The sequence below is a fragment of the Triticum aestivum genome, chromosome 4A, assembly GCF_018294505.1.
Source record: "Triticum aestivum cultivar Chinese Spring chromosome 4A, IWGSC CS RefSeq v2.1, whole genome shotgun sequence".
Taxonomy (NCBI): Eukaryota; Viridiplantae; Streptophyta; class Magnoliopsida; order Poales; family Poaceae; genus Triticum; species Triticum aestivum.
In genome coordinates, this window is record NC_057803.1 from 182,880,679 (window position 1) to 183,169,036 (window position 288,358).

General features: G+C 47.6%; 1 pseudogene; it reads right to left on the reverse strand.

The window, feature by feature from the left end:
* Window positions 1-30,655: 30,655 nt before the first annotated feature.
* On the reverse strand, window positions 30,656-153,874 carry LOC123083775 (uncharacterized; annotated as a pseudogene).
* Between the last annotated feature and the right edge of the window lie 134,484 nt (window positions 153,875-288,358).

Here is a 288,358-nt window from a genome sequence, read left to right on the forward strand (position 1 = left end):
TTGATCCAATGCTTGGTTTTGGTTGGATTTTCCAACTATGACCATTGGATAGAGTGAATCAATGGCTTACGTTCAAAGTTATTCTCATACTATAGAATGGTATAGGAACGTGGAGAGATTTGGTTGATTTTATATCGCTGAATAATATAAAATATTATGAGTGCATATGCTCCACCCCGAGGTTTGTTGCTCCTTCTCGGTGGTCGGGAATCTATGTTCTTCCACTCTTTCATCTAAGACATGATCTTTGTTCATCCTTTTGCTGACACGCGGGACATCTATATGCCTCCATTTTACAAAATCAGACTATATGCCTCCATGACACATGGGACATCTAGCATCAAGGTGGATATATGCAGTGCGTAAGTGAGTCGTGCACTTCAATGGCACCTAGTACTACTACGCAATATTTTTCTCCTCGATGGCACGTGAATAGTGCACGTACTCAATGACAGAGCACGGGATGGTAGCCACGGACATGGTCGGCCCTTTTTGAAGAGAGTACTAATAAATAACTTTGATGTGTCCCATCAACTCACAGAACGACGAGAAGCTTGCTTACTACGCCTTCTCCCTCGCCAACGCATGCGCGGTGGCTCGCAGCACGAGGAGAAACTTTTGCTTACAAGTAGTGGAGGTGCAGCAGTTCATTTGGTGTCAGATTGCCAGAAGTACTACTGTAGTACCATCATTATTGTTTGAATTCCGGAAGAGAAGAAGAGCCAAGCGCAAGGTCACCTACTAACCTAGTACAGTATTATTATAGCCAAAGCTGGCCCACCTTTTTAGAGCATGGTTAACTAATATAGGCGGCTCTTGCAGCGGCATATCATTTAGAGCAAGTACTCTCTTCGTAGGAACAAAGGAAGTGAAACAAAAGTTGGAGTGGATGCTAGATTGCCAATTAAAACATGATTACATAGGAAAAAATCCTATAGCATTCTATCCTATGAATCAAATGATCAATGTAGGAAAATTATGAGGGGGGTCTCTCCAACAGTGTTCCTTGGCTCTCACCTAGCATCACGGTGGTCGAACTTGGAGTCATTCATCTGGTACACGTGGCATCTCAGATCTGGACACAAGGTGACGCGACCTCTCACTTCCTCCGCCATTTGAAGCGGCGCGCCGGTGGAGGGCTAACATACTCCAATATTAGGTTGGCTCTATGTGATGTGGCAACTTCATATACTAACCGAATGCTGGCTATACTACTACGATACTCACACTCCAAGAAGTGACTCGAAAACCATTCATAAATTGAGTCTATGACATGCATTTCAAATGTACCATTCATTACATACAACAAGTCATCAACACACAACGACAACGAGGATACATGTTGGATTATAGATTATTTCCAACAAAATATTCTAGTAAATATTGAAGTTTCATCACACAAAAAATAACAAGCAATGAAATGAACTTCAACTCAACCAATCCTCAGCGTTGGAAACCCTTGCTTTGAACCATAGGTGCTCTGGTATGGGCCAGCTATTGTCAATATCGAGAGCAACGCAAGACTGATCATCCAGGCTAAAGTGGCATATATCAAGACTAGGGTAGGGAACCACCGCAATGTCCGAGGTATAGATACAGTTGCTTCTCATAAATGGTAGTAACGTTGTGTCAACAGCAGCTGGATCGCCTTTCACCATCATTGGATAGTTTTGTCCAAGGAAGAGTGAGTTTTCTCCAAGACTATCAATACTGAACCAGGGAGAAGGTGTTGGCGCAAGCACACTAGTATCCATCCCGAATACCCTGCAACGGGTGTTGGAATATGTCCAGAGAGGGCGACCATGGGAGACAACACTTGCTCCCTCAGTAGTAACAATCACAGTGCACTGTATATAGACAAGAAGAGGTGATCCATCGGAATTAGTTGCCAGGCGCCACTGAGTATATAAGTTCTGCTCGTCCTCATGCTCGTGATCATCACCATCGTCATCTCCCCCTTGGTTATAATTTTTTTCAAGTATAGGTGGTGGAATGTTCACATGACCTTGGAAACACAAGAAGAAGGTTAATTACTAAAGGTAAACTTGCTAACCCGCATGCATGTGGATGAAACAATTATAATTACGGTGGAAGACAAACGTACCGAAACTACGAGGATCCCATGCAAAAACAGTGCCACGAGTGGTGGCAGCAAACACAAGACCCTCGTATTCAATTGCATCACATTACTCATCCGTGTACAGAAATTAATTTTTGAGCAATTTCCATCCAGTCGAACCACGAAGGATGGCAACAAGCTTGTCAAAGATAGCAACAACTTCATAGTTCTTGTAATTCCAAGAGCGGTTGGGAACTCGACAAATTGCTATCTTCCGTAGAGGACAGTCACCATGATCATATTTGAACATATGTAGATCATCTGCATGCTCAACCTCAGGGCACTCTGAGATTTTGGGAAGTGGAATCCGCTGTCGAGTGTACACATTCACAAGTTCCCACTCGCAATTGTACCAAATATAAACAACCCAATCTCCATTTGCGCCAGCCCAGACCTTACCCTGAAGCGATGTGATCTTGACATCACACGTATCATTATCAAGCGGCATCAATTTGCACAAGGCGAGGCCTCCGTCGTCCGCGCCCATGCGAACAGGCTTATAGCGAAGAAGATAAGAGAGATCAAACCACTCCTGGACCCTTGGGTTCCTTGTAATGTTGTTATTAGTTGAGTCGAGAATGGTCTTGAACGAACCTGCCATCCTAGCCAAGGTGATGACGTCGCACCGATCAATGAGTTCTCCCACCACGTCATCTTTCAGATCGGGGCAAGAATAACGGGGTCGTTTCCGGCTTGTTCCCTCCATGGAGAAGACGATCAAACAATGGTAGAAGGAAGGGTGAAGGAAAATGGAGGAGGGAGGAAGAGCATGCGACAGTAGTTCCAAACCAAGAGGGAAAGGCGAAGAGTCGGTGGACGGTTGCCAGTTTGCCACGGTACACAAAGAGGCGCCCCGGCCTACATGTCCTTTCGGAAATTGTACAAAAGGACTCGCCATCATCTCACTGACATGTTGGAATGGGGGACCACATGTCAATGAAACATGGTGTGTAATTTCTTGTGCAAAATGCGATCTGGCCGCGTTGGCCCGAGGTGCCGCATTAGTTACCGACCTTTATTTTTTAGCATACAATCTGAGTGGATAGCTCCTGTGGTCATCACATGTGAGCGGATATATAGGTGGGCTAGGTGGGCAGGTGGCAACAATCTAAGTGCTAAAAGAGTTGATCTCGAAAAGAGAGTTGATCCAATGCTTGGTTTTGTTTGGATTTTCCAACTATGACCATTGGATAGAGTGAATCAATGGCTTACGTTCAGAGTTGTTCTCATACTATAGAATGCTACAGGAACGTGGAGAGATTTGGTTGATTTTATATCACTAAATAATATAAAATATTATGCGTGCAGACGCTCCACCCCGAGGTTTGTTGCTCCTTCTCTGTCGTCGATAATCTATGTTCTTCCACTCTTTCATCTAAGACATGAGCTTTGTTCATCCTTTTGCTGACACACGGGACATCTATATGCCTCCATTTTACAAAATCATACTATATGCCTCCATGACACACGAGACATCTAGCATCAAGGTGGCGTGTGATGCAAGAAAATGGAGATATGCAGTGCGTAAGTGAGTGTGCACTTCGATGGCACCTAGTACTACTATGCAATATATTTCTCTCATTGATGGCACGTGAATAGTGCAAGTACTTAATACCAGAGCACGGGATGGTAGCCATGGACATGGTCGGCCCTTTTTGAAGAGAGTACTAATAAATAACTTTGATGTGTCCCATCAACTCGCAGAACGACGAGAAGCTTGCTTACTACGCCTTCTCCCTCGCCAACGCGTGCGCGGTGGCTCGCATCACGAGGAGAAACTTTTGCTTACAAGCGGTGGAGGTGCAGCAGTTCATTTGGTGTCAGATTGCCAGAAGTACTACTGTAGTACCATCATTATTGTTCGACTTTCGGAAGAGGAGAAGAGCCAAGCGCAAGGTCACCTACTAACCTAGTACAGTACTACTATAGCCAAAGCTGGTCCACCTTTTTAGAGCATGGTTAATTAATATAGGCAGCTCTTGCAGCGGCACATCATTTAGAGCAAGTACTCTCTTTGTATGAACAAAGGAAGTGAAACAAATGTTGGAGTGGATGCTAGATTACCAATTAAAACATGATTACATACGGAAAAAAATCCTATAGCATTCTATCCTATGAATCAAACGACCAATGTAGGAAAATTATGAGGGGGGGGGGGTCTCTCCAACAGTGTTCCTCGACTCGCACCTAGCATCACGGTGGCCGAACTTGGATTCATTCATCTGGTACACATGGCATCTCAGATCTGGACACAAGGTGACGCGGCCTTTCACTTCCTCCGCCATTTGAAGCAGCGCGCCGGTGGAGGGCTAGCATACTCCAATATTAGGTTGGCTCTATGTGATGTGGCAACTTCATATACTAACCGGATGCTGGCTATACTACTACTATGGTACTCACACTCGACAGCAGTTCCAAATCGAGAGGGAAAGGCGAAGAGTTGGTGGATGGTTGCCAGTTTGCCACGTTCCCCCCCAGAGGTGCCCCAACCTACACGTCCTTTCGGAAATTGTACAAAAGGACTCGCCGTCGTCTCACTGACATGTTGGAATGGGACGACATGTCAACGAAACATGGTTTGTAATTTCTCGTGCAAAATGCAATCTGGCCGCGTTGGCCCGAGGTGCCGCATTAGTTATCGACCTTTATTTTTTTAATGGCGTGCCGTTCAATTTTGAAGCATGACTAAGTGGTACTGTTTGCAGAGAAAATATAAACTACTCTACCACTACTCCACCTCTAGTACTAGTAGTATAAAAAAGATACATAGGCTGGAGCTTCAGAGGTTTCTTGCTAAGGGCTGCCCACTTGCTTCTCACACTATCACCCTTTCTCCAGATCTAAAAAAGACGGCCTCTCTCTCCCTCCTCACCGGTGGTCACATATCCGCCGGGGAACAAAAGGACGTGCAGTGTTGACGCACTCGTCGTCGGCGAGCAAGGTCACGCACTGACGACAAGGCCGTCCTCTCAGACCTAGTGCCCGCGCGGGATGGCCTCCGTCCCCAAGCTCGCTGCCGTAGTGTGTGCGGAGGATGACGAGCACGAGCGAAGCCACTTCCCGTCGACCCTCAGGTATGCTACCTCTTTTTGAACCATACCTTTGTTCTATTGCCCCATCTGCCACTTCGCTGCATGTGGATCTTTTTCCACTCCACCATCTTCCCAATTTCCTATCCTCTGCTCTACTAGTCACGCAGAAGAAAACCTTAATTTGCACTATTAAAGGAAACCCTACTTCATGCAGACTAATCCATGTCTGGGTTGAATAAGGAAAGGAAGGGAGACTGTATTGTCCAAGAGAGTATGCACCGAACCCGCATCTAGGTTGAAAAGGGGGAAATCAGTAGCTAAGGAACGAGTCTCGTGTCTCTTGGTTGAAGAAGGGTAGAAAGGCATGACAACGCAATAGAGAATGACCAGGTTGATCGGTTTGTTGTCATCACATAGGAAAAAGGTGGCTAAAGAGAACAAAAATGGGACGTAATCCACATATGTTGCCTGGATATTTGTTGCTCTGGGCAACCATACCTCCCTCACCACTCTATGCGTCCGTGGAGGTACATCGTACTGGTGCGCCCACTATCCGAATGGGTCTCCCATGCTCTTATTGCCACTTTTTTGCTGTTAGTATAACGCCAACGGTGAAGTCAACCAATGCTACTGCTAAAGTGATGCAACATTTAACTAATGTCGCACTCAGTCTAATGCCACCGATAAATTTAAGCAATGCCATTTAATGTCTCTGGATTATTTCATGGTTAGCTATTGATTGTGGATGTATTAAAGATTTTTCATCTAAGGCATTCTAATGTTGTTGCATAGCCAGTATACCAATGATGAAACTTGTTACTACCTTCAGATTTTTGCACTGTTAATGCTTATAGATTACAAACCTCACTTTCATGAGATAAGTCAATTTTTTGGTACAGTGTCACCAAAATGCCAAGGTGCTGATGTCATTTTATTTTGGTTAAACTACATAAAAATTTATGAAGACAAGAGGAAAGGTCAAGAGTGGGCACCTCCTCCTTTGGCTATTGTATTGATTTGTTCAATCGAGTTTTTATGTTTGATCGATTATCAAGACTGGGATAGCAATTTTTCATGTCCACTCAAGTTCGAAATGATATTTACCTTGAAGGTACATGGTTTGCAATTTTTTAATACTGTCATTAGTTAATAATGCTAGTTACCTTCAGACTTTTGTATTTGGTTTAATGCTCTTGCACAGCTAGTATACCAATGCTAAAACTTGTTACCTTTACATTTTGTATTGTTAATTCTTATAGAAATATTCCTGTGCTAGAGCTTATGGAAAATTGTTCAGTAAAACCATTGTACTGTACCTTGTAATAAAATAACTACTCTACTGTTGTACTAGCCACTAGATTAGTGTATATTTATACTATTCGAATGGTGTTGCATTAGCGTATGGACATATATAGTGTGGAAACCTTTCCCAGATATGTGCTCAAGAAAACTACTACCTGTTTTTTCTAAATACTGGATGTTTGGGTACTTTAAATTGAACTGCAAAAACGTCTTATATTAAGGAACAGAGGGTGTAGAGTTCACTCAAATTATCCCGGTAAATCTAGTCACACCTTTGTTAAAATTAATGTTCATTATGTTATTGGAGGAGGTCTGTATGTTTGTCTCTAATGCCTGTCGACTACATACCTGACATCATTATGTAATATTAAGTCATTTCCTTTTGTACAATGTCACTGAATTGTCAAGGCGGTGATGGAATTTTATTTTAGTTGAACTGAACAAAATATGCTTAAAAGAAGAGGAAAGGTCAGGAATCGATAATTCTTTCAGAAATAACTATATATGCCTTTCTGACATCAGCCGCTATTGCCTTATTTATTCCTTCAAACAGGTGGTTAGAAACAGTCTTGCTACCTTTTCCCATTAAGAAATTTGAATTCTTATATTTGTGAGTCTATGCTTCAACTAGTGCCACTTTTATTGTAATCACACTTTCAATATCTATGCAAACAGGGATGCTCTATTTTAGTGGAACTGCACAAAAAGTCCAACCGGTTCAACATTAGGAGCATGTTTTCTTCCAAACCTTTATATCCAATTGGTGGCACTATGAGCTGTTCATTACAGAGGTACATGGTTTGCTACTATCTTGCTACTCTTTTTGTACCGTCATTAGATAGTAATACTAGTGGTTTGCATGTGAATTTATTGGCAGGGTGGACCTACATTGGAGGTGCAGGACATGATTCAATGATTGGATGCTCAATTTCGATTGTATCGATTTCACCTCTTCCATCACTGTGAACATGGATATCCTTGGTCTGATGAAGAATAGGCGCTATATTTTTGCTCTGAACCAGCAAATCAATTCAGTATGAAATTGTCCAGGGAAAAACATGACTGTATCAAATTGTCTAGTGCAAAACATGACAAATGCTAAGCGGAAGAGACATGTTTAAACCTAAAATACAAGGTGGGGTATATGTTTACTAGCTTCTTGATATTTATGCGGACAGAGATGTCTGCTCGTTGCTATTTGGCAAACACACAAAGTGACCGCAATTTTGGTTGAACTGCACAAGAGAATAGTATAGTCACTACATGTAGTGCCATTTGAAAATAGACACGGAAAGATTGTATAGTCACTTCATGGACTGCAGAAAAGTAGTACTGTACTATTTATTGGCCAACACTAGGTGCTCCATTGCTTTGGTGTTATTATACAATGGGCATCATTTTGCCTAAGTTAAAGTTTGTATTCCGAAAATAGTCTCGCCGTGTGATCGAGAGAAGACCAAATCATATTATAGTGGATGTTCCTCCATCATGTGTGGTTCATTCTCATGGTTCCAGTTGTTGGTGAAACCACTTACATTTGCAAGAGGAATTGTGGACTTCACAAACAAATTTGTCTTTCAGTCTGTATTGAATGTTGGCCAAGAGAAGCATCCATGTTAGTAGAAAGAACACATGTTTTTTCTAAATATTTGCTTTTGGAGCTACATATTTATATATGATATGTGAATCATTGAGATGCATTAACATCTTGATCTTATGTATGGGAATCGTACCTGTTGGTTTTGAATTTGGGCTACTAATGTGAACATATTAATGCCAGGCTTGTGAGTCTCGTTTGAACAGTTTGAACGGATCGGCTCTTACTATTGTGCACAACATGATCCTTATTTCTGTGTTCTCAGTGTTTACAAGTTACTAACAGTTCCTAATTTCTGTTCGCTCAGTGTTTACAAGTTACTAATCGATCACTAGCTAGCCTACTAATGCGCTCCTGGCAGTTTTAGTTCCGACGCAAGATCCGAAGCGGTAGTTTTTTGAATAAAAATGCCTACCTCTGAAGAAACTGACAAGTTGCTCTGAAGAAAATGCCATGCGAATCTGAAGAAACTGCCAGCAAAAACGTTCGCAAATGCCTTATCTCCCAGCGAACGTTCATCAGCTAATGCGATCGTACACGTACACCATCTGACCTACTCGATCCTACACATACACTATCCGACCTACTCAATCCTACATGGATAAATAGCGGATCACACACGTACTACCTCCTTTCTGGTTTGCAGGGCTCAATTCAAAAAATGACCTACTCAATCCTACACGAATAAATAGCGGATCACACATGTACTACCTCCTTTCCGGTTTGCAGGGCTTAATTCAAATATCTAACCAACCAAGGTAGATGATGAGTGCTGGAATCATTTTTGACAAGGAGGGTGTACCTCATATGGATGATTCGAGTGCACTCGTTTGACCGTCATGCCGGCGTGCGACCCAGCACGGACGGGACGCACCACTGAGGGGACGGGACGACACAATCATAATTTTAGTTTTTCTAGTTTTCCACGGCAAGCTGGCGCGCTAAGCCATGCCTGCTTATGCATTGAATTCCGATGACCGCGTTGACCGTCATGTTTCCTGCGACACACTAGTTCGCCTACCTTCCGTCTATAATTACTGTTTCCCAGGCTTCTCCAGTGGCACCATCACCCAACTCGCCTGTGGCACCCCGGCTCACAGAAAACCGGAACGCCCCGTATTCCAGCTCAGAGATCAAGGTGAAGTCTTCTGGAATACGACACTGCTTAGTATAGAACAAACCAGCTCTCTATTACAACACGAATATGAATACAAGGGTTCTGATATTACGATGAATAACATCGGCATGGCGACACTACGCCAACCACGATTGCTCTATACAAGCAGCATAACAACTCAAAGCAGCGGAACAACTACTGGTAGCGGAACACCAAACGGCGATGATGGACTCCAATCCGCAGGGACTCTGGCTGGAACGTTTATCCTAGCTCGTGAACACAGGAACAACCCCAAACAAGCAAGCAATCCAGGCACGACCTGCAAACTGGCATGACACGCCAGGTTAGTACATTGAATGTACTTGCAATCTCACAATAACCAGAAGCATTCAAGACAAACAACAGCATGGCAATTACAGGTTAAGCAGGAATTATCATGATATCATCAGGATAACATGGCATGAACATAATATCGCTAGAACAATATGATCATGGCATGAACAACATGAATCTGACGATACCAGCATGCAACATGATGACACTATATGCACCATTTATTCAGCTTGGGTTACCTCGTAACCATCACATGCATCACTTACCAACTTCGAACATTACACGATCATCTCAGGATCAAATCAAGCTTGGTATAAACAATACCGTAGTAATCATCAAATGACCACAAGGAGCTTGATCTTTACTCATGATTCTCGCACAACATCACGAATATCCAACAACTCGGTATCCTCGGTACCACGGTGATATTCCGGTGATCCCAACCATGACCAACACTTGGTCTCAACAGTGATCCTTCCGGCGATCACAACCATGACCAATACCTGGCCTCAAACTGTGATCCATCCGATGATCACAACCAACTTATCTCCTCATCGAACCGGGGTTGTTATTAAACACATTATTATTATTATTACTGTTGACTCATAGTGTGACTGACACGAACTGGGCCCTTATCCGCGGGCGCGGCTAACAGTTGTTCAACAATTGTTCAAGTTCAATTTCATACGGTTAAACTTGAATGCAAATATGCCGAGCCATGATAAAATACATGATGCAATTACAATGCATGAGCATGATATCAACAGAATCATGAGGGAACCACATAACTATCCACCATATCAACAATGAATCATATCCAACTAAGCATGGCATACTGACTAGCATGAACATCATAAGTACATACTTCTCTGAAACATAGCATGACCACTAGAATCAACGATAGATATCATGCAAGAACATATCAACAATGCCATCATGCAAGCATTTAACCAACTAGATGCAATGGAACAAGCATAACCACGGTACTCGGGACAGACGGCAGTCATGCACCGAAGACCATTACCAACATCAACATGTACTACTAGCAAGCATAAGCATAGGAAAGGAATACTAGCAACTAGCAGGGCATGACAACCAGGTGCATAACAACATAGCAAGAAAGTAAGCACTAACTGAGAAGCATTACCGAAACAATGATAACCATATTTTAAACAAACAAACATTTAATAAATATTCAAGTTGCAAACCATGGCTAGTGCATGACTATCATGCAAGTGGGTATTGTGGCTTGCCTGGGGTGACAGAGACTCCAGGAAGAAGTGCAGTGAAGCCACGGAACAAAACGTCGGGCGGTTTTCTCTCGGAGGAAGCTGATTAGAGGCTAGGGCAAAATGGTCATTTTCACTGTGAGACCACCTAGTGAAAATGTTACCAAAAGAGAGAGCTCGTCGAGACGAAGAAGTGAGCATTGGTTTCACCTCAATCGGAGTTACAGTTGAAAAGTTGTGAAGGTTGGCAGAACAGGGACTAATCTGTGAAAAATTTATCACGAATCGGTCCCTGAGTGGATAAGGTAGAAACAGATTTGAGAAAATACGCTTTCTGACTTAGAAAACGTACTTCAGGCCGAAGTAGAAATAGAATACGCTTTCAGAGAGAAGAAAACGTACTCTGGGAAATAGTTTCCACTTGCCACATGGGACGGAGGGGGTGAGACACTGGCGCGTGGGGCCTAGGGAGCATGGGGAGGGGCCAGCGCTCGTGTCTTCTTCCTCCCATGCTCGTGCCCCGATCGAGACAGAGGAGCAAGGACAGGGAGGAGGGATGCTGGGGCCGACCGGCTTAGGCGGCCTACGGCCAAGCCGAGGCCACCGGTGGGCGCGGGGCGGCGGACTCCTGCGAAGGGCCCAGCCAACTCCGGCCACCTCTGGCCGAGCTGAGAGCACCGACGGGCTCGGGGGAGGACCGCGCACCCGTTCAGAGGAGTAGAGGGCACCGGGGAGGACTAGAATGGCCGCGGGGAGAGGAGGACAGAGAGGACCGAGGCGGTCAGGGCGGTGGTGGAACTTGGTGGTGCGGCCATCTCCGGCAAGGGGCGAAGGGTGGGGCGACTGAGTGGAATGTGGGGAACTCGGTGGACGTCTCGGAATGGCAAGGGGAGGCTTGGTTTGGCCGGAATCATGTCGAGGCCGAGGCGGCCATGGTGGACAGAGGCGAACTCCAGTGAGATGGTTCGATTCTAGAGGGCAAATGAGGCGAGGGAGGGATGAATGAGCTACGGAGGGGTTCGGGGGTCCTTATATAGGCACGGAGGAGAGCTCTAAAGTTCACGAGCGAGCTCCCGGCCGAGATTTAATGGCGGGCAGAGGCTGGGCATGGCACAGGCATGGAGCTAGCAGCTCATTTATGGCGAACCACGACGAGGCACCGATGAAGGGCGACGCAGTCGAGCACGGGCGAGCTCTAGGACATGAATGGAGGTCGAGACGAGGAGGGAGGAGACGAGCACAGTGGCCGAAACAAGCTAGAGCATGCGTTCAGCCATGACGCAAGCGTGATCACCACGCGCACTGGCGCAAGCGGCGCTCTTTGGCGTGGCCGACCATGTCCAGTAGATTGACCTTCGTGCCCTTAGTCAAAATGAGGAAATGAATCGGTCCAGGGGCAAAGAAGAGATTTGCACTAAGCTCCAAAGTAAATCAGTAAGAAGGTGTTTGTAACTTGTTGTGGTTAAACCAGCTAGGTAACGTGGTAAAGAGTTTGTCTGATGATGATCACACACCAAGGCGATGCTAATCACCAAAAATCAGACTAAGAGGAGGGGTTTAGATGAGGGTTGCTGTAGAAAGTGCAAAACTGTCCAGAATCAGGGATTTGGATGATACACTCACATACTTGACTTCTGTGAGCTGAAATTTGGCATGGAGGGGTTATGTGATGATATGAAGCTGTTGTAAAAGTTTCATGCCATTTGGAAATACCAAAGTGGCACTTGCTTCACAAAGCTTCATTCTGGACAGACAACAACAACAACAAAGCCTTTAGTCTCAAACAAGTTGGGGTAGGCTAGAGGTGAAACCCATAAGATCTCGGAACCAACTCATGGCTCTGGCACATGGATAGCAAGCTTCCACGCACCCCTATCCATAGCTAGCGCTTTGGTGATACTCCAATCCTTCAGGTCTCTCTTAACGGACTCCTCCCATGTCAAATTCGGTCTACCCCGCCCTCTCTTGACATTCTCCGCACGCTTTAGCCGTCCACTATGCACCGAAGCTTCTGGAGGCCTGCACTGAATATGCCCAAACCATCTCAGACGATGTTGGACAAGCTTCTCTTCAATTGGTGCTACCCCAACTCTATCTCGTATATCATCATTCCGGACTCGATCCTTCCTCGTGTGGCCACACATCCATCTCAACATACGCATCTCCGCCACACCTAACTGTTGAACATGTCGCCTTTTAGTCGGCCAACACTCAGCGCCATACAACATTGCGGGTCAGACCGCCATCCTGTAGAACTTGCCTTTTAGCTTTTGTGGCACTCTCTTGTCACAGAGAATGCCAGAAGCTTGGCGCCACTTCATCCATCCGGCTTTGATTCGATGGTTCACATCTTCATCAATACCCCCATCCTCCTGCAACATTGACCCCAAATACCGAAAGGTGTCCTTCTGAGGTACCACCTAGCCATCAAGGCTAACCTCCTCCTCACACCTAGTAGTACTGAAACCGCACATCATGTACTCGGTTTTAGTTCTACTAAGCCTAAACCCTTTCGATTCCAAGGTTTGTCTCCATAACTCTAACTTCCTATTTACCCCCGTTCGACTATCGTCAACTAGCACCACATCATCCGCAAAGAGCATACACCATGTGATATCTCCTTGTATATCCCTTGTGACCTCATCCATCACCAATGCAAAAAGATAAGGGCTCAAAGCTGACCCCTGATGCAGTCCTATCTTAATCGGGAAGTCATCAGTGTCGACATCACTTGTTCAAACACTTGTCACAACATTATCGTACATGTCCTTGATGAGGGTAATGTACTTTGCTGGGACTTTGTGTTTCTCCAAGGCCCACCACATGACATTCCGCGGTATCTTATCATAGGCCTTCTCCAAGTCAATGAACACCATATGCAAGTCCTTCTTTTGCTCCCTATATCTCTCCATAAGTTGTCGTACCAAGAAAATGGCTTCCATGGTCGACCTCCCAGGCATGAAACCAAACTGATTTTTGGTCACGCTTGTCATTCTTATTAAGCGGTGCTCAATGACTCTCTCCCATAGCTTCATTGTATGGCTCATCAGCTTAATTCCACGGTAATTAGTACAACTCTAAACATCCCCCTTGTTCTTGAAGATTGGTACTAATATACTCCGTCTCCATTCTTCTGGCATCTTGTTTGCCCGAAAAATGAGGTTGAAAAGCTTGGTTAGCCATACTATCGCTATGTCCCCGAGACCTTTCCACACCTCAATGGGGATATAATCAGGGCCCATAGCCTTGCCTCCTTTCATCCTTTTTAAAGCCTCCTTGACCTCAGACTCCTGGATTCGCCACACAAAATGCATGCTGGTCTCATCAAAGGAGTCGTCCAGTTCAATGGTAGAACTCTCATTCTCCCCATTGAATAGCTTGTCGAAGTACTCCCACCATCTATTCTTAATCTCCTCGTCCTTCACCAAGAGTTGGCCTGCTCCGTCCTTGATGCATTTGACTTGTCCAATATTTCTCATCTTCCTCTCTCGGATCTTGGCCATCTTATAGATGTCCCTTTCACCTTCCTTCGTGCCTAACCGTTGGTAGAGGTCCTCATATGCCCGACCCCTTGCTTCACCAACAGCTCGCTTTGCGGCCTTCTTCGCCATCTTGTACTTCTCTATGTTGTCTGCACTCCTATCCAGGTATAGGCGTTTGAAGCAATCTTTCTTCTCTTTAATCGCCTTCTGGACATCATCATTCCACCACCAGGTATCCTTATCTTCGCTTCTCCTTCCCCTGGACAATCCAAGCTCCTCCAAGGCCACCTTATGAATGCAAGTCGCCATTTTCGTCCACACATTGTTCGCATCTCCTCCTTCCTCCCAAGGGCCCTCCTTAGTGACCCTCTCCTTGAACGCTAGAGCTACCTCCCCCTTAAGCTTCCACCACTTCGTTCTAACGACTTTGGCACGCTTATCCCGCTGGACACGAATCCGAAAGCAGAAGTCAGTAACCACCAGCTTATGCTGGGGTACAACACTCTCTCCAGGTATCACCTTACAGTCTAGGCACGCACGCCTATCTTCTCTTCTCGAGAGGATGAAATCAATCTGGCTAGAGTGTTGGCCACTACTAAAAGTCACCAGATGTGATTATCTCTTTCTAAAGAGGGTGTTAGCTACAATCATGTTGTAGGCTAGAGCAAAGCTTAAGACATCTTCTCCTTCTTGATTCCTGATGCCATAGCCACAGCCCCCGTGCGCCCCTTCAAAACCTGTGTTAGATGTACCCACACGGCCATTGAGATCTCCTCCTATGAAGAGCTTCTCACCAATCGGTACACTCCTAACCATGTCTTCCAGGCCTTCCCAGAACTCCCTCTTGGTGTTCTCATTGTGGCCTACTTGCGGGGCATACGCGCTGATAACATTGAGAACCAAGTCCTTAACTACCAGCTTGACCAGGATAATCCGGTCCCCACGTCTCTTGACGTCTACCACTCCATACTTGAGGCTCTTGTTGATCAAGATGCCTACGCCATTTCTGTTTGCAGCCATCCCTGTGTACCACAGCTTGAAGCTGGTATCCTCCAACTCCTTCGCCTTCTGTCCTCTCCATTTGGTTTCTTGGACGCAAAGGATATCAACACCTCTCCTCACCGCTGCATCAACTAGCTCCCGAAGCTTCCCTGTCAGAGACCCTATGTTCCAGCTACCTAAGCGAATCCTCCTAGGCTTGGCTAGCTTCCTTACCCTTCGCACTCGTCGAGTCAAATGCGAAGACCCTTGCCCATTTTCCACTACATCCGGGCGCCGATGTAGCGTGCCACTAAGGATGCGACGACCCGATGGACAGAAACTTGGAAAAATTGCATAGGGCAATTGGATTAACCAATTGAGGTAAAACTTAGTGGAGGGAGTTTATATGGATTGAAGAATGCCCTGGAAAAGTTTCAGCTTAAATGAAGCAATATAAAATATAGTTTCTTCACAAATTGAAAATCTGACCAGAAACTAAGATTTGGGGCTGGGCTCACATAGTTGAGTTAAATGAGCTCATATTTGGTGGAGGGTCATGATAAGATCATCTGAAGGACCTTCGAAAATTGCAACTCATTTGGATATACCTAGCTTGTACTTCCTTCACAATCACTTCCCTCAGACAGGAACTTTGAAAAATTGCTCAGGAATATTTACTAGGCAAATTGAGTTGAATTTTGGCATGAGACAATTATATGGACAGGAAAGTTGTCCAAGAAGTTTGGGGTCAATCAAGCAAATATAAATAGCACTTCCTTTGCAAAGTGCCATTTAGGACAGAATAGGAAAAGAATATTGGAGGATTGTTTTTGAACATGGAAATGAAATATTTTGCCATATTTGAGCAAGATAGGACCCAAAAAATTTATGAGAATTATTTGGGAATTTTAGGAGTGACAGAAATATAGGTTGCTTCTCAACCTAGGGTTTTAAGGGTTATTCCTTTATCAGAAAAAGAATATTCCCAACAAAATAATTTTGGGTTAGGTTAAGGGTGGAAATGAAATGATCTTAGGATGATGAAGAGGGTGACAACCACTATAAAACCTAGGAAGACATGATATTCCCAAGTTTCAGAACCACATAGCCACGGTAAAGCAAAACAGAACATGAAATCCAAGAAAATGAAAGGAAAAAGAAAAGGGCAAAAATCCAGGTTGTTACAAGCCCTCCCCCCTTAAAGAAATCTAGTCCTCGAGATTTGGTTGCTCAGGGTTAAAGAATCTTTCTGTCTTGAAGGAACCGTTTCCAACTCAAGTTTCTTTTATTCATTCTTATATAATATTTCCACTGAATTGGATCTAACTAACTGTCTTGATCTAGGGTTGTTTGCTTCGCGTATCTGACATTCTGATAGGACGTACCTCATATGTTCCTGTTTATACTGACTCACATTTTCTTTTCATATCTGTTGGCTGAGCTTGCATCCGAAATATTATTTTTATGGACATACTTGTCCTTCCTGATATTGATCCTTGCTGGAAATGTTATTCTAGTATCGAGTACCGAGAATATTCCACGGAGTTGGGGAACATATCTTCCCATGGAACAAAGAATCTCTTCTATCCAGGCATCAGATTCCTCGAATATAGGCATGCCTTCTGGTTCTAAAACAGTGATGCGGATCATATCTGTTTTGCTAATGGATGCTGTCATCTTGCATGAGTTTCTGACTTATCTTGACTGGCTTCACAGTCTTGAGTATCCAAGTTGTACCAAAGGTTTGACTATCGCTTGTCGTGACTGGTAGAAAAATGCATCATCTCCTGATGATAAGATTTGCAGACTTGACTGGCGGTGATCTTGGCAAAGAATCCCATCCACAAAGGCTATTCTTTTAATTGCTTCCCCTATGCGAGAGATAACAATCCTCAAAGTATATGTTTTCACACTGATTCTTCATTTTTGCCAGTATCTCCCTGGGAATAACAGTCTGTGCGATGCTCCATCGCGGGTGTTGAGGTTAATATATTGAGCTATCCATGAGTCTGACCGGACAGACTCGGGTATTCAAAGCTGACATTTCTGAGCATACTGTGGACTAAGCTGGTTGCCTCGGTATGAGGTCCTTACCACAATGGAGTATACCTCTTAGGTGGATCTTTGCTTGGGTTTTCCGTGGAATAAGACGGTCTTGGGCATCCACATTTTTCACATAATAACCGGCATACATGTATTGTTAGTCTTGCTCTTTCATTATTACTTTCTTCATCTGGATCCTCAACTGAAAGAGCGGGGCCTTATATATATCATTGATTATTTTTGCGGCCCTGAATACTGCTACGTACAATATCTGGCAATCATACCTTGGTCTGGTTCATGTTTTGAGCCTCGGTATATTTATCCGGCTCACGTGTGGTTATACAGATCTCAATACTATTGTGGATTATGGCAGATAGTGACAGGGTTAATAACATCATATTGTTGAATGTGCGTGTCTGATCTTGATAATCACTGCTAAGATTATTGCCTCAATGTTGTCTTTCCTTCGAGACTTCTTGATTATGGCATCACCCATTGGTTTTTGTTACTTGAATAACCGGTGAGGTTGTCGGATGTGTACCGTGAATTCTTCCTTGTGCGAGAGACTTGCATGGACTTGGCAGCATACTCATTGAATGAACAAATATCTGATTCTCGAGGCATACCTTTGTTCTGACTGATTTTTGTTTCAGACCGAATTGTCGCAGATCTGTCGTTTGGAAAACACTGCCATATGCTGACAATTCATAATTTAATGTCTTGTACTAGTGTCGTACTGAAGAAGATTGGGCATCTTGCATTTGGGAAACAATCGGGGTATCGTGATGAGGAAGACTTGGTGACTTATGCTCAAAGCCTTCGGTGGATATCTTATTGAGGAAATCGGGGTACCGTACCTCATAAGATCCCCCCCCTTAAAGACTTTGCTATGGAAGACTCGGTACCTTATGCCAGAAGCTTTTGTAGTATTTTATTGAGAAGGCTGAATATCTTGCATGGGAATCCATTCATACCCTATCAATGGAGACTGAGAACCTTGTCTTTGTATACTTTGTCAATAAATTGTGGAGATGGACGGAACTGATTTTCTTGGTGAATGGAATGACACACACACACACACACACACACACACACACACATATATATATATATATATATATATCTTTGTCAGCCCGACAGCTGATTATTTATATGACAAGAATTGTCTGACTGTCCTTACTAAATTCATCGTGCATTTGGACTGACTTCTGGGTGTCGTAGTGCATTAATTGTGACTTATGGCACATTCAATCATTGTGCATAGCCCATACCTTTTTCTTGAAATGCACGGTTTATCCAATTTTGTTCTCTTACTGATTTAATCTTTGCTGCAATAAAGTGTATCTCTGACAGGTACTTGTCACTGATAGTCTGATCAAAACACAATTTGTATCCGGATGGATGTCTGCAATACAATGATGTTGGCTGAAAACCTCATTGATTTTAACTGACTTTCTTGGTGTATATCTGTATTGCTTACGGCTCCTTCTGATCCGGTGTTAGTTGAGGAATAATTTCCATAAGGGGGTAACATTGAGGATTCAAAACAAAGAAGCACGAGAAAATGAATCAAAGCACATAACAAACAAGCTACAAAGCTGCTCCACACGGGCACACACAAGCATGATGCTACAACAGATGCACGAGCACTACACGAAGGATTACATCCTACGCTTGAGCAAACGCTCGCGAACTGGCGAGGAAGCTAAGGGAGTAGCGAGTGGAACCGCTGACTTTGAAACTCCGGATGGACGAGGCAGAGGAGTTGGAGAAGCTGGCGGAGACTGAGGTAAAGCGACACCAAGCAATCTCCTGGCCCGAATGGCGTCTCAGACTAACTCAGAAATAAGAAGACACTCGGCCGTCATGTAACGAGACATGGCCAGGATAGCCGGGTCATCTTGAGGGTTGACGGAGGGAAATTGGATCCGCCTAGGATTTTTTACGATGATGGGATAATATTGATAAGCACGGTTCTCTTGTACCATGCTCTCTTGATGATGAAGACCGGTGACTCCTGCCATTGCGGCAAGCTGAAAGGCACGCTCAGGAGTAGCGCCGTAACCACCGTGGAAACTGGAGGTGCGCTTACCGACAGGAATCGCGGCTGACAGATGGACATGAGCAACGTATTCCTGAATTCTTCCTCCAGCAGAAAACTGTAATACTTAATAATGAGGTGGATCTCCAAGGGGATAAATACTTCGCCACATGTCGCCAAGGAGGGCGGCAAAGCTGAGAGGTGCAGGAGTGGGACTGAACTCAATAGGAACAGCACCGGGAGCTAAGGGAAGGGCACTGAACTCATGGAAGTTGACCACCATCTACGCATGAAACAGGGGTTAACGGCAACCAAAATAAGACCATATGCATCAAACAAATGCAACAACCAAATGTAGCAAGCAAGGGCCACAACCAGACCCTATACTACTATTTTCTAATGTTCCAGCAGACTAGGACGCTCTACAGCCAGACTTGCTCTGATACCAAGCCTGTGGCACCCCAGCTCAGAGAAAACCGAAACACCCCGTATTCTAGCCCAGAGATTGAGGTGAAGTCTTCTGGAATATGACACTGCTTAGTATAGAACAAACCAGCTCTCTAATACAACACAAATATGAATACAAGGGTCCCGATATTACAATGAATAACACAGGCACGGCGACACTACGCCAACCACGGTTGCTCTATACAAGCAGCATAACAACTCGAAGCAGCGGAACAACGAATGGCGATGATGGACTCCAATCCGCAGGGACTCTGGCTGGAGCGTTTATACTAGCTTGTGAACACAGGAACAACAACAACAAGCAAGCAATCCAGGCACGACCTGCAAACTGGCATGACACGCCAGGTTAGTACATTGAATGTACTTGCAAGCTCACAATAACCAGAAGCATTCAAGACAAACAACAGCATGGCAATTACAGGTTAAGCAGGAATTATCATGAGATCATCAGGATAACATGTCATGAACAACATGAACATAATATCGCTAGAACAATATGATCATGGCATGAACAACATGAATCTGACGATACCAGCATGCAACATGATGACACTATATGCACCATTTATTCTGCTCGGGTTACCTCGTAACCATCACATGCATCACTTACCAACTTCGGACATTACACGATCATCTCAGGATCAAATCAAGCTTGGTATAAACAATACCATAGTAATCATCAAATGACCACAAAGAGCTTGATCTTTACCCACGATTCTCGCACAACATCACGAATATCCAACAACTCGGTATCCTTGATACCATGGTGATCATTTCGGTGATCCCAACCATGACCAACACCTGGTCTCAACAGTGATCCTTCCGGCGATCATAGCCATGACCAATACCTGGCCTCAAACATTGATCCTTCCGACGATCACAACCAACTTATCTCCTCACCGAACCGGGGTTGTTATTAAACACATTATTATTATTACTATTGACTCATAGTGTGACTGACACGAACTGGGTCCTTATCCGCGGGTGCAGCTATCGATAGATTTCATATACACTCTGCAGAGGTTAATACACTGTACCAACACTACGGAACCCATGGCCTTGCACTCCTATTCGGGTGGACCAACGGCGTTTCGACAAAACTGATCTACTGCCATGACACTCTCCCGGCCACTCCGACCCACTCCCAATTGGGATAGTCCTAGGTGGCCCCGTGTCTACCAAAGACACAACGACCACCGTCGTGGCCAAAGCGTCCCTCACAGGGACCAGATCCATAACAACAACAACGGGCACACAAGGTTATTTCTGCTTACCGGGCCAGGGTACCGCACGCCCATAACCTTCCCTCGTTGGAGGCACCGGCGAGAGGCACGACAATAGACCCAGTTAGGACCTTCCCATAAAGGTAAGCGTGGTTGCACTGGTCAGTTCGATATGGTGGCATCATGACTCAGCCAATAGTTGTTCAAGTTCAATTTAATCCGGTTAAACTTGAATGCAAATATGTTGAGCCATGATAAAATACATGATGCAATTGCAATGCATGAGCGTGATATCAACAGAATCATGAGGGAACCACATAACTATCCACCATATCAACAATGAATCATATCCAACTAAGCATGGCATATTGACTAGCATGAACATCATAAGTACATACTTCTCTGAAACATAGCATGACCACTAGCATCAAAAATAAATATCATGCAAGAACATATCAACAATGCCATAATGCAAGCATTTAACCAACTGGATGCAATGGAACAAGCATAACCACGGTACTCGGGACAAACGACAGTCATGCACCAAAGACCATTACCAACATCAACATGTAGTACTAGCAAGCATAAGCATAGGAAAGGAATACTTGCAACTAGCAGGGCATGACAACCAGGTGCATAACAACATAGCAAGAAAGTAAACACTAACTCAGAAGCATTACCGAAACAACGATAACCATATTTTAAACAAACAAACATTTAATAAATATTCAAGTTGAAAACCATGTCTAGTGCATGACTATCATGCAAGTCGCTATTGTGGCTTGCTTGGGGTGACGGAGACTCCAGGAAGAAGTGCGGTGAAGCCGCGGAACAAAACGTCAGGCGGGTTTCTCTCAGACGGGGCTGATTAGAGGCAAGGGCAAAATGGTCATTTTCATTGTGAGACCACCTAGTGAAAATGTTACCAAAATATAGAGCTCGACAAGATGAATAAGTGAGCATTGGTTTCACCTCAATCGGAGTTACGATTGAAAAGTTGTGAAGGTTGGAAGAACAGGGACTAATTTGTGAAAAATTTATCACCAACGGGTCCCTGAGTCGATAAGATAGAAACAGATTTGCGATAATACGCTTTCTGACTTAGAAAACATACTTCAGGCCGAAGTAGAAATAGCAAACGGTTTCAGGAAGAAGAAAACATACTCTGGGAAATACGTTTCCACTTGCCACGTGGGATGGAGGGGGTGAGACACTGGCGCGTGGGGCCCAGGGAGCAGAGGGAGGGGCCAACGCTCGTGTCTTCTTCCTCCCATGCTCGTGCCCCGATCGGGACAGAGGAGCGAGGATAGGGAGGAGGGACGCTGGGGCCAGCCGGCTCAGGCAGCCTACGGCCTAGCCGAGGCCACCGGCGGGGGCGGCGCGGTGCGTCGCTCCATTGTGGAGCAGCAGCAGCGCCCGGGAGAGGTAGGGGCGACAGCGGCTCGCTGGGACAGGGGCAAAGGCGGCGAACTCCGGCGAAGGGCACGGCCAACTCCGGCCACCTCTGGCCGAGCTGAGAGCACCGGCGGGATCGGGGGAGGACCACGCACCCATCCAGAGGAGTAGAGGGCACCGGGGAGGACTAGAATGGCCGCAGGGAGAGGAGGACAGAGAGGACCGAGGCAGTCGGGGCGGTGGTGGAACTTGGTGGTGCGGCCATATCCGGCGAGGGGCGAGGGGGTGGGGCGGCTGAGTGGAATGAGGGGAACTCGGTGGACGTCTCGGAACGGCGATGGGAGGCTTGGTTTGGCCGGAATCATGCCGAGGCCGAGGCGGCCATGGTGGACAGAGGCGAACTCCGGCGAGATGGGGCGATTCCAGAGGGAAAATGAGGCGAGGGAGGGATGAATGAGATGCGGAGGGGTTCGGGGTCCTTATATAGGCGCGGAGGAGAGCTCTAGAGCTCACGAGCAAGCTCCCGACCGAGCTTTAATGGCGGGCAGAGGCTGGGCATGGCACGGGCATGGAGCTAGCGGCTCATTTATGGCGAACCACGACGAGGCACCGATGCAGGGCGACGCAGTCGAGCACGGGCGAGCTCTAGGACATGAATGGAGGTCGAGACGAGGAGGGAGGAGACGAGCACAGTGGCCGGAACACGCTAGAGCACGCGTTCAGCCATGACGCAAGCGTGATCACCACGCGCACTGGCGCAAGCGACGCTCTTTGGCGTGGCCGACCATGTCCAGTAGATTGACCTTCGGGCCCTTAGTCAAAATGAGGAAATGCATTGGTCCAGGGGCAAAGAAGAGATTTAAACTAAGCTCCAAAGTAAATCAGTAAGAAGGTGTTTGTAACTTGTTGTGGTTAAACCAGCTAGGTAACATGGTAAAGAGTTTGTCTGCTGATGATCACACACCAAGGTGATGCTAATCACCAAAAATCAGACTAAGAGGAGGGGTTTAGATGAGGGTTGCTGTAGAAGGTGCAAAACTGCCCAGAATCAAGGATTTGGATGATACACTCACATACTTGATTTATGTGAGCTGAAATTTGGCATAGATGTGTTATGTCATGATATGAAGCTTCTGTAAAAGTTTCATGCCATTTGGAAATACCAAAGTGGCACTTGCTTCACAAAGCTTCATTCTAGACAGAAACTTTGAAAAATTACACAGGGCAATTGGATTAACCAATTGAGGTAAAACTTAGTGGAGGTAGTTTATATGGATGGAAGAATTCCCTGGAATGTTTTTAGATTAAATGAAGCAATAAAAAATATAGTTGCTTCACAAACTGAAAATCTAACCAGAAACTAAGATTTGGGGTTGGGCTCACATAGATGAGTTACATGAGCTCATATTTGGTAGAGAGTCATTATAAGATCATAGGAAGGACCTTGCAAAATTTCAACTTATTTGGATATGCCTAGCTTGTACTTCCTTCACAATCACTTCCCTCAGACAGGAATTTTGAAAAATTGCTCAGGAATAGTTACAAGGAAAATTGAGTTGAATTTTGGCATGAGCCAATTATAGGACAGGAAAAGTTGTCCAAGAAGTTTGGGGTCAATCAAGCAAGTATAAATAGCACTTCCTTTGCAAAGTGCCATTTAGGAAAGAATAGGAAAAGAATTATTGGAGGATTATTTTCGAACATGGCAATGGAATATTTTGCCATATTTGAGCAATATAGTACCCAAAAAGTTTATGAGAATTATTTGAGAATTTTAGGAGTGATAGAAATATAGGTTGCTTCTCAACCTAGGGTTTTAAGGGTAATTCCTTTATCAGAAAAGGAAAATTCCCAACAAAAGAATTTTGGGTTAGGTAAAGGGTGGAAATAACATGATCTTAGGATGATGGAGAGGGTGACAAGCCACTATAAAACCTAGGAAGACATGATCTTCCCAAGTTTCAGAACCACATAGCCACGGTAAAGCAAAACAAAACAGGAAATCCAAGAAAATCAAAGGAAAAAAGAAAAGCGCAAAAATCCAGGCTGTTACATCGCCCTATCCTCATAAGCCCCCACCGGCCCGACGTCGCTCGCCATTTATCGTCGCTCTCTCCACATCCGCCATGCTCCTGCCCATCCGCGATAGGCGACACCGGAGGCGGTCACCGCCGGAACTAGTGTTTGGTTTTTCACCAGAAGGCAGACGGAGGGAGGAGGCATTCGATTGGTCTTTAGATGGCAATGCAGACTATGAGGAGTTGTTGGAGCGCGACCACCTGGCGGAGGAGCAGCGTATTGCCGATTTGCACCACCAGCGGGACATGGAGCAGCAGCGCACCGACGCTCTGAGTCACGAGCAAAGCGCCCGCAACTAGGCCGACTACGTGAAGGCCGGTGCCCGGCAAATAGCCATGGAGGCTGTCGGGCACGCACGCGTTCGCGACGCCGATTTTTACTACCAGCTCATCAAGTGGGTTTCCCGCTTAGAAGCCGAAGCTTCGGTGGACCACGCCGGCATGGAAAGGGCCAACACACGCAAGCAACGCGCCCTATCGCACCTCTGGCAAGTCCGAGGTGAGGCGGAGGACGCCGGTGCCAGCGTTTAGCATGTACCACAGATGGCGGCCGACATCGTCTAGTTATCTAAGAGTAAGTTAGTACTTGTATTCTACTAGAGTATTAGTGGGAGTAGATAGTTAACTTGGCTATGATGGTTGTCAACGTGGAAGTTCAGTACTCTATATGTGGATCAGACCTGTTACTTTGCTCTGAATGTTGAACTTTCCGTTTGAACGTATGGAATAGGCTGTTATTTTTCTAAATGAGTTGTATTTGTCCTCCACAGGTTTAGAGGCTGACTTGTGGGCCTACCAAGTTGACACATACACAATCAGGAGATGATTGTACGTGGAGAGGATGACAACAGGGACCCGCCAAGGTCATGGCAGTACGCAAGCAAGTGCCTCCTTATTTCAAGCCAATAAAAAAGGGCAGCGATAGGCGCCGGCGGATCGGCTGAACTGTTGGAACGGCCTATCCCCAGCCGTCGGATTGAACTAGTCAGGGCCGTTTGATCTGCGCGCGAGCCCCCACCAAATGAACCATTGCAGCAGAGATAAACAAGAACTATAGCAACTGTTGTTTCGCCCCACAACAGCGAGGAAACAGGGGGAATGCTTGGTCCCCGTGTCGGCCGTCCCCGATCCGTGGCGGCGGCCGGATCCGCCAGATTTTGGTTTCCGGCTACAGGCTCAGCTCGAGGAGGGGCCTCCCCATCTATCACACGACCTTCTGATTTCCTTCAACCATGTCTTACATACGTGGTAACCTCCTTGCCACCATGGATTTGGGTTCAAGCTCTGGGATGAGCTCCTCCGCAGTTGATGGCCGAAGGCGGCAAGACCCCGGTGGTAGTGTACCGAGGATGCAACAATATGTCAACCCCGGTATAATCTTCCAGGATGCAGCACATCATGGCCGGGGTGAAATTGATCTGGTATGAAAACCAAACCCTAGATCCTATCTCTCACAAAATTTGTTGCAACCTTTGATTTCAGTTGATGAGCATGACATGGAAAAAATCTTCTCTACTACTTGTGTTGATTATTTAGAAAATTTTCTGACAGTGAACAAAATGCTAGTAAAAAATGTTTCTTAGTGGTCTTTGCTAATAAAATGTTACAACTATGTAGTGAACTTGGTACAATGCTACATCCTAAATGCTACATCCTACATCCTATATGCTACATGAAGGAGAATTGGTTCAAAAAACAATGAAAACAGAGGGACATTGCATATCTTCATGATGTAGATGTGCTACATGCTACTACTTTGTAGAAATGTTTGGTGAAGAAAGAATCTTGAATAACAGTATGCTAAGTGTTTTTGTTGTAAAAAATTATGCTATGATTGTAGCAAAAAAAACTTGTTTCTTAATTTGTGTTTCACATGCCGCGTCCACTATGTTTGGCGTTTTTCTACATGGTTTTTTGATGCAGCAAACAAAAAGTTTGACTTGGGTGCTTTGTTGCAGAATGTTGGTTTGGAGCCATCGATTTTCATTGATGATGATCTGCAAAATGTTATGGAGCAAGAAGAAAATGATGGCATTGATTTGAATGATCCTCCAGGAACGGATAGTGAGGACACCTTGCAGCAGAACACGGGTGATCCAGCTCATGTGAATGCCCAAGTTGCCGGTAACAATGCCACTGGAAATGCTTCAGCACTTGTTGATGAACCTGATGAAGATATATCATCGCAACCAATTGTCCCTTTTGTTGGAATGGTTTTTGATAATGTTGAAGAATCTCAACGAGTGTACAATGATTATGCAATGAAGATGGGTTTCGGAACACGAATTGTGACATCAAAACACAGTAGGATAAGAGGCTTAGGAAAGAAAGGCATCTTAATCTATAGAGTTTTTGAGTGCATACACTCTCGGAAAAATCCTTCCAATAATGCTGGTGGAAGCATTTCTGACTACGCTGCAACAAATCAAAGTGATGATGCTGAAATGAGCTATGCTAGTAATAGAAAATCAGCAAGCAAGCAAGCTGGCACCTATATGGATGTGAGCGACAAGAGGCAATGGAACAAATTGGAGCGGTATAATTGCAAGGCGCATATGGGTGTTACCCTACCAGACGGTACATGTGTTGTGACAGTTTTTGAGGCAGAACACACGCACCAACTGATGTTGTAAAGGGGGCGCCAGAGATTTTGCCGTTCTCACAGAAAAATCCCGGATGCGGACTTGCAATATATCACCTCACTACACTATCGCAACATATCAACAGCGAATATGATGGGCTTGCTTGGAGATGCACGATGTTGCGATCCAAGGAGTTTGCCGTATGTGAAGACTGATGTGACAAATGCAAGAGCAAAACTGCGAAGGGGCCTGTCAGAGCATGATTTGGACCTGACAATCGAGTACTTTGAGAGAAGTCAAGTGGAGAATCCCAACTTATTTTTCTCGAAGCTAGAAGAAGATGGAGCTGTTAGGGCGCTTTTCTGGGTTGATGGGAGAACAAGGGCCTTGTATCCAAAGTACAAAGATTGTGTGTTTTTCGACACCACATTCTGCACGAATCGCTACAACTTGCCCTTTACTCCGATTGTTGGCATTAACAACCACACACATACTATTTGCTTGGGGTGCGCTTTGTTGCCTGATGAGACCATCGAAACTTTCAAGTGGGTCTTCCAGCAATGGATGTTGGCAATGAATAACGAGCATCCATTGAACATTATGACTGATCAAGACCAGGCAATGGCTACAACCATCTCAATGGTATTTCCAGATTCAACACACAGATGTTGCGAGTGGCACGTCTTCCGGGTTGCAGGGACAAAACTAGGAAAGATGCTGGGAAAGGATGAGCCTTTTGCTGAAGCATTTCTATGGTTGCATCAATGATTCAGATACTGTTGAGGAGTTTGAAGAATGGTGGAAGCAGATGGCCGAGTTATTTGGTGTGGCTGATAAGAAACACCTCAAGAACATGTGGAACAGCAGGGAGATGTGAGCTCCTGTGTACTTTAGGAATAAGTTCTTCCCATTCACAGGAACAACCGGGCGGTCTGAGGGCCTGAATTCCTACTTTAAGACTTTAAATCATCATGTAGACTCGGTTTGGACATTTGTCCAGCAGTTTGAGCTTTGCCAAGAGCTAATGCTTGATCGTAAAGACAATGATGGCTTCATCTATGAAGTGACGAGACCGCCACTCTGGGACAAGTAAGTCCAAAGTCATGTAGCATTTTTTTTAGTTTTCCAGTACAGTGTGGTTGCAGCATTTCTTTGAAACATATGTAGCAATTCTTATTGATGTTGGAAGCTTTTTTGTTTGCAGTTACAACATTGAAAAGAAAGCTGCAGATATCTATACCAGAGAGGTATTTTCCAAGTTCCAAAAACTATTGGCTAAATCAACAGGCTATGGTCTGCAATATCAGCTGCAAGGGGATGTCGTCTGGTTTCGCCTTGTTGCAAATTATTGCGTCAACCCAAAAGTGTAGACGGTGCCTGTTGCTCCTAAAGATCAGACATACATGTGCACCTGCAACATGTTTGAGATGTGTGGGCTGATCTACCCACATATCATCTGTGTCATGGTGCACCTTAACGTGCAAATGATACCTGCGACTTACATGCTTCCAAGGTGGTCTTAGAGAGCAAGCGACCTTGCGCCTGAACAAGGCGGTGGGCATAGAGCTATGCATTTCAGCGTCCCCACGACAAACACCCTAAAGTTTAACTCTTTATGCCGGAAGTTTGGGAAACTCGCTTCTGATGCATGCTTCAATGATGAAGCTTATAGTTTTGTCTCTGGGCTAATTGATCAGGGAAGTGTTGGGGTTGCTACAATAAAAGCTAGAGCAACTGATGGGGTTGCAGGAGACAAAGAAGCCCAAGGTCATGCAGCAAATGAACAAGTCTCAGGTGGTCCAAGTACATGTCAGCAGGATCCACCCCCCGTAGGACTGCGGAACCCACCAAAGTCAGCAAAGAAGGGGGGGGCAAAGGAGAAAGAGAAGCACAGGAAGCCACTAATTGAGATTCGAGAAGATGAAATGAAGAAGAAAGCAAAGAAGGACGCGACAAAAACGAAGAAAGCTTCAAAGCCAAGGGAAAAGAAGACTCCATGAAAATATTGTGAAGATGAAGATCACAACGTGAAGGATTGCCAACTCCTTGCAGTTTTTCTTGCTGTGAGTGCGAGAGTGAAAGCTCTGTGTGTCGAAACAATCCTTACACTTTAGGATATTTTTGTGAGGGAAAAATGATGAACTGCCTTGTAACACCCCATGGCTTATGATAAAAAGTTGTGTTCACTAGCTGTGAATGTTTGTTTTGTGGGATTGCAACATATTACTACATGCGTGGTTTGAAAAAAAGCAGAATGTTCCTTTTTACAAGAGTTGATTTAAAAAAAATCTTATTGTTATATGTTTGTGAGAGCTTACTTTTTGTAGTATGATGGTGCCAAAATTTGTAGATTTTTTTTAAAAAAGCAGAATGTGGGTTTTTCCTTATTTATTTTTAAAAAATAGTACTCAATGGTTGTTGTAACCACAACTTGATCCATGTTTAAAAAGAACATGTTTTAAGCTTTTGAAAAGCATGGTTGAAGCTTTTGAAAAACATGGTTGAATCTTTTTGGAAATATGGTTGAAGCTTTTAGGAAACATGTTTGAAGCTTTAAGAAAACATGTTTATAAGATTTCTAAAAAGCATGGTTGCAGCTTTTTGAAAACATGGTTCAAGCTTTTGTAAACAAGGTTGCAGCTTTTAGGAAACATGGTTGAAGCTTTTGAAAAACATGGTTGAAGATTTTGAAAAACATGGTTGAAACTTTTTCAAAATATGGTTGATACTTTTTCAAAATATGGTTGCAGCTTTTAGGAAACATGGTTGAAGCTTTTGAAAAGCATGGTTGAAACTTTTTCAAAATATGGTTGAAACTTTTAGGAAACATGGTTGAAGCTTTTGAAAAACATGGTTGAAGCTTTTTAAAACATGGTTGAAACTTTTTCAAAATATGGAAGAAACTTTTTCAAAATATGGTTGCAGATTTCAGGAAACATGGTTGAAGCTTTTTGCAAACATGGTTGAAGCTTTTTAAAACATGGTTGAAGCAAAATAACAAGTTTGAAAAGGAAAAAGCCTTGAATGATTTAAAGTGTTGATTTAGCTGTACAACAAAAGTTGGGAAAGGAAACTTATTTATATTATGCTTCGAGCAAAAATATTGTAGGGATGTAGCTAATTTGCAGGTAAAAATGTATATTTTGGCTCTGCAACAAATCTAACAGAAGGTTGTAGCTATTTCATGTGAGCTTCCAGCAATTTAAGTGTGTGACAAGAGTATCATTCACATATTATTTTTAAGAAAATATGTTTTGAGGGGAAAAATGCACAAAGATTCCCTTGAAACTTCGATGGATGAAGTTTGAAATATTTTCATATTTCAGAACCAACGAAACAAAAAACAATTGTCAATGCATGATCATGTTGGCAAACAGAAGAACGCATCCATTAAAAACATAAGTGCATCATCCAAATATCAAGTTATCATCGGTTTACATACCAAAAGGACACATATGTTTACTGGAGGTACCAGCAGTTTACATACGAACGCGCACTACTCTAATCCTATCAGAACGCTACCACCTTGGACATGATCTAGACCTAACGAAGAAACAAGCTTGTTCATCTTGAACCTTCCAGAAAATCAAGCCTCCAACTCATCCTTGAACGCCCGCTCCTTTGGGGCATTGTTCATTGGGTGACTGAAAAGGTTGTATGCCACATCCATGCGGTATCGCGCCATGTCTTCCTTAAAAAATGAATACAAAAAGTAAGCAAGTATGATACTAGTTATTCTTGTGTTGCATGAGTATTGAAAACAAAAAGTAAACAAGTATGATACTAGTTATTCTTGTGTTGCATGAGTGATGAATGCAAAAAGTAAGCAAGTATGATACTAGTTATTCTTGTGTTGCATGAGTATTGAAAACAAAAAGTAAACAAGTATGATACTAGTTATTCTTGTGTTGCATGAGTGATGAATGCAAAAATTTCACATCCATCCACCATAAAAAATTGATATGGATATAGCAAAATTATGATATGGACAAAGCAAAAGAAGAATGTAGTTGTAGCACACTAGACATATGGATGTAGCAAAAAAGCCTAGTAGGTAAGAACTTAAACCACATATGAAGCAAAAACAAAACATGGTATTCTTCTATTGCATGAGTATTGAAAACAAAGAAAGTAGATTGTAACAAAATGACAAGACAAAAAAATTAAAAATGTGTACCTGCTTGAACTCTCTCATTGACTTCCCATCATAGTTCTCCACATATTTGAGCCCAAAAAAGCCACAATCACATCTGTGAGATAAAAAAATTTCTCCATCATACTTCCCATGCGTAGTTGAAAAAACAAAATGTTGAAATGGAACACATGATTGAAACAAAGTTCAAAAAGGAAACTCACAGGGTATCTTGCTTTGGGTAATCCTCTAGGTCAACACGGGCGAAGGATCCAACATTGACATTGAATTCGCTGCACTCTTGTGCGAGGGTTGCAAAGTTTGTGATCTAGCACCGAAAACACACACAAAAGTTTAAAAAATAAAATGAGGTGTGTAAAGATGACAATATGGCATTTATGTAGATGAATCAGAAGGGTAAACAGAAAAAATAGAGAGCATGAGCCTACCAGGTTATTGGCTTGCTTCTTCAAAGGATATTGTTTTCCTTTTGAATGGATCGAGTCAAATACATTCCACTACTTGTGAAGCAAGTTTGCGCAAACAACTATCCAATGGCAATCATGAAAAATTGTGAAAAAGAGCTAGAAAAAATAAAATAAAAGGCAAAAAGGTACTCAGAACATGTAAAAAATGTTACAGCCGTGTCACATCATTGGTTCATATTTGAAAGTATTTTGTGGTGTGAAACAAAAGAAAGCTCTCGTGAAACTTACGAGGTCAAACTTTTGAACCTTGAACTTTGTCATAGCCCTTTCAAACTCAGGCATGAGTTTTGCTGGTTGGAAGGTTGATGGGTCTTGTTTTAGTAGGATCTACATACAATAAAATGATTAGTGTGTGTTGCAACGAAAATGTGAAAGAAAGAAAGGAATGAAGCATTGCTTGTTTTTACAAAAACTTACCCTCGGGTGGACTGAGAAAATGTATTTCTTCAAATCCCTTTCTTTTGCTGCACGGGATGCGAGGTTGTTCATATCGATACATAGTGACATAACCTCATCATTCATATCCCCGCGAGGCTTCAAGCATACAAGGAATTTCTTGTATCCAATGAAAAATCCACCTAGCTTGATGAAAGGTGTCCTGTCACCATAGATGCAACCGAATGAATCATTTGTTTCGAGTAGAAAAAAATAAAAAATAGAAAGCAAAAACATATAGGGCTTAGGTAGCTCACACTTGTTCATTGGGTTGTGATTTCCTCAATGGTTTCCTATGCTTTACAAAATTCTCATACATTTCTGCAGCCTTATCGACCTTTTGCTTCTTTGCCTTGGTATTTTTTATGGCTGGAACTTTGGCCATCCTCTTCTTCCTAGTGTTCTTATCATGTGTGCTAGGGCCACAGCTTGCATGAACAAATTGGTCTTCTGTAGCGACCATCTTAGGAGCTGTAGCAAAAAAACAAAAATGAATGATTTTGCAAGAGATTGTACAAAAATAATTTGCTGGAACCACACAAATGTGAAAAAATGATATGGAGAAAAACAAAAAGAAATGATTCAAGAGGAAGGAAGCATACTTGGGCTGTCATCATCGTCTGAAATAGGAAACACGGGGATGTTTGCATAGATGGGGCTGACTGTGCTCTTCTTGATTGTAGGCTCATCCGTGGAATGCATCATCTCATAGTCTTCGGAGCCCTTTGGGAACAACTCACAGGATGGCTCGTCGTCCCAAATGCCGGTTGTCGCACTCCTGGGTGCATCATAGAAGAGTGGGGGGCTGTGAGGTGAGGCGTTGCCTTTCATCTCGAAACTCACTCCTTGTTGCTCACGAGTTTACGCAGCCTCTGTTGCAACTTGTAGGTTCAATCCAGTGACTTCATCCTTGTTGATGCTAGGTGTTGTACCTTGAGCTTGAGCTTGAGCACCAATGTTGGCATTTGCAGCTTTAGCATCATTCTCTTTTCCGCGACATTTGTCCATGATAGGTGCTTCAAAGGAAAAGTTGGGCTCATTGGTAGCTGTGATGGAATCTCCAACATCACGAAGGAGAGCGGCCATCCGGTTGCACTGCAATCCCTTTAAACATTGTCCAAACTTTCCTACTACACCATCCACCTCTGCTGCAAAAATACCCTTGTGCTTGTCGTAGAGCATTTGAAACTGAGTTGGTACCTACAAGAAGGCAAGTGTCCAACATTTTAGTGACAAGTATATCCAGATTTTGAGAAGTATGGATGTAAAAAAACACAAATGTGGGTGTAGCACATTAGAGGTATGGATGAAGCGAGAAACAAGTAGGTGTGCTGCTCTGTCACTATGTATCAAATAAACAGTGTGATTGTAGCAATTTACTGTCATGGATGAAGCATAAAAAACAAATGACCTATACCTCTAGGTAGCAAATTATTGATATGGATGTAGCAAAATTATGATATGTTTGAAGCAAAAACAAAATGTAGTTGTAGCATACTAGACATATGGATGCAGCAAAAAAGCCTAGTAGGTATGAACTTAAACCACATATGAAGCAAAAACAGAACATGGTTGTAGCACATCAGAATGAGGGATGCATCAAACAAAATATACACTTGCAACTGGGTATAGTAAATAATGCAAAGCCAAAGGTAAACAGGAAATGAATACAAAAGAAAAAGATAGTGTAGATAGGGAAACAATACCTTTAGATCTTGCATGCTAGGGAATGATTGATGCAGCCAATCGTTGAGCGATGATGATAGGTGTGGTTTAGCATCAACATTTTGTTGAGCCTCGTTTTATTGAGAGTCCTTTGCTTGAATGTCATCGCCTTGAATTTGGCTTCCTTGGCCACTAGTTCCTTGGCCACTAGGTGCTTCAGCACCAACTCCCTACCCACTGGCTGCTTCAGCACCAACTTCCTGTCCCATGAGTTGTGCTGCATAGGGGGTGTTGCACAAACTCCGGATCTAGGAAAACAAAACATGAGGGGAAACAAATAAGAAGGCTGCCATAACCTAAATGGAAAAGCAAAGATTGCTACATGCAAATTCAGTGAGCAAAAAACAAGGGGGGTGTTAATACTCCATTGGCAAAGGAAAATACATAGGCGGGATGTAGCAAAATTACTTGGGTGTGTTTCCCGTAGAAAGGTTGGACAAGAGTGAGCTTGTTCTTGTCAACTTTATCCAACCAATCAAAATCCTTTTGGCAAACAAAGCGTATCCTCGGCACGGAATAATCAATGGCATGCTTATTTGGGAGGCCGGCCGGGATATCAATATGATCCATGTATATGATCTGCATAGAAGGGAAAAATGACATTAGCCAAAAAAACATAAATGTGAGCTACAGAAATGTACAAAAGGTTTCATGCAGCAAAGAAAAAGATCGAGGTATTTCATAATGTTGTGTTGCATACCGCTAACATGGGAAGGCATGAAGCGATCTGAAACTCTGCAGCTTTTTATGTATTTGCTTGCATCCTCTTCTTCTCTTGAAAGACTCCAACCTCCTCCATCACTCGTGCCAACAAGTGCTCATCCCAAGAGAATTCATGCACCAAAGACATATCTTCCAAGGAAGCTAGATACTCGAGATTGCCTGGGCACAAAACTATTGTCAACGCAAGGAGTTTCCAAGTCCTATTTATCATAACCACCTCCTCATCGTTGCAACTAGTGAGCAACTTGACAACATGGGCGATTGGAGCCCTGTTCCCCTCCTTGTAGATGCTGCGAAGATCATGTTCATCACTCTTCTTAAGAAGCTTCACAGGTCTATCACCAGATGGCACATTGAAAATTCTTTTCACCATGAGCTTGTTGAAGGTGATGGACTTGTTCTTGTGTTTTAACTTAGAGAGTATGTGATTCATGTTCATCACAACAAACTCAATGAGCTCATCGGGCACCTTGAAAGACCGGATGTCCAACAAGTCTCCAAATGGTCCCTGCCTTATGATTCTCCATTTTTCCGGTGATACTTGCTTCCCAATCTCAGCCAACCTTTTTGAGTTAAACCTTGACTTAAAGACACATATATTGCCTTTCTTCTTGATCTTCTCCTTAACCTTCTTACTCCCCTCATTCTCACCAGAGGTGCCTGCAACATATGCGAAAAGGAAAAAAACAAGTCAATAAAACCCTAAAACTGCATCTTCAGTAGCTAGCAAAAAAACATACATGAACACCTAAAAAAAATCTGTATGGAACACCTACAAAAAAATCGGATTTTTAGTTAAACATACATAAACTTGCTAAGGGGTCATGAATGTACATATTTGTATGCAACACATAGGGATTAAATAGTACGTTTAGGTGACCGACAGCCAATTAGCATCACCAGGCACAACACCTGTTGTGTTCCAGTTATTTAGGGAAGGAACCCTGTTGTGTTCAATAGATGCAAGCAAACACCAACAGACCAATCATCAGTAAGAAGTGATTGACTTGTAGGTTTATTAACTAAAATACTGCATAAGGCTAGGTATGCAGGGCTATTTGATATTAATAACATCAATAGTAGCGCGTTGATGCCGATGGTGCTCAGTTATCAGATGTATAGATGTACCAACTAGACTGTATATATCTATATTCAGCACATACATCAACATAGCCCATTGGAAGAAGGGAAACAGAACCTTTAGCATTACTAAATTGTAATTTTTGAACAAATTAAATGATAACCTTATTTAAATTCTGGAATTTAAAGAAATAGGCAATGAAATTCTCCTAGTTGAGAAGATAGTCATCTTGTAGGGCACTGAATTGACCCATGCTCAAGCTCAAAATAGCTTAGCAGTTTAAAAAACAAGGTACTAGAAATTCAGTAGATTGCAAGGAATACAAACTTCCAGGCAAGAGGTCAGGTCACCACTTGATCTTGGCACCAACCAGATCAGGCAATTAGCTACTATATTAAAAAACTACTAAGAATTTTTGAATGAGTTCTCAAGATTTATCCGCCGCATACACAGTTGGCCCCAAAATCGGAAAATTAGCTTCCACCGCTTGACGAACAGGGAATTAATGATCTGGTACTAGAAATAGATCATTTGAAATACTATAGGGCGACATAAAGTAGTTGCCAAATGCTTTGGCATCACAAACCCTAAAATCGTGGAAGAATAGATCCCTCACAAACCCTAGGTCCTAGATCCTCTGCTTCAATCTGACAAAATCGTGGAAGAACAGATCCCTCACAAACCATAGGCCCTAAATCCTCTTATTCAACCCATGACCACAACCTGACAAATGCATGCCGCATCATCTACCCCCCCTGCTGAGACAGCCGGTAGGAAACCATGACCACGCACCACATCACCAGATCGCTAAGGGGTGGAGCAAGGACAGATGCAGGGAGAAAAGCACGGGCGCAGGCGGAAAAATTACCTGCCGAAGGATCCATTAGACACAGGGGAAGGGAGATCCGTCTGATGATCCACAAGTATAGGGGATCGCAACAGTTTTCGAGGGTAGAGTATTCAACCCAAATTTATTGATTCGACACAAGGGGAGCCAAAAAATATTCTCAAGTATTAGCAGCTGAGTTGTCAATTCAACCACACCTAGATAACTTAATATCTACAACAAGGTATTTAGTAGCAAAGTAATATGATAGTAGTGGTAACAGGGGCAAAAGGTAATGGTAGCAAAAGTAATAATTTTGGTGTTTTATAGTGATGCTAACAATAGCAACAGAAAAGTTAATAAGTGAAGAACAATATATGGAAAGCTCATAGGCATTGGATCGGTGATGGAGAATTATGTCGGATGTGGTTCATCATGTAACAGTCATAACATAAGGTGACACAGAACTAGCTCCAATTCATCAATGTAATGTAGGCATGTATTCTGAATATAGTCATACGTGCTTATGGAAAAGAACTTGCATGACATCTTTTGTCCTACCCTCCCGTGGCAGCGGGGTCCTAGCGGAAACTAAGGGATATTAAGGCCTCCTTTTAATAGAGTACCAGACCAAAGCCTTAACACATGGTGAATACATGAACTCCTCAAACTATGGTCATCACCGGGAGTGGTCCCGATTATTGTCACTTTGGGGTTGCCGGATCATAACACATAGTAGGTGACTATAGACTTGCAAGATAGGATCAAGAACTCACATATATTCATGAAAACATAATAGGTTGAGATCTGAAATCATGGCACTCGGGCCCTAGTGACAAGCATTAAGCATATTGAAGTCATAGAACATCAATCTCAGAACATAGGGGATACTAGCGATCAAACCCTAACAAAACTAACTCGATTACATGATAAATCTCATCCAACCCATCACCGTCCAGCAAGCCTATGATGGAATTACTCACGCACGGCGGTGAGCATCATGAAATTGGTGATGGAGGATGGTTGATGATGACGACAGCGACGGATTCCCCTCTCCGGAGCCCCGAACGGACTCCAGATCAGCCCTCCCAAGAGAGTTTAGGGCTTGGCGACAGCTTCATATCATAAAACGCGATGAATCCTTCTCCTTGATTTTTTTCTCCCGAACATGAATATATGGAGTTGGAGTTCAGGTCGGTGGAGCACCAGGGGGCCCACGAGGCAGGGGGCGCGCCCCCACCCTTGTGGCTAGGGTGTGGGCCCCTGGCTTTGATTCTTTCACCAGTATTTTTTATTATTTCCAAAAATAAGTTCCGTGGAGTTTCAGGTCATTCCGAGAACTTTTGTTTCTGCACATAAATAACACCATAGCAATTCTGCTAAAAACAGCGTCAGTCCGGGTTAGTTCCATTCAAATCATGCAAGTTAGAGTCCAAAACAAGGGCAAAAGTGTTTGGAAAAGTAGATACGACGGAGACGTATCAACTCCCCCAAGCTTAAACCTTTGCTTGTCCTCAAGCAATTCAGTTGATAAACTGAAAGTGATAAAGAAAAACTTTTACAAACTCTGTTTGCTCTTGTTGTTGTAAATATGTAAAGCCAGCATTCAAGTTTTTAGCAAATATTATGAACTAACCATATTCACAATAACTCTTAGGTCTCATGTTTACTCATATCAATGGCATAATCAACTAGCGAGCAATAATAATAAATCTCGGATGACAACACTTTCTCCAAACAATCATAATATGATATAACAAGATGGTAATTCGCTAGCCCTTTCTGAGACCGTAAAACATAAATGCAGAGCACCTTTAAAGATCAAGGACCGACTAGACATTGTAATTCATGGTGAAAGAGATCTAGTCAAGTCATACTCAATGTAAACTAACAGTAATGAATGCAAATGACAGCGGTGCTCTCCAACTGGTGCTTTTCAATAAGAGGATGATGACTCAACATAAAAGTAAATAGATAGGCCCTTCGCAGAGGGAAGCAAGGATTTGTAGAGGTGCCAGAGCTCGATTTTGAAATAGATATGAATAATATTTTGAGCGGCATACTTTCATTGTCAACATAACAACCAAGAGATGGCGATATCTTCCATGGTACACACATTATAGGCGGTTCCTAAACAGAATGGTAAAGTTTATACTCCCCCTCCACCAACAAGCATCAATCCATGGATTGCTCAAAACAACGAGTGCCTCCAACTAACAACAGTCCCAGGGGAGTTTTGTTTGCAATTATTTTGATTTGATTTGCATAAAGCATGGGACTGGGCATCCCGGTGACCAGCCATTTTCTCGTGAGTGAGGAGCGGAGTCCACTCCTATTGAGAATAACCCGCCTAACATGGAAGATACAGACAACCCTAGTTGATACATGAGCTATACGAGCATACAAAACAAAATGTTTATTTGAAGGTTTAGAGTTTGGCACATACAAATTTACTTGGAACGGTAGGTAAATACCGCATATAGGTAGGTATGGTGGACTCATATGGAATAACTTTGGGGTTTATGGAATTGGATGCACAAGCAGTATTCCGGCTTAGTACAGGTGAAGGCTAGAAAAACACTGGGAAGCGACCAGCTAGAGAGCGACAACAATCATGAACATGCATTAAAATTAATCAACACCGAATGCAAGCATGAGTAGGATATAATGCACCATGAACATAAATATCGTAGAGGCTATGTTGACTTTGTTTCAACTACATGCGTGAACATGTGCCAAGTAAAGCCACTTGAATTGTTCAAAAGAGGATACCACCCTATCATACCACATCACAACCATTTTAATAGCATGTTGGCACGCAAGGTAAACCATTATAAGCTCCTAGCTAATTAAGCATGGCATAAGCAACTATAATATCTAATTGTCATTGCAAACACGTTTATTCATAATAGGCTGAATCAGGAATGATGAACTAATCATATTTACAAAAACAAGAGAGGTCGAGTTCATACCAGCTTCTCTCATCTCAATCAGTCCATCATATATCGTCATAATTGCCTTTCACTTGCACGACCGAACGATGTGAATAATAGTAATAGTGCACGTGCATTGGACTAAACTGGAATCTGCAAGCATTCAATGAACAGGAGAAGACAAGGCAATATGGGCTCTTTTGTCAGATCAACAATAATGCATATAAGAGCCACTTTAACAATTTAATTATGGTCTTCTCCTATCGACCCCAAAGAAAACAAAAGAAATAAAACTATTTACATGGGAAAGCTCCCAACAAGAAAAAGAAGAACATGAAATCTTTTTGGGTTTTCTTTTTAATTACTACTACAAGCATGGAAATTAAAACTAGCTAAAATCTACAACTAATTTTTTTGGTTTTTCTTAAGGTTTATTTCAAACACACAAAAAGAAAGCATAAAAAAGAAATAAACTAGCATGGATATTACAATGAAAAAGTATGAGCACCGACATCTAGCAATGAGTGTTTGAACATGAATATAACGTTGGTGAGAAATACGTACTCCCCCAAGCTTAGGCTTTTGGCCTAAGTTGGTCTATTGCCACGGATGGCCTGGCGGATATCCAAAGTTGTAACTGGGGTCGTACTGTGATGGATACTCAGATTGCCACTGGCTGGCAATCACCTCCGGATCCCACTGGTAATTAGACTGTCGTGGATGATCAAATTGTGGTTCCGACTCTGGCTCTGCAGCTGATGTAGGGTTCTGGTAGGCGTGAATGGCCTCCAATGGAACAAGGTACTTGCCTGCAGATAAATCAAACAAGGAAGGAGCAGGCAGGGTAATAGTCTTAGGATGATGTTTATCAAAGAACAATTTGTATTTAAGCTCCCTTTCCCTATTATTTACAATAAAATCACGCGCTACCATACTCTTATAATCTAAATAAACAGTAGGCAGCAATTTTTCTTCCTTTTCATTGTGCCTAATAGGTATGTTATAGTATGCAGCAAGGCGTGAAGCATAGACACCTCCAAAGATGGGGCCCTTTGTATGGTTCAGACTTAACCGTTTGTCAATAATACCGCCCATACTAATAGATTTGTCATGGAATAAACCATGGAACAAAATAATAATATCAGGAACACTAAGGTTTTCACAGTTTCCGCGACCAATTAAGCAACGACTAGCAAATATTGCAAAGTAGCGTAAAATAGGAAAATGTATGCTAGTGATTCTTGCATCGGAAACTTTCCTAGTTTCCCCTACAGTAATAGTGTCAATAAACCCATCCACATCTCTACGACGCGGTTCCTCTAAGCTACCCTCGAAAGGTATTTTGCAAACCCTGCAAAATTCATGAAGTGACATCTCCTTATGCTCATCATATAAATAAAATTCCACCGTAGGTGGTGAGCTCCTAGCATGGAAATGAAAGTTTTGCACAAAGATATTGGTGAGTAAGAGATATTGTTCGCGTTGGTCATGGAGGAAGGCGGTGAGGCCTGCATTCTCAGCCAATTCATAGAAATCATCATAAATCCCGGCTGCTCTCAAGAAATCATCACAAGGCCATTCACACGGCCGGACCCCCGCGGTGCGAGGCATATTATATTTGGGCCTCTTAGCTTCTTCACTTTGCTTTTCCTCCGAGCTTTGTCTCGACGAGCCCCTCAAAAATCTCTTCATCTTTTTTTGAAAATTTCTGAAATTTTAGTAACTTCAAAATAAAAGTGAACCAAACTCAACAGTGCCTAGAGGCAATATCATGCATCAAAACTACTTTTGACCATATAAATTTGACATGCAAGCTCAAGAACATGGTCACCTAGGCAGCACAAATTTGCAATGAATAAAGCACTAGAACAAAAACTAATTGGATCAATGGAGGAGTCACATACCAAGGAACAATCCCCCCAAAGCAGTTTTGTGAGAGGTGCTTTGAGCAAGGAGATCGAAAATCGCAGCAAAATGAGCTAGAACTCGTGCTTGAGCTGGCTGGTGATTTTTTTGGGAGGAAGAAGAAGTGTGTGGGTACATGAATAAGTGGAGGGGAGCAACTGTGGGCCCACGAGGCAGGGGGGCGCGCCCTCCACCCTCGTGGCTAGGTGCTTGCTCCCCCTGCTGTGTTCTCAGTGCCAGATATTCTCAAATATTCCATAAAAAACATATTTAAATTTCAGGGCATGTGGAGAACTTTTATTTTTGGGGTATTTTTATATTGCACGGATAAATCAGAAAACAGACAGAAAAAAAAACTATTTTTACTTTATTTCAACTAAATAACAGAAAGTAAAAGGAGGTTATAGAATGTTGTGCTTTCTAACTTCATCCATCTCATGCTCATCAAAAGGAATCCATTAACAAGGTTGATCAAGTCTTGTTAACAAACTCATTTCGAGTAACATGAAACCGGAGAAATTTCGAATAACACTATGTTACCTCAACGGGGATATGCACATCCCCAATAATAAGAATATCATATTTCTTCTTGACAGTAGGTAGAGGAAATTCAAAACCTCCAAAAATAATCGATGGAATTTTCCAATAGAGTTTATGCTATGAACTTGAGGTTGTTTCCTCGGAAAGTTTACCGTATGCTCATTGCCATTAACATGAAAAGTGGCATTGGCTTTGTTGCAATCAATAACAGCCCCTACAGTATTCAAAAAGGGTCTTCCAAGAATAATAGACATACTATCGTCCTCGGGAATATCAAGAATAACAAAGTCCATTAAAATAGTAACATTTGCAACTACAACAGGCACATCCTCACAAATACCGACAGGTATAGCAGTTGATTTATGAGCCATTTGCAAAGATATTTCAGTAGGTGTCAACTTATTCAAGTCAAGTCTACGATGTAAAGAGAGAGGCATAACACTAACACCAGCTCCAAGATCATATAAAGCAGTTCTAACATAATTTCTTTTAATGGAGCATGGTATAGTGGGTACTCCTGGATCTCCAAGTTTCTTTGGTATTCCACCCTTAAAAGTGTAATTAGCAAGCATGGTGGAAAGTTCAGCTTCCGGTATCTTTCTTTTATTAGTGACAATATCTTTCATATACTTAGCATAAGGATTCATTTTGAGCATATCAGTCAAACGCATATGCAAGAAGATAGGTCTAATCATTTCAGCAAAGCGCTCAAAATCCTCATCATCCTTTTTCTTGGATGGTTTGGGAGGAAAAGGCATGGGTTTCTGAACCCATGGTTCTCTTTCTTTACCATGTTTCGTAGCAACAAAGTCTCTCTTATCATAACGTTGATTCTTTGATTGTGGGTTATCAAGATCAACAGCAGGTTCAATTTCTACATCATAATCATTGCTAGGTTGAGCATCATCATGAACATTATCATTAACATTATCACTAGTTTCATGTTCATTACCAGATTTTGTTCCAGCATCAGAAATAGAAATATCATTGGGATTCTTAGGTGGTTCAGCAATAGGTTCACTAGAAGCCTGCAAAGTCCTATCATTTTTCTTTTTTCTTCCTTTTAGAAGGACTAGGTGCATCTATATTATTTCTCTAAGAATCTTGCTCAATTCTCTTAGGGTGGCCTTCAGGCTACAAAGGTTCCTGAGTCATTTTACCACCTCTACTCATAACTCTAACAACATTATCATTTTTCTTACTATTTAATTCATTGAGCAAATCATTCTGAGCTTTAAGTACTTGTTCTACTTGAGTGGTAACCATAGAAGCATGTTTACTAATGAGTTTAAGTTCACCTTTAACTCTAGACATATAATCATCGAAGTGTTCTATCATATAAGCATTTTGTTTCAATTGTCTACCAAAATAATCATTGAAGTCTTCTTGCTTAACGATAAAGTGATCAAACTCATCCAAACATTGGCTAGCAAACTTAGTAAGAGGGATTTCAGCTTTATCATATCTATAGAGAGAAATTACCTTTACTCCCCGTGTCGGGTTATCAAGACCATGTGTTTCTTCAATAGGTGACGGATTAAAACCATATATTTCTTCAATAGGCGGTGAATTAAGACCATGTATTTCTTCAATAGGAGGTAAATTCTTAACATCTTCAGCTTTAATACCCTTTTCTTTCATGGATTTCTTTGCCTCTTGCATATCTTCAGGACTGAGAAATAGATCACCCCTTTTCTTCGGAGTTGGTTTAGGAATAGGCTCAGGAGTTGGCCCTAGAGGTGTCCAATTATTTTCTTTTGTCCACATATTATTCAATAGAATTTCAGCTTCATCCGGTGTTCTTTCCCTGAAAGCAGAACCAACACAACTATATATGGAAGCATCGGTTAGTCCATTATAAAAGATACCAAGTATTTCATTTTCTTAAGAGGATGATCGGGTAAAGCATTAAGTAATTGGAGAAGCCTCCCCCAAGCTTGTGGGAGACTCTCTTCTTCAATTTGCACAAAATTATATATATCCCTTAAGGCAGCTTGTTTCTTACGAGCAGGGAAATATTTAGCAGAGAAGTAATAAATCATATCCTGGGGACTACGCGCACAACCAGGATCAAGAGAATTAAACCATATCTTAGCATCACCCTTTAATGAGAACGGAAATATTTTAAGGATATAGAAGTAGCGAGTTCTCTCATCATTAGTGAACAGGGTGGCTATATCATTTAATTTAGTAAGATGTGCCACAACAGTTTTGGATTCATAGCCATAAAAAGGATCATATTCAACCAAAGTAATTATATCAGGATCAATATAGAATTCATAATCCTTATCACTAACAAAGATAGGTGAAGTAGCATAAGCAGGATCATATTTCATTCTAGCATTCAGAGTTTTTTGTTAAAGCTTAGCTAATAATTTCTTAAGATCACTTCTATCATTGCATGCAAGAAAGTCTCTTTTAGTTTCTTCATCCATAACATAGCCCTCAGGCACAATAGGCAATTCATATTTATTAGGAGAGCCTTCATCATCACTTTCATCAATATTACCAGTTTCAATAATTTCATTGTCTCTAGCCCTAACAAGTTGTTCATCAAGAAATTCACCAAGTGGCATAGTAGTATCGAGCATAGAAGTAGTTTCATCATAAGCATCATGCATAGCAGAAGTGGCATCATCAATAATATGCGACATATCAGAATTAATAGCAGAAGCAGGTTTAGGTGTCGCAAGCTTACTCAAAACAGAAGGTGAATCAAGTGCAGAGCTAGATGGCAGTTCCTTACCTTCCCTCGTAGTTGAGGGATAAATTTTTGTTTTCGCGTCTTTCAAGTTCTTCATAGTGACCGGCAGATATAAATCCCAAGTGACTCAAAGAATAGAGCTATGCTACCTGGCAATGGCACCATAAAATAGTCTTGATAACCCACAAGTATAGGGGATCGCAACAGTTTTCAAGGGTAGAGTATTCAACCCAAATTTATTGATTCGACACAAGGGGAACCAAAGAATATTCTCAAGTATTAGCAGCTGAGTTGTCAATTCAACCACAACTGGATAACTTAATATCTGTAGCAAGGTATTTAGTAGCAAAGTAATATGATAGTAGTGGTAACGGTGGCAAAAGGTAACGGTAGCAAAAGTAATATTTTTGGTGTTTTATAGTGATGATAACAATAGCAACGGAAAAGTAAATAAGCGAAGAACAATATATGGAAAGCTCATAGGCATTGGATCGGTGATGGAGAATTATGCCGGATGTGGTTCATCATGTAACAGTCATAACATAAGGTGACACAGAACTAGCTCCAATTCATCAATGTAATGTAGGCATGTATTCTGAATATAGTCATACATGCTTATGGAAAAGAACTTGCATGACATCTTTTGTCCTACCCTCCCATGGCAGCGGGGTCCTAGCGGAAACTAAGGGATATTAAGGCCTCCTTTTAATAGAGTACCGGACCAAAGCATTAACACATCGTGAATACATGAACTCCTCAAACTATGGTCATCACTGGGAGTGGTCCCGATTATTGTCACTTTGGGGTTGCCGGATCATAACACATAGTAGGTGACTATAGACTTGCAAGATAGGATCAAGAACTCACATATATTCATGAAAACATAATAGGTTCAGATCTGAAATCTTGGCACTCCGGCCCTAGTGACAAGCATTAAGCATAGCAAAGTCATAGCAACATCAATCTCAGAACATAGGGGATACTAGGGATCAAACCCTAACAAAACTAACTGGATTACATGATAAATGTCATCCAACCCTTCACCGTCCAGCACACCTAAAATGGAATTACTCACGCACGGCAGTGAGCATCATGAAATTGGTGATGGAGGGTGGTTGATGATGACGACGGCGACGGATTCCCCTCTCCGGAGCCCCGAACGGACTCCAGATCAGCCCTCCCGAGAGAGTTTAGGGCTTGGCGGCAGCTTCGTATCATAAATGTGATGAATCCTTCTCCTTGATTTTTTTCTCCCCGAACACAAATATATGGAGTTGGAGTTGAGGTCGGTGGAGCACCAGGGGGCCCATGAGGCAGGGGGCACGCCCAGGGGGCAGGCGTGCCCCCCACCCTCGTGGCTAGGGTGTGGGCTCCCTGGCCTTGATTCTTTCGCCAGTATTTTTTATTATTTCCAAAAATAAGTTCCGTGGAGTTTCAGGTCATTCCGAGAACTTTTGTTTCTGCACATAAATAACACCATGGCAATTCTGCTGAAAACAGCATCAGTCCGGGTTAGTTCCATTCAAATCATGCAAGTTAGAGTCCAAGACAAGGGAAAAAGTGTTTGGAAAAGTAGATACAAGGGAGACGTATCACCGTCCTAGGGCCAGTGCTCCAGATCTCAGGCACCGCCGACGCCATTGCCCCTCCGGTCGCTGAAAGCCGCTGCCCCTCTATTCCCCTCTCTCAGTGACGCGAAATGACCCCCTCGCGACCCCTTCGTGAATGGTTGGAACAAAAACTGAGGGAGCAACTAATTGGATTGAGGCCAGACACATGGTACAACATCTATCCTTGGATCTGAAGAGATCCAAAGCGCAAAGCGAGTCCAACGGAATGGTTCGGCCGGCGCCCCGGCCAGAAACGATTCCCATAAAAAAATGGCTCCTCCTAATGGATTTCTGACATCTCAGTCCCATGCCATTGTCAACGTAGTCAATAAACGATAGAATTGCACAACGAGCGGCTGACACCAGGGACCCAGCAGCTCGCCCAGTTATTTTTGTTTTGGGTTAATTTGATAAACGCCACTCCAAATCTGGTGTTTCTGAGAAATGCCACTGCAATTTCCAAAGTTTGAAAAATGCCATTTCATGCCATTTCCAGTGGCATTTTTCGAAGTGTGGAGTGGCATTTTTCAAAGTTTGCAAATTGCAGTGGCGTTTTCCAAAGTTTGCAAAAATTGTAGTGGAATTTTTCAAAGTTTAGAAATTGCAGTGGCATTTTTATGAATTGCGATAATTGGAGTGACATTTATCTAATTTGTTTTTGAGATGGAAGCAGGGTGTCACTGGGTTGTGCGGGGTACTCTGGCCTGTCTAGACAGCCTTCTCTTTTATGTTTACCACAGACCAGCCCAGTAGTTCTTTTCTTCTCTGAAAATGGCTAGCCCATTTTTTTTGTGATTTGCCAAGTAAGTCGCTTTGTCAGGCCCGTTGGGCTGCAAATCTTTCAAGAAGAGGAGAGCTTCATTCGGCTGGCCGAGAAAATGGCCTATCAGTAAGGAGAAGTGGGTTGTACATTTTTAAAACACATCAAACCGACAATTATTTCAAATTTCTTTTTTTCATTTCGAGATTTTAAATTGCATTGATTTTTATGCATGGACAATTTGCTGGATTTTATATTGATATACATTTAATTTTAAAATCAGTTTGAACGTGACTCAAAATTTTGGGATTAAAATCAGTTCGGACCGCACCGAAATATGCAAAATTTCGTATAATTTTTTAACCGTGGCCACAATATGGGCTGTAATGCTAACAAAAAGAATATGGGCTCCAAAAAATCTTAAGAATTAGCAAATGGGCTGTAAATTATAAGAAATAATGGCAGATGTTCTGTATGCTGTTTTCCACAAATTTGAGGCTTTGCTAAAAAAAAGGTTGACGCACAAGCAGTGACTGTTGGATGTCCATCCAACGGCAATCGTGCTTCTTCAATCTCTGTTCTTCTTGCTCCAGCCGCTCAAACAAGCGCCGGCGGGACTGCCTCCTCCCTCCTCCTCGCAGCCGGCTGTGCTGTCGCGCAGGCCTCACCGCCCCATCGTACTCCCATCGCTGGCCTAGCCATCCCTCTACTCACCCACACTGCTGTTATTCTCCGGCGATGGCAGATGAACCAGTAAACCCTCGTACAGTCGTACTCCCCTCCGCGTGGGAAAAAACTGTCGAGTCTTCCTTGGCTCTGTGTCATTCCCTTCCTAGGTCTGGCCGTCGTCCACCGCCCTGGTGCTCTCGGCACGGCCTGGTCAACATGGTCAACGACCGACATGCATCTGAAGTGGACTGTACGTGTAGAGGCTGACAGCTGGGTCCACGGCCGCACACAAGGAAATGCCTCCTTATTACGCGCAAAATAATGATTCCTCCACCTGACATCTGGGACCCACCGAAAGGGCCTCTGTATTCCGCGAAAAAAATGTTACCGCCGCTGACAGCTCAGACCCACCAGCTATATCTTCGCACGCAAGGAAGTGCCTCCTTATTACGCACAAAAAAATGAATACTCCCCCAGCTAGCTGGGACCCAGTATAGTGGGAGGCTGACTTGTGGGCCTTCTAAGTTGACGGGGACGGAGGGCTTTGTCAACTTAGTCAATATGCACAATTCTAGCTCCAGTGACCATATGATGTCCATCCAACGACCGTAGTGCTTCTTCAACCTCTTGTCTTCTTGCTCCAGCCGCCCAAACCAGCGCCGGTCGTGCCTCGTGCTCCTACCTCCCATGGCCGGCTGTGTTGCCGTGGAGGCCTCACCGCCCCTACTACTCCCACCGCTGGCCAGGCCATCCCTCTACTCACCCACAGCCCTTGTTATTCTATGGCGATGGCAGCCTCACACCGCAGCGAACCAGTGAACCCTCATACACCTCTACGCATGGGAATCCACTGTCGCGTCTTCCCCGGCTCCGCGTCGTCCCCTTCCTAGGCCTCGCCGTCGTCCACCGCCCTGGTGCTCTCGACGCGGCATGGTCAACGTGGTCAAGGAACGGCTTCCATCGGACATGGACTGTACATGGAGAGGCTGACAGCTGGGTCCACGGCCGCAGCAAGGAAGTGCCTCCTTATTACGCGGAAAATAATGATTCCTCCACCTGACAGCAAGGACCCATCGGACGGGAAACCATATTTCGCGAAAAAAACGTTTCCCCCCTGACTGCAGGGACCTACCAGCTACATCTTCGCACGCAAGGAAGTGCGTCCAGGCAAAAAACAACCGATTCGCCCCCTGACTGCTGGGACCCACCATCTACATCTTCGCACGCAAGGAAGTGCCTGACAGTCGGGACCCACCTGGTCGAAGCGTACGTAGCGTTGTCATTCTGGTCGCGAACGTGTACATACATACTGGTCGATGTAGATGCGCGCACACACGTACGTACAATGGCCAGTGTGCAAGAAATAAAATATGGCCACGTACGTACATACGGGCGGGGTCTCGAGCGCCTACTCCCGCATACGTATGGCCAGGGCTCGTGTACATGGCTGGGTCAGAACGGAGAAACTGCGTCATCGTCGTGTTCATGGGGAGGCAACGGAATGCCTCGTGTTCATCAGGAGGCAACGGAATGCGTGGGAGCCAACCGGCTTGGACGGAACAACCGATGGAAACGAGGACTGGCGTACCGCACAACGGAGGAAACGGCCTTGTGTTCGACCGGCCATGTTCGAAACAGGATCCTGTTCATCGGGAGGGGTCTGGCGTACCGCAAAATGGAGGAAATGGACCTCCTACGGTCGAAATGGGGTCCTGTTGATCGGGAGGGGTGTGGCATGCTGCAAAACAGAGGAAACGGACTTGTGTTGGAGCGCTACAGTCGAAACGGGGGTCCTGTTCATCGGGGGGTGGGGGGGGGGGTGTGGCGTACCGCAAAACGGGACACCACGGGATACTGTTCATCTTAGCCTCCACAGGCTACTATTCATCCACCGTTGACCTCCTCCAGCCTCCACTTGTGACTGTTCATCCACGGGCCCCTGTTCATCCAGCCTCCACCGTGCGCTACTCCATCGACTACTGTTCAACCAGCCCTCTGTTCAACCAGCCCTCCACGGGCTACTATTCATCCAGCCCTCCATCGTCTATTGTTCATCCAACCCTCCATGGGGTCGTCCTGTTCATCCAGCCCTCCACGGGGTCCTGTTCATCCAGCCCCAACCGGCTCGATCGATCGGGGCCCTGTTCATCCAGAGGCAACACCACGGGGTCCTGTTCATCCACCCCCACCGGGAACTGTTCATCCAACCCCCCCCCCCCAACAACGCTCACTGTTCATCCAGAGGCAGCATCGACCAGCTTCAGTTAGCAGCAGTAGCGAAGGAATCACTCGGGTTCAGTAACGTAGCTAGTGCAATCGCTCGGGTTCAGTTAGAGTGCAACGCCTCGCTCGGGTTCAGTTAGAGCCCAACGCCTCGTACACACACGCGTATGTGTATGAGAGAAACGCGCATTGCTCGGCCCCTGACCACCCACCGTAACCAGGAACTCCCCGAAATTTTCCTCGGCCTCGCTTCTACCACGGTTTTTTCTGTCATGGACGGCCCAAAGAATGTCTTGCAGCTGCGTCTTTGGCCCGCCCAGGACGAAAAGCCCATTTTCTGTCATGATTTTTTGTCAAAGAAGTTGGAGCCCACCACATCTATGATTATACCGGGTTTTGTCACAATTATCGTCATAGAAGTGTCATAAGTATGACAGAAAAAAATTTCGTTCGGCCAAAAATGTCATGGATGTGTCTTTTTTGTAGTGGGAGGAGGAAGAGGAGGAAGAAAGCAACTTCCCCCTCCCCGAGGGGGAGAAGAGGGCGGCCTCCACAGATCTGGAGGCGGAGGCGTCCAAGAAGGGAAAGGCTTCCCTCGCGTATAGCTCCGCGTGGGACGTTGATAGCAGCCCAGAGTGGCGCCCTCGAGACAAGCCCCTGGCCGAATCGTGAGCATCCGAAGACCCCGAAGTATTCATACATCCTCCTTTTCACCTCATAATTCTAACATATTGAATCATGCATTTGCAGTCCGACTCGTTCTTCCCTTGAGCAATCCTCGTCTACGGGGAACTTGCTGGATCAGAAGGTGATGGACAGCGGGTCCCTTCACATGGCTTCCTCTCCTAAGGCTACGGACGACGCTGAGGTGTTGTTTAGAAGGACCCCCGGGCAGGGAGAGATGCAGGAGGTCATCAAGATGACACTAGAGGGTGAGACCCGACCGCCGAACACATGGGGGGGGGGGGGTAGATCCCCATGGAGACCAGCGGTGGGGGCTATGTCCAATTCGCCCCCTACCGAATGCGGTCCTAGAGACCTATACGGCTCCGGAATCTGGCCCGTAGTCTCCTTCATTGGAAGGAGGTATGCCTATTCCACCGGTGACCTCTGCCCAACTAGAGGAGCCGGATACTCTACTGGAGGCGCTGCGAAGCGCTTCCATCATGGAGGAACACCATACCCTCATGGGTGCGGTGATTGAGAAGATTCAGTCCGCGAAGAGCGGGCTGACCGAAGCCTATGCGAGCCTTCTAACAGGCTTTGAGGTAAGTGCGGTATTTATGTAAAAAGAAAGTTACAATATAGACAATAGCCCCTGAGACTCTGTTCGGTGTATGGAAAAAACCGAACAGAGGATCAAATAGCTATTCACAGGAAGCTAATCATACATGTCTTTGTGAATAAGCAGGCGTCGCTACTGGCCGCGACTTCTCATGCTGCTGAAGTCTCCAGATTGAAGTGGAAGCTAGAATGGACCGAGGAAGAGCTCGGCTGTGCGAAAAACCAGCTGGAGAATACCAAAGGTATGCAATGATATTGTGTATGTCTGTAAGTGGTGAATAATGTGAGCTGATCACAGTGCCATGACATTTATTAGGGTCGGCGACTAAGGAAGAGGCCCTCAAAAAGGCACTGGATGAGGCCGAGGAGAGAGCGGTAAATGAAAAAGCCGCCCGAGAAAAGCATGAGGCCAGGGTTAGTGAGGTCCAGCAGGAGATCCAGGACGCAGTGAAGAAATGCGAGTCCTTGGAGCGCCAGAATGCGGACCAAGAGTCCAAACTCGCTAAGGCCTGCCAAAGCACACAAGAGGCCCGAGCTGAAGGCCAAGGCACCCTCCGGGAGATCCAGGAGGCCAAGAAGATCGCGGCGGGTAAGGCTTTCATTATGCAAAGCAAGTATATGAGCCCGAGGTATCTCTTACTGACTCGGATTTGGAGTTCTCCAGGGGCATTTACGGATTGGCCGCGCAGTGTTTCTGACGCTGCAGAATTCTTCCGGGCTGAAGAGGGGAGCTCAACGGAGAAGCTGTTCTAGTCGCAATACCTTGCACCAGAACATCCGGTGCCCTTTAGCGACCAGCTAAAACAGTTGGTCGAGCTGCATAGGGTGGCCGAATTAGCCATGAAGGATTTAATAATCCGGCTGTGGCCTGCAAAAGCTATACCTGGAACCTACTTCGGCCTCATGAAGCGGTTGGTCAATGCCTGCCCGCGGCTTGATGCTATTAAGCGATCAGTCTGCATAGAAGGTGCCCGGATGGCCTTCGGCCGTGTGAAGATACAATGGGCGAAGATGGATGCCGTCAAGCTCGCGACCGAAGGACTGCCTGCGAGCAAGGAGCACCGCACGCCCGAGCGGTATTTTGAAGATGTTCTGAAGGGATCCCGCATTGTGGCGGAGCAATGTGCCAAGGACATAATTTTCGAATGAATACATTCATGTAATCCCACCCTGTGTAATGAAGACAAGGCTTGGTATGCAATATAATGCTTTGCTGTTTTGTTCATTTACAATTTATCTCCTGTGCGACCGTTTTCACCAAATCTGAGAGTTGACCAGTCGTCGGCTTCAACCCCCATGTAGGTAGTACGGGGTGTTCGGGATGAATCTAAACACTCTTTATCCAAGGGTTTGGTCCTTAAAGGAGGTGTTTAGCGCAACGAACCAGGCAATTGGACTATGTGGCTTTATTACCCTCACTTAGCCATAGGAGTTTGACAATGAAAATATATCTGCAGCCCCTAGTATCCAGACTAGGGTTCTATGAACACCTGATCGGATAAGAACCGATTCGTCGCATAATGCGGAAAAAATCACTAAAGATTTGAAACCTTCGAAGAGCTGACCGGCTCACGCCGCATCATGACAGTCAGTTTTTGGCTTTCTCTACTAAGGTGCTGATCCGGATAAACCAGGACACAATCGTAGTAGTTCTCCCTTTACTACCCTAGCCGATATAGCAGAACGTAAGGTAGTAAGTACAGGAGCCGGACAACCCAACTATTGACCAAAGACATGATTCAGAGCCAATGCATATAATGCTAAATTCGGGGTGCCGAACTATACTATAATAGTGTTCGTACTTGTTGCCATAATGTGGGGCGCAATGAAGCCCCCGGCCGATTATGGCGTACCAAGGTGTAAGGATGCAAATTAAAATAGCAAAAAATAAAAGTAAAGAAGAAGCTAGTGCCACATATGTTGGGCCACAAACTGTTTGCATTATAATTTTAATTAATACGTCAGAGCGTGTGTGAAAAAACAGAGTGAGAAGCAACAGTGGCTATTTAAATATGCCAAGACCAAGGAGGAGCTGCGTACGGGTCCTGAGAACAGGTAGAGTGATCGCCAAGAGGGACATCTAGAGATTCCCCTGCACGTCTGTGCTACTTGCCACCTTGGTGTGTCCGTTCTTCGAAAGGACCGATTATGAGGCCGGTGAGAGGGACCTACGGAAAGGAAACCTAAAAAGAAAAAGTGAAAGTATGTGTGTCCAGGGGAGGTCGAGCCTTATTATGGATCACAATCTAGGCATGCCTCCGTCTATGCCCATGGTATTTTTGAGTGCGTAGTTATGTACGCGCAGCGCGAATGCCACCACTTGGTGTGGTTTGGGACGGAGTCCGAATTGCTAGTTGAGCTCTTGACAAGCTGGGCTGTCCTGGCGCATGGTATCCCGGACTAGTTTGACAGTGTTCGGGAGTATGGCTGCCAAATTAAGGTTCTGCTTGTGGAGGCCATTCTGTACTTCTGCTGCCAGGGCAGCGGTGTGCTCCTCTGTACGGAGGGAGCGCTCCGTATTTCCATTAATTGTTATGACACCACGTGGTTCGGGCATCTTGAGCTTGAGATAAGCATAGTGCGGTACTGCATTGAATCGGGCAAACGCAATTCGTCCGAGTAGAGCATGATGGCCACTACGGAAGGGGACGATATAAAAGATTAACTCCTCGCTTCGGAAGTTGTCCGGATATCCAAAGATGGACTCCAATGTGATTGAGCCCGAGCAGTGGGCCTCTACACCTGGTATAACTCCTTTAAAGGTAGTGTTGGTGGGCTTGATCCTTGATGGATCGATGCCCATTTTGCGTACTGTATCCTGGTAAAGCAGGTTGAGGCTACTGCCGCTGTCCATGAGGACTTGTGTGAGATTAAATCCATCAATTATCGGATCAAGGGCCAATGCGATTGACCCACCGTGACGGATACTGGTCGGATGATCCCTACAATCAAAAGTGATCAGGCATGAGGACCATGGGTTGAATTTTGGGGCGACTGGCTCTATCGCATAGACGTCCCTAAGCACGCGTTTGTGCTCCTTCTTGGGGATATTGGTGGCGTATATCATGTTCACTATTTTGATTTGAGGAGGAAACCTCTTCTGCCCCCCTGTGTTCGGTGGACGGGGCTCCTCGTTGTCGTTCTCGCTTTGCGACCCCTTCTCTTTGTGTTCGGCATTTAACTTGCCGGCCTGTTTGAAGACCCAACAACTCCCGTGGGTATGATTGGCTGGTTTATCAGCGGTGCCATGGATCTGGCATGGGCGATGGAGTATGTGATCCAGGTTGGAAGGGCCCTGATTATTTCTTTTATATGGCTTCTTCCATTGACCGGACTTGGAGCCACAGAATCCGGTGTTGACCGCCGTGTCCTCGGTATTATCACCGTTGCCTCGACGTCTATGTTTGTTGCGTCGGGGCTTTCCATTGCTGTTTCTAGCTTCCGAAGTGCCATGTTCGCTTGTATTGTTATTACTACGGGCTAGCCAGCTATCTTCGCCCGCGCAAAAGCGGGTCATGACTGCTGTGAGGGCTGCCATGGAGTTCGGCTTTTCTTGGCCGAGGTGTCGAGCGAGCCATTCGTCCTGTATGCTATGTTTAAATGCTGCCAAGGCTTCGGCATCCGGACAGTCGACGATTTGGTTCTTTTTGGTTAAGAATCTAGTCCAGAATTTCCTAGCTGACTCTCCGGGCTGTTGGATTATGTGACTTATGTCGTCGGCATCTGGAGGTCGAACATATGTACCTTGGAAGTTGTCAAGGAAGGCTTCTTCCAAGTCCTCCCAGCTTCCAATAGAGTTTTCAGGCAGGCTGTTCAGCCAGTGTTGGGCTGGCCCCTTAAGTTTTAGGGGCAGGTATTTGATGGCATGAAGATCATCACTGCGCGCCATGTGAATATGGAGGATAAAGTCTTCAATCCATACCGCAGGATCTGTGGTTCCATCATATGATTCGATATTGACGGGTTTGAACCCTTCTGGGAATTCATGTTCCATTACTTTATCGGTGAAGCAGAGGGGGTGTGAAGCGCCTCTATATCGGGCCGGGTCGCGACGTACCTCGGATGGAGTCCGTCTGCGATTTTCGGCTCGGACGTAACTATACTTGCCATGTTTGGCTTGATAGCCGTTGTCGCGCGTCAGGGCACGCCCCCGTGATACATAGACCGATCTGGCCGGACCTGCTTTATTCTTCAGGCCCTGCCAGAGATCACGTGTGTATCTCTGAGCAGTTTTGTCTCTGCCTTTATGGTGAGGTGGTACAAGCTGGTATTCGGCTATGGTTGCCGCTTTGTCCCAACCACGTGGTGGTCGGTCAGCCGTATTGTGCGCTGACGGCACGGGCTCCAGTGCCTCATCGTCGAATTGAGGTAATAATTTGCGCTTTGGGTAAGTTTTGAGTGGTCGCTTGGGGCCATATTCTTTGGCTTCCAGGACATTAGTCCATCTATCATTGAGCAGATCTTGATCAACTTGAAGCTGTTGCTACTTCTTTTTCAGGCTTCTTGCAGTGGCTATTAGCCGGCGCTTGAAGCGCTCTTGCTCGAGAGGCTCCTCAGGCACGATGAAATCCTCGGTGCCGAGGCTCGCCTCACCTTGGAGAGCAGAAGGTAAATACTATCCTCCGAGTCTTCGTGTATAGCCTGTTCGTTAGGGCTGACTCACCCATCTTCCCGTTCGTCCTATTCGGAAGTTGGCTGAACGGGGACTTCATTGTCTACGGTGCCGTCCGGAGTGTTATATTCTCCTGTGCCGGTGTTGCTGTCTTTGCTGCGGCGTGACTTAGAGCGGCGCCGCTGACGCTGGCGCTTCGGTTGTATCTCAGGAGGTTTATCCTCAACCGGATCTTCCTTGTCATCGCCGCTATTCTCTTTTGGTGCATCCACCATGTATACTTCATACGAGGAAGTGGCCGTCCAGCGTCCGGTAAACGGCGGGTTTTGGGCCTCTTCTTCTCCGGCATCGTCATCCATACCGTCGATGTTGTCGGATCCATAATCGAGCATGTCGGTTAAGTCTTCGACAGTGGCTATTAAGTGGGCGGGGGGTGGGAAGCGAAATTCGTCATCAGCCTCTAGCTCGAACCGAATATAATTCAGTCATGAGTCCCCTGCTATGGAGAGTGTTTTTAATGAGTTTAGCACATCGCCTAAGGGCGAGTGTCGGAAGATGTACGCGGAGCTAAATTCACCGATCAACATCCGATCAAGCTCATCGTGCATGGACGCACATGCTTCGAAACCTGTAGCCGGAAACATGTCTGAGGTTATGGCAATACCAATCTCATTTGATGTTGGGTCTGTGTGCGGCTCCGCCCCGCTGAGTCTGCGGCCACCATGACGGGGTTGAGCCTTCCATCCTCGGATGGTGTGACCTGCTCCAGATCTAGGGCCGGAGCAGTTGCAGGTTCCATCTCCTGGGTGTGGTTCGATGACAGATTTAAGTCATGTTCATCATGGTGAAAGGGAGCGGCTACTGCCGCGGTCTCGAATCCGTCGAAGATCATGTCTCCGCGGATGTCCGCGACATAGTTCAAGCTTCCAAATCTGCCCTGTTGTCTAGGGGCGTAGCTACCGATCTGCTCTAGATGGCCAAGCGAGTTGGCCCGTAGTGCGAAGCTGCCGAACATGAAGATCTGTCTGGGGAGGAAGGTTTCTCCTTGGACAATGTTATTGTGGATAATTGGTGGGTCCATCAAACCTCTCGGCGACGGCACCGCGAAACTCTCAATGAAAGTACCAACATCGGTGTCAAAACTGGCGGATCTCGGGTAGGGGGTCCCGAACTGTGCGTCTGAGGTTGATGGTAACAGGAGACTAGGAACACAATGTCTACCCAGGTTCGGGCCCTCTCGATGGAGGTAAAATCCTACGTCCTTCTAGATTAATATTGATGAGTATGGGGGTTACAAGAGTTGATCTACCACGAGATCATAATGGCTAAACCCTAGAAGTCTAGCCTATCTGATTATGACTGTCTTTTCAGACTAAACCCTCCAGTTTATATAGACATCAGAGGGGACTAGAGTTATACAAAGTCGGTTACATAGAAAGGAAGTAGTACATCTGGCCGCCTGGTTTGCCATCCACGCAAAGAAGAGTCCTATCCGGATACGGGAGAAAGCCTTTCATCTTGTATCTTCACAGTCCAATAGTCCGGTCCGTGCCCAACAGACCGGATGCCCGAGGACCCCTTAGTCCAAGACTCCCTCAGTCACTATATACGTTTTGCGGTGATTATACGGTCACTTGCTCACCTTTCAGCATCGGATTGCACTCTGTTGACCGGCCAAATAATCTGCATGGCACCATGTTGACTAGTTAAATTGACCACGTTCCTTGTGGGTCCCACATGTCAGTTCGCATAGGAAAAAGGTCAGATAAACACAAATTTATGCAGGCGCGACAAGACTCCAACCCATGCGTGGGAATCACCTGGTTGTGTATGTGTCTATTAGGGCCTGATGTGTGCGCATGCATGTGTAGGTTGAGCACTTGAGCATGAGGTGTGTGTTGGTCGTGTGGTGTGTGCATGCATGCGTGGGTGTGTGCGTGTGAGTGTTACGTGCATGCTGGCTGCGTGTGTATGTGTGAGTGTTGCGTGTGTGGCTTCATGTGTTCGTGTGCGTGCGTGTGTGTATAATCACCACACCAGCTCCTGTGTGTTAAAACATACGGCTCAGCATACCAATACAAGTCCACCTTGTCTGTTGTGCCCGCGGTCATGACTTCGTACCACCGTCCAACATTTTTTTGTCGTTTGTTTTCATTCTTACTAGCAAGATGCCCGTGCGTTGCACGTAACATCAACATGCATTTGTATGACTAGTTTATCTTATGAGAGAAAAGGATGAACGAGGGAAGGCCTTATTTGCAAATGTGGAGAGGTGTGCGGGTACCTTTTTGCAAAATTGCCATAGTTTCCTTCCTATCCGTCAGATATAAATCGGACGACCTATATTGCAGGATGATAGGCACACCATCATCACCAACTCTGTTTTTCATAAGAGTGTAGATGAGTAGATACAAGCCGACAGGTGGGCTCAATGGTAGTGACATAATGTGATGCAAACTAGAGGTGCCACGTGGAGCGTTTCACTCGTCACCTAGTCGTGTCTTGAGCAAATACAGAGCTGTAGGTGAGCCCGTGACTGTATAATAACCACAAAACGTAAATGGTGAGCGTAATGAGTGGATTCTGAAGTCCAATGTATGTATCGTGCTTTCGCTCCAAATACAGTTATCGTCACTGTATATATCACGAGAGAAAGATGAAACATGCGTGAATGTGCTGGGGGCTTAATTTTAGAGGACCTGGAGATAGTTTGTGTGCGTACGTGAAAGGGGCAAGAGGGGTGTATGCGATGGGGAGAGAGATGCTCTTCGTTTCTCTTTATTATGACTAACTTTATAGATAGTATAAAAATATAAAAAATCATAGTGCGGAATAAATATCATTGTGGGCACCATGCAACAAATTAACGTTCATACTCCTCCATATAACTTTGTAATGTTGTATATATGTAGAAATTCTAAAATAATTTTTTGGCCACACTTTAATCAAAGGGAATGTTGTATGATAAATAAACGTGAAGAGAGGTGATACGTCTCCGTCATATCTATAATTTTTGATTGTTCCATGCCAATATTCTACAACTTTCATATACTTTTGGCAAATTTTTATATTATTTTTTGGGACTAACATATTGATCCAGTGCCCAGTGTTAGTTCCTGTCTGTTGCATGTTTTATGTTTCGCAGAATATCCATATCAAACGGAATCCAAATGGGATAAAAACAGACGAAGCTTATTTTTGGAATATTTGGAAAATCTGGGAGAAAGATCAACGCGAAACGGTGTCCGAGGTGGGCACGAGGTAGGGGGGTGCGCCCACCCCCCTGGGCGTGCCTCTGACCCTCGTGGTCCACCCATAAGGCGGTTGATGCCCTTCTTTGGCCGCAAGAAAGCTAATTTTTGGTAAAAAAATCACGGCGAAGGTTTCGGTCCAATCGGAGTTACGGATCTCCATATATATATATGAAATGGTGAAAGGGCAGCAGAACAGAACACAGAAACAAAGAGAGACACAGAGACAGATCCAATCTCGGAGGGGCTCTCACCCCTCCCTTTCCATGGAGACCAAGGACCAGAGGGGAAACCCTTCTCCCATCTAGGGAGGAAGTCAAGGAAGAAGAAGACGAAGAGGCCCCCTCTCCCCTTCTCTTCTAGTGGCGCCGGAACGCTGCCGTGGCCACCATCATCATCACCATGATCTTCACCAACACCTCCGCCATCTTCACCAACATCTCCATCACCTTCCCCCCTCTATCTACAATGGTCCACTCTCCCGCAACCTGCTGTACCCTCTACTTGAACATGGTGCTTTATGCTTCATATTATTATCCAATGATGCGTTGCCATCCTATGATGTCTGCGTAGATTTTCGTTGTCCTATCAGTGGTTGATGAATTTCTATGATTGATTTAATTTGATTGTGGTTATGTTGTTGTCCTTTGGTGCCCATCATATGAGCGCACGCGTGGATCACACCATAGGGTTAGTTGTATGTTGATAGGACTATGTATTGGAGGGCAAGGGTGACAGAAGCTTCAGCCTAGCATAGAAATTGATGCATACGGGATTGAAGGGGGACCAATATATCTTAATGCTATGGTTGGCTTTTACCTTAATGAACGTTAGTAGTTGCGGATGCTTGCTAATAGTTCCAATCATAAGTGCATAGAATTCCAAGTAAGGGATGACATGCTAGCAGTGGCCTCCCCCACATAATACTTGCTATCAGTCTAGTAATGTAGTCAGTTGCTTAAGGGGAAATTTCGCAACTCCTACCACCACTTTTCCACACTCGCTATATTTACTTTATTGCTTCTTTACTTAAACAACCCCTACTTTTTATTTATGTAATCTTTATTATCTTGCGAACCTATCCAACAACACCTCCAAAGTACTTCTAGTTTCATACTTGTTCTAGGTAAAGCGAACATCAAGCGTGCGTAGAGTTGTATCGGTGGTCGATAGAACTTGAGGGAATATTTGTTCTGCCTTTAGCTCCTCGTTGGGTTCGACACTCTTACTTATCGAAAACTATTGCGATCCCCTATACTTGTGGGTTATCAAGAGGGCTTTTTAGATCAATGGGGTATGTGATGTAACATGTCTGAATGTGTAGTTGATGTATTTGGCAGGGCCTAGAGAGGTATGTGTGTGTATTACGTATTCGAGAGAGGCATGGATAGAGGGGCCGGCCGGGGGAGGGTCGTGGGAGAGATAGCACGAGAAATGAGAGAGGTCTAGAGAGAGAGAGAGAGACTAATATGATGTCACGGCGAGAGATTCCCTTGAGTGTGTATATGCAAGGGGGAGGGGATAGAGGCATGAGGAGATTTTTTTTGTGTGGTGTTTGTGTTGGTCTGTGTGGGTGTGAGAAGATAATGAGACCTGGGGGCAGAGGGTGTGTCACAGCGTGAGGTCCGGTGGGTCGAGGTGAGGCCCTTGGTTCGGTTCCTGTGCCACATTGGTCGGCCCGTGACGCATTTAGGGAGACCCATGGATGACTTGTCGTACAATACAACGATAGCAGAATTGTGAAGGACTCTATGTCCACTGACAAAGCTGGCTAGGATTTGTAACCCCGGGTTCTCGAACTAAGGTAACCCCTTATCTCTGATATTACTATTCATCCAACCTAACTTTAAGGGGCATCCTACAGAATGCTCTGCTAGAATCATACTCGTCGATTAGGAAGAGAGGTGTGAGACAATGCATGAGAGACAGACCTAAAGATAATGAGCATACATGAGACACGTAGGCAGGTCTATGTATATAGAAAGGGTCGATGGGGATTGTGCGTGTGTATGCTTGTGAGAGGAAGAGTGCTTGTGATAAAGATTATGAAATAAATCGTAAATGGTTATGAGAGGGAGGGAGGGTTATATCGAGAGCATGTATGCGAGAAAGACACCTTGGGAGAGAGTGTGTGAGCATGTGTGAGAGACCACCGATGCAGAGTGAAACTACACGTAAAAGACTGATGTACACATTGATTAAAGATATAAATTGTATCCAAATATTAGGATGCGATCATGATATTTGTAATTCGCGTAAGGAACGGTCATTGATCCATCAGACATCTAGATTCTATCGAATTTTAGCATGTATATGTTATTATTCGACATAATTGTTCTACATAGCTAGTATTTTGAACTCCAGACAATGCATCCTTTAGCAATCGAATATAAACGTGAGTATAGTTCATGTTGTGTGTGTAAAGCACATTATACATACGAAAGTTACACAATGAACATTATAAATAGCTAGCTATGAACTAGTATACATTTGAATTCAACTTAAGGTGGTTTAAAAAATCGAATTCAACATGAAGTCCATTCAATTCTTTGAATTCAATATCATGGCATTTGTAAATCATACCTAAATTATGGGGGCAACAATCTTTGCTCTGATTTTGTACATAATAGCATATATAGTCGTGTACAAAATAGATTCAAATTTAGCTCCTCCATTCCAAAATAATTATAGTTATAGGATTTTCAAGTGTCAAAATTTCAAAAAGAAGCAGATAATTTAATAAGGTTTTCAAACATACAAGGTCAAATTTAACATTGTCTATTTAGGTCAATCCTCAAAGTTCAAGCGTACTCTAAACGTGAATGCTTCTATTTAAAAATTTCGAACGAACCGCCAAACGAGCCTCTACTCGCCCGAAACCGCGTGAGACCAATGTTTGGTAGTAGAAGGAAATCACTTTTCTAACTCCGACCGGTGAAACCTACTGGCCCGACGTCCAAAGGTCTAAACCGGGGTAGGTTTGTAGCTTCATGTAGATGCCACGCAACCACCTCCGAAAAACATTCATATACAATGGCCGCCTAAGCACACATGCGCGCGGCCGAAATCGCTCCCGCCCACTATTTGGGACACCTGGGATTACCATCCTACCACCGACCCGCAGTAGGTTTGAAATTTAAGAGGGGGGCAAAGTTTGTACTTTCCCAAAATTTCAAACAAGCGCGTCCCGTCTGTTCAAAAAAGCCAAAAACAAGCGCGTCCCAGACGAAACATGGTTCTCACTTAGCTCCCCTCGCCCCCCGTCTGATTCCCCATTCGTACTCTATGGGCGCCAAAACTACCTCTCCACCAGTCGCGAAACCCCGGTGTCCTCTGTCCGCCACCCATCAACTGCCGCCCTCCTCCATCATGCCGGAGCCGGTACCCCAACGTCGTCGTCCACCGCAACCTCAACCGCAACGCCCTCCAAGGCTAGTAGTTGAAGCCGAGGCCGAGCCGTCCGTACCCGAGCCAGTTCAACCATGCCGTCCTGCGCCTCACCGCTGCCGCTCCAACTTCGCCACTATCCACCGCACCGGAGTTGTTCCTGCTACACCGTCCTTCGCCGCCTCGAATCTGCTTCCCCTCCACCGACATACGGCCATGGCAACACAGTCAACAATTTGGCCATGGGTTCATCCAAGCCTTCACCCTCCTCGAAAACATCAATTTCCTCGGCAAAAAGAAGAAGATCGGCGTGACATGTGGAGGCGACCACACTGGCTACGGGAAATGGTACTCCTCTTCCCTTATTCGTGCAAATCTTATGTGTCTTCTTGCACGGTATTCATCCCCAAAAATACACTATTTGACTGCTTCTTCTTGATACTAGATGTTCCTAGTTACTCGTGATGCACAAGGTTTCTCCTCATATACTATTTCACCTTAGCTAGAGGTCTGTCGCCCCTTGGATTTCAATTCCTAGTCAGTTGATTCCCAATTAACGGAAGCATTCCCTAGCATAACAGGCGCTAGTCCGCCTATTACGCCGTGGAAGCAGCGCCTCAGTGTTCATCTTAGGGGCGTGTGGGGCCTAGAGCTGCTGGCGCCCGATCTGGAGGTCGGCCGGGATTAAAGGGATGCCCTGGGGGCGCTACCAAGCACGACGGTGGTGTGAGGTTGAGGGGAGGGCGGGGCGGCGGAGGCAGGGGTCTGGGCCGGTGGTCGCTGGTGGTTCAAGAAAGATCGTCAACAATGACTGGCGGGAGGTAGACGAACGCCATCTGCCCGTTCCTTATAGATCGGACGGTTCATAAAAAAATTGACTGACCTATTTATTTTCAGTCGACTGTTATCTTGATAGGACCACATGTGGTGGTGTGCTGGAGGAGTACCTGCACTTCTTGTGCTCATATATTACAAAATCATACAGAGTAAAATCTAATTTTGTTTGCTATGCAATGTTGTAGATCTATCATATGTCTCCTGTCATTTATTTTTAGTCACCTGCTATCTGCTACTTTTATAGTGCACTAGTTCTGCACACACTTCACCCATACTCTCACTATTGTGTTTTTATGGAAGGGTATTTCAGACTCTGCTGCCTTCACAGAAGCAGAAAATAAAAGAGAGAAGTTGCTCCAGCGTGGTACGCGGCTAGGCCAGACACGTTTCAGCCATTTAAAGGCTGTAGTGTCAGCAGATGGAGAGGGTAAACGTAGCTCTGGAGTTGATGACCTCGCTCCCAATGAACCACCATCCCAGGTGCATGCTTTAACTTCGCGGTGTCATATGTGGTTGCATGTTGCATATGGTGTCTAGCTTGTATTTGAAAGGCCGAAGTCGGTCTTTATTAAGGTAAGGAAAGATATTTTTTACATGAACCACCATCCCGGGATCACCAGAAGTCAAATGGCTAGTTAGGGCACTGGCCAAGCCAGTGACAAGCCCAGCACAGACAGGCATCACGTGGAAGCCAACTAGAAAGCCACGATGGTGGCAAAGCAGCCCACCTCCCACCAGGCTCTCAGGTCCTAGATGATCATGCTCACCACTCCAACTGGATGTCTAGCTTGTATTGCTTCCAATTTGGTTAAATTGTATCTGCTTAGCTTACACACTATACCTTTGAATATGACATGCCTTCCTGTTTTTGGTACATACTAGTACATCTGTCTATTAACCATGTTCTTACATCAAACTAATGTTCTTGTGTATCCCTCATCAGTCACTTATGATGAGGCAGTCAGGCAAGTGGACTACTATGAGAAAATATCCTCATTTAAAGATTGCAGTGTCAGCCTCCCCACATGATTCTCAAGAAACAGCAAGGCCAGATGAAGATAGTGAGCATAGCTGTATAGTTGATTACTGCATTTCCCCTACATTAGATCGCAGGTGCTTGCTCTAACTTGGCAGCGTGATATGTGGTTGCATGTTGCATATGGTGTCTAGATTGTAATTCTTCCAATCTGGTTAAATTGCATGTGCTATTCTGCTTAGTTTATACATTATACCTGTTAATGTGACATGCCTTCCTGTTTTTCATACATAGTACATCCGTCAATTAAGCATGTCCTTACATAAAACTATTGTTTTTTTGTATCCCGCATAAATCAATATGACGAGACACCTTTAGTATATGCAGTGTGATATTAGTTGCATCTTTCATACGATTTATAAAATGCGCTGCTTCAAATTTTTTGAAATGCCATTTATGATGGGATGCTTTTAAATTGGCAGAGTGCTACCTCTTTTAGCACTGTGTTGGTTTTCCCCGAAGAGGAAGGGATGATGCAGCAAAGTAGCGTAAGTATTTCCCCCAGTTTTTGAGAACCAAGGTATCAATCCAGTAGGAGGCTACGCGCGAGTCCCTCACACCCGCACAAAACAAATAAATCCTCGCAAACCAACACAAATAGGGGTTGTCAATCCCTATAGGGCCACTTACGAGAGTGAGATCTGATAGATATGATAAGATAATATTTTTGGTATTTTTATGATAAAGATGCAAAGTAAAGTAAAGGCAAAGTAAATAACTAAGTAGTAGGATATTGATATGATAAAGATAGACCCGGGGGCCATAGGTTTCACTAGTGGCTTCTCTTAAGAGCATAAGTATTCTACGGTGGGTAAACAAATTACTGTTGAGCAATTGACAGAATTGAACATAGTTATGAGAATATCTAGGTATGATCATGTATATAGGCATCACATCCGAGACAAGTAAACCGACTCCTGCCTGCATCTACTACTATTACTCCACTCATCAACTGCTATCCAGCATGCGTCTAGAGTATTAAGTTAAAAACAGAGTAACGCCTTAAGCAAGATGACATGATGTAGAGGGATAGACTCATGCAATATGAAGAAAACCCCATCTTGTTATCCTCGATGGCAACAATACAATACGTGCCTTGCTGCCCTTACTGTCACTGGGAAAGGACACCGCAAGATTGAACCCAAAGCTAAGCACTTCTCCCATTGCAAGAAAGATCAATCTAGTAGGCCAAACCAAACTGATAATTCGAAGAGACTTGCAAAGATAACCAATCATACATAAAAGAATTCAGAGAATATTCAAATATTATTCATAGATAGACTTGATCATAAACCCACAATTCATCGATCTCAACAAACACACCGCAAAAAGAAGATTACATCGAATAGATCTCCACAAGAGAGGGGGAGCTCACTGTATTGAGATCCAAAAAGAGAGAAGAAGCCATCTAGCTACTAACTATGGACCCGTAGGTCTGAGGTAAACTACTCACACTTCATCGAAGGGGCTATGGTGTCGATGTAGAAGCCCTCCGTGATTGATGCCCCCTCCGACGGAGCTCCAGAACAGGCCCCAATATGGGATCTCATGGATACAGAAAGTTACGGCGGTGGAATTAGGGTTTTGGCTTCGTCTCTGATCGTTTGGGGGTACGTGGGTATATATAGGAGGAAGAAGTACGTCGGTGGAGCAACAGGGGGCCCACGAGGGTGGAGGGCGCGCCTGGGGGGGTAGGCGCCCCCCTACCTCATGGCCTCCTATTTCGTGTCTTGACATAGGGTCCAAGTCTCCTGAGTTGTATTCGATGAGAAAATCACGTTCCCAAAGGTTTCATTCCATTTGGACTCCAATTCTGGGCTGGGCCTCCGGTTAATAGGTTAGTCCGAAAAATAATATAAAAGTGGATAATAAAGCCCAATAATGTCCAAAACAGTAGATAATATAGCATGGAGCAATCAAAAATTATAGATACGTTGGAGACGTATCAAGCATCCCCAAGCTTAATTCCTGCTCGTCCTCGAGTAGGTAAATGATAAAAACAGAATTTTTGATGCGGAGTGCTACTTGGCATAATTTTAATGTAATTCTTCTTAATTGTGGTATGAATATTCAGATCCGAAAGATTCAAGACAAAAGTTCATATTGACATAAAAATGATAATACTTCAAGCATACTAACTAAGCAATTATGTCTTCTCAAAATAACATGGCCAAAGAAACTTCATCCCTACAAAATCATATGGTTTAGTCATGTTTCATTTTCGTCACAGAAGAATGCTATCATCATGCACAACCCCAATGACAAGCCAAGCAATTGTTTCATACTTTAGTAATCTCAAACCTATAAACTTTCACGCAATATATGAGTGCGAGCCATGGACATATCACTATAAATGGAATAGAATATAATGAGGGGGGTTATGTGGAGAAGACAAAAAAGGAGGAAGTCTCACATCAACAAGGCTAATCAATGGGCTATGGAGATGCCCACCGATTGATGTTAATGCAAGGAGTAGGGATTGCCATGCAACGGATGCAGTAGAGCTATAAATGTATGAAAGCTCAACAAAAGAAACTAGTGGGTGTGCATCCAACTTGCTTGCTCACGAACACCTAGGGAACTTGAGGAGGCCCATTGTTGGAATATACAAGCCAAGTTCTATAATGAAAAATTCCCACTAGTATATGAAAGTGATAACATGACAGACTCTCTACTATGAAAATCATGGTGCTACTTTGAAGCACAAGTGTGGCAAAAGATAGTAACATTGTCCCTTCTCTCTTTTTCTCTCATTTTTTTCTTTTTGGGCCTTTTTATGGCCTTTCTCTTTTTTTGGTCCTTCTCTTTTTTATTATTTATTACTCACTTGGGACAATGCTCTAGAAAATGATGATCATCACACTTCTATTTATTTACAACTCAATGATTAGAACTCGATACTAGAACAAAGATGACTCTATATGAATGCCTCCGGCGGTGTACCGGGATATGCAATGGACCAAGAGTGACATGTATGAAAGAATTATGAATGGTGGCTTTGCCACAAAGACTATGTCAACTACATGACCATGCTAAGCAATATGACAATGATGAATGTGTCATGATGAACGGAATGATGGAAAGTTGCATGGCAATATATCTCGGAATGGATATGGAAATGCCATAATAGGTAGGTATGGTGGCTGTTTTGAGGAAGATATAAGGAGGTTTATGTGTGAAAGAGCGTATCATATCACGGGTTGGATGCACCGACGAAGTTTGCGCCAACTCTCAATGTGAGAAAGGGCAATGCACGGTACCGAAGAGGCTAGCAAGGATGGAAGGGTGAGAGTACGGTGGGTGAACAAATTACTGTTGAGCAATTGACAGAATAGAGCATAGTTATGAGAATATCTAGGTATGATCATGTATATAGGCATCACGTCCGAGACAAGTAGACCGACTCCTACCTGCATCTACTACTATTACTCCACTCATCGACCGCTATCCAGCATGCATCTAGAGTATTAAGTTAAAAACAGAGTAACGCCTGAAGCCAGATGACATGATGTAGAGGTATAGACTCATGCAATATGAAGAAAACCTCATCTTGTTATCCTCGATGGCAACAATACAATACGTGCCTTGCTGCCCTTACTGTCACCGGGAAAGGATACCGCAAGATTGAACCTAAAGCTAAACACTTCTCCCATTGCAAGAAAGATCAATCTAGTAGGCCAAACCAAACTGATAATTCGAAGAGACTTGCAAAGATAACCAATCATACATAAAAGAATTCAGAGAAGATTCAAATATTATTCATAGATATACTTGATCATAAACCCACAATTCATTAGTCTCAACAAACACACCACAAAAAGAAGATTACATCGAATGGATCTCCACAAGAGAGGGGGAGAACATTGTATTGAGATCCAAAAAGAGAGAAGAAGCCATCTAGCTACTAACTATGGACCTGTAGGTCTGAGGTAAACTACTCACACTTCATCGGAGGGGCTATGGTGTCGATGTACAAGCCCTCCGTGATCGATGCCCCCTTCGGTGGAGCTCCGGAACAGGCCCCAAGATGGGATCTCATGGATACAGAAAGTTATGGCGGTGGAATTAGGGTTTTGGCTCCATCTCTGATCGTTTGGGGGTACGTGAGTATATATAGGAGGAAGAAGTACGTCGGTGGAGCAACAGGGGCCCACGGGGGTGGAGGGCGTGCCTAGGGGGGTAGGCGCGCCCCCTACCTCATGGCCTCCTGTTACGTGTCTTGACGTAGGGTCCAAGTCTCCTGAGTTGTATTCGATGAGAAAATCATGTTCCCAAAGGTTTCATTCCGTTTGGACTCCGTTTGATATTCCTTTTCTTCGAAACCCTAAAACATGCAAAAAACAGCAATTCTGGGCTGGGCCTCCGGTTAATAGGTTAGTCCCAAAAATAATATAAAAGTGGATAATAAAGCCTAATAATGTCCAAAACAGTAGATAATATAGCATGGAGCAATCAAAAATTATAGATACGTTGGAGACGTATCACAGAGTCATATTGGTTGCATCTTTCATGTGGTGTCTAGCTTGCATTGCTTCTTATTTGTTGAAATGGTTTCTGCTTAGTTTACACAAACAATTGTGAATATGCCATGTCGTCTTGTTTTTCGTATTATTCCATCCTAGAATCATGTGTTTGCCTTACATCAAAGTAGTGATTGTCAGTATCATGCACAAATGAGTTCTGAAGAGTGAATTTTATTGCTTTTTCTGGTCGGTTTTACTTGACAATTCAAACTCAATAAAGCGGAAGGAAGTTAGCAAGGCAGCGGATGATGGTGCTCCTTCCAAACGGAGGGCCTCTACAGATTCTACTCCTCCATCCCCTCAAGATGATTTCCAAGACAACACATGCATAGACACTCAATGTAGCTGTGTTGATGATGAGCACGTCTCCCCTAGTGCACCATCACATGTGCTCCCTCTAACTTGGCACTGTTATATGTGGTTGCATGTTATGTATGATGTCTAGCTTGTATTGCTTCTAATTTTGTTGAATTTCATCTGCTTACTTTACACATTATACTTGTGAATAAGACATGTGTTCCTGTTTCTAGAACATACAATATCTGACTATCACACCATGTTCTTACATCAAAGTACTACTGCTGTGTAACCTGCAACAATCACTTATCATAAGACACGTTTGACTTGGGAGTGTGATATAGGTTACATCTCGCATTCTTTTCTAGCTTGTACTACTTCTAATTTGTTGAAATGGCACTTATGACGAGACAGTTATAACTTGGTAGAGTGATATTCGTTGCATCTTTCATATGGTGTTTAGCTTTCATTGCTTCTAATTTGTTGAAATGCCTTCTCCTTAGTTTACACATCATAAGCTGTGAATATGCAATGCTGTCAATATGCAATGGCACTAATGACTAGAGACCTTTAACTTGGTAGTGTGATGTTGTTTGCATCTTGCATATGATTTATTTCTTGTACTGCTTCCCATTTGTTTAAACAACATTTATGATGAGACACTGTTAACTTGGCAGAGCAATATTTGTAGGATCTCATATGGTGTCTACCTTCCATTTCATTGCTTCTAATTTAGTGAAATGTCTTCTGCTTAGTTTACACATCATAGTTCTGGTTATCTCATGTCGTCCTGTTTTTCGTACATATTACATCCTCCTATCATGTGGTTGTCTAACATCAAAGTTCAGTTTGTCTGTATCACGCATCAATTTGTTCTGAAGAAATAAATTGTTATTCGTTTTTCTTGTCAGGTTGACTTAACATGGCACAGAGAAAGAGGAAGCAAGACAGAACGACAGGGAAAGGGAAGCAGAAGAATCCTGCAGATTTTGCTGGTACTGATGGTGCAATAGACGGTGAAAGTCCAGCAGAAAATTGTACCGACAGGGTATCTCGTGCTACACGAGCTGCAGAACAAGCCAAACAGAAACAAATAGCTGCCACCAAACAAGCAGAGACATCCCTAGTTGTTGCAACACCTTCCATAGTACCACCAGCTGCATGATTTACTCGTTGGTCAACTCAGCTAGCAGCACGTTCCCAAGCTCCCATGCCACCTGACACTACTTCCGAAGCACTCTTGACATAAGATGAGTTGGCAAGATTAGATGAACTTTGTGAGCTTCAATAACAAGAAGGTAGTTGTTGGAGCCAAGTTACAGTTGCATGCTTCTTTATATGTAGTCTCACAGTTTGATGTACACTAATACTTCCTATGTTTGTTGTTGGACTAGCACCTAGGCGCAAGAGGAAACAAACATCAGGGATAATGCTCGATAGGTTAACTAAATCTAGAGGAGGAAGAATGGAGATCCGTTTTGAGGCAGGTTTAAAAAGGCCCCGTGCTACAGAGTCAGCCAAGTTAGTATCAGAGGCAGCGGTTGCTGTTAGGTGTCATGTACGTATCCTCCCAGCATGGATTCAATATAGGAATGACAAAGACGAAGCCCAGTTCAACACCTTCCTCGACCATTTATCTATAAGTATGGTTATGTGTGGAAACTAGTAATATCGTCTTGCTCTATCCAATACTTTCTAGGTTGCTTATAATGAGACTCCCATAATTTTCAACAGATGAGGTTCAAGTTGGATAGCCAAGATGATGCAACCAGACAAGCTTGCACCCAGGCTTTCAAGTCTGCTCTGTGGCAGTATCGGTATAACTTGAGGAAAACTCACTTTGAAGGCAAGGCTAACAGTGAACTTGCCCAAACATCTCCGATGGAAAATATATCGGATGAAGACTGGAGAGGCCTCGTTAAACACTGGTCCGATCCGAAGTATCAGGTACATTATATATATGTGCTCAGATCACATGTTGAAGTCCTATTTATGCATGTTCCACACAAATCTATCTTCTTGTAGGAGAACTGTTCAAAGAACAAGGCCAACCGTACGAAAGTGAAATTCCAACATATGACAGGATCCCGTAGCTATATTGCACATCACGAGGCTCTTGTAATTAGCTCACTCTTTTTGCTGTAGCATATTATCAGATCTATATTGACTTGTTCCAAATGCAGAGGAAAGATTGCAAGGACCAAAAGTACCTGAACCAAATGTTGTGGAAATCTTCAAGGACTGTAACACCAGCAAGACGAAGGGCATGACTACACCAATCAAAGCCACTGTTGTAAGTCCTTAATCCTCATGCCTTTTAACTGCTACTTACTATGACTCATGCCTTGAACTGCATGGTTTGCAGCCAATGTCTATTACTCTTTTCAATTTTATACACAATTGTCTTAGCATATCATTGCACCTTACAAGGTTTAAAAGAGAGGAGTGATGTTCCTTTGATCTCGACCTGTAATCTAGTTCCGTGCTGGACTTGCCCACACAATGTTACAATTGCCTGTTTGCCTGTTCTCAGTTGTTTTGTGATATGAATGATGTCATATTATGCTTACCTTATTATAAACTTTCTCTCTTTATCCTTAGTTGTCAACACAATGTGAAGAAATAGACAATACATTAGCCAGGGGACATGTTCATATGTTCGGAACCTGGTTTTATTATGTACTTTGCAATAAAATACAACTAATATTTTACATGGGTTCACCAGAATAAGTTCTATATATAGACCAAAGCTATTTTGTTTGGTTTTGTCGCCTCCTTAATATCTTTTGTTCTAGTACTAATGTAAAAACTCAACTTTTAAGCAAGCTATGGAAAAAATGGTGGAACCGCCACCTTCTGAAGGTGGCGAGGCAACTATAACCGCAATGTCAGGTCTTGCTGTAGTGGGTCAGTACCTATCCACTAACAGTGCCAAAAGCACGCTCCTGCGTAATACTGGGTTGGTTGTTAAGGAAATCTCGTCCAAACTGCCTCATTATCAAGATATGCAAGTTCAAAACAATGTTATATCTGCGCTCCAGACAGAAGTCCGTTCCCTAACAGAGACCCTTTGTGAAACAAGGACAGACATTGTTCGATGTCGTCAAGATAAGCATGGTTTTGAAACCATACTATCAGACATTTGCTATGTTGTTCAGGAGCCTAGGAGAAATGAAGCCGAAGGTTATGGTGCTCCATCGGACAATACAACATGAAAACATAACAGTCAGGTCAAATGAACTGAGCTTCTGAACTTCTGGTGGTGCATTTATCTGCCAGACTGTTAACTTTTATGCCAACCTTCCTTTTGTTTTATAGTTGTAATTTGTTTTGTGGCGATACAAAATTTGTTCTTAACGTGCAGCCACCGGCTGAAGAAAATAGCAAGCCATTTTTGTATAGTGTAGGGTGTTCCCTATATTTGCACTGGTGGCGATCTTTGATGCCCAGTGGATGTAATCTGTGCAATCGCCTTAATAGCCTAGCGATAGTTTCAGGATTATTTATTTCCTAGTCTTCATTTTCCCTGGTTTGCTACTGGCCGCAACAACCATGGGCCATATATGGACCGTGGTAACCATCACCCTACTACGGGCCGTAGGATCCATGGGCCTCCTACGGGCCATCTTTAAATGGGACTCCAACATGGTCGTAGAATCGGTGGGCCTCGGGCCGTTAGATAAATGGGTCTACATGGGCCGTAAACGGGCGTAATTGGTATAGGCCCAGCACAGTAATAGGTCGTTAACAGGCTGGAGGACAGCAAGCGCTTAATTCTGTCACAGGCATAACAGGTCGTTAATGGGACAGAATATAGGACGGGCTGGAAACGGCGCAATGGGTTAACAAGCTAGGAACTGGCCGACTCTTCCCACGGGCCGAATTTGGCCCATGAGGGGAACATGCCAGTAATAGGCCGGAAGTAATCAAGGGCCAGAAAGGAGCCCAAGAACATACGGGCCGTTAGTAAGCCGAAAGCTAACATGGGTTGGAAACGGCTGTCGGTGTCAAAACCGGCGGATCTCGGGTAGGGGGTCCCGAACTATGCATGTAGGATCGATGGTAACAGGAGACGGGGGACACAATGTTTACCTAGGTTCGGGCCCTGTCTATGGAGGTAATACCCTACTTCCTGCTTGATTGATCTTGATGAATATGAGTATTACAAGAGTTGATCTACCACGAGATTGTAATGGCTAAAACCCTAAAAGTCTAGCCTGGCTATTATTATGATTATCTGGGCTATCTACGGACCTAGCCCTCCGGTTTATATAGACACAAAAGGGATCTAGGGTTACACAAGGTCGGTTACAGAGAAAGGAATCTTCATAGTTGGTCGCCAAGCTTGCCTTCCATGCCAAGGGGAGTCCCATCCGGAGATGGGTAGAGTCTTCGGTCTTCATATATTCATGGCCCAACAGTCCGGCCAATATCCAATAGGTCGGACGCCCGAGGACCCCTTACTCTAGGAGTCCCTCAGTAGCCCCTGAACCAGGCTTCAATGATGATGTGTCCGGCATGCAGATTGTCTTCGACATTGCAAGGTGGGTTCCTCTTTCCGAATACTTAGTATTCGAATAAGACGAAGGTGTCCGGATCTGTAACACAAGTGCCACACACGACTGCAGGGAATATAATATTTCACGAGTCCCCATCTGCCGACAACTTTTTACAAGATGACATCACGTCTGTCTGGACATTATATCGAACCGTTTTTGTTTGCAATTGCACTTCAAGATGCGGTTTCCATTGCACATCTTGTCAAAGCAGAGATCGTGTCCCCTTATTGCGGGATTCTCATCAATACGGGCGTGGGTAACCCAACCGTCTCGTTTACATAGCCCTTGGGAATAGGCGAGTTTTAGGGCCAGTGGGGAGGCGTTCGATATTCACTACCTTTACAAAGGGATAAGGATTCCCTTCTTCTCCCACGCCTTCTCTCTTGCTCTGCCCTTCCACTCCTGAGCTCTAGCGCCCAAGTTCTCATCTTTCCCCACTCGAGCAAGCACTCAACCATGTCCGGATCCAGAGATCGGGGCAAGTGGATGGCCTCCTTCGTCAAGGAGAAGGACATTACCGAGCTTCGGGCGGCTGGGTATCTGGCGAAGGAAATCGCCCACCGTCTTCCAGCCTAGGGGCAAGTCGTCTCCACATTGAAGCCCCACGAGAGGGTGGTATTCATCCCTCATTTCCTCTGTGGGCTAGGATTTCCACTCCACCCTTTCGTCGGCGGGCTAATGTTCTATTACGGGCTAGACTTCCATGATGTAGCCCCAAAATCTTTCCTCATCATCTCGGCGTCCATAATCGTGTGTGAGGCCTTCCTCCGCATCCAACCCCACTTCAGGTTGTGGCTCAACGTCTTCAACGTGAAGCCAAAGGTGGTGGATGGCCAGCATGCAGAGTGCGGAGGCGCCATTGTGAGCAAACTGACCAATGTCTCCTGGCCAAAAGGCACATTCGTGGAGACTGTCAAGGAATGGCAGAAACAGGGGTTCTACATCACAGAACCCCGTGGCGCCACCTGGGCCACAGCTGCCGAATTCAACTCCAACGCTCCCATGCGCCTCACCTCCTGGGTTGATAAGGGCCCGAATTGGTCTTCGTCAGATGAGCTGATAGTGCTATAGACGCGCGTTCAACGCATGGTGGACAAAGATATCAAGCTCGTCGATGTAATCCAGGTGATGCTAGTTCGCCGGATTCTCCCGTACCAAAGCCGAAGTTCAATCCAAAGAAGCACCATACCCTGAAGAGGCTCTTCGAGACCACTGATGGGGGGGGGGGAAGAAGAGGGTTATGGGAGTTCAATCCAAAGAAGCACCATACCCTGAAGAGGCTCTTCGAAACCACTCATGAAGATGCCTGGAACTTTCTTTTCAAGGGAAACGAGACACCGCCAGCCACAGACTCGGACCGCGGGCACGACATTAACCACCTCTCCAACGAGGTATGTTTTTTAACGCATCCTCTACTTGCTTGTTTAAAGGATGATATTTGAGATTTTATTATCATTGCTCCTTCAGGAAATTGATGGAGAGGGTGAAGCGGATCTAGTGTTCGTCTCCGCTGCCTGAAGAACCAGTCATACCGCATCTAGCGAAGATGCTGGTGCTGGCACCCTATAAGGCGCCGGAGAAGAAGGCCAAAGGGAAGGCCAAGGGGGTCCGGAGTGGCCCCCGCCGCAAGGGCGCTTCGGAGGCGACGTCCGAAGACAAGACCCGCTCCTCCGCTGCCGAAGACGACGAGGAGGAGGAGGAGGAGGAGAGCGATTCTCCCCCTTATGGGGGGGGGGAAGAAGAGGGCGGCCTCCACAAATCTGGAGGTGGATGCGCCCAAGAAGGGGAAAGGCCCTCTCGTGGGCAGCTTCGCATGGGACGTCAACAACAGTCCGGAGTGACGCCCCCAGAACATGAAGGAAATATGCCCTAGAGGCAATAATAAAGTTATTATTTATTTCCTTATATCATGATAAATGTTTATTATTCATGCTAGAATTGTATTAACCGGAAACACAATACTTGTGTGAATACATAGACAAACAGAGTGTCAGTAGTATGCCTCTACTTGACTAGCTCGTTGATCAAAGATGGTTATGTTTCCTAGACATAGACATGAGTTGTCATTTGATTAACGGGATCACACCATTAGGAGAATGATGTGATTGACTTGACCCATCCCGTTAGCTTAGCACTTGATCGTTTAGTTTGTTGCTATTGCTTTCTTCATGACTTATACATGTTCCTATGACTATGAGATTATGCAACTCCCGTTTACCGGAGGAACACTTTGTGTGCTACCAAATGTCACAACGTAACTGGGTGATTATAAAGGTGCTCTACAGGTGTCTCCAAAGGTACATGCTGGGTTGGCGTATTTCGAGATTAGGATTTGTCACTCTGATTGTCGGAGAGGTATCTCCGGGCCCTCTCGGTAATGCACATCACTTAAGCCTTGCAAGCATTGCAACTAATGAGTTAGTTGCGGGATGATGTTTTACAGAACGAGTAAAGAGACATGCCGGTAACGAGATTGAACTAGGTATTAAGATACCGGCGATCGAATCTCAGGCAAGTAACATACCGATGACAAAGGGAATAACGTATGTTGTTATGCGGTCTGGCCGAGAAAGATCTTCGTAGAATATGTAGGAGCCAATATGAGCATCCAGGTTCCGCTATTGGTTATTGACCGGAGACGTGTCTCGGTCATGTCTACATTGTTCTCCAACCCGTAGGGTCCGCACGCTTAACCTTACGATGGCAGTTTCATTATGAGTTGATATGTTTTGATGTACCGAAGGTTGTTCGGAGTCCCGGATGTGATCACGGACATGATGCAGAGTCTTGAAATAGTCGAAACATGAAGATTGATATATTGGAAGCCTATGTTTGGACATCGGAGGTGTTTCGGGTGAAATTGGCATTTTACCGGAGTACCGGGAGGTTACCGGAACCCCCCGGTAACATAACGGCCCTTAATGGGCCTAGTGGACGAAGAGGAGAGGAGGCCAAGGGGCAGCCGCGCGCCCCTCCCCCCAAGTCCGAATTGGACAAGGAGGGGGGCGGCGCCCCCCCTTTCCTTTCCCCTCTCTCTCTCTCCCCTTCCCCCCCAAGTCCTAGTCCAACATGGAAAAGAGGGGAGTCCTACTCCCGGTAGGAGTAGGACTCCTCCTGGCGCGCCCCTTGCCTAGATGCACCTCCTCCCCCTTGCTCCTTTATATACGGGGGCAGGGGGGCACCCCATAGACACAACAATTGATCATTGATCTCTTAGCTGTGTGCGGTGCCCCCTCCACCATAATCCTCGATAATACTATAGCGGTGCTTAGGCGAAGCCCTGCGACGGTAGAACATCAAGATCATCACCACGCCGTCATGCTGACGGAACTCTTCCTCGACATTCTGCTGGATCGGAGTCCGGGGATCGTCATCGAGCTGAACGTGTGCTAGAACTCGCAGGTGCCGTAGTTTCGGTGCTTGATTGGTCGGGCCGTGAAGACGTACGACTACATCAACCGCGTTGTACTAACGCTTCCTCTTTTGGTCTACGAGGGTACATGGACAACACTCTCCCCTCTCGTTGCTATGCATCACCATGATCTTGCATGTGCGTAGGAATTTTTTGAAATTACTACGTTCCCCAATAGTGGTATCAGAGCCAGGTTTTATGCGTTGATGTTATATGCACGAGTAGAACACAAGTGAGTTGTGGGCGATATAAGTCATACTGCTTACCAGCATGTCATACTTTGGTTCGGCGGTATTGTTGGATGAAGCGGTCTAGACCAACATTATGTGTACGCTTACGCGAGACTCGTTCTACCGACGTGCTTTGCACACAGGTGGCTGGCGGGTGTCAGTTTCTCCAACTTTAGTTGAACCGAGTGTGGCTACGGCCGGTCCTTGTGAAGGTTAAAACATCACCAACTTGACAAACTATCGTTGTGGTTTTGATGCATAGGTAAGAACGGTTCTTGCTAAGCCCGTAGCAGCCACGTAAAATTTCAACAACAAAGTATAGGACGTCTAACTTGTTTTTGCAGGGCATGTTATGATGTGATATGGTTAAGACATGATGCTAAATTTTATTGTATGAGATGATCATGTTTTGTAACCAAGTTATCGGCAACTGGCAGGAGCCATATGGTTGTCGCTTTATTGTATGCAATGCAATCGCCCTGTAATGCTTTACTTTATCACTAAGCGGTAGCGATAGTCGTAGAAGCATAAGATTGGCAAGACGACAACGATGCTACAATGGAGATCAAGGTGTCGTGCCGGTGACGATGGTGATCATAACGGTGCTTCGGAGATGGAGATCACAAGCACAAGATGATGATGGCCATATCATATTACTTATATTGATTGCATGTGATGTTTATCTTTTATGCATCTTATCTTGCTTTGATTGACGGTAGCATTATAAGATGATCTCTCACTAAATTGCAAGATAAAAGTGTTCTCCCTGAGTATGCACCGTTGCCAAAGTTTGTCGTGCCCAGACACCACGTGATGATCGGGTGTGATAAGCTCTACGTCCATCTACAACGGGTGCAAGCCAGTTTTGCACACACAGAATACTTAGGTTAAACTTGACGAGCCTAGCATATGCAGATATGGCCTCGGAACACTGAGACCGAAAGGTCGAGCATGAATCATATAGTAGATATGATCAACATAGTGATGTTCACCATTGAAAACTACTCCATTTCACGTGATGATCGGTTATGGTTTAGTTGATTTGGATCACGTGATCACTTAGAGGATTAGAGGGATGTCTTTCTAAGTGGGAGTTCTTAAGTAATATGATTAATTGAACTTAAATTTATCATGAACTTAGTACCTGATAGTATCTTGCTTGTTTATGTTTGATTCTAGATAGATGGCCCGTGTTGTTGTTCCGTTGAATTTTAATGCGTTCCTTAAGAAAGCAAAGTTGAAAGATGATGGTAGCAATTACACGGACTGGGTCCGTAACTTGAGGATTATCCTCATTGCTGCACAGAAGAATTACGTCGTGGAAGCACCGCTGGGTGCCAGGCCTGCTGCTGGAGCAACACCAGATGTTATGAACGTCTGGCAGAGCAAAGCTGATGACTACTCGATAGTTCAGTGTGCCATGCTTTACGGCTTAGAACCGGGTCTTCAACGACGTTTTGAATGTCATGGAGCATATGTGATTTTCCAGGAGTTGAAGTTAATATTTCAAGCAAATGCCCGGATTGAGAGATATGAAGTCTCCAATAAGTTCTATAGCTGCAAGATGGAGGAGAATAGTTCTGTCCAGTGAGCATATACTCAAAATGTCTGGGTATAATAATCACTTGATTCAACTGGGAGTTAATCTTCCGGATGATAGCGTCATTCACAGAATTCTCCAATCACTGCCACCAAGCTACAAAAGCTTCGTGATGAACTATAATATGCAAGGGATGAACAAGACAATTCCTGAGCTCTTCGCAATGCTAAAGGCTGCGGAGGTAGAAATCAAGAAGGAGCATCAAATGTTGCTGGTCAACAAGACCACTAATTTCAAGAAAAAGGCAAAGGGTAGAAGAAGGGGAACTCCAAGAAGAACATCAAGCAAGTTGCTGCTCAGGAGAAGAAACCCAAATCTGGACCTAAGCCTGAAACTAAGTGCTTCTACTGCAAGCAGACTGGTCACTGGAAGCGGAATTACCCCAAGTATTTGGTGGATAAGAAGGATGGCAAGGTGAACAAAGGTATATGTGATATACATGTTATTGATGTGTACCTTACTAGAGCTCGCAGTAGCACCTGTATATTTGATACTGGTTCCATTGCTAACATTTGCAACTCGAAATAGGGACTACGGATTAAGCGAACACTGGCGAAGGACGAGGTGATGATGCGCGTGGGAAATGGTTCCAAAGTCGATGTGATCACGGTCGGCACGCTACCTCTACATCTACCTTCGAGATTAGTATTAGACCTAAATAATTGTTATTTGGTGCCAGCGTTGAGCATGAACATTATATCTGGATCTTGTTTGATGTGAGACGGTTATTCATTTAAATTAGAGAATAATGGTTGTTCTATTTATATGAGTAATATCTTTTATGGTCATGCACCCTTGAAGAGTGGTCTATTTTTTATGGATCTCGATAGTAGTGATACACATATTCATAATGTTGAAACCAAAAGATGCAAAGTTGATAATGACAGTGCAACTTATTTGTGGCACTGCCGTTTAGGTCATATCGATGTAAAGCGCATGAAGAAACTCCATACTGATGGACTTTTGGAACCACTTGATTATGAATCACTTGGTACTTGCGAACCGTGCCTCATGGGCAAGATGACCAAAACACCATTCTCCGGTACTATGGAGAGAGCAACAGATTTGTTGGAAATCATACATACAGATGTATCTGGTACGATGAATGTTGAGGCTCGTGGCGGATATTGTTATTTTCTCACCTTCACAGATGATTTAAGCAGATATGGGTATATCTACTTAATGAAGCATAAGTCTGAAACATTTGAAAAGTTCAAAGAATTTCAGAGTGAAGTTGAAAATCATCGTAACAAGAAAATAAAGTTTCTACGATCTGATCATGGAGGAGAATATTTGAGTTACGACTTTGGTCTACATTTGAAACAATGCGGAATAATTTCGCAACTCACGCCACCCGGAACACCACAGCGTAATGGTGTGTCCGAACATCGTAATCATACTTTACTAGATATGGTGCGATCTATGATGTCTCTTACAGATTTACCGCTATCATTTTGGGGTTATGCTTTAGAGACGGCCGCATTCACGTTAAATAGGGCACCATCAAAATCTGTTGAGACGACAGCTTATGAACTGTGGTTTGGCAAGAAACCAAAGTTGTCGTTTCTAAAAGTTTGGGGCTGCGATGCTTATGTGAAAAAGCTTCAACCTGATAAGCTCGAACCCAAATCGGAGAAATGTGTCTTCATAGGATACCCAAAGGAGACTGTTGGGTACACCTTCTATCACAGATCTGAAGGCAAGACATTCGTTGCTAAGAATGGATCCTTTCTAGAGAAGGAGTTTCTCTCGAAAGAAGTGATTGGGAGGAAAGTAGAACTTGATGAGTTAACGATACCTGCTCCCTTATTGGAAAGTAGTACATCACAGAAACCGGTTTCTATGACACCTACACCAATTAGTGAGGAAGCTAATGATAATGATCATGAAACTTCAGATCAAGTTACTACCGAACCTCGTATATCAACCAGAGTAAGATCCGCACCAGAGTGGTACGACAATCCTGTTCTGAAAGTCATGCTACTAGATCATGATGAACCTACGAACTATGAAGAAGCGATGGTGAGCCCAGATTCCGCAAAATGGCTAGAAGCGATGAAATCTGAGATGGGATCCATGTATGAGAACAAAGTGTGGACTTTGGTTGACTTACCCGTTGATCGGCAAGCAATTGAGAATAAATGGATCTTCGAGAAGAAGACTGACGCTGACGGTAATGTTACTGTCTACAAAGCTCGACTTGTTGTGAAAGGTTTTCGACAAGTTCAAGGGATTGACTATGATGAGACCTTCTCACCAGTAGCGATGCTTAAGTCTATCCGAATCATGTTAACAATTGCCGCATTTTATGATTATGAAATTTGGCAGATGGATGTCAAAATTGCATTCCTGAATGGATTTATAGAAGAAGAGTTGTATATGATACAACCGGAAGGTTTTGTCGATACAAAGGGAGCTAATAAAGTGTGCAAGCTCCAGCGATCCATTTATGAACTGGTGCAAGCCTCTCGGAGTTGGAATAAACGCTTTGATAGTGTGATCAAAGCATTTGGTTTTGTACAGACTTTTGGAGAAGCCTGTATTTACAAGAAAGTGAGTGGGAGCTCTGTAGCATTTCTGATATTATATGTGGATGACATATTACTGATTGGAAATGATATAGAATTCTGGATAGCATAAAGGGATACTTGAATAAGAGTTTTTCAATGAAAGACCTCGGTGAAGCTGCTTACATATTGGGCATTAAGATCTATAGAGATAGATCAAGACGCTTAATTGGACTTTCACAAAGCACATACCTTGACAAAGTTTTGAAGAATTTCAAAATGGATCAAGCAAAGAAAGGGTTCTTGCCTGTGTTACAAGGTGTGAAGTTGAGTAAGACTCAATGTCCGACCACCGCAGAAGATAGAGAGAAAATGAAAGATGTTCCCTATGCTTCAGCCATAGGCTCTATCATGTATGCAATGCTGTGTACCAGACCTGATGTGTGCCTTGCTATAAGTCTAGCAGGGAGGTACCAAAGTAATCCAGGAGTGGATCACTTGACAGCGGTCAAGAACATCCTGAAGTACCTGAAAAGGACTAAGGATATGTTTCTTGTAGATGGAGGTGACAAAGAGCTCATCGTAAATGGTTACATTGATGAAAGCTTTGACACTGATCCGGACGATTCTAAATCGCAAACCGGATACGTGTTTACATTGAACGGTGGAGTTGTCAGTTGGTGCACTTCTAAACAAAGCATCATGGCGGGATCTACATGTGAAGCAGAGTACATAGCTGCTTCGGAAGCAGCAAATGAAGGAGTCTGGATGAAGGAGTTCATATCCGATCTAGGTGTCATACCTAGTGCATCGGGTCCAATGAAAATCTTTTATGACAATACTGGTGCAATTGCCTTGGCAAAGGAATCCAGATTTCACAAGAGAACCAAGCACATCAAGAGACGCTTCAATTCTATTCGGGATTTAGTCCAAGTGGGAGACATAGAAATTTGCAAGATACATACGGATCTGAATGTTGCAGACCCGCTGACTAAGCCTCTTCCACGAGCAAAGCATGATCAGCACCAAGGCTCCATGGGTGTTAGAATCATTACTGTGTAATCTAGATTATTGACTCTAGTGCAAGTGGGAGACTGAAGGAAATATGCCCTAGAGGCAATAATAAAGTTATTATTTATTTCCTTATATCATGATAAATTTTTATTATTCATGCTAGAATTGTATTAACCGGAAACATAATACTTGTGTGAATACATAGACAAACAGAGTTTCACTAGTATGCCTCTACTTGACTAGCTTGTTGATCAAATATGGTTATGTTTCCTAGCCATAGACATGAGTTGTCATTTGATTAACGGGATCACATCATTAGGAGAATGATGTGATTGACTTGACCAATCCCGTTAGCTTAGCACTTGATCGTTTAGTTTGTTGCTATTGCTTTCTTCATGACTTATACCTGTTCCTATGACTATGAGATTATCCAACTCCCGTTTACCGGAGGAACAATTTGTGTGCTACCAAACGTCACAATGTAACTGGGTGATTATAAAGGTGCTCTACAGGTGTCTCCAAAGGTACATGTTGGGTTGGCGTATTTCGAGATTAGGATTTGTCACTCCGATTGTCGGAGAGGTATCTCTGGGCCCTCTCGGTAATGCACATCACTTAAGCCTTGCAAGCATTGCAACTAATGAGTTAGTTGCGGGATGATGTTTTACATAACGAGTAAAGAGACTTACTGGTAACGAGACTAAACTAGGTATTAAGATACCGACGATCGAATCTCGGGCAAGTAACATACCGATCGAATCTTGGACCGGTAAAGATCTTCGTAGAATATGTAGGAGCCAATATGAGCATCCAGGTTCCGCTATTGGTTATTGACCGGAGACATGTCTCGGTCATGTCTACATTGTTCTCGAACCCGTAGGGTCCGCACGCTTAACGTTACGATGACAGTTTCATTATGAGTTTATATGTTTTGATGTACCGAAGGTTGTTCGGAGCCCCAGATGTGATCACGGACATGACGAGGAGTCTCGAAATGGTCGAGACATAAAGATTGATATATTGGACGCCTATGTTTGGACAAAGAAGTGTTCCGGGTGAAATCGGCATTTTACCGGAGTACCGGGAGGTTACCGGAACCCCCTGGTGACCTAATGGGCCTTAATGGGCCTAGTGGAGGAAGAGGAGAGGAGGCCAAGGGGCAGCCGCGCGCCCCTCTCCCCAAGTCCGAATTGGACAAGGAGGGGGGCGGCGCCCCCCCCCCTTTCCTTTCCCCTCTCTCTCTCCTTCCCCCCAAGTCCTAGTCCAACATGGAAAAGAGGGGAGTCCTACTCCCGGTAGGAGTAGTACTCCTCCTGGCGTGCCCCTTGCCTGGCCGCACCTCCTCCCCCTGCTCCTTGATATACGGGGGCAGGGGCACCCCATAGACACAACAATTGATCATTAATCTCTTAGCCGTGTGCGGTGCCCCCCTCCACCATAATCCTCGATAATATTGTAGCAGTGCTTAGGCGAAGCCCTACGATGGTAGAACATCAAGATCATCACCACGCCGTCGTGCTGACGGAACTCTTCCCCGACATTCTGCACGTGTGCTAGAACTCGGAGGTGTCGTAGTTTCGGTGCTTGATCGGTCGGGCCGTGAAGACGTACGACTACATCATCTGCGTTGTACTAACGCTTCTGCTTTTGGTCTACGAGGGTACATGGACAACACTCTCCCCTCCCGTTGCTATGCATCACCATGATCTTGCGTGTGCGTAGGAATTTTTTTGAAATTTCTATGTTCCCCAACAGAACAAGCCCCTGGCTGCATCGTGAGTACTAAGAACTCGTACACGTCCATTTATCCGGCCTTTCCACCTTATGGTATTTTATATGGTTTAATCATGTTACTGCAGTCCAGCCCACGGCAGCTCCCAGCGATCCTCATCAGGAGGCTCGTTGGACTCAAAGGACATAGCCAGTGAGACCCCGCCGCCGCTTACTCTCCAAAGGCCAAGGGAGACGATGAGGTGCTGTCCTAGAGGACCTTCCCGGGCCAGGGAGAGGTTCAGGAGGCTGCCATGGTGGTGTCAGAGGGTGACCCCTCGGCCGCCGGACACATGGGGGAACAAACCCCCATGGAGACTGACGATGGGGGCCGTGCTCAATTCGGCCCCCTCTGAGCACGGATCCGGGGACCCATAGGGCCCCGGAGTCTGACAAGCAGCCTCCTTCAAGAGAAGGAGGCGTGCCAGTCCCGCCGGTGACCTCTATCCAACCAGAGGCGCCGGATAATCTATTGGAAGCGCTACGAGGCGCTTCCATTGTGGAAAAACACCGTATCCTTATGGGTACGGTGATTGAGAAGGTTCAGTCCGTCAAGAGCGGACTGACCAAAACCTACAGCGGCCTGCTGAGAAGTTTTGAGGTAAGCGGCGTTAACTGGGAGAATCCCAATATAGACAGTATCCCCTGAGACATTGTCCGGTGTTCGGAAAGAAAAGTTGGATAGAGGATCAATTAAGTTTCGCAGGAAACTAACTGAACTGTGTCTGATTTGAATAAGCAGGCATCGCTGCTGGCCGCAACCGCTCACACTGCCAAAGTCTCTGGACTAAAGCAGAGACTGGAGCGGGCCGAAGAGAAGCTCGGCCAAGCAAGGACGCAGCTGGAAGACCAGCAAGGTATGTAGTGACTTGCTATGTATTCGGAAAGAATAAATGATGTATACTGACCGTAGTGTCATGATACGTGCAGGGGCGATGACCGAGGTCGAGGCTCAGAAAAAGGCACTGGTCGAAGCCGAGGGGAAAGTTGTCAAGGAGCCGGCCGCTTGTAAGAAGCTGAAGGCCAGGCTGAACGAGGTCCAGCAAGAGCTCCAAGATGCTGTGAACAAGTATGAGGCCTTGGACGGAGATGTTTCGGCTCGAGAGGCCGAACTCTCAAAGGCTCGCCAAAGTGCGGAAGTGGCTCGGGTTGAACCCAGGGTGCCCTCCAGGAGATCCAGGAGGCCAAGAAGTTCGCAGCGGGTAAGGCATTTAGTATGCAAAGCAAGTATGTGAAGAAGTATATTTCCTACTAACCCAGATTCGGAGTTCTCCACAGGCATTTGCAGATCTGCCATGCAGTGTGTCCGACGCCGCGAATTTCTTCTGGGCCGTAGAAGGGAGCTCAATGGAGAAACTGTTCTGGTCGCAATACCTGGCACCAGAGCATCCCGTGCCCTTCACCGATCAGCTAAAACAACTGGTTGAGCTGCATAGGGTGGCCGAACCGGCCATGAGGGATTTGATAATCCGGCTGTGGCCTGCCAAAGCTATGCCCGACAGCTACTTCGGGCTTGTGAAGCGGCTGGTGAGCGCCTGTCCTCGGCTGGACGTCGTCAAGCGATCGGCCTGCATTGAAGGTGTGCGCATGGTCTTCGCCCGCATCAAGGTGAGGTGGGCGAAGATGGACACCGTCAGGCTGACGACCGAGGGGCTGTCCGAGGGCAAGGAGCACCGCACACCCAAGCGGTATTTAGTAGATGTCCTGGAGGGGTCTCGCATTGTACCAACACAATGTTCGCAAGACATTATTTTCGAATGAATACATTCATGTTGTCTTTGCCTTGTATGATGAAGCAAAATCTCTATGTAATGTAATGTTTTGTTAAAAAATTTCTCCTCCTGTGCGGCCGTGTTATGTGAAATCTGAGAGTTGGACAGTCGTCGGCTTCTGCCCCCACATAGGAAATACGGGGGTGTTGGGGATGTAATCTATACACTCTTGATCCAATTGTTTGGCCCTTGAAGGAGGTGTTTAGCATGACGAACTAGGCAATCGGACTATACGGCTTTAGCACCCTCACTTAGCCATAGGAGTCTGACAAATAGAAATATAGGCGCAACCCCTAGTATCCGGACTAGGATGCTGTAAACACTTGATCGGGTAAGTACCAATCCTTTGCGTAAGGCGGAAAAAATCTCTAAGGATTTGAGCCCTCCTAAGAGCTGACCGGCTCTCGCCCTATCGACAGTTAGTTTTCGGCTTTCTCTACTGAGGTTCTCACTTGGGTAAACCAGGACACATCACAATAGTTCTCCCTTTACTACCCTAGCTGATACAGCAGGAACGTAAGGTAGTAAGAACAGGAGCCGGGCAACCCATCTATTGACGAAATACATGATTCGGAGCCAATGCATATAGTGCTAAATTCGGGGTGCCGAACTATACTGTAAAAGTGTTTGGACTTTTGTTGCCATGTTGTGGGGTGCTATGAAGCCCCTGGCAAACTGAAACGCACCAGAGTGTATGGGTGTTAGCTGGTAAAGTCACCAGAAAAGAAAAGACAAAAAGGAAGAAAAAGAAGAACAAGTGATAGGCTAGACCCGTAAAATTTGGGCCGCAAACTGTTTCTATTATAATTTCCTTGGTGCGTTAAAGAGCATTTATACAAGTGGTGCTATGAGCAGAAGGCTATTTACTATGCCTTAACCAAGGGAGAGCTGCGTGTGGGTCCTGAAAACAGGTAAAGGGATCGCCAAAGAATCCACCTAAAGATTCCCAGTACGTCCATGCTTCTTGTCGCTTGGTATTTTTGTCCTTCGAAAAGAGTCGATGGTCAAGCCATCGGGAAAGACCTGCGAAAAAGAGAAAGATAAAAAAGAAAAAAGGAAATAATTAAATTATGTGTGTTCGACGCGGTCGAGCCATATTGCGGATCACAAGCAGATTATGCCTCCATCCGTGTCCATGGTACTTTTAGTGCGTAATTATGTACGCGCGGTACAATTGCCGTTACTTGGTCAGGACTGGGACGGAGGCCAAATTGCTAGTCGAGCTCTTGACGAGCTGAGATGTCCTTCTACAGAATGGTTCAGACTCTCTTGACAGTGTCCGGGGGATCGTCCGCGGAATTGAGGTTCTGCTTGAAAAGGCCGCCATGTACCTCTGCCGCTAAGGCAGCGGTGTGCTCCTCGGTGCGGAGGGAGCGTTCCATGTTTCCATTGACTGTTATGACGCCGCATGGTCTAGGCATCTTGAGCTTGAGATAAGCGTAGTGTGGCACCACATTGAATCGAGAAAATGCGGTTCGTCCGAGCAGTGCGTGGTAGCCGCTGCGAAAGGGGACGATATCGAAGATTAACTACTTGCTTCGGAAGTTGTCTGGAGATCCGAAGACAACCTCTAGTGTGATTGAGCCTGTACAGCAGGCCTCTACGCCGGGTATGTCTCCTTTAAAGGTAGTCTTTGTGGGCTTGATCCGCGATGGGTTAATGCCCATTTTGCGCATTGTATCCTGATAGAGCAAGTTGAGGCTGCTGCCACCGTCCATCAGGACTCGCGTCAGGTGGAACCCATCAATTATTGGGTCCAGGACCAGTGTGGCTGAACAACCGTGATGGATACTGGTCGGATGATCCCGACGATCAAAAGTGATCAGGCATCACGACCATGGATTAAATTTTGGGGCGACTGGCTCTATCGCGTAGACGTCCCTGTGGGGATGTGGGTAGCGTATATCATGTTCACCATTTTAACCTAAGGGGGAAACTTCTTATGTCCTCCTGTGTTCGGTGGTAGGGGCTCCTTGCCGTCTTCGCTTTGTGATCACTTATCCTTGTTTTCGGCATTTAAATTGCCGGCCTATTTAAAAACCCAACAATCTCTATTGGTATGATTGGGTGGTTTGTCTGGGGTCCATGAATCTAGCACGGACGATCGAGTATGCGGTCCAAGCTAGATGGGCCCGAATTGTTCTTTTTGAACGGTTTCTTTCACTGACCGGACTTAGAGACACTGAATTAAGCATTGACCGCCGTATCCTCACTGTTGTCATTGTTGTTTCGACGCTTGTATCTGTTGCGTCGAGACTTTTCATTTCTATTTTTAGCTTCAGGTGTGCTGACATCGTTTGCATTGTTCTTGCTACGGGCCAGCCTACTATCCTCGCCCGCACAAAAGCGGGTCATGAGTGCCGTGAGGGCCGCCATGGACTTTGGTTTCTCTTGGCTGAGGTGACGGGCGAGCCATTCATTGTGGATGCTGTGTTTGGAGGCCACTAGGGCTTCAGCATCCGGACAGTCAATGATTTGGTTCTTTTTGGTTAAGAACCTAGTCCAGAATTTCCTGGCGGACTCTTTGAGCTATTGAACTATATGGCTTAAGTCATCAGCGTTCGGAGGTCGAACATATGTACCTTGGAAGTTATCAGGGATGGCTTCTTCCAAGTCCTCCCAGCTGCCAATGGAATTTTCGGGCAGGCTGTTCAACCAGTGCCAGGATGGTCCTTTGAGTTTGAGGGGGAGGTATTTAATGGCATGGAGGTCATCGCCGTGGGCCATATGAATATTGAGAATGAAGTCTTCGATCCATACCGCGGGGTTTGTGGTTCCATCGTATGATTCTATATTCACGGGTTTGAACCCTTCTGGGAATTCATGTTCCATGACTTTGTCCGTGAAGCAATGAGGGTGTGTGGTACCTCTATATCGGGCCATATTGCGATGTAGCTCTGATGGGGTCCGTCTGCGGCTTTCAGCCCACGCATGACGAGGTTTGTCACATCCGAATAGATGGCTGTCGTTGCTTGTCGGGGCACGTCCTCGTGATCCATAGATCCATCTGATATGTCTTGCTTTATTATTCAGGTCCTGTTGAAGGTCGTATGTATGACCATGAGCTGATTTACCTCTGCCTTTGCGATGAGGCGGGGCGGGATGGTGTTTGGCTTGAGTTGCCGCTTTATCCCGACCACGTGGTTGTCGGTCAGCCACATTGCGCGATGGTGGTTTGTGTTCCGGCGCCTCATCGTCGAACTGAGGTAGGAATTTGTGCTTCAGGTAGCATCTGGATGGGCGCTTGAGGCCGTATTCTTCGGTTGCTAGGACATTGGTCTATTTATCGTTGAGCAGATCTTGGTCAGCTTGAAGCTGCTTCTTCTTCTTCTTTAGGCTCCTTGCAGTGGCTATTAGCTGGCGCTTGAAGCGCTCCTGCTCAAGAGGTTCCTCAGGCACGATGAAATCCTTAGTGCCGAGGCTCACCTCATCCTCAGAGAGCGGAAGATCATTACTGTCCTCCGAGTCTGCATGCGTGGCCTGTTTACCAGGGCTAACCTACCCATCTTCCCATTCATCCTGTTCGGTACCTGCGTTGACGGGGTCTTCGTTGTCTTCAGCACCTTCCGGAGTGTTATCTTCTCCTGTGCCGGTGTTGCTATCTTTACTACGGCGTGACTTAGAGTGGTGGCATGATTGTATCTCACAAGGTTTATCCTCAACTGGATCTTTTCTGTCATTGCCGCTGTTCTCCTTTGGTGCATCCACCAGGTATACATCATACGAGGAAGTGGTTGTCTAGGATCCGGTGAACGGCAGGTTCTGGTCCTCCTCTTCTGCGGCATCGTCGTCCATACCATCGATGTCGTCGGAGCTGTAATCGAGCATGTTAGTTAAATCTTCGACAATGGCTATGAAGTGGGCGGTGGGTGGGTTGTGAAATTCTCCATCATCAGCCTCCGGTTCGAGCTGGACACAATTCGGCTGTGAGCCTCCCGCTAAAGATAGTGGTCTTAACGAGTTTAGCACATCACCCAGAGGCGAGTGCCGGAAGATGTCCGCGCGCTGAATTCGGCGATCGATGACCGATCATGCTCGACATGCGCGGTCACACATAGTTCGGAACTTATAACCGGAAATGAGTCCATAGCTCCAGTGTCACAGATGTTACTTGAAGTTAAGTCCGTGTTCGGCTCCAACACCGTGGAGTCTGCGGCTTCCGTGGCAGGATTGAGCTTCCTGTCCTCGGATGGTGCGACCTGCTCCAGATCTACATCCAGAATGGTTTCAGGTGCAATTTCCTGGGTATGGCCTGATGACAGATCTAAGTCGTGTTCATCGTGGTCGCTGGGAGCGGCTATCGTGGCCTCGAATCCGTCGAAGATCAAGTCTTTACAGATATCTGCGATGTAGCTTAATCTTACAAATCTGACCTGGTGGATAGGGGCATAGCTTTCGATCTGCTCCAAATGGCCAAGCGAGTTGGCCCGTAGCACGAAGCCGCCGAACATGAAGATCCATCCGGGGAGGATGACTTCCCCTTGGACAACATCATTGTAGATGATTGAAGGAGCCATCAAACCTTTTGAGGACGGCATAGTGGAACTCTCAATGAAAGCACCAATGTCGGTGTCAAAACTGGCAGATCTCGGGTAGGGGGTCCCGAACTTTGTGTCTAGGATCGATGGTAACAGGAGACAGGGGACACAATGTTTACCCAGGTCCAGGCCCTCTCTATGAAGGTAATACCCTACTTCCTGCTTGATTTATCTTGATGAATATGAGTATTACAAGAGTTGATCTACCACGAGATCGTAATAGCTAAAACCCTAAAAGTCTAGCCTGGCTATGATTATGATTATCCGGGCTATCTACGGACCTAGCCCTCCGGTTTATATAGACACAGAAGGGATCTAGGGTTACACAAGGTCAGTTACAAAGAAAGGAATCTTCATAGTTGGTCGCCAAGCTTTCCTTCCACGCCAAGGGGAGTCCCATCCGGACACGGGTAGAGTCTTCGGTCTTTGTATCTTCACTGCCCAACAGTCCGACCAACATCCAATAGGTCGGACGCCCGAGGACCCCTTAGTCTGGGACTCCCACAACGGCCCATGTGAATCATGGGACATTAACAGGTACAACGAAATTTGCTGTTCATTCTGGGCTAGAGTTACCATGGGCCTTTAAAGGGCCTAAAGATACGAAGGTCTCATATGGGTCGAAAGACGTCATGGGCCATACATGGGCCGAAAGTGAAATGGGCTGGTGTTATATTCGACGGCCCACATGACGTTGTTTTGACGATTTTGGGTAGGCCCTAACAAGTCGTGAGTTACCGGGCCGTAAAATGGGCTATTTGCGAAGAGACCGTTAATAGGCTTTTCATGAGCCAGCCCGCTAACTTTTGGCCAAGTCAAACGGGCCGGCAATTGAAAGCTAAATGGGCTGTGGTGGGCCGTCGCACGTGTCGACATATCATAGGTGCCTATCTGACCCACTCACGAGCTGACACGTGTTTCCTCCAGCCAATCAGAATTTTACACGTGGAAATTCCCATTGGTCCGGGCTGTTAACGGGTTATCAGATCCAAACCGGACCCGATAGCTTGACGGCGACCCGTTATGGTGGATGCCACGTGTCGGTCACCCTTGACGAAAGCACTTCTGTGATGCGCAATTTATCGTCATGGAAGTGGACACTTCCATGATGATAATTTTGGTAATGTCATGGAACACTTCTACGACAGCATAGATATGACTATCTTGATTCTGTCATAAAATCGTCATGGATGTACATGCATGACAGAAAACGTGACCTACTGTGAGAAACATGTATCATCACGAAAGTGTCTTTTTTGTAGTGTACAGATTAAACGAAGATTGGCTAAGGACGAGGTGACGATGCACGTCGCAAATGGTTGCAAGCTCAATGTGATCACCATCGGCACGCTTCCTCTACATCTACCTCCAGGATTAGTTTTAGACCTGAATAATTGTTATTTGGTGCTAGCATTCGGAGGTCGAACATATGTACCTTGGAAGTTGCCAGGGAAGGCTTCTTCCAAGTCCTCCTAGCTGCCAATGGAATTTTCGGGCAGTCTGTTCAACCAGTGTGGGGTTGGTCCTTTGAGTTTGAGGGGGAGGTATTTAATGGCATGGAGGTCATCGCCGCGGGCCATATGAATATGGAGAATGAAGTCTTCGATCCATACCGCGGGGTCTGTGGTTCCATTGTATGATTCTATATTCACGAGTTTGAACCCTTCTGGGAATTCATGTTCCATGACTTCGTCCGTGAGGTAATGAGGGTGTGCGGCACCTCTATATCGGGCCGTATTGCGACGTAGCTCTGATGGGGTCCATCTACGGCTTTCAGCCCGCGCATGATGAGGTTTGTCACGTCCGAATAGATGGCCGTCATTGCGTGTCGGGGCATGTCCTCACAATTCATAGATCCATCGGGTATGTCTTGCTTTATTATTCAGGTCCTGTCGAAGGTCATATGTATGACTGTGAGCTGATTTACCTTTGCCTTTGCGATGAGGCGGGGTGGGCTGGTGTTCAGCTTGAGTTGCCGCTTTATCCCAACCACGTAGTGGTCGGTCAGCCGCATTGCATGATGGTGGTATGTGTGCCGGCGCCTCGTCGTCGAACTAAGGTAGCAATTTGTGCTTCTGGTAGCATCTGCCTGGGCGCTTGAGGCTGTATTCTTCAGTTGCTAGGACATTGGTCTATTTATCATTGAGGAGATCTTGGTCAGCTTGAAGCTGCTGCTACTTCTTCTTCAGGCTCCTTGCAGTGGCTATTAGCTGGCGCTTGAAGCGCTCCTGCTCAAGAGGTTCCTCAGGCACGATGAAATCCTCAGTGTCGAGGCTCACCTCATCCTCGGAGAGCGGAAGATCATTACTGTCCTCCGAGTCTGCATGCGTGGCCTGTTTACCAAGGCTAACCTGCCCATCTTCCCGTTCATCCTGTTCGGTACCTGCGTTGATGGGGTTTTCGTTGTCTTCGGCACCTTCTGGAGTGTTATCTTCTCCCGTGCCGGTGTTGCTATCTTTACTGCGGCATGACGTAGAGCGGCGCCGTTGACACCGGTGCTTCCATTGTATATCACAAGGTTTATCCTCAACTGGATCTTTTTTGTCATTGCTGCCGTTCTCCTTTGGTGCATACACCATGTATACATCATACGAGGAAGTGGCCGTCCAGCGTCCGGTGAACGGCGGGTTCTGGCCCTCCTCTTCTCCGGCATCGTCGTCCATACCATCGATGTCATCGGAGCCGTAATCAAGCATGTTAGTTCAGTCTTCGACAGTGGCTATGAAGTGGGCGGTGGGTGGGAAGTGAAATTCTCCATCATCAGCCTCCGGTTCGAGCCGGAAATAATTCGGCTGTGAGCCTCCCTGTAAAGATAGTGCTCTTAATGAGTTTAGCATGTCGCCCAGAGGCGAGTGCCGGAAGATGTCCGCGGCGCTGAATTCGGCGATCGATTACCGATCATGCTCGACATGCGCGGTCGCACATAGTTCGGAACTTATAACTGGAAACAAGTCCGTAGCTCCGGTGTCATAGATGTTACTTGAAGTTAAGTCTGTGTTCGGCTCCAATGCCCTGGAGTCTGCGACTTCCTTGGCGGGGTTGATCTTCTTGTCCTCGGATGGTGCGACCTGCTCCAGATCTAAGTCCAGAGCGGTTTCAGGTGCAATTTCCTGGGTATGGCCCAATGACAGATCTAAGTCATGTTCATTGTGGTCGCTGGGAGCAGCTATCATGGCCTCGAATCCGTCAAAGATCAAGTCTTTGCGGATATCTGTGACGTAGGTCAAGCTTACAAAACTGACCTGGTGGCCAGGGGCGTAGCTTTCGATCTGCTCCAGATGGCCAAGTGAGTTGGCCCGTAGCGCGAAGCCACCGAACACGAAGATCCATCCGGGGAGGATGACTTCCCAGCATCATTGTAGATGATTGAAGGAGCCATCAAACCTTTTGAGGACGGCATAGTGGAACTCTCAATGAAAGCACCAATGTCGGTGTCAAAACCGGCGGATCTCGGGTAGGGGGTCCCGAACTGTGCGTCTAGGATCGATGGTAATAAGAGACGGGGGACACAATGTTTACCCAGGCCCGGGCCCTCTCTATGAAGGTAATGCCCTACTTCCTGCTTGATTTATCTTGATGAATATGAGTATTACAAGAGTTGATCTACCACGAGATCGTAATAGCTAACACCCTAAAAGTCTAGCCTGACTATGATTATGATTATCCGGGCTATCTATGGACCTAGCCCTCCGGTTTATATAGACATCGAAGGGATCTAGGGTTACACAAGGTCGGTTACAAAGAAAGGAATCTTCATAGTTGGTTGCCAAGCTTGCCTTCCACGCCAAGGGGAGTCCCATCCGGACATGGGTAGAGTCTTCGGTCTTCGTATCTTCACGGCCCAACAGTTCGGCCAACATCCAATAGGTCGGACGCCCGAGGACCCCTTAGTCTAGGACTCCCTCAATGGCCCATGTGAATCATGGGCCGTTAACAGGTACAAAGAAATTTGCTGTTCATTCTGGGCAAGAGTCACCATGGGCCTTTAAAGGGCCTAAAGATACGAAGGCATCATATGGGCCGAAAGACGTCATGGGCCATTCATGGGCTGAAAGTGAAATGGGCTGGTGTTATATTCGACGGCACACATGACATTGTTTGGACGATTTCGGGTAGTCCCTACCAAGTCGTGAGTTACCGGGCCATAAAATGGGCTATTTGCAAAGAGACCGTTAACAGGCTTTTCATGGGCTAGCCCGCTAACTTTTGGCCAAGTCAAACGGGCCGGCCATTGAAAGCTAAATGGGCCGGTGGTGGGCCATCGCATGTGTCGACATATCATAGGCGCCTACCTGACCCACTGATGAGCTAACACGTGTTTCCTCCGGCCAATCAGAATTTTACACGTGGAAACTTCCCATTGGTCCGGGCTGTTAACGGGTTATCGGATCCAAAACCGAACCTGATAGCTTGACGGCGACCCGTCATGGTGGATGCCATGTGTCATTCACCCTTGACGAAAGCACTTCTGTGACGCGTGATTTATCGTCATGGAAGTGGACACTTCCATGATGATAATTTTGGTAATGTCATGGAACACTTCTACGACATCATAGACATGACTATCTTGATTTTGTCATAAAATCGTCATGGATGTACATGCATGACAGAAAACGTGACCTACTGTGAGAAACATGTATCATCACAAAAGTGTCTTTTTTTGTAGTGTATAGATTAAACGAAGATTGGCTAAGGACGAGGTGCCGATGCGCGTCCCAAATGGTTCCAAGGTCGATGTGATCGCCGTCGGCACGCTACCTCTACATCTACCTTCGGGATTAGTTTTAGACCTGAATAATTGTTATTTGGTGCTAGCGTTGAGAATGAACATTATACCTATATCTTGTTTGATGTGAGACAGTTATTCATTTAAATCAGAGAATAATGGTTGTTCTATTTATATGAGTAATATCTTTTATGGTCATGAACCAAATGTTGTGGAAATCTTCAAGGACTGTCACACTAGCAAGACGAAGGGCATGACTACACCAGTCAAACCCGTTATTGTAAGTCCTTAATCCTCATGCCTTTTAACTACTACTTACTATGACTCATGCCTTGAACTGCATGGTTTGCAGCCAATGTCTATTACTCTTTGCAATTATATACACAATTGTCTTAGCGTATCATTGCACCTTACAAGGTTTGAAAGAGAGGAGTGATGTTCCTTTGATCTTGACCTGTAATCTAGTTCCATGCTGGACTTGCCCACACAACGTTACAGTTGCCTGTTTGTCTGTTCTCAGTTGTTTTGTGATATGAATGATGTCATATTATGCTTACCTTATTATAAACTTTCTCTCTTTATCCTTAGCTGTCAATACAATGTGAAGAAATAGACAATACATTAGCCATGGGACATGGTCATATGTTCGGAACCTGGTTTTATTATGTACTTTGGAGTAAAATACAACTAATATTTTACATGGGTTCACCAGAATAAGTTCTGTATATAGACCAAAGCTATTTTGTTTGGTTTTGTTGCCTCCTTAATATCTTCTGTTCTGGTACTACTTTAAAAACTCAACTTTTAAGCAAGCTATGGAAAAAATGGTGGAACCACCACCTTCTGAAGGTGGCGAGGCAACTATAACCGCAATGTTAGTTCTTGCTGTAGTGGGTCAGTACCTGTCCACTAACAGTGCCAAAAGCACGTTCCTGCGTAATACTGGGTTGGTTGTTAAGGCAATCTTGTCCAAACTGCCTCATGATCAAGATATGCAAGTTCAAAACAATCTTATATCTGCGCTCAAGACACAAGTCCGTTCCCTAACAGAGACCCTTTGTGAAACAAGGACATACATTGTTCGATGTCGTCAAGGTATGCATGGTTTTGAAACCAGACTATCATACATTTTCTATGTTGTTCAGGAGCCTAGGAGAAATGATGCCGAAGGTTATGGTTCTCCATTGGACAATACAACATGAAAACTTAACAGTCAGGTCAAATGAACTGAGCTTCTGAACTTCTGGTGGTGCATTTATCTGCCAGACTGTTAACTTTTATGCCAACCTTCCTTTTGTTTTATAGTTGTAATTTGTTTTGTGGCAATACAAAATTTTTTCTTAACATGCAGCCACCGGCTGAAGAAAATAGCAAGCCATTTTTGTATAGTGTAGGGTGTTCCCTATGTTTGCACTGGTAGCGATCTTTGATGCCCAGTGGATGTAATCTGTGCAATCGCCTTAATAGCCTAGCGATAGTTCCAGGCTTATTTATTTCCTAGTATTTGTTTTCCTTGGTTTGCTACTGGCCGCAACAACCGTGGGCCATATACGGACTGTGGTAACCATCACCCTGCTACGGGCCGTAGGATCCATGGGCCTCCTACGGGCTGTCTTTAAATGGGACTCCAACATGGTTGTAGAATCGGTGGGCCTCGGGCCGTTAGATAAATGGCTCTACATGGGTCGTAAACGTGCGTAATTGGTATCGGCCCAGCACGGGAACGGGCTGTTAACAGGCCGGAGGACAGCAAACTCTTAATTCTGTCACAGGCATAACGGGTCATTAATGGGCTAGAATATAGGACGGGCTGGAAACAGCACAATGGTTTAACAAGCTAGGAACGGGCCGACTCTTCCCACGGGCCAAATTTGGCCCATTAGGGGAATAGGCCAGTAACAGGCCAGAAGTAATCAAGGGCCAGAAAGGAGCCTAAGAATGTATGGGCCGTCAGTAGGCCGAAAGCTAACATGGGTTGGAAACGGCTATCGGTGTTAAAACCGGCGGATCTCGGGTAGGGGGTCCCAAACTGTGCGTCTAGGATCGATGGTAATAGGAGACGGGGGACACAATGTTTACCCAGGTTCGGGCCCTGTCTATGGAGGTAATACCCTACTTCCTGCTTGATTGATCTTGATGAATATGAGTATTACAAGAGTTGATCTACCACGAGATCGTAATGGCTAAAACCCTAAAAGTCTAGCCTGGCTATGATTATGATTATCCGGGCTATCTACGGACCTATCCCTCCGGTTTATATAGACACAAAAGGGATCTAGGGTTACACAAGGTCGGTTACAGAGAAAGGAATCTTCATAGTTGGTCGCCAAGCTTGCCTTCCACGCCAAGGGGAGTCCCATCCGGAGGGCTAGAAGGAGAGTTATGGGAGTTCAATCCAAAGAAGCACCATACCCTGAAGAGGCTCTTCGAAACCACTCGTGAAGATGCCTGGAAGTTTCTTTTCAAGGGCGACGAGACACCGCCAGCCACAGACTCGGACCGCGGGCACGACATTAACCACCTCGCCAACGAGGTATGTTTTTTAACGCATCCTCTACTTGCTTGTTTAAAGGATGATATTTGAGATTTTATTATCATAGCTCCTTCAGGAAATTGATGGAGAGGGCGAAGCGGATCCAGTGTCCGGCTCCGCTGCCTGAAGAACCAGTCATACCGCGTCTAGCAAAGATGCTGGTGCCGGCACCCTATAAGGCGCCAGAGAAGAAGGCCAATGGGAAGGCCAAGGGGGTCTGGAGTGGCCCCCGCCGCAAGGGCGCTTCGGAGGCGACGTCCAAAGACAAGACCCGCTCCTCCGCTGCCGAAGACAATGACGACGAGGAGGATGAGGAGAGAGACTCTCCCCCTTATGGGGGGGAGAAGAGGGCGGCCTCCACAAATCTGGAGGCGGAGGCGACCAAGAATGAGAAAGGCCCTCTCGTGGGCAGCTCCGCGTGGGACGTCAACGACAGTCCAGAGTGACGCCCCCGGAACAAGCCCCTGGCCGCATCGTGAGTATTAAGAACTCCTACACGTCCATTTATCTAGCATTTCCACCTTATGTTACTTCAGTTCGAACCACGACAGCTCCCAGCGATCCTCATCAAGAGGCTCATTGGACTCAAAGGACATGGCAAGCGAGACACCGCCGGCCGCTTACTCTGCCAAGGCCAAGGGAGACGACGAGGTGCTATCCCAGAGGACCTTCCCAGGCCAGGGAGAGGTTTAGGAGTCCGTCATGGTGGCGCCAGAGGGTGACCCCTGGGCCGCCGGACACACGGGGGAACAAACCCCTATGGAGACTGACGATGGGGGCCGTGCTCAATTTGGCCCCCTCTGAGCATGGATCCGGAGACCCATACAGCCCCGGAGTCTGACAAGCAGCTTCCTTCAAGAGAAGGAGGCGTGCCAGTCCCGCCGGTGACCTCTGTCCAACCAGAGGCGCCAGATAATCTATTGGAAGCGGTACGAGGCGCTTCCAATGTGGAAGAACACCGTATCCTTATGGGTACGGTGATTGAGAAGGTTCAGTCCGTCAAGAGTGGACTGACCAAAACCTGCAGCGGCCTACTAAGAAGTTTTGAGGTAAGCGGCGTTAACTGAGAAAATCCCAATATAGACAGTATCCCTTGAGACATTGTCCGGTGTTCGGAAAGAAAAGCCGGATAGAGGATCAATTAAATTTCGCAAGAAACTAACCAAACTGTGTCTGATGTGAATAAGCAGACATCGCTGCTGACCGCGACCGCTCACACCGCCGAAGTCTCTGGACTAAAGCAGAGACTGGAGTGGGCCGAAGAGAAGCTGGGCCAGGCGAGGAAGTAGCTGGAAGACTAGCAAGGTATGTAGTTGTCAGGACCCCGATTCCAAGTCACATCGATCTAGCCGGTAACACCTCATATCACTTTGCGGCCTCACGCATGGTAACCCACGGGTGTCACCTTACCATGGCCCGGGACCGTTTGCGCCTTTTGGCTCATGTATATGATAGTGTCGCTAGCATCCATATGACAGAGAACCCAGGGTGACATGGCTAGTCGTGAACCCAAAGCGGCACAGACCTATGGAGACAGGCATACATGAATCACATCAAGCATGTCGGTCATCAGCGAGTGATTCCGGGCTGTAACACTTGGCTAACAGGACTCCGGGAACCCGGGCTGTAGCAGGCTAGGCAGGACTCCGGATGTCACCGCATGACATTTCCCCAAAGGGACAGACACAGGAACGAAGTGAAACACATGCCGGCCAGTCAAGTGATCTGAGCAGTAGTGTTGGGCTAGCAGGACTCCGGTGAACCGGGCTGTAGCGGACTACTATGGCTCAAGGAAGCACTAGACTACATTTCCCCATAAGAGAGGCTGCCAAGGATAAACAACTAGATTGTTGGATCCCACACATACCAAGCATTTCAATCATACACACAATATGCTCGGTATGTGTAAAAACAACATGGCATCACAACATAACTCTACGACTCAAAGTATTTATTCATTCGGCTCCGAGGAGCGAGATATGACAAACATGGGTCTTATGACCCAACATACAGAGCATACAAGCAACAAGCACATGCGGAAGCTTAACTTGTTTGAGTATAGACAACTACAAATGAAGAAGGCTGAGAAGCCTGACTATCTACCAGATCCTACCGAGGGCACAAGATCGTAGCTGAGATATCAAGCTAAACGTCGAAGTCCACGCGAAACTACTAGCGAGACTGAAGTCTCTCTGCAAAACATAAATTAAGCAAACGTGAGTACAGATGTACCCAGCAAGACTTACATCAGAACTAACCACATATGCATCAGTATCAACAAAGAGGGTGGTGGAGTTTAACTGCAGCAAGCCAGCTTTGACTTAGTGGCTAACCTGAACTATGACTGCAAGTAACTCTTTTGAGGTGGCGCACACGAGTCCACATATTCACCATTCAATACACCACTATGGATCCACTCCCGTCTCCCTACGAGAAGGCCATCCATAGCACTCACACTTATCTTGTGAGTTTTAGAGTATCCACTTTCACTTGTCTATGAACTGTTATAGGCAACCCAGAAGTCCATTACTGCGGACACGGCTATTCGAATAGATGATGTTAACCCTGTAGGGGTGTACTTCTTCACACACGCTCTCACCACTTACCGTCGTTTACACGACATGTACTCGGCAACCTTCAAGCGGAAGCCCAACAAGGGTGTCAGCCACGGCCTACCTAAACACTCAAGTCTCTAGTCCAGGTTTATCGCCTATCCAGGTTCCATCCGCAGGGAGTCCGACCGAGGTTTCCACATACGGCCCCGGACGATGTGTACAGGGTTCCGAGACACCAAACGGGCGCCCGGCATGCCCGACCACGGTGTATCTACCGCATCATAGCCCACCCCTAGGGTCAGCGCTACGCACGGCCACCAACACATATCCTATAAACACTAGAAACTAGTTGCAACTCCTGGACAGAGGACAAGGGTGATCAAGAAGCCGAGAGGGTCCATTGGTTTCGGGCCCAATGCATGGTAGTAACTGTTTCATGGATCACAAACACAGAACTCAGTTCCTAAGGACAGTTTCAATAAGACAACCCACCATGTACTCCTACATGGCCTCTCACCGCTACCTTTACCAAATCGTGTTCACACACTTAGCTCACACACAGTAGGACATGTTCATCACTGTTCCAATTCATCCCCGATGAATCAGACCTGACTCAACTCTAAGCAGTAGCAGGCATGACAAATAAGCATGCTTGAGTAGGCACATCAGGGCTCAAACAACTCCTACTCATGCTAGTGGGTTTCATCTATTTACTGTGGCAATGACAGGTCATGCAGAGGAGAGGGGTTCAACTACCGCGACATGTAACAGTTGAATCATTGTTGTCCTAATGCAGTAAAAGAGAGCAGGAGCGAGAGAGTGGGATTGTATCGGAATGAACAAGGGTGTTTTGCTTGCCTGGCACTTCTGAAGATATCATTGGGTCTTCATCAGTGTCAACGATCACATCATCGGTACAACGTCTATCGAGAGGGGACAACCACCGCCAATAGAGAAGGAACACAATCAATGCAATGCACAACATGATGCATGATAATGACATGGCAATATGTTTTTGATTGAGCTAATGCAACTAGCAACACAATTAAATGAAGTTGGTTTGAATACAAGATTCAAGTTCCAACTCCATAAATGATTATTTAAATGCCCTTTATTGGATTTGTCCTAAACAGTGGCCTTAAATTGTTCTAACATGCATGAAAATGCCATAAACAGATTCCTTGAATTTTTCTGATAATTTTTCATATATAAATTATTTCATTCTGAGTTATAGATTATTTTCTATGATTTTTTGATGTTTTGGACATTTTCTGAATTAAATAAATCATTTCTGATTTATTTAAAATCCAGAAAAGCGTTTATGACCTCATCACTGTGTCACTATGATGTCATCCAATCAACAGGACGGGTCCAGGTCAAACCTGACCTACGGGACCCATTGGTCAGCGACCCTGGGCTAGTTAGGTCGCCGACAGGTGGGCCCAGTCAACGTTGACTAAGTCAAAGTCAAGCTGACATGTGGGGTCCGCGGGATTAGCACTAATTTAAGCAGGATATTTAGACTAACCTAATTAGGCTCGGGGACCCACATGTCAGTGTCTGTTAGGATGGGTAATTAACAGAGATTAGCACTAATTACGCCGCCACGTCGGCATGCCGGAGTTTGGCCGGTGGCGACCTCAAGCCATGGAGGAGTCTGCTCGGGATTGAGCTACAGGTGATGGTTTTAAGCGTGGTTTGCAGCTACGGGACACTGACACTCGCGCGCATCCAATGGTGGAGGCGGTCGGAGCTGGGGTGGCCTGCAGAGGCACCGGCGACGAGCGAGGCGGCGGCCGGAGCTACGGGTTCAAGCGGGGCGAGGCCACAGAGGACGGGAGGGCTAGCTAAGGGGCTCACTAAGCTCCTGAAGATGCTAGGAGCACGGTGTCGTGCTCGTTTTCGAGCCTCAGTGGCTACAGTGACGACGGCGACATCGCCGGCGCCATGGAATTCTCGGCCAAGACGGGGCTATGGCCTAGAGGTCGAAAGCGACCAGGGGAGAAGGGGGAAACGACTCGGGGGCTCACTGTGGTGACGTAGGGATGGCCAGCTTGCTCGGGGAAGCGTCGGAGGCGGTGAATCGACCGGCGAAGTCCGGTGAGCAGAAGCGGTGGTGACGAGCTCGAAGACGACGACATGGTGATCCTCGGCTTGCGTGGCTTGGCGAGGAGGAAGAGGGGCACCAGGCGGAGCTCGGGGGTGCATCGGAGAGGCTCAAAGATGGATGTGGCCGTGGGGGAGCTCGTCGGCGGCGACAGCTGCGTTCGGTCGCGCGCGTGAGAGAGAGACGGAGAAGGGGACGAGGGCGAGGGAGAGTGCGAGAGCGTCAAGGGGGTCCAGGGGGGTAGCGTGGCGTCACAGAGGGTGTCTAGGGCGACGAGGGGGCAGCCACGCAGGCAGCTGCCGGCGTGGCACGCCGCGGCGCCGTGATTAGCTTCTCCTCAGCTGTCTGGCGAGAGGGGGAAGACAACTGGCAGGGGGGTGGCTGGGCTGGGCCGGCTTCAATAGCAGGCCGCACAGGTAGGTGGGCCGAGGTAAGTGCCAGGTTAGTCCTTCTCTCTCTCTCTCTCTTTTATTTAGTTTCTGTTTTCTATTTATGTTATTTTGTTTTGATTTAGTTTATAACCCAAACCATTTTAATAAATCCTGAAAATAATTGTGGCCATTAAATTAATTATTGCAGATGCCCTTAACTATTTTCAGAATTATTGGAGCATTTAAAAATATTAATAGTATTTAAAGGCCCCAATTCAAATACAATATGGGTTATTCAAAAATCCAGAATGGCCTAAAAGTATGTGCATCATTTTTGGCAGAGGTTTTCACCTTTATCAAAAATAATGAACTTTTCTAAAGGGCATTCTGGGTTCATTGAAAATATTTTTATTTTGATCCTAATTGCATTTCATTTAGTGCTAGCGCTTGTCATCCCCATTTCAAATTTTCTGAGTAAAGTAGACATGACGCAACACCATATGTTAGCACTAGGCATTACCAGAACTTGGGATGTGACAACTCACCCCCACTAAAACAAGAATCTCGTCCCGAGATTCAGGAAGTGGAGTAAGAAGACAGAGGGGTCACAAAACTATCACAGTCTTCTTGATCGAACTGTCCTTCTTGAAGATACCGATATATTGCATCACATTGCTCTTGACGTCTTTGTCTTCGAGATCTTCATCCAACACGATGAAGAGGGAAGGAAACTCTACAGAAAACGATCTTCTCAAAGATCGAGCAACTTAAGATCAACTCATGGAGTGAGACATTGGAACATCTCTTGAGCTGAGACACTAAACACACATCGAGAGAGATGGAAGGTAATAGATGACAAGGGTTCAAATTGGTAGGCAACAATTCCACGCTGGAGTAGGATGGTGCATGGTTTCAAAGTAGCGAGGAGATAATTGCCATGATTCCATAATGGGGCACCTTAGGGAAAAATGACTAGTAGAGCATTTCCCTTAAGTGGCAAAAAGAATTACTTTTGATACAAAGATCATTGAAACTCTCTATACCAGCCTGAGGTAATCACAATCGATCGTTGGAAGGGGTTCGAAAGAATGGCATACTCCGACTAGGATGGATGATGTGGACTATCTTGTTGAAGACAACGCAATGGATGATTTTTGCTTATCATCGGAAATGGATGAGACCCATGGTAAGTTCACTTTTGAAGATGATCCTGAACAACAACTACTGAGGTGTAAACTGGGAACAAAATGCAAATGTTGGGAATGATTCTAGTAACTGGGGAGAAGGTTCACCGGCAAAGGTGATTCCACCAATTGGATGGCTATCGAACAACTGAGAGAACGGAGGCACATTCCAGTTAACGACAACATCAGAACCTAGTGATTGAGCGTGCTCTCAAGAACTTGAGCATTTCCATACTGATGAAGGTCTTACCAACATCCGTGCCGAGGATCCTGGCAACACATCTTACTTCCATGATGAATAGTGATGGACAATGCGGGTGCAAAGGAAGATAACACTTTCTCAGATTTCACCTTAGCGAGGCCAAGGGATCAAAATCTGGATGATCGACCGAGAGACATTTAGCGCTCCGCTTCTAATGCTCTCCTTGATGTGCTAGCCTAACCATTCTTTGAAATGGTTTGGTATCTAGAACATCAAGTAGCAGGTCGGACTTCGGAAACACAAAAATCCATAAGGAACTACTATTGGAATAAATTCGAAGTCAGGGATGGCAATGGAAAACCACGACGCAATAAAAGCAAGCGTCGAAATAAAGAAGATAGCACCGATAATACGGCGGTAAACGCCGGATTCAGGGGCTCTCGACCAGGTCAGTGGAGAAAGCCTTTCAAAGGCAGCAGAGACGGACTGTCTAGCCTAAACAAGATTCTTGACAAACTATATCAGATTCGTGGCACCCCCGACAAACCTATGAATCACACCCACAGAGAATGCTGGGTCTTCAAGCAGGCCGGTAAGCTAAACACCGAACACAAAAGGGGGGAGACACCAAGCGAAGACGAGGGCGAGCCTCGCTAGCAAAGCACTGGACGACAGAAAAAATTCCCACCAAAGGTTAAAACAGTAAACATGATCCATGTGATGAAGAGGAGAGGCAAACATGCACTCCGAGACACACGCGCCATAGAGCCCGTCACCCCTAGGTTCAACCCCTGGTTGGCCTGCCCGATCACTTTTGATCGCGGGGATCACGCGACAAGCATCCAGCACGAAGGATTGGCTGCCTTGGTGTTAGACCCAATAATAAACGGATACCATCTCACAAGAGTCCTCATGGATGGTGGCAGTGGTCTAAATCTGATATATCAGGACACAGTCCGCAAAATGGGGATAGACCCGACAAAAATAAGCCACAGTACTACTACCTTCAAGGGAGTAATACCAGGCCTAGAGGCCCGCTGCACAGGCTCTCTACTACTAGAGGTTGTATTCGGTTCTTCCGACAACTTTCGAAGCGAAAGGTTAACTTTCTACATCGCTCCATTCCGAAGTGGCTATCAGGCACTACTCGGAAGCGGCTTTCGCTCGTTTTAATGCAATACCACATTATGCTTCTCTCAAGCTTAAGATGCCCGGTCCATGTGGAACCATCACAGTTAGCAGAAACACTGAGTGTTCTCTATGCGCGGAAGAATGTGCGGCGGCTTTAGCCGCTGAGCACTAGACGGCCTCACCAACTAGAAAAAATGACAGCTCGTCAAGACTACGGACACGGTTAGACGAGTCCGGTGCACCACTACATATACATGAGATTGGTTTGATGATCAAACCCTCCTACACAGTACTAGGGGCTTCCCGCGTGTAATCAGGGCTAGTCCGGCTCAACTTGACTTATCTTGAGTTTTAATGGTTTATTGATAATAACCAATTTTCTGACACGGCAACTTTCACCTAAGTTCTTCTCTTTTACACATGAAAATCGTGCTACACCCGTCCAGGACATGGCACAACAGAGACACAGGCGTAGACGTGCAGCAAGGACCCGCTAAAAGGTTTATTTTTAGATTAAGACCCCGCGTAAACCTTTTTTACTGTCTCTTGTTGTTCACATCCTCTAGATACTCAATACAACCGAGAAGGATGCCGACGTATTGGCATGTGGCCACGTCAGGATATTGCACGTACCTGGACACCCGGGGTTTATTATTAAGGGCATTGTTCAGCCCGACATATGTTATAAAGACCGAATACCTTAGGGAGTGTTCGGCGTTGCGAGTTTGGCCTTATATGCATCAGCTCTGAATCATGTCTTTGGTCAAATGTTGGGTTTGCCCGCCTCCCATGTTTTGGTACCTTACATTCCACTATATCGGCTAAGGTAGGACTGGGAGAACTACTGCGATTGTGCCCTGGTTTATCCGGATGAGCACCTCAGTAGAGAAAGCCGAAAACTAATTGTCATGATATAGCGCGAGACTGGTCAACCACTCGAATACTTAGCGGAATCTTCGGGATTCCTCCGCACTAATGAAGGGTCGTTTCCTGGTCATGTACGTACGCGCTCCGTATTCGGACGAGCGCAGAAGTACCAGGGGCTATATAGTAGCCCCACCGTCAAACTCCTATGGCTAAGTGAAAGTGTTAAAGCAATATAGTCTGATTGCCTCGTTCGCTGTGCTACCACCTCCTTAATGGACCAAGACGTTGGATCAACTGTGAATACACGTTTTTTGCGAACACCTCCGCATTATATGCGTGGGGGCGAAAGCCGACGACTCCAAACTTTCAGGTTATATACATATATACATAAATGGCCGCACAGGAGGCATCATAATGCTTTCAGGCAAAAGTATAAACACAACCTTGATAACTCAATAAAACATTGTTCTTACAATGGGAGTACATGTCACTAGAACATAATATTCTTCAAGCACTGAGCCTCTATTGAACGAGCGCCTTCAAGGACTTCTTCAAAGTAGTGCGCGGTAGCCACTCGGCCCACGGGCGAACCCTGTGTTACAACAGTGGTGGCATCCATCTCTGCCCAGTCTGTCTTGACACGAGCAAAGGCCATCCGCGCACCCTCTATGCACGCCGACCTCTTCATAGCATCGATGTGCGGCACATCACCAAGAATTGTTGCACTAAACTAAAGTAACTATTCGGCCTTGGCCCTCCCGGCCACAGATGATCCACAATGGACCTCATGGCGAGTCCGGACAACCTATGGAGCTCGGCCCACTTGGCCATTTGCTCATTCAATAGCAGCGGACGCACTAGAGCATGGAACTGTGACCAGAATAGCTTTTCCACTTCGCGATTCCTTTGATCCTTGAAGTACTCAGCCGCGTCAGCAGCACTTGCCGCCAAATTCACGTAGGCATCTCTAGAACTCAATAGTTGATCAAGAGGAGCATACTTCGGATCTTCGAACTTAGTGCGCAACAAGAAGGGCTTCCCAGCCACGATATCCGCAGCTTGATGCAGCTCCTCCTTCGTTGCTCTGATTTTAGAACGGGCTTCCTTGGCTGCTACCATGGCCTTCTCCAGGTCCGTCGCCCTCGCTCGGCTTTCTTTCTCAAGAAGCTGGTAATGGTCAGCGGCATCTTTCAACTCAATGGCCATCTTGGCTATCCTTTCCTTGCTCTGGCGATGCGCGGACTGTTCGGCCCGCAGCTCTTCGACCGCCTTTAGAGTGGTCGCATCGCTATTCCTTGCTTGTTCCTTGGCTCGGGCAAGCTCTGCCCGAAGGGTCTCCACGGTGGCAGCTCCATCTGTAGTCACAACATATTAAAGATACTGGCATCATGCTCCTCTTACTATGCGTTGATCACCGGAGAAATCACTTACCATGTGCCTCGTCAAGCCGCTTGTTGACAAGCACGATGTCGGCATCCGCCACATCAAGTTGTCGCTTTAACTCAGCAAACCCATCAGTCCGGCTGGACACCAGAACATCAGCCACCTGCACATAAAGGCGGTCCAGTTATTACCTGGGACTATGATCCTCTGTTTGCCGCCATTTTCGACGACAACTAGAGTCTCAGGGGCTACTATCTGCATAGGGCACACCTAACGTGTGTGGTACCATCAAAAACATACACTATTTCACGTACCTCAAAGCCTTTCAGCAGACTCATAAAAGCTTCATGCAATCCGCATTCAGTGGATGAAATCCTTTCAACTACCATACTCATTAGCGTATGATGTGCTTCTGAGATGGCCGCTCGCTCCAAAAGATTCTTCAATGCGTCCGATCGCACACTATATGGTTCCGGACTCTTTCTATTGCTCCCTTTAGGAGCCAAATACTGAGGACTCTGGGTGGCCAAGGGATTACCCCCTGGCCTTGGCGGATCAGGAGAAACCCTCCGCGACGACACTTCAGGGTCGCCCGCCTCATAAGACGGGGTGGCAGGGGGAGGTGTTTCGCTCTCCATCATCTACGGAAGAAGATCCCCTGAAGACGAACTCCGTCGAGAAGGGCTATGGTCCGAACTACAAGATATAAGTTTCGGTTATTGTCTTCAGAAGTAAGGTAGGATATTTTCACTACTAAGTACTTTTCGATTACTTACAGCTTGGTAGAGGGCTGATTCCCTTGCAGACACTGTGCGGCTAGGGTATCCCCCGAGGCAGGACCCTCTGGCGAAGATTTCTTCCCTCGTTTGGAAACCTCTGTTTCCGGATCTTCAGAGGTTGTCCTATTCCTTCCTCGGGGAGAGGGAATGTCAGATTCTTCTCCCTGGTTATCCTCCTTCGCGGAGGCGCTCATTCCCCCGGTTGGGACGAGTAGTGAGTGAGGCTCGCTTTCGGCCTCTTTATTCCCCCTTTATCTTCCTTCGAGGGCACCTGATAAGGTGCTAGCTCCAGCATTCTGTCTAGTACTGGATTGGCCAAGCCCTCGGGAAGGGGGGCCGGACACGTGATCATCTTCACCTTTGTTATCCAGTCCTGGTCAAAGAGCGACTTTTCAGAATGATGTTATGATAAATAAGAGAAACATTGTGTTCGGCCACGGGATTACTTACTTGGTTATCTAGGCTATTACAGCTTAGACCCGCATCCTCGGTGGTGTCCGGACACTTTATTTGTGGTCCGAAGAAAAACTTGTACATCTCCTCGAGCGTCATGCCGAGGAAGTGCTGAATGATTCGCGGTCCCTCCGGGTTGAACTCCCACAAACGAAGAGTTCTACATTTGTGTAACGCCCCGAGACCGATGTGCCACGTGTCCTCCAGTTATTCGCTGTTGTTGCCTTGTCATTGCTTGTGTGTCATGCATTGCATATCATGTCATCATGTGCATTTCATTTGCATACGTGTTCGTCTCATGCATCCGAACATTTTCCCCGTTGTCGGTTTTGCATTCCAGCGCTTCGTTCTCCTCCGGTGGTCATTTCTACCTTTCTTTTGTTTGGGGATTAATCATTTCCGGATTGGACCGAGACTTGCCAAGCGGCCTTGGTTTACTACCGGTAGACCGCCTGTCAAGTTTCGTACCATTTGGACTTCGTTTGATACTCCAACGGTTAACCGAGGGACCGAAAAGGCCTCGTGCGTGTTGCAGCCCAATACCCCTCCATTTTTGCCCAAAACCCACCTAAGACATATCCATCATCTCGGTCGTTCAATCATGATCGCGTGGCCGAAAACCGCACCTCATTTGGACTCTCCTAGCTCCCTCTACCTATATATATGTGTTCCACTCCGAAATTCACCGTTCTCGCCCCTAAACCCTAGATCTATCTTCCCCGTCGCCGCCGGACGAAAACCCGCAGCCCGGACATGTCCGCCGCCGCCTGCGTCCAATCGGGCGCCGCCACCTGTCCCGCGGGTGAGGCCCACTTTGCCGCACCCGCCGCGGCCCGCCCGGGCCCGAGCAGGGCCCCTGAGCGCGGTCGCCGTCTCCCCGCACCGCCCCGCTCCTCCCTCATTCGCGCCGCCGCCTCCCTGTGAGCCAGACGCCGCGCCTCCGCTCGACGCCGCGCGCCTCGCGGGCCGCGAGCTCCGGCCACCGCGAGCCGGCCCGCCTCGGTCCGTCTTCCGCCGCCAAACCGCGCCACGGCCGCCGCCTTCCTCTACCGCCCCGCACCGGGATCCGGCCGGATCTGGCGAGATCCGGCCCGGATCCGCCATCTCCAGCGAGGTCCACTCCTCTTCCGACCATCTCCGGCGAGATCCGCCACCGCCTCGGTCCGCGCGCTGCCAAACCCTAGATCTGGAGGTGGAATTTCTACTAAGTCCCCGAGTTTCCCACGTTTCAAATGCACATGTTCATCGCCTTGTAACTTTGCATTCCATAGCTCCGATTCATGCATATAGCATATCAAAATGTTCGTCTCAGAGAGTACATCATTTCATCTCATTGCATCATTTTCATTCGAGTTCATCTTGATGCCCGAAATGCTGCTAGAAGAGTGCTACTTGAGATAATTGTCTGATCTGCTGCTCCATTTAGATATTTGTCATTTTTGCCATGATTATTGTGTGCATGATATTCCCATGAGCTCTACATATGTTTTGTTAAGGGTTTTGCCATATTTCCAGAGGTGCAACCCATGTATTTTTGTGATGTGTGTGGTGACTAGCACAAGCTTGCAAAGTGAGGCATTCGTTAATGCTGTTTTCAAGGAATTAGCATTTCCACTAAGTCCTTGGTCTGTTTATCTCATTATGCCATATTTTCATGTTGTTTCCTAGTGATCCGTGCCTCTTTTGAGGATGATTAGTAAGGATGTTTGTTAATCTTGTAGTGCTCTATCCATCCATGTCTTTGTTTTCAATTATGGAGCACCCTAGCTTGAGTCAATCGAGCTCTACTTTTGCTATTTCGTGAATCTGGGCAGATTGTCTACTTGTTAGCGATTTTACCGAGGATGTTGTAGTTGATCCGTGCATGCCATGCTATTGTTCTTGCCATGTCTAGCTTTTATTATGTGTATTATTGATGGTTGTATGCTTAGATTGTCATGACTTGCTCTGTAGTGAGTGCATCGAGCTCGTAAACATGCCTACTTGATATCTGTTTCAGCATGCTCTAGTTTTCACCAAGTCTGTAACATGATTATGTTTTTGCCTTGTTCACATGCTTGCAATTGTATTTTCTAATCCCTTTTGGCTCAAGGTCACTAAGGGACTTTTGTTAAGCTCTTTGAGTAGCTCCATGCCATGCTTTACTTTTCCATGTTCAGGTCCTGTAGCATATAGTTTTGTTGCTCCAAAGAGTGCTATCTGATCTGAAATTCCAGACAAGTGTTAATTTCACTAAGTCTGAGATCTGTTTACCATATGCATTTTTGCCATGCTTGTTTGAACCTGTTAATGAATGAATTAGCCGTAGCTCAGTGTTCATCTTTTGTTAAGCTTCATGAGTGGATCCCTGCCATGTATTTTGTTGTCATGTTTGAGTGTCGTAGCATGCTCATCTTGTTGCATTTAGATGGCTACTTGTTGTATATCGCAGACCAGTGTCATATTTGAATTGCTTGCCATTTCCAAACCGTAACTCCGATTCCGGTGATCTTTATATCGTTTTCAAGCGATTTCATCTCACCTTTCCAGTGGCACACTTGGATTTCCAAGTTGAGGCCAGGTTCATGCATTCCTTGTCGAATCATGCATATGCATCGCATACCGCATCCCGCATATCATCCCATGTTCATGTGTTGGTTGTTTACTATGTTGTGTGCTTCTTTCCGGTGTTTGCTTCTTTGGGTTGGTTCTGGTATCATCGCGTTTGTGAGGACCCGTTTGTCTACGTCCGTTTGTCTTCTTCTTGGACTCGTTCTTCTTCCTTGCGGGATTTCAGGCAAGATGATCATACCCTCGAAATCACTTCTATCTTTGCTTGCTAGTTGCTCGCTCTTTTGCTATGCCTGTGCTGCGATACCTACCACTTGCTTATCATGCCTCCCATATTATTGAACCAAGCCTCTAACCCACCTTGTCCTAGCAAACCGTTGTTTGGCTATGTTACCGCTTTGCTCAGCCCCTATTATCGCGTTGTTAGTTGCAGGTGAAGATTGAAGTTTGTTCCTTGTTGGAACATGGAGATGTTGTTCCTTGTTGGAACATGGTTACTTGTTGGGATATCACGATATATCTTATTTAATTAATGCATCTATATACTTGGTAAAGGGTGGAAGGCTCGACCTTATGCCTAGTGTTTTGTTCCACTCTTGCCGCCCTAGTTTTCTGTCATATCGGTGTTATGTTCCCGGATTTTGCGTTCCTTACGCGGCTGGGCTATTATGGGAACCCCTTGACAGTTCACCTTGAGTAAAACTCCTCCAGCAATGCCCAACATTGGTTTTACCATTCGCCACCTAGCCTCTTTTTCCCTTGGGTTCCGCGGACTCAAGGGTCATCATTGTTTTACCCCCCCCCCCCCCCCCCCCGGGCCAGTGCTCCTCTGAGTGTTGGTCCAACCTGTCAGCTGCCGGTGACCACCAGGGGCAACTCTGGGCTGGCCTACCCGTACCTAGGACAATCTGAGTGTGCCCTGAGAAAGAGATATGTGCAGCTCCTATCGGGATTTGTCGGCACATTCGGGCGGTGTTGCTGGTTTAGTTTTACCCTGTCGAAATGTCTTGTTGTACCGAGATACCGAGTCTGATCGGAATGTCTCGGGAGGAGGTCTATTCCTTCGTTGACCGTGAGAGCTTGTGATGGGCTAAGTTGGGACACCCCTGCAGGGATTTGAACTTTCAAAAGCCGTGCCCGCGGTTATGGGCAGATGGGAATTTGTTAACGTCCGGTTGTAGAAAACCTAAACTTGACCTTAATTAAAATGAATCAACAGCGTGTGTTACCGTGATGGTCTCTTTCCGGCGGAGTCCGGGAAGTGAACACGGTGTTGGAGTTATGCTTGACGTAGGTTGTTTAGGATCACTTCTTGATCATACTTTCTCGATCGTGCTTTTCCTTCTCTTCTTGCTCTCAATTGCGTATGTTAGCCACCATATATGCTAGTCGCTTGTTGCAGCTCCACCTCATACCTTTACCTTACCCATAAGCTTAAATAGTCTTGATCGCGAGGGTGTGAAATTGCTGAGTCCCCGTGGCTCACAGTTACTTCCAAAACTAGTTTGCAGGTGCCGATGTGTCTGTGCAGATGACGCAACCAAGCTCAAGGAGGAGCTCTATGAAGATCTTGTCCTTTATGTTGTTTCGTTCTAGTTGATCAGTAGTGGAGCCCAGTTGGGGTCGATCGGGGACCGTGTCGCATTTGGGGTTCTTCTTTTATTTTGGTTCCATAGTCGGACCTTGATTGTATTCGGATGATGTAATGCTTTATTCATGTAATTGTGTGAAGTGGCGATTGTAAGCCAACTATGTATCTTTTTCCCCTATTGTATTACATGGGTTGTGTGAAGATTACCTCACTTGCGACATTGCTTTCAGTGCGGTTATGCCTCTAAGTCGTGCTTGGACACATGGGAGATATAGCCGCATCAAGGGCGTTACAATTTGCAAGGCGGGACCTAGCGAACTAGCATGACCTGCATCACTGTGACCAGGTTGACATCTCTCTCAATGAGATCTCGGATGCGACTCTGCAATATCGGCACATCCTTTACTGGACCCCAGTTTAGCCCCTCGCTGATCCATGATGTCAGTTGTGGTGGGGGGGCCGAGCGAAAGGCAGGGGCGACTATCCACTTGGCACTCCGGGGAGCTGTAATATAAAACCAGTCCCACAGCCACAAACTGGACACCTCTGGGAAGGAACCCTCTGGCCATGGAGCATCAGCGCTTTTGCTTATTACGGCACCTCCGCACTCTGCGTGGCGCCCTTCGATCATCTTCGGCTTCACATTGAAGGTCTTGAGCCACAGGCCGAAGTGATGGGTAATGCGAAGGAAGGCCTCACATACGACGATAAACAATGAGATGTGAAGGAGGGAATCCAGGGCCAGATCATGGAAATCCAGCCCATAATAGAACATGAGCCCCCTAACAAAGGGATCCAGAGCGAGGCCTAGTCCTCGAAGGAAGTGATAGATGAACACAACACTCTCGTTGGGTTCGGGAGTGGGGATGACCTGCCCTCGGGCGGGCAGCCTGTGCGAGATTTCGGCGGTTAGATATCTGGCCTCTCTCAGCTTCTTGATGTCCTCCTCTAAGACAGAGGAAGGCACCCACCGACCTTGGAGGTTGGATCCGGACATGGTTGAAGGTCCGAAGCGCCTGACCTGAGCCTGGGGTGTTGGAACTCAAGGTGGGGGAAGGATTTGATTGAGCACGAGAGGAAAAAGGGACATGTCTTGGCCTCTTTATAAAGAGGATGAATGCCAAGCGTCCTCCTCGCGGCCGTTTTGGACTCGCCTAAAATCGAGGAGTCATACCAACGGGCACGAGTGGGTTACCCACGTCCGTATTGATGAGAATCACGTAATAAGGGGAACACGATCTCTGCTTTGACAAGACATGTCAAGAAAACTGCCTCGTGATATGTGCGGAGCTGGTTGAGAAAAACGGTTCGTACAATGACCGGGCCATGGCGTGATGTCATGCTGTCAAAACATGACAGTAGATTAGATTTGTGGAAATATTATTCTCTCTACGGTGGTATGTGGAACTTGTTTTGCAGAGCCGGACACTATCCTTGTGTTCAAAATCTTCCATGGAGTATTCGGAGGAGGAACCCGCCTTGCAATGCCGAAGAGAATATTGCGCGCCAGACTCATCGTCATTGAAGCCTGGTTCAGGGGCTAGTTAGGGAGTTCTGGATTAGGGGGTCTCCAGACAGCCGGACTATATCCTTTGGCCGGACTATTGGACTATGAAGATACAAGATTGAAGACTTCCTCCCATGTCCGGATGGGACTCTCTTTGGCGTGGAAGGCAAGCTAGGCAATACGGATATGTAGATCTCCTCCCTTATAACCGACTCTGTGTAACCCTAGCCCCCTCCGGTGTCTATATAAACCGGAGGGTTTAGTCCGTAGGACAACAGACAATCATACCATAGGCTAGCTTCTAGGGTTTAGCCTCTACGATCTCGTGGTAGATCAACTCTTGTAATACTCATATCATCAAGAACAATCAAGCAGGACGTAGGGTATTACCTCCATCAAGAGGGCCTGAACCTGAGTAAACATTGTGTCCCCTGCCTCCTATTACCATCCACCTTAGACGCACAGTTCGGGACCCCCTACCCGACATCTGCCGGTTTTGACACCGACACTGGTGGTAATGTTACTGTCTACAAAGCTCGACTTGTTGCGAAAGGTTTTACATAAGTTGAAGGAGTTGACTACGATGAGACCTTCTCACCCGTAGCAATGCTTAAGTCTGTCCGAATCATGTTAGCAATTGCCTCACTTTATGGTTATGAAATCTGGCAGAGGGACGTCAAAGCTGCATTCCTTATTGGATTTCTTAAAGAAGAGTTGTATGTGATGCAATGAGAAGGTTTTGTAGATCCTAAAGGTGCTAACAAAGTATGCAAGCTCCAGCGATCCATTTATGGACTGGTGCAAGCATCTCGGAGTTGGAATATACGCTTTGATTGTGTGATCAAAGCTTATGGTTTTATATAGACTTTCAGAGAAGCATGTATTTACAAGAAAGTGAGTGGGAGCTCTGTAGCGTTTCTAATATTATATGTGGATGACATATTGTTGATTGGAAATGATATAGAATTTCTGGATAGCATAAAAGGATACTTGAATAAGAATTTTTCAATGAAAGACCTTGGTGAAGTTGCTTATATATTGGGCATCAACATCTATAGAGATAGATCAAGGAACTTAATTGGACTTTCACAAAGCATATACCTTGATAAAATTTTGAAGAAGTTCAAAATGGATTAGTCAAAGAAAGGGTTCTTGCCTATGTTACAAGGTGTGAAGTTGAGTCAGACTCAATGCCCGACCACTGTAGAAGATAGAGAGAAAATGAAAGTCATCCCTATGCCTCAGCCATAGGTTCTATCATGTATGCAATGCTGTGTACCCAACGTTCTAAATAGCGGATAGCGGGCTGGTAGAGGATCGGCCTCGGTGTAGCGGAATGCGGATAGCGGGCGATATTGCGGGGGTTATGTCCGTGTAGCGAATATGTAAAACACTTGCTAATTGTAGAATATAATGTATATTTTTAAGCCGTTGACAACAATATGACACTTGGATTGAATAATCATCATTTATATAAGCATATAGATTGTAACTAGTCCATCTGGAGAAAAACTATCAGTATGACACAACACATATACACTACAATTAGTCCATTGTACAGTATTCAACCATGTAACCATGCAAACAAAAACTACCAACCAACCATACAAGTCAGACCACAACCATCACGCAAAAATAAACAGATCCAATTCTAATCATGGAAGTGTTGGGGAACGCAGTAATTTCAAAAATTTCCTACACACACGCAAGATCATGGTGATACATAGCAACGAGAGGGGAGAGTGTCGTCCACGTACCCTCGTAGACTGTAAGTGGAAGCATTATGAGAACGTAGTTGATGTAGTCGTACGTCTTCACGATCAGAGCGATCCAAGTACCGAACGTACGGCACCTCCGAGTTCAGCACACGTTCAACTCGTTGATGTCTCACGAACTCTGATCTAGCAGAGCTTCGAGGGAGATTTCCGTCAGCACGACGGCGTGATGATAGTGATGATGATGCTACCGATGCAGGGCTTCGCCTAAGCACCGCTACAATATGACCGAGGTGGATTATGGTGGAGGGGGCACCACACACGGCTCAAAGATCAACTGATCAACTTGTGTGTCTTGGGGTGCCCCCTGCCCCCGTATATAAAGGAGCAAGGGGGGGGCGGCCGGCCCTAGCAGGGCGCTCCAAGAGGAGGAGTCCTCCTCCTAGTGGGACTAGGACTCCCCTTTCCTAGTCCCACCAGGAGGGGGAAGGAAGGAGTGGGAGAGGAGAAAAGCAAGGGCCCCCCCTCCTTGTCCTATTTGGACTCAAGGGGAGGGGGCACGTGGCCTACCCTGGCCGGCCCCTCTCTCTCTCCACTAGGGCCCAACAAGGCCCATTAACCCCCGGGGGGTTCCTGTAAGCCCCCCCCCCCCCCCCCGGCACTCCGGTAAAATCCCGATTTCACCCAGAACTATTTCGATGTCCAAATATAGGCTTCCAATATATCAATCTTTAGGTCTCGACCATTTCAAGAATCCTCATCATGTCTGTGATCATATCCGAGACTCAAAACTACCTTCGGTACATTAAAACACATAAACTCATTACAAATCGTCACAGAACGTTAAGCGTGCGGACCCTACGGGTTCGAGAACTATGTAGACATGACCGAGACTTATCTCTGGTCAATAACCAATAGCGGAACCTGGATGCTCATATTGGCTCCTAGATATTCTATGAAGAACTTTGTCGGTCAAACCGCATAACAACATACGTTGTTCCCTTTGTCATCGGTATGTTACTTGGCCGAGATTCGATCGTCGGTGTCGGATTTCGGGTTCCGGCAGACCCTTGAGGTTCGAACACTGGGGTGCGCACGGAGATTTCGCCTCCTACCTACCTGCACCCCTCCGCCTTGCTAGGATCTGAACTAAGGAAAGAACAATGCAAGAGACACAGGGTTTATACTGGTTCGGGCCACCGTTGTGGTGTAATACCCTAATCCAGTGTGTGGTGTGGTGGATTGCCTCTTGGGCTGATGGTGATGAACAATACAAGGAAGAACAGCCTTGCGAGGGTCTGTTCTTGGCTGGGGTGATGAACTGCTGGGAGGAGCTCAGTCACCTTTCTCTCTCTCTCTCTCTCTCTCTCTCTCTCTCTCTCTTTCTGATCTTCTCTCTCTCTCTCTTTCCCTGCCTCTCCTTGCTCCGTCTCTCTGTCCCTCCGTGTTCTGTGGGTGGCTGGTCCTATTTATAGAGGCCCTGGTCCTCTTCCCAAATATCGAGCAGGAAGGGAGCCAACAATGGCGGGCTAATTTGAAGGGGGACAGCTAGTATCAACTATCCTAACAAAAGTAGTCTTCGCCTGCGCAAAGCTTTGGTGATGACGCCGTCTTGGGCTCCACGGTGACCTCCGTCTCGCAGTCCTCCTGGTCTTGGTCTCATTGCACCGAAACGGCAACCTTTGCCTAATGCCTCGGTACTCCGCGGCTGCGCTAGCCCCCTTTGCACCAAAGAGGAAGGGAGGGCGCTGCGCGGGCTGGCACCCGCCTGGCGCCCCCGGTCGTCATGGCTTGTGTCACGGGCACCTCATGAGGTACCCCGCCTTGATCTCTCCGCCTCCTCGTGAGCCAGCCTGATGAGGTCGCGCCTGAGGAAGCTCCGCGTCGTCCGCCCCGCGAGGCTTGGCCCCTCGTGAGGGTCTTGGGTTTGTGTTGGTGAAGATGGGCCGCGCTGGGATCCCTTTTAGCCACGCCGCCAGCCGCAGGCAGGCAAGTCTGGGGACCCCCGTTCCCAGAACGCCGACACTAGCCCCCGGGCCCAAGGCGCGCCCGGACTTGGCCTTGCTGGGAGGCGGAAGGGCAAGAGCGAAGCGCCGCGGGCCCTAACAGCCTGCGGCCTTGGGCGCCGCGTGGTGGTTGGTTGGACGTGGGCGGCACTGTTCCCCCACGCCTTCCTTATCTTGCGCCGTGCTAGGCGGACCCGTAGTCATACACAGCCGTTCCCCTGTTTGGTTGCTCGAGCGCCCTCTATCCTTCCTCCGCTTGAACTCCGGTTTCTGTTTCCAACTCAATCTTGAACCTTCCCCTCCCTTCCCATCGCCATGGCTCCGACGAAGAAAGGAAGAGGGGAGAAAACCGTGTCTCCGCCTTGCCCGCTGCCGTTGGCGGCCCCCGCCGAGGGCTTGGGCAAGGTCAGCTTGGCTCTGGCCACCATCTTCAATGAATGCAGGAGGACGACGGCTTGGCCCGCATCCCACTTCTCCATTGGCAGGATAGCCACCGAGGTCCCATATTTTGCCGACGCCCTGTGATCGGGTCTGGTTCCTCCCTTTTCTGATTTCCTCAACGCCGTGCTCTCCCATTATCAGATCCACCTGATGCATCTTGGTCCTGAATCCATCGCTCTCCTTTCGGTCTTCGCCTTTGTTTGCGAGGCTATGATGGGCATCCTTCCTTCGGTTGCCTTGCTGCGCCACTTCTTCTCGCTGCGTCTTGTTGACCCTACCCAACGCTGGGCGTGTGTGAGCTTCGTTGCCGCGCCTGAGACGGCGGCCTCTGGGATTGACTTCAAGCTCCCTCCGCCCGCGGCCGGGTTCCGCGAGCGGTGGCTGTATGTGGATGCTAGGGTGCCCAGCCCCCTGTTGTCGGAGCCAACTTCGCCTGCTGTCCCCAATTCGGGCTGGGGCCAGGAGACACTTGAGAGCCCCCGGCGCGTCTTCGTCTGGCACCGCTTCGCGTTCTTGATGTCGCTTGGCGTGACAGCGCCCAAGGTGGTGAAGGAGTTCCTGCTACGCCGCGTCGCTCCTCTCCAGCGCCACTCCCGCCGGATGTGGGCCTTCAGCGGGTGCGATGATCGTATGAGGCTCCAGGAAGAGGACCTGAAACCTGAAGTGCTGAGGATGGCGCTCTTGACCCTGACGGGGGACCCCAACCCTGGCAGTATCCAGCAGGGAGGGGCCTTGCTGTACCTCTGCCAGAGCGGGGGCGATCTTGTGAGGCAGATGCCTATCTTCGATGAGTGGGGGCCGCGCCTCGTCGGCCCTCAGGGGCCTCGTGAGAACCCAGTGGTGGTGACTGCCCTTCCAGTCGGCCCAGGCGACTCTTCCTCAAGTGGCGGAGCAGGGAGGCTCGAGGCGCCAAAGGCCGAGTGGGCTACCGGCAGGGTGACAGCGCCGGGCGAGGCTCGTGAGGAAGCAGTTATCGGGGCCCGTGCCGCCGAGGCTGAGGGTGACAAGTAGCTGCCCTCTGCGCCTTCGACCGAGGCCACCGAGGCTCCGGCGGCTTCTCTTGGCGAGGCGATTGGCGGCGCACGCCAGGCAGGCACCCCTAACACAGATCGCCTTAACGCTCCATCTTCGTCGCAGGTTGATCCCTACGCCCGACTCTTAGGCCGCTTCCGCGTGGACTTCCAGGCCCTCTGGAAGAGAAGGGAGGCCCTGGGCGACAATTACCCTTGTCGCTTGCTGAAGCGTAGGAAGTATTCGCCCCTGATGAGTAAGCCTTCTCCTTTCCTAGCTCCCGATCCTCCTGTTTCTCTTACTGACTCTTGCTCCGCAGGCCCCTTCCAGCCGAGCTTGCAGAGACGGCTGAGGAGCCGTCCCCCTTGGCTTCGCCCCCTCCATCGTCCTCAAGCGCTCCAAGCAGTGGAGCCCTTGTGGTGAGGGCGACTGACGAGGCGAACCGTCCCGAGGCGTATCGTGGCCCTGTGCACCTCGCGATCCTTCGCGGGCCTTCTCGTGGCATAGCCGGCCTACCGTGGGCTTCTCGCCTGGTCGTGGACTGCGATTGGCTGAGGCGCTTCCTGCGCTCTTCACCTGGGGACGGGCTGGCCTCCAGCCGGGCTTCTGACACGGCGTGCCCGGCCGTCGCGAGGGTGCCAGCCACCAGCCCGGAGGGGGAGTGCTGGCTCGCGGCCCCCGTCGCTTGCTTGGGGTAGATGATAGTGTGGAGGATGTGCTCGAGCGTGCTCGGGAGCGTCACACTCTCCGCCAAGGATTCCTTCGAAGGGCGGCTGACGCGGTAAGCCTGCTTGGAGAGGAGCTTGCCGATGAAGACGAGCGCCTTGAGGCCGAGGGCCTGCGCCTGGCTGCAGAGAGGCGCGAGCTGGAGGGCACCATCGCCCTTGCGCGCCGTCAGCGCGATCTTGACGACGTAGAGGCCAAGGCGTCGCTGGTGGCCTCTCAGGAGGCCCGATCTTGGGCCGCTGAGGAGGCTCGGGAAGCTGACCGGCGGTGAACGGCGGTGGAGGAGCGGGCTCGGGAGCTCCTGGCCTAGTGCCACTCACTGGAGGAGCAGGTGGAGCTGTGCGAGGTAGCTCTCGCATCGATGAAGGTGGCCTCCGGTGACTCAGCAGAGCTCCAGAAGCGTGAGGAGGCGCTGACGCTGGAAGCCGCCAAACGCACCCGTGAGTACGAGCGTCTGGAGACGAGGGAGCGCTTGGTGACGCAGGCGGAGGATGATGTTGCCGCCCGGGAAGCCCTCGTCCTGGAGGAGGTCGGACGCCGAGTGGCGATGGTGCATTTGAACCTCGAGCATGAGTTCGACGAGAAGCTGGGGTTGATCCGGGCCGAAGCTGAAGGCAGGACTGCTGCCTTGAGGGCCAAGCTGGAGGAGGCGACGCGGCGGGCCGACGCTTTCCGGGCCGCTCTTGAGGTGACGCAAGGTGAGTTAACCGCTTCCCAGGCCGAGGTGCTCCTTCTTCGCCAGCGGGTGGAGGAGGCTAATGTCGTCGCGGGCCAGAACGCGGACGAGATCCATTAGCGGTGGATCCTGGAGCATGAGCATGGCCCCATGCTTGCCATGCTCCGGGAGAGAGCCAACACAGCCTTAGGCAACATTTGCGAGGCGGCTGTTTGCGAGCCGCACGCAGTCAACTATGCTGGCAATCTTCAGTTCTTCACTGACGTGGTGACGCAGCTGGAGGCGCGGTCGGACAGGGCTGACAGGTTGGTGGAGGAGAGGAGTCACGGCCTGCTTGGGCGCGCCTTTTCTCGCGTCTTCAGCCACCTCCAAGACATGGATCCCCACTTTGATTTTGACGCCGCCATTGCCCCAGTCCCCCAGGCCATCTGAGGCGACCTGGCGTGCTGGGTGGAGGACAATGTGGACGCTCTTATCAGAGCCTTCGCTTCAGACAATGATGACGTGATCGTGGCGGCCGACGAGGGCGGCGTGATGAACGGCCCTGACGCCGCTGGCGGCGACGCAGACAGCGATGGCGAGTTCAGCGACGCCAACAACGGCTCGGGTGGTGCTCTTGAGAACGCATTGGGAAATTCATCCGACTGATTGTGCATCGCTCCTACTTCCTTACCCTGCATGAATAAGGCTCAGGTTTTGGCCTGATTGCAGTGAGAGCATTTTGGAGGGGGGGCCCTTATGTAAAACTTGTGTTCATCGTATTAGTAGATGCTACATTGCCCATGAGCCCGCGCCAAGTGGTTGGCCCAAGCGATGCGCTGGTCGGCTAGTTTACCTTTGTCCCGTGCTGGCCCTGAGGCAGCCCGCGGGGGGTTGTGGTGTTTCGGGTGTTCCCTGATTGGGTTCGTAGGATCTGCAGTAAAACATCCTCCTGAGAGGTCACGTCGGCGGCAGTCTGGGCTGCGCGCAAGCTAGGCCTGACCCGGCTCGCGAGGGGACGAATCTGAGGCGATGCGGCAACCAAAACGTGAGAAATTGCTCGAACGAGACTAAGCACCCCTCCCCGAACACACGCAAATCTCAAATTCGAATCCAACTTGAATCCAGCGGGGGAAAACGACAACCAAAGGGAAAAGCGATGAAAGCAAACAAAAGGCCGCGTCCGGCACCTAGTCTAGTCTTGGAAATCTTCTCACCAGCGCGGAGCTAAGTGCTGCCACTGGGCGTGGGAGGGAGCCCTAGGGCCTGAGGCCGACACCCCTGAGACTCCGGGGCGTGTACAGCCCCACTCATTATTACGTGAGAGTGTCATGGGGCGGCGAGCTTCACAGGCACTGGGCCTTCTTCACAGGTACCGGCCTTGCTTCATATCGCCAGATGAGGGCCCCGCCTTGCGCCACACTCTAGTGCCATCGACGACGACCGGAAACCAGGACGCCGCCGATGGGGTAGAGCGGTCGCCAGCGGTTCCCTCGACGACCACGGGTCCTCCGCCGGGGGCAGGCCTTGAGGCACCTCCCCAGCGGAGGGCCTACCTCCTGAGAGCACCTTGCTCCGAACGCCACGGTGGTGATGTCGGATCCTGGCCCCTCTCCTGCAGCCCCCTGCGCCCTCCTCCTGAGGGGCAGGAGACTGTGGGAGCGGGGCAGCTGCTCGCTATGGCGATCTGCACCTCCTGCGATCCATGGTCAGCGTATGCCTGCTCCTGAAAAATTAGCGGTACCCGATAATCGTTGGTGCCATCGTGGCCAGTGGGACCGTCCCGGGGCTCCCGGAAAGGCTCAGCTTCTAGCGCCTCGTCCCCCCAGCTTGGGCTGAGGAGCGAGCCTTGTTCGCTCTCGTGTGGGTGTCCTCGGTCCATCATGAGGGGCACGTATTCCTCCAGTGCCGTCATCCCGAATGCCATGCCGTAATGCCCCGCATGCCACGTGGTCCTGCCTGACGCGCCGACCGTGGGGTGGCAGCGCGGCTGTCCACTGGGGTGGCGGGTCGCGTCGAGTCCTTCTTCTTCGCGGACCGGGAGCGGGGGCAGCGCCGCCGCCGGTCCGGCGCTGACAGCTTCGTGGCGTTGGAGTAGCCTTGGAGCCCGCGGGCGCGTGTAGAGCCCCCGCGCGGGCCGCCCTGGGCCTGAGATGGGAGCTGGGTGGAGAAGGGGTGAGCCCCCGAGGCGGCGAAGCCCAGGAGCTCTGCCACTCGCTCCAGCAGCACGTCGTGGCCGCCCTCCAGCAGCCTGCACTGCAGCAACTCTCGGGCCACTATGAGCGCGGCCTTCGAGTTCGCCTGCTCCCTGCGGGTGTACGGTGTCGTGGTCGCGGCGTGATTGGAGGCCCTTGCTGCCGACCGTGCCTGCCGCGGTGTGAGAGCTGTCGAAGCCTGTCCGCGTCGCCCGCGGCCCGCAGCGCCCTGCGGACCGCGAGCTGCCTGGGGCACGGGGTCGCCCGAGGCAAGCGGCTCTGCGCGGGCGGGCCACGCTGCCCACGGATCTGGGTTGCCCGCCTGGTCGCCGGACATGGTGATGACGACGCGACGGGGCGTGAAGTGGTAGAAGGTGGATTCCGGCGTACCCCTACCTGGCGCGCCAAATGTCGTATTTCGGGTTCCGGCAGACCCTTGAGGTTCGAACACTGGGGTGCGCACGGAGATTTCGCCTCCTACCTACCTGCACCCCTCCGCCTTGCTAGGATCTGAACTAAGGAAAGAACAATGCAAGAGACACAGGGTTTATACTAGTTCGGGCCACCGTTGTGGTGTAATACCCTAATCCAGTGTGTGGTGTGGTGGATTGCCTCTTGGGCTGATGGTGATGAACAATACAAGGAAGAACAGCCTTGCGAGGGTCTGTTCTTGGCTGGGGTGATGAACTGCTGGGAGGAGCTCAGTCACCTTTCTCTCTCTCTCTCTCTCTCTCTCTCTCTCTCTCTCTCTCTCTCTCTCTCTCTCTTTCTGATCTTCTCTCTCTCTCTCTTTCCCTGCCTCTCCTTGCTCCGTCTCTCTGTCCCTCCGTGTTCTGTGGGTGGCTGGTCCTATTTATAGAGGCCCTGGTCCTCTTCCCAAATATCAAGCAGGAAGGGAGCCAACAATGGCGGGCTAATTTGAAGGGGGACAGCTAGTATCAACTATCCTAACAAAAGTAGTCTTCGCCTGTGCAAAGCTTTGGTGATGACGCCGTCTTGGGCTCCACGGTGACCTCCGTCTCGCAGTCCTCCTGGTCTTGGTCTCATTGCACCGAAACGGCAACCTTTGCCTAATGCCTCGGTACTCCGCGGCTGCGCTAGCCCCCTTTGCACCAAAGAGGAAGGGAGGGCGCTGCGCGGGCTGGCACCCGCCTGGCGCCCCCGGTCGTCATGGCTTGTGTCACGGGCACCTCATGAGGTACCCCGCCTTGATCTCTCCGCCTCCTCGTGAGCCAGCCTGACGAGGCCGCGCCTGAGGAAGCTCCGCGTCGTCCGCCCCGCGAGGCTTGGCCCCTCGCGAGGGTCTTGGGTTTGTGTTGGTGAAGATGGGCCGCGCTGGGATCCCTTTTAGCCACGCCGCCAGCCGCAGGCAGGCAAGTCTGGGGACCCCCGTTCCCAGAACGCCGACAGTAGCCCCCGGGCCCAAGGCGCGCCCGGACTTGGCCTTGCTGGGAGGCGGAAGGGCAAGAGCGAAGCGCCGCGGGCCCTAACGGCCTGCGGCCTTGGGCGCCGCGTGGTGGTTGGTTGGACGTGGGCGGCACTGTTCCCCCACGCCTTCCTTATCTTGCGCCGTGCTAGGCGGACCCGTAGTCATACACAGCCGTTCCCCTGTTTGGTTGCTCGAGCGCCCTCTGTCCTTCCTCCGCTTGAACTCCGGTTTCTGTTTCCAACTCAATCTTGAACCTTCCCCCCCCTTCCCATCGCCATGGCTCCGACGAAGAAAGGAAGAGGGGAGAAAACCGTGTCTCCGCCTTGCCCGCTGCCGTTGGCGGCCCCCGCCGAGGGCTTGGGCAAGGTCAGCTTGGCTCTGGCCACCATCTTCAATGAATGCAGGAGGACGACGGCTTGGCCCACATCCCACTTCTCCATTGGCAGGATAGCCACCGAGGTCCCATATTTTGCCGACGCCCTGTGGGCGGGTCTGGTTCCTCCATTTTCTGATTTCGTCAACGCCGTGCTCTCCCATTATCAGATCCACCTAATGCATCTTGGTCCTGAATCCATCGCTCTCCTTTCGGTCTTCGCCTTTGTTTGCGAGGCTATGATGGGCATCCTTCCTTCGGTTGCCTTGCTGCGCCACTTCTTCTCGCTGCATCTTGTTGACCCTACCCAACGCTGGGCGTGTGTGAGCTTCGTTGCCGCGCCTGAGACGGCGGCCTCTGGGATTGACTTCAAGCTCCCTCCGCCCGCGGCCGGGTTCCGCGAGCGGTGGCTGTATGTGGATGCTAGGGTGCCCAGCCCCCTGCTGTCGGAGCCAACTTCGCCTGCTGTCCCCAATTCGGGCTGGGGCCAGGAGACACTTGAGAGCCCCCGGCTCGTCTTCGTCTGGCACCGCTTCGCGTTCTTGTTGTCGCTTGGCGTGACAGCGCCCAAGGTGGTGAAGGAGTTCCTGCTACGCCGCGTCGCTCCTCTCCAGCGCCACTCCCGCCGGATGTGGGCCTTCAGCGGGTGCGATGATCGTATGAGGCTCCAGGAAGAGGACCTGAAACCTGAAGTGCTGAGGATGGCGCTCTTGACCCTGACGGGGGACCCCAACCCTGGCAGTATCCAGCAGGGAGGGGCCTTGCTGTACCTCTGCCAGAGCGGGGGCGATCTTGTGAGGCAGATGCCTATCTTCGATGAGTGGGGGCCGCGCCTCGTCGGCCTTCAGGGGCCTTGTGAGAACCCAGTGGTGGTGACTGCCCTTCCAGTCGGCCCAGGCGACTCTTCCTCAAGTGGCGGAGCAGGGAGGCTCGAGGCGCCAAAGGCCGAGTGGGCTCCCGGCAGGGTGACAGCGCCGGGCGAGGCTCGTGAGGAAGCAGTTATCGGGGCCCGTGCCGCCGAGGCTGAGGGTGACAAGTAGCTGCCCTCTGCGCCTTCGACCGAGGCCACCAAGGCTCCGGCGGCTTCTCTTGGCGAGGCGATTGGCGGCGCATGCCAGGCAGGCGCCCCTGACACAGATCGCCTTAACGCTCCATCTTCGTCGCAGGTTGATCCCTACGCCCGACTCTTAGGCCGCTTCCGCGTGGACTTCCAGGCCCTCTGGAAGAGAAGGGAGGCCCTGGGCGACAATTACCCTTGTCGCTTCCTGAAGCGTAGGAAGTATTCGCCCCTGATGAGTAAGCCTTCTCCTTTCCCAGCTCCCGATCCTCCTGTTTCTCTTACTGACTCTTGCTCCGCAGGCCCCTTCCAGCCGAGCTTGCAGAGACGGCTGAGCTACGTTGTTCCCTTTGTCATCGGTATGTTACTTGGCCGAGATTCGATCGTCGGTGTCGGATTTCGGGTTCCAGCAGACCCTTGAGGTTCGAACACTGGGGTGCGCGCGGAGATTTCGCCTCCTACCTACCTGCACCCCTCCGCCTTGCTAGGATCTGAACTAAGGAAAGAACAATGCAAGAGAAACAGGGTTTATACTGGTTCGGGCCACCGTTGTGGTGTAATACCCTAATCCAGTGTGTGGTGTGGTGGATTGCCTCTTGGGCTGATGGTGATGAACAATACAAGGAAGAACAGCCTCGCGAGGGTCTGTTCTTGGCTGGGGTGATGAACTGCTGGGAGGAGCTCAGTCACCTTTCTCTCTCTCTCTCTCTCTCTCTCTCTCTCTCTCTCTCTCTCTCTCTCTCTCTCTCTTTCTGATCTTCTCTCTCTCTTTCCCTGCCTCTCCTTGCTCCGTCTCTCTGTCCCTCCGTGTTCTGTGGGTGGCTGGTTCTATTTATAGAGGCCCTAGTCCTCTTCCCAAATATCGAGCGGGAAGGGAGCCAACAATGGCGGGCTAATTTGAAGGGGGACAGCTAGTATCAACTATCCTGACAAAAGTAGTCTTTGCCTGCGCAAAGCTCTGGTGATGACGCCGTCTTGGGCTCCATGGTGACCTCCCTCTCGCAGTCCTCCTGGTCTTGGTCTTTGCACCGAAATGGCAACCTTTGCCTGATGCCTCGGTACTCCGCGGCTGCGCTAGCCCCCTTTGCACCAAATAGGAAGGGAGGACGCTGCGCGGGCTGGCACCCGCCTGGCGCCCCGGTCGTCATGGCTTGCGTCACGGGCACCTCGTGAGGTACCCCGCCTTGATCTCTCCGCCTCCTCATGAGCCAGCCTGACGAGGCCGCGCCTGAGGAAGCTCCGCGTCGTCCGCCCCGCGAGGCTTGGCCCCTCGCGAGGGTCTTGGGTTTGTGTTGGTGAAGATGGGCAGCGCTGGGCCCCCTTTTAGCCACGCCGCCGGCCGCAGGCAGGCAAGTCTGGGGACCCCCGTTCCTAGAACGCCGACAGTCGGTATCTCAATACCTAGTTCAATCTCGTTACCGGCAAGTCTCTTTACTCGTTCTGTAATACATCATCCCACAACTAACTCATTGGTTGCAATGCTTGCAAGGCTTATAGTGATGTGCATTACCGAGAGGGCCCAAAGATACCTCTCCGACAATCAGAGTGACAAATCCTAATCTCGATCTATGCCAACTCAACAAGCACCATCAGAGACACCTGTAGAGCACCTTTATAATCACCCAGCTACGTTGTGACGTTTGGTAGCACACAAAGTGTTCCTCCGGTACTCGGGAATTACATAATCTCATAGTCATAGGAACATGTATAAGTCGTGCGAAAGCAATAGCAACAAATAAAATGATCATCGTGCTAAGCTAACGGATGGGTCAAGTCAATCACATCATTCTCTAATGATGTGATCCCATTAATCAAATGACAACTCATGTCTATGGTTAGGAAACATGACCATCATTGATTCAACGAGATAGTTAAGTAGAGGCAAACTAGTGACACTCTGTTTGTCTATGTATTCACACACGTACTAAGTTTCGGGTTAATACAATTCTAGCATGAATAATAAACATTTATCATGATATAAGGAAATAAATAATAACTTTATTATTGCCTCTAGGGCATATTTCCTTCAGTCTCCCACTTGCACTAGTTCACATCGTCATGTGATTTAACACCAATAGTTCACATCTTTATGTGATTAGTTCACATCTCAATGTGACTAATACCCAAAGGGTTTACTAGAGTCAATAAATCTAGTTCACATCGCTTTGTGATTAACACCCAAATAGTGATCATGCTTTTCTTGTGAGATCAGTTTAGTCTACGGGTCTGCAGCATTCAGATCCGTATATATTTTGCAAATTTCTATGTCTAAAATACTCTACACGGAGCTACTCTAGCTAATTGCTCCCACTTTCAATTTGTATCTAGATCGAGACTTAGAGTCATCTAGATCGATGTAAAAAGCTTGCATCAATGTAACTCTTTATGACGAACTCTTTTATCACCTCCATAACCGAGAAATATATCGTTAGTCCTCTAAGGATAATTTTGACCGCTGTCCAAGATCACTATTGTACTCCGTTGCCAGAGCCACGCTAATGTATATAATAGGACCGGTACACATCATAGTATACTTTATAGAACCTATGACTGAGGCATAGGGAATGACTTTTCATTCTGTTTCTATTTTCTGCTGTGGTCAGGTTTTCTGTCTTTACTCAACTTCACACCTTGCAACACAGGCAAGAACTGCTTCTTTGAATGTTCCATTTTGAACTACTTCAAAATCTTGTCAAGGTATGTACTCATTGAAAAATATTATCAAGTGTCTTGATCTATCTCTATAGATCTTGATGCTCAATGTGTAAGCAGCTTCACCGAGGTCTTCCTTTGAAAAATTCTTATTCGAGTATCCTTTTATGCTATCCAGAAATTCAGTATCATTTCCGATCAACAATATGTCATTCACATATAATATCAGAAATGCTACAGAGCTCCCACTCACTTTCTTGTAAATACAAGCTTCAAAAGTCTGTATAAAACCACATGCTTGGATCAACTCATCAAAGTGTATATTCCAACTCCGAGATGCTTGCACCAGTCCATAGATGGATCGCTGGAGCTTGCACACTTTGTTAGCACCTTTAGGATTGACAAGACTTTTTGTATCATATACAACTCTTCTTTAAGAAATCCATTAAGGAATGTAGTTTTGACATCCATTTGCCATATTTCATAAAATGTGGCAATTGCTAACATGATTCGGACAAACTTAAGCATTGCTATGAGTGACAAAATCTCATCCTAGTCAACACCTTGAACTTGTCGAAAACCTTTTTGCGATAATTTGAGCTTTGTAGATAGTAAGACTACTATCAGCGTCCGTCTTCCTCTTGAAGATCCATTTATTCTCAATGGCTCGCCAATCATTGGGCAAGTCAATCAAAGTCCATACTTTTTCTTTATACATGGATCCCGTCACAGATTTCATGGCCTTAAGCCATTTCATGAAATCTGGGCTCATCATCGCTTCCTCATAGTTTGTAGGTTCGTCATGGTCTAGTAACATGACTTCAGAAAGGATTACCATACTACTCTGGTGTGGACCATTCTCTCGTTGTCCTACGAGGTTCAGTAGTAACTTGATCCGAAGTTTCATGATCATCATTAGCTTCCTCACTAATTGGCGTAGAAATCATTAGAACTAATTTCTGTGGTGAATTACTTTCCAAATTCGGAAAAGGTACAATTACTTCATCAGGTTCTACATTCCTCCCACTAACTTCTTTCGAGAGATACTTCTTCTCTAGAAAGCATCCACTCTTAGCAACAAAGATCTTGCCTTTTGGATCTGTGATAGAAGGTTTACCCAACAGTTTCTTTTGGGTATCCTATGAAGGCACACTTTTCCGATTTGGGTTTGAGCTTATCAGGCTGAAATTTTTTCACATAAGCATCACAACCCCAAACTTTAAGAAACGACAGCTTAGGTTTCTAGCCAAACCATAGTTCATACGGTGTCGTCTCAACGGATTAGACGGTGCCCTATTTAACGTGAATGTAGCTGTCTCTAATGCATAACCCCAAAACGATAGTGGTAAATCGTTAAGAGACATCATTGATTGCAATATATCCAATAAAGTACGGTTATGACATTCGGACACACCATTATGCTGTGGTGTTCCAGGTGGCATGAATTTGTGAAACTATTCCACATTGTTTTAGTTAAAGACCAAACTCGTAACTGAAATATTTGTCTCCACGATCAGATCATATAAAATTTATTTTCTTTTTACGATGATTTTCCACTTCGCTCTGAAATTCTTTGAATTTTTCAAATGTTTCATACTTATGTTTCATCAAGTAGATATACCCATATCTGTTCAAATCATATGTGAAGGTCAGAAAGTAACGATACCCGCCGCGAGCCTCAACACTCATCGGACCGCATACATCACTATGTATTATTTCCAATAAGTCAGTTGCTCGCTACATTGTTCCGAAGAACGGAGTCTTAGTCATCTTGCCCATGAGGCATGGTTTGCAAGCATCAAGTGATTCATAATCAAGTGATTCCAAGAGCCCATCAGCATGGATTTTCTTCATGCGCTTTACACCAATATGACCTAAACGATAGTGCCACAAATAAGTTGCACTATCATTATTAACTTTGCATCTTTTGGCTTCAATATTATGAATATGTATATCACGACGATCGAGATTCAATAAACCATTTATATTGAGTGTATGACCATAGAAGGTTTTATTCATGTAAATAGAACAACAATTATTCTTTGACTTGAATGAATAACCGTATTGCAATAAACATGATCCAATCATATTCATGCTCAACGCAAACACCAAATAACATTTATTTTTGGTTCAACACAAATCCCGAAGGTAAAGGTAGTGTGAGATGGTGATCTTATCAACCTTGGAATCACTTCCAACACACATCATCACATCGCCCTTAACTAGTCTTTGTTTATTTTGCAACTCCCGTTTCGAGTTACTACTCTTAGCAACTGAACTAGTATCAAATACTGAGGGGTTGCTATAAACACTAGTAAAGTACACATCAATAACATGTATATCAAATATACCTGTGTTCACTTTGCCATCCTTCTTATCCGCCATATACTTGGGGCGGTTCTACTTCTAGTGACCAGTCCCTTTGAAGTAGAAGCACTTAGTCTCAGGCTTAGGTCTAGGCTTGGGCTTCTTCACTTGAGCAGCAACTTGCTTGCTGTTCTTCTTGAAGTTCCCCTTCTTCCCTTTGTCCTTTTCTTGAAACTAGTGGTCTTATCAACCATCAACACTTGATGCTTTTCTTGATTTCTACCTTCGTCGATTTTAGCATCACCAAGACCTTGGGAATCGTTTCCGTTATCCCTTGCATATTATAGTTCATCATGAAGGTCTAGTAACTTGGTGATAGTGACTAGAGAACTCGGTCAATCACTATCTTATCTGGAAAAATAACTCCCACTAGATTCAAGTGATTGTAGTACTCAAAAATTCTAAGCACATGCTCACTAGCTGAGCTATTCTCCTACATCTTGTAGGCAAAGTCCTTGTCAAAGGTCTCATACCTTTCGACATGGCCATGAGTCTGAAATACTAATTTCAACTCTTGGAACATCTTATATGCTCTGTGGCGTTCAAAACATTTTTGAAGTCCCGGTTCTAAGCCGTAAAGCATGGTGCACTAAATTATCAAGTAGTCATCGTACCAAGCTTGTCAAAACGTTCATAACGTCTGCATCTGCTCCTGCAATAGTACTGCCACCTAGCGGTGCATCAAGGACACAATTTTCTGTGCAGCAATGAGGATAAACCTTAGATCATGGACTTAGTCCGTATCATTGCTACTATAATCTTTCAACATAGTATTTCTCTAGGAACATATCAAAAAATAAATGGGGAGCTAAATCGCGAGCTATTGATCTACAACATAGTTATGCAAATACTATCAGGACTAAGTTCATGTTAAATTAAAGTTCAATTAATCATATTACTTAAGAACTCCCACTTAGATAGACATCCCTCTAATCATCTAAGATCCACTTAAATTAAAGTTCAATTAATCACGTGATCCATATCAACTAAACCATGTCCGATCATCACGTGAGATGGAGTAGTTTTCAATGGTGAACATCACTATGTTGATCATATCTGCTATATGATTCATGCTTGACCTTTTGGTCTCTAGTGTTCCGAGGCCATATCTGCATATGCAAGGCTCGTCAAGTTTAACCCGAGTATTCTGCGTGTGCAAAATTGGCTTGCACCCGTTGTATGTGAACATAGACCTTATCACACCCCATCATCATGTGGTGTCTCGGCTCGACGAACTGTCGCAATGGTGCATACTTAGGGAGAACACTTATACCTTGAAATTTAGTGAGAGATCATCTTATAGTGGTACCACCGAACTAAGCAAAATAAGATGCATAAAAGATAAACATCACATGCAATCAAAATATGTGACATGATATGGCCATGATCATCTTGCGCCTTTGATCTCCATCTCCAAAGTACCGTGATGATCTCTATTGTCACCGGCATGACACCATGATCTCCATCATCTTGATCTCTATGAACGTGTCGTCACATGGTCGTCTCGCTAACTATTGCTCTTGCAACTATTGCTATCGCATAGTGATAAAGTAAAGCAATTATTTGGTGCTTGCATCTTATGCAGTAAAGAGACAACCATAAGGCTTCTGCTAGTTGCCGATAACTTCAACAAAACATGATCATCTCATACAACAACTTATATCTCATCACATCTTGACCATATCACATCACAACAAGCCCTGGAAAAACAAGTTAGACGTCCTCTACTTTGTTGTTGCATGTTTTACGTGGCTGCTACGGGCTAAGCAAGAACAATTATTACCTACGCATCAAAAACCACAACATGGTATAGTGATTGCTTTTTGATCTTCAGAAAGAACCCTGTTCATTGAATCCGATTCAACTAAAGTTGGAGAAACAGACACCCACTAGCCACCTGTGTGCGAAGCACGTCGGTAGGACCAGTCTCACGTAAGCGTACGCGTAATGTTGGTCTGAGCCGCTTCATCCAACAATACCGTTGAATCAAGAATCAACTAGTGACAGCAAGCAATATGTATATACCCACGCCCACAACTCCTTTGTGTTCTACTCGTGCATATAACATCTACTCATAAACCTGGCTCGGATGCCGCTGTTGGGGAACGCAGTTATTTCAAAAATTTCCTAAGCACACGCAAGATCATGGTGATGCATAGCAATGAGAGGGGAGAGTGTCGTCCACGTACCCTCGTAGACCGTAAGAGGAAGCGTTATGAGAACGCGGTTGATGTAGTCATACGTCTTCACGATCAGACCGATCCAAGTACCGAACGTACGACACCTCCGAGTTCAGCACACGTTTAGCTCAGTGATGTCCCATGAACTCTGATCCAACAGAGCACCGAGGGAGAGTTCTGTCAGCACGACGGCGTGATGACGGTGATGATGATGCTACCGACGCAGGGCTTCGCCTAAGCACCGTTATGATATGACCGAGGTGGATTATGGTGGAGGGGGCACCGCACATGGCTAAAAGATCAACTGATCAACTTGTGTGTCTTGGGGTGCCCCTGCCCCCGTATATGAAGGAGCAAGAGGGTGCCAGCCAGCCCTAGCAGGGTGCACCAAGAGGAGGAGCCCTCCTCCTAGTGGGAGTAGGACTCCCCTTTCCTAGTTCCACTAGGAGGGGAGGAAGGAGTGGGAGAGGGGAAAAGCAAGGGGGGCGTCCCCCCTTCCTTGTCCTATTCGGACTCAAGGGGACGGGGTGCGCAGCCTGACCTGGCCGGCCCCTCTCCCTCCACTAGGGCCCAACAAGGCCCATTAACCCCCGGGGGGTTCCGGTAACCCCCCGGCACTCCGGTAAAATCCTGATTTCAACCGGAACTATTCAGATGTCCAAATATAGGCTTCCAATATATCAATCTTTATGTCTCGACCATTTCGAGACTCCTTGTCATGTCCGTGATCATATCCGGGACTCCAAACTACCTTCGGCACATTAAAACACATAAACTCATATTACAAATCATCATAGAACGTTGAGCGTGTGGACCCTACGGGTTCGAGAACTATGTTGACATGACCGAGACTCATCTTCGGGCAATTACCAATAGAGGAACCTGGATGCTCATATTGGCTCCTACATATTCTACGAAGATCTTTATCGGGCAAACCGCATAACAACATACGGTGTTCCCTTTGTCATTGGTATGTTACTTGCCCGAGATTCGATCGTTGGTATCTTAATACCTAGTTCAATCTCGTTACCGGCAAGTCACTTTACTTATTCCGTAATACATCATCCCGCAACTAACTCATTAGTTGCATTGCTTGCAAGGCTTATAGTGATGTGCATTACCGAGAGGGCCCAGAGATACCTCTCCGACAATCGGAGTGACAAACCCTAATCTCGATCTATGCCAACTCAACAAGCACCATCGGAGACACCTGTAGAGCACCTTTATGATTACCCAGTTACAGTGTGATGTTTGGTAGCACACAAAGTGTTCCTCTGGTAGTCGGGAGTTACATAATCTCATAGTCATAGGAACATGTATAAGTCATGAAGAAAGCAATAGCAACAAACTAAACGATCATCATGCTAAGCTAACGGATGGGTCAAGTCCATCACATCATTCTCTAATGATGTGATCTCGTTAATCAAATGACAACTCATGTATTTGGTTAGGAAACATAACCATCATTGATTCAACGAGCTAGTCAAGTAGAGGCAAACTAGTGACACTGTGTTTGTCTATGTATTCACACATGTACTAAGTTTCCGGTTAATACAATTCTAGCATGAATAATAAACATTTATCATGATATAAGGAAAGAAATAATAACTGTATTATTGCCTCTAGGGCATATTTCCTTCAGGAAGATGCAACCATACAAGTCAGACCACGAACATCATGCAAAAATAAACAAATCCATTTATGATCATGGAAGATGCACAAGTTATTTGCCATCCTCATCCTCTTCTCCATTCAGTTCCATGTACACTTCTTGTTCTTCTTAATTACAATTGCAGATAATTGACTAAATTGCCACTGCAGAGAAAAGAAACAAACATAAGGTATTTAACTGAAATTAAAATGCAGATAGTTGATTTGTTTCATTTAGAATTGCCAGTAAACTGAATATTTTGATACAGTACAAAAGATATTGCAAGCAAACTGAATTTACAACTGCCAGTTGCCAAGTACAAATGAAAATTACAAAAGAAATTTGACTGAATTTAGAAAGACAATATTGTGCAAGTTTCATCAGCTACCAAGTTACAACAGAAATGGAACGTGAGGCACAACTATATAGTAACAATGTATTGTTCTATGAGCTGAGCTACCAAATGCAAACAGGGATTACCAATTCCATCTTGTGCTAGTGCTACCAACAAGATTATGAAGTGTCGTATGACCTGAGCTCCTCCTAATTTTGTCTACTATAACTGCAAGTGCTAAGTACCGACTACTAAGCTATGCATCGAATAGTATAACTGTAACTCTACAAGTGCATCGATCGGAGAAAGGGTAAGTGCATCGAATAGACTAAGCCTAGTATAGTAACTCTGTAAGTGCATCAATCAGAGAAGCTGAGCTATAGGAGATACTATGAATCGATGAGTATAAACAAATAACAGAGAAAAGGTTAGCTGTCAAACAGAAGTAGTCGTCAAGCCAGGAGGCGCGGACCGGCTGGATTGGAACGTCGACTAGTAGGGCGTCGAATAGGGACCGGTGAGGGGACCTGGGCATTGACCTTGAGCATCACTGTCCTAGTGAGGTACTTCCCACCGGCTTGTCGTGTCGTCCCGCACCGACCAATCATCGACCAGGGAAAGGCGTCGAGCATGAGCGGCGAGGTGGCCGTCATGCTGGCTGCTCCCTCAAAGACCAGCATGGGAAGATGGGGCTAGGGGAGCGGCGTCATCCAGTGACGGTGATCCTGGATTTGTGATAACCCACAAGTATAGGGGATCAATTGTAGCCTCTTTTGATAAGTAAGAGTGTTGAACCCAATGAGGAGCTAAAGGCAGAACAAATATTCCCTCAAGTTTTATCGACCACCGATACAACTATATGCACGCTTGACGTTCGCTTTACCTAGAACAAGTATAAAACTAGAAGTACTTTGTAGGTGTAACGGGATAGGTTTGCAAGAATATAAAGAGCATGTAAATAAAAACTAGGGGCTGTTTTAGGTAAGGAAGCAATAAAGTTAGTATAGAGAGTGTCGAAAAGTGGTGGTAGGAGTGCTAAATTGTCCCTAAGCAATTGACTACTTACTAGACCGATAGCAAGTTTTATGTGGGAGAGGCCACTACTAGCATGACATCCCTAACTCGGAATTCTATGCACTTATGAATGGAACTATTAGCAAGCATCCGCAACTACTAACGTTCATTAAGGTAAAACCCAACCATAGCATTAAGATATATTGGCCCCCCTTCAATCCTGTATGCATTAATTTCTATGCTAGGTTGAAGCTTTTGTCACTCTTGCCCTCCAATACATAGTCCTATCAACATACAACTAACCCTATGGTGTGATCCACGCACGCGCTCATATGATGGGCACCAAAGGACAGCAACATAACCAACAACAAATTAAACCAATCATAGCAATTCACCAATTACCGACAGGACAACGAAAATCTACTCAGACATCATAGGATGGCAACAGATCATTGGATAATAATATGAAGCATAAACCACCACGTTCAAGTATAGGGTACAACGGGTTGTGGGAGAGTGGACCGCTGTAGATAGATGGGGGACGGTGATGAAGATGTTGGTGAAGATGACAGAGGTGTTGGTGTAGATCGCCGTCACATGATGATGGCCCCGGCGGCATTCCGGCGTCACTGGGAGAGAGGGGGAGAGGGCCCCCCTTCTTTTTCTTATTCTTCCTTGACCTTCTCCCTTGATGGGAGAAGGGTTTACCCCCTGGTCCATGTCTTCCATGGCAGTGGAGGGGCGAGAGCCCCTCCGAGATTGGATCTGCCTCTCTCTGTTTCTACGTTCTAGATTCTGGCCTTTCACCGTTTCTTATATTCCTGGAGATCCGCAACTCCAATTGGGCTGAAATTTTTACACGATTTGTATCCGGATATTGGCTTTCTTGTAGCGCAAGAAGGGCACCAACCGCCTTACAGGGTGGCCACGAGGGTAAGGGTCCTGCCCACCCCCTGGGGCGCGCCCATACCTTGTGGCCCCCTCGGGCATTGTCTCGTGTTGATTCTTCTTCCCAAAAATCACATATATTCCAAAAAAATCTCCATAAGTTTTTATCCTGTTTGGACTCCGTTTGATATGGATTTTCTACGAAACAAAAAACATGCAACAAACAAGAACTGGCACTAGGCACTGGATCAATATGTTAGTCCCAAAAATGGTATAAAAAGTTGCCAAAAGTATATGAAAGTTGTATAATATTGGCATGGAACAATCAAAAAGTATAGATATGATGGAGATGTATCAGCAATCCCAAGCTTAATTCCTGCTCGTCCTCGAGTAGGTAAATGATAAAAAAGATAAGTTTTGATGTGGAATGCTACCTAGCACAATCTTGACCATGTAATCTAATCATGGCATGAATATTAAGACACGAGTGATTCAAAGCAATAGTCTATCATTCGAGATTAAGACAATAATACTTCAAGCATACTAATAAAGCAATCATGTCTTTTCAAAATAACATGGCCAAACAAAGTTATCCGTACAAAATCATATGGCCTGGCTATGATCCATCTTCACCACACAAAATATTCAAATCATGCACAACCCCGATGACAAGCCAAGCAATTATTTCATTCTTTTGATGTTCTCAACCATTTTCAACTTTCAGGCAATACATGAGCATGAGCCATGGATATAGCACTATAGGTGGAATAGAATATGATGGTGGAGGTTGTGTGTAGAAGACAAAAAGGGAGAAAGTCTCACATCAACTAGGCAAATTAATGGGCTATGGAGATTCCCATCAATCGATGTCAATGCGAGGAGTAGGGATTGCCATGCAATGGATGCACTAGAGCTATAAGTGTATGAAAGCTCAAACTGAAAACTAAGTGGGTGTGCATCCAACTTGCTTGCTCATGAAGACCTCGGGCATTTGAGGAAGCCCATCATCCGAATATACAAGCCAAGTTCTATAATGAAAAATTCCCACTAGTATATGAAAGTGACAACGTAGGAGACTCTCTCTATGAAGAACATGGTGCTACTTTGAAGCACAAGTGTAGTAAAAAGGATAGTAGCATTGCCCCTTCTCTCTTTTTCTCTCATTTTTTTGGTGGGCTTCTTTGCGCTCTTCTTTTTTATCTAGGCTTCTTTGGCCTCTTTTATTTCTCATAAAGTCCGGAGACTCATCCCAACTTGTGAGGGAGTCATAACTTCCATTATCCTTTCCTCACATGGGATAATGCTCTAATAATGATGATCATCACACTTTTATTTACTTACAACTCAATATTACAACTCGATATCTAGAACAAACATATGACTATATGAATGCCTCCGGCGGTGTACCGGGATGTGCAATGATCTAGCGCAGCAATGACATCAAAAAACAGACAAGCCATGAAAACATGATGCTAGCTATCTTATGATCATGCAAAGCAATATGACAGTGATGCTCAAGTCATGTATATGAAGATGATGGAAGTTGCATGGCAATATATCTCAGAATGGCTATGGAAATGCCATGATAGGTAGGTATGGTGGCTATTTTGACGATGTAACATCCCAAAATTCTAAATTTTGGAATGTTATATTAAATAAATAGTTTTGATTGTTTGTTTGATTGTTGTGTGAATGATTGGGTGAAATTGAGTGAAATTTGACAGTTTTTGAAAGTTGAATGAGAGGGGATGAAATGACCTTCCCAAACTTTCACCTCGCATTTATGATCTCCATGAATTCAAAATCATTTCATCACAAAACCCTAGAGTGAAGATGACATGACTTCTTCCATTTAAATAAATGAAAAATGTTTTTGAATTCCATTTGGAAATATTTCAAATTTAGAAACTTTATGCAACTCAATGATTTTCATGAGAGAAGATAAAATGACTTCTTCAAATTATATGAAATATGAGTTGGAAGTTAAAAGAATCAAATTGAAAGTCATTTGGAAGTATTTTGAAACCCACTCTCAATTTAGGAGTTATTTGCCTTTTATTCAAATTATTTTTATCCTAAAAATAAATAAATGGAAATAAGGCTAAAATGATTCCCTTCAATGAAAAATTAGGAGAAAATAAATTTGAAATCATTTTGGGTATTTTAAAATGATTTTTTGTTGGGTTTTATTGCAATAGTAGCATTGTTTGCTTTATGTAAATTTTTATGGATATTATTTGTATCTTCAATTATGTTCATGTTTTAGGATTTCTTTTTCTGAAAATTTTGATATATTATATGCCTATAAAATATGTTTTTTATTTGTGTTTTATTTTATTTTTCTTGTCTGTGTTTTATGTAAAAAAACGTTTCGGCCGAAGCCCAGACGCTAGCCGCCGGCCCACCTTGCCGAATCGGCCCGTGGCCACCTCCCCCGCGCTGAAGCACTTCGCCTCGGTCGCCCGCTGCTCGATCACCTGCCCTCTCCCGCTGACCCCTGGACCCCACCGCTCTTCTTCTTCCTCTCCACGTAATGCCAAGCCAGAGCGCGCCCGCGCCGCCGCCGAATCCCGATCTTCTCGGGATCACGCTCCCGAGCTTTCCCCTTGCGCACGCCTACGCCCTATATAATCCCCCCACCCTCCTATCTCGATTCCCCTTTGAACCCTCACCCGAGACCAACCTCCTTGTCTGTCGTCGTTGTTTGGATCTCCGCCACCGAAGCTTTGGAGCGTCGTCGTTTCCGTCGCCGGTAAGCCTCCCTGAGGCCCTTTCCTTCTCCCGTCGGCTTCCCTCATTGTCGTGCTCCGTTTTGACATGTACTTGTGCCTTGTCTCCCTCCAGAGTAGATGCCCCGACCATGTGCGATCTAGCCGGAGTTCGCAAGCTCACCCGAAGCTCCGCCACCTTCTGCCACTCCGTCCTGACGCCCTCGACTGCCACCGAATCCACCCTCGGCTTCCCCTCGCCGATCCGCGTCCGACGAATGCCACCGCCGCCTTCTTATACCATCGGAGCCACCACCATCTTCACCACCGACGCCATCCCCGGAGCCGAAGCTCACCGAGCTTGCCACACCGCCATCCGTCATCCTCGAACACTACCTCCACCACCCCTGGACGCGCCACTCCTCGTCGCGCCCAACCAACATCACCGCCGCCTTCCACGACCACCGGAGCATCCTCGCCGGCCACACCCGAGCAGCCCTCGCCGTCGTTCTTGTCGTGCCACCGCAGTAAGCATCCCCACCGCCGGATCCTTTTCCTACGGCGTAGATTAGATCGGAGTCAACAGTTAGGTTTTTATTAAGTAGATCGGTTTTATTTATGGTTTATACTTGGTTTAAACCTGACCGGTTCGCCGGTTTCTTTTTACTAAACGTGCGTGCATGTTTTTCATAAGTTTCGGCCGAGCGCAACATAGGTACAGATCGCCCGCCGTTTAGCCCAGTAACAGCCCACCATGTAGCACTTGTCCGATTTGTTTTTGTTTTGTTAAAAAAACAGGAATAGTTTCAATCTTAGATTGCTTATATCTTTTAGGTTTTAAGTCCAAATTGAGTGATTCTTTTTGCATTAGATTCAAAATTTCTTGAAGTTTCTGGTAGTTCCATTGGATTTCAACTTTGAGTAGTTTAAAAATCTAGTTTGATGAAATTTATTCAAATCACTATTGTGGCCGTATTTTGAGTTTTATAAAATATTTTTGATTGATTCTTTTTTCTACGGTTTTGTTATTGTTTTGTCCATCCAGTAGCAGAAAGTATTTTTAGTTTACTTTTAAATTAGGTGTTTAGCAAAACAGTACTATTTTAGTTATAGTTTTGTTTTAGTCTTTTCTTTATTGTTTTTTTAGTTTAAATTATTTCTTTTTGTCACTCTTAAAAAAATTAGTTTTGTTTCTGTTAGTCAACAAAAGAATTTTTTTTATTTTAAAAATTTATTTTTATGAAAACTTGTTTAGGTCATAGTTAGTGTTTCATGAAAGCTTTTATTTGTTTCTTTTTGCAAATAAAGCTTTATGAAAAATACTTTCTGTTAACTTAGTGGATCGAAATTTTATTTTTCTGTTAAAATTATTAGTTCAGTATTTTCTTTGTTAAGTTTTACTTAGGACAAAACTATTTTATGTCTTAGAGTTTTCTTTGGTAGTTTTGTTGTGTAGTTTTCCTTTGTTCTTATTTGGTGTCCCTTGTTGTTTTGCAATTTATTTTTTGGTTTATTTTGAGTGTTAGAATTTCTTGCTAGTATGTTTGCTTATATGAATGCCATGTTTGAATATATAGATTTTCAACGGAGTGACGAATAGTTCTACTAAGTCATTATTCTGAGAGCGTTGTTATCTTCATCAAGTAATACCAGCCAAGTTCACTTTGACCATGTTTTTCATACCTATGTTTTATTTGCATGTAGTAGCACCCTTTCAATAATCCCTCCAGTAGTGATATTGATTTCTTGTAGTTGGGTAGAATCCATGAGGTAGGAACCCATCTCCCTGTTATCAAGCCCGAGATGTTATATAGTTTTAATGCTACACTATAGTAGACGGGGTTTGGTATGAGTGCATGAGAGTGGTGTGAAGAAGGAGGACTCTACGTCAATGGCGACAACTTCATGATGGCACCGGCAAGGACTGCATCTTCAGGACTCCTCAAGATTTTGAGACTCGAGACAAGAATTCAATACACACTACTAGGTGAAGGACGGTTGACGGGCAGCCTGGAGAAACCAGTGGTTGACCGGGATGCATGGAGAAGTGCCATGACATCTTGCGGAAAGCTTCACCCAAACTCAAAGAGACGGAAGGATACTTCATGCCCGGAAGCTTACATGTGCAACCGCTAGTCACTATGGGCTCTGGCTTGGTTGACCTTAGTGGTGACTCTGGCTGGGACGGTGCTAGAAGATGTAGAACTATGGTAGGATTGGATGAGCACCGGACAGTGGTCAGAGAAACTCTTCGGAAGACCATATTTCGGTCATCTTTTTCTCAAACACCCTGAAGTGTGGGAACATAAAAGAGGGATCGAATCTTGCGGGTAAAGTGTACAAACCTCTGCAGAGGGTTAAAACCTAATCGATTAGCTGGGTCCCCGGTTACGGACAATTTGAGCCTCTGGACTTGGATCTATCTCGAAACTCTCAACACTGGACTAATAACTTAATTGTGGGCAACTTATGATGATTTGGGCTATGAGACATCGGTTGGCGGAACCATGTCATGATAGAAAACTCCATAGTACAGACTCCGGATAATTCCTTTGATATAGGGAAAATAAAACCAGCTTTTACGCAAACAAAACTCAGATACAGAGCCACAAAGCCATACTACATATAGTATAGTTTATCATCTGTTTTCTCTTATGGTGATCTTGCTGGTACATTCAATGTACTGACCTACACAGCTGCAATGTCTCATGTTGCAGATATGTTTCTTCCAACGAGTAAGAGTTACGTCATAGGGTTATGGTCCACACTCAACCTGCCGATGGCGTTGATGGGACTCCACACCCGTTGATTGTTTCCGCTGAGACTTATGAGGTATATATCAGTTTTACGTTATTTATACATGTGATTGCACTTTGATATATACATTGATGTACTGTGTGTGCCAGCATACCAATCCAGGGATGACACAGATACACAGAGGCTTGACCGTCTGAGGTCGGGTCGCTACAGACGAAGATATAAGGAGGCTTATGTGTGATAGAGCATATCATATCACGGGGTTTGGATGCACCGGCAAAGTTTTCACCAACTGGGCAATGCATGGTACCAGAGAGGCTAGCAATGATGGAAGGGTGAGAGTGCGTATAATCAATGGACTCAACATGAGTCATAAAGAACTCACATACTTATTGCAAAAATCTATTAGTCATCGAAACAAAGTACTACGCGCATACTCCTAGGGGGATAGATTGGTAGGAAAAGACCATCGCTCGTCCCCGACCGCCACTCATAAGGAAGACAATCAATAAATACCTCATGCTCCAACTTCGTTACATAACGATTCACCATACGTGCATGCTACGGGAATCACAAACTTAACACAAGTATTTCTAAAATCCACAATTACTCACTAGCACGACTCTAATATCACCACCTTTATATCACAAAACTATTGCAAGGAATCAAACATATCATATTCAGTGATCTACAAGTTTTATGTAGGATTTTATGACTAACCATGTGAATGACCAATTCTTGTCCTCTCTCTAAATAGATATAAGTGAAGCAAGAGAGTTTAATTCTTTCTACAAAAGATAAGCGCACGCTCTAACAGATATAAGTGAAGCAAAAGAGCATTCTACAAATGGTGGTTTTATATGTGTAGGGAAACAGGCAATCCAAACTTCAAATGATATAAGCGCAGCACATGAAGCATTCTATAAAGCCATAACCAAAAGATATAAGTGAAGTGCAAATAGCATTCTATAAATCAAGCATGGACTATCTCATACCAGCATGGTGCATCAAAGAAAAGTGAAAACTAAATGCAAAAGACGCTCCAAGATTTGCACATATCACAAGAACAAAACGAAACCGAAAACATACCGATACTTGTTGAAGAAAGATGGGATGCCTTCCAAGGCATCCCCAAGATTATACGCTCGAGTATCCTTGAATATTTACTTGGGGTGCCTTGGGCATCCCCAAGCTTGAGCTCTTGCCTCTCCTCCTTCTCCCCATATCGAGACCTCCTTGATCTTTGATCACTTCATCCACACAAAACTCAACAGAAAGCTCGGCAAATCACTACTCTAAGTACTGTTGCAAACCAATTCATATTTTGTTTTTGCATTGTAGCTACTGTAATATAACTTTTTCATGTCTTAATCCACTGATATAAATCAATAGTTTCATCAAAACAAGCAAACAATGCATCAAAAATAGAATCTGACTTAAACAGGACATTCTATAGTAATCTGAACATTCACCATACTTCCGGTACTCCCAAAATCCTGAAAATTTTAGGAAAAATAAACAATTTGTATAGAAAGACAGTGCAAAAAGTTCCAGAACTGTTTGACGTTCTAGTAAAAAAAATCGCGCACTACAGCCAAAGTTTTTGTTTTGCACGGCACAAACAAACAAGCAATGTGAACATCCTAAAGGAAAATCTTGGCACATTATTTTTATGATACAATGGATTTGTACAAGGGGATAATTATTTTTGTTGAAAATTTTCTGTAATCAAGGGTCACAAAGTTTCCATGGGCATGAACAAATTTCAAGGCTAGCTCCCACTTTAACAATGCTCGTCTTTCTCACTTTCACTTTTATTTTTGAAAAAGTTTTAGGTTCCCCTCTTTATTTTTTCTTGTTTTTAATCTTTATAAAAGAAAACAAAAAAATAAATGACTCTCTAAAACTTATGGGTTGTCTCCCTGGCAATGGTTTCTTTAAAGCCATTAACCTAGGCATATAGTGCTCAAGTAATGGATCCACCCGGATCCCAAGGTATATCAAAGCCAATTTTAATTAACAATGATTTGTGATTTAGTAGTGAGCACAAAGTAACATACATGATGCAACAATGAAGTCTAACTCTCTTCCTATGCATCAGCATGTCATAAAAGAACAGTTCATGCACACATAGTAAAGGCCAATGCATAGTATAAAATAGTTTCTTGCAATTTTATCATATTGGAAACATGGAGATGCGGAGATGTAGTTCCTCTCTCATAATAGTTGCAAGTAGGATCAGCAAGCACATGCATACTATATCTATCAAAATCATCATGTGTAGTAGTAAAACGTAACCCATCAATATAATCCTTAGTAAGGGCAAACTTCTCCGATATAGTGTAGTCGGGAGAATTCAAAAAGATAATAGGACTATCATGCGTGGGTGCACTAGCAAAAATTTCATGTTTAATATAAGGAACTATAGCAAGTTCATCTACATAAGCATAATTCATATTGGCATCTTGGCCACAAGCATAGCTAACACCATCAAAAAGGGATATTTCAAAAGAATCAAGGGGATCATAACAATCATCATAGCATTCATCCTTTGGTAAATTCGAAGGGAAACTAAACAATGTATGGGATAAAGAGTTATTCTCATTAGATGGCGGGAACGGGTGATCAATCTGCTCTTCCTACTTTTGTTCTTCCCTCTCCTCCTCCTCATCTGTTTCATCCAGTGAGCTCACAATGTCATTAATTTCTTCTTCCATAGACTCCTGCAAAATATTAGTCTCTTCTTGGACAGCTGAGGAGTCCTCAATATATGGTTTAATATAGGGATTAGAAGCATAATTATCATAGCAATATTTAAGTATGGCCAAATTTTCAGATTTGTAGAGAGTAGTATCACACTCTTCAATAAAAGAAGCAATTTCACAAGTACCCCTAAAAGAAACAAATTCTTCAATTTGTTGAACATCATAGTAATTATAAACACCCTTAGTATACGAAGATACGATTCCATTATCACTAAACTCACATTGGTAGGGAAGGTGTTTCTTAGGGTCTTTAGAACAACAAGTAAAATCATATATTTCACATAAATTCCAAGCATAGCACTGTATACGATGAATTTGATCCAGTAAAAGTTTCCCTTCTTCAGATATGCAGTGTCGCACATAATAAGCATGCTCATCTAAAGATTTTCCCTCAACTAAGCAAGTTGGGGTTTCAGCCCGAGCACATAGGGATTCAAGATGATCTAAGTAAAAAGCTTCAGTAGTGTGATAGATTTTGAGTGGTTCTTCAACTATTGGTTCAGTAGGTACCACTAATTTTTTTGGGTATTTTGTGTTTCCTACCCATAACTAAAGATAGAAAACAAGAGCACAAAATAAAAACTACTTAGTGATAAAGCAAACAAGCACACATGAGAATATTCACCCCACGCTATAACTCCCCGGCAACGGCGCCAGAAAAAGGTCTTGATAACCCACAAGTATAGGGGATCAATTGTAGCCTCTTTTGATAAGTAAGAGTGTCGAACTCAACGAGGAGCTAAAGGCAGAACAAATATTCCCTCAAGTTTTATCGACCATCGATACAACTCTACGCACACTTGACGTTCGCTTTACCTAGAACAAGTATAAAACTAGAAGTACTTTGTAGGTGTAACAGGATAGGTTTGTGTAAATAAAAACTAGGGGCTGTTTTAGGTAAAGAGGCAATAAAGTTAGTATAGTAAGTGTGGAAAAGTGGTGGTAGGAGTTGCGAAATTGTCCCTAAGCAATTGACTACTTAAATAGACCGATAGCAAGTTTTATGTGGGAGAGGCCACTCCTAGCATGTCATCCCTGACTTGGAATTCTATGCACTTATGATTGGAACTATCAGCAAGCATTCGCAACTACTAACATTCATTAAGGTAAAACCCAACCATAGCATTAAGATATATTGGTCCCCCTTCAATCCTGTATGCATCAATTTCTATGCTAGGTTGAAGCTTCTGTCACTCTTGCTCTCCAATACATAGTCCTATCAACATACAACAAACCCTATGGTGTGATCCACGCGCGCGCTCATATGATGGGCACCAAAGGACAGCAACATAACCACAAGCAAATTAAACCAATCATAGCAATTCACCAATTACCGGTAGGACAACGAAAATCTGCTCAGACATCATAGGATGGCAACACATCATTGGATAATAATATGAAGCATAAAGCACCATGTTCAAGTAGAGGGTACAACGGGTTGCGGGCGAGTGGGATGCTATAGATAGATGGGGGAAGGTGATGAAGATGTTGGTGAAGATGACATAGGTGTTGGTATAGCTTGTCGTCACACAATGATGACCCCGGCGGTGTTCCGGCACCATCGAGAGAGAGGGGGAGAGGGCCCCTGATAACCCACAAGTATAGGGGATCAATTGTAGCCTCTTTCGATAAATAAGAGTGTCGAACCCAACGAGGAGCTAAAGGTAGAACAAATATTCCCTCAAGTTCTATCAACCATCGATACCACTCTATGCACGCTTAACGTTCGCCTTACCTAGAAGAAGTATGAAACTAGAAGTACTTTGCAGGTGTTGTAGGCTAGGTTTGCAAGATAATAAAGAGCATGTAAATAAAAGCTAGGGGCTTTGTAGATAAAGACACAACTAAATTAGTTTCAGTAGAGAGCTTTTTGTCACGAGAAAGTTATTTGTCCCTAGACAATCGATAACTAGACCGGTAATCATTATTGCAATTTTATTTGAGGGAGAGGCATAAGCTAACATACTTTTTCTTCCTGGATCATATGCACTTATGATTGGAACTCTAGCAAGCATTCACTGTCGGTGTTCTGGGAACGGGGGTCCCCAGACTTGCCTGCCTGCGGCCCGCAGCATGGCTCCACCAGCGGCCCTGTACGGCCCATATTCTATAGCAAACACTCAAGAATCTCGTGAGGGGCCAAGCCTCGTGAGGCGGGCGACGCAAGACCTCCTTAGGGGCAGCCTCACCAGGATGGCTTGCGAGGGGCAGAGAGATCAACGCAAGGGACACTTAGGGAGTCCTGGACTAAGGGGTCCTCGGGCGTCCGACCTATTGGATATGGGCCGGACTGTTGGGCCGTGAAGATACAAAGACCGAAGACTCTACCCGTGTCCAGATGGGACTCTCCTTGGCATGGAAGGCAAGCTTGGCGACCAACTATGAAGATTCCTTTCTCTGTAACCGACCTTGTGTAACCCTAGATCCCTGCTGTGTCTATATAAACCGGAGAACTAGGTCCGTAGATAGCCCGAATAAGAATAATCATAGCCAGGCTAGACTTTTAGGGTTTAGCCATTACGATCTCGTGGTAGATCAACTCTTTTAATACTCATATTCATCAAGATCAATCAAGCAGGAAGTAGGGTATTATATCCATAGAGAGGGCCCGAACCTGGGTAAACATTATGTCCCCCGTCTCCTGTTACCATTGATCCTAGACGCACAGTTCGGGACCCCCTACCCAAGATCCACCGGTTTTGACACCGACATTGGTGCTTTCGTTGAGAGTTCCATTGTGCCGTCCTCAAAAGGTTTGATGGCTCCTTCAATCATCTACAACGATGTTGTCCAAGGGGAAGTCTTCCTCCCCGGACAGATCTTCGTGTTCGGCGGCTTCACACTGTAGGCCAACTCGCTTGGCCATCTGGAGCAGATCAAAAGCTACGCCCCTAGCCACCAGGTCAGATTTGGAAACTTGAACTACATCGCAGATATCCATGGAGACTTGATCTTCGATGGATTCGAGACAACGGCAGCCGCTCCCTACCACCACGATAAACATGACCTAAATCTATCATCGGTCCACACGCAGGAGATAGTACCTGTAGCTGCTCCGACCAGAGATCCGGAGCAGATCGCGCCATCCGAAGACTGGAAGCTCAACCCCGCTGCGGAAACCGCGGTCTCAGCGGTGTTGGAGCCGCACACAGACTTAACTTCAATTGACATCTATGTCACCAAAACTACGGACCCGTCTCAGGCTATAGGTTCCGAACTACGCGCGTCCGCGCATATCGAGCACGTTTGGTCATCGATCACCGAATTCAGTGCCTTGGACATCTTCCGGCATTCGCCTCTGGGCGACGTGCTAAACTCGTTAAGAGCACTATCATTAGTGGGGGGCTCACAGCCGAACTGTATCCGGTTCGAACTGGAGATTGATAACAGAGAATTTTTCTTCGCACCCACTGCACACTTCATACATGCAGTCAAAGACTTAACTGACATGCTCGACTACGGCTCCGAGGAACCTGACAACACTCCAGATGGTGCCTAAGACAGAAAAGATCCCGACGAATGAACTGCCGAACAGGACGATGGGGAAAATGGGCAAGTTAGCCCTGACAAACAGGCCATAAACGACGACTCGGGGGACAATAATTATCTTCTACTCTCTGAGGATGAGGTGAGTCTCGGCAGCGAGGATTTTATCGTGCCTGAGGAACCTTAGGAGTAGGAGCGCTTTAAGCGCCGGCAAATAGCCACTGCAAGGAGCCTGAAAAATAAGCAGCAGTAGCTTCAAGCTGACCAAGATCTTCTCAACAATAGATGGATAGATGTCCTAGTAGCCGAAGAATATGGCCTCACGCGCCCATTCGAAATTTACCCAAAGCGCAAATTGCTACCTCAGTTTGATGACGAGGCACCGGAGCCCATACCATCACTGCACAATGCGGCTAACCGACCACCACGCGGTCGGGACAAAGCAGCAACTCAAGCCAAATCCTAGCCCGCCCCTCCTCACCCTAAAGGCAAAGACAACACAGCTCGTGGTCACACATATAACTTTCGGCAGGACCTGGACAATAGAGCAGGACATACTAGACCGGTCTACGGATTGCGAGGACGTGCCCCGACACGTGAAAATGGCTATCTATTCGGACGTGACAAGCCTAGTCACACCCAGGCCAAAAACCACAGACGGACTCCATCGGAACTACGTCTCAATGTGGCCCAACATAGAGGCGCCGCACACCCTCTTTGCTTCACAGACGAAGTAATGGAGCACGAATTCCCAGAAGGGTTTAAACCCGTGAATATCGAATCATATAATGGAACAACTGATCCCGTGGTATGGATCGAGGATTTCCTTCTCCAAATCCACATGGCCCGCGGATACGACCTTCATGCCATCAAATACCTCCCGTTAGAACTCAGAGGTCTAGCTCGACACTGGTTAAACAGTCTGCCCGAACACTCTATTGGCAGTTGGGAGGATTTGGAAGAGGCCTTCCACGACAACTTCCAAGGTACATATGTCCGGCCACCAGACGTTGATGACTTAAGCCATATAGTTCAACAGCCCGGAGAGTCAGCCAGGAAGCTCTAGACTAGGTTCTTAGTTAAAAATAACCAAATCGTCGACTGCCCGGACGCGGAAGCCCTAGAGGCCTTCAAACACAGCGTCCGGGATGAGTGGCTCGCCCACCACATTGGTCAAGAAAAACCAAAATCCATGTCAGCCCTAACCGCTCTGATGACCCGCTTTTGTGTGGGAGAAGACATCTGGCTCGCTCGTAGAAGCAACAACGCTAGCGATCTAGGCACTTCTGAAGTACGAGACGACAATGGCAAACCACGACGCAGCAAACACAAACGTCGCAATGATAATGAGAGAACACGCGACACAGCGGTCAATGCCGGATTCAGCGGCCCCAAACCCAGTCAATGGAAAAAGCCATTCAAGGCAAACAGAGAGGAGCCATCCACCTTAGACAAGATATTGGATCGACCCTGCCAGATTCATGGCAATCCCTATTAACCAGCCAATCACACAAACAAAAGCTGTTGGGTCTTCAAACAGGCCGGCAGGCTCAACACCGATCATAAGGGGAAAAGACCGCCCAGTGATAGCGATGACGAAGAGATTCACCAACCAAATACTGGGGGTCAAAAGCAATTTCCCCTTGAGGTAAAAACGGTGAACATGGTATACATGACACACGCCCTTACAGAGGAGCATGACACATATTCCCTCTGGACTGAGGATCATACTACGTTCCCTCCAGTCGGAGTACAAGTCGGCCTTATTAAACCGCGTACCTTGTTGGCCATAAAGGCGCCGGTCTCCATTCGGCAGGACCGACAAATTATGGAGCTGGACTAGCAATTCGGCCTCCGTTGTCCACCTCATACACCTGCGAAGTCTATATCGCGCGTACATAACTATGCACTTAAAATGCCATGGCATCTACGGAGGCATAATACGGACGGGCCTACAAGTACTTCTATAACCCCCTTCTTTTCCATTCTTTTCTGATGACTTTTTCTTTTTTATTATCCTTTTATCATAGGTGACTCATAGGCCGGTCATCTCACTGACTCCATCGGAGTTCCGCTTTGTACATTCATCCAAAAGTTACTCCCTTTAAGGAGCCCCTTCATCGAGGAAAGGCGGCGAAGACGTGCGCCGGGAGGTCCAAGACAACTTTTTTAGACCGCACTCTCTATTTTGCGAGCCTGTAAAGTGCCTTCTACCTCAGCCATCGACCCTTGGCATGTCAAATAGCCAGCGTGGTGGTGTTATTATATACAAAACAATGATTGGCACATCACTCAAGTTCTAGTGAATATAATTTATATACTGTATTCACTTTTCTCTAAAAAAAACTATATTTTGCTCCTTGTGTTATTTCACACGCCCCGCTAGGGGCTTGATATGGGAACAAACTAAATTGCCAATAAGTCCGAACAACTTTATCGCATACTTCGGCGCCGCGAGTTTGGCCTTATATGCATCAGCTCTGAATCATGTATTAGGTCAATAGTTGGGTTGCCCGGCTCCTGTGCTTGCTACCTTATGTTCCGTTCTATCAGCTAAGGTATTAAAGGTAGAACTACTGCAATTGTGCCCTGGTTACCCAGGCGAGCACCTCAGTAGAGAAAGCCGAAAACTGACTGTCATGATGCGGCGAGAGCTGGTCAACCACTCGATGACTTATTGGAATCTTTCGTGATTCCCTCCGTATTACACGAAGGACCTTTCTTTAGGTCATACATGTGAACGCACCACATTGGGATAACAGCGTACATACCAGGGTTTATATCGTAGACCCACCATAAAACTCCTATGGCTAAGTGAAAGTGTTAATGCACTATAGTCCGGTTGCCTCATTCACTACATTGACACCTCCATCCATGGATGAAAACGTTGGGTTAAGAGTGATCATATGCTTTTCCGAACACCCCCATATTTTCTACATGGGGGCTGAAGCCGACGACTGGAAATTTTTCAGATTATGCAAACAACGGCCGCACAGGAGGAACCAAAAACTTTTAAGCAAAAATCATAATATTATAATCATATAGTGTTTTACAGTTCAATACATTTCATTCGAATATCATATCTTTTGAGCACTGACCCTCTATCAAGCGGGCACCCTCTAAGACATCATCGAAATAGTGTTCAGGTGTGTGATGGTCCTTACCCTTGGGGGGACTCCTCGAGGCAACGTTAGTGGCCTTCATCTTGGCCCAGTATGTTTTGACACGGGCAAAGGCCATCCGTGCACCTCCAATGCACGTTGAACGCTTAACGGCGTCGATACGCGGCACTGCATCCACCAGCATCTGCACCAAACCGAAGTAACTATTTGGAATGGGCTCCGTAGGCCACAGCCGTACTATTACGTCCTTCATGGCCGAACCAGATATCCTCTGGAGCTCGGCCCACTGGGCCATCTGTTCATTTAGTAACAATGGACGCTTTGGCACGCCGAACTGTGACCAAAAAAGCTTCTCCGTGGCACACCCTTCCTGCACTTGGTAAAATTGTGACGCATCAGAGGCACTCTTCGGCAGGTCTAAAAAGGGGTCCGGAGAACTCCACATTTGGTTAAGCGGGGAATACTTCGGATCGCCGAACTTTGTCTGTAATAAGAAAGGCTTACCAGCCGCTATCTCCCCAGCTTGCCGGATCTCTTCCCGAGCCACTCTAGACTTAGACCGTGCTTCTTTCGGTTCTTGTAAGGCCTTGTCGAGATCGGCTGTTTTGGCCTTGTTATCTTTCTCAAGGACTTCGCACCAGACGGTGGTCTCCTCCAGCTTGCGCGCCATGGTAGTAATTCTTTCCTCACACGGGCACCGAACAGCCTGTTCGGTTTTTAACTCTTCAGCCACCTTATGGGCAGCCAGATTACTCATCTGGGTTTGTTCCTTGGCAAGGACAAGCTCAGCCCGAAGGGCCTCCACCGCAGCAGCACCATCTGTAGTTACGCATGTCTTAGTATACAATTCCAGCTTCATGCTCATGTTATCATGCATAAATATACTGGCTGACCCAAAAACATACCTTGCGCCTCATCAAGACGCTTGTTGATCAGCGTGATGTCATCATCCGCCTCATCAATCTTCCGCTGCAGATCCGCAACCTCCGCGGATCGGGCAATTGCAGGAGAAGTAATAGCCTGTGTTCCAAGTAGTCATATTATTTCCTGGATAAATATTTTTGATCCTATGATTGGCTCCCTTGGGGATCCTATCAGAGTCTCAGGGGATACTATCTATTCATAGGAGTACTTTGTGAATAAAACACAATTGAAAGCATTACAACACAAATCTCGAAACCTCTTAGCAGGCTTGTGATAGGACCTTTTTAACCATCGTGCCCATCAAGGTACGATGGTCTTCGGAGACGGACGCTTGTCACAGCATGTCCGTCAATATATCTGGCGTTTCTGGGTCACCGGAAGCAGCCGTAGCAGCACGGCCTCCCTTCAAAGGGGTCCGTTCATTCACCCCTAGAGTTGTCTCCGGCTGGAAGCCGGATAGTCCGGGCCCTTTATTGTTGGTCCCCGGATCTTGGACTACTGAAGTGTCATCTTTGGTTCGTTTTTTCATCACCCCTCACATCACTTGCGGATCAGGAGAGACCCTCCGGGACGATACCTCAACGTCATCCGCCTTATTGGGCAAGGAGACTGGTGGAGGCGTCTCGCTTTCCATCATCTCTGGGAGAAGGTCTCCTGAGGAAGATGATTGTTGAGAAAGATTGTGCGCTGAGCTACAAAAATATACATTTTATATGTTACCCTGGTCACAGGGGAGGAATGGGGTATGTGTAAAATTCCCTTGTTTGCATATGATTTAGGCTTGGCCTCGCTGGAGGACTGCACGATAATGTCATCCTTCAAACCTAAGCCACCCGACAGGGGCATCTTGCCGCGCTTGGGAGCCTTTTCTTCCCAGTCTTCGGAGACGGCCCTTTTCTTACCATAGGGGGAATGAATGTCGGCTTCCCCTTTACTTTTTCCTTTGGGCGATGGGATTTTCATCTCCCCGGACACGACGTCTAAAATATCTTCGGGGTGGAGGCCCTCTTTGGTCCTCCCGCTCCCCGTCTTGTCCTCCTTCGCAGACATCTGGTATGGTGCCGAGGCCAGCATCCTTGTTAATACGGGATCCGCTGAGGCTTCGGGAAGGGGGGCTGAACACCTAATTAGTTCCGCTTTCTTTATCTTGCCCTGAAAGAAGATAGTTTGCTCGGTAACATATCACGATATACTTAACTATGGAGTGTTCGAAAGACAAGTGCTTACCGGGGTGTCCGAATGGTTGCAGTCAAGGCCAACGTCTTTGGAGCTGTCCGGCCAATGTGTTCGTTTCCCAAAAAACATCTTTGTCGGATCTCGGGTTTTGGCAAAACCCTTAAGGTTCGAACACTGGGGTGCGCGCGAAGATCTCCCCCTACCAACTCACGCCCTCAATCTCGCCACAATCTTAAAGGCAAGCTCGACGAACTCGCAACACAAGGTGCACAAGATTTATACTGGTTCAGGCCAGTGTTGTGGTGTAATACCCTACACTAGTGTGGTGTGTTGGATTGCCTCTCGGCTGAGGATGAATAGTACAAGGGGAAGAACAGCCTCCTGAGGTGAGGTGTTCTTGTGCTTGGTGGATGTGAGGATGGGTTGGATCTAGTCCAAGTTGAGACGGCTGAGGTTCTCTTCCTTGTCCCCTTCCTCCCTGTCTACTGTGGTGGCTAATCCTATTTATAGAGGCCCTGGTCCTCTCACCAAATATTGAGCGGGAAGGGAGCCAACAACGGCCAATTTGAAAGGGGACAGCTAGTACGAGTTATCCTGACAAAAGCAGTCTTCGCCTGCCAAAGGCTCTGGTGGTGACGCCGCCTTGGGCTCCATGGGGACCTCCGTCTTGCCATCCTGCTGGTCTTGGTCTCATTGCACCGATATGGAAACCTTTGCTTGATGCCTCGGTACTCCTCGCTTATGCTTGCCTCCTTAGCACCAAAGAGGAAACAAGGACACGGTGCGCGCTGGCGCCCGCCTGGTCTCGGTCGTCATGGCTCACGTCATTGGAACCTCACGAGGTTTGCCTGGCCTTGATCTCTCCGCCCCTCACGAGCCAGCCTGGTGAGGCCGCCTCGAGGAGGTCTTGTGTCATCCGCCTCCCGAGGCTTGGCCCCTCGCGAGGGTCTTGAATGCTTGTTGGTGAAGATGGGTCGTACGTGCCCTCGCGGAACCACGCTGTGGGCTGCAGGCAGGCAAGTCTGGGGACCTCATTCCCAGAAGGTCGACATTAGCCCCCGGGCCCAAGGTGCGCTCAGGCTTGGCTTCGAGGCGAATCCAAAGGGAAAGTGCGGAGCGCCGCGGGCCCAAATACGCTACGGCCTTGGTCAATGCGTGGCGGTTGATTGGACGTGGGCGTCTCCGCTTTCCCACGTTCCCTCGTGAACTGTCCGACTATCAAAAGGCTGGCGTAGACAGCGCTTTCCTTCATTGCTTCCTTTTGTCTTGCTCTAGATCCCCTTTCTTGCTCCCTGCTTCCGAAATCTCCATATCTAATCCCATCCCCTTCCGCATTAGCGACCAATGGCGCCCCAGAGGGTCTAGCCCGCCTCATCGCCAACTAGGTACGAGCCAGCTCTCGACGCGCCCAACGTCTCGGAGAAGAACCTTTCCGCCACGCGCTTGCTGATGGTGGGGGAAAGCAACGAGAGGGGGAAGACTGAGCTCTGGGTCGGCTTCGACGTGCCGGAGCCCGAGGGGAGCACCTTCTTCCCTTTCTTCACGAGCAGCTTCGTCGCGGGGCTGGTTCCCCTCTTCTCTGACTTCTTCTACGAGGTCCTTGGCCACTACGGGCTGCAGGCGCTGCATCTTCATCCCAACTCTATCCTTCTCTTGTCGATCTTCGCCTACTATTGCGAGGCGTACCTCGGCGTGATGCCGTCTATGGCTCTACTGCGCCACTTCTTCTTCCTCCACATCACCGAGGGTCATACCTCCGGGTGTGCCAATTTCATCACGGACGGCAAGGCCAACTCAATCTCGAAGACTGGGAAGATGGCCAACGGCTTCCGGAGCATGTGGGCCATGACGGACGCCAAGTGCGTCCATCCAAGCTTGATGCTGCCAACAAAGATGCCCCAGTACGACAAGGGGTGGTATTGCACGAAGCTCACTGATGAGCGGGCGACGTTGGTGCTGGAGCAGATGAACGCTGACCTGAAGCCGGGCAATGCGAAGGCGACAAAGGTGACATGGGCCATGCTCCTGAGGGAATTCCTGATGCTGCGCGTAGCCCTGCTTTAGGCGCGTATGCGCCCCTTGTGGGAGCTTGGGGCGAAGAGGACAAGGTTCGCCTAAGCACGAAAGCCTTGTTTGACGGTGAACTGGCTGCAGCTCTCCACCTCCTGGTCGGGGACGACTAGGACTACCCACCTAGTGTATTCACTCACTTGTTCCACTGCAAGGATGGGGCGCAAGTCGTGGCCGCTAGGCCGACCTTTGACGGGCGCGGGCTGGTGCCGCCGGCGCCCACCGGGGCCCTGTAACGCCCTCGATGCGGCTATATCTCCCACGTGTCGAAGCATGACTTAGAGGCATAACCGCATTGAAAGCAATGTCACAAGTGAGGTAATCTTCGCAAACAACCCATGTAATACAATAAGGGGAAAAGATACATAGTTGGCTTACAATTGCCACTTCAAACAATTACATGAATAAAGCATTACATCATCCAGATACAATAAAGGTCCGACTACGGAACCAAAATAAAAGAAAAACCCCAAATGCGACAAAGGTCCCCGATCGACCCCAACTGGGCTCCACTACTGATCAACTAGAATGAAACAACACAAAGGACAAGATCTTCATCGAGCTCCTCCGTGAGCTTGGTTGCGTCATCTACACGGTTCAACGGCACCTGCAAGCTGGTTTTGGAAGTATCTGTGAGCCACGGGGACTCAGCAATCTCGCACCCTCGCGATCAAGACTATTTAAGCTTAAGGGCAAGGTAAAGGTATGAGGTGGAGCTGCAGCAAGCGACTAGCATATATGGTGGCTAACATACGCAAAAGAGAGCGAGAAGAGAAGGCAAAGCACGGTCGATAAAAGTATGATCAAGAAGTGATCCTAGAACAACCTACGTCAAGCATAACTCCAACACTGTGTTCACTTCCCGGACTCCGCTGAGAAGAGACCATCACGGTTACACACGCGGTTGATGTATTTTAATTAAGGTCATCTTCAGGTTTTCTACAACGGGACATTAACAAATTCCCATCTGCCCATAACCGCGGGCATGGCTTTCGAAAGTTCAAAACCCTGCAGGGGTGTCCCAACTTAGCCCATGATAAGCTCTCACGGTCAACGAAGGAATAGACCTCCTCCCGAGACATTCCGATCAGACTCGGTATCCCGGTTCTACAAGACATCCTCGACAATGGTAAAACAAGTCCAGCAAAGCCACCTAGATGTGCCGACAAATCCCGATAGGAGCTGCACATATCTCATTCTCAGGGCACACCGGATGAGCAAGACGTTGGGTGGGCCAGCCCAGAGTTGCCCCTGGTAGCTCCGGACATCCTCAGTTGGACCAACACTCAGAGGAGCACTGGCCCGGGGGGGTTAAAATAAAGATGACCCTTAGGCTGGCCTAACCCAAGGGAAAAAGGCTAGGTGGCGAATGGTAAAACCAAGGTTGGGCCTTGCTGGAGGAGTTTTATTCAAAGCGAACTGTCAAAGGGTTCCCATTATAACCCAACCGCATAAGGAACGCAAAATCCGGGAACATAACATCGATATGACGGAAACTAGGGCGGCAAGAGTGGAACAAAACACCAGGCATAAGGCCGAGCCTTTCACCCTTTACCAAGTATATAGATGCATTAATTAAATAAGATATAATGTGATATCCCAACAAGTAAACATGTTCCAACAAGGAACAACATCTCCATGTTCCAACAAGGAACAAACTTCAATCTTCACCTGCAACTAACAATGCTATAAGAGGGGCTGAGCAAAGCGGTAACATAGCCAATCAACGGTTTGCTAGGACAAGGTGGGTTAGAGGCTTGGTTTAACAATATGGGAGGCATGATAAGCAAGTGGTAGGTATCGCAGCATAGGCATAGCAAAAGAGCGAGCAACTAAGGAAGCAAAGATAGAAGTGATTTCGAGGGTATGATCATCTTGCCTGAGATCCCGCAAGGAAGAAGAACGAGTCCATGAAGAAGACAAACGAACATAGACGAACGGGTCCTCACAAACGCGACGTTACTAGAAACCACCCGAAGAAGCAAACACCGGAAAGAAGCACACAACATAGTAAACAACCAACACATGAACATGATATGACATGCGGGATGCGGTATGCGATGCATATGCATGATTTGCAAGGGAATGAATGAACCTGGCCTCAACATGGAAATCCAAGTGTGCCACTGGAAAGATGAGATGAAATCGCTTTAAAACGATATAAAGATCACCAGAATCAGAGTTACGGTTTGGAAATGGAAAGCGATTCAAATATGACCACGTCCTGCGATTTACAGCAAGTGGCCATCTAAATGCAACAAGATGAACATGCTACAGCACCCAAACTTGGCATCAAAATACATGGCAAAAACATAATCAGTTCACAGACTTAGTGAAAACTGGAGCATGCTGAAACAGATATCAAGTAGGCATGTTTACGAGCTCGATGCACTCACTACAGAACAATAACATAGCATGCACGGATCAACTACAACATTACCGGCAAAATCGCTAACAAGTAGACAATCTGCCCAGATTCATGAAATGACAAAAGTAGAGCTCGATTGACTCAAGCTAGGGTGCTCCATAATTGCAAACAAAGACATGGATGGATAGATCACTACAATATTAACAAAACATCCTTACTGATCATCCTCAAAAGAGGCACGGATCACTAGGAAACAACATGAACATATGGCATATTGAGATAAACAGCTCAAGGACTTAGTGGAAATGCTAAGTCCCTAAATCAGCATTAATAAGTGCCTCACTTGGCAAGCTTGTGCTAGTCACCACACACATCACAAAATTACATGTGTTGCACCTCTGGAAAGATGGCAAAACCCTTAACAAAACATATGTAGAGCTCAGGGGCATATCATGCACACAATAATCATGGCCAAAATGACAAATATCTAAATGGAGCAGCAGATCTGACAATTAACTCAAGTAGCACTCTTCTAACAGCATTTCGGGCATCAAGATGAACTCAAATGAAATGATGCACTGAGATGAAATGATGTACTCTCTGAGATGAACATTTTGATATGCTATATGCATGAATGGGAGCTACAGATGCAAAGTTACGATGCGATGAACAGGAGCAAAATATTAGGGTTAGGGACGAAAAAGTCAACCCGCGGATCTCAGATCTAGATCGGATCCGGGCGGTTACTGTAGCAGGGCGCGGATGCCGAGGTTCGCCGTCCTGGAGTTCGCCGGGGCGCCGGAGTCGAGGGAGAGGGGCGGCCGGATCCGGTGATGCACCGGCGAGGCGAGGCGGCGGATGGCGGGGCAGGGCGCCACGGCGGCGGCGGCGCGGATCGGCGAGCGGGTCGGCGGCGAGCTGGCGCGGAGGCGCGGCGAGCCGTCGCGGCGGCGCGGCACGGAGGAAGAGGCGGCGACATGGCGGCTTCCGACGGCGGCCGGCGGAAGGAGCCGCGGGCTCGGGCGGGAGGAGAGTCGGGCGGCTGGCAGCGGCGACAGGGCCCGCGCGGGCTGTATCTGGGCCCCGCGGGCCGCGCGGTGGAGAGGGAGGCGGCCGGCTGAGGTGGAGCTCGCCGGTTGGTTCGGGCAGCGAAGGAGGCGACGTGGCGGCTCCGGATTGGTCTGGGTGAGGTGGTGGCGGTGGCACGGACATTGTCCAGCGCGGAGGAGATTTCGTCCGGCCGCGAGGTAGAGGAAGGCTAGGGTTTGGACTGCGCGAAAATTTCGGAGGGGAGCACATATATATAGGTAGAGGGAGCTAGGAGAGTCCAAATGAGGTGCGGTTTTCGGCCACGCGATCATGATCGAACGCTCTAGATGATGGAGAGGGTTTTGGTGGGTTTTGGGCCAAAATGGAAGGGTGTTGGGCTGCAACACACACGAGGCCTTTTCGGTCCCTCGGTTAACCGTTGGAGTATCAAATGAAGTCCAAATGGCACGAAACTTGACAGGCAGTCTACCCGTAGTAAACCAAGACCGCTTGGCAAGTCTCGGTCCAATCCAGAAATGTTTAATCCCCACACACGAGAAGAAGGTAGAAATGACCACCGGAAGAGAACGGAGCGCCGGAATGCAAAACGGACAACGGGGAAAATGCTCGAATGCATGAGACGAACACGTATGCAAATGAAATGCACATGATGACATGATATGCAATGCATGACACTCAAGAAATGACAAGGCAACAACAGCGAATAACTGGAGGACACCTGGCACGTTGGTCTCGGGGCGTTACAGGCCCCTACGGCGCCGATGTCGGTGGAGCTGTCTTCTGGTGAGTCCCACGGGGAGGAAGAGGACAAGGAGGAGGAAGACTCGGAGGTGACCCCTGAAGGGGCGGGGAGACCTCCCCTTGAGCAAAGCTGACATCCTGCGCACCCTTCCTAATGACGACGAGGCTGACACTCTCCAGGAGAAGGCAGAGCCGCCCGTAATCCCGATGAGGGACCGATCGGTGCTGATCTCCCGGGATGTTGCTTCTGTTCTGGCGCCGCCTGGAGCCGCTTCTGGCTCAGCTGCTGCTCCTCTTCTACTTTCGGAGCTGGTGCGCCTGCGCCTTGGGTCGCGAAGCTCTCCTGCTTCAAGCTCCCAAAGTGGAGGGACTACGCCGCAGTGGATCAGTAAGTGTTCTCGTCCTGCCTTGTTCTCGCTGCCGATGCTTGTTTCTAACTCTTTGTCCTTGTTGTGTAACTAGGCCGATGCCTGCGGCGAAGAGGAGAAGGAAGGGCGAGGTGGTGCTGCTTGAACCCAGGTCGCCTCCTACGGCTGCGCCCCGCTCCATGAGGAAAGGTGGGGACGGTGCCCGTGCTTCTCCAGCCCGATCATCCTCACGAGGCTGGGTGGAGCATCCTCGGGAGAAGTCAGCCCCCGAGGCCCCGCTGACCTGGGAGGTGCCAGAGTCCAGCTCGGGTGCTGAGGACCAAGAGGCTCAGGAGCCTCCAGCCTCCCAGGCCATGGTGACGACGACGCCTCTTCCTCCTCCTTCTACCGTGTTGCTAGCCACATGTTCCTCTGCTTCTCCTGACGTCCTGGAGCGGGCCCTTTCTGAGATGGCCCGGCTGTGAGAAGATCTCCAGAGCGCCGAACCCCTCCTGGCGGCTGGGCGTCTGGAGCTAGTCTCTGGTTGGCTTCATTTTGACTGTCTGTTCGGGCGGCGCTGAGCCAGGTCACGGCGACCTCTGAGGGGGAGAAGCGAGCCATAGCTCAGGCAGCAGTTGCTCACGAGGTGGCGCTGAAGGACGCCGAGACAGCCCAAGGTCGCTGCCGGGTGCTGGAGGCCGAGCTGAAGATCCTGCGTGAAGAGTCTGCCGAAGATGCCCGTGGCCGTAAGGCGGAGGAAGAGAGGATGAAGGCCGGGGAGGACGCCATCAAGGGTCGCGATGCCGAGCTAGAGCAGCTGGCGCAGGCGCAGGCCACTGAGCGCGGCCAGCTAGAGGAGCTGGAACAAAAGGTGGAGGCGGAGAAAGCCGAACTTGACGTCAAGACAAAGGTTCTGGCTGAGGACCACGTGACCTTCATGCTTCTCGAGAAGAGGTCTCATGAGGCTCTGAAGTCACTCTATGAGAAGGGCTTGGAGAAGCCGCTGGCCACCGATGAGGACGGCCCCACCCAGTTGCTTCCCTACTTGGTCGAGGCGCTTGAGGAAGTCATGCGCGGCATCGGCCCCATGGCAGAGGAAGAGGCTCGCGTCCTTTCTTTAGCCGCGCTGACGCACGTCTTCAGCCACCTCCATCTTCGCGATCCTGCCGCCCGCATTGACGAGCTGCTGGAGCCTGTGGCTGATGAACACTGCACAGCCGCCTCCACAGTCATGAAAGGTCAGGTGGAAGCCCTGCTGAAGAAGTTCGACGCCTTCGCCCCCGCGCCTACGACCGGTGGTGCAGGTGAAGGCGAAGCAACCGAGGAGGGGGCGCCTCTTGCGGGTGCCGGCGGTATCCAGGGATGACTGGCTTGCGGCTCCTTTCTCGTTGAAACTCCTACAACATGTAGCGTGCCTCGTGGAGGTGTTTATAACTTGTGTTTGATATTCGGAGAACAATATGTCTTGTAATATTTGCTTTGAGATTTTGTGATTTCCTTCCCATTTGCTTTTTGTTCTACGTCGGTAGAGCCTGACCCTGCGCATACCTCAGCCACCATTGGGCCGACCGGATCACCAGGACGGACCAAGGAGTGAGGGGCTACGTGGTCAGTTAGGCTCCTGAGTTGCAATGCTCAGGAGTCCCCCTTTGACGCTCAAATAGCTTGTGGAAGGGAGATGGAATGGTAGGTCTAGTGTTCTACGTCAGCAGGGTCTGACCCCGCGCATACCTCAGCCGCCATTGGTCCGACTAGATCACCAGGACGGGCCAAGGAGTGAGGGGCTATGTGGTCAGTTAGGCTCCTGAGTCGCGATGCTCAGGAGTCCCCCTTGACGTTCAAATGACCTTCATACCTTGGCTCCGCTTGGGAGGGCGTGCGACAACCAGGTCCATAGGACCTGGCTGGGTGGCATATGCTTGGGCGTGACCCGAGCGCAGCCCCCGTGCCCAGCCCCCTCGTGCGGCTCTCTTGAGGGGAGGCGTTGCGATGAGGCCAGACACCGAGCCCGGAGGCTCCCTGAGGTTAATACGGCCGTGAGGCTACCCTCAGTTGTTTATCACCAGGACGGACCATTGCACTTCCGCACTTTCACGGGCATAGCCGCTCCTCGGCGGTGTCGACTGCCAGCGCGGAGCATGGTGCTTCCACTGGTACAGGGGAGGGGACTCCCTATTGCGGCGAGCCTCGGGGCGTGTACAGCCCTACCATAACACGTGGCTTGCACGGCAGGGCTAGACGAGGTGTGTCTGGGCACTTGTGAGCCAGCGAGGGACTCACGAGGCCCTACCTCAAGGCGGGTTGCGCCTGGTATTGATTCTTGTTTCCTATGGTGGTCCTGCGAGGTGGTTAGACAACCTGCGCCGGATGAATCTCCTGAGGTTATCACGTGAGAAGTCCAAGCAGCAATGGCCCCAGGAGGTGACGTGAACGGGACCGGCCCGCCAGACAGAGCTCAACCATTGGATTTATCGATGCTGCAGGGACGGGCCTGAGCACAGACGCCGTGCCTAGCCTTCTCATGCGAAGGATCCTGAGGAAAGACGATCGGCGCGCGGCTCCCATGAGGGGTGACAATCAAGCAAGTGATAACCATAGATAGATTACACATGAAAAGCAACATGCCACTGGGTCAGGCCCAGGAGGCTTGGGGATGATGCAGCCCGAGGGGCGCCCCCAGCAAGGTAAGCTCAAGACATAAACAAGAAGGGATATATGCCACAGGGCGGACCCACGTGGCCTGGGAATGATGTAGCCCTGATGGCGCTCCCAGCTAAATAACCTTAGAAAATGTCACCTGATTCTATTGATGAAGGGGTGTTGAGGCAGCTAAAGGTACGCGGCGAAGGGGTTGCTCCTCATGAGCCACCGGGGCCCTGAGCCTTGGGAGGGTCTAGGGGTCCAGGCGGTTCCTTGAGGACCACCGCCATCTCCGCGAGGATTGCGTGATGCATGTCCTCCTGACCCGCCATGACGCTCCGCAGGTTGCGTTGGAAGGCAGCAGCCACGCTCGGCAGGCCAAATGGCATGCGAACGTAGCTGTGCGGTGGGCCCTTGCAGCATCCCATAAGCGAAGGCCAGAAGAGCTCCTAAGACGCGGCCCTATTGATCCCTGGGATGTCGATGCAGACGCGCAGCTCACCACCCTCGCCTGGGTGGGCAGCAACACCAGGTGGGCGGCGGTCACCGCGAATCGCTCTTGCTTCCTGAAGCTCCTGAGTGGTCTTGGTGATGAACTCCTAAGCGCTAGGCGCTCCTCGCCCTGTGTCCTCCTGAGGGAAACATGCCACAAAGCATGCCTCCAAATGGTGCCCGAGCGCTCCCCTCGTAAGGTTGGAAAGGTCTGAGGCCCTCCAGAAGAGAGCCCCCAAGCCCTGCCCGAGGAGGGCGCCGGGCGCGCCTTCCTATGCGATAGAGGGAGGCACCCCAGGTGCGGGCGCTGATCCTGATGTGGTGCCACTTGCGGTGCCGTTTTCCTGAGGCCCAGTACGGAGTAGCTACTTCTTCTTCTTGGGGATGGTCTCGGGAGGGTACTCGCCCTTGCTGTTGGGGTCGTTGATTGCAACAGCTTGAAAGGCACGCTCGAGGGAGCACACCGCGTCTCTTTCTTCATAGGGGACTGTGATGATTCCTCCGCTTCCTGGCATCTTGAGGACGTTGTAGCCGTGGTGGGTCACCGCCATGAACTTAGCCGGGGCCGAATACCCGAGGATGGCATTGTACGACAGACAAATGTGCTCGGTGCAGTAGTTGTCGCGCTGTCCGAAGGTGACTACGAGGCAGACCTGACCTATCGGGGTGGTGGAGCCGTCGGTCACTCCTGAGAAAGGCTTGGTAGGCTGAAGCTGATCGTAGGGCACTTGAAGGTTGTCGAACATCTCGACGGACGAGACATCAAGCCCTGCGCTGCCGTCGATGAGAGTCTTCGTGACTTGCACGTTGCTGATGACGGGTGAATAGAGCATCGGGAGAGCGTCAGCGGTGGCCGCGCACTTGAGCTGGTCTGTTGAGCTGAAGGTAATAGCACACTTGGACCACCTGAGCGGACATGTAGCCTCGAGCTTGGGAAGGGCTGCGTTCACCTCGCGAGCGAACTGCTTGAAGATATGCTGCGAGGCTGGGGCTTGAGCTCCACCCAAGATGCAGACGATAGCACGCGGCTCCTGGAAGCCCCCATCCCCCTCGTCTTGGTGGTGCTCATCGTTCCTTCTTGGTGGCAGCGGCAGTGGAGGAAGCCCAGTGTTGCCCTGAGGACGGTCCTCACGAGGCTAATCCCTCCAGGCACCTTCGCGAGGCTGATCCTGCCAATGGTCCTCACTAGGCTGGTCGCGCCACTCCTGGCGTGGGCCCCGGTCGTCCCAGCGTCCTCCGCCATGTCCTCCTCCTCGGCCGTAGCCTCGGTCGTTGTGCTCGAGGCGTCGATCGAAGCGTCCGTCAAGAATGGCCCTAAGCTCTTGACAATCGTTGGTGTTGTGGCTGTGCATGTTGTGGAAGGCGCAGAACGATCGGCTACTCTTGGATGCCTCAGGCTGGTCCCTGCCATGCTTCGTGTCCGGCTCTGCCGTGAGTACGGTCGCTCCCTTGCGCTTCATGTCCTTGGCCTTGGCTTTCTTCTTGTCCAGGTCCGCAGCTGGGAGCTGGAGAAGGGAAAGGCGCCCTTCCTAAGCCCTTGCACACTTGGTCGCCAGGTTGAACAGCTCCAAGGATGTGCATAGCTCCTCGTGGATGGCGAGCTCCTCCTTCATCTTGACATCATGGACGCCATCGAAGAACGCAGAGATGATGGCCTTGTCCGTCACCTTGGGGATCTTAAGAAGAACGTTGTTGAAGTGCTGGATGTACTCCTGGAGGGTTTCCCCTGGTTGTTGCTTGATGCAGCGCAGGTCACCCGCGGCCGGAGGGCGGTCGCGAGTGCCCTGGAAGTTGGCGAAGAAACGGTCGTGCATCTTGTTCTAGGAAGAGATGGAGCCTGGAGGCAGGTTCAGGAGCCACGAGCGTGCACCATCCTTGAGAGCCATGGGGAACAGTTCGCCATGACTTTCTCGTCGCCGTTGGCCGCATTGATGTTCAGCTCGTAGAGCTGCAGGAACTCCGCGGGGTCGGGTGTCCGTCGTAGCGCGGAGACAGGTCTGGCTTGAACTTGCCTAGCCATGCGACGCTATGCAGCTTGAGGGTGAAAGCGCGGTAGCCCGCGGTGGCCACCGTACCCTTTGCTGATGCGTAGCCTGGCCTTGACGCCCTCGCACTGCCATCACAGGCGGCGCACGGTCTTGTCGTAGTGGCATCGGGAGCGCGGGAGCGTTTTCTTGCGGACGAGGGACTTCCTGGCAGCTTCCTTCTTCATGTACAGGCTCCCGACGTGGTGGATCATGCCGGGGGGCCGCACGCCTTGGCGCCAGGGCGCCGTCTTGGGGCAGAGGTGGTGGAGGCGCTCCATGACCACGTTGCCTGCAGCTGGCGGAGGGCGAGGTAGCGAGAGGGATGGCACAGGGAAGCCCCTGTGGCGCTGACAAGCTCGGCGATGCGGTCGAGCCAGTCCTCGTAGAGGTCGTCGGTGGGGCGGTAGCGTAGGAGTTCGCGCGTCATGCACAGCGCGGCCTGCGCGTCCCTGGGAGCACGACGGGCATGAGACGACGAGCCGGCCGGGGTCACCATGGAGTGGCGATGTGGCCGTCCCGCCGCACCAAGGGGTGCAGCGAGGAGGCTTGCTGCTTGTTCCCCGCCGGGCCGGTGACGGTGTTGGTGGCAGGCGGCGGAGAACAACAGGGCGGCCCGCCGATAGGAGCCGTCTGAATGACGCGGGCAGCGAGGGTCGCCCGGCGCTCAGCGCGAGCTCGGCGAGCGTCCGACATGGAGGTGACCAAGCGACGTTACGCGGAGCGACGGAAGGAAAGCTTCAGAGCACCCCTACCTAGCGCGCCAAATGTTGGATCTCGGGTTCCGGCCAAACCCTTAACGATTGAACACTAGGGTGCGTGCGAAGATCTCTCCCTACCAACTCACGCCCTCAATATCACCACGATCTCAATGGCAAGCTCGACGAACTCGCAACACAAGGGACATAAGATTTATACTAGTTCGGGCCACCGTTGTGGGGTAATACCCTACTCTAGTGTGGTGTGGTGGATTGCCTCTCGGGCCGAGGATGTACAGTACAAGGGGAAGAACAGCCTCCTGAGGTGAGGTGTTCTTTTGCTTGGTGGATGTGAGGATGGGTTGGATCTAGTACAAGTTGAGACGGCTGAGGTTCTCTTCCTTGTCGCCGTCCTCCCTGTCTACTGTGGTGGCTAATCCTATTTATAGAGGCCCTGGTCCTCTCCTCAAATATTGAGCAGGAAGGGAGCTAGCAATGGCCAATCTGAAAGGGCACAACTAGTATGAGTTATCCTGACAAAAGAAGTCTTCGCGTGACAAAGGCTCTAGTGGTGACGCCGCCTTGGGCTCCATGGTGACCTTCGTCTTACCGTCCTACTGGTCTTGGTCTCGTTGCACCAATATGGAAACCTTTGCTTGACGCATCGGTACTCCTCGCCTGTGCTTTCCTCCTTAGCACCAAAGAGGAAACAAGGACACTGTGCAAGCTGGCGCCCGCCTGGCACCCGCCTGGTCTTGATCGTCATGGCTCACATCATTGGAACCTCGCGAGGTTTGCCTGGCCTTGATCTCTCTGCCCCTCGCGAGCCAGCCTGGTGAGGCCGCCCCCGAGGAGGTCTTGTGTCATCTGCCTCACAAGGCTTGGCCCCTTGTGAGGGTCTTAAATGCTTGTTGGTGAAGATTGTCCGTACGAGCCCCTCGCGGAGCCACGCCATGGGCCGCAGGCAGGCAAGTCTGGGAACCCCCGTTCCCAGAACGCCGACAATCTTCCACATCCCTTTGTGCGTAGCACCGAAGAAGTGTTGGAGGGTTCGTGGCCCTTCCTGATTAAACTCCCACATACGGAGAGGCCTACGATGGCCTGGCAGGGTTCGACAGATCAGCATTACTTGAATCACGTTGACAAGATCGATGTCCCTCTCGAGGAGGGTTTGGATGCGGCTCTGTAGAGTCCGCACTTCATCAACTGATCCCCAGTCTAGCCCCTTATTGACCCATGATGCATGCTGTAACGGAGGGCCGGAACGGAATGTAGGTGTAGCTGCCCACTTGGTGCTATGGGGTTCCGTAACGTAAAACCACTCTCGCTGCCATTGATTGGAAGCTTCGGTGAAAGAGCCCTTTGGCCAGGGTGTGTTGGTAAGCTGGATTACTACAGCACCGCCGCACTCCACTTGTCGGGGGTTGGGTGCGACATATGCCAAAGGATGGCTTATCATGGTGGGGGCGAGTAGAACGTCGCCGGTGCCTGGAAACGGGATGAGGCGTAGACATGCACGTCGACGAATCTTACCCAGCTTCAGGGCTCTCCGGGGAGATAATACCCCTACTGCTGCTCTGCGGGGTCTTCGCATGATCACTATGGCAAAGTGTTTACACGATTGCTCCTTGAGCTGTTTTCTAGAGATAGGAGAGGGCAAGGCTAGCTCTCTCCCTCCTATATGATCTGGTCTAGAGCTAATGGATTCCAACCCTTTGAATGGGTGCCCTGGGGGTTTATATAGGCCTACCCCCCAGGGGTACAATGGTAATCTGGCTAGACACGGGCCCAGCTGTCAGTGCCTCCGGCCTCCGTCTTCTCCGCCGACTGCTGGGGCCCGCCGACTGGCTAGGTACGGAGCCGACAGGCCGTGTCCGCCGCGGGCGGGTCTTGCCGGCTGCTGATTACTGTAGTCGTGCTTCTAATGACGCGGGCTTCTTCATGGAGTCGTGGCAACAGCCCCGCCGCCTGGCGGGCGATCACTATTGCCACTCTCTGTCACATCTAATCAATGGTGCGTGGGCCCCGGGGGAGGAGCCGGCCGACTCTCGGAGGCCGACTCCCGACGGGTCCGACTTGTGGCGCACTTGCCGTCTTCTGCAATCCCGCTGGCCGGTGGGACCCACCGCCCAAAGGTCGTATAGACAAGCCGTCGTGGGCGCAGGATTCGGTCCACCGGTGCTGATGTCAGGGCCAGCATGGCAACAGTGCCACGCCGCATGGAGATCTCCGCGGGTATGGCATACTATGAACATGCTCGCCTTTGGTAAGGGGTGGGAGCAGTCTTCACTGTAGCCACTCCCCTATCATGTCCCTCTTCATGAGGACATGGGGTTTTGCTGGAGTCGCGGGCTGACTCCCCAAGGCCGGCTTCTTGGGAAGTTGTCAGTCAGGAGTCGGTTTGTCCTGCAGTCGTCCCTGGGACTCGGCCGCGAGTGGCTAGTCGGTTGCCTTGCCGCCGACTTCTCAGAAGGCGGCTCTTCATCCTGGGGTCTTGAGGGGCGCAGCCTGCCCCGATGTCTTGAAAGGTTCTGGGGCTCGGGTTAGCCTACCCGTGGCTCATTACTTCGACAGTAGTCCCCGAAGCTGGTGAGGCGCCGCGGACGATCGGCCGAGAAGCCTTAGCAGTTTCTCTTTCTAGGTGCTCGACACATGGTTCTTGCTTGATTTCGGCCGGGCCGACTAGGAGTCGGACCCGCCCAACTCTGACTTGCACAATATTTCGAACGTCATGGCGGGATCCAAGTAGCGTGCAGGCTAGGCTTCCTGGCCGCCGCCCGTTCTGGGTCTATCACATGGCAATATGCGGCCGGGCCAGTCTGCCAGCCTACGTGCATGACGGGACAGGCCTGTAGGCGGGGCCCGCCACTACCGTGCCTCGGCGCCCGAGCGGATCCGATGTGGCCTAGGCGGATGGTTGGGATTCCCGTGGAGTTACTGCGCGCAGTAACTTTGTCGTGGAAACATGGGGGTCATGGGGCCGTGGGCGCAGTAAATCCCACGACCGCCCCCTCGGCTTCGCAGCCCATGAGGCTATAAGTAGGGGGAGGAGGGGGGCGCAGCAGGGCACGCGCGCCCCTCCTTCCCACTACTCCGTGCTCTTCTCCTTCTTCTTCTTCCTCGCCCCGCCGTGTGCCCAACTTTTGACAAACGCCGCGGCGATCAGCTCACGATGAGTTCTTCTTCTGCCGCCGCGCCTCCCTCGATGCGTTCCGGCACCTGGGACAGCTCAGAAGTTCACAATGACCACATCGAGTTCCTCCGCAAGACTCGTCGGCTCCTCGGCGAAGACTACGTGCGGGTGCGTCTTGCGCCGAGGGAGGAGATTTCCCCGGGGCCGGAGGAGGGCGAGCGGGTCATCTTCCACTCGCACTGCCTGCGCGGATTGGGGCTGCCGGCAAGCAGCTTCTTCCGCTCTTTTCTGGAGTTCTACGGACTCCTGCCGCACCACCTCACGCCCAACACGGTGGTGCTGCTGTCCGCCTTCGTGGCCTTGTGCGAAGGCTTCCTCGGAGTCCTCCCTGGGGGAGTTCTTCTTCTCCAAGCTCGACACCCAGGCTGCAGGCGTGCCGGCTCAATGCGGCGCATTCATCGCCGGGCGGAGATCGGGGGCCGACAACCCCTTCCCCACCATCAAGCTGATAAACTCGGTAAAGATGTGACAGTGATCGTACTTCTACGTGAAGAGCGTCTTCGCAGGGGGCGATTGGGTCAACCTGTTGGCCTCCGAAGCCGGCCCGCCGGCTGGGAGACTGCCCAACTGGTCGTTCCGGGCCAAGTCGCTGACGCCTGCGGGAGCCGGCGCCGTCGCACGACTCCGAGTGCTGACGCAGTCGGAGGGCCTGACCGGTCCGGACCTGCTGGTTGCCTTCATGGCGCGCCGAGTTCTCCCACTCCAAGGCCGCCCCCACATGATATGCCAAATGAGCGGGCACCGTGACCCGAGTCGGATGTGCACCAAGGACATGCCTCATGAGAAGGTGACCTATATGGTGAACTACCTCTCGGATAGCAAGCTGCTGGAGGACTGGCGGTTCGGCAAGGAGCCGGACTCCCGCGCCAACCCCCCACCTACAGTGAGTTGCCCTTTCTTTCTTTCTTTGGATTGTCTTCTTTCTTGCCGAGTTTGTTTTGCGCGGCCTGACCAGTCGGCTTTGGTCAGAATCCCCTCCTCTATCCACCAGCCGGCACCTCGGGGCCGGCCCGTCAGTTCCTTGCCAACCGGGCAGAGAGCGACGTCGACGACCCCGATCTGGGGGCGGCGGCTTTGGAAGACGATGCCGAAGGAGGAGGCGGCCCGCGGCTCGGGGCCAGTCTAGAGGACTGGCCTGACGATGATGAGGAGGTCGCCCCCCGCCCCCGGCCAGGAGCCAGCCATCCCGGCGCGGGCTCTTCTGCCGCGCCAGGTGCTCCAGGCGGCGGGAAGAAGCGCAGGGCCGTGCCGACTTTGTTCGGCAGTCGACCGAAGAAGCCCAAGAGTTCGGCTGCGGCGACCAAGCGGGACGAGGCGGCCGCGAAGGCCGTCTGCTTCCGCCAGGAAGTAAAGAAGCCGCCACTGGTCTCCTCGTGAGTATTCCGTCGTAACACTTTATTCTTTCTCTGTAGCTTTGTCTGAGTCTTTTACTGGTTTCCCTCGCTTCAGGGCTCCCCTCACTCTTGAGAGGGTTGTCGCCGCCTCCGTCATGGGGTCAGTGGAGACGTCCGCCACCACTCGGCGGATTGACCCCGCTGCTGACCTCCGGGAGGCGACGGAGCGGAACGCGCAGCAGAAGCGCAACGAGGAAGAGGCCGCACGCTTGGAGAAGGTGGAGGCCGATAAGGCGGAGGCCTCCGCCAAGAAGAAACTGGCGGAGGCCGAAGCCGTCGCCGCGATGAAGCGGCGGGCTGAGGAGGCCGCGCACCGCCAATCGGCGGTGTTCGTCACCCCGCTGAACTCTGCGCCGCCGCCTCCGGAATTCACGGGGCAGACTGGGGAAGCCGGCCGTGAGAACCCCGTCATGGAGAAGGAAGGCAGCGACTCCTCCACGCCGGACGTGATCGTTCCGCCGCCGCCTCCGCCGTCGTCTGGGAGCGCGCAAGGCAAACAGCCAGCAGACCCTCCGATGCCGTGGACTGAAGACGAGGCCGTGGCGAGGCTACTCCTTCAAGTCGGCTCGCCAACGCGCCGCCGTCTTGAGAAAGCGACCTCGGCGCCACGCCCTCTGGAGACCGGCACCGCCAGGTCGGCGATCCTGGATGCCGAAGCGACGAGCGTCGCGCCCATTGGGTGGGTGCGGGGAGGCGGCATAGGGCCGCTGAACCAGGCGGTTCTGGACGTCAAACGAAGCTTCGAGCTAAGGGCGACGCCATCCAGAACTGCACCAAGGTGTACCTGGCATCGCGGGCAGCCGTCCGGGTATGTTTTCTCTTTGGTCCTTGTTTTCTTGTTCCTCTCTGTGGGGGCGTGCCAGCGCACCCACTAGGTGTAGTCCCCGAGTTTCCGGCCGGCTGCTGAGCAGGCGACCCGGAACTCCAATTGGTGAGCTCTATGTACTAACTTTTGTCTGAAATATTTTGTCGCAGGACTACCACAACCTGCGTGTTACTGCCTTCAACCGCAACGTTGAAGAGCTGGGCAAGTGGACCGCCGACCTGTCGGAGAGCCGGAGTGAGTCCTTTTTCTTCTTTGCGGGAGCGCGCTGGCGCACCCGTGGGCTGTAGTCCCCGAGATTCGGGCCGAGTGGTGAGCAGTCAGGCTGGATCTCCCCGGCGACCTTCTTTACTGATGACTTAACGCCTTCTTTATTCCTTCTCTTCAGAAGCCAACGTTGTTCTTCAACAGCAGTTGAGCGAAGCCAACTCCGCGTTACGCACCAAGGGGGAGGAGTGCAGCAAGCTCGCCACAGAGCGCGATCTGCTGGCACTCAATTGGCAGAGCAGAGGGAGCTTCTTGCGAAGACGCAGAAGGAGGCAGAAGAGGCGGAAACCGCCCTCCTGGCCGAGTTCGCGAGCGGGCGCTCCTCCTGGACTGACAGAGAGGCAATGCTGGCCTCCGGCTTCCATGAGATTGAAGACATTGTTGATGGTGAGTCTCTTTTACTTTCTTTCTTCGAGCTGCCGATTATAAATCGTGTCGACTCCTGGTTTTTGACTTGTTTCTTCGTTTCTTCGTCTTGGCAGACTTCTTTCCCTGGGCACTCGCAGGCCGCCATCCAAGCCATCGAGGCTGATCGTGAAGGTCGGAGGGCGGAAGGCGCAGAAATCGCCGCCGACGCTCCCCGAACCCTTGATGAGCATATCCTGAGCATCGAGGCTCGCCTTCGGCCGACTCACCGGATGCTGCGCCGGCTTCAACGTGTTGGCAACCAGGCGATTGCCGCCCTGTGGCCGGACATGCAGGCTCTGTGCACCCCCAGTCGGACTGCCGACTGGCTGGAGGTCGCGGCTGGTCATCTTGAGGCCTGGAATGGTTCCTCGGCCCGAGCTGGAGCGCACTGGGCCTTGGAGTTCGTCAAGGCGTGGTATCCGGGGCTGGACTTAGACCGGCTGGCCACACTCCGGTTAGAGGCCCCAGCCGGAGCTGGCAGCCGCGGAAGACGCCCTCGTCAAGTATGCCGCGGCGATCGCGGAGTACACCGACACCAGCATCTTCATCCCCGAGCGGTCTGAAGACAGCGAGGAGGTACCGCCGGAGTGGTTTGGGATGAACCCAAACTACGGCGAGGACTCGGCGGAGGTGATCGGCTCCAGCGTCGAGGAGGAAGGCGAGGCGGAGGACGGAGGCGAGACGGAAGAACCAGAAGACGGAGCAGACGGCCAGCCTCAGCTCGACCATGCCTCCAGCAATGAGCTGCGTGCGACTGAGCCGACTGCCGCCGGAGGCGACCAAGCCGAGACTGCCAAGCCGGCCGCCCCAACGCCTGACGCTGCCGCCTCCTCCGACCCTCCGAATCCGTCTGCCGCATCTTAGGCTGCCGCCTTATCTTTATTTTATCTGCTTTAGTAGTCTCTGAAGAACTTGTTAATTCGCACAATTCCACCCGCGGGGTGTATTTTGAACTTCTGCTCGAAGATTCGGCCAAGGGCCTATGCTATGTAAATATTTATCCGAATTCTATCTTTTCTTGCTCATTGCTCTTTTGGCTTTTTCCTTTGCCGCTTTCCCTTAGTTGCCTGTCTTGCCAGTCGGACAGCCGCTCTGCGGACTGCCGTTGGATCAAATGCTTGGCTACTTTGGGAAGGCAAGTACTTAGCCGTTTTAGAGTTTTTTTAGCAAGTTGAATAGAAGGCGGTGAGCCGACTGCTTAATAGTCGGTTTGCGAAAAGAAAAAAGGAAGGCTGGAAGCCGGCTTAAGCTATGTTTTATGCTTTGAGTCCTTAGCCATTTTTCATGCGAACGCCCATTCTACCTTACTCCTGCCCACCGTACAGTCGCTCTGCGAGCTGCGGCTTCTGACAGGAGATGGCTTAGGCGCCACACACTACTTGTCCGGCTGCAGGAAGCATTTCATAGTGCAAGGCGGCAAGTCCCCGGGCCGACCTGTCGAGCCCGGTGCCAAGCGGCATACAAAGAGTAACATACTCGTAGGCATAACTTTTATCATATAGACAAAAGAGGGCAGTCCCCGAGCTCGTCTCGGGGGGCCCGAAGTCTTGGTACTTTAATACAAAAGGTAGCGTGGTACATACTGCATCAACTGTAAAATCTTCGGAGGAGATTTGCATTCCATGGCCGCTCTGTCTCTTTGCCGGAGTCGTCCCTCTTGCGTGCTCGGGGCTTCTGAGCGTCAATCAGGTAGTAGGAGTCGTTGCCCAGCACTTTGCTGATGATGAAAGGGCCTTCCCAAGGTGCCGACAGCTTGTGCTGGCCGGCTGTTCGCTGGATCAGCCGGAGCACAAGGTCGCCTTCTTGGAAAGATCTTGGCTTGACCTTCCTGTTGTAGTATCGGCGCAGGCTCTGCTGGTAGATGCTGGACCGGCTGAGTGCCAACAGCCGGCCCTCTTCCAGCAGATCGACGCCGTCTTGACGTGCTTCTTCTGCTTCCTCCTCGGTGTACATGGTGACTCGCGGGGAGTCGAACTCTATGTCCGTTGGGATGACGGCTTCGGCACCGTAGACGAGGAAGAAAGGCGTGAAGCCGGTTGACTTGTTTGGAGTCGTGCGCAGACTCCAGAGGACGGCTGGCAACTCATCGAGCCAGCAGCCAGCCGAGCGCTCCAGAGGCTCGACCAGCCGGGGCTTGATGCCGGACAGGATGAGGCCGTTTGCTCGCTCCACCTGGCCGTTTGACTGTGGATGGGCGACGGACGCTAGGTCCAGTCGGATGCCCTGTGTTGCGCAAAAACGGGCCAAGGCGCCTTTGGCAAAATTTGTGCCGTTGTCGGTGATGATGTTGTGTGGTATGCCGTACCGAATTGTGATATCGGAGATGAAAGTCACGGCAGTCGGACCGTTCAGTTTCTTGATTGGCTTCGCTTCTATCCACTTGGTGAACTTGTCCACTGCGACAAGTAAGTGAGTTAAGCCACCTCGTGCCGTCTTGAATGGTCCCACCATGTCTAGACCCCAAACTGCGAAAGGCCAGGCAATGGGGATGGTCTTGAGTGCAGAAGCCGGCTGGTGCGGCTTGGAGCTGAACTTCTGGCACCCTTTGCATTTTTGGACCAATTCCTTGGCCTCTTCTAAGGCAGTCGGCCAGAAGAAACCGTGTCGAAAGGCTTTTGCGACGAGTGCTCTTGAAGCCGCATGGTGGCCGCACTCGCCTTGATGGATGTCTTTGAGAATTGCTTGGCCTTGCTCTGGCTCTACGCAGCGCTGGTAGACACCAGTGACGTTGCGCCTGACCAGCTCTCTGTTGACTATGGTGTAGGCTGCCGCTCGGCGTTGTACTTGCCGGGCTGAGGTCTCATCAGTCGGCAACTCTTTGCTTACCAGGAATTTGAGGATGGGCTGGGCCCATGAGGGTGCTGCTATTTCTTCGACTGCCAGAACTGCGACTTGGACGAGGGCGGCTGGGCTGGGAGGCGGCGGGTTGGAGTCAACAACCGCTTGCTGGGTTAATGAAGTCCCCAGGCCGACTGGCGCGGCTCTTGGGCCGAGTTCTGGAGTCTTCGAGCCCGCCGCCGCAGTCCCCGGGCCGGGTACTGCAGTCCCTGGGCCGGCTTCGACTGTGGCGCCTTTGGAGCCATCTGCCAAAATCCTCGTACCGTCTGCTGGGGCTCTGGAGTCGGATCCGACTTCTTCGGGGGGAGCCGGCACAAAGATGGAGTCTGATTCTGGTGAAGGCTTGACAGACGGCTTGAGGAGGCGTTGAAGGGCGACGCCGGATGGTATTGCTTGGCGGGTAGAGCCGATTCGTGCCAAGGCGTCTGCTTGGTCGTTGTCGTTTCTTGGCACATGGAGGAACTCGCACCCCTCGAAATACCCACTGAGTTGCTGCACGAGGAAACGGTAACTCGCCATGTTTGCATCTTTGGCGTCCCAGTCGCCAGATGACTGTTGGACCACTAAGTCCGAGTCGCCATAACACAGGATCCGGCGAATGCCAAGTTCTTTGGCAAGCCGGAGCCCGTGAATGAGCGCCTCGTACTCGGCGACGTTGTTGGAGGCGGCAAAATGGATTTGCAGTGCGTATTTGAGCTTGTCGCCTTTAGGGGAAGTGAGGACGACGCCGGCTCCCAAGCCGGTGCGCATCTTGGAGCCGTCGAAATGCATCCGCCAATGGGTGGAGTCGGGCGCTGGAGGTAGGTACTGGGTCTCGGCCCAGTCGACGAGAAAGTCGGCCAGTGCTTGTGACTTGATGGCGGTGCGGGGCTGGTAGTGGATGGTGTAGGGAGCCAGCTCTATGGCCCACTTGGCCACTCGGCCAGAAGCATCTCGGCTTCCGATGATCTCGGCAAGTGGGGCCGTGCAGACCACAGTGATTGGATGCTCTTGAAAGTAAGGCTTCAATTTCTTGGCGGTAAAGTGTACGCCATAGCACATCTTCTGGTAGTGGGGGTAGTTCTGCTTGGAGGCCGACAGTACTTCGCTCAGGTAATATACCGGTCTCTGGACAGGTAGTGCCTTGCCTTCCTCCTTGCGTTCCACTACAATGACCGTGCTGACTACCCGGCTGGTGGCGGCGATGTACAGGAGCATAGGTTCCTTAGGAGTCGGAGCCGCCAGAACGGGTGGAGTAGTCAGCATCTTCTTCAACTGGAGAAAAGCTTCGTCTGCCTTGTGGTTCCACTCGAAAAAAGTGGTCTTCTTCATGAGTTGGTATAAGGGGAGAGCTTTCTCGCCCAGCCGACTGATGAATCGGCTGATGGACGCCAAGCAGCCGGTGAACTTTTGCACGTCCAGCAGTCGGCTGGGTACCTCCATCCTCTCAATGGCCTTGATCTTTACAGGGTTGCACTCTATGCCGCGTTCAGAGACCAGGAAGCCAAGGAGTTGGCCGGCTGGTACTCCGAAGACGCACTTCTCGGGGTTGAGCTTGATCTGGAATCGGCGCAGGTTCTCAAAGGTCTCCTTGAGGTCTTCCAGCAGTGTTCCACGCTTTTCCGTCTTCACCACCACATCGTCCACGTAGACGTGGGCGTTTCTCCCGAGTTGCTTGAGGAGGCACTTCTGCATGCAACGCTGAAAGGTGGCGCCGGCATTCCTCAAGCCGAACGTCATGGTGAGGTAGCAGAAGGCTCCAAACGGCGTGATGAAGGCGGTCTTCAGTCTGTCAGCCGGGTTCAGCTTGATCTGGTGATATCCTGAATATGCATCCAAAAAACTTAACAGCTCGCATCCGGCGGTGGAGTCTATCACCTGATCAATTCTTGGTAGAGCAAACGGGTCCTTGGGGCAGGCCTTGTTGAGGCTCGTGTAGTCAATACACATTCGCCACTGCTTGTTCTTCTTCAGTACCAGGACCGGATTACCTAGCCACTCTGGAAAGAATACTTCCATAATGAAGCCGGCTGCTAGGAGCCGGGCTATTTATTCTCCGACAACTCTTCTCTTCTCTTCTGATAGGCGGCGCAGGGGCTGCCTGACCGGCTTTGCATCAGATCGGACATGTAGCTTGTGCTCGGCGAATTCCGTCGGTACACCTGGCATGTCTTTGGGGGACCATGCGAAGATGTCCCGATTCTCACGGAGGAAATCGACGAGCTCGCCTTCCTATTTGCTGTCGAGGTTTGCGCCTACGACAGCGTACCTCTCTGGGTGCTCCGGATCCAAGGGTATCTTCTTTGTCTCCTTGGCCGGCTTGAACGAACCCTCAGCCTCCGACTCCTTTGGGTTGGGCGATACCTCTGGCTGCTTGCCGGCCATCGCCACAACCCGTTCAAGGAGCCGCTTCTCGGCCGCGATTACCAGGGACTCGGCTAGCCGACTGCTCTCAGCCGCACAGGCAGACGACTTCCGGTAGTCGCCGGCTATGGTCAGAATCCCCCTGGAACTGGGCATCTTCATTTTGAGGTAGGCGTAGTGGGGGACCGCCATGAACTTGGCCAAGGCGGGTCGGCCGAGTAGTGCATGGTATGGGCTCTCAAGGTCCACCACCTCAAACCAAACTGACTCTCGGCGGAAGTGATCTTTGTCTCCAAAGAGGACGTCCATCAGGATCTTGCCGATTGGTGAGCAGGAAAGCCCAGGAACAATGCCGTGGAACACAGTCCGGCTGTTCTGAAGCTGTCTTTGCTTGATTCCTAATTTCTCCATGGTGTCCTTGTACAGGATGTTAATGCTGCTGCCTCCGTCTATCAGAACTCGCGAGAAACGAGCAGCTCGTCTATCCGTGGCAAAGGTGGCATCCAAGACCAAGGCATAAGAGCCCGGACTCGGCATCACCTCTGGGTGATCAGCCCTGCTCCAGCTGATAGGCTTTTCGGACCAGTGCATGAACTCTGGCGTCTCTGATGCTACTGCATTCACCTCTTGTCGCTGCAGCCGCCTGCTGCGTCGATCATCAGCCATACTGGTAAATACCACGTAGGCTCCGTGTTCTTCGGGGTATTCGTCTTGTACTGCGCCGACTGGCCTGACAGCCGGCTGCTGGGGCGGAGGCGGCGGCGGCTGCCCAGCAGGCGGGGGAGGTAGGAGGCCGTCTCCTTTGGCGATCCTGGTGAGCCAGTGGCACTTCCGGGTGGTGTGATTCGACGGCTTCGCGCCGCTATGGAACTTGCAAGGACCATCCAGGGTTTGCTCGTATGAGAAGGCCGGCAACCAGTTGGGCTTGCCACCTTTCTGTCGCTTGGGTGGAGGCTGCCCATCCGGCTGCTGGGCTTCGACTGTCGCAACCTGCCGGCTGCTGGAAGCCGGCTGCGGGGCCTTGCGCTTGTGGTCGCTCTGCTGTTGCCGCCGACTGGCATCTCCCGCCGGAGTTCTTGGAGCTTGAGGGGCCACTTTGCCAGTTGCGCTAACTTGAATCTCCGCCTTCATGGAGGAGTCGGCCGTGGCGTACTTGTCTGCTATGATCAGCAGCTCGTCGAGGGTTTCTGGCTCGTCGCAGAGGAGCTTGTGCTTGAGGAGGGTGCCTTCTCTGCACCCGGCGGTGAAGTACTCGATAGCCTGCACCTCGTGCACGCCCTCGCAGGAGTTCCGAAGCTCGGCCCAACGCGTGAGGTAGTCGCGAGTCGACTCGTCGGGACCTTGCATGCACAAGGAGAGCTGACGAGGCTTGGGAGGACGCTTGTACGTGCTGGTGAAGTTGCGGACGAATGCTTCGGTGAAGTCGACCCAGCTGTTGATGCTGCGGGGCTTCAGGCTGTTCAGCCATGTCCGGGCCGTGCCCTGGAGCATGAGCGGAACGTATTTTACGGCGACACGCTTGTTGCCGTTCGCTATGCTGACAGCCGTGGAGTAGTCGACTAGCCAGTCTTCCGGCTTCACGGAGCCGGTGTACTTGGGCGTGTCTCTTGGGAGCGTGAACCCTTTGGGAAAGGGCTCGTCTCGAATGCGGGGCCCGAAACAAGGCGGACCCAACTCGTCTTATTCTTCCAGCGCCAGGGATCGGTGAAGCCGGTCAATCCGGTGGCGGGCGTCGTTTTCCCCGACTCCCTCTCGGCGGCCAAGGCGGTCGCCAAGAGTCGGATGATCAACAGGCGGCGAGGAGACTCGCCTTTCCTTGCGAGGAGGAGGAGGCGGACAGTCGTCCCGTCGTTCCACTGCTCTCGGGCGGCCGTCTCGGTCGCGCTCTATGGTAATGTGAGTCCGACTGTGGCTGACAGTCGGATCCTTGTCCTTTCTTCCTCGGGCGCCGCCAGTCGGCGTTCGAGACGTCGCGCCTTGGTCTCGGCGAAGGTCGTCATTTTGCCGCTGCGGCGCCTCTGTGCGGCAGCCGGCCTCGTTCTGCGCGGCAGCCGCGTCGAGGAGCCGCTGGACTCGCTCCATCATCAGGCGGCGCTCTTCGCCCTCGAAATTGTCCAGCTCGTCCGCCACTGCCTGGGCGGCTCGAATGTTCTCCGCAGGTGTAGCGTACATAGGGCATCTTGCCCCGAACAGGTTGGCGATGGCTACGCCGCGCTGCTGGACCGTGCCAAGGCGGCTGGGCCCAGCTGGGGCTGGCGAGCCACCAACAGCGCGATCCATCTCTCGCTGGTAGGCTTCTGACAAGCGTCTCATGCTAGCCAGCTTCTTCGCACCTTCGACGAGCTGAAGGCAGCGCGCCTCCAATGTCTCCGCGTCAGCGTCTTCCGGAATGGGCGTAGTCAGGTCTTGTAGCGCCGCGCCAAGTGGGTCATGCGCTCCTCCGCCGGGAGGCTCGTCATGACTAATGACGAGCACCTCGGTGACGGTGCTTCTGTCGCTCTCCGCGCGAGGGAGAGGTTCGTCGTAGACCACCACATTAGTGGGGAATGCGTCGAGCGACGCGGTGTCGGAGTCGAGCAGCATCAGGTTGGTGGAGCCTACAGACTCCAAGTCCACGACAGGCTCGCCGGAGACGTGGCGATGATCAAGGAGGCCCGCGAGGAGGCTCTCGGAGCCGCCCGTGCCTGCGTCGGATGCAGGTTCATCGGAGATGCGAACCTCGCCGACAAGTTCAGCGAGGCGGCTAGCTGCGCAGGCAATCTCAACGCCGTGCAGCGCGTCAGCACTGACTCTGTCTGGCGTGCCTGGCTGGCTGCGCTCGCCAGGGAGGAAAAGGGTTCCCGTCCAGAACAGGTCTCCGGACGGCGGTGCACCAGGCCCCATGGTGGGCGCCAAATGTCGGGGGTTGGGTGCGACATATGCCAAAGGATGGCTAATCTAGGTGGGGGTGAGTAGAACGTCGCCGGTGCCTGGAAACAGGATGAGGCGTAGACATGCACGCCGGCGAATCTTACCCAGCTTCAGGGCTCTTCTGGGAGATAATACCCCTACTGCTGCTCTGCGGGGTCTCCGCATGATCACTATGGCAAAGTGTTTACACGATTGCTCCTTGAGCTGTTTTCTGGAGGTAGGAGAGGGCAAGGCTAGCTCTCTCCCTCCTATATGATCTGGTCTAGAGCTAATGGATTCCAACCCTTTGCATGGGTGCCCTGGGGGTTTATATAGGCCTACCCCCCAGGGGTACAATGGTAATATGGCTGGACGCGGGCCCAGCCGTCAGTGCCTCCGGCCTTCGTCTTCTCCGCCGACTGCTGGGGCCCGCCGACTGGCTAGGTACGGAGCCGACAGGCCGTGTCCGCCGCGGGCGGGTCTTGCCGACTGCTGATTACTATAGCCGTGCTTCTAATGACGCGGGCTTCTTCATGGAGTCGTGGCAACAGCCCCGCCGCCTGGCGGGCGATCACTATTGCCACTCTCTGTCACATCTGATCAATGGTGCATGGGCCCCGGGGGAGGAGCCGGCCGACTCTCGGGGGGCCGGAACGGAATGTAGGTGTAGCTGCCCACTTGGTGCTATGGGGTTCCGTAACGTAAAACCACTCTCGCTGCCATTGATTGGAAGCTTCGGTGAAAGAGCCCTTTGGCCAAGGTTTGTTGGTAAGCTGTATTACTACAGCACCGCCGCACTCCACTTGTCGCGGGTTGGGTGCGACATATGCCAAAGGATGGCTTATCATGGTGGGGGCGAGTAGAACGTCGCCGGTGCATGGAAACGGGATGAGGCGTAGACATGCACGCCGGCGAATCTTACCCAGCTTCAGGGCTCTCCGGGGAGATAATACCCCTACTGTTGCTCTGCGGGGTCTTCGCATAATCACTATGGCAAAGTGTTTACACGATTGCTCCTTGAGCTGTTTTCTGGAGATAGGAGAGGGCAAGGCTAGCTCTCTCCCTCCTATATGATCTGGTCTAGAGCTAATGGATTCCAACCCTTTGAATGGGTGCCCTGGGGGTTTATATAGGCCTACCCCCCAGGGGTACAATGGTAATCCGGCTGGACGCGGGCCCAGCCGTCAGTGCCTCCGGCCTCCGTCTTCTCCACCGACTGCTAGGGCCCGCCGACTGGCTAGGTACGGAGCCGACAGGCCGCGTCCGCCGCGGGCGGGTCTTGCCGGCTGCTGATTACTGTAGCTGTGCTTCTAATGACGCGGGCTTCTTCATGGAGTCATGGCAACAGCCCCGCCGCCTGGCGGGCGATCACTATTGCCACTCTTTGTCACATCTGATCAATGGCGCATGGGCCCCGGGGGAGGAGCTGGCCGACTCTCAGGGGCCGACTCCCGACGGGTCCGACTTGTGGCGCACATGCCGTCTTCTGGGATCCCGCTGGCCGGTGGGACCCGCCGCCCAAAGGTCATACAGACAAGCCGTCGTGGGCGCAGGATTCGGTCCACCGGTGCTGATGTCAGGGTCAGCATGGCAACAGTGCCACGCCGCACGTAGATCTCCGCGGGTACGGCGTACTATGATCATGCTCGCCTTTGGTAAGGGGTGGGAGCAGTCTTCACTGTAGCCACTCCCCTGTCCTATCCCTCTTGATGAGGACATGGGGTTTTGCTGGAGTCGCGGGCCGACTCCCCAAGGCCGGCTTCTTGGGAAGTCGTCAGTCAGGAGTCGGTTTGTCCTGAAGTCGTCCCTGGGACTCGGCCGCGAGTGGCTAGTTGGTTGCCTTGCTGCCGACTTCTCAGAAGGCGGCTCTTCGTCCTGGGGTCTTGAGGGGCGCAGCCTGCCCCGATGTCTTGAAAGGTTCTGGGGCTTGGGTTAGCCTACCTGTGGCCCATTACTCCGACACCACTTGTTCCCCGTCGACTACCTTTGGCTTCATACCAAAGGACTTGTGCCATGAGCCGAATTGTGGGGGGATTCGGAGGAGGGCCTCGCACATGACAATAAACGACGATACGTGAAGGAAACAATCCGGAGCTAGATCATGAAAATCTAGTCTTTAATAAAACATTAGCCCCGGACAAAGGGGTGAAGAGCGAACCCTAGCCCTCGGAGGAAGTGAGAGATAAAAACAACCCTCTCCCAGATCTGTGGGTCAAAACAACCTGTCCTTGAGCAGGGAGCCTGTGGTGGATCTCCGTTGTCAGGTATCTCGCCGCCCGAAGCTTTGCAATATCCTCCTCTATGACGGAGGAAGCCACCCATCCACCTTGAGGGCTGGGTCCGGACATGATGGGGAAGCATGAAGCAACAAAGTCGAAACATGGGTGCTAGAAACTCGAGGTTGGAAAGGTTAAGGAGAGGCTTGGCGTAAAAGGATGGCCCTTGGTTCCTTTATAAAGGTTGTGGGTATTGAACACCTCCTCCCAAGCCTAAAAACCTGCCTGTTCCCAAGGAAAATTTCCAGTGGAATGGTTGGGCTACCCACGCTCGTATTAATGGGGATCCCGCAATAAGGGGACACGATCTCTGCTTCGACGGAACGTGCCAATAAAAACCACACCTCGAAACATGGAACAAGAAACGGTTTGAAATAACGACCGGACAGACGTGATGTCATCTTGTGAAAAGTTGTCAGCAGATGGGGACTCGTGAAATATTATATTATCTGCAGTCATGTGTGGTACTTGTGTTGCAGATCCGGACACCTTCGTTTTATCCGAAGACTATCTTGGAGTAATCAGGAAGTGGAACCTGTCTTGCAATGCTGAAGACAATCTGCGCGCCAGACACATCGTCATTGAAGCCTGGTTCAGGGGCTACTGAGGGAGTCCTGGACTAAGGGGTCCTCGGGCGTACGACCTATTGGATACGGGCCGGACTGTTGGCCCGGGAAGACACGATGACCGAAGACTCTACCCGTGTCCGGATGGGACACTCCTTGGCGTGGAAGGCAAGCTTGGCGACCAACTATGAAGATTCCTTTCTCTGTAACCGACCTTGTGTAACACTAGATCCCTCCTGTGTCTATATAAACCAGAGGGCTAGGTCCGTAGATAGCCCGGATAACGATAATCATAGCCAGGCTAGACTTTTAGGGTTTAGCCATTATGATCTCGTGGTAGATCAACTCTTGTAATACTCATATTCACCCAGATCAATCAAGAAGGAAGTAGGGTATTACCTCCATAGAGAGGGCCCGAACCTGGGTAAACATTGTGTCCCCCGTCTCCTGTTACCATCGATCCTAGACGCACAGTTCGGGACCCCCTACCCAAGATCCACCAGTTTTAACACCGACAGACACCTCGCGAGGTTTGTGTGACCCAAGCCATGACGACTGGAGCCAGGCGGGTGCCAGGCGGGCGCGAGCGCGTGTAGTGTCCTTGTTTCCTCTTTGGTGCTAAAGGGGCAAGCGCAGGCGAGGAGTCCCGAGGCATCAGGCAAAGGTTACCATATTGGTGCAACAAGACCAAGACCAGCAGGACACCAGGACGAAGGTCACCGTGGAGCCCAAGACGGCGTCACCACCGGAGCCTTTGGCAGGGGAAGACTACTTTTGTCAGGATAGCTTGTACTAGTTGTCCCCCTTCAAATTGGCCATTGTGGGATCCCTTCCTGCCTAATATTTGGGAAGAGGACCCGGGCCTCTATATATAGGACTAGCCACCACCGTAGGGAGGCATGATGATCTAAGGGGATCAAACCTGATCTGACTCATCTCATCTTGGAACGGATCCATTCCACCAAGCCACCACACTCACCAAGCACAAGAGCCCCTCTCCTCAAGAGGCTGTTCTTCCCTTGTAGTTGTTCATCCTCAGCCCAAGAGGCAATCCACCACACCACACTAGAGTAGGGTATTACACCACATCGGTGGCTCGAACCAGTATAAACTCTTGTGTCTCTTATTCTTTGGGTTTGTCGAGCTAGGCAGTGAGATCATGATGTGTGCGAGCTAGAGAGGGGGAGAGATCTTCGTGCGCACCCCAGTGTCCGAACCTCAAGGGTTTTGTCGGAACCCGAAATCCGACATTTGGTGCCCCAGGAAGGTGCGCTTAAGCTTCCCCCTTCGTCAACCCGTGCTTCGCCACTTTGCCAAGTTCATGGCCGACGCTCGCCGGGCCCACGCTAAGCGCTGGGCCGCCCTCGCCACCCGTGTCGCTCAGATAGCCCCTGTCGGCGGGCCTCCCCGTCATTCTCTGTCGCCCGCCGCCAACGCCGCCACCGGCCCGGCAGTAAACGAGCAGCAAGCCTCCTCACTGCACCCCTCCGTGTGTCGAGACGGCCGCACCCCCACCCCGTCATTGACTTCGGCCGGTCATTGTCTCACGCTCGCCGCGCACCCACCGACGTGCAGGCCGCGCCGCTCATGGCACGCGAGCTCCTGCGCTACCACCCAGTCGACGACCTCTATGAGGACTGGTTGGACCGCATCGCCGAGCTCATTAGCGTCGTGGGGGGCTCTCTTGCACCATCCCTCTCGCTGCCTCGCCCGCCCCCAGCTAAGGGCGATGTGGCTCACGGAGCGACTCCGCCCCCTCCACACCAAGATGGCGCCCTCACGCCGAGGCATGCGGCTCATGGAGCGCCTCCGCCTCCTCTGCGTCAAGACGGAGTCCTCGCTCCAAGATGTGCGGTCCCGCGGCATGACCCATCGTGCTGTGTGCCAGTGCATGAAGAAAGAAACTGCCAAGAGATCCCCCGTTCGCAAGGAAATGCTCCACCGCTCCCAGCACTGCCATGTCAGGATCGCTTGCCTCGGCAGGGCCATGTGCCACTTGCCGTGGCGGCGCAGGGACACCAAGATCAAGATCCGCCTCCACGACGGGCCCCGGTGGCCACGGCAGGCTGCCGCACCTTCACTCCTGAGTTGTGTAGCATTGTCTGGCCAAGCAAGTTCAAGCCGTATCTGCCTCCTTGCTACGACGGCGGCCCCGACCCTATGGAGTTCTTGCAGCTCTACGAGCTGAGCATCGAGGCGGCCAACGACGACGAAAAGATCATGGCGAACTGGTTTCCCATGGCTCTCAAGGACGGGCCCGCTCATGGCTCCTGAACCTGCCTCCAGGCTCGATCTCCTCTTGGGACCAGATGCGCGACACCTTCGTCACCAACTTCCAGGGCACTCCCGACCGCCCCCCGACCATGGGTGACCTGCGCCACATCAAGCAACAGCCGGGAGAGACCCTGCAGAAGTACATCCAGCGCTTCAACAGCGTGCGCCTGAAGATCCCCAAGGTGACGGATGAGGCCATCATCTCAGCGTTTTCCGATGGCGTCTGCGACATCAAGGTGAAGCAGGAGCTCTCCATCCATGAGGAGCTATGCACGACTTTGGAGTTGTTTAAGATAGCAACCAAGTGTGCAAGAGCTGAGGAGCGACGGCTCTCCCTCCTCGAGCTCCCCATTGCGGATCCAGAGGAAAAGAAGGCCAAGGTCAAGGACGTGAAGTGCAAAGGGGTGGCCGTACTCGCGGCAGAACCAGATACCAAGCGCGGCCGAGACCTATCTGAGTCGCCCAAGGGCAGCCGTACGTTCTGCGCCTTCCACAACGTGCGCAACCACAACACCAATGATTGTCAAGAGCTCAGGGCCATTCGAGACGGACGCTTCGGTCGACGCCCCGAGCGCAATGACCGGGGCTACGACCGAGGAGGTGGACGAGGTGGAGGACGTTGGGATGACCGTGGGGACCGCCAAGAGTGGCGCGACCAGCCTCGCGAGGACCGCTGGCAGGACCAGCCTTGCAAGGACCGCTGGCAGGACCAGCCTCGTGAGGGCGCCTGGAGGGACCAGCCTCACGAGGACCCCCTCAGGGCAACCCTGGTCTCCCTCCGATGCCACTGCCACCAAGGAGGAATGACGAGGGGGCTGGGGGCTTCTAGTAGCCGCACGCCATCGCCTGCATCTTGGGTGGCGCTCAGGCCCCAGCTTCCCAGTGCATCTTCAAGCAGTTCTCTCGCGAGGTGAATGCAGCCCTCCCCGAGCTCGAGGCGGAGCAGGGCTCAGTGTCCTGTCCATCGAGACGTTCGACAACCTTCAAGTGCCATACGATCAGCTCCAACCCACCAAGCCTTTCTCAGGAGTGACTGACGGCTCCACCACCCTGATAGGGCAAGTTCGTCTCCCTGCCACCTTCGGTCAGCGCGACAACTACCACACCGAGCTCGTCGACTTCGATGTCACCCACATCCGCCTGCCGTACAATGCCATCCTTGGGTACCCCGCGCTAGCCAAAATCATGGCAGTCACCCACCATGGCGACAACGTCCTCAAGATGACGAGAAGCAGCGGAATCATCACAATCCCCTGTGAAGAAAGAGACGCAGTGTGCTCCCTCGAGCGTGCCTTCCAAGCTGCAGCAGTCGAAGACCCTGGCAGCACAGATGTGCAGTACCCTCCTGAGGCCAACCCCAAGAAGAAGAAGTAGCTACTCCGCGCTGGGCCTCAGGGGAGCGGCGCCTCCAGTGGTGCCACCTCAGGATCGGTGCCCGTGCCTAGCGCGCCTCCCTCCCTCGCATAGGGAAGCGCGCCCGGTGCCCTCCTCGGGCAAGGCTTGGGAGATCTCTTCTGGATGGCCTCGGACCTAGCCAACATCACGAGGGAGGCGATCGGGCACCACGTGGAGGCGTGCCGCGACATGTTTCCCTCAGAAGGACACCGGGCAAGGAGCGCCCGACACTCAGGAGTTCATCACCAAGGCCACTTAGGAGCTTCAGGAAGCAAGAGCAATACGCGGCGACCGCCGACCACCTGGCGCTGCTCCCCATCCAGGCGAGGGTGGTGAGCTGCGCGCCTGCATCGACATCCCGGGGCTCAACAGGGCCGCATCTCAGGAGCGCTTCTGGCCTTCGTGTGCTGGCCGGTGTGAGGGTCCACCTCACAGCTACGCTCGCATGCCATTCGGCCTGCCGAGCGTGGCGGCCGCCTTCTAGCGCAACCTGCGGAGCATCCTGGTAGGTCAGGAGGCCAAGCATTACGCAGTCCTGGCGGAGATGGAGACGGTCCTCAGGAGGCCACCCGAGCCTCCCGAGGCTCTAGGTCCCGTGGGCTCATGAGGATCGACTTCTTCGCTACGTGTCTTCAGCTACCCCAACACTCCTTCCACAACTAAACCAGGTGACATTTTCCAAGTTTATTTAGCTGGGAGCGCCCCCTGGGCTGCATCATTCCCAGGCTGCGTGGGTTTGTCCCTACGGCATGTATCCACCTGCATCTTTAGTTCACCCTACTCGAGGCTCCCCTCAGGCTACATCATCCCTAGGTCGCTCGGGTCCGACCCAGCGGCATGTATCGTTCTTGCATTTACCTAAGCTAGTTCACTTTTCATGGTCATCACTGCCTGCTTGATTATTGCCCGCCACGGGAACCTCTCATGCCGGCACGGCGCTTGTGCTCGGTTCCGTCCCTGCAATGCTGAAAAATTTGAGCGGTCGAGCTCTGGCTCGCGGCACTCCCACGCACATCACCTCACCAGACCCTTAGTGCCTTCACCTCCTTGCGAAGCAACCAGTGGCGGACCGGCAATCACCATGGCAATTTGTGCCCCTCCTTGCGCTAACCTGCAGGAACCTCCTGAGGACCACAGCAGGTGGTACCGCGGGCTCTCTTTCTCTTCTCCCATGCAATTCTCTTGCGCACTGAAAGGGGGACTCCTTAGAATCGTGACCCAGGAGCTCTTACTGGCTCTCAAGCCCTCACCCCTGGCCTTGACCATGGCATCACGACCTGGCATACCAGCAGCGACTGAGCTCGCTCAAGGGCTAGGACCTAAGGACATAGAGAACACAGAAGAGCATGGAGAAGAGGGGGAGGCTCGCACGGGCCTAACCTACGTACCCAACAGCGGCCGACACAAAAGTCTAGCGCAACACGAGGAACTAGCTCCGGAGTGCCAAGATAAGTCCCGCGCCTGGATCAACCCAGCGGTATGGCATAAGATCCTCGCCTTTCGATGCCCTGCTGCGGCAGCATCGCCTACCTTTCCCATTCTCAGGTAGCTGCTTGCGCGCTAAAGGGAACCTCTTAAGCATCGCGCCTCAGAAGTTCTCACAGGACCTCGGGCCGCTCACCTCCTGGCCTTGACCACGGCATCGTGACCTGGCATACTAGCGACGGCTGCAGCCTGTAGCCTGCCTGGGGACCGGGACCTGTCGGCGTAGAGCACCAAGTTGCCGCGGGATTGGAAAGGGGAGACCGAGCCTCGGCAGGACATGTGCTCACAAATTTTCATAAAAAGGACAATATCGACAAAAGGCATCGCAGACCCTTTACACGCCCCCACAGGGTCCGTTTCAATTCCTCACAGGGAACAAAAAGAAGGGAATTCCTAGGAGCCCTATCTACACGCGCCAACCGTCGGCCTCCATGTCTAAGGTAATAATGATCCTTTCTGCATGTAGCAAGGACTCGTCAAGTCAGGCAGTTGCCGAGGTAGCATGGGGAAGCGGAGACGCCCACGTCCAATCAGTCGCCACGCGCCAACCATGGTCGCAGGCTGTTGGGGCCCCTGGCGCTCCGCACATGCCCTTTGGCTTCACCTTGAAGCCAGCCCGAGCGTGCCTTGGGCCTGGGGGCTACTGTCGGCGTTCTAGGAACGGGGGTCCCCAGACTTGTCTGCTTGTGGCCCGCGGCATGGCTCCACCAGCGGCCCTGTATGCCCACCTTCACCAGCAAACACTCAAGACCCTCGTGCGGGGCCAAGCCTCGCGAGGCAGACGATGCAAGACCTTCTTAGGGGTGTCCTCACCAGGCTGGCTCATGAGGGGCGGAGAGATCAAGGCAAGGGACACCTCGTGAGGTTTGTGTGACGCAAGCCATGACGACTGGAGCCAGGTGGGCGCCAACGCGCGTAGTGTCCTCGTTTCCTCTTTGGTGCTAAAGGGGCAAGCCAAGGCGAGGAGTCCCGAGGCATCAAGCAAAGGTTTCCATATCGGTGCAACAAGACCAAGACCAGCAGGACAGCAGGACGGAGGTCACCGTGGAGGCCAAGATGGCGTCACCACCAGAGCCTTTGGCAGGCGAAGACTACTTTTGTCAGGATCGCTTGTACTAGCTATCCCCCTTCAAATTGGCCATTGTGTGATCCCTTCCCGCCTAATATTTGGGAAGAGGACCCGAACCTCTATATATAGGACTAGCCACCACCGTAAGGAGGCATGATGATTTGAGGGGATCGAACCTGATCTGGCTCATCTCATCTTGGACCGTATCCATTCCACCAAGCCACCACACTCACCAAGCACAAGAGCACTTCTTCTCAGGAGGTTGTTCTTCCCTTGTAACTATTCATCATCAGCCCAAGAGGCAATCCACCACACCACACTGCAGTAGGGTATTACACCACATCGGTGGCCCGAACCAGTATAAACTCTTGTGTCTCTTGTTTTTTGGGTTCGTCGAGCTAGGTCGTGAGATCATGATGTGTGCGAGCTAGAGAGGGGGAGAGATCTTCATGCGCACCCAAGTGTTCGAACCTCAAGGGTTTAGCCGGAACCCGAAATCCGACATCCGCAACTACTAAAGATCATTAAGGTAAAACCCAACCATAGCATTATAAGGCATCAAGTCCTCTTTACTCACATACACAGACAACCTACTTACTCGGGTCTGTGCTTCTGTCACTCACGTCACCGACCATAAGCAAATCATGAACATATTGAAAACCCTACAATGGGGATCCCTCATGCTTGCGCGACACGGAGAGCACCATAGGATAGCACCAATAATAAAACATGCAACTCAAACCAATCACGATCATCAATTAACCCATAGGACAAAACGGATCTACTAAAACATCATAGGATAGCCATACATAATTAGGAAATGATATATAGCATTGAGAACCATGTTTAAGTAGAGATAACAATGGGTAAAAGAGGGGTTACACCGCTGCATAGAGGGGGGGAAGAGTTGGTGATTACGGCGGTGAAGTTGTTGGTGTAGATCGTTGCCGCGGTGATGGCCCCGCAGTGATGAGCCCCGCTTCTTCTTCTTCTTCCTTGACCTTCCCCCTAAATGGGAGAAGGGTTTCCCCTCTGCTCCATGGCCTCCATGGTGGCGTAGGGGCGAGAGCCACTCCAAGATTGAATCTCTCTCTCTCTTTCTGTGTGTGTGGGTGTGTGTGTTTCCTTCTGTTTCTGTGCTCCCTGGTTCTACCCTTTCACCATTTCTTAAATTCCCGGAGATCCGTAACTCCAATTGGGCTGAAATTTTGACATGATTTTATCCGGATATTGGCTTCCTTGCGGCGAAAGAAGGGCACCAACCGCCTTACGGAGTGTCCACGAGGGCCTAGGGCGCGCCCCTCACCCTCGTGCGCCCCTCGGGCATCATCTCGCGTTGATTCCACTTCCCAAAATTCACATATATTCAAAAAAACCTCCGTAAGTTTTTATCCCGTTTGGACTTCGTTTCATATGGATTTTCTGCGAAACAAAAAACATGCAACAAACAGGAACTCGCACTGGGCACTAGGCACTGGATCAATATGTTAGTCCCAAAAATAGTATAAAAAGTTGCCAAAAGTATGTAAAAGTTGTAGAATATTCGCATGGAACAATCAAAAATTATAGATATGACAGAGACGTATCAGCCCCCCTTCTTCTTCTTCTTCCTTGACCTTCTCCTTAGATGGGAGAAGGGTTTACCCCCTGGCCCATGGCTTCCATGGTGGCGGAGGGGCGAGAGCCCCTCCGAGATTGGATCTATCTCTTTGTCTCTCTCTGTTTCTGCGTTCTAGATTCTGGCCTTTAACCATTTCTTATATTCCCGGAGATCCGTAACTCCGATTGGGATGAAAAATTAACACAATTTTTATCCGGATATTGGCTTTCTTGCGGCGAAAGAAGGGCACCAACCGCCTTATGGGGTGGCCACGAGGGTCAGGTGCGCGCCCCCTGCCTTGTGGCCCCTGTCGGTGTCAAAACCGGCGGATCTCGGGTAGGGGGTCCCGAACTGTGCGTCTAGGATTGATGGTAACAGGAGACGGGGGACAAAATGTTTACCCAGGTTCGGGCCCTCTCTATGGAGATAATACCCTACTTCCTGCTTGATTGATATTGATGAATATGAGTATTACAAGAGTTGATCTACCACGAGATCGTAATGACTAAACCCTAAAAGTCTAGCCTAACTATGATTATGAGTATCTATCTATGGACCTAGCCCTCCGGCTTATATAGACACAGGAGGGATCTAGGGTTATACAAGGTCGGTTACAGAGAAAAGGATCATCATATTTTGTTGCCAAGCTTGCCTTCCACACCAAGGAGAGTCCCATCCGGACACGGTAGAGTCCTTGGTCTTTCTATCTTCACAGCCCATCAGTCCGGCCCATATCCAATAGATCGGACACCCAAGGACCCCTTAGTCCAGGACTCCCTCAGTAGCCCCTGAACCAGGCTTCAATGACAAGATGTCCGGTGCGCAGATTGTCTTCGGCATTGCAAGGCGGGTTCCCCTTTCCGAATACTCCAAGATAGTCTTCATATAAAATGAATGTGTTCGGATATACAACACAAGTACCACACACAACTACACAGAATATAATATTTCACAAGTCCCATCTGCTGACAACTTTTTGTAAGATGACATCACGTTTGTCCGGTTGTTATTTCGAACTGTTTCCTGTTCCATGTTTCGAGGCGTGGTTTTTATTGGCATGTTCTACCGAAGCAGAGATCGTGTCCCCTTATTGCGGATCCTCATCAATACGAGTGTGGGTAAGCCAACTGTCCATTGGAAAGATTCCTTGGGAATAGGCAGGTTTTTAGCTGCCTTTATAAAGGAACCAAGGCCGTCCTTTTACGCCAAACCTCTCCTCAACCTTTCCAACCTCGAGTTCTAGAACCCAAGGTTCGACTTTGTTGCTTCAAGCTTCCCCATCATGTCCGGACCCAGCCCTCAAGGCTGATGGGTGGCTTCCTCCGTCACAGAGGAGTATATTGCAAAGATTCAGGCGGCCAGATACCTGACCGCGGAGATCCACCACAGGCTTCCTGCTGAAGGACAAGTTATTCCGACCCCTAGATCTGACGAGAGGGTTGTATTCATCTCTCACTTCCTCCGAGGGCTAGGGTTCGCTCTCCACCCCTTTTTTCGGGGGCTAATGTTTTATTACGGACTAGATTTTCATGATCTAGCTCTAGATTCTTTCCTTCATGTCTTAGCGTTTATTGTCACGTGCGAGGTCTTCCTTCGAATCCCCCCACACTTCGGCTTATGGCTCAAGACCTTTGGTGTGAAGCCAAAGGTAGTCGACGGGGAACAGGTGGAGTGTGGCGGTGTTGTAGTAAGCCAGCTTACCAACACTCCTGGCCAAAAGGCTCTTTCACCGAAACTTCCAATCAATGGCAGCGAGAGTGGTTTTACGTTACGGAACCCCGTAGCACCAAGTGGGCAGCTACACCTGCATTCCGTTCCGGCCCTCCATTACAGCTTGCATCACGGGTAAATAAGGGGCTGGACTAGGGATCAGTTGATAAAGTGTGGACTCTACGGAGCCGCATCCGAACCCTCCTCGAAAGGGACATCGATCTAGTCAATGTGATTCAAGTAATGCTAATCCGCCAAATCCTGCCATGCCAGCGTAGGCCTCTCCGCATGTGGGAGTTTAATCCGAAAGGGCCACAAGCCCTCCAACACTTCTTTGACACCACGCGCAAAGGGATGTGGAAGATGTTTTTTTGGAAACGAAAACATTGGCCAGACACCACTGAAGACATCGGCCTTGACTGCAACCGTCCAGATACTCCGGTAAGCACTTGTCTTCCGAACACTTTGTAGTTAAGTATATCGTAATATGTTACCAAGCAAACTATCTTCTTTCATGGTTGGATAAAGAAAGCGGAACTAATTAGGTGTTTGACCTCCCTTCCCTAAGCCTCAGCGGATCCCGTATTAACAAGGATGCTGGCCCCGGCACCATACCAGATGTCTGTGCAGGAGGACAAGACGGAGAGCGGGAGGAGCAAAGAGGGCCTCCACCCTAAAGATAATTTAGACGCCGTGTTCGGGGAGATGAAAATCCCATCGCCCGAAGGCAAAAGTAAAGGAGAAGCCAACATTCACTCCCCCTATGGTAAGAAAAGGACCGTCTCCGAAGATTGGGAAGAAACGGCTCCCAAGCGAGGCAAGATGCCCCTGTCGGGCGGCTCGGGCTTGAAGGATGATATTATCGCGCAGTCGTCCAATGAGGCCAAGCCTAAATTGTAAGAGAACAAGGGTGTTTTACACATACCCCGTTCCTCTCCTGTGATCGGGGTAACATCTATAATGTATGCTTTTTGCAGCTCGGCGCACAATCTTTCTCAACAATCATCTTCCTCGGGAGATCTTCTCACAGAGATGATGGAAAGCGAGACGCCTCCGCCAGTCTCCTCGCCCAATAAGGAGGATGACTTCGAGGTGTCATCCCGGAGAGTCTCTCCTGATCCGCATGTGATGTGAGGGGTGACGAAAACACGAACCAAAGATGATACTTTGGTAGCCCAGGGTCCAGGGACCAACAATAAAGGCCCCGGACTGTCAGGCTTTTAGCCGGAGACAATTCTAGGGGTGAATGAATGGATCCCTTTAAAAGGGGGCCGTGCTGCTACGGCTTCTTCCGGAGACCCAGAAACGCCGGATGTATTGATGAACATGCTGCAACAGGCGTCCGTCTCCGAAGACCATTGTACCTTGATGGGTACGGTGGTTAAAAAGGTCCTGTCCGCGAAAAGCGGATTGAATGAGACCTTCACGTGCCTGCTAAGAGGTTTCGAGGTTTTTGTTGTAATGCTTTCAATTGTATTTTATTCACGAAATACTCCTATGTATAGATAGTAGCCCCTGAGACTCTGATATGTTTCCCAAGGGAGGCAATCAGAGGATTGAAAATATTTATCTAGGAAATAATCTGATTACTTGGAACACAGGCTATTACCTCCCCTGCAACTGCCCGATCCGCGGAGGTTGCGGATCTGCAGCGGAAGATTGATGAGGTGGATGATTATATCAAGCTGATCAACAGCCGTCTTGACGAGGCGCAAGGTATGTTTTTGGGTCAGCCAGTATATTTATGCATGATATCATGAGCATGAAGCTGGAATTGTATACTGAGACATGCATAACTACAGATGGTGCTGCAGTGCAGGCCCTTTGGCCTGAGCTTGTCCTTGCCAAGGAACAAACCCGGATGAGTAATTTGGCTGCCCATAAGGCGGCTGAAGAGTTAAAAACTGAACAGGCTGTTCGGCGCTAGTGTGAGGAAAGAATTACTACCATGGCGTGCAAGCTGGAGGAGACCACTGTCCAGTGCGAATTCCTTGAGAAGGATAACAAGGCAAAAGAGGCCGATCTCGACAAGGCCTTACAAGAGGCGAAATAAGCAAGGTCTAAGTCTAGAGCGGCTTGGCAAGAGATCCAGCAAGCTGGGAGATAGCGGTTGGTAAGCCTTTCTTATTACAGACGAAGTTCGGCGATCCAAAGTATTCCCTGCTTAACCAAATGTGGAGTTCTCCGGACACCTTTTTGGACCTGCCGAAGCGTGCCTCCGATGCATCACAATTTTACTAAGTGCGGGAAGGGTGTGCCATGGAGAAGCTTTTTTGGTCACAGTTCGGCACGCCAGAGCGCCAGTTGTTACTAAATGAACAGATGACCCAGTGGGCTGAGCTCCACATGATATCTGGTTCTGCCATGAAGGACGTCATAGTCCGGTTGTGGCCTACTGAGACCATTCCAAATAGTTACTTCGGTTTGGTGCAGCGGCTTGTGGATGCGGTGCCTCGTATCGACGCCGTTAAGCATTCAACGTGCATTGAAGGTGCACGGATGGCCTTTGCCCGTGTCAAAACATACTGGGCCAAGATGAAGGCTGCTGACATTGCAGCGAGGAGTCCCCTCAAGGGTTAGGACCATCACGCACCCGAACATTATTTCGAGGACGTCTTAGAGGGTGCCCTCTTGATAGAGGGTCAGTGCTCGAAAGATATGATATTTGAATGAAATGTATTGAATTGTAAAAGACAATATGATGATAATATTATGATTTTTGCTTAAAAGCTTTTGGTTCCTCCTGTGCGGCCGTTTTCGCATAATCTGAAAGTTTTCCAGTCGTCGGCTTCAGCTCCCAAGTGGGAAATACAGGGGTGTTCGGAAAAGCACATGATCACTCTTAACCCAACGTCTTGGTCCATGAAGGAGGTGTCAATGCGGTGAACGAGGCAATTGGACTATAGGGCGTTAACACTTTCACTTAGCCATAGGAGTTTTATGGTGGGTCTATGATATAAACCCGGGTATGTACATTGTTATCCCAATGTGGTGCGTTTACATCTATGGCCTAAATAAAGGTCCTTCGTGTAATACAGAGGGAATCACGAAAGATTCTGATAAGTCGTTAAGTGGTTTACCAGCTCTCGCCGCATCATGACAGTCAGTTTTTGGCTTTCTCTACTGAGTTACTCGCCTGGGTAAACTAGGGCACAATCGCAGTAGTTCTCCCTTTACTACCTTAGCCGATAGAGCCGAACGTAAGGTGGCAAGCACATGATCCGGGCTACCCAACTATTGACCCAAGACATGATTCGGAGCTGATGCATATAAGGCCAAACTCGCGGCGCAGAAGTATGCAATAAAGCTGTTCGGACTTATTGGCAATTTAATTTGTTCCCATATCGTGCCCCTGGCGGGGCATGTGAAATAACACAAGGAGAAAAATAAAGTTTTTTTAGAGAAAAGTGAATACGGGGTATAGATTATATTCACTAGAACTTGAGTGACATGCCAATCATTGTTTTGTATATAATGACGCCGCGACCCTGGCTATTTGACATGCCAAGGGTTGACGGCTGAGGTAGAAGGCACTTTACAGGCTCGCAAAATAGAGAGTACGGTCTAAAAAAGTTGTTTTGGACCTCCTGCTGCACGTCTGCGCCGCCTTTCCTTGATGAAGGGGCTCCTTAAAGGGAGTAACTTTTGGATGAATGTACAAACCGGAACTCCGATGGAGTCAGTGCGATGACCAGCCTATGAGTCAGCTATGATAAAGGATAATGAAAAAAGAAAAGGTGGTCAGAAAAGAATTGAAAAGAGGGGGGTTATAGAAGTACTTGTAGGCCCGTCCGTATTATGCCTCCGCCGATGCCCATGGTATTTTAAGTGCATAGTTATGTATGCGCGGTATAGATTTTGCAGGTGTATGAGGTGGACGGCGGAGGCCGAACTGCTAGTCCAGCTCCATAATTGGTCGGTCCTGCTGAATGGAGACCAGCGGCTTAATGGCCGACAAGGTATGCGGTTTAATAAGGCTGACTTGTACTCCGGCTGGAGGGAACGTAGTATGATCCTCAGTCCGGAGGGAGTACATCTCATGCTCCTCTGTAGGGGCACGTGTCATGTATACCATGTTCACCGTTTTTACCTCGGGGGGAAATTGTTAATGACCCCCGGTATTTGGTTGGTGAATGTCTTCGTCATCGCTATCACTGGGTGGTCTTTTCCCCTTATGTTCGGTGTTGAGCTTGCTAGCCTGTTTGAAGACCCAACAACTTCTGTTGGTGTGATTGGCTGGTTTATCGAGGTTGCCATGAATCTGGCAGGGTCGATCCAATATCTTGTCTAAGTTGGATGACTCGTCTCTGTTTGCCTTGAATGGTTTTTTCTGTTGACCGGGTTTGGGGCTGCTGAATCCGGTGTTGACCACTGTGTCACGCGTTCTTTCGTTATCATTGCAACGTTTGTGTTTGCTGCATCGAGGTTTGTCATTGCCGTTTTGGACTTCGGAAGTGCCCGGATCGTTGGCACTGTTTCTTCCATGAGCGAGCAAGCTATCTTCTCCCGCGCAAAAGTGGGTCATCAGAGTAGTAAGGGCTGACATGGATTTTGGTTTTTCTTGACCGATGTGGCGGGCAAGCCACTCATCCCGTACGCTGTGTTTGAAGGCTGCTAGGCTCCCGCGACCGGACAGTCAATGATTTTGTTCTTTTTAACTAAGAACCTAGTCCAGAGCTTCCTGGATGATTCTCCGAGATGTTGAACGATATGGCTTAAGTCATCGGCGTCTGGCGGCAAGACATATGTGCCTTGGAAGTTGTCGTGGAAGGCATCTTCCAAATCCCCCAACTGCCAATAGAATTTTTGGGCAACTATTTAACCAGTGCCGAGCTGGACCTTTGAGTTTAACGGGAGGTATTTGATGGCATGAAGATCATCGCCGCGGGCCATATGGATATGGAGAAGGAAATCCTCAACCCATACAACGGGATCAGTTGTCCCATCATATGATTCTATATTTATGGGTTTAAACCCTTCTGGGAATTCGTGCTCCATTACTTCGTCTGTGAAGCAAAGGGGGTGTGCAGCGCCTCTATGTTGGGCCACATTGCGATGTAACTCCGATGGAGTCAGTCTGTGGTTTTCGGCCCGGGAGTGACTAGGCTTGTTACGTCCGACTAGATAGCCGTCGTCGCGTGTCGAGGCACGTCCTTGCGATCCGTAGATCGATATGGTATGTCATGTTCTATTGTCCAGGTCTTGTCAAAGGTCATATGGATGACCTAGAGCTATTTTGCCTCTTCCTTTATGATGAGGCGGGGCTGGCTAGTGTTCAACTTGAGTTACTGCTTTATCCTGACCACGTGGTGGTCGGTCAGCCGCATTACACGATGATGGTATGTGCTCCTGTGCCTCATCGTCGAACTGAGGAAGTCATTTGCGCTTCGGGTAGCTTTTGGCTGGGTGATTGAGGCCATGTTCTTCGGCTGCCAGGACATCAGTCCATCTGTTGTTGAGCAGATCTTGGTCAGCTTGAAGCTGTTGCTGCATCTTTTTTAGGCTCCTTCTCGTGGCTATTAGCCGGCGTTTAAAGCGCTCCTGCTGCTGAGGTTCCTCAGGCACGACGAAATCCTCACTGCCAAGGCTCGCCTCATCCTAGGAAAGCGGAAGATAATTACTGTCCTCCGAGTCTTCATGTGTGGCCTGTCCATCAGGGCTAAATTGTCCATCTTCCCGTTCGTTTTGTACAGCAACTGCATCTACGGGGTCTTTGTTGTCTTCGGCACCTTCTGAAGTGTTATTTTCCCCTGTGCCCGTATCGCCGTCTATACCATGACGCGACTTAGAGCGGCTCCGCTGACGCCGGCGTTTTGGTTGTATCACAGGAGGTTTGTCCTCAACTGGATCTTCTTTCTCGTCGTCATTAGTTCTCTTACGTGTATCCACCATGTATACGTCGTCAAAAGAGGTGGCTGTCCAGCGTTCGGTAAACAGAACATCTTGGCCCGGTTCCTCATCGGCATCATCGTCCATACCGTCGATGTCTTCGGAGCCATAGTCGAGCGTGTCGGTTAAGCCTTCGACAGTGTGTATGAAGTGGGCGGTGGGTGGGAAGCAAAATTCTCAGTTATCAATCTCCAGTTCAAATTGGATACAGTTCGGCTGTGAGCCCCCCACTAAGGATAGTGCTCTTAATGAGTTTAGCACGTCGCCCAGAGGCGAATGCCGGAAGACGTCCGCGGCGGTGAATTCGGCGATCGATGACCGATCATGCTCGATATGCACGGACGTGCATAGTTTGGAACCTGTAGCCTGAGACGAGTCCGTAGTTCCGGTGACATAGATGTCACTTGAAGTTAAGTCCTTGTGCGGCTCCAACGCCGCTGAGTCCGCAGCTTCCGCGGCAGGGTTGAGCTTCCCGTCTTCGGATGGCGTGATCTGCTCCAGATCTATGGCTAGAGCAGCTAAAGGAACTATCTCCTGTGTATGGACCGATGAAATATTTAGGTCATGTTCATCGTGGTGGCAGGGAGCGGCTGTCATGGTCTCAAATCCGTCGAAGATCAAGTCTCCACGGATATCTGCGATGTAGTTCATGCTTCTGAATCTGACCTGGTGGCCATGGGTGTAGCTTTCGATCTGCTCCAGATGGCCAAGCGAGTTGGCCCACAGTGCGAAGCCGCCGAACATGAAGATCTGTCCGGGGAGGAAGACTTCCCCTTACACAACATCATTGTAGATGACTGAAGGAGCCATCGAACCTTTTGGGGACGGCACAGTGGAACTCTCAATGAAAGCACCAATGACGGTGTCAAAACCGGTGGAGCTCGGGTAGGGGGTCCCGAACTGTGCGTCTTGGATTGATGGTAACAGGGGACGGGGGACACAATGTTTACCCAGGTTCGGGCCCTCTCTATGAGGGTAATACCCTACTTCCTGCTTGATTGATCTTGATGAATATGAGTATTACAAGAGTTGATCTACCACGAGATCATAATGGCTAAACCCTAAAAGTCTAGCCTGACTATGATTATGAGGATCTATCTATGGACCTAGCCCTGCGGCTTATATAGACACCGAAGGGATCTTGGGTTACACAAGGTCAGTTATAGAGAAAAGGATCTTCATATTTGGTTGCCAAGCTTGCCTTCCACGCCAAGGAGAGTCCCATCCGGACACAGGTAGAGTCTTCGGTTTTGTATCTTCACGGCCCATCAGTCTGGCCCATATCCAATAGATCGGACACCCGAGGACCCCTTAGTCCAGGACTCCCTCAGCCCCCTCGGGCATCATCTCGCGTTGATTCTTCTTCCCAAAAATCACATATATTCCAAAAAAATCCCCGTAAGTTTTTATCCCGTTTGGACTCTGTTTTATATGGATATTCTGCGAAACAAAAAACATGCAACAAACATGAATTGGCACTGGGCACTAGATCAATATGTTAGTCCCAAAAATAGTATAAAAAGTTGCCAAAAGTATATGAAAGTTGTATAATATTGGCATGGAACAATAAAAAATTATAGATACGACAGAGACGTATTAATTTGCCTCTCCGTCTGGACACCGGCGTTAGCCGCGCCGCCGCCAGGGAAGCGCTAGCCGCCCGCCACCAGGAGAAGGGGATGGGATAAACAGATAAGAGGATTGGCGGTCTAATTTTCTTTAAACTTTCTGCTATGCTCGCAACCGGCGCTACACAAAGGGCCGCTATTGCGGTCTGACAGCCCATATATCGTCCGCATCGTGCCAGTCACGCTATTACCCAGCGCAGATTTCGACTTGTAGCAGCTGGCCTGCGCTACCACTATTGCAGCCGCAATAGCGTTCATAGTGTATGCTATTTAAAACATTGTGTGTACCAGACCTGATGTGTGCCTTGCTATAAGTTTAGAAGGGAGGTACCAAAGTAATCCAGGAGTCGATCACTGGATAGCGATCAAGAACATCCTGAAATACCTGAAAAGGACTAAGGACATATTTCTCATTTATGGAGGTGACAAAGAGCTCGTTGTAAATGGTTACGTTGATGCTAGCTTTGACACTGATTCGGATGACTCTAAGTCGCAAGATACATATTTATATTGAATGGTGGAGCTGTCAGCTGGTGCAGTTCCAAGCAAAGCATCGTGGCGGGATCTACATGTGAAGCAGAGTGCATAGCTGCTTTGGAAGCAGCAAATGAAAGAGTCTGGATAAAGGAGTTCATATCCAATCTAGGTGTAATACCTAGTGCATCGGGTCCAATGAAAATATTTTGTGATAATACTGGAGCAATTGCCTTGGCAAAGGAATCCAGATTTCACAAGAGAACCAAACACATCAAGAGATGCTTCAACTCCATCTGTGAACAAGTCAAGGAGGGAGACATAGAGATTTGCAAAATACACACGGATCTAAATGTGGCAGACCCGTTGACTAAGCCTCTTCCACGAGCAAAACATGATCAGCACCAAGACTCCATGGGTGTTACAATCATTACAATGTAATCTAGATTATTGACTCTAGTGCAAGTGGGAGACTGAAGGAAATATGCCCTAGAGGCAATAATAAAGTTGTTATTTATATTTCCTTATATCATGATAAATGTTTATTATTCATGCTAGAATTGTATTAAATGGGAACTTGATACATGTGTGAATACGTAGACAAAACAAAGCGTCCCTAGTATGCCTCTACTAGACTAGTGCATTGATCAAAGATGGTTAAGTTTACTAACCATAGACATGTGTTGTCATTTGATGAATGGGATCACATCATTAGGAGAATGATGTGATGGACAAGACCCATCCGTTAGCTTAGCATAATGATCGTTAAGTTTTATTGCTATTGCTTTCTTCATGACTTATACATATTCATTTGACTATGAGATTATGCAACTCCCAAATACCGGAGGAATACCTTGTGTGCTATCAAACATCACAACGAAACTGGGTGATTATAAAGATGCTCTACAGGTATCTCCAAAGGTGTTTGTTGGGTTGGCATAGATCGAGATTAGGATTTGTCACTCGGAGTATTGGAGAGGTATCTCTGGGGGCAAGTAACATACCGATGACAAAGGGAATGAAGTATGTTGTCATTGCAGTTTGACCGATAAAGATCTTCATAGAATATGTAGGAACCAATGTGAGCATCCAGGTTCCGCTGTTGGTTATTGACCGGAGATGTGTCTCGGTCATGTCTACATAGTTCTCGAACCTGTAGGGTCCGCACGCTTAATGTTCGATGACGATTTGCATTATGAGTTATGTGTTTTGGTGACCAAAGATTGTTCGGAGTCCCGGCTGAGATCACGGACATGACGAGGAGTCTCAAAATGGCCGAGAGGTAAATATTGATATATTGGACGATGGTATTCGGACACAGGAATGGTTCCAGAGTGTTTCAGGTATTTATTGGAGTACCGGGGGGTTACCGGAACCCCCCGGGGGAAGTAATGGGCCACATGGGCCGTAGGAGGGAGGCAAGGCAGCCCGCAAGGGGGTGCCCGCCATGGGGAGTCCAAATTTGACTAGGGGAGGGGGCGCGGACCCGTTTTCCTTCTCCCTCCCCCTCTCCTTCCCCCTTTCCCCCTCCGAGAGAAGGAAGGGGGCGAATAGGACTAGGAGTCCAAGTGGGATCCCCCCCCCCCACTTGGCGCACCCCTAGGCCGGCCTCCTCCCCTCTTCCTCCTTTATATACGGGGGCAGGGCCACCTCTAAGGAACATCAATTGTTCTTAGCCGTGTGCGGCGCCCCCCACCACTGTTTACTCCTCTGGTTATATTGTCGTAGTGCTTAGGTGAAGCCCTGCACGGATCACTTTACCATCACCGTCACCATGCTGTCATGCTGAAAAAACTCTCCCTCGACACTTTTCTGGATCAAGAGTTCGAGGGACGTCATCGAGCTGAACGTGTGCTGAACTCGGAGGTGCCATACGTTCGGTACTTGATCGGTTGAATCGAGAAGACGTTTGACTACATCAACTGTGTTAAACTGACGCTTCCGCTTTCGGTCTACGAGGGTACATGGACACACTCTCCCCCTCTCGCTGGTATGCATCTCCTATATAGGTCTTGCGTGATCGTAGGAATTTTTTTGAAATTTCATGCTATGTTCCCCAACATGATTACAATGCCCTCTCCCCCGCCCATGAGCGTGGTGGCTCGCGGGACTAGGAGAAGCTTTCGCTAGATGCTCTCCCTCCCGCACACGGTGGACATGCAGCACTTCATTCGGTGTCAGATGGCCAGAAGCATATTGTAGTACTCCGCTGCAGTAGTACCGTCATTGTTCGACTTCCCGAAGAAGCGAAGAACCAAGCGCAACTCGGACGCTCGTGTGGCAGTTTCATGTGTAGAGTAGTCTAGGATAGTGTGTATCGTGCCTCTGAGGTTGAAATCATTGGGGTCGGCTACATGCTATGAGGCCGTCTCGAAGCATTTTTTTGATTAAAATAATCTTCTGGCCCTACTTGTCATCCTGGTCAACACAGGAATATATATTTTAATTTGTGGTGGGGTAAATCTTAGAGGTTGTAGCAAATATATTATACACTGCGGGTCTTTTAGCCAAGTTTAGAGGCAAGCATGTGGGGCTAGTGCTATGATGTGTCGCGTCAACTCGTACAACGAGGAGAAGCTTGATTTTACTACTACACGCCTTCTCCCTCGCCCATGCGCGCGGTGGCTCGCAGACGAGGACAAACTTTTGCTGACTACAACAAGCTATCCCTCCCTCACGCGGAGGACGGACATGCGGCATTTGATTCGATACTGTAGAAGTAGTAACATCATTGTTTGTCTTCTCGAAGAGGCGAAGAGCCAAGCGCAACCTGAACGTGGCAGTTGCGAACGCTCGTGTGGCAGTCTTTGTGTAGGGGTAGGGCGTGGTGCGGAGCCTTGGAGCACGCATATAGCCAGGCTTTTGCATGAGACAAAATTGCTATGTAAGCAGGCTATAAGCCCACTATTGTAGTACTTGCTAGTATAGCCCTGTAAACCGGAAATGAGTATTATCCTTTCTAGACATTTCAACAAGTGACTACACCCTAAATGCATACATATGGAGCAAAATGAGTGAATCTATACCGTAAATAAATACGTAGTTCTCTCGTTTTCCTCTCCACCTTGGTCGCGGTGCACAATATTGAGTATACTACTACTAACTAGTCTCTTTTTGACACACATTTACATTGATACGGCTTGAATGCCAACGACGCAGAGGGTAGCGGTTCCTGAAATGTTGAACGGTCAATGATGCCTTCACATTCAATTAGCATGCAGAGGTAGGAGTAAGTAACTGGAGAAGCATAATGGAGCCAGCATGATGTGAATGCAACACAGTTTGGACTTTCATATAAAGGCGCCCCACCACTCCAATCCATCTACTCCTAGTCTCTGCGCAACACTGCCCACTCCAATCCAAGACCAAGATCAAGTGACCACAAGCCACAAGCACCCATGGCGTCAATGGACGCATGCGGTAGTCGGCTGTGCCAGGTCGTCCAAGACGCCGACATGCAGCCCTGCACCATGCAGCGTTTCTTGACGGTGCTGGCGATCGCTGGTGTTATAGACCTCGTCGACACCGGCTTCACCTCTCGCATGTGCCAGATGATGGTCGACTCCATCCGCAGGTTCACCACTGTCAAGAAGCATGCGGACGACCTTGCCGTACTGCTCCAGCCCGCGCGCCCAGGCTCCTCGTTGCCTACCACCCTCATCGGCCTCCAAGGTGACGAACTCTTTGAAGCATTGGTGGCCTTGCAGATGCCGGAGGTCGCGACGAAGAATGTGCACCTCGAGGCCGCGCTCGCCGTGCAGCGCCTCACTATGCAGGAAACCATTGATCTACACATCCACGTCTATGAGGAAATCATCTACATAGGCCACTACAAGGCCAGCGAGGACAGAAAGACGTTGGCCTTCTTCCAGCAGCTAGAATCTTTGGATGCCATTGTTCAGAAGCACGTCGACCTGGCCACGAAAGCCTCTGCTACTTAGCCGCCGTTCGGTGGGCCGGCGCCCTGAGTCGAGGAGGTGGACGTCGTCGATGGATGCATATTTCTTCTTGCCTCCTGTAACTAGCACTATATAGCCTTGTGGCCTTAATGTTTTTATTAGTGTATGGAATTTTTATTCCAGTCGTAAATGAAATATGTGATCCCTTGCTCTTATTTGGCGTCAATTATATGTAGTATCACTGTCTTCGACCTCGTGTGCTACCTAGGTCCTAGTTTATTAGTCCCTTTTGTAATTTGTGCTAAATTTTGACCAAAGATTTAACTGAAAAAATATTAGTGCATGTCAACAAAAATTATATCATTTGATTTGTATTGGAACATAGTTTTCAATGGTATAATTTTGGTGTGACATGCATGAACCTTTTGTTAGTCGATTTTATGGTCAAAATTTGGCACATATTATGACGGGGAGCAATAAACCAGGACGGAGGTAGACTGGTCCGTCGCCATTGTGTTTTGTGTCTAATTTTGACTTGAGCGACCCAACCTACATGGAGGCAGTGTTGTATATATTGGCGCGACAACCAAACTTATAAAGTATATTCAAAACTGAGCGTTACTACAAGTCACGAGTTCAAAACAAGAAAGTGGAACAAGTATAGTATGCCTGTGCCGTTCGCTTTGCACCCCCACACGGTTACGGTGCACAATGTAGTAACTTGTCTCTTCTTGACCCACATTTACATTGATACGGCTTGAATGCCAAGGAGGTAGAGGGTAGCGGTCCCCGAGACGTTGAACGGTCAATGATGCATCCTTAATTAGCATGCAGAGGGAATTAATTGGAGAAGCAGAATAGAGCCAGCACGATGTGAATGCAATGGAGTTTGGACTCTCATATAAAGGTGCCCCATCACTCCAATCCATCTACTCCTAGTCTCTGCGCAACACTGCTCACTCCAATCCAAGACCAAGTGACTAGAAGCCATAAGCACCTATCTCGGTGATGGACGCGAGCGGCAAGTCGGCTACGCCAGATCATCCAAGCCACTGCCCTGCGGCCTCGCACCACGCAATGTTTCCAGATGGTGATGGCGACCGCCGGCATCATAGCCCTTGCCGACGCCGGCTTCTCCTCTCGCATGGATGAAATGATAGTCCACTCCATCTGCAAGTTCACCGCCATCAAGAGGCGTGTGGACGACCTTGCGGTACTACTCCAGCCCGCGTGCCCAAGCTCCTCATTGCCTGCCACCCTCACCGGCCTCCATGGTGACGAACTCTTTCAAGCCCCGGTGGCCCTACAGGTGAGGTCGCGATGAAGAATGTGCACCTTGAGGCTGCGCTCACTGCGCAGCACCTCGCCATGCAAGAAACCATCGACCTGCACATCCACGTCTACGAGGAAATTGTCTACATAGGCCACTACAAGGCCAGCGAGGACGAAAAGATGCTGGCCTTCTTCCAGCGCCTAGAATCTTTGGACGCCATTGTTTAGAAGCACGTCGACCTGGCCACGAAAGTCGCTGCTGCTTAGCCACCGTTCGGTGGGTCGGTGCCCTGAGTCGAGGAGGTGGACGTCATCGATGGATCCATCTTTCTTCTTGCCTCCTGTAACCAGCACGACATCGCCTTGTGGCCTTAATGTTTTATTAGTAGTATATGGCATTTTTATTCCAGTCGTAACGTTTTTACTTTGAGGTGGGGCCGTAGTTAAGCAAACCGACCATCGGCAAATCCCCACCCTTCTCACCGTGCATCGGCTGAGTTTAGAATTAGAAGAGAGAAATGAGGGAGAAGAGCCAGTTGTAGCATGGACACTGTTGTTAGATGGGACTCGTGTTGATAGAATAGTAGTCGTATGTATAGTACCACTAGTTGGATGCGTGCGACCTATACCTGTCATTACTTTAGGTCTCCTTTTCAAACAACAACTATGCTTCATAGTACATATTTTTTCATGCATTTATCCTCCTATACGTACTCCTGTGCTATTTCCACATGCTCCCTTTCGCTGACATGTGGGACATAGAGCATCTGGGTCGTAGTGCATGCACAACTCGGAGCATATGCAACCATGCCGGGGTACTTTACATTTCAGACCTCAGGATTACATGCAAACCCCCGCAGAAGAATAAATAAATAAATGAATTACTACATGAAGCCGGATTATTTTCTCAGAAACCGGAGCGCGTTCATTAAATTTTGGACATAACACATTTATAAAAACGATCGGACCTAAACCAGTCTAAGGGCCTCTTTGATTCACATGATACTGAAACATAGGAATGGGGAAAGTATGATGATGATGAACCGAGACAAGGAGAACTCTAACTCGGTTGGAGGTTAGAGTTAGATTCTAACGCTGAACTAACCCTAACCAAAGAGTTGTTTGGATGGCAGGGTTAGATTGACAATAAATGCTCTTTCTCAACCATTTGACTACTTTGGACCCTATTTCTTGTCGGATTTGGTGTGGCCGGCTCTTGTGTGGCCTCCTCCCGCTCATAATTAACATAAACGAACCATCTTTACAAATCAAGCAGGCAAAACATGATAAATTTTATTTTGTCCATACAATGAGATATCCCACTTAAACATACAAGTCGTCAATAAAGCTTCAAAAAAAATTTACACTACATGAAACAAAGCATGAGCTAACTCATCACGGACATCATTCATGATGGAGAGGGAGCCCAAAGACCCTCACGCGCCCAGGAAGGAGCTCGTCATCATCGCTCTGGAGGAAGGCTCTGTAGAGCCCAAGCCCCGGGAACCCCTCCGATGCTGGTGCTTGCAAGTTGAGGTCGAGACCGGCATGGGTAGCAGGGCCGCTTGCCGAAAACTACGAACCGAATATTTGGGCCTCTAGAAATAATGCCGGCCTGAAACTGGAATACCTAGAAAGGTTAACTGAATCTTTGGGCCTCTAGAAATAATGCAGGCCTGAAACTGAAATACCTAGAAAGGTGAACTGAATCTTTGGGCCTCTAGAAAGTTTTATTACCTCCTCAAGAAGCATCAGACAATTCCATGTGTGCACCACAAATCTATACCAAGTTTAATCATGATTTACTTTTCCAAATCAGAATTAGCGCTAGAGCGAGCAAGATCAATGATATGGTTGTAGGACAGAGAAGGAACGAACAAACTCACCCCTCTCGCGCCCTCCCTGGTAGATGCGCTGCTGCCGCGCACGACAGAGGGAGAAAAACGATAGGTGAAGGGGGAGCGAGGCGAGCTTCGGAAGCCGGAGGGAGAGGGTGGCCGGAGGAGGGTGTCGGAGGCCGAAGGGAGAGGGCGGCCGGAGGAGGGAGAGGGCGAGCGGTGATGTATACTATGCAACTTTATCCCTGTAGACATTGTTGGGCCTCCAAGTGCAGAGTTTTGTAGGACAATAGCAAATTTCCCTCAAGTGGAAGACCTAAGGTTTATCAATCCGTCGGAGTCATAGGATGAAGATGGTCTCTCTCAAACAACCCTGCAACCAAATAACAAAGAGTCTCTTGTGTCCCCAACACGCTCAATACAATGGTAAATTGTATAGGTGCACTAGTTCGATGAAGATATGGTGATACAAGTGCAATATGGATGGTAGATATAGGCTTTTGTAATCTGGAAATATAAAAACAGCAAGGTAGCAAGGTAGCAAGTGGTAAAAGTGAGAGAAAACGGTATTGCAATGCTTGGAAACAAGGCCTAGGGTTCATACTTTCACTAGTCCAAGTTCTCTCAACAATGATAACATAATTAGATCATATAACAATCCCTCAACGAGCAACAAAGAGTCACTCCAAAGTCACTAATATCGGAGAGTAAACGAATAGATTATTGTAGGGTACAAAACCACCTCAAAGTTATTCTATCTGATCGATCTATTGGGCTATTCCTATAAGTGTCACAAACAGCCCTAGAGTTTGTACTAAAATAACACCTTAAGACACACATCAACGAAAACCCTAATGTCACCTACATACTCCAATGTCACCACAAGTATCTGTGTGTTTGATTATACGATATGCATCACACAATCTCAGATTCATCTATTCAAACCAACACAAAGAACTTGAAAGAGTGCCCCAAAGTTTCTACCGGAGAGTCAAGACGAAAACGTGTGCCAACCCCTATGCATAAGTTCACGAGGTCACAGAACCCGCAAGTTGATCACCAAAGCATACATCAGGCAAATCACGTGAATATCCCATTGTCACCACAAGTAAGCACATGCAAGACATACATCAAGTGTTCTCAAATCCTTAAAGACTCAATCCGATAAGATAACTTCAAAGGGAAAACTCATTCCATTACAAGAAGGTAGAGGGGGAAAATACAATATGATTTAACTATAGTAGCAAAGATCGCGGTACATCAAGATCGTGCGATATCACGAAAACGAGAGAGAGAGAGAGGGAGGGATCAAACACATAGCTATTGATACATACCCTCAGCACCGGGGGTGAACTACTCCCTCGTGGTCATGGAGAGCGCCGGGATGATGAAGATGGCCACCGGTGATGGTTTCCCCCTACGGCAAGGTGCCGGAACAGGGTCCCAATTGGGTTTTGGTGGCTACAGAGGCTTGCAGCGGTAGAAATCCCGATCTAGGTTCTGTTCTGGAAGTTTGGGAATATATAAGAGGTGTTGGGGTCGGGAACCAGTCAGGGGGACCCATGAGGCAGCCACAAGGTCAGGGGCACGCCCTCCACCCTTGCGGTGGCCCCGAGACTCCTCTCCGATACTTTTTTGTTCCAGTATTTTTCATATTTTCCAAAAATAATCTCCATAAATTTTCAGGTCAATTGGAGTCCGTTTGATATTCCTTTTCTGCGAAACTCAAAAACAAGGAAAAAAACAGAAACTGGCACTAGGCTCTAGGTTAATAGGTTAGTCCCAAAAATCATATAAAATAGCATATAAGTGCATATGAAACATCCAAGATAGATAATATAATAGCATGGAACGATAAAAAATTATTGATACGTTGGAGACGTATCAAGCATCCCCAAGCTTAATTTCGGATCGTACTCGAGTAGGTAAATGATAAAGGCAGAATTTTTGATGTGCAATGCTACCTAACATATTTATCCATGTGATTTCTTTACTATGGTATGAATGTTATAATCTATATGATTCAAATCAAAAGTTTAATATTGACATAAAAACAATAATACTTCAAGCATACTAACAAGGCAATTATGTCTTCTCAAAATAACATGACCAAAGAAAGCTTATCCCTACAAAATCATATAGTCTGGCTATGCTCCATCTTCATCACACACAATATTTAAATCATGCACAACCCCGATGACAAGCCAAGCAATTGTTTCATACTTTTGATGTTCTCAAACTTTTTCAACTTTCACGCAATACATGAGCGTGAGCCATGAACATAACACTATAGGTGGAATAGAAGGTGGTTGTGGAGAAGACAAAAAGAGGGAGATAGTCTCACATCAACTAGGCGTATCAATGGGCTATGGAGATGCCCATCAATATATATCAATGTGAGTGAGTAGGGATTGCCATGCGACGGATGCACTAGAGCTATAAGTTTATGAAAGCTCAATAAAGAAACTAAGTGGGCGTGCATCCAACTTGCTTGCTCATGAAGACCTAGGGAAATGTGAGGAAGCCCATTGTTGGAATATACAAGCCAAGTTCTATAATGAAAAATTCCCACTAGTATATGAAAGAGACAACATAGGAGACTCTCTATCATGAAGATCATGGTGCTACTTTGAAGCACAAGTATGGTAAAAGGATAGTACCATTGCCCCTTCTCTCTTTTTCTCTCATTTTTTTGTTTTTTTGGGCCTTCTCTTTTTTAGGCCTTCTCTCTTTTATTTACTCACATGGGACAATGCTCTAATAATGAAGATCATCACACTGTTATTTACTTACAACTCAAGAATTACAAGTCAACACTTAGAACAAAATATGACTCTATAGGAATGCCTCTGGCGGTGTACCGGGATGTGCAATGACTCAAGAGTGACATGTATGAAATGATGAATGGTGGCTTTTCCACAAATACGATGTCAACTACATGATCATGCAAAGCAATACGACAATGATGGTATGTGTCATAATAAACGGAACGGTGGAAGTTGCATGGCAATATATCTCGGAATAGCTTATGGAAATGCCATAATAGGTAGGTATGGTGGTTGTTTTGAGGAAGGTGTATGGTCGGTTTAAGGTACCGGCGAAAGTTTTGCAGCACTAGAGAGGCTAGCAATGGTGGAAGGGTGAGAGTGCGTATAATCCATGGACTCAACATTAGTCATAAATAACTCACATACTTATTGCGAAAATCTATTAGTCATCAAAACAAAGCACTATGCTCATGCTCCTAGGGGTATAGATTGGTAGGAAAAGACCATCATTCGTCCCCGACCGCCACTCATAAGGGAGACAATCAAAAAATATCTCATGCTCCAACTTCGTTACATAACAGTTCACCATACGTGCATGCTATAGGACTCACAAACCTGAACACAAGTATTTCTCAAATTCACAACTACTCACTAGCATGACTCTAATATCACCATCTTTATATCTCAAAACAATCATAAGGAGTCAAACTTCTCATAGTATTCAATGCACTTTTTATGAAAGTTTTTATTATATCCCTCTTGGATGACTATCATATTAGGACTAAATTCATAGCCAAAGAAAATTACCATGCTATTTAAAGACTCTCAAAATAATATAAGTGAAGCATGAGAGTTCATTAATTTATTCAAAATAAAGCTACCAGTGTGCTCTAAAAAGATATAAGTGAAGCACTAGAGCAAATGACAAACTACTCCAAAAGATATAAGTGAAGATCAATGAGTAGTTGAATAAGTATGTATCTATGTGAAGACTCCTTCTCATAAATAAAATTTCAGATCGTATGTACTTTATTCAAACAGCAAGCAAAACAAAATAAAATGACATTGCAAGGATAGCACATATCATGTGAAGAAGCAAAAGCTTAGGCTCAACCAAAACTGACCGATAGTTGTTGAAGAAGAAAGGTGGGATGCCTACCGGGGCATCCCCAAGCTTAGATGCTTGAGACTTCTTGAAATAGTAACTTGGGATGACTTGGGCATCCCCAGGCTTGAGCTTTTGTGTCTCCTTAATTCCTTTCATATCGCAATTTCCCTAAATCTTAAAAGTTTCATCCACACAGAACTCAACAAGAACTCGTGAGATAAGTTAGTATAAATCAATGCATCACCTTATCATTCTCCACTGTAGAAAATCACTAAAATTATAATTTGATATTGCCTACTAAATGCCTCTGCATATTTAATACTCCTATCCTAAAAGAATCATTAAACAAGCAAACATAACAGCAATCTGTCTAAACAGGATAGTCTGTAAAGAATGCAAGAGGGGTCATACTTCCCTAACTCCAAAAATTCTGAACAATTACCACACTGTGCATAATTTGTTGTTACTGATTGTGTGAAAATTTCAAGATTTTATCATGTTCTGACTATTCACAAATATTCAAAACATAACAGCAAACTTTCTGTTTTCAGAACAACAACATATAGACTTGTAAAATAAGCATGGTAAAGGCTATACTTGACTTTTCTATCGAAATAAATCATGAAAAACATTACTATAAATAACAGAAAGCAAATCCTAGTGAAATAAAATAACGCTCCAAGCAAAACTCATATCACATGGTTAATAAAAATATAGCCTCAAGTAAATTTACCGATGAACGAAGACAAAAGAGGGGATGCCTTCGGGGCATCCCCAAGCTTACATGCTTGGTTGTCCTTGAATATTACCTTGGGGTGCCTTGGGCATCCCCAATCTTAGGCTCTTTCCACTCCTTATTCCATAGTCCATCAAAACTTTACCAAAAACTTGAAAACTTCACAACACAAAACTTCAACAAAAAACTCGTAAGCTCTGTTAGTATAAGAAAGAAAATCACCACTTAGGTACTGTCAAGACACGATTTATATTTTTTCTCACATGATGCCTACTATACCATATCATTTCTACAATTTATATTAAGCAATATAAGCCATAGAAACTAGAAAACAAGCAAACTATGCATCGAAAACAGGATCTGTCAAAAACAGAACAGTCTGTAGTAATATGTAACTCTCGAATAATTCTCTAACTCCAAAAATTCTAAAAAAAATTAGGACAATCTGAGAAATTTGTTTATTAATCTTATGCAAAAAGAATCAGTATTTTATCACGCTTCTTTTAAAAATTAGAATTGTTTTCCTGAGTGTAAAAATTTCTGTTTTTTAGCAAGATTAAATCAACTATCACCATGGATCATCCCAAAGGTCTTACTTGGCACTTTATTGAAACAAAAGCTATAAAACATGATCACTAAAGTAGCTTAATCTTGTGAACACACAAAAACAATAGGTATGTTGGGTTGTCTCCCAACAAGTGCTCTTCTTTAATGCCTTTTAGCTAGGCATGATGATTTGAATGATGCTCACATAGAAGATAAGAATTGAAACACAAAGAGAGCATCATGAAGAATATTACTAGCACATTTAAGTCTAACCCACTTCCTATGCATAGGGATTTTTTGATCAAACAAATTTGGGAACAAGAATCAACTAGCATAGGAAGAAAAAACAAGCATAACTTCAAGATTTTCAACACATAGAGAGGAAACTTGATATTATTGCAATTCCTACAAGCATATATTCCTCCATAATAATTTTCAATAGAATCATGAATGAATTCAACACTATAAGCATCACATAAAGCATTATTTTCATGACACACAAGCATAGAAATTTTACTACTCTCCACATAAGCAAAATTCTTCTCATTCATAGTAGTGGGAGCAAACTCAATAAAATAACTATCATGTGAGGCATAATCCAATTGAAAATTGAAATCATGGTGACAAGCTTCATGGTTATCATTATTCTTTTCAGAATACATGTCATCACAATAATCATCATAAATAGGAGGCGTACTTTCAACATAATAAATTCGCTCATCAAAACTTGGGGGACAAAAAATATCATCTTCATCAAACATAGCATCACCAAGCTTGTGGCTTTGCATTTCATTAGATCATGGATATTCAAATAATTCATACTAAAAATATAGCAATCATTCTCATCATTCAAAGATTTAGTGCCAAACATTTTAATGCATTCTTCTAACACTATGGCACAATTATCAGAATCCTTATTTTTCACGAAAGACATTAAAGAGATGAAGCATGTGAGGCAACCTCAATTACATTTTTTGTAGTTTTCAATTATAGACTAAGCTAGTGATAAAACAAGAAACTAAAAGATTCGATTGCAAGATCTAAATATATATACCTTCAAGCACTAACCTCCCCAGCAACGGTGCCAGAAAAGAGCTTCGTTGACAGGATGTGAGTGCCTCTTACCTAGCCTCCCCGGCAACGGCGCCAAGAAAGAGCTTGATGTCTACTACGCAACTTATCCTTGTAGATGTTGTTGGTCCTCCAAGTGCAGAGTTTTGTAGGACAATAGCAAATTTCCCTCAAGTGGATGAGCTAAGGTTTATCAATTCATGGGAGGTGTAGGATGAAGATGGTCTCTCTCAAACAATCCTGCAACCAAATAACAAAGAGTCTCTTGTGTCCCCAACACACCCAATACAATGGTAAATTGTATAGGTCCACTAGTTCGGCAAAGAGATGGTGATACAAGTGCAATATGGATGGTAGATATAGGTTTTTGTAATCTGAAAATATAAAACAGCAAGGTAGCAAGTGGTAAAAGTGAGCGAAAACAGTATTGCAATGCTTGGAAACAAGGCCTAGGGTTCATACTTTCACTAGTGCAAGTTCTCTCAACAATGATAACATAATTAGATCATATAGAAATCCCTCAATGTGCAACAAAGAATCACCCAAAGTCACTAAGAGCGGAGAGTAAACGAAGAGATTATTGTAGGGTACGAAACCACCTCAAAGTTATTCTTTCTGATCAATCTATTGGGCTATTCCTATAAGTGTCACAAACAGCCCTAGAGTTCATACTAAAATAACATCTTAAGACACACATCAACCAAAACCCTAATGTCACCTAGATACTCCAATGTCACCACAAGTACCCGCGGGTTTGATTATACGATATGCATCATACAATCTCAGATGCATCTATTCAAACCAACACAAAGAACTTCAAAGAGTGCCCCAAAGTTTCTACTGGAGAGTGAAGACGAAAACGTGTGCCAACCCCTATGCATAAGTTCATGAGGTCACAGAACCCGCAATTGATCACCGAAACATACATGGAAGTGCAACTAATCCCCGGGTGGTTTTGGTAATTCTTAATAACATATAGCTCATTGAACTAATACTCTTTCAAGATGATCATTTCAGAAAGTTCAATGATTGGCATGGCATGGACTAGAGATATGGACCCCTTAAAATGCTGGGACACATATTGGCTCAAGCTCAAGACTCTACATTTTCATTTTAGTGATCCAAGATCACATTGAGTCCATAGGAAAAGCCAATACTTTTAAAAGGGGATGAGGTGTTGCTTAATGGCTTGCTTGCTCAAAATGCTTAGTGATATGCTCGAAAAGCCCTGAACCATTTTCTCATATCCACATATGTCCCAAACCAAAAGTCAAACTCATCCCCACCGATTTGACCTATCCGGCGCCACCGAGTTCATTTGACATAGCCATAGCCAGAAACCCTAATCAGTTTGGTCTCACCGATAGGGATCTCGGTCTCACCGAGATGGGATTGCAAACTCTCTTTTTCCCTTCATAACGTTTCGGTCTAATCGAGATGAGCGATCGGTACCACTAAGTTTGCAATGCAAACTCTCTGTTTCCTTTTCGTAACGTTTCGGTCTCACCAAAATGAGCGATCGGTCCCACCGAGTTTGCCTGACCAACTCTCGGTTTGCCTATTACAGAAATCGGTCTCACCGAGTTCATGTGTGATCGATTTCACCGAGATTATGTTATGCCCTAACACTAATGAAATCGGTCCCACCGAGTTGACATGTCGGTCCCACCGAAAATCCTAACGTTCACATTTTGAACTAAATCGGTCTGACCGAGTTTGAGTATTCGGTCCCACCGAGTTTGGTAAATTGTGTGTAACGGCTATATATACCCCTCCACCCGTCCTCCATTCATGGAGAGATCCATCAGAATGTGCCTACACTTCCAGGATTCATTTTCGGAGAGAGAACCACCTACTCATGTGTTGAGACCAAAATATTCCAATCCAACCACAAGAATCTTGATCTCTAGCCTTCCCCAAGTTGCTTTCCACTCAAATCATCTTTCCATCAAATTCAAATCTGTGATAGAGAGTTGAGTGTTGGGGAGACTATCATTTGAAGCACAAGAGCAAGGAGTTCATCATCAACACACCATCTATTACCTTTTGGAGAGTGGTGTCTCCTAGATTGGTTAGGTGTCACTTGGGAGCCTCCGTCAAGATTGTGGAGTTGAACCAAGGAGTTTGTAAGGGCAAGGATATCGCCTACTTCATGAAGATCTACCCAAGTGAGGCAAGTCCTTCATGGACAATGGCCATGGTGGGATAGACAAGGTTGCTTCTTCGTGGACCCTTCGTGGATCGAGCCCTCCGCGGACTCGCGCAACCGTTACTGTCGTGGGTTTGTCACGGCAGATGTCCTTGTGAAAGGACTTAGTCGTGGAGCCATCGCTACGGGTTAGCTTAAAGGGGTTAAACCGAACAAGGGGACACGGGGAGTTTTATACTAGTTCGGCCCCTTCAAGAAAGGTAAAAGCCTACGTCTAGTTGTGATTGGTATTGCTAGGGTTTAAAAGGCCAGGGAGCGAATCCGCTTTGTCTGGCTCTCGAGTTGTTGTCTGTCCCTAAACCGCTGTCGGGTCGTCCCTTTATTTACATAGGTTGACGCCCGCTGGGCTACAGAGTCCCAAAGCCGGATCATAAACGTGTCCAGCTCGGTCTCTATCCTTCCTATCTTACAATACAAGTTACATGACAAGGTCAGTTTACATTTACAGGCTTTAACCCGCCTTTGGGCCTTGGGCCTTCGTGAAGCACCATCATCCTTGTATCTTCATGGGCTTCTAATATTCAAGGAGTTAACCCGGCTACACAAGGCCGGTTTACATCTAGTAGTAATATCCCCAACACTAGGCACCAGATTGGTTTGAACTTGTTCATGTCAATCTTCTACACTTAGAAAAATTCTTCCCTCATATCTTCACCTTGATCTTGTAAACCGCTGTGACGTCATACTTCCAGATTATGATAAACCGCCCTGACGTCATCTATCCGTTGATGTCGAAGATTACCTTCATTTAATGTGTATTCAGTCACCGAGGCGACACCTTTATTAATTTATCCATTTTTGGGCTCCTCAATTCCCGCACTTGCCATTTTATCGCTTCGCCTTATAAATAGGGGCAGAGGACCCCTTTCTTTTCTTTCCGCTATCCTTTCATCCCTTCTTCTTCCTCGCGACGTCTCCGCACCTGAGCACCACCGTCATCATCAAGCCTCACCTCTGCTTCACCGTCGGCCGCTGCATCGACTTGTTCGCACCAGAGTTCCGCAACATACCTCCGCTGCTTTCGCGGCCGCAGTAAGTCCTTCCCCCTTCCTTTCTAGATCCATTAGGGTTTCCTTGCTCTTCGCGGTTCTTGAAGTTCATCAGAGCTTTCGGTGCTATTCTTCCTTGGCCTATAGATGAACACTTCACACTTATCATACCGCTTACCGTGGCTAATCTTCTGTTACCACCACAAACCCTTTATGCGCAAAAAACTGATGTAGTCCTTCATAAACTATTTTGGGTCTTACCCTTTTTAGGTCAAAATATTTTTGCTTTTCTGTCTTACCTTAGATCCAAATTTTTCATGTCTCTGTGAAATCTGTTTGTCCTCACGCCAACATAGGCGGTTTAACTTTGTATAAGCAATCTGTACCATTAGCCCTCTGATAAACCGGAGGAGCCTTTTACCTTCATAGTTATACTCCGGTTTAACAGTGTCTGAGTACCCCTGTCCTGGTATTACCTTTTATCCCTTATTGCATTGGTCTTCGGTTTATGCCATTTCGCATATCAGTACGTTTCTTACTCCATTGTATCTGGTATATCATCATGAGTGATTTATAAACCGACCTTTCATTTCAGCTTGTTTGTTTCGCAATGGACAAACAATTCACTGCTTGCAACTGGGCTCGTTCCCGGGTCACTGAAACTCAGTTGAATGAGATGGTCAGCATCGGCTCCTTGCCTAAGAAAACTAAAATTAAATGGCGAGTTCCAGGAACAGAAAATCCTCCGACCCTAAGGCAGGGTGAGGCGGTGGTCTTTGTTGACCACATAAGCCGTGGCTTCAAACCGCCAGGGTCAAAGTTTTACCGGGATGTAATTGCCAATTTCCAGCTCCATCCCCAAGACATTGGGCCCAATTCAGTATCCAACCTATGTAACTTCCAGGTCTCCTGTGAAGCGTACTTACAGGAAGAACCAACTGCAGAACTGTTCCGGGACTTCTTTCACTTAAACCGGCGCACAGAGTTTGTAAATGGCCCGAACACTGAACTTGGTGGTGTCTCGATTCAAAAGCGGAAAGAGGTTGAGATTCCTCATGCCAAACATCATAGCCACCCAAAGGAATGGAACCAAACTTTGTTTTATTGCAAAGACACTTCGTCTAAGGATGAAAATCCCCTTCCAGGCTTTCGTGATCACCGTCTTTCCAACACCCATCCGACGCCGCAACGCTTAAGCTCCGCCGAAAGGGCGAAATATGCCCCTCAACTCGCCAAACTCCGGGCCTTTATGGCCAATGGTTTAATAGGCGTGGATTTCGTGTGTTGTTGGATATCTTGGAGCATCTTGCCTCTAAGCCGACGTCCTGGTTTAATGTGTGAGTACACCGGTGAGGTTGATGACCCTGAACGCCATTGCAACCTTCAACTATCTGATGAAGAAGTCACTGAAGGTGTAAAGAAGATTCTGAATGAATCAGAACTGGTCTATAGTCAAACCGGTTTGAGTCCCTTCTATGCCAAGAACAAACCGCCTGTTGTAAGCATTATACTTCCTTTTTATCATTAATATTTTTATCTTGTGCAACCTGTAATCCTTCTTCTGTGTATGTATGTATAGGGTGATGACCCCTTCTAGAAACGGAAAACCGTAGAAAAAGCGGTAAAACCAACTGGGGACAAAGCGGTCAAACCATCTTGCCCCAAAACCAAAGCCGTCAAACGGACGTCAAAACGGAAAACGGCTGACCAGATCAACATGGAGCTTGATGATGACACTGATGATCCAGAAGTTGAGGTAGAACTTGACTCACTTGGCTCTCTTTTCATGCATCTCATTAACAATGATATTCCTCAGGAGGACGTAGAAGGCAGTCAAGCTGATGATGTAGAGGTAATTACCCTTTCCTCCGGTTCAGACTCTATGCCAACACAAAAAACCCGCCAAGCAGCCCGGAAAGTAAGCTTTTCTCATCCTCTTGCTCACTTGGATCCAACATTTATTTTGAAGACTCAACAGCATGAAGCTCGCCGGACAACCCGGCACAGTGGCCAACAGGTCACTTCAGCCGGTTTACCTGATACCCCGGTTCGGAAGCGCCGGTCTGAGGTCTCTCCTACTTCTGACCATTCTTACCCCAAGGTAGGTTATTATAGACAACCTCTTAATCCATCCGATTCAAATTATCAGGTGACACCTCCCTCATCATCTGGCGAGTCGACAGCAACTCAACTCCCTCCTCTGAAAACTGTCGTCGGGTAAGTTGTTAAACCTTTTCCTTCAATACATCATAGAACTTGAATAAGATATTAATCCTTTTATATTTTTGTTTGCAGGGCCAAAGCCAGACCCAGCAAGAAAGCTCGGGTTACCAATCCGCCCGAAGACTCGGCCACTTTTGAAGAAGAACCCAGAGGTGAACCGGAACAAACTTGTGAACCGGAGGGCCTTCATCCTGAAGCCGCCTCTGGCGAACCGCCCCTTCAAGGCCAAAATACCAATGAACCAGCTGACGCTGAACCTACCGCGCCTGACGTTGAACCGGCAGAGCCAAACTGGGCTAGTCCGGTGAGAAATGTTGATACTCCATTGTCACTAGCCAAACATACTGAAGGTCAAGGAGACGATGTTATCATTACTGGAATGGGCCATAGCTCTCCTGGCCATCACGTCATCTTGGCTCAACATAGTGCCAAAGAAGAGCAAGCTGCTAGGGAAAAAGGAAAATGGAGCAGCGATTTACGAAGCTATGCTCATTTTAACGCTGAAGAGCTTCACTCTGGCTTCTTGAACCGCCTGCACTCAAACCGGGACTATGAGGCTGGTTTGGTGAACTTGATGAAAGAGCGATATGAGGTAAATTCCTCTCCCTTTATTTATTAATTTATAGCCGAAAAACTATCCCAAGTAGCCCCCAAAGGCCGTTTTATGATGTTAATCATAAACCGGGTCTTTGTAACAGTTCAAGTTTCTCATCATTGATCCTCACAATGGCAGGTCTCTAAGAAGATATAAGACTCATCTTTTAACAATTAAATAACTTTCTGCATCATAGCCCCCAAAGGCCGGTTTAACTTGGCAAGTTAATCCAGATTTTAATCCATACATCCGTTTTAGAACAGACGCACATTAGCCCCCAAGTGTCAAGGATAATGCTTGCATTCTTCTGGAGACCTGTATAAAATGTAGCACTTTAGAGCAAATAGGCATTAGCCCCCAAGTATGAAGTGCATAAGTTGTTATACGCTTTGTACTTAGAACATATATAACCTGTTGCTTAATAGACCTTCAATGTTGCAGGCTGAACTGAGAAGCAAAGATGTTCGAAACTCTAACTTGCAAGAGAATGTAAAGTCACAACAAGCAGAGGCTGCAAAAGTCAAAGAGGAGCTGACCCAAGCCCTGGCCGTAATGGAAAAGCTGAAAGAAACTTTCACCAAAGATCGTGCTAACTGGGAATCTGAAAAGTATGGGTTAACCAAAAGAGCTGAAGACGCCAAGGCAGCCCTAAAACCAGTTGTAGATGAACTAGCTGGTTTGGAACGCCAAATCAATGCTATGACTTCTTCTATCTTTGGTAAGTGTCTACTTATGTGTTTTGCGCAAGTTAATGAACATTATCACTGACCAGAATGTTGATAAAAATCTTTGGCAGGCACTTGGATCGCTCATCTTGGTACAGACATGCGGATGAAGCTCAAAGTGGCATATACATTGGTTGAACAGCTGTACTCTGGGTCTCAGCGGGCTATTTGCACGGCAGCTTACAACAAACCGGCCCCAACTTTGATTAAAGAAACACTTGAGAAGTTGGCCATGTTACCAGCCCGTATTGCCGAATTGAAGAAGGCAGCTGCCAGGTACGGAGCTTTAACCGACCTTATTCGAGCCAAAGCCTGGATTCCAGACCTTGAAGCGGATGATATCATTAAAGGATACCCAGTGTGAAGGAAGACGATTCAAACTTTGATAATGATGACCTCAGGCAGCTGAGCAAACAGATGCGGCCAGTAGCCACCAAACTGGTTGATGATACAGACTTGTCCCATTTTCAACCGGTTTATGATGCTGAAGGGAAAAGACAGCCGGCCGACATCCATGAAGTTGAAGAACTTGTGACTCTGATCCGTAAGCACACTTATGCTCCTGATATTAACCCCTCCAATCTTATCCATGAGGAAGCAGTATTTCAAGCTTTAACTGAAATCGATTGGTCGACGGTTGATTTCCAGCATCTGGGGAGGGATGAAGAAGTTCCCACACCAACTGACCCTCAACCATCAAACCGTCCAGACGAAATGTCCTAAACCGGTCGCTGGTTTATTGGCCAATGTGTGCCAATCTTGTGAAGAACAATTATGCCACTGGGGCCGCTTTGAAAGCTTCTTGTAATAGGATAGCCAAAACTTCGTTATTTGCCATGCCATCGAGCATGTTTTGTAATGCCTCATGACAACTTGTACCACCTTTTGGGATATATTTATGCATAACCCATGATGAATTGTGTTCCTGGGTACAACAACTTAAAAGTACCTAGCGGTTTACCGCTAGACGGGTCATAATGTCCAGGAAGTGTACAATACATAGATGAAATAATCGAAGTGTTTGTACAAAAAGCAATATGCATAACATACCTCATTGGTTGACCAACGGTGTATACGGCAAAGGTGTTAATACCAATCCGGAACGTTGATAACCCCATCTTTATAATGCCGGTCTATATAGTAAACCGGACCGGGATAACTACCGGGTTTTCTTTATAACACTGGTGATTTAGTCAAACCAGACCGGGTCAATAAACACCGGTTTATAACTGATCATGTGCCGACAACTTGTAGTTGAAAAGCAAGTTGGGTCATGGACGCCGGATTATCAAAAGATACTTATGAACTTCAACAAATAAAACTCAAAAAGGAAAATATGCAAGGCTTTTTACGAGCTGCCAGGCTCCAAATCGAGGCTTTTCATGGGCTGCCAGGCCTCTGAGTTAAACCATTTAACAAAGCCTTTTAAGATGGGCCTCCAATTAACCAATCATCGTTTTAACTTTGACAAGTTCAGGGTCTATAAAAGATTGACATGTCAAACGTTCGATGGGTCATACCAGGATTACCTGGACAGGAGTGGCTTACTTGATGAAGGCAGGTTAACCCGGGTTTTTAGGTGAATACACTAGGCTTCCAAGCCGTGGCTTGATAGCCAATTACAAGGGTCCATTCAAACTCTTTGTTGCTTTGCAAAAAGAGCCCCCAAGTAACTTTGTGAGCTGTGCTCAGTGTGTGCCCATGTTTGAGTCTGTGCTTTGTGCAACACTCTCTTTGGCTCCACATATTTTTCTTTTGTGGCTTAAATGCCTATCAAGAGGTGTAGCTATGGTGTGATAACAACCAAGCCCCCTAGTGATATCCCTTCGTGGTTTCAAAACCGATCAAGAGGTGTACTGTAGTTCAAATATGACCAAGCCCCCTAGTGATTTTCTTTATATCCGTGCAGCTGCTAAGACCGGATTAATAAAAACTCCGCTTTGTCAGTAAACTCTTATAAGCACACACATGATGTAAAAAGAACAGATACCCCGCTTATAACGGAGGCTCCGGTTTATTATATGATATATACACTGTCATAAATATGTACAGATGAAGAGCCTATGGCTTCAAGTATAGTAAGGCCGAAGAAGAGCTATGTTCCATGGCCGCTTGGTCTCCTCCTCCGATTGACGTGAGTCTTTGTGCTCTCGAACATCAATGGGGTAGTAAGACCCGTTGTGCAGATTTTTGCTGACCACAAAGGGTCCTTCCCAAGGTGGGGATAACTTGTGCATATCAGTCTGATCCTGGATGAGCCGGAGCACCAAATCGCCTTCTTGAAAGGTTCTGGTTTTAACCCGGTAGCTGTGATAGCGTCAGAGATCTTGTTGATAAATCGCCGATCGTGCTGCTGCAAGATCACGCTCTTCATCCAACAAGTCTATAGAATCTTGACGTGCCTTCTCATTATCGGCTTCAACATAGGCTGTCACACGGGGCGAGTCGTGACGGATGTCACTAGGAAGAACTGCCTCCGCTCCATAAACCATGAAGAAAGGTGTGTAACCCGTAGACCTATTGGGTGCGGTGTTGATGCTCCATAACACAGAAGGTAGCTCCTCAACCCAACAACCCGGTGTCCGCTTTAAAGGAACCATAAGCCTGGGTTTGATACCTCGTAGAATTTCTTGATTTGCCCTCTCTGCTTGACCATTAGACTGGGGGTGAGCCACCGATGCTAGATCGAGCCGGATGTGCTCACGTTGACAAAATTCTTCCATCTCCCCCTTTGATAGGTTAGTACCATTATCTGTTATAATGTTGTGTGGAAAACCAAACCGGAATATCACCTTTTTGATGAATTGAACCGCCGTGGCTGCATCACACTTGCTGACTGGCTCTGCTTCCACCCATTTGGTGAATTTATCAACTGCTACTAACAAGTGGGTCTTTTTGTCCTTGGATCGCTTGAAGGGTCCAACCATGTCAAGCCCCCAAGTCGCAAACGACCACGTTATCGAAATCATCCTCAACTCTTGAGCCGGAATGTGCACACGGGGGGCGAATTTTTGACACCCGTCACATCTCTTGACTAAATCCTCCGCATCAGCATGTGCTGTCAACCAGTAAAAGCCGTGGTGAAAAGCTTTAGCAACCAAAGATTTTGAACCGGCATGGTGACCGCAATCCCCTTCATGGATTTCTCGTAAAATCTCACAACCCTCTTGACGAGAAACACAACGCTGAATTGCTCCTGAAACGCTATAGCGATGTAACTCCCTGTTGAGTATGGTCATGGACTTGGAACGCCGGATTATTTGTCGAGCCAACGTTTCATCGTCTGGTAACTCGCCCCGGTTCATGTAAGCCAGATATGGGATTGTCCAATCCGGTATGGCATGCAAAGCTGCCACTAATTGAGCCTCCGGATCAGGAATGGCCAAATCTTCTTCGGTTGGCACCTTGACTGACGGATTATGCAATACATCAAGAAAGACATTTGGTGGGACCGGTTTACACTGGGAACCAAGACGACTTAAAGCGTCCACCGCTTCATTCTTCCGCCGGTCTATATGGTCCACCTGATAACCTTTAAAGTGACCAGCCACTGTATCCACTTCTCGCCGATATGCAGCCATGAGTGGGTCCTTAGAATCCCAAGTGCCAGATACCTGTTGAACCACTAGATCTGAATCACCGAAGCACTTAACCCGGCTTAAATTCATCTCCTTAGCCATCCGAAGACCATGGAGCAAAGCCTCATATTTAGCTGCATTGTTAGTACAAGGGAACATTAAACGGAGGACATAACAAAACTTGTCACCTTGTGGGGAAGTTAGTATGACTCCAGCCCCCGAGCCCTCCAACTGTCTGGACCCATCAAAATGAATAGTCTAGTATGTATTATCTGGTTTCTCTTCAGGTGCCTGTAACTCTGTCAAATCATTAATGAAGTCCACGAGTGCCTGGGATTTGATCGTTGTGCGGGGTATATATTTGAGCCCATGAGGTCCAAGCTCAATAGCCCACTTGGCAATCCGGCCAGTTGCTTCTCTGTTTTGAATGATATCTCCCAGAGGAGCTAAACTGACCACTATGATGCGATGGCCCTAAAAATAATGTTTAAGCTTCCGGCTTGCCATAAACACTCCATACACCAGCTTCTGCCAATGCGGATACCTCTGCTTTGACTCAATGAGCACCTCACTGATATAATAAACCGGCCGTTGAACCGGATATTCCTTGCCAAGCTCCTTGCGCTCTACCACAATAGCTACGCTAACAGCCCGGGCATTAGCAGCCACATATAGCAATAACGGCTCTTTATCGATCGGTGCTGCAAGCACGGGCGGTTCAGCTAACTGCCTCTTCAGATCCTCGAACGCTTTATCAGCTGCTTCGCTCCAGACAAAGTTATCTGTTTTCTTGAGCATCTGATATAAAGGGATGGCCTTCTCTCCAAGGCGACTGATAAACCGGCTCAAGGCTGTAATCCGGCCGGCCAGACGTTGAACGTCATTGATACACGCCGGTTTAGCCAAAGATGTAATTGCTGAAATCTTTTCCGGATTAGCCTCAATGCCTCTGTTTGACACCAGAAAACCCAAGAGCTTGCCTGCCGGGACACCAAAGACACACTTCTCCGGATTGAGCATCATCTTGTAAACCCGGAGATTGTCAAAGGTTTCTCTCAAATCATCTATCAATGTCTCCTCCTTTCTGGACTTTATCACAATATCATCCACATATGCATGAACATTGCGCCCAATTTGCTTATGAAGGCAATTCTGAACACAGCGCTGGTAAGTTGCCTGGGCACTCTTGAGTCCAAAGGGCATGGAACATAGCAGAAGGCTCCAAAGGGAGTTATGAAAGTGTCTTCTCCTGGTCCTTAACTGCCATTTTGATCTGATGATAACCAGAGTAAGCATTCAGAAAACACAAACGGTCACAACCTGCCGTGGCATCAATTATCTGATCAATGCGAGGGAGGGCAAAGGGGTCTGCAGGACAAGCCTTGTTTAAATCTGTGTAATCCACACACATACGCCAAGTGCTGTTTTTCTTAAGAACCAGCACTGGATTAGCCAACCACTCTGGATGAAAGACCTCTACAATAAACCCTGCGGCCAACAAACGGGCTACCTCTTCACCGATAGCCTTACGCCTTTCTTCATTGAAGTGGCGGAGAAACTGCCAGACCGGTTTAAACTTAGGATCAATGTTGAGTGTGTGCTTAGCGAGTTCCCTCAGTACACCTAGCATGTCAGAAGGTTTCCATGCAAAGATGTCCTGATTCTCACGGATGAACTCGACGAGCGTGCTTCCTATTTGGGATCCAGGTTAGCGCTGATGCTGAACTGTTTGGATGAATCGCCAGGAACAAAGTCAACCATCTTAGTATCTGTGGCCGATTTAAACTTCAATGCCGGATCGTGTTCCGTAGTTCAGCATCCGTGGCACAAACCGACTCAGCATTTCAACTCCTTATAGAATTTCGGATCATGTTCTGCTATATCTGCCGGATCAACTTGCTCCTTATAGAATTTCAACTCCTCCGTGGCACAAACCGACTCAGCATAAGCCGCATCACCTTCCTCATATTCCAAAGCGATCTTTCTGCTTCCATGTACTGTGATAGTCCCCTTATGACCTGGCATTTTAAGCTGTAAATAAACATAACATGGCCTTGCCATGAATTTAGCATAAGCTGGCCGCCCAAACAAGGCGTGGTACGGACTTTTGATTTTTACCACATCAAACATCAATGTTTCTGACCTTGAATCATAATCATCTCCAAAAGCCACCTCTAAGGCTATCTTGCCAACAGGATATGCAGACTTACCAGGCACCACACCATGAAAAACGGTATTTGACGGTTTAAGATTCTTATCTGTCAACCCCATACGGTGGAATGTATCATAATATAGAATGTTGATACTACTTCCCCCATCCATGAGCACTTTAGTAAACTTGTATCCCCCAACTTGAGGGGCTACTACCAGGGCCAAATGACCCGGATTGTCAACCCGGGGCGGGTGATCCTCTCTACTCAACAAAATGGGTTGCTTAGACCAGCGCAAATATTGAGGCACCGTCGGTTCCACCGAGTTTACCGCCCTCTTGTGAAGCTTCTGATCACGCTTACATAGACTAGTAGTGAAGACATGATATTGCCCGCTATTTAGCTGCTTGGGATTGCTCTGGTAACCTGACTGCTGCTGTTGCTGCTGATTCCCCTGATGGTTGTAGCCTCCCTGGTTGCCTTGGTGCCCCTGATTGATGTGTCCGGTTTGGTTGCCTTCAAACCCTAAACCGGAACCACCACCTCCGTAACCCGGCCCGTGGAAACCACCTCCTGAAATGCTGGGCGAGCCGTTATCATACTGGAACATATTGGAATTCTTGAAATCCCGCATGATATAACAGTCCTTCCAAAGATGAGATGCCGACTTCTCCTTTGATCCATGCTTTGGACAAGGCTGATTTAATAGGCGCTCCAAATTGGGGCCTGAACCTCCACCCCTCCGGGGCTACTTGCCCTTACCGCACTGGCCATTCTCCTGAGCATTGGTGTTAGCAACAAAGTCTAAGCTGCTATCGGCCTTGCGCTTACCGCTGTTCCCATGGCCTGCCGGATTATGCTGCTGACCCTTGGCGTTGCCGTTCTTTTTCCCTTTCCCCGGTTTATCCTCCTCTGAATCCAGGTCCTTGGTATTATCTGAATCGGTGTACTTAACCAAAGCAGCCATGAGTGTCGACATATCATTGCAGTGACGCTTGAGCCTTCCTAATTTCTGTTTGAGCGGTAGGAAACGACAATTGCCCTCTAATGTTAACACTGCGGTGTCTGCATTGATACGATCTGATGAGTGCAAAATTGCTGAGACCCGTTTGACCGAATGAGTCGTGGACTCCCCTTCCTCTTGGACACAAGCGGCCAGATCCACGATTGACATGGGCTGCTTACAAGTATCTTTGAAGTTCTGGATAAACCGATGCTTCAATTCAGCCCATGATCCGAGAGAGTTAGTTGGTAAGCTCTTCAACCAAGTACGAGTTGTTCCTTCCAACATCATGGTGAAATATTTAGCACATACTGCCTCATCCACTTCTAACATCTCCATTGCTATCTCATAACTTTCCACCCACGCCTCTGGTTGTAAATCGGTGGTGTAATTTGGTACCTTACGAGGTCCCTTGAAGTCCTTGGGCAGTCTCACATTACACAAAGTGGGGGTGAGACACGGCACCCCTAAGGAACTGAACACTACACCTGGCTCTACTAAAGCGGTAGGGTGAACCGGAGTATGTTGTCGTGCTGCTAACTCGGCCTCCCGACGTGCGCGGCCATGGTCCACAACATCCTGCGCATTAGCACCTCCCCCTACCGGGTTGTTTCCTCGTGATGAATTTCGGCGACGCGCGCTGCTGGATACAGCCGGTTCATCCTCAATGTGTCTGCTATAGCTCCGACTTGGACGGGGAGTGGAATGAATCCTCTCACGACTGTGTGAATATGCCTGATGTTTATTTAGCACTGTTTGAAGGAGATTCCTAGCCCGACGTGCTTCAACTGCAACTGGTGACTCGCCGTCTGTCGGGAGGGCTGCCAAGCATGAAGCGGCGGCCACAATATTGTCCAACGGGTTGGAATAATGCCTGGGAGGTGTTGGTACATACTGTGGCACAACGTTGTTCTGGCGAGGCGGGTCCATCGTGCGCGGTTGAACCGACACTCCTGTTCCCGGTGCCTCCGCCCGGTTTAGTATGGGTTGGTTACCAGCTCCTGCTCTTGGTGTGTTGAAGAGATTTTGCGGCTCATAAACCGATGGGAGACGCGATCGGTACCTTCTTCTCATGACTTCCTCGGAAGCATTCTGATCCATCCTAATCCGGTAGGCCTGTGCTTCCAATTCAGCCCGTTCTGTAGCCATCCTAGCGTTCTCGGTTTTCAGGTCCGCTTTAGCTTGAGCTATCTGATCTTTCACCTTTGCAATCTCCGCATTGTGCTGATCCCTGGCTGCTGCATCCACCTCTACGGCCATCAACGTTGCCAAAGCGTCGAACAACTCAGACATGACTTGGGTTGGAGGCGGCGCAGAGCTTCCTGCCCCTGCCGGTGTGGCCATTGTTGAACCGGAGAGTATTGCTGCGGCGGCCGATAAATGAGGCGCTGATTGTGTGCCGGCCATGAAGATGGCGGCCTAGTTTGGCAGATCAGGGGAACCCGGAATACTGTTGCCCTCAGATCCTCCATCAATCTGGCCGTCCTGCAACTGATAAACCGATTCGGTTTCTCCAGAAGACTCGTCATCAGAACAGACGACGGTCTCTCCATCGGACACCGGCCTGTCCTTGTACCTTGCTCCGTGGATGACACCTACAAAAACATGCCTTGTCATGGGCTGAACCGGCGAAGAACTTGCATGCCGAGCCATTTCGATGATGTCGATGCAGATGTCCGGCTCAGGGGCCGGTTCGCCGATCTTGCCGTTGAAGACGTGAATCCCACCGAAGGGGACCCGGTACCCATACTCGATTCAATCGGCCTCGGGACCCCATCCTACATTGTCAATGTAGAGCTTGCCGCGACGACTCTTCGTCATCCGGCCCACAGCATATCCCTTAAGTCCATCAAAGCTGCCCTTCAGGAACTCAAAACCATCATGCGATAGCCCCACGGTGGGCGCCAACTGTCGTGGGTTTGTCATGGCAGATGTCCTTGTGAAAGGACTTAGTCGTGGAGCCATCGCTACGGGTTAGCTTAAAGGGGTTAAACCGGACAAGGGGACACGGGGAGTTTTATACTAGTTCGGCCCCTCCAAGGAAGGTAAAAGCCTATGTCTAGTTGTGATTGGTATTTCTAGGGTTTCGAAGGCCAGGCAGCGAATCCGCTTTGTCTGGCTCTTGAGTTGTTGTCTGTCCCTAAACCACTGCCGGGTCGTCCCTTTATATACATAGGTTGATGCCCGCTGGGCTACAGAGTCCTGAAGCCGGATCATAAACGTGTCTGGTTCGGTCTCTATCCTTCCTATCTTACAATACAAGTTACATGACTAGGCCGGTTTACATTTATAGGCTTTAACCCGCCTTTGGGCCTTGGGCCTTCGTGAAGCGCCATCATCCTTGTATCTTCATGGGCTTCTAATCTTCAAGGAGTTAACCCGGCTACACAAGGCCGGTTTACATCCAGTAGTAATATCCCCAACAATTACCCTTCGTGGGTTGAAGTCTCCATCAACATGGATGTACGATAGCACCACCTACCGGAACCACGCCAAAAATCTTCCTGTTTACATTGCGTTTGCTACCTCCAACTCCTCCCCTTTACCTTCACATGCAATGATTTACATTCCGTTTCTATACTCTTAGATTTGCATGTGTAGGTTGATTGCTTGACTTGTGATAAGTTGCTAAAATCAGCCAACACTTAAAATTGGGAAAAGGCTAGACTTTTATTTGGTCAAGTAGTCTAATCCCCCCTCTAGACATACTTTTGATCCTACAAGTGGTATCAGAGCCTTGGTCTCCATTTGCCTTGATTTCCATAGCTTTGGTGATCATAGCCTTGGTTTCACAACCTAGGAGAGTATGGCATCCAGCGAGGGAAATTACCACCGTGGAGGCCCTTACTTTGATGGTACTAATTTTGCTAGTTGGAAGCATAAGATGAAAATGCATATTCTTGGACATAACCCCGCCGTTTGGGCTATTATGTGTATTGGCTTACAAGGTGAATTCTTTGATGGGAGAGAACCGAATCGTGAAGCTACCGTGGAAGAATTGAAGATGATGCAATACAATGCTCAAGCTTGCGATATCTCTTCAACAGATTGTGCCCCAAAGAATTCAACAAAATCAGTCGTCTTTAGAATGCAAATGAAATTTGGGATACTTTGATTGATATGCACGAAGGTACTGACTCCGTCAAGGAATCCAAATTGGATGTGCTTCAAAGTCAGCTTGACAAGTTCAAAATGAAGGATGGTGAAGGTGACGCTGAAATGTACTCTAGGCTTGCTCTCGTCACAAATGAGATTGTCGGCTTAGGAAGTGAAGAGATGACCGACAGATTCATCATCAAGAAGATCCTAAGAGCCTTGGATGGAAAATATGATACCATGTGCACATTGATCCAAATGATTCCCAATTACAAAGATCTCAAGCCAACGTAAGTCATTGGTAGAATTGTTGCTCATGAGATGTCACTTAAGGATAAAGAAGAGCTTCACAACAAGTCTAGTGGTGCTTACAAAGCCCCATGTGATGCTCCTACATCATCAAGTGAGAAACAAGCCTTCAATGAGGAATTGAGCCTAATGATGAAGAACTTCAACAAGTTCTACAAGAGTAGAAGCAAGGAAAGATGATCCAAGTTAAGGTCCTACAATGATAAAAGATCTTCTAGTCGTGAGCATAATTGCTACAATTGTGGAAGACCCGGACACTACTCCAATGAGTGTACGGCTCCCTACAAAAGAAGAGAAGACTCATCTAAAAGGAGAAGTAGAAGAGAAGAATCACCTCCAAGAGAGAGAAGGATCAAAGATGATCGTTATGAAGGAATAACCTCTCGCATAAGCAACGATTCAGAAAGGAAGTACAAGTCATCAAGGAGCTACACAAAAAGAAGACACCAATCTCATGTTTGTGAATGGGTATCCGGCTCCGACTCCGACAATCACTCCGAGAGAAGTTATCACCCCGACTCAGAAAATACTCAAGATGAAGGTGTTCCGGTCTAGCACTTGTGTCAACCAACTCCTATGACATATTTGACTCACCAAATGAAGGAATTGGAAGATGCTTCATGGATAAAGGCCCAAAGGTATCACACCCCGAGTATGTTGATTTCCTAGTGATGAAGATGATTTGCTGGGTGATGATGATTTACTTGTTGACAACTCTAGTGATGAAAACTATGATGAACTTGCTATTAATCATGCTAATCAAGATAAAACGAATGATGATGATAAGAAGGAGATTGAGCGTCTAACTAAAGAACAAAACACTCTTAAGTTAGCTCATGAAACTACCTTGGAAGATCATCATGAGATTTTAAAGACTCATGAGAAGCTACGCTTTGAAAAACTCAATCTAGAGCAAGAGCATGGGTTCTTAAAAGCAATCAATGATGATCTTCATAAGAAAAGTTCTGCTTGCATTGCCAAGCGTTTACTCTTGTCTACTTATATGCCACAAGTAAAATCTAGTATCAAGAGCAAGAAAGATTCTTCTTCTAGTAGTAACAATAATCATGTTAAATCCAATGTTGTTGCTTCTACTAGTTCTATTGATTCCACTAATGATTCTCTTAGCCAAGTTACTCTTGAGCAAGAAAATAGCTTATTGAAGGGAATTATTGTTGGGGCACGTAGTAATTCAAAAAAATTCCTATGATCACGCAAGATCTAACTAGGAGATGCATAGCAATGAGAGGGGAGAGTGTGTCCACGTACCCTCATAGATCAAAAGTGGAAGCGTTTAATAATGCGGTTGATGTAGTCGAACGTCTTCACGATCCAACCGATCAAAGTACCTAACGTATGACACCTCCATGTTCAGCACACATTCATCATGATGATGTCCCTCGAGCTCTTGATCTAGTAGAGGGTCAAGGGAGAGTTCCCTCAGCACGATGGCGTGGAGACGGTGATGATGAATTTACCGGCGCAGGGCTTCACCTAAGCACTATGACGATATGAATTAGGTGTTAAACTATGGAGGGGGGCACCGCACACGTCTAAGAGATTGTCTGTTGTGCTTTGGGGTGCCCCCCTACCCACGTATATAAATGAGGGGGAGGAGGAGGCCGACCAAGGGGGAGGCGCCCCAAGGGGGGAGTCCTACTAGGACTCCAAACCTAGTAGGATTCGCCCCCCTCTTCCTTCCAACGGAGAGGGGGAAAGGGGAAAGGAAGGAGAGGGAGAAGGAAAGAGGGGGCCGTGCCCCCTCACCTTGTCCAATTTGGATTGGGGCAAGGGGGCGCGCCCCACCTCCTGTGGCCTGCCTCCTCTCTTCCACTATGGCCCATTAGGCCCAATAACTTTCCGGGGGTGTTCCGGCAACCTCCCGGTACTCCGAAAAATCCCCGAACCTTATCGGAACCATTCCGGTGTCCATATATAACCTTCCAATATACAAATCTTTACCTCTCGACCATTTCGAGACTCCTTGTCATGTCAGTGATCTCATCCGGGACTCTGAACAAACTTCGGTCATCAAATCACATAACTCATAACACAAATCGTCATTGAACGATAAGTCTGCGGACCCTACGGGTTCGAGAACCATGTCGACATGACTGAGACACATCTTCGGTAAATAACCAATAGCAGAACCTGGATGCTCATATTGGCTCCTACATATTCTACAAAGATTTTTATTGGTCAAACGATCCCCTATACTTGTGGGTTATCATTACGTTGTGACATTTGATAGCACACAAAGTGTTCCTCCAGTATTTGGGGGTTGCTTAATCTCATAGTCAGAGAAATATGTATAAGTCATGAAGAAAGTAATAGCAATAAAACTAAACGATCATAATGCTAAGCTAACGGATGGGTCTTATCCATCACATCATTCTCTAATGATGTGATCCCGTTCATCAAATGACAACACATGTCTATGGTCAGGAAACTTAACCATCTTTGATCAACGAGCTAGTCATGTAGAGGCATACTAGGGACACTCTGTTTGTCTATGTATTCACACATGTACTAAGTTTCCGGTTAATAAAATTCTAGCATGAATAATAAACATTTATCATGATATAAGGAAATATAAACAACAACTTTATTATTGTCTCTAGGGCATATTTCCTTCGGTCTCCCACTTGCACTAGAGCCAATAATCTAGTTCACATCGCCATGTGATTTAACACCAATAGTTCACATCACCATGTGATTAACACCCATAGTTCACATTGCCATGTGGCCAACACCCAAAGGGTTTACTAGATTCAATAATCTAGTTCACATCGCCATGTGATTAACACCCAAAGAGTACTAAGGTGTGATCATGTTATGTTTGTGAGAGAAGTTTAGTCAACAAGTCTGCCACGTTCAGATCCGTATGTATTTTGCAAATTTCTATATCTACAATGCTCTGCATGGAGCTACTCTAGCTAATTCCTCCCACTTTCAATATATATCCAGATTGAGACTCAGAGTCATCCAGATCGGTGTTAAAGCTTGCATCGATGTAAATCTTTACGATGAACTCTTTATCACCTCCATAACCGAGAAATATTTCCTTAGTCCCCTTAGGTAACTAAGGATAACTTTGGCCGCTGTCCAGTGATCCACTCCTGGATCACTATCGTACCCCCTGGCCAAACTCATGGTAAGGTACACAATAGGTCTGGTACACAACATAGCATAATTTATAGAACCTATGGCTGAGGCACAAGGAATGACTTTCATTCTCTCTATATATTCTGCCGTGGTCGGGTTTTGAGTCTTACTCAACTTCACACCTTGTAACACAGGTATAGATCTTTATGCTCAATATATAAGCAGCTTCACCAAGGTCTTTTATTGAAAAAATATTATTCAAGTATCCTTTTATGCTATCAGAAAATCTATATCATTCCTGATCAACAATATGTCATCGACATATAATATCAAAAATGCTATAGAGCTCCGAGTCACTTTCTTGTAAATACAGGCTTTTCTAAAAGTCTGTATAGAACCATATGCTTTGATCACCTCATCAAAGCGTATATTCCAACTCCGAGATGCTTGCACCAGTCCATAAATGGATCGCTGGAGCTTGCACACTTTGTTAGCACCTTTAGGATCTAGAAAACCTTCTGGTTGCATCATATACAACTCTTCTTTAAGAAATCCATTAAGGAATGCAGTTTTAACATCCACTTGCCAAATTTCATAGTCATAAATGCGGCAATTGCTAACATGATTCAGACAAACTTAAGCATCGCCAAGGGTGAGAAAGTCTCATCATAGTCAACTCCTTGAACTTTTCGAAAACATTTTTTGCGACAAGTCGAGCTTTGTAGATAGTAACACTATCATCAGCGTCTATCTTCCTCTTGAAGATCCATCTATTCTCAGTGGCTTGCCGATCATCGCGCAAGTCCACACTTTGTTCTCATACATGGACCCTATCTCAAATTTCATGGCTTCAAGCCATTTATCGGAATCTGGGCTCATCATCAATTCCTCATAGTTCGTAGGTTCGCCATGGTCTAGTAACATGACTTCCAGAACAGGATTACCGTACCACTCTGGTGCGGAACGTGCTCTGATTGACCTACGAGGTTCGGTAGTAACTTGATCCGAAGTTTCATGATCATTATCATTAGCTTCCTCACTAGTTTGTGCAGCATCACGGGAACTATTTTCTGTGATGAGCTAGTTTCCAATTTGAGAGAAGGTTCAATTACCTCATCAAGTTCTAGTTTCCTCCCACTCACTTCTTTCGAGAGAAACTCCTTATCTAGAAAGGATCCATTCTTAGCAACAAAGATCTTTCCTTCGGATCTGTGATAGAAGGTGTACCCAACAGTTTCTTTTGAGTATTCTATGAAGACGCACTTCTTCGATATGTGTTCGAGCTTATCAGGCTGAAACTTTTTCACATAAGCATCGCAACCCAAAACTTTAAGAAACGACAGCTTAGGTTTCTTGCCAAACCATAGTTCATACCGTGTCATCTCAATGGATTTAGATGGTGCCCTATTTAATGTGAATGCAGTTGTCTCTAATGCATAACCCCAAAACAATAGTGGTAAATCGGTAAGAGACATCATAGATCGCACCATATCCAATAAAGTACGGTTACGACATTCGTACACACCATTATGATGTGGTATTCCGGGTGGCGTGAGTTATGAAACTATTCCACATTGTTTTAAGTGAAGGCCAAACTCGTAACTCAAATATTCACCTCCGTGATTAGATCGTAGAAACTTTATTTTATTGTTACGATGATTCTCCACTTCACACTGAAATTCTTTGAACTTAAATATTTCAGACTTGTGTTTCATTAAGTAGATATACTCATATGTGCTCAAATCATCTGTGAAGGTTAGAAAATAATGATACCCATTGCGAGCCTCAACACTCATCGGACCGCATACATTGGTATGTATTATTTCCAATAAGTCAGTGGCTCGCTTCATTGTTCTGGAGAACGGAGTCTTAGTCATCTTGCCCATGAGGCATGGTTCGCAAGCATCAAATGATTCATAATCAAGTGATTCCAAAAGTCCATCTTCATGGAGTTTCTTCATGCTCTTTACACCAATATGACCGAAATGGCAGTGCCACAAATATGTTGCACTATCATTATCAACTTTGCATCTTTTGGCATCGATATTATGAATATGTGTATCACCACGATTGAGATTCAGTAAACCATTTACATTGGGTGTATGACCATAGAAGGTTTTATTCATGTAAATAGAGCAACAATTATTCTCTGACTTAAATGGATAACTGTATCACAATAAACATGATCCAATCATATTCATGCTCAACGCAAACACCAAATAACATTTATTTTGGTCCAACACTAATCTCGAAGGTAGAGGGAGTGTGCGATGGTGATCTTATGAACCTTGGAATCACTTCATCATCACCTCTCCCTTAACTAGTCTCTGTTCATTTTGCAATTCCTGTTTCGAGTTACTAATCTTAGCAACGAACCGGTATCAAATACCTTGGGGTTACTATGAACACTAGTAAAGTACACATCAATAACATGTATATCAAATATACCTTTGTTCACTTTGCCAACCTTCTTATCCGCCAAGTATTTGGAGTAGTTCTATTTCCAGTGACCATTCCCTTTGTAGTAGAAGCACTCAGTTTCAGGCTTAGGTCTAGCTTTGGGTTTCTTCACGGGAGTGGCAATTTGCTTGCCATTCCTTCTTGAAGTTCCCTTTCTTTTCCTTTGCCCCTTTTCTTGAAACTAGTGGTCTTGTTAACCATCAACACTTGATGCTCTTTCTTGATTTCTACCTTCACTGATTTTAGCATCGCGAAGAGCTCGGGAATCATTTTTTTCATCCCTTGCATATTATAGTTCATCACAAAGTTCCAGTAACTTGGAGATAGTGACTAGAGAACTCTGTCAATCGCTATCTTATCTGGAAGATTAACTCCGACTTGACTCAAACGATTGTAGTACTCAGACATTCTGAGCACATGCTCACTGGTTGAGCTATTCTCCTCCATCTTGTAGGCAAAGTACTTGCCAGAGGTCTCATACCTCTCGACTCGGGCATGAGTCTGAAATACCAATTTTAGCTCTTGGAACATCTTATATGCTCTGTGGTGTTCAAAACGTTTTTGAAGTCCTGGTTCTAAGCCGTAAAGCATGGCGCACTAAACTATCAAGTAGTCATCATGCCGAGCTTGCCAAACATTCATAACGTCAGCATCCGCTCCTGCAATAGGTCCATCGCCTAGCGGTGCATCAAGGACATAATTCTTTTGTGCAGCAATGAGGATAATCCTCATATCACAGACCCAGTCCGCATCATTTCTACTATCATCTTTCAACTTAGTTTTCTCTAAGAACATATCAAAAAGAATACAGGGGAGCTATACGCGAGCTATTGATCTACAACATAGCTATGCAAATAATATCAGGACTAAGTTCATGATAAATTAAGTTCAATTAATCAAATTACTTAAGAACTTCCACTTAGATAGACATCCCTCTAGACATCTAAATGATCACGTGATCCATATCAACTAAACCATGTCTGATCATCACGTGATATGGAGTAGTTTTGAATGGTGAACATCACTATGTTGATCATATCTACTATATGATTCACGTTCGACCTTTCAGTCTCAGTGTTCCAAGGCCATATCTGCATATGCTAGGCTCGTCAAGTTTAACCCGAGTATTCTACAAGTGCAAAACTGGCTTGCACCCGTTGTATGTGAACGTAGAGCTTATCACACCCGATCATCACGTGGTGTCTCGTCATGACGAACTGTAGCAATGGCCCATACTCAGGGAGAACACTTATACCTTGAAATTTAGTGAGGGATCATCTTATAATGCTACCGTCGTACTAAGAAAAATAAGATGCATAAAAGATAAACATCACATGCAATCAAAATATGTGACATGATATGGCCATCATCATCTTGTGCCTTTGATCTCCATATCCAAAGCACCATCATGATCTCCATCGTCACCAGCTTGACACCTTGATCTCCATCGTAGCATCGTTGTCGTCTCACCAACAATTGCTTCTACGACTATCGCTACCGCTTAGTGATAAAGTAAAGCAATTACATGGGGTTTGAAATTCATACAATAAAGCGACAACCATAAGGCTCCTGCCAGTTGCCAATAACTTCTACAAAACATGATCATCTCATACAACAATTTATATCTCATCACGTCTTGACCATATCACATCACAACATGCCCTGCAAAAACAAGTTAGACATCCTCTACTATGTTGTTGCAAGTTTTACATGGCTACGACGAGCTTCTAGCAAGAACGTTCTTACCTACGCATCAAAACCACAATGATTTTTCATCAAGTGTGTTGTTTTAACCTTCAACGAGGACCGACCGTAGTCAAACTCGATTCAACTAAAGTTGGAGAAACAGACACCCGCCAGCCACCTGTGTGCGAAGCACGGCGGTAGAACTAGTCTCATGAACGCGATCATGTAATGTCTGTCCGGGCCACTTCATCCAACAATACCGCCGAATCAACGTAAGACGTTTGGTGGTAAGCAGTATGAGTATTATCGCCCACAACTCTTTGTGTTCAACTCATGCATATAACATCTACGCAAAGATCTGGCTCTGATACCACTGTTGGGGAATGTAGTAATTCAAAAAAAATCCTACGATCATGCAAGATCTAACTACGAGATGCATAGCAACGAGAGGGGAGAGTGTGTCCATGTACCCTTGTAGACCGACAGCGGAAGCGTTTAGTAACACGGTTGATGTAGTCGAACATCTTCACGATCCAACCGATCCAAGTACCGAACGTACGGCACCTCCGTGTTCAGCACACGTTCAGCATGATGATGTCCCTCGAGCTCTTGATCTAGTAGAGGGTCGAGGGAGAGTCCCGTCAGCACAACAGCGTGGCGACGGTGATGATGAAGTTACCGGCGCGGGGCTTCACCTAAGCACTGCTATGACGATATGACCGAGGTGTTAAACTGTGGAGGGGGCACCGCACACGGCTAAGATATTGTCTGTTGTGATTTGGGGTGCCCCTTTCCCACGTATATAAAGGAGGGGGGGAGGAGGAGGCCGACCAAGGGGGAGGCACGCCAAGGGGGGAGTCCTGCTAAGACTCCAAACCTAGGAGGATTCGCCCCCCCTTTCCTTCAAACGAAGAGGGGGGAGGAGAAAGGAGGGGGAGGGAGAAGGAAAGAGGGGAGCCGCGCTCCTCCCCTTGTCCAATTCGGATTGGCCAAGGGGGGCACGCCCCACCTCCTGTGGCCTGTCTCCTCTCTTCCACTATGGCCCATTAGGCCCAATAACTTTCCCGGGGGGTTCCGGTAACCTCCCGGTACTCCGAAAAATCCTCGAACCTTATCAAAACCATTCCGGTGTCCATGTATAACCTTCCAATGTATCAATATTTACCTCTTGACCATTTCAATACTCCTTGTCATGTCCGTGATCTCATCCGGGACTCCAAACAAACTTCGGTCATCAAATCACATAACTCATAATACAAATCATCATCGAACGTTAAGCATGCGGACCCTACTGGTTAGAGAACTATGTAGACATGACCAAGACACATCTCTGGCCAATAAGCAATAGCGGAACCTAGATCCTCATATTGGCTCCTACATATTCTATGAAGATCTCTATCGGTCAAACCGCATAATAACATACATCATTCCCTTTGTCATCGGTATGTTACTTGCCCGAGATTCGATCATCGGTATCATCATACCTAGTTCAATCTCGTTACCGGCAAGTCTCTTTACTTGTTTCGTAATGCATCATCCGGTAACTAACTCATTAGTCACATTGCTTGCAAGGAATATAGTGATGTGCATTACCGAGAGGGCCCAGAGATACCTCTCCGATACTTGGAGTGACAAATCCTAATCTCGATCTATGCCAACTCAACAAACACCATCAGAGACACCTGTAGAGCATCTTTATAATCACCCAGGTACGTGATACATCTCCGTCGTGTCTATAATTTTTTATTATTTCATGCCAATATTATACCACTTTCACATACTTTTGGCAACTTTTTATATGATTTATTGGACTAACCTATTGATCCAGTGCCCAGTGGCAGTTCCTGTTTTCTGCATGTTTTTTGTATCGTAGAGTATTCATATAAAACGAAGTCCAAATGCAATAAAAATACGGAGATTTATTTTGGAATATTTGTGATTTTTGGGAGTTGGAATTACCGCAAATGGAGGCCCACGCAGGGCACGATACACCAGTGCACAGGCCAGGAGCCTGGTGCGCGGTGGTGGGTTGTACCCACCTCGTACGTCGGTTGGAGCTGTACTTCGGGCGCAAGGAAGCTTATATTCATAGAAAATCATGTTAAAATCTCAGCATAATCAGAGTTATGGATCTCCGGGAATATAAGAAATGGTTTTCGGCCAGATGTAGGGAACGCGAAACAGAAGAGAACAGAGAGGGAGATCCAATGTCGGAGGGGATCTCACCCCTCCCATGCCATGGAGACCAAGGACCAGAGGGGAAACCCTTCTCCCACCAAGGGAGGAGGCCATGGAAGAAGAATAAGGAGGGGGCTCTCTCCCCCTCGCTTCCGATGGCGCCGGAGTGCCGCCAGGGGCAATAGTTGGGACGACGATCTACATCAACAATCTTGCTACCGTCAATAACAACTCTCCCCCCTCTTTGCAGCGGTGTAACACCTCTTCTCCCTGTTGTAATCTCTACTTAAACATGGTGCTCAACTCCATATATTATTTCCCAATGATCGATGGTTATCCTATGATGTTTGAGTAGATCCGTTTTGTCATGTGGGTTAATCGTGATCTTGGTTGGTATGATTGTATATTTTATTTATGGTGCTGCCCTACGGTACCCTCCATCTTGCGCAAACGTGAGGGCCCTCGCTGTAGGGTGTTGCAATATGTTCATAGTTTGCTTATTGTCAGTGTTGCGAGAGTGACAGAAACTTAAATGCGGATAGGTGGGCTATGGCATATGGGAGTAAAGAGGACTTGATACCTAATACTATGGTTGGGTTTCACGACCTTAATGATCTTTAGTAGTTGCGGATTCTTGCTAGAGTTCTAATCATAAGTGCATATGATCCAAGTAGAGAAAGTATGTTATCTCATGCCTCCCCCTCATATAAAATTACAAGAATGATTATCGGTAATTATTATTGATTGCCTAGGGACAAATAACTTTCTTGTTGACACAAGCTATCCACTTTTACTACCTTGCAATTTATTTGTAGTTTTATTCCCGCAAAGTACTCGTAGATTTATTCCTAAAAAATAGTTTCATACTTGTTTCTGGTAAAGCAAACGTCAAGCATGCGTAGAGTTGTATAGGTGGTCGATAGAACTTGAGGGAATATTTGTTCTACCTTTAGCTCCTCGTTGGGTTCGTTATCGAAAAAGGCTACAAACGATCCCCTATACTTGTGGGCTATCAAGACTTTTTTCTGGCTCCGTTGCCGGGGAGTTATAGCATGGGGTGAATATTCTCGTGTGTGCTTGTTTGTTTTATCACTAAGTAGTTTTTATTTCCTATTCTAAATTGTTCTCTATCTTTAGCTATGGATATGGAACACGAAACACCAAAAAAAATATTTGTACTTGCTACTCATGGAGATGGGGAACCTCCTAAAACCCTCGATGCTTGTTATGTGAAAAATATTATGCACTACTTTGATAATCCTGAGAAAACCCCATTCAACTTGATAATGGGAGTAACGTTGGACCAACGTGAATACATTATGGATTATCGCTTGACTCAAAAGGGCAAACTTTTATGGGATCAAATTCATATGTTGCATTGGTATGCTTGGGATTTATGCCAAAGATATGATTATACTTGTTGCTCTAGGATGAATGCTCCGCATCTTCCCTTTTCATGTGAATTTAATGATAATGAAACCTTGGCTTCTTATGCTAGAGATATATATGATTACTATGATGTGGAATGAATAAAAGAATTTGTTGCTTTTAAGGGTGCATGTGAAGTTGAATCTTTGTTTGAATTTTTTAAAGATTTTGATGATTCGGTTTATAGTCCTGAAAATCTTGCTATCCTTAAATATTGCTATAATAATTATAAATACAATTCCAATATTGATGCATTTATTGAGAAAGTCTCCGCTGTGCAAGAAGAGACTAATATTTTGCAAGAGTCTATGGAAGAAGGAATTGATGAAACTATGAGCTCATTGGATGAAAAAGATGATGAGGAGAGCGAAGAACAAGCGAGGGAAGACCAGATTGATCACCCATGTCCGCCTTCTAATGAGAGTAACCCTCCAACTCATACATTGTTTAATTTCCCTTCGTTCTTACCGAAGGATGAATGCCATGATAATTGCTATGATCCCGTTGATTCATTTGAAATATCCCTTTTTGATGATGCTTGCTATGCTTGTGGTCATGATGCCAATTTAAATGATGCTTATGGAGATGAACTTGCTATTGTTCCTTATGTTAAATATGAAATTGTTGCTATTGCACCAACACATGATAGTCCTATTATCTTTTTGAATTCTCCCAACTACACTATATCAGAGAAGTTTGCTCTTGTTAAGGATTATATTGATGGGTTGCATTCTACCATTACACATGATGGTTTTTATGAATATAATATGCATGTGCTTGTTGCTCCTACTTGCAATTATTATGAGAGGAACTATATCTCCACCTCTCCATGTTTCCAACACGATAAAATTGCAAGAAACTACTTATGCTATGTATTGGCCTTTACTTGATGTGCATGAATTGTTCTTGTATGACATGCCGATGCATAGGAAGAGAGTTAGACTTCATCATTGCTTGATATATGTTGCTTTGTGCTCACTACTAAATGCTAAATCATTGTTAATTAAAATTGGCTTTGATATACCTTGGGATCTGGGTGGATTCATTACTTGAGCACTTTATGCCTAGCTTAATGGCTTTAAAGAAAGCGCTGCCAGGGAGACAACCTGGAAGTTTTAGAGAGTCATTTTTTTCTGTTGAGTGCTTTTATATAGTTTAAGAAACAAAAAATATAGAGGGGAACTTAAAACTTCACAAAAAGAAAAGTGAAAGTGGGGGACGTCCTTGAACTTTGTTCATGCTCACGGAAACTTTGTTAATATTAATTACAGAAACTTTTCAACAAAAATAATTGTCCCCTTGTACAACTCCATTGTATTATAAAAATAATGTGCCAAGATTTGCCTTTAGGATGTTTACATTGCTTGTTGGTTTTCGCGGTGCAAAACAGAAACTTTGGCTGTAGTGCGTGACTTTACATTTTTTTACTGGAACGTCAAACGGTTTTGAAACTTTTTGCACCGTCTTGCTATACAAATTTTTTATTTTTCCTAATTGTTTCAGAATTGTTGGAGTACCAGAAGTATGGTTAATGTTCAGATTACTACAGACTGTCCTGTTTAAGACAGATTCTGTTTTTGATGCATTGTTTTGCTCGTTTTGATGAAACTATCGATTCTATCAATGGATTAAGCCATGAAAATTTTATATTACAGTATCTAAAATGCAAAAACAAAATATGAATTGGTTTGCAACAGTACTTAAAGTAGTGATTTGCTTTATTATACTAACGGATCTTACCGAGTTTTCTGTTGAGTTTTGTGTGGATGAAGTGATCAAAGATAGAGGATGTCTCGATATGAGGAGAAGGAGGAGAGGCAAGAGCTCAAGCTTGGGGATTCCCAAGTCATGACAAGGAAATATTCAAGGAGACTCAAGCATCTAAGCTTGGGGATGCCCCGGAAGGCATCCCATCTTTCTTCAACAAGTATCAGTATGTTTTCGGTTTCGTTTCGTTCATGTTATATGCGCAAATCTTGGAGCGTCTTTTGCTTTTAGTTTTCATTTTTATTTTATGCACCATGCTCGTATGAGATAGTTCATGGTTGATTTATAGAATGCTCATTGCACTTCCCTTATATCTTTTGAGTGTGGCTTTATAGAATGCTTCATGTGCTTCACTTATATCATTTGAAGTTTAGATTGCCTGTTTCTCTTCACTTAGAAAACCTTTTGTTGAAGAATGCTCTTTTGCTTCACTTATATTTGTTAGAGCATGATCTTTTATAGAAATAATTAAACTCTCATGCTTCACTTATATCTATTTAGAGAGCCAAAAGGAATTGGTTAATTGCATGGTTAGTCATAAAATCCTACATAAAACTTATGGATAACTGAATATGATATGTTTGATTCCTTGCAATAGTTTTGCAATATAGAGATGGAATATATGGGAGGTACTAGTAAATGGTTGTGGTTAGTAAGAATATTGGTGTCAAGGTTTGTGATTCCCGAAGCATGCACGTATAGTCTCTCTTTATGCTATGATGTTGGAGCATGATTTATTATTGATTGTCCTCCTTATGAGTGGCGGTTGGGGACGAGCGATGGTCTTTTCCTACCAATCTATCCCCCTAGGGGCATGCGTAGTAATACTTGGCTTCGAGGTCTAATAACTTTTGCAATAAGTACATGAGTTCTTTATGGCTAATGTGAGTCCATGGATTATACACACTCTTACCTTTCCGCAATTTGCTAGCCTCTACGGTACCGTGCATTGCCCTTTCTCACATCGAGACGTGGTGCAAACTTCATAGGTGCATCCAAACCCCGTGATATGATACGCTCTATCACACATAAGCTTATTATATCTTCCTCAAAACAGCCACCATACCTACCTATTATGGATTTTCCATGGACATTCCGAGATATATTGCCATGCAACTTCCACCGCATCCATTTAATGACTTGAGCATTCATTGTCATATTTCCTTGCATGATCATATAGCTGACATAGTAGTTGTGGCTCAGCCACCGTTCATCATTTTTCTTACATGTTACGCTAGATCATTGCCAGAGGCATTCATATAGAGTCATAGTTTGTCGTAGGTATCGAGTTATAATTTTTATTTTCTTTTGAGTTATAAGTAAATAGAAGTGTGATGATCATCATTATTCATTTTTTAGAGTAGTGCCCCAGTGAGGAAAGGATGATGGAGACTAGGATTCCCCCACAAGTCGGGATGAGACTCCGGACAATGAGAGAGAAAAATATGAAAAAAAGAAAAAAGAAAGAAAAAAAGGAAAAAAAGGGGGAAAGAAGAAAAAAAAGAGAAGGGGCATTGTCAGTATCCTTTACCACTCTTGTGCTTCAAAGTAGCACCATGTTTTTCATTTGGAGAGTCTCCTATGTTGTGACTATCATATACTAGTAGGAATTTTTCATTATAGGATTAGATGCACACCCACTTAGTTTTCATATTGAGCTTTCATACACTTATATCTCTTAGTGCATCCGTTGCATGGCAATCCCTACTCCTCACGTTGATATCAATTGATGGGCATCTCCATAGCCGTTGGTTAGCCGTGTCGATGTGAGACTTTCTACTTTTTGTCTTCTCTATATTTACCCCTATCATCATACTCTATTCCACCCGTAGTGCTATATCCATGGCTTGTGCTCATGTATTGCATAAGGGTTGAAAAAGCTGAAGCGCGTTAAAAAGTATGAACCAATTGCTCGGCTTGTCATCGGGGTTGTGCATGATAAATACTTTGTGTTAGGAAGACAGAGCATGACAAGACTATATGATTTAGTAGGGATAACTTTATTTAGCATTGATATTTTGAAAGACATGATTGTTTGTTTGGATGCCTGAGTATTGATGTCTTTATGTCAAATTATAGACTATTGCTTTCAATCACTCATGTCTTAATATTCATGCCATGATTAGATATATGGTCAAGTTTATGCTAGATAGCATTCCACATCAAAAATTATCTTTTTATCATTTACCTGCTCGAGGACAAGCAGGAATTAAGCTTGGGGATGTTGATACGTCTCCATCATATCTATAATTTTTGATTGTTTCATGCCAATATTATACCACTTTCACATACTTTTGGCAACTTTTTATATGATTTATTGGACTAACCTATTGATCCAGTGCCCAGTGCCAGTTCCTGTTTTCTGCATGTTTTTTGTATTGCAGAGTATTCATATAAAACGAAGTCCAAATGCAATAAAAAATATGGAGATTTTTTTTGGAATATTTGTGATTTTTGGGAGTTGGAATCACCGCAAACGGAGGCCCACGCAGGGCACGATACACCAGCGCACAGGAGCCTGGCGCACGGTGGTGGGTTGTACCCACCTCGTACATCGGTTGGAGCTGTACTTCGGGCACAAGGAAGCTTATATTCATACAAAATAATGTTAAAATCTCAGCATAATCGGAGTTATGGATCTCCGGGAATATAAGAAAAGGTTTTCGGCCAGATCTAGGGAACGCGAAACAGAAGAGAACAGAGAGGGAGATCCAATCTCAGAGGGGATCTCACCCCTACCATGCCATGGAGACCAAGGACCAGAGGGGAAACCCTTCTCCCACCTAGGGAGGAGGCTAAGGAAGAAGAAGAAGGATGGGGACTCTCTCCCCCTCGCTTCCGGTTGCGTCGGATTGCCGCCGGGGGCAACAATCGGGACGGCGATCTACATCAACAATCTTGCTACCATCAACACCAACTCTCTCCCCCTCATTGCAGTGGTGTAACACCTCTTTCTCCCCGTTGTAATCTCTACTTAAGCATGGTGCTCAACTCCATATATTATTTCCCTATGATCGATGGTTATCCTATGATGTTTGAGTAGATCCGTTTTGTCCAGTGGGTTAATCGTGATCTTGGTTGGTATGATAGTATATTTTATTTATGGTGCTATCCTACGGTGCCCTCCGTCTCGCACAAACGTGAGGGGCCCTTGCTGTAGGGTGTTGCAATATGTTCATAGTTTGCTTATTTGTCAGTGTTGCGAGAGTGACAGAAACTTAAACGCGGATAGGTGGGCTATGGCGTATGGGAGTAAAGAGGACCTACTTAATGCTATGGTTGCGTTTCACGACCTTAATGATCTTTAGAAGTTGTGGATGCTTTCCAAAGTTCCAATCATAAGTGCATATGATCCAAGTAGAGAAAGTATGTTAGCTCATGCCTCTCCCTCATATAAAATTACAAGAATGATTACCGGTACTTGTTATCGATTGCCTAGTGACAAATACCATTCTTGTTGACACAAGCTATCCACTTTTATTACCTTGCAATTTATCCGTAGTTTTATTCCCGCAAAGTACTCGTAGATTTACTCCTACAAAATAGTTTCATACTTGTTTCCGGTAAAGCAAACATCAAGCATGCGTAGAGTTGTATCGGTGGTCGATAGAACTTGAGGGAATATTTGTTCTACCTTTAGCTCATTGTTGGGTTCGACACTCCTATTTATCAAAAAAGGCTATGAACGATCCCCTATACTTGTGGGTTATCATTATGTTGTGACGTTTGATAGCACACAAGTGTTCCTCCGATATTCGGGAGTTGCATAATCTCATAGTCAGAGGAATATGTATAAGTCATGAAGAAAGCAATAGCAATAAAGCTAAACGATCATAATGCTAAGCTAACGGATGGGTCTTATTCATCACATCGTTCTCTAATGATGTGATCCCGTTCATCAAATGACAACACATGTCTATGGTCTGGAAAATTAACCATCTTTGATCAACGAGCTAGTCATGTAGAGGCATACTCGGGACACTCTGGTTGTCTTTGTATTCACACATGTACTAAGTTTTCGGTTAATACAATTCTAGCATGAATAATAAACATTTATCATGATATAAGGAAATATAAATAACAACTTTACTATTGCTTCTAGGGCATATTTCCTACAATTATAGAGAGAGGTGTTTACTAGAGCCTTGCCAGAAGTAAGGAATTTGAGGAAATTGTATGCAAGCAAGGAAGGCACCGGAAGAATCAAGGTGTTGGTTTTGAACAAAAGTTCAATGCCAATGGAGTTGAGTGGGAAGAAGATCAATACCCCCAGACGAAGTTTGTTCCTCAACAAGAGAAGTATGATCCTACTTCTTTCAAGGGAACACAAGCTCAAGATGATCTTCCACCACAAGACCACAAGCAAAAAGGCAAAGACAAGCTTCAAGAGGAGATTGATGCATTTGAAGAAGCTCCCATGACCTTGGTCAAGTGGGTTCCCAAGACTACATCAAGTCCTACCTCATCAAGTGCGACTACAACACCAAGGATTCCCATCAAGTTGATGTGGATCCCGAATAAGAAGAACTAGAGAGTTCTTGAGGGTGACTCCGCCAACATACTTCACTCGTATCATTTTGGCGAGAACAAGTGCAAACAACTTCCACATATTGCACTAGTTCAAGGAGTCACAAACCCTCCTGTTGGTAAGACAAGGGACAAGGTAACATAATGCTTTCATGGACATCATCTTGTGTGAACTTCACTCTATGTCTATGGATATCCTTGTTTGTTCCTTGTGGGACTAACCTGTGTAGGTATTGAAAGTGCAACTCACTCCAATGGATTGCTCCAAATGATCCACATCAACATTGAGCACCCACATCTTCAAAATCTACATGAAGTCATCATCGACTAAACCCAAGGTTAGTTCATACCTCTTAGGGAGGATATCACGTCTAGGGGAGCTTTACTCTAAGAATTGAGCTAAAGCAGCTCTAATGGTGTGAACACAACAATGCTTTATGTAAAAGTGGTAACCCCACTTGTGCTTAAACGATGAGTATGACCTATGATCAAATGTGCTCAGTTGACTCCTAAGTCAATATACTCATATATAGATGACCTAGTCATTGCCAATTGCTTGATAGATGCTAGAGTGTTTGTGCATGCATTGCCACATATTTCATTTGCCATTTTATTGTGTGAGCATGTTGATTGCATATTTTTCCTATTTGAGGACATCCATTTGTTGCTTTGATTGTTAGGCTCTTCTTCTTTTGCCAAATGGATGGACAAGAATGCCTAAGAACGTCTAGATGTCTATGCTTTTCTCGTCTCAAACTCTATTCATGATACATCACAAAGTTTGTTCAAGTCAGATTCGAACCCTCTGGGTGAGGAGCACTCGGAGTCACCTATTCGTCATAGACTTAAACCTCCAAAACCTCTCTGTGCATTTCGGTCTGACCGATCCATCCCTTTTGGTCACACCGAGTTCACTGAGTTGATCTAGGTTTTCAATCTCGATGCAAGCGATTAGAACCATTCGGTCACACCGAGTTGAAGTAACCGCTTGAGATTCTGCATCTTGGCGCCACCGAGTTGTTCCACTCAGCCACACCGACAGGGTCAGGATATATATATTGACGGGTCAAATTTTGGAAATTTCTCTGAAACCTTTTCGCCTGTGCATGTCCTGCTCTACCGACTCAGGTCTCCGGATCGTCCTCTCGTCGCCAGCGACCTCCCGCCCCTGGTCTTCGTTGCCGTCAACGGAAATCTTCACCGCCATTGCAGCTGTAGCGAGCTCATCGCCAAATTAGGGTATGAGTTCGATCCTTTGTGCAATCTTTACCTCTGATTCTTAGCACGAAGTCAATGCCATGATTCTTACCACGTATGAGATCATCCTATCTAGCAAAAAGTTCCTCTAGATTAGTTTTGATTCGAAAATTTAGGGTTAGGTTTCCGCCGAACTCATCTCGGACCGACCGAGTTGTGGAAATCGGTCTCACTGATTTGTCTTAGGCCATTGCACTTGTAAATTTTGGTCTGACCGAAACTTGCAAATCGGTGTGACCGAGTTCAACTCTCAGTGAAACCCTAGCAATCTCGAAGTCACCGAACTATGTCTCTGTCTGACCGATTCCACTAGTTTAGACTCCAAAGTTTCTTCGGTCTCATCGAGTTTAACAAATCGGTAGCTCTGAAATGCTTTCTGTGGAAAACTAAAACTAAGTTTTTTGACTCATTTGTTTTGCAAAATCTCTGCACTTTGTGATGCTCATCCACTCTATATCATCTATAACTATTCATAGGGTCATCTTTAAGTTTGAAGTGTCAACCATGTCAGATTAGAGTGATAGCCAGAACAAGTCTAAGGAGTAGGTAAATCTGAGTGAGAGCACTAGTCCCTCTAGCAGTTATGATGAAGGCAGCATAAGTACTCCTAGCAACCTGCCTAAGGCTGCTACTAGGCAGAGGAGAAAGAGAAATTCCAATTCTGAGGATGAAGACTATGTTGCTGCAGAGGAGGAGGTCAGCTCCAAGAAGAAGGTTTTCAAGAAGGAATTTGGCACAGTTGTGTCAACAAAACCTGGTTTGAACAAGAAGGCTCCTACCAAGAGAGTGCCCACTTCAAAAGCCGGAGCCTCAACTCTTGAAACCTCCAAATCAACTGTTGGAGAGGATACTGGAGAGGGAAAGAACAGGAAGGAAAGGGCCAAGAAAAATATGGCCAGAGTTATTGGCAAACCCTCAATGATAATTCAATCTAATGAGGAAGAAGAGGATGCTGCTCCAGCATCAAAGACTCAAAAGCTGATGGGGGATGCCATCAAGTCTAGGGCTGCTCCATCAAAGCCCAAGACTGCCCCATCAAGCTACTGCTCAAGTCACCAATTCTTGCCCCAAGAGAAGCACAAGAAATATACCATCTGCTAAGAAGAACAAGGCCCAAGTGCCTGAAGTTGAAGAAGAAGAGGAAGATCGATCCCAAGTGCTCAGAAAGCTAAAGCCCAAGATCCTTGATCACGATGATAGACATCCAGTGGCAGAAAACATGAACGTCAAAAAGGATGCAGGTCTCAGATTGTGAAGACAATCATACCCTTATGTTGTGAGGAGAAGGACTGCTGTGTACTATAGATTTCACACCAAGGACCAGCAGGACTTCTATGAGACAATTCTTTTGGATAAGAAGCCCATAGTGTGTGACATGAAGTGGGTATAGTGGAAATACATCGACAACAATGAAGACCACTTCCCAGGAGTGCATAAAAGTTTCAGATTCAATGGAGTAGACACTTTTGTGGGTCAGAAACTGACCAAGTGGAATGATGAGCTCATTATGCAATTCTATTCTACAACTCATTTCTATCCAGATGGAAGGATTGTATGGATGTCTAAAGGTACAAGGTACCAATCAATAGTTGCTGAGTGGGCCAAGCTGATTAATGCCCATGCAGAGCTTGAGGATGACATAGATGTCTATGCCAAGAGAAAGAAAGATCACAATTCCATGGCCAACATGTACAAGGAAATTCCTGACAAAGCCTTGGAGACACATAAGCTAGGCTCTGTATATTATCTGTTGTCTGGACTGGCCACTATTAACACCATCTTGAGGCACACCTTGTTGCCCAAACCAGGAGATCACAGGATGATCAGAGGCCACTCCATCGATTTTCTTCAGTTGTTTGATGTGCCCTAGAAATTCAAGGTGATGAGTTTGATTGTTGAGATAATCAAGAGGACAGCTACTGACCAAAAGAGATCATGTGGGTATGCTCCACACATCCAGATGCTCATCAACTCCAAGATGGGCACATGCACATACTTGTTGGATAAAGAACACCTTCCCTTGAGGCCTGACTTTGAGGACAACACAGTCGTCATGGATGCTGAAGATCCTACATCAGTAGAGGCTCAAGAGAAGAGGGAGAAAGCAAAAGCAGAGAAGGCAGCCAAGATGCCAAGTGCTGAAGAGGCTTCACAAGTTTTCCTCAAGTCAAAGCAAGATCAACTTGGATATCTTACTCAAGCCACTTTGAGGATTGAGAAAGGATTGGCCACCCTGACTCAGAATCAAGAGAGTCTTGAAAGGATCATTGAGACAAAGTTCTATGATCCTGACTTGAAGGTGATAGAAATGCAAACAGCTGTTGAGCAGCTCCAGGAAGAAGTTGAAGAGAGGAAAGGGAAAGCTACCACTGACGCTTTTTCAGAGATTTCCTAGGGCACAGAGATCAGCAGCAGTTCTTGTGACAGACACAAGGGCTACTACGTCAGCACCTGCAGCCACAACTTCAGTTGCCCCTCCGGTTGCAATCCACCAACTCCAACAACCTCAACAGATGCATTTGTTCTAGGAGTCCTCTCCATGGAACCTCCCAAAGATCAAGCCTAGAGAGCCGCATAGCACTATGCATTTTCAAGCTTTTTGGTAACTTGTTGCCAAAGGGGGAGAAAGTGTATAGATCATAGGCTGAGAGAGAGAGAGAGAGAGATTTGCTTCTTTTTGTCTCCTTTGCTACTTGTTTGATACTTATTTGTTTGCTTGCTTGGATGCTACTTTATGTGTGTGTGAGATACTTGTATGGTCATGTGTTTGATAATATCATACATTAATGCTTGTGCTTGGATGATGATATTATCTATCTCTCATGTATGATCATTCACTTTGCCTTGGTGATGAGTGCATATTTCATATTCTATCATTTTGAGCACTCCACCAAGATGTATGTGACATGGAAGAGTAACCCATGATCCTAATCGATTGTGCATTTCCATTCAAAGCAAGTTTTAAATAATGCACAAATTTAGGGGGAGCTCTTGCTTATCACATACTTCTCAAAGCAACGATATATTTCATTCTTATTATCATTTGTCGAAGCTTTGATCTATATGTTGTCATCAATTACCAAAAAGGGGGAGATTGAAAGTGCAACTATCCCTGGGTGGTTTTGGTAATTCCTAACAACATATAGCTCATTGAACTAATGCTCATCTCCTTGGCTACATTGTGTTTGCTCCCTCCAAACTCCTCCCCTTTACCTTCATATGCAATGATTTACATTCCGCTGCTATACTCTTAGATTTGCATGTGTAGGTTGATTGCTTGACTTGTGATAAGTTGCTAAAATCTACCAAGACTTAAAATTGGGAAAAGGCTAGACTTTTATTCGGTCAAGTAGTCTAATCCCCCATCTAGACATACTTTCGATCCTACAATACATCAAATAGATCATGTGAATATCTCATTGTCACCACAGATAAGCACATGCAAGACATACATCAAGTGTTCTCAAATCCTTAAAGACTCGATCCGATAAGATAACTTCAAAGGGAAAACTCAATCCATTACAAGAAGGTAGAGGGGGAAAACACCATATGATTCAACTATAGTAGCAAAGCTCGCGGTACATCAAGATCGTGCAATATCAAGAACACGAGAGAGAGAGAGGGAGGGAGAGAGAGATCAAACACATAGCTACTGGTACATACCCTCAGGCCTGAGGGTGAACTACTCCCTCCTCGTCATGGAGACTGTCGGGATGATGAAGATGGCCACCGGTGATGGTTTCCCCCTCTGGCAAGGTGCCGAAACAGGGTCCCGATTGGTTTTTGGTGGCTACAGAGGCTTGCGGCGGCAGAACTCCCGATCTAGGTTCTGTTATGGAAGTTTGGGAATATATAAGAGGTGTTGGAGTCGGGAACAAGTCAGGGTTACCATGAGGCGGCCACAAGGTCCGGGGCGCGCCTTAGGGGGGCGCGCCCTCCACCCTTGTGGTGTCCCCGGGACTCCTCTCCGATACTTTTTTGTTCTAGTATTTTCATATTCTCCAAAAATAATCTCCGTAAATTTTCAGGTCAACTGGACTCTGTTTGAACCTGAAATAGAAAAACCTCCTGATAATGATAATGAAACTTCTATCTCTGATGCTAAAACTCAACCTGGTAGTGAACACTCACCTTCTGATAATGAAAAAGACAATGATGAGGTCCATGAAGATGCTCAACAAAATAATAAAGAACCAGACAACAATGTTGAGATAGAACCACTTGTTGATCTTGATAACCCACAACCCAAGAATAAAAGATATGATAAAAGAGACTTTGTGGCTAGAAAACACGGTAAAGAAATAGAACCATTGGTTCAAAAACCAATGCCCTTTCCACCCAAGTCAACTAAAAAGAATGATGATGAAGAATTTGAACGCTTTGCTGAAATGTTGAGGCCAGTCTTTTTGCGTACTTGCTTGACTGATATCTTGAAAATGCCTCCTTATGAAAAGTACATGAAAGACATCATCACTAATGAGAGAAAAATACCGTAAGCTAAAATCTCCACCATGCTTGCTAATTATAATTTTAAAGACGGAGTACCTAAATGTTGGGGAACGTAGCATGCAATTCCAAAAACATTCCTATGATCACGCAATATCTATCTAGGAGATTCATAGCAACGAGAGGGGGAGAGTGTGTCCATGTACCCTCATAGACCAAAAGCGCAAGCGCTAGGTTAACGCGGTTGACGTAGTCGAACGTCTTCATGATCCAACCGATCTAGTACTGAACGCACGACACCTCCGAGTTCAGCACACGTTCAGCTCGAGGACGTCCCTCGAACTCTTGATCCAACAGAGAGTCGAGGGAGAGTTCTGTCAGCACGACGGCGTGGTGATGGTGATGGTGATGTGATCCGCGCAGGGCTTCATCGAAGCACTACGCCACTATGACCGGAGGAGTAAACTGTGGAGGGGGCACCACACACGGCTAAGAGAACAACTGTTGTGCTTTGGGGTGCCCCCTGCCCCCATATATAAATGAGGAGGGGAAGAGGCGGCCGGCCAAGAGGGGTGCGCCATGGGGGGGTCCTACTAGGACTCCACTCCTAGTAGGATTCACCCCCCCTTTTCCTTTCTCACTGGAGAGGGAAAAGGAAGGAGATGGAGAGGGAGAGGGAAAGGGGGAAAGGGGGGCGCCGCCCCCTCCCCTAGTCCAATTCGGACTCCCATGGGGGGGCGGCCACCCCTTGTGGGCTGTCCCCTCTCTCTCCCATGGCCCATGAGGCCCATCACTTCCCCCGGGGGGTTCCGGTAACCCCTCGGTACTCCGGTAAAATACCTGAACCACTCGAAACCATTCCTATGTCCGGCTACCTTAGAATATATGAATCGTTACCTCTCAACCATTTCTAGACTCCTCATCACGTCTGTGATCTCATCCAAGACTTTGAACAAACTTGGCTCACCAAAACACATAACTCATAATACAAATCGTCATCAAACATTAAGCGTGCAGAACCTATGGGTTCGAGAACTATGTATACATGACCGAGACACATCTCCGGTCAATAACCAATAGCAGAACCTGGATTCTCATATAGGTTCCTACATATTCTATGAAGATCTTTATCGGTCAAAACGCAATAACAACATTCGTTATTCCCTTTGTCATCGGTATGTTACTTGCCTGAGATTCGATCGTCAATATCATCATACCTTGTTCAATCTCATTACCGGCAAGTCTCTATACTCGTTCTGTAATGCATCAACCCGTAACTAACTCATTACTCACATTGCTTGCAAGGCTTATAGTGATGTGCATTACCGAGAGTGCACAAAGATACCTCTCCGGTACTTGAAGTGACAAATCCTAATCTTGATCTATGCCAACCCAACAAACACCTTCGGAGAAACTTGTAGTGCATCTTTATAATCACCCAGTTACGTTGTGATGTTTGATAGCACACAGGGTGTTCCTCCAGTATTCGGGAGTTGCATAATCTCATAGTCAGAGGAATATGTATAAGTCATGAAGAAAGCAATAGCAATAAAACTTAACGGCCATTATTCCAAGCTAACGGCTGGGTCTTGTCCATCACATCATTCTCTAATGATGTGATCTCGTTCATCAAATGACAAAACATGTCTATGGTCAGGAAACTTAACCATCTTTGATTAACGAGCTAGTCAAGTAGAGGCATACTAGGGACACTCTGTTTTGTTTATGTATTCACCCATATACTAAGTTTCCGGTTAATACAAGTCTAGCATGAATAATAAACATTTATCATGATATAAGGAAATATAAATAACAACTTTATTATTGCCTCTAGGGCACATGTCCTTCAGTGTCCCACTTGCACTAGAGTCAATAATCTAGATTACATAGTAATGATGCTAACACCCATAGAGTCTTGGTGCTGATCATGTTTTGCTCATGGAAGAAGCTTAGACAACGAGTCTGCAACATTCAGATCCGTATGTATATTCCAAATATCTATGTCTCCCTCCTTGACTTGATCGCGGATGGAGTTGAAGCGTCTCTTGATGTGTTTGGTTCTCTTGTGAAATCTGGATTCCTTCGCTAAGGCAATTGCTCCAGTATTGTCACAAAAGAATTTCATTGGACCCGATGCACTAGGTGTTAAACCTAGATTGGATATGAACTCCATCATCCAGACTCCTTCATTTATTGCTTCAGAAGCAGTTATGTACTCCGCTTCACACGTAGATCCCGCCACGACGCTCTGCTTGGAACTGCACCAACTTATAGCTCCACCATTCAATATAAATACGTATCCGGTTTGCGACTTTGAGTCATCTGGATTAGTGTCAAAGCTTGCATCGATGTAACCATTTACGACAAGCTCTTTGTCACCTCCATAAACGAGAAACATATCCTTAGTCCTTTTCAGGTATTTCAGGATGTTCTTGACCGATGTCCAGTGATCCATTCCTGGATTACTTTGGTACCTCCCTGCTAAAATTATACCAAGGCACACATTAGGTCTGGTACACAACATTGCATACATGATAGAACCTATGGCTGAAGCATAGGGAATGACTTTCATTTTCTCTCTATCTTCTGCAGTGGTCGGGCATTGAGTCTGACTCAATAGCACACCTTGTAACATAGGCAAGAACCCTTTCATTGACTGATCCATTTTGAACTTCTTCAAAACTTTATCAAGGTATGTGCTTTGTGAAAGTCCAATTAAGCGTCTTGATCTATCTCTATAGATCTTGATGCCCAATATATAAGCAGCCTCACCGAGGTCTTTCATTGAAAAATTCTTATTCAAGTATCCTTTTATGCTATCCAGAAATTCTATATTATTTCAAATCAACAATATGTCATCCACATATAATATTAGAAAGGCTACAGAGGTCCCACTCACTTTCTTGTAAATACATGCTTCTTCAAAAGTCTGTATAAAACCATATGCTTTGATCACACTATCAAAGTCTATATTCCAACTCCCAGATGCTTGCACCAATCCATAAATGGATCACTGGAGCTTTCACACTTTGTTAGCACCTTTAGGATCGACAACACCTTGTGGTTGCATCATATACAACTCTTATTTAAGAAATCCATTAAGGAATGCAGTTTTGACATCCATTTGCCAAATTTCATAGTCATAAATCCAGCAATTGCTAACATGATTCGGACAGACTTAAGCATCGCTACGGGTGAGTAAGTCTCATCGTAGTCAACTCCTTGAACTTGTCAAAAACCTTTCGCAACAAGTCAAGCTTTGTAGACAGTAACATTACCGTCAATGTCGGTCTTCTTCTTGAAGATCCATTTATTCTCTATGGCTTGCCGATCATCGGGCAAGTCAACCAAAGCCCACACATTGTTCTCATACATGGATCCCATCTTAGATTTCATAGCTCAAGCCATTTTGCAGAATCTAGGCTCATCATTGCTACCTCATAGTTCATAGGTTCATCATGATCTAGCAACATGACTTCCAGAACAGGATTACCGTACCACTCTGGTGTGGACCTTACTCTGGTTGACCTAGGAGATTCGGTAGTAACTTGATCTGAAGTTTCATGATCATCATCATTAACTTCCTGACTAATTGGTTTAGGCATCACTGGAACTGATTTCTGTGATGAACTACTTTCCAATTCGGGAGAAGGTACAATTACCTCATCAAGTTCTACTTTCCTCCCACTCACTTCTTTTGAGAGAAACTCCTTATCTAGAAAGGATCCATTCTTAGCAATTAATATGTTGCCTTCGGATCTGTGATAGAAGGTGTATCCAACAGTTTCTTTTGGGTATCCTATGAAGACACATTTCTCCAATTTGGGTTCGAGCTTATCAGGTTGAAGCTTTTTCACATAAGCATCGCAGCCCCAAACTTTAAGAAATGACAGCTTGGGTTTCTTGCCAAACCACAGTTCATATGGAGTCGTCTCAACGGATTTAGATGGTGCCCTATTTAGCATGAATGCAGCTGTCTCTAAAGCATAACCCCAGAATGATAGTTGTAAAGGTAAGAGACATCATAGATCGCACCATATCTAATAAAGTACAGTTACGATGTTTGGACACACGATTACGCTGTGGTGTTCTAGGTGGCGTGAGTTGCGAAACTATTCCACATTGTTTCAAATGAAGACCAAACTCGTAACTCAAATATTCACCTCCACGGTCAGATCATAGAAACTTTATTTTCTTGTTACGATGATTTTCCACTTCACTCTGAAATTCTTTGAATTTTTCAAATGTTTCAGACTTATGTTTCATTAAGTAGATATACCATATCTGCTTAAATCATCTGTGAAGGTCAGAAAATAATGATACCCGCCGCGAGCCTCAACACTCATCGGACCGCATACAACAATATGTATTATTTCCAATAAGTCAGTGGCTCGCTCCATTGTTCTGGAGAACGGAGTGTTAGTCATCTTGCCCATGACGCATGGTTCGCAAGCATCAAGTGATTCCAAAAGCCCATGAACATGGAGTTTCTTCATGCGTTTTACGCCAATATGACCTAAACGGCAGTGCCACAAATAAGTTGCACTATCATTATTAACTTTGCATATTTTGGCTTAAATATTATGAATATGTGTATCACTACGATTGAGATTCAATAAAAATAGACCACTCATCAAGGGTGCATGACCATAAAAGATACTACTCATATAAATAGAACAACCATTATTCTCTGATTTAAATGAATAATCATCTCGCATCAAACAAGATCTAGATATAATGTTCATGCTCAACGCTGGCACCAAATAACAATTATTCAGGTCTAAAACTAATCCCGTAGGTAGATGTAGAGGTAGCGTGCCGACGGTGATCACATCAACCTTAGAACCATTTCCAACGTGCATCGTCACCTTGTCCTTAGCCAATCTTCGTTTAATCTATAGCCCATGTTTCGAGTTGCAAAAATGAGCAACAGAACCAGTATCAAATACCCATGCGCTACTATGAGCATTAGTAAGGTACACATCAATAACATGTATATCAAATATACCTTTCACTTTGCCATCCTTCTTATCCGCCAAACACTTGAGGCAGTTCCGCTTCTAGTGACCAGTCCCTTTGCAGTAGAAGCACTCAGTTTCAGGCTTAGGTCTAGACTTGGGCTTCTTCCCTTGAGCACCAACTTTCTTGCTATTCTTCTTGAAGTTCCCCTTCTCCCCTTCGCCATTTTTCTTGAAACTAGTGGTCTTGTTAACCATCAACACTTGATACTCCTTCTTGAGTTCTACCTCCGCTCCCTTTAGCATTCCGAAGAGCTCGGGAATTGTCTTTTCCATCCCTTGCATGTTATAGTTCATCATGAAGCCTTTATAGCTTGGTGGCAATGATTGAAGAACTCTGTCAATGACACTATCATCAGGAAGATTAACTCCCAGCTGAGTCAAGTGGTTATGGTACCCAGACATTCTAAGTATGTGTTCACTGACAGAACTGTTCTCCTCCATCTTGCAGCTATAGAACTTGTTGGAGACTTCATATCTCTCAAGTCGGGCATTTGCTTGAAATAATAACTTCAACTCTTGGAACATCTCATATGCTCCATGACGTTCAAAATGTCTTTGAAGTCCCAATTCTGAGCAGTAAAGGATGGCACACTAAACTATCAAGTAGTCATCAGCTTTAGTCTGCCAGACGTTCATAACGTCTGGAGTTCCTCCTACAGCGGGACTTGCACTAGTGGTGCTTCCAGGACGTAATTCTTCTATGCAACAATGAGGATAATCCTCAAGTTACAGACCCAGCGCGTGTAGTTGCTACGATCATCTTTCAACTTAGCTTTCTCTAGGAACTCATCAAAATTCAAGGGAACGGTAGCATGGGCCATTGATCTACAACAACATAGATATGCAAAAAAACTATCAGGACTAAGTTCATGATAAATTTAAGTTCACTTAATCATAGTACTTAAGAACTCCCACTTACATAGACATCCCTCTAGCCATCTAAATGATCACCTGATCCATATCAAGTAAACCATGTCTGATCATCAGGTGAGATGGAGTAGTTTTCAATGGTGAACATCTCTATGTTTATCATATCTACTATATGATTCACGTTCGACCTTTCGGTCTCAGTGTTCCGAGGCCATATCTGCATATGCTAGGCTCGTCAAGTTTAACCCGAGTATTCTGCATGTGCAAACTTGTCTTACACTCATTGTATGTGAATGTAGAGCTTATCACACTCGATCATCACGTGGTGTCTTGGCACGACGAACTATAGCAATAGTGCATACTCAGGGAGAACACTTATACCTTGAAATTTAGTGAAGGACCATCTTATAATGCTACCGCCGTACTAAGCAAAATAAGATGCATAAAAGATAAACATCACATGTAATGAAAATATGTGACATGATATAGCCATCATCATCTTGTGCCTTTAATCTCCATCCCCAAAGCACCATCATAATATCCATCGTCACCGGCTTGACACCTTTGATCTCCATCGTAGTGTCATTGTCGTCTCGCCAACTATTGCTTCTACAACTATCGCCACCGCATAGTGATAAAGTAAAGCAATTACATGGCGATTGCATTTCATACAATAAAGCGACAACCATAAGGCTCCTGCTAGTTGCCGATAACTTTTACAAAACATGATCATCTCATACAATAACTTGTATCACATCATGTCTTGACCATGTCACATCACAACATGCCCTGCAAAAATAAGTTAGACGTCCTCTACTTTATTGTTGCCAGTTTTATGTGGCTGCTATGGGCTTCTAGCAAGAACTGTTCTTACCTACGCATAAAAACCATAATGATTTTTCGTCAAGTGTGCTATTTTAACCTTCAACAAGGACCGACTGTAGTCAAATTCGATTCAACTAAAGTTGGAGAAACAGACACCCGCCAACCACCTTTATGCAAAACATGTTCATGTCTGTCGGTGGAACCGGTCTCAAGAACGTGGTCATGTAAGGTTGGTCCGGGCTGCTTCACCCAACAATACCACCGAATTAAAATAAGATGTTGGTGGTAAGCAGTATGACTATTATCGCCCACAACTCTTTGTGTTCTACTCGTGCATATCATCTATGCATAGACATGGATCAGATGCCACTGTTGGGGAACATAGCATGCAATTTCAAAACATTTCCTATGATCACGCAAGATCTATCTAGGAGATGCATAGCAATGAGAGGGGGAGAGTGTGTCCACGTACCCTCATAGACCGAAAGATGAAGTGTTAGGTTAACGCGGTTGATGTAGTCGAACGTCTTCACGATACAACTGATCTAGTACCGAACGTACGACACCTCTGAGTTCAGCACACGTTTAACTCGATGACGTCCCTCGAACTCTTGATCCAATAGAATGTCGAGGGAGAGTTCCGTCAGCACGACGGCGTGGTGACAGTGACGGTAATGTGATCTGCACAGGCCTTTGCCTAAGCACTACGACACTATGACCGGAGGAGTAAACTGTGGAGGGGGCACCTCACACAGCTAAGAGAACAACTATTGTGCTTTGGGGTGCCCCTGCCCCCGCATATAAAGGAGGAGGGGAGGAGGCGGACGGCCACGAGGGGCGCGCCATGGGGGAAGTCCTACTAGGACTCCACTCCTAGTAGGATTCGCCCCCCTTTTTCCTTTCTCACCTGAGGGGGGAAAGGAAGGAGAGGGAGAGGGAGAGGAGAGGGAGAGGGAAATGGGGAAAGGGGGGCGCCACCCCCTCCCTAGTCCAATTCGGACTCCCATGGGGGGGCCACCCCTCGTGGGTTGTCCCCTCTCTCTCCCGTGGCCCATGAGGCCCATCACTTCCCCCGGGGGGTTTCCATAACCCCTCAGTACTCCAGTAAAATACCCGAACCACTCAAAACCATTTCGATGTCTGAATACTACTTTCCAATATATGAATCTTTACCTCTTGACCATGTAGAGACTCCTCGTCATGTCCGTGATCTCATCCGGGACTCCGAACAAACTTCGGTCACCAAAACACATAACTCATAATACAAATCGTCATCAAACATTAAGCGTGCGGACCCTACAGGTTTGAGAACTATGTAGACATGACTGAGATATATCTCCGGTCAATAACCAATAGCGGAACCTGGATGCTCATATTGGTTCCTACATATTCTATGAAGATCTTTATCTGTCAAACCGCAATAACAACAAACGTTATTCCCTTTGTCATTGGTATGTTACTTGCCCGAGATTCGACGGTTGGTATCATCATACCTAGTTCAATCTCATTACCGGCAAGTCTCTTTACTCGTTCAGTAATGCATCATCCTGTAACTAACTCACTAGTCACATTGCTTGCAAGGCTTATAGTGATGTGCATTACTGAGAGGGCCTAGAGATACCTCTCCGATACTCGGAATGACAAATCCTAATCTTGATCTATGCCAACCCAACAAACACTTTCGGAGACACATCTAGAGCATCTTTATAATCACCCGATTTCATTGTGATGTTTGATAGCACACAAGGTGTTCCTCTGGTATTCGGGAGTTGCATAATTTCATAGTCACAGGAATATGTATAAGTCATGAAGAATGCAATAGCAATAAAAATTAACGATCATTATACTAAGCTAACAGATGGGTCTTGTCCATCACATCTGTGACGCCCGGATAATTAAGCTACAGTAACCCTCTCCTAATGATGCCATGTCACCGCTGTCACTTTAGTTAATCTCGCGATGGTTCAAAACCGATTCAAATTCAAATTTAAAATAAAGACAAACAACAAAAGTTTTCAAACTTTAAAACTAAAATGTTCGAGTCATGCTAAATAATGCAAAGGTGATTGTGGTGAAGAAACCCCACTTTTATAAAATGTTTAAATACTATCAGATGAATAAAACAGCCGCATAAATAGTTATTTAAATACCTTTTCTAATTAATAGATGTCAAACTAAATTATTCGAGGACTTGACTTTTTGTGACAATGGCCTAAATTGAATTACTAAATTAGATGCCAAGTATATATATTTTACAAAAAAATAAAACAATAGGAAACAAAGACAAAACAGAAAAGAAAACTAACAAAAAGAAAAGAACCCCCCGGGGCTCCGGCCCAGCAGGCCATCAACCCCACTGGGCCAACCCACCAGGCCCAGCCGGCCACCCCACTTAACCCCCTCGGTCCACTGACCGAAACCCTAACCCCCACTGCTCCCCCGATCCCCCCACTCGTCCCACTCCTCCCTCTCGCCCTTCCCCGATCTGGATCGGGGCAACCCCCCGATCCCATCGCCCCATCGCCGCCTCGGCGTCGCCGTCACCTCCCTCGCGGAGCCGGCCCCCTCCTGTCGCCCCACCGGCGCCCTTCCGCCCGTCCGCGACCACGCTGACGCGGGACCCCGCCCGGAGCTACCTCGCCCCCGCCGCACGAGGACCGCGCCGCCGAAGCCCCTCACCGTCTTCCCCGAATCGCCGTCGCCTCGTCGTCCACGCCGGCCTGCTTCCCCTGCGTCGACGTCGACCCCGTCCTCCTCCACAACGGCCTTCCTCGACCTCCATCGCGCCCGCTGCCCTAGACCCTACGCCCCAATGTGAGCCCCGCCGCGCTCACCTCCGCCCTCCTCCTTCCCTTGTCCCCGCGCCTCCCTCGGTGCGCCACCGCGCGCACACACGCCCGCGGCCTCCTTCCAGTGCGCGCCCACCGTGGCCGCGCCCCTGTTGGTCACCGCCGACCCCGCACCGCCCTGCCTAGCCAGGGCTACGCACGGCCACGCCCCTCCTCGCCTTATCGTCGACGGCCGTGCGCCCCGGAGCTCTGCTCCGCCCCTGATCCCCGCCTTCGCCGCCGCAGCTCGCGCACCCCGCCCTCGGCCTCGTTGCCACTGCGGCCTGGGGGCCTCGCTGTGCCGCCCCCGCACGCTGGTCGCCGCTCAGGCTTCGGCCACGCCCGCGGCGCCCGTCGCCGGGTTCGCACGCATGCCGAACCGCTCGGGCTGGTGCCCGACACCCGTTGCGCCCGCTAACCCGCATTGGTCCAATGACCCTATGACAAACGGGGCCCAGGCCCTAGAACGAAAAAAAAAGATTTAATAAAATAAATAAATAAATAAATAAATAAAATAATTAAAATATTAATTAGTTAATTAATTAAAGAATTAATTAACTTAATTGATCCTGATTAGATTAACCTAATCACCTAGTTAGTTAATTAATCTATTAGGTTAGTTAACAGTCAATGACAGCTGGGACCCACACGTCAGCGACCCAGTCAACACCTCTGTTGACTGCCGACGTCATGCTGACGTCAGCATGCACTGTTCTGGATAATGTTAAATTAAATTAATTAATTAAATTCTAAAATGATTTAAAACTTTAGAAAATCATATAAAATAATCCGTAACTCGGATGAAAATACTTTCTACATGAAAGGTGCTCAGAACGACGAGACGAATCCGGATACGCAGCCCGTTCGTCCGCCACACACCCCTAGCATACCGAACACGCAACTTTCCCCCTCCGGTTCACCGGTCCGAAAACGCGAAACACCAGGAATACTTTCCCGGATGTTTTCCCCCTTCACCGGTATCACCTACTACCGCGTTAGGGCACACCGAACACCGCGTATTGCCTTGATATATTTTGTGGTGCTTTGTTTGCTCTGTATTCATTATTTCTTCCCCCTCTTCTCTCCGGTAGACTACGAGACCGACGCTGCTGCTGACCAATTCGACTACGGAGTTGACGACCCTCTCTCTTGCCAGAGCAACCAGGCAAGCCCCCCCCCCTTGATCACCAGATATCGCCTATTCTACTCTATACTGCTTGCATTAGAGTAGTGTAGCATGTTACCGCTTTCCGTTAATCCTATTCTGATGCATAGCCTGTCATTGTTGCTACAGTCATTGATACCTTACCTGCAATCCTAAATGCTTAGTATAGGATGCTAGTTTATCATCATTGGCCCTACATTCTTGTCAGTCTGCCTTGCTATACTATTGGGCCGTGATCACTCGGGAGGTGATCACGGGTATATACTATACTATACATACATACATACTATACAGATGGTGACTAAAGTCGGGTCAGCTCGATGAGTACCCGCAAGTGATTCTGATGAGGGGGCTGAAGGGACAGGTGGCTCCATCCCGGTAGAGGTGGGCCTGGGTTCCCGACGTCCCCCGACTGTTACTTTGTGGCGGAGCGGCAGGGCAGGTTGAGACCACCTAGGAGACAGGTGGGCCTGGCCCTGTTCGGCGTTCGCGGATACTTAACACGCTTAACGAGATCTTGGTATTTGATCTGAGTCGGCTACGAGCCTATACGCACTAACCATCTACGCAGGAGTAGTTATGGGTATCCCGGCGTCGTGGTATCAGCCGAAGCACTTCAGACGTCAGCGATGGAGCGGCGCGCGCCGGATTGGAACGTAAGCCTGCTCTTGTATTAAGGGGGCTAGTTCTGCTTCCGGCCGCCCACGCAACGTGCAGGTGTGCTATGGGCGATGGGCCCAGACCCCTGTGCGCTTAGGTTTAGACCGGCGTGCTGGCCTCTCTGTTTTGCCTAGGTGGGGCTGCGACGTGTTGATCTTCCGCGGCCGGGCATGACCCAGGAAAGTGTGTCCGGCCAAATGGGATCAAGCGTGTTGGGTTATGTGGTGCACCCCTGCAGGGAAGTTAATCTATTCGAATAGCCGTGATCTTCGGTAACAGGACGACTTGGAGTTGTACCTTGACCTTATGACAACTAGAACTGGATACTTAATAAAACACACCCTTCCAAGTTCCACAGACAACCCGGTGATCGCTTTTCTACAAGGGCGACGAGGAGAGGATCGCCGGGTAGGTTTATGCTATGCGATGCTACTTGGAGATGCTACTTGGAGATGCTACTTGGAGGACTTCAATCTACTCTCTTCTACATGCTGCAAGACGGAGGCTGCCAGAAGCGTAGTCTTCGACAGGATTAGCTATTCCCCTCTTATTCTGGCATTCTGCAGTTCAGTCCACTAATATGGCCTCCTTACACATATACCCATGCATATGTAGTGTAGTTCCTTGCTTGCGAGTACTTTGGATGAGTACTCACGGTTGCTTTCTCCCCCTTTTTCCCCTTTCCTTTCTTTCTGGTTGTCGCAACCAGATGCTGGAGTCCAGGAGCCAGGACGCCACCGTCGATGACGACTACTACATTGGAGGTGCCTACTACTACGTGCAGGCTGCTGACGACGACCAGGAGTAGTTTAGGAGGATCCCAGGCAGGAGGCCTGCGCCTCTTTCGATCTGTATCCCAGTTTGTGCTAGCCTTCTTAAGGCAAACTTGTTTAACTTATGTCTGTACTCAGATATTGTTGCTTCCGCTGACTCGTCTATGATCGAGCACTTGTATTCGAGCCCTCGAGGCCCCTGGCTTGTATTATGATGCTTGTATGACTTATTTATTTGTAGAGTTGTGTTGTGATATCTTCCCGTGAGTCCCTGATCTTGATCGTACACATTTGCGTGCATGATTAGTGTACGATTGAATCGGGGGCGTCACAAGTTGGTATCAGAGCCGACTGCCTGTAGGAATCCCCCTTTCCAACTCCTTGGCCGAAGTCGAGTCTAGTCGTTGAAAAACTTTTACTAACATGGCTGTGTGGCCCATGGGCCCACGTCGCCATCGGGAGGTATTAGGATCTTTTACTCCTCGACCTTTACTCTGGGATTCTGAACTCTCTTCTATTCGGGTTAAACGATTTTTACTAAAAACTAACTTTAGGTTCTCGAAAATACTTTCTCCCGGAGAGCCCCTTCAGTCCAGATGGTCACCGACTGCACCAGAAGATTTCGGAGATACTCTTTGATATTCTCTCGAGACTTTGTGCCCATCACTTTTGCTATTCCCGACCACCGATAAATCCTTATGGATAACTACTTACACTTGCCATTCTTACGATCATTCCCCATTGTTCTTGTTATTACAAGATATCCGAAGTTTTCTCTATTGTTCCGAGAATACTTCGTGCCTACTGCCTAGCAGTTCTTTGCCACATGAATACCCCTTCAAATAAATCGCCGCACTTGTCAAGTATCCGCTCATCCCCAGTTGTTCATGAGTTTCACAAAAGTCTTCAAAATACTATTCGATCTTCCGAAAATCCTCTGGAGCCTTTGGCTCTTGAGATTCTTGTTTGCTCGCATTATGGTTAATCCCATAAGTCTCGTAGTCTTAATGACATTCCTTGTCATTATCATTTTGAGTCTGTTGACTCAATATGTTTGCGAATGCACGCAATCATCATTGATCCTTATAAATTACTTCTCCGGCTAAGCTGCCATTCTTTTAACTGGAATTGGTTCTCGACCAATCCAATTGTCATTGATTGTACCCTAAGGCTATTCAACTTATCCATCCCTACTCAGAGCATTGCTTCTGATCCCTTGATTTGGAAATCATAATTCCTTTGCAGTTGACAATTGAGTTAGTCAGTTGTTTCTATAATCTGATCTCCTTGCAATCTTCTTCCTCTAGTTGAGTACCGATGCTCACGTCAGATCCCTTGTGGACCACCAGATCCTTTGTAGGATTTTATCTGACAACGCCCTTCATATTCAATAACCTTGTGAGCCTTTCCTCTGATACATAATGCCTTTGGTAGATTGTATCCTCTGCTTTCTCAACCATGCTCTGCCTTTGAGCCTGAGTTAATTACTTCTGAAGATTTGGTATATGATTTAAGATGCCCCAATGGGTTGAACCTATGCCTTCCTTAATAGGTGTGAACTCGAAAGTTTTCACGAGTCGTACTCTTCTGGTATTTTGCCAGATAAAATTTCAAAACTACAACTTCATTGAGCGCGAGAAGTGAATGAAAGGTTGTGCATTGGAGAAGTGGGAGTCGACCTTGAACTTTGCGTTCATGCCCATGGACACGATGTACATCTTCTCATCGAAGCTTCTTTTAAAATCAATTATTCCCTTGGTATAAGTTCATCTTATATCTGAGATCTGGCCTTTTTGCAATCGTGGTTCTGACCATGTTCTCCTTTAAATATCATGTCCTGTGCAAGTTTAAGCACTTGTCTTCTATAGAGCAATACCCCAGTTCAACTTCTAGTTTGATCTGTCGTCGAGTATTACCACCTGGTATCTCGAGATTATTTTGGAACTGCATAATTTCTTATGAGTTCTTCATCAAGTACTACATACTCACCGATTACAATTTTTCATGGGCTCGGAGTTATTGAACACTCAAAGACACCGATAACTGAACCGAGTCCGCTCTACGGTTCGACAACTCTTCAGTAAGCTTCTATAAGTACGAGTTTGTACCCGATCACGCCATTCCTAGCCTGTTTGGATATATCATTGTCGTGACGATTCTAACGGTGCTACCTGGTCCTTATTCTCGGAGCACCAATTTTCGACGATGAACTAACCTTACGTCGATTTTCCTCATCATACCCTTTCACCTTAAACAACAAGCTTGAGTTCGAGTTTGTGTCGTAACTGTGGTTCCAATAACCTCTTGCTTCATCATTCCTTTGACTTGATGTCGTCGCTGATTGACTACATCTGCATGAAATCTCTCGACAATTGTGTCGTGATCATCATCAACCTTATGAGCTCTTCCAGGAATTCAATTGAATTCATGATGGGTAATACCATCCTTGCCCCTCGATGATTCCTGTTCTCATCGACCACTTTATTGCCTTCCGTTCAACACAACTTGTTCGCGTTTTGTGTAAACCTTGAGATCACTGCTACCCAGCAGTTGATCTTCCTTACCTCGGAAGTATTACCATCACTTTTTGTCAAGAATGTGGTGAGAATTTCACCACCTCTTAATAATTCTTGATATCTTAATACTTCTTGCCATCTTCGTTCATTCCTTGGTCCCCGTATTGTTTTCAACCGGAATACCGACAATGGAGCTATGACGTGTGAATTCAAAACTTCTAGCAACCCTATTGCTTTGAAGTGAATGGGCGATAGTTCATTCTAAGTCCTTCGCTAATTGAATCACCATTCTAACATTGGTCGTGCAACCCAACCCGTACTTCGGGCGCACCCTTCAACCAATGTTTAATTGTGTATGTTTTCCTCGAGCATACTTCCTTATATCAGTTGATCTGACAAATGTTATCTCCTTGTTCACTTAATGGTGGAAATCCATCTTTTGGGAATCTCGGTGAATTGCCGTTGAGTTCACCAGACACCTCCTTGTCCTCTCCCTGGTTTAATGGTGAACTATTGCTTCAGAAACCCGCTCCCATAGTTCATTTCCCGAGAAGCTTGCAATGCCATTTCAACGATTTGTGTTGCGCCTTTTCTTCTCGGACATCCTGAGTCTCAGGTATCCTGACACCAATCGGATCTGAATCTCGGTCAGATATGATGGTTGAGACAACTTTCCAAGAGTTATGACATTGATCCTTTGATGACCCGGTAACATGATGTCATGCCTAGCACCCCCCCCCCCCCCCCGGCTGGAGGACCTATCATTATAGATTCCTTTTCAACAAGGTTATCCATTCATCCATGAGGAAATTGTAAGACTTATTCTACAAGTTATTCTTGATGGATCCTTCGTGTTTCCAAAGTCTGATCTTCACCTGAAGACCATGTCACTGCTATCTCGAAGCATGTCAATGGTACTCCGATTTTCAACAGGCACGTTTGAAGCACGATGCTATATTTTAATTATCAATTATCCTAACACCGTTGTATGAGTAATATCATGAGATTCCTCCCCCCTTACCTAAATGGTTTTCTACTTTATATCCTGTCATGGATATCTTGCTCTGCTTGTCCTTGGGAAGGATATACCCTCGAAATATGTGTTTAAACATATTTTCCTTTCCATTGTTCTGTTTAATCTGATGATCATATTTTCCTTCCATTGGTTTGTTTAAACCTCTTCTATGATCTATATGATCTAAGCAGTAATAATTCACTGCTTATGTAAACACCTCGGTGTACAACTCTGCCAGTGAGACCCTGTTTCTATTGTTGATGACATTTTGGTAACCGCCGACGGACGAGAACTTTGCCTCTTGGCCCGCCTCGTTTCAACGAGCAGGAAAATGGTTCTCTTTGTCCCTCGCCCTTGGTACCGACCTTGTTGCCAGCATACCTGACAAGCTATCCACTGACATGCCTCTCTGTCGCGGCTGTGCAAGATGTCACCACCCTTCCACTTTCAACCCACCTGGTGGGCCCATAACCCACAGGTCCACTGGATCGAAACCTGACTCTCTTGTACATCCTTGATTCTGAAGTATCCTTTGCACCTGGCTTCATATGTGATTCATGAGCTGAATGCTATACCATTATTCATCCCGGGATCAAACACCATGTAACTCTCGTTGTTCAAGCCCCCATTCCAGCTTCTGGCTAGTCATTGAATGAACGCCTACCCGTTTGAAACTTTGGTACCATCGTATATTGCACTCAATGAATTCACCGAAATACACCTCGTGGGGTACCTTGTGTATTTTCCATTGAGTTCACCGTCAGATGCCCATCTTAGTGGAGATGCGTTCTTCCGGAGTTTTTCCCCTTGATCGCGTTCGTAGGACGATGGAGATCCCGAAGAAAGGATGACGAATTGATCATGATGACCTGGAGCAGAGAAATGAAGACTCCAACGTAATGGATCCACCTCTTCGAGAAGAGCAACCAAAAACGAGAAGATTCATTAGGATTTCGTAACCAGACCTTCCCCCCTAGTCCCCCTCTTAAATCTCGGGACGAGATTTCTTGTAGTGGAGGAGAATTGTGACGCCCGGATAATTAAGCTACAGTAACCCTCTCCTAATGATGCCATGTCACCGCTGTCACTTTAGTTAATCTCGCGATGGTTCAAAACCGATTCAAATTCAAATTTAAAATAAAGACAAACAACAAAAGTTTTCAAACTTTAAAACTAAAATGTTCGAGTCGTGCTAAATAATGCAAAGGTGATTGTGGTGAAGAAACCCCACTTTTATAAAATGTTTAAATACTATTAGATGAATAAAACAGCCGCATAAATAGTTATTTAAATACCTTTTCTAATTAATAAATGTCAAACTAAATTATTCGAGGACTTGACTTTTTGTGACAATGGCCTAAATTGAATTACTAAATTAGATGCCAAGTATATATATTTTACAAAAAATAAAACAATAGGAAACAAAGACAAAACAGAAAAGAAAACTAACAAAAAGAAAAGAACCCCCCGGGGCTCCGGCCCAGCAGGCCATCAACCCCACTGGGCCAACCCACCAGGCCCAGCCGGCCACCCCACTTAACCCCCTCGGTCCACTGACCGAAACCCTAACCCCCACTGCTCCCCCGATCCCCCCACTCGTCCCACTCCTCCCTCTCGCCCTTCCCCGATCTGGATCGGGGCAACCCCCCGATCCCATCGCCCCATCGCCGCCTCGGCGTCGCCGTCACCTCCCTCGCGGAGCCGGCCCCCTCCTGTCGCCCCACCGGCGCCCTTCCGCCCGTCCGCGACCACGCTGACGCGGGACCCCGCCCGGAACTACATCGCCCCCGCCGCACGAGGACCGCGCCGCCGAAGCCCCTCACCGTCTTCCCCGAATCGCCGTCGCCTCGTCGTCCACGCCGGCCTGCTTCCCCTGCGTCGATGTCGACCCCGTCCTCCTCCACAACGGCCTTCCTCGACCTCCATCGCGCCCGCTGCCCTAGACCCTACCCCCCAATGTGAGCCCCGCCGCGCTCACCTCCGCCCTCCTCCTTCCCTTGTCCCCGCGCCTCCCTCGGTGCGCCACCGCGCGCACACACGCCCGCGGCCTCCTTCCAGTGCGCGCCCACCGTGGCCGCGCCCCTGTTGGTCACCGCCGACCCCGCACCGCCCTGCCTAGCCAGGGCTACGCACGGCCACGCCCCTCCTCGCCTTATCGTCGACGGCCGTGCGCCCCGGAGCTCTGCTCCGCCCCTGATCCCCGCCTTCGCCGCCGCAGCTCGCGCACCCCGCCCTCGGCCTCGTTGCCACTGCGGCCTGGGGGCCTCGCTGTGCCGCCCCCGCACGCTGGTCGCCGCTCAGGCTTCGGCCACGCCCGCGGCGCCCGTCGCCGGGTTCGCACGCATGCCGAACCGCTCGGGCTGGTGCCCGACACCCGTTGCGCCCGCTAACCCGCATTGGTCCAATGACCCTATGACAAACGGGGCCCAGGCCCTAGAACGAAAAAAAAGATTTAATAAAATAAATAAATAAATAAATAAATAAAATAATTAAAATATTAATTAGTTAATTAATTAAAGAATTAATTAACTTAATTGATCCTGATTAGATTAACCTAATCACCTAGTTAGTTAATTAATCTATTAGGTTAGTTAACAGTCAATGACAGCTGGGACCCACACGTCAGCGACCCAGTCAACACCTCTGTTGACTGCCGACGTCATGCTGACGTCATGATGACGTCAGCATGCACTGTTCTGGATAATGTTAAACTAAATTAATTAAATAAATTCTAAAATGATTTAAAACTTTAGAAAATCATATAAAATAATCCGTAACTCGGATGAAAATACTTTCTACATGAAAGTTGCTCAGAACGACGAGACGAATCCGGATACGCAGCCCGTTCGTCCGCCACACACCCCTAGCATACCGAACATGCAACTTTCCCCCTCCGGTTCACCGGTCGGAAAACGCGAAACACCGGGAATACTTTCCCGGATGTTTTCCCCCTTCACCGGTATCACCTACTACCGCGTTAGGGCACACCGAACACCGCGTATTGCCTTGATATATTTTGTGGTGCTTTGTTTGCTCTGTATTCATTATTTCTTCCCCCTCTTCTCTCCGGTAGACTACGAGACCGACGCTGCTGCTGACCAGTTCGACTACGGAGTTGACGACCCTCTCTCTTGCCAGAGCAACCAGGCAAGCCCCCCCCTTGATCACCAGATATCGCCTATTCTACTCTATACTGCTTGCATTAGAGTAGTGTAGCATGTTACCGCTTTTCGTTAATCCTATTCTGGTGCATAGCCTGTCATTGTTGCTACAGTCATTGATACCTTACCTGCAATCCTAAATGCTTAGTATAGGATGCTAGTTTATCATCATTGGCCCTACATTCTTGTCAGTCTGCCTTGCTATACTATTGGGCCGTGATCACTCGGGAGGTGATCACGGGTATATACTATACATACATACATACATACTATACAGATGGTGACTAAAGTCGGGTCAGCTCGATGAGTACCCGCAAGTGATTCTGATGAGGGGGCTGAAGGGACAGGTGGCTCCATCCCGGTAGAGGTGGGCCTGGGTTCCCGACGGCCCCCGACTGTTACTTTGTGGCGGAGCGACAGGGCAGGTTGAGACCACCTAGGAGACAGGTGGGCCTGGCCCTGTTCGGCGTTCGCGGATACTTAACACGCTTAACGAGATCTTGGTATTTGATCTGAGTCGGCTACGAGCCTATACGCACTAACCATCTACGCGGGAGTAGTTATGGGTATCCCGGCGTCGTGGTATCAGCCGAAGCACTTCAGACGTCAGCGACGGAGCGGCGCGCGCCGGATTGGAACGTAAGCCTGCTCTTGTATTAAGGGGCTAGTTCTGCTTCCGGCCGCCCACGCAACGTGCAGGTGTGCTATGGGCGATGGGCCCAGACCCCTGTGCGCTTAGGTTTAGACCGGCGTGCTGGCCTCTCTGTTTTGCCTAGGTGGGGCTGCGACGTGTTGATCTTCCGAGGCCGGGCATGACCCAGGAAAGTGTGTCCGGCCAAATGGGATCAAGCGTGTTGGGTTATGTGGTGCACCCCTGCAGGGAAGTTAATCTATTCGAATAGCCGTGATCTTCGGTAACAGGACGACTTGGAGTTGTACCTTGACCTTATGACAACTAGAACCGGATACTTAATAAAACACACCCTTCCAAGTTCCACAGACAACCCGGTGATCGCTTTTCTACAGGGCGACGAGGAGAGGATCGCCGGGTAGGTTTATGCTATGCGATGCTACTTGGAGATGCTACTTGGAGATGCTACTTGGAGGACTTCAATCTACTCTCTTCTACATGTTGCAAGACGGAGGCTGCCAGAAGCGTAGTCTTCGACAGGATTAGCTATCCCCCTCTTATTCTGGCATTCTGCAGTTCAGTCCACTGATATGGCCTCCTTACACATATACCCATGCATATGTAGTGTAGTTCCTTGCTTGCGAGTACTTTGGATGAGTACTCACGGTTGCTTTCTCCCCCCTTTTTCCCCTTTCCTTTCTTTCTGGTTGTCGCAACCAGATGCTGGAGTCCAGGAGCCAGACGCCACCGTCGACGACGACCCTACTACACTGGAGGTGCCTACTACTACGTGCAGCCCGCTGACGACGACCAGGAGTAGTTTAGGAGGATCCCAGGCAGGAGGCCTGCGCCTCTTTCGATCTGTATCCCAGTTTGTGCTAGCCTTCTTAAGGCAAACTTGTTTAACTTATGTCTGTACTCAGATATTGTTGCTTCCGCTGGCTCGTCTATGATCGAGCACTTGTATTCGAGCCCTCGAGGCCCCTGGCTTGTATTATGATGCTTGTATGACTTATTTTATTTGTAGAGTTGTGTTGTGATATCTTCCCGTGAGTCCCTGATCTTGATCGTACACATTTGCGTGCATGATTAGTGTACGATGGAATCGGGGGCGTCACAACATCATTCTCTAATGATGTGATCTCGTTCATCAAATGACAGCACATTTCTATGGTCAGGAAACTTAAACATCTTTGATTAACGAGCTAGTCAAGTAGAGGCATACTAGGGACACTCTGTTTTGTCTATGTATTCACACATTTACTAAGTTTCCGGTTAATACAATTCTAGCATGAATAATAAACATTTATCATGATATAAGGAAATATAAATAACAACTTCATTATTGCCTCTAGGGCATATTTCCTTCACTAAAAAACTTGGAGATCCGGGAATACCAACTATACCTTGCTCTATCAAAAAGAATTATGTGAAAACTGCTTTGTGTGATTTAGGAGCTGCTGTTAGTGTTATGCCTTTCTCTTTATATAAAAGACTTGATTTGAATAAACTCACATCTACTGAAATATCTTCACAAATGGCTGACAAATCAACTGCCATACCTATCAGTATTTGTGAGGATGTTCCCATTGTTGTTGCTAATGTTACTATTTTCACTGACTTTGTTATACTTGAGATGCCCGAGGAAGACAACATGTCGATTATCCTTGGTAGAGCCTTCTTGAATACTGCAGGGGCTGTTATTGATTGCAATAAAAGCAAGGTCACTTTTCATATCAATGGTAATGAGCATATGGTGCACTTTTTGAGGAAACAATTCCAAGTGAATGGTATTAATGTTATTGAAAAATCTCTGGCAAACACTATTGGAAGTTTTCAAATACCTCTACCTACTATCAAAAAGAAATATGAAATGCTTATTTTTGGGGACATTCATATCCCCATTGAGTTAACTTAGTGATTTACGAAAGTTCTTCGGTTTCATGCTAATCGAAAGTGGTTTTTAATAAGACTTGATCAACCTTATTAATGGATCATTTATGAGCGGTATGAAGTTCATGAATTTAGTAAGCACTACCTTTTGTCCCTACTTTTTGTTTTCTGTTTTTATTAGTAAAATAAAATGCCATATTTTGTCTGTTTCATGAATTTCCCATGCAATAAAAAATGACCCAAAAATAAAAGTTCTCAGAATGCTCTAAAATTTTATTTCAATTGTTTCTAAATAATTAAGAATTTATGGTGCAAATAATATCAGAGTGAGGTGCACCGGGTGGGCACAACCCACCTAGGCGCGCCAGCACCACCTGGTGGGTTATGGGCCCCACGTGGGCCCCCTCACTTATGCCTTCACACCACATCATCATTTACCTCCAGAAAAAATTCTCCATTGCTCTCTCTCCCATGTTCTTGCTCTCAAACCCGCGGATTTCGATCTCTTTGCTTGAAGCTCCGTTTCTGAAACTGGTTCAGGGGATTGTTGCTTGGTATGTAACTCCACCATTTGTCCAATTAGTTTTTGTTTTAGTGGTTTATATTTTGAATAATTAGCTACTCTTGGTGCTGCTGTAGATGAGTTTGGATGTTGAATTCTTAGAGTTCTAAGCAGTTTGAATGCTTGCTATGGCCTCTATGTATCCCTATGAGTAGTTGGTATCATTTTTGTTGAGAAAATTTTGTGGACTAAAAATTTCAAAATTTTCGTTCATAGGAAAAACATGAATATCTTTAGGAAGTTTGGTTCCAAGAAGAAGTCCAGGGGAGTTATTGGGGAGTCGTCTGATAGTGATCTCCACCCCCGGAGGTTGGCGAAAGTACGGCGTGCGAATGGCCGCACATCCCATTCATGGTAGAGGCTGGGATCCTTCAGGAGTTCACACAATATGTTGCTAATGTGGGCCTCACCGACTTCATCGCAGCTGAATGCGAACAGTATCATCTCCTCACAAACATATTTGTTCAAAGTTTTACTTTTCTTCCTAGAATAATCCTCCTGAGGTGCGATTTGATTTATATGCTGAAATCCATCAGATACCACTTACTGAATTTTGTAACATATGTATGATCCCTTCTGATGGGAGCTTAGCTGAGCCTAGGCCGGCAGAGTTTGAGGCCTTTTATCATACCTTGACGGTGGGAGATGAGAGAGGGGTGTCAGCTATCACTGCCACTGGCTTGCATTTTCCCGATGTTCATTACTTTGCTCTTTTCATTGCAAAATGCTTGCTTGCTAGAGAGAAGGTGGGTGCACTCAGCTCACCCGACCTTGTTGTTTTGCGTCGTGCACTAGAGGGTGACAACACTTATAGCTTGGGAGCTATTGTGGCACGTCGCCTCCACATTAATAGGTCCAAGGGAAAAATACATGGTGGAATTGTCGCTACTCGTTTGGCGGCTCACTTCAAGGTTGAGATACGCCTTCATGATTACCGTCTGACCAAAGTTTACCTAGACCATGTAGCCATGGAACACCACCATTTCATTGCACGAGATTACCCTGACATCCCTATTCCTTATAACTTGGTTTTCAGCATTGAAACTCATGATATTATTCCATTGTCTCCTCCTGCTTTGTTTGATCCTGTTGCCAGGGGCAGATATAGGATTACGCCTGCGGGCATCATCGCCTACCGGAATGACCAGGCTGCAGAGGAGGAGGAAGAGCCTTAGTAGTGGGGTCAGTGGATGCCTATCCTCAGTACCCCAACTACTATCCAGGCTACTGATCGATTACCAAGTTAGGCCAAAAGCCTATGCTTGGGGGAGTACGTGTTTCTCACCGACATTACATTCATGTTCACACATCTCATTCCAGTTGTTGGTGTTCACACTTTTCCATTGTATCATCCATGTTAAATTTATTTTCTCGCTTTCTTCTTGTGTGTTCAAAAAATATTAGAAAAACAAAAAAAAATTAGTTGTAGTTTGTCAGGGAAACTGATCCACGAACACCTATTGGGCCGGCGGACCGAGCCCCTTTCGGTTCGGCGGGGGGCGGAGATCACACGAAGAGCAGATCGAGGCGAAGCACACGAGCAGTTTACCCAGCTTCGGAGCTCTCCGGAGAGATAACACTCCTACTGCTGCTTGTTTGATTATCTTGTGTTCTTGCTCCAGAGAGAGAGCGTAGTGTTTTTCTGGGTTCCGAACCAGTCAAACCAGTCGAACCCCCTCTATGTTGCGCATGGGCCTCCTTTTATATGTTAAAGGGGTCACCGACAGGTGGCAACGCAGAGAAGGGTACAAATGTAAAAAGTGAGGTGGTTGGTACAGTTACTTGTACAGTGCACCCTACCTAACCCTGACGGCAGGGGACAAGGGCATTAAATGCCCGTCTGAGTCGCCCAAACAGTGCAGAAAAGGACCGTTAGGGGCGCCACCGATCGCCACGATGGCGATCTTGTCAGCTTCGCATTCCACTGCGCACCGCTGGCTGCACAGCCTCCTGCCACGCGCGCCTGGAGAGGCCCCCAGAGCGGACACGTTGGTGGATGCACTGGAGCGTGGGCACAGAGTGGCCGCCTGCCGCGGCAAGCGCCTTGCCGCTGCTGTTATCTTGTCGGGTCCGGAAGCTTGTCGCTCACCGGGCCTCGAGGTACCTTGGTTGGTCTTCCCGGCAAGCTCCTCTTGCCGGGGCCTTGTTGCCTTGCCGGAGCGCGTGGCGCATCGCGGCAAGTTCCTTGGAGTGCCTTGGTTGGCCTTCCCGGCAAGCTCCTCTTGCCAGGGCCTTGTCTCCTGAGCTTAAATACTTTGTTCTTGAATGGCTCCAAGGGAACCACGGAGGATCTTGGCGTTCGCCCGGCAAGCCTTGCCGCGGGGTGCTGCAACTGCCCGTGCACAAGTTCGGGGTACTAGGGTACCCCTATTCTAGTACACCGACAGGAGCCCCCGGGCCTGGGCCAGACACGGTGCGAGCGCTGTTGGGCCAGGCCCAAGACAGGGCACGGGCACACGCGGACTGGGCCACGCCGAATCTCGCTCCGTATCCACCGCGCTCTCCCCTAACGGCACGCGTTGAATGCGGCGTCGTGGGAGAGATCGTGGGTGGTTCTTTATTCGGAAGGGCGAAACGTCCGCCCCGTCCCTCTTTATAAGCAGAGGAAACAGGGGCAGTTCGTTCCCCCTCGCTGGTTGCTACTACTCCATCTTCACGAACCTCCGCCGCTCCCCCCCTTCTTCTCGAAGCCGAGAGAGCAGCGCTCCGCCCCCCATTGCCACCAGCATCACCAACGCCGTCGACCTCCCCCACCACCTCCGCCATGGCTCCGAAAGCCGACAAGGGAAAGGGCGTGAAGTCGGCCGAGGCGCAGCGGCTCGCGGCGCTGCGGAAGGAGCGGGCGATCTTCTCCCCCCAGCTCGGCGTGAAGGAGCTGAGGGAGTACTTCTACCTCTTTTGGGCGACGGAGACGCGTGCGCATCCGCGCACGAGGGTACTCCCGGCCGCTGCTTCGGAACTGGCTCCAAACGGGTACCCATTCTTCGCGCTGTTCTTCTATTGCGGGCTCTGCCCGCCCTTCTCGGAGTTCTTCTGCGATATCATGAACACCTACGGCTTCCGCCTCCTTGATTTCACCCCCAACGCCGTTCTGACCATGGCAGTTTTCGCACATTTGTGCGAAAAACTTTGTCGGAGTCCACCCCAATGTTGCCCTTTTCCGCCACTTCTTCATACCTCGGGTAGAGAGAGGAGAGCCGCTTGCCGGAGGGATCGCCTGGATCTCGAGAGTCGGCAAGAAGGAGGCGTACTTGGAGGGTGAGCTCCGCAGCAAGTGGGAGGAGTGGAGAGCGGAGTGGTGCTGGATCGTCGAGGAGAATCCGCAGCCCTTCACCGCCGTGCGCCAAGCTCCAATAGTGCGCGGCAATGACTGGAGCAACGTGGCCCCGAAGACGAGAGGCTGAAGATCGCCATTACTAGGATCCTTCGCCTCAGGCTTGCCGGGCTCACTGTAGGCGCTGTAGGCGCAGATTTCCTCCGCCGCCGCATCGCCCCCTGCAGGAGAGGGGGAGGCCCGCCTGGGAATTCAAGAACTCGGCGGACATCATGAGGCTGCGGCCGGGCCTCAACTACAACTTCACCGTCTTGGAGCTGGATGCAATGCTCCTGGAGTTGTTCAAACGCGACCCCCAGCACCCATTCACGCTACCAAGGGGCGTTGTTCCATTGTGCAACAATTCTTCGCTTGACCGGATCCGCGCCATGATGCCGTTGTGCGATTCACACGGAATCGTTCCAACTTGGCAAGAGCCTTCGGATGACGTCGTGCAAGCGTTCTTCGACAACTTGGAAGAAGTGCCGGTCCACGCTGACGAGCAGAAGAGCCTCACCCGTGACACCACCGACGAGGAGCTGCAGCGCATCGCCACTAGGGCGGAAGAGGTTGCGGCCGCAGCTGCCGCGGGCGCGTTCGGGTTCACTGTGGAGGAGGCGGAGGCGGCAGAGGCGGCAAACCTTGCCGAGCGCGCGGAGTTCATTGGCGAGGAAGAGCCTGCCGGTTCTGAAGCTGAGCCGAGCGAGGCCGGCGAGGAAGAGCCCGAGCCTTCAGAAAGCTTGCCGCAGGCGGAGCCCCCGGCCCCGCCAAGAAGGCGTCTTCGCAGGGCCGCGGACGTAGCGGGGCGGCAGCCGGGCCAACAGCCGCCAAGCCGTGCGACGCGCTCTACCGCGGCAAGCAATGTTGCCGCGGGAGCGCCTCACCCAGCAGCGGCAACTGGAGCGGGATCTTCCCGGGCCACCGCCACCGCCCCCGCCAAGCGGGCAAGGGATCCTACTCCTCCGCCTCGCCGCACCGGAGGGGAGCCGGACTTCGATCTTTCCGCGCTCAGCTCCGACGAGGAGGAAGAAGAGTAAGTTTCTTTGGTGCTCTTGTAGTTCTTCAATCTTGCTGTTTTTATCTTGTATCTGACTTGCTTCAATCTGGACTCCTTTCTTTTCAGGACGCTGGCCCAGAGAGCGGCGAAGAGGGCCAAGGCCGCGGTGATTGTCATCGAAGATGACCCCACCGTGTCAGCAGGGGGTGGGTCCGAGACCACCTTGACGGACCCGGCAACCACTCCTCAAAGCAGCCCCCAGCGCAGCCCCCAGCGTAAGTTCATAGTTAGCTTTCTGCTGTCGGGCGCATGAGTGCTTTTTCCTTTGTTGATATCTTGCTTGTTGATTTGTGTAGGAGCAGAGCAGCCACATCAGGAGCGCCCGGAAGCTGGTCCCGAAGTGCCATCTGCTTCAACTACGCCGCCAAGGGAGGGGTTTCCGGTAAGGGAGCACTCTCCGGCAAGGGAGAACTCTCCGGCAAGGGGCAGGCAGCACCGTCGATCCTGCGGCGGCCGAGACCGCAACTGCAGATCTTGGCACAGGTAATTCACTTGTCCAAAAACTTTCCCTTGGGTTCTTCTTCTTCTGATTTTCTTCTCTTGGATTTTTGATTGATTTTTCTCCCTTCTTCGTTCTTCAGACCCATCTGCGGCTGAGCCAATGGAGACAGAGGGCGCCGGCGAGGAAGGGGCCGGTGCTGATGAGACCGCCTGCGAGGAGGCCGCCAAGGCTGCCGCCGCAGAAGCCGGCGAGGGGTCGGGCGATCGCACTGACGACCCTGAGGCCGCAGGAGCGCCAGGCGCTGCGCCGACCGCCGATCCCTCTGCCGCTTCTGCGGAGCCGGGCTCCGAGGAGCCCCAGCCCGGCGCCTACTTGAAGGCCGGCGACGATATCTTCATCAAGCTACCATGGGCGTTGAGCTCCAGGGCGCCGGTCGAGGGGGAATCTTTTGATGAGGAAGTGCTCGCCTCCGCCGGACTATCGTTGGTCGACGCGCCCAGCAACAGTGGCGAGCCTGAGGAGGAGCAGCTGCTGCGGAAGCTGCTGTCACTCTACCGCGCCCGGCAAGCCAAGCTGGCTTCCCGGGAAGCGCTTGTCGCGAAGGCGGGAGTTGACATGGAGAAGCGCGCGGAGGAGCTCCGGGGCCACAATCAAGAAGCTCTCCGGTCCCTGGCACAGGAGCGGGAGCGACTCGACGAGGAGCGCACGGCCTTCCTTCTCGAGAAGGCCGAAGCTGAGGAGGAACAAAGGCTGGCCGCCGAGAAGCAGTCCGCGCGAGAAGGCGAATTGGTGCAGCGGAAGGCCAACCTCGACAGCTACGAGGAGGAGCTCGCCGAGCGCGAGCAAGCACTTGGCGGGGCGCTCAAGGAAGCAAAGGACGCTGCCGCAATCGCAGAGGCCGCCAAGAAAGAGCTGGAGGAGAAGGTGGCGCAGCTGGAGGCCAACATCGGGAAGAGCGGCGAGGAGCTTGCCGCGCTCAAGCGTGAGCGTGAGAAGGATGCTGCCGCCCACGGTGAGCTGCAAGGTCTTCTCGCTGAGAGGGGCAAGGAGCTCAGCGCCGCCAAGGATTCCAATGCAGACCTGGAGTTGAAGCTGGCCACGCTGATGCAGACGCTGGAGGCCGCCAAGGAGCGGGAGAAGACCTTGTCGGAGAAGGTCAAGGCTGACAAGGCGCTGCTGGAGAGCATCGCAGTTACCCAGAACTCGTTCAGAGACACTGTGGAGCACTGGACCGAGGGTCTGGTGAATATTGCCGCAGTCATCAACGAGGAGCTGGCGCAGCTGGGGATGGAGGACTTTGGGTATCCCTCCGACGAGAATCTCCAACCCAGCGCCAAGCTCAGCCTGTTCTTCAAGGGCGTGGCGACGGCACTCCAGCGGCTCCGGGAGAGGATCCCAAAGCAGCTGGCCGACGAGTCGCGCAAAATCTGCGCCGGGGTTCTCCAGAAGGTGCTGATGAAGGTGGCCTTCCGCAATCCAGGCCTCAGCTTCACCAACGTCCTCAAGTCCTTGCCGCCAGACGCCGATCGGGACGCACTCAAGGCCCTTGTCGCACCCATTGTGGACAAGGTGAGCGAGATCAAGAGGGTTGAGGGCGGACGCGTAGACTAGGCCGCCCATTTCTTCTTTTCCCTTGTCGCTGCTAATCATGTTATGAAAACAGTCTGTTAGAGCTGCGACAAGTTATCTTGTAATATAACTTTATTTCTGTTATCAATTGCTATGTTATTTCCTCTACTAGATTCCTTCCTTTGTATGTTTTTACCCTACGCTTCTAGGGAACTTGTCGGCGCAGGCACCCGAGCCGCGAGCGCTGAGTGCGGAACGTCAGCAGCCTGCTGGCGGCGCTGCTTCCGACAAGAAACCTTGTCGCGACTAGATGCAGCACACTTAAGTTGTTGAGCGGACTCGAAACAAAGTAAGGGCGCAACTAGCCACGAGTTGGTTCCTCCGCGCACAGGTTTTCCATACAAAGCAGGGTCGTTCGAGGAAGATAACTCAAAAATTTAAAAACTGATTGCTCAAACTTTGGCAACTTAGCTTTTCTGTCGTTTGCTTCCCGGCAAGGCAAAACTTTGCTTGAACGACGCCTGGTCCATACCACAATCTTCTCCTTCCCCCCGGCAAACTTGTGTGCGAGGGAACCTTCTTTTCCTTTGTTGAAAAAGAAGAAAGAAGAGAAAATAATGATATGGAGCCCTTCGGCTCGTTATTGCTTACCGGATGTAGGTGCTGCACAAAGTGTCAGATAACGCATGCAAGAAAGAAACTAATGCATGAAATGGACAAGTTGTGCGGAGCACATGGGGTTTTATTTATGCACGGGATCTGCGCCCGGCTTTGTACAAAGGATTACATGCAACAGCGGCAAGACTTGTACAAAAGGTGGTTGCCGGAACGGGTTCCGGCAACCGCGCCCTACGGGAAAAACTTACGAAGATGTTCTATGTTCCAGGAGTTGCTCACCGGAATGCCATCTTCGGTCTCAAGGCGGACAGCGCCGGGCCTTGTGACTCGTTTCACCCGATAAGGGCCTTCCCACTTCGGCGTCAACTTGTTGGAATTCTTGGCGGACTGAACGCGCCGAAGAACAAGGTCGCCTTCCTCGAAGCTTCTGGCCTTAACTTTGCGGCTATGGTAGCGGCGCAAAGCTTGCTGGTATCGAGCAGCTCGTACAGCAGCCTGAAGACGATCTTCCTCAAGGAGCAGCGCGTCGTCTTGTCGCAGCTGTTCTTGCTCAAGCTCATCATAAGCGAGCACTCGAGGCGATCCGTATACGAGTTCCGTGGGGAGAACTGCCTCTGCTCCATAGACTAGAGCGAAAGGCGTCTGGCCAGTGGCTCGATTTGGCGTCGTTCTGATCGACCAAAGAACCACCGGCAGCTCCTCGATCCAGTTTCTTCCGCACTTGCGCAGCCTGTCGAAAGTTCTGGTCTTGAGCCCGCGCAGCACTTCAGCATTTGCCCTCTCTGCTTGACCGTTGCTTCTCGGATGAGCAACAGAAGCGAAGCAGACCTTGGCGCCAAGGTCTTGGACGTACTGCATGAAGGTGCGGCTCGTGAATTGCGTGCCGTTGTCGGTGATGATCCTGTTAGGGATCCCGAAACGGCAAACAATTGACCTGAAGAACTTGACTGCTGACTGTGCTGTCACCTTCCTCACTGGCTGCACTTCCGGCCACTTTGTGAACTTGTCGATTGCGACGTACAAGTACTCAAAGCCCCCGACAGCTCGGGGGAAAGGGCCGAGGATATCGAGCCCCCAGACCGAAAATGGCCAGGATAAAGGGATCGTCTGGAGAGCTTGAGCTGGCTGGTGTATCTGTTTGGAGTGGAACTGGCACGCTTCACACTTGGTTACTTGTGCAGTTGCATCCTGGAGGGCTGTCGGCCAAAAGAAACCTTGCCGGAAAGCTTTGCCGGCAAGTGCTCTTGCGCCAATGTGGTGGCCACATATGCCTCCATGTATCTCTGCCAACAGCTTTTGTCCATCTTCCCGGCAAATACACTTCAATTTCACACCGTTGAGTCTTCTTCTGTACAGTATGCTATCGACAAACTGGTACATACTTGACTGCCGGGCTACTTTTTCCGCTTCTTCTTGCTCTTCGGGAAGTTCTCCTGTCTGAAGGAAATGGACAATCTGCTGTGCCCATGCTGGAGCTTGTGGCTCGACAACAAGGACTAAAGGCACATCTGCTGCTGCGGGAACATCCGCTTCTACGGCAAGGACTTGCGGCCCTGCCGGAGCTTGATGTTCCCCGGCAAGCTTGCCGGAGCAAAACTTGTCGGGAGCGTCTGCTTCAACGGAACAAACCATAAGGCTTGCCGGAGCAGACTGCCCCTCAGCATCCTTGGTGTTGATCTTGGGGACTTTCTTGGCGGCGGCTTCGGGGAGCTCTGCCGGAAAGTAGTCACCAGAAACCAACTTCCTCTTCTTGCTTTGTCCAGTTGATGGTGTTACGGATGGTTGAGTCAACTTGAGCACAAAGATCCCTGGTTCCACAGGTAACTTTAGTGCGGCGCACTTTGACAGGCCATCAGCAATGTCATTCTGAGCTCTTGGGATATGCTCCATCTGTAGGCCGTCAAAGTGCTCTTCTAGCTTCCTCACTTCATCAACATATGCTTCCATCAATGGACTCTGGTAGTTCTTGTTCACTTGGCGGACGACAAGCTGTGAGTCACCCCTGACAATGAGCTTCTTGATCCCAAGGTCTGCTGCGATTCTGAGACCGGCAAGCAATCCTTCATACTCTGCAGTATTGTTGGTTGCTTGCTCCTTGGGAAAGTGCATCTGGACTACGTACTTGAGGTGCTCTCCGGTGGGCGCGACAAGCAGCACGCCCGCACCGGCGCCTTGCAGCGAGAAGGCACCATCAAAGTACATCAGCCACTCTTTGCTTGCCTCTTTGACGGGGATGCTCGTCTCTGGAATTTCTTCATCTGGTGTTGGCGTCCATTCTGCTATGAACTCTGCCAATGCTCTGCTTTGGATAGTTGAAGTGCTCTCAAACTTGAGGCCAAAGCTTGACAGTTCCAGCGCCCACTCGACAATCCTGCCTGTCGCTTCTGGATTTTGCAGTATCCTCTTCAGCGGAAAGCGAGTGACGACTGTGATCTCATGTGCTTGGAAGTAATGGCGCAGCTTTCTCGAGGCCATGAGGAGGCCGAAAAGCAACTTCTGCACACCAGAGTACCTTGATCTAGCCCCCTGTAGAAGGGAACTGACAAAGTAAACTGGACGCTGCACCATTCTCTTCTGCATCTTATCATGCTCCTGCGCAGATCCATCTCTGTCGGGACCAGAGCTTGTCGGCGAAGCCCCCTGCTTGTCGCTGGATGCATCTGCCGTGGTTGCTGGCTCATCATCTGCCTCCCTCTCCGCCACTAACGCAGCACTAACCACTTGATTGGTTGCCGCTATATACAGCAGCAACTTCTCTTGCGGCTTAGGTGCGACAAGTGTTGGAGTGGAGGACAGGTATCTCTTCAAGTCCTGCAGCGCAGCCTCCGCCTCCGGAGTCCATTTCATTGGACCTGCCTTTTTCAAAATTTTGAAAAATGGCAGGGCGCGCTCAGCAGATCTAGAGATAAACCTGCTGAGAGCAGCCACGCAACCGGCAAGCCTTCGTACATCCTTGACGCGCTTTGGTGCTTCGATCTGCTCAATGGCCTTGATCTTGTCGGGATTGGCTTCAATTCCCCGCTGAGACACGAAGAACCCGAGAAGCTTGCCGGAAGGGACTCCAAACACGCACTTCTCGGGGTTAAGCTTGAGGTTGATCTTGCGCAGATTTGCAAATGTCTCGTCTAAATCTTGAATCAGGGTCGCCCTGTTCTTGCTTTTGACCACTATGTCATCCATGTAGGCTTCCACATTTCTGTGCATCTGCGGCTCAAAAGCGTGGTGGACTACCCTTGCGAATGTTGAACCAGCATTCTTCAAACCGAAAGGCATCCGTACGAAGCAGTACGTGCCACACGGGGTGATAAATGCGGTTTTCTCTTCATCCTCTTCTGCCATGAAGATCTGATGGTATCCTGAGTATGCATCAAGAAATGAAAGCAAATCACATCCGGCTGTGGAGTCAACAATCTGGTCAATGCGCGGCAAGGGAAATGGGTCTTTGGGACAAGCTTTATTAACATCAGTGAAGTCAATACAAAGCCTCCATTTCCCGTTAGCCTTGCGCACGACAACAGGATTGGCCAACCACGTGGGATGGAGCACTCCTCTGACAAGGCCTGCTGCTTCCAACTTCTTGATTTCTTCTGCGATGAATTCTTGGCGCTCCACTGCCTGTTTCCTGACTTTCTGCTTGACGGGCCGCGCATGAGGACAGACGGCAAGGTGGTGCTCAATTACTTTCCTGGGAACACCGGGGATATCAGACGGTTGCCACGCAAACACGTCGACATTCGCCCGCAGGAAAGCAACGAGCGCGCTTTCCTATTTGGGGTCAAGAGTGGCGCTGATGGTGAAGGTACCACCAGTGCCGTCCTCCTTGGCGGACACCTTCTTGGTCTCAGGTGGAGCTGCCATTGCCTTCTTACACTTGCCGGTGGAGCTCGATGGTGCGTCCTCGACGGTAGCGCAGCACTCCGAAGAGGTGCGCTTGCCGGAGTGGGCATCAGAGCTCTTGCCGGACTTGGTCTTCTTCTTCCCCCCGGGAGCTTCAGCGGCAAGTGTCTTGCGTTCTGCTGCGGCTGCTGCTTCCCGGTAGATCTTGTCGGCACAGATAAGAGCATCCTTCTTGTCGCCAGGGACAGAGATGACACTTATCGGGCCTGGCATTTTCAGTACGTTGTACGCATAGTGAGAGGCTGCCATGAACTTGGCGAGTGCCGGACGGCCAAGGATTCCATTGTAAGGTAATGGAAAGTCAGCAACATCAAATGTGACCCTCTCAGTCCTGAAGTTCAGCTCGCTGCCAAATGTTACCGGCAACGTGATCTTTCCCTTCGGCTTGCTCCTTCCCGGGTTGATTCCTTGAAATGTACCGGTCTCTTCGAGCTCGCTGTCAGGGATCTGGAGTTTCTGGAGCACCGCGGAGGAGATCAGGTTCAAGCCGGCCCCGCCGTCAACTAGCATCTTAGTGACCTTGAGGTTGCGGATTGTTGGTGAAACCAACATCGGCAAGCACCCGACCGCAGTTATGCGATCAGGGTGGTCCTCAATATCAAAGATGATAGGCGTGCTGGACCATTTCAGAGGCTTGCGTGACTCGACGGGTGGTTCTGCTGCATTAACTTCCCGCACCCACTGCTTGAGCTGGCGGTGCGAGGTATGCAGAGAAGCACCACCGTCAACGCACAGGACCTCTGTGGCTTTCTGGAACTCCTGCTCATCAGTCTCCTCATCATCCATGTCTTCATCGTCGTCGTCATCTTCATCCTTGTCGCGGCCGCGAGGAGGTCTGTCTCCTTGCCGCTGCTTGGCCTTGCCGCGGCGTCCTCCTCGGCCGGGACGTTTCTTGCCGGATCCCCCAGCACCTTCCTGGGCCTTCTCCTTGTCGCGCCGCTCGTATTCAGCTTTCTGTTGCTCAACAAGCTGCTCGACTTTCTTACAGTTCTGGAGATCATGGCCCTTGGTGCGGTGGATCTTGCAATACTGCTTGTTGGTGCCGTCCTGCTTGTCGGCGACCGCCACCTCCGCGGCAACCTCCTTGCCGGAGTCACCAGCTTTGGCTTCCTTGGCGCCACCACCGTTGCCGGACTGCTCAACAACTAGCACCTCTTTGCCTTTCCTCTTCTGTTGTTCCGCCGCCGGTTTTTCCTTGCCGGGGCAGCATCTTCACTGTCAGATCCTCCCGCTCCTACATTCTCTCCGGGGAGTCTCCTCCCTTCCTCAGCACGTGCACACTTGTCGGCCAGTGCATATAACTCACTGACGTCCCTGATCTTGCACATCGCCATTTCCTCCCGCATCCTGCGGTTTCGCACGTTCTGATGGAACGCGCTGATCACCGCGGCAGGGTGGACGTCTGGGATGTTGTGCTGCACACTGCTGAATCTCTGAATGTACTTGCGCAGGGGCTCTCCTTCCTTCTGGGCGAGCAGATGAAGATCACTCTCCTGGCCATGAGGCTTGTGTCCGCCTGTGAAGGCGCCGACAAACTGATGGCACAGATCAGCCCAAGAGGATATGGAGTTGTCCGGCAAGTGCATGAGCCAGGATCTGACGTTGGGCTTGAGCACCAGCGGGAAGTAGTTGGCAAGGATCTTGTC